General features: G+C 45.1%; 1 protein-coding gene across 1 annotated transcript; it reads right to left on the reverse strand.

The window, feature by feature from the left end:
- Positions 1-26,132: 26,132 nt before the first annotated feature.
- On the reverse strand, positions 26,133-232,484 carry SARS2 (seryl-tRNA synthetase 2, mitochondrial). The gene is made up of 16 exons (XM_069206905.1): positions 232,212-232,484; positions 183,278-183,373; positions 164,976-165,005; positions 137,173-137,313; positions 136,952-137,006; positions 124,360-124,423; positions 110,129-110,234; positions 101,468-101,515; positions 77,557-77,665; positions 46,686-46,731; positions 41,626-41,713; positions 41,257-41,369; positions 34,606-34,699; positions 33,920-34,012; positions 33,584-33,649; positions 26,133-27,344 (listed from the first exon to the last, which is right to left on the reverse strand). The coding sequence occupies exons 1-16, from the start codon at positions 232,482-232,484 to the stop codon at positions 27,216-27,218; spliced, it is 1,551 nt and encodes a 516-aa protein (XP_069063006.1). The 3' UTR covers positions 26,133-27,215.
- Between the last annotated feature and the right edge of the window lie 55,874 nt (positions 232,485-288,358).

The raw sequence follows: 288,358 nt of genomic DNA on the forward strand, positions 1-288,358 counted from the left end.
AATAGGTCGACAGCAGGTCCTCCAGTTTTCGTAGGCACCCTTATGATTCTGATGTTATTGCGGCAGGATCGTCCCTCTTGGTCTTCAACCGTAGCTTCCAATTATGCTGTGGTGGCCTTAAGCTTATGTACTTGTCCTTTTAGTCCAACCAATATGTCTTTGACCTCCTTCAGGGATTCCTCCACCTCCTTCACCCTGGCACCCAGTTTATGGAACTACGCCCTCATTAGCGCCACTTCTGACCCAACCAAATTGATCTTGGTCTCTAGGGCGCCCGCACTCCCTGTATAGCCATCATGATGTCCTTCAATGATATTGTATCCTCCTCTGGCGTCACGGTCACCATTTCCACACCTGGTTCTTCTGTGCGGTGGCCCCAGTGGCCTCCTTGGTTGTGTGAACTTATCTAACTTCGGACTTTGGCCCTTAGTCACCTATCATGTCGCCACGGGAGCAGGAGGCGGTCAGTGAATGTGCGCATGTGTTTTGTGTGGGAGGGGAGCCAGGCATCTTGCAGACCCACTGGTCTCTCAGTGTTCTCCTGCAAGTTGGGGACCCCCTTCTACCTCTCGCTACCCCTCCCCAAGCGCATTCTTTCACCTCCACAGTGTCACCATAATTTATCAGTGTCTCTTAATTCTGGGGTCAGCATAGATCACTTTACTTGGGAGGAGGGTCATCAACTCCTCTTCGCTGCAGGGCTCAACTAGTGCCCACGTCCCAGGCGCTCGCTCCCTACAATCCCTCTGTACTTGTGGGCCTGGGCATAGGAGTACTCTTTTCTTCAGGGGATTCCATCTTTCTGTCCGAGGCATGTCCTCCAGTCACTAGGTTGCCGGGCGTTGTGGAGCACATTGTGGCAAACTCCCGCCCACACGGACCCTCTATTACTCCCCCTGGGCTCTCACCATCTTAGCTCAGGTCTACGGTGGGCTCACTGTTGCTGCTCTCTTTGGGCAAATATGCCCATACAGTTGGTACAGGCCCGGTCCAATGGCATGACTTCCTGTGCCCCGCTGCGCTGGGCCTTAGGGTCCCACCTCACCCTTCAGGGCCATGCCATCCCTTGCTGCCTCATCTGGGCACCGCCGGTACGGGCTGCCTTTCTCCAATCAGTTCTCTGCGGCAATTGCTCCTCTTCCCGGGCAGGTCACCCGGCGCTCACTACTTGCAAGTCTTCCCCCTCCTCATTGGAAATTACGCGGTAGAGTGTGTGTAGGAAAATGCCACTAGTGGCATGGTTACCCCTAACATTTTGCCTTTTGTTGATGCTAGTTATGACTGAAAGTGTGCTGGGACCCTGCTAACCAAGCCCCAACACAAGTGTTCTTTCCCTAAAACTGTACCTTTGTCTCCACAATTGGCACAGCCCTGGCACACAGATAAGTCCCTTGTAAATGGTACCCCTGGTACCAAGTGCCCTGTGTCCAGGGAAGGTCTCTAAGGGCTGCAGCATGTATTATGCCACCCTGGAGACCCCTCACTCAGCACTTGTACACTGCCTCACAACTTGTGTGTGCTGGTGGGGATAAAAAGACTAAGTCGACATGGCACTCCCCTCAGGGTACCATGCCCACAACCCACTGCCTGTGGCTTAAGTAAGTCACCCCTCTAGCAGGCCTTACAGCCCTAAGGCAGGGTGCACTATACCACAGGTGAGGGCATAGCTGCATGAGCACTATGCCCCTACAGTGTCAAAGCCAATTCTTAGACACTGTAAGTGCAGGGTAGCCAGAAAGTGTATATGGTCTGGGAGTTTGTCAAACACAAACTCCACAGTTCCATAATGGCTACACTGAATACTGGGAAGTTTGGTATCAAACTTCTCAGCAGAATAAATCCACACTGATGCTAGTGTGGGATTTATTGAGAAATGCACACGGAGGGCATCCTAGATATGCCCCCTGCATACCAGCCCAAGTAATAGAGCTAGGCTGACCAGTTTCTGCCAGCCTGCCACATCCAGATGGGTTTCTGGCCACATGAGGTGAGTGCCTTTGGCAACTCTGTGACCAGGAACAAAGCCTGTCCTAGGTGGAGGTGCTTCACACCTCCCCCTGCAGGAACTGTAACACCTGGTGGTGAGCCTCAAAGGCTCAAGCCTTGTGTTACAGTACCCCAGGGCACTCCAGCTAGTGGAGATGCCTGCCCCCCGGACACAATCCCACTTTTGGCAGCAAGTCCTGAGATATCGAGAAAGACAAGGAGGAGTCACTCTCCAGCCAGGACAGCCCCTAAGGTGTCCTGAGCTGAGGTGACCCCTGCCTTAGAAAATCCTCCATCTTGCTTTGGAGGATTTCCTCCAAAAGGATTAGGGATGTGCCCCCCTCCCCACAGGGATGAGGCACAGGGAGGGCGTAGCCACCCTCAGGGGCAGTAGCCATTGGCTACTGCCCTCCAGCCTTAAGCACACCCCTAAATTGAGTTTTTAGGGGCAACCCTGAACCCAGGAAAACAGATTTCCTGAGGACCTGAACAAGAAGAAGGACTGCTGACCTGTAAGCCCTGCAGAGACGTTGGAGACGACAACTGACTTGGCCCCAGCCCTGCCGGCCTGCCTCCAGACTCAGAGAACCTGCAACAGCGACGCATCCAGCAGGACCAGTGACCTCTGCCGACTCAGAGGACTGCCCTGCAACCTAAAGGACTATGAAACTCCAGAGGATAGCGGCTCTGTCTGAACATCCAAGAAGAAATCATCTTTAAAGGGACTCCAGCCTCATTCCTGAAGTGTGAGTCCCCAACACTCTGCACCCGATGCCCCCGGCTTGTGTCCAGAAGAACCAACACTGCAGCGAGGACCCACAAGCGACTCCCAAAACGTGGCCACCCTGAGACGACCTCCATGCACCCCCACGGTGATGCCTGCAGAGAGAATCCAGAGGCTCCCCCTGACCACAACTACCAGGTAACAAAGAACCAGATGCCTGGAAGAAGCACTGTACCCGCAGCCCCCAGGCCCGAGAGAAACCAACTACCAGTGCAGGAGTGACCAGCAGGCGGCCCTCATCTTTGCCCATTTAGTGGCTGTGCCCGGCCTGCATCCCCAGAGTGACCCCTGGGTCCCTCCATTGATTTCTATTCAAAACCCGACACCTACTTTGCACACTGCACCCAGCCGTCCCTGAGCCGCTGAGGGTGTATTTTGTGTGCCTGTTTGGGACCCCCCCAGTGCGCTACAAAACCCCTCTAGTCTGCTCCCCGAGGACACAGGTACTTACCTGCTAGTAGACTGGAACAGGAGCACCCCTAGCCTCCATAGGCCCCTATGTCATTTGGGCCCTACTTTGACCTCTGCACCTGACCGGCCCTGTGTTGCTGGTGCTGGGTGTTTGGATTTGACTTGAACCCCCCAATGGTGGGCTGCCTCTGCCCCAGAGACTGAATTTGTAAGTGCTTTACTTACCTGACAAACTAACTTGTACTTACCAGGAACTGCTGATTTTTGAACTGTGCCCACTTTTAAAATAGCTTATTGCCATTTTTGACAAAACCGTGCACATTACTGTTTTACTTCAAAGTTCCATATTTACCTATGCCAAGTACCTTACAATTTATGTACTTACTTGAATTCTGAATATTGTGGTTTTAAAATAAATTAAGAAAATAATATTTTTTTATATAAAAACCTATTGGCCTGGAGTTAAGTCTTTGAGTGTGTGTTCTCATTTATTGCCTGTGTGTGTGCAACAAATGCTTAACACCACTCTCTGATAAGCCTACTGCTCGACCACACTACCACAAAATAGAGCATTAGTATTATCTGTTATTGCCACTTTCAACCTCTAAGGGGAACCCCTGGACTCTGTGCACACTATCTCTCACTTTCAGATAGTATATACAGGGCCAGCTTCTGCTTGGGTACCCACGGCACATCCCAGCTGAACCCCAGTGGCCTTCACATTCCAGGCGTGGCCCGTGTCGCTGGGCCTTAGTACTGCCTCTTCTCCCGGGTCACCGTCTTCAGGACGCAGGCTCTCCCAGACACTTCAGCAATCGGAGCAGGGGTGCCACCCCGTGCCCCAGACCTCGCACCACTGTTCCAGGGGCACGAGGCAGGCCAGCATCCGTAGCCCGCCTCTGAACCTGTTTCGGCTGCCTGGCCCCGCTCGCCATGCGAGGCCGCGGTCTGCTTGTTGGTCACAGGCCCCTCTTCACTTTCTCTCGTTCCCAGGGCTGGGGGGCCATCTACTCAGCACCTTTGGTGCCTCGGATACCCCGCTTCACAAGCTGTATGACATGGGATCCGAGGCGTGATTTTTTATGGATTTACTGGGGGAAGTGATTGGGACCTCGGGAGCTCTGCTGCAGAGAGGCCATGTTGTTCGGTGGCACGCTTCGCCCCCGCTGTATGCATTCTTGGTTGGAGGGATCATAGACTTGACTTCTGAAAACTATTCTGATCCCACAATGAGGTGGAACATTTTAATTGCTACCTGTAGGAAAGTGTTTACTTGGCTTTCTAAGGTTAAGTTCCATCGGTTGCCCTTATAAGGGACAGAATGTGGTAAAGGACCACCCTCATTCTGTGACTGGAGTTAAGTGATTTATGTCTTCTCAAAGGTAGAATCCCTTCATCACAGATTTGCACTTAATGGCTGAAGAAACGTCTTTCTGTAGAGGTTCCATTTATAGACAGAGGAAGGACTACATCATCAACAGAGTTCAGTGCCTGCAACTGTCTTCTAATTCATTTACAACAAAAAGAATAATGCACAACACAGACATCATTGTGGGTGATTGCGTACTACTCCTTTCCCTGGACGATCCCAGTAAATATGTTTCCAGATATGGCAAACCCATCAGAATACACAGGGATAATAAATGTAGTATAGTACCACAAGATGTCAAATGTTGGAAATACATATGCAGGGCATATTTACACAAGACTAATTCCTTAAGGGAAGCACCCACTTCTTGGCCTTCAATAGTAGTCCTTCTTTCTAGGAACAGAATACATATTAATAAGAAATATCTCAGATCATTATTCACTCGCCCTTCCAACAAGTATAAGCTGTTTGTTATGCACCCTTTCACCTTTTTTGAATGTTCAAGAACAGTCCTAAGCCAAAGGATCTTAGTTTGGAAATGGTGCATTAAGTAAATATGTTGTATCCAGTTTTACTTTTCCAGCACTGTAGGTTGCTAACAAACTTTTTTCTTTCATGTACTTTTTGCCACTTTCAAATTACCGTTACCACAATCTCTTCTGCATATGTACTTCACAAACAACAAGGCTCCACCACTGTTAATCTTAAGACAATCAAAATTTAGGTTGTGCCTTTAAAACATATCTACTATCTTTTTTCTTACACTTAGTTGTACAGCTAATTTCAGCAGAGCATTAATCTTTAAAACAACCAGCTGCTAATAAAGTAGTGCATTAATTCATAAGCCCTTCTAAAATCCTATTTCCAATTTTTTCCATCCTCAAATTAATTTTACAAATTCCAATTTAGTTCCAACCACAGTGTTTAGGGATTGTTCAAGAATGAGCCTGGCTGCCCCTTATGTTAAAGTCCATATTATTGTTTTTTACAAAGGCTCTTAATGCATTTAAAAGAATCCACTCTGAATTTCAAGTTAAAAACAGTATAATAATTGTGTCACTGCAACTAATGCTTAAACATCATTCCAAGACAGTTAGAAGATATAGGGGGTCATTCTGACCCTGGCGGTAATTACCGCCATGGCGGAGGTCGGCGGTAGCACCGCCAACAGGCTGGCGGTGCACCGCTGGGCATTCTGACCGCGGCGGTTCAGCCGCGGCCAGAAACGGAAAGTCGGCGGTGTACCGCCGACTTCCCGCTGCCCTTGAGAATCCTCCATGGCGGCGGAGCGCGCTCCGCTGCCATGGGGATTCTGACACCCCCTACCGCCATCCGGTTCCTGGCGGTTCTCCCGCCAGGAACAGGATGGCGGTAGGGGGTGCCGCGGGGCCCCTGGGGGCCCCTGCAGTGCCCATGCCAATGGCATGGGCACTGCAGGGGCCCCCGTAAGAGGGCCCCACGAAGAATTTCAGTGTCTGCTTTGCAGGCATTGAAATTCGCGACGGGTGCAACTGCACCCATCGCACCTTCCCACTCCGCCGGCTCCATTCTGAGCCGGCGTCCTCGTGGGAAGGGTGTTTCCCGCTGGGCTGGCGGGCGGACTTTCGGCGGTCGCCCGCCGGCCCAGTGGGAAAGCCAGAATGACCGCCACGGTCTTTTGACCGCGGAGCGGTCTTTCGGCGGGAACCGCTTGGCGGGCGGCGACCGCCGTCCGCCGCAGTCAGAATGACCCCCATAATTCTTAGGAGCTTTATGTCATTTAAATTCCAAAAAACATCTATATTTTTTTTTTTACCAAGAGACACTGTTTGTGTTTTGCCAGTATAAATAACTTAGGGGGTTATTACAACTTTGGAGGAGGTGTTAATCCGTCCCAAAAGTGACGGTAAAGTGACGGATATACCACCAGCCGTATTACGAGTTTCATAGGATATAATGGACTCGTAATACCGCTGGTGCTATATCCGTCACTTTACCGTCACTTTTGGGACGGATTAACACCTCCTCCAAAGTTGTAAAAAAAAACAAAATGTTTTATACTGGTGTATGTAATTGGTACCTGAAAATGCCTTTGTTTCCTAATTGATGCAGAGTTAATGATTAACACATCATAAGCATACAAAAGCATGTTGACATGACTACCAATCATTTTGGTGGATAGCCAAGGGCTCATCTTTTTGTGTAAGAGAGGTCTGACAAAAGGAACAAATATGAAACTGGTACACAAACACAACCTTTCTTAAGGTCATTGGTTCGCTCCCAATTGTACATTATGATCACTTTACACAGATGTCAGTGAGAAGGGCTGTAAGCATTGATGGAAACCGTTTTGAGAACAACCAGTGCTTAATTTGTTACATAGAAGATTATGTTCCACTGAAACAAAAGCAGATCAAACATCCACGAAACAAGCAGACAAACTACCACATTGAGTTGTATGCTGAAAATATCATCGAGGGGAAATATATGATGTTGGGTAATGTGTCTAGCCTGAACAATTGTTTCCTCCATGGAGTTAGACTACTACAGCTAACTCAGTCTTCCAATACTCTCAACCATAATCTATCAAATATTTTAACAAAAGCATCCAAAAGTGAGATCAGCTCATACAAGGCGGTGTCTCCCTTATTTCCTTTTTAAATACTGGTCTGCTTAGGAAGGCTGAATTGTACCCATTAATGCAACGTATTTACAGACAGGAATAAAAAACTCTCCCTACAATTTTGGATCACATTTGATAACTATACTGGTAGCCCACCAGGACACACTTGGCACTAATTTTGTTTATAATCTTCACCATGGCCTGAGAAATAATAGCCTAATCAAGTCAGTTATTTAATTCGCTGTTATAGGTCAGGATGCAACGTGTACCAGACTTAGCATACTCACTAATCAAGTAATGATCCCATTGCTGCTCTTTTAAATACACATCAATCGAAGTTCGATTGCACTGCAATCATTCTTTCCACCACTAGCTGCGAGACATTCTTAACATTGTTATTTTGTATAACCCCTTCCATTTCCACAGACAATTTACACATTATTTTTCTTATTTACTGCTAAGTACTATAAGTACTTTTTGTAAATTTCTATAAATGTGCAAGTCTGAAGCCTTGTTATTGTTGAGCTCTCTTCCTTCTGCTTTTCTGACTGCTGATTTCTTTTTTCAGTATTCCTGATGTAACCATACTTGGCTCCTCTTTCCGGTTCTTTTATGTTCCACTATTACTATAGTTTTGATTAACTTATTGTAGCATACTTTCAAATCCTTCAATGGTATTTACACTATACTCTGACAGTAGATCCATAAAGCCTCTTAAGCTTCCATCCACCAACTTTACACTGTCTTCCTTTTATGCTTAATTGTCCCTTTTCTGAGCTACTTTCTTTAAAGGTCAGCTACAGAGTGCCTTGTAGGCGCTGTCTCACAGGCAAGGAAAGGATTTCTTGTATGGCATGGTGATCATACCATTTCCAGGCTAACAGTGAAGTGTTTTCTCTGCAAGGCCAGATTTTCTATAAGTAATCTATTTTATGATTAACAGAGTGTTCTCTTTGACCGCTGATCTCTTGAATAGTGACCATCCATCAGATTTAATCTGAGAGAGCCCAATATCCAAACTATTGCATTTCTTTGTTGCTAGATTTTATAATGATGGTACAACGTATGTGGCAGGTGAAGCACTTGCTGAATTTAATCATTTACTCCTGCAATTCCTTCTACAATTTCAACCTAAAAATATTCTCCAAAAATTAATGGAGTGCGGATTTTTCATTTTAATTCTGTTCACCTTTTTCCGAAACCTAAAATGCTTTCTCTAGGTCTATAAATGTCTGTAAAAACACACCACTCCCTTAATTAGATGACTTATTTAGAAATGTACGCCCACTGCCAGAGTTTTCCAAGATTCCACTCCTATTTTTTTGCACTATGTTGCTTAAAAATACAAATGCAGCCATGCCACCAATCGCATTCCCTCAAAGTACCCGCGTCTTTCTATGTTGGAGGTATGGAATCCATCCATAAGAATCTATTAACACTTTTAACCTCTCCCCCACCTATTGTACCCAAATTTGTTCCAGAAAACTACTGAAATGCTAGAGGACTACTTTACAGTTTTAGGGCCACTATAATTCTTATTAAACTTCCTTTTTAGTGTTTGCTCCAAAACTATCTAAAAACCCCATTAACTTGATATTTTCACTTTCTCCGAAATTTATCACCTGCACTTTCAGACCTTCCGGGTGCTATCATGAACCTGTTATCGTTAGATGCGTACAAATGCCCAGCAGCCACCTTCCTGCTTGCAATTCTTTCCTTTACTAAGATTGTCACTCGATTAATTTGATTCAGTGACAAAGCACCGGTCATACCGATGGCCACATTTGTGGGTCCACTTTCAGTTTTATGTTTTCAATTAGCATTAAATCCCTCTTGTGGTGCAGCGACTCCTGGACTCCAGTAATCATTTTACATACCAAGGGCTAAAAAAATTCAATGTGGGTGTATTGACACCTAGTTCAATCAGAAAAAGACAACAAGGACATTCTGTAGAGATGGCAGAAAACATAGAATACTCTGAGGACGCTTGCATCTTAAAACCTACGAAAGCAGAATACACACAATACCTTGGGACCACATGTATTCTAAAATCCACCAAAACACAAGGGACACATCACTTTTAAAAGATTATAAAATACTTTAAGACAGAAAATATGGATCTCTATACAGCTGTTGTGGGAATGCACCAGTGAAGCACTCAGAAATATTGAAAAATATGGGGTAGGTGGGGGGAACGATATGAAAGGACAATAAAGATTTTGGCTCTGTACACCGATGTGGTACAGATGAGTAGTATCTAACCAAACAATGAGTAATATGTGCGGCCCACACAGAGACGCACCCACTGTTATCTGGGGAACTGTGGACAAGTAATACAGTGTGGCTGAGAAATTTTGTTATAAAATACTATGGGGGTCATTCTGACCCTGGCGGCCGGTGACCGCCAGGGTCACCGACCACGGGAGCACCGCCAACAGGCTGGCGGTGCTCCCGAGGGCATTCTGACCGCGGCGGTTCAGCCGCGGTCAGAAAGGGTAAACCGGCGGTCTCCCGCCGGTTTACCACTGCCCTACAGAATCCTCCATGGCTGCGGAGCGCGCTCCACAGCCATGGGGATTCTGACACCCCCTACCGCCATCCTGTTCCTGGCGGGTCTCCCGCCAGGAACAGGATGGCGGTAGGGGGTGCCGCGGGGCCCCTGGGGGCCCCTGCAGTGCCCATGCCCAGGGCATGGGCACTGCAGGGGCCCCCGTAAGAGGGCCCCGCAAAGTATTTCAGTGTCTGCAAAGCAGACACTGAAATACGCGACGGGTGCAACTGCACCCGTCGCACCCCTGCAACTACGCCGGCTCAATTCTGAGCCGGCGTCCTCGTTGCAGGGGCATTTCCTCTGGGCCGGCGGGCGCTCTTTTGGAGAGCGCCCACCGGCCGAGAGGAAATGTCTGAATGGCCGCCGCGGTCTTCTGACCGCGGTGCGGTCATTTGGCGGCGGTACCTTGGCGGACGGCCTCCGCCGTCCGCCAAGGTCATAATCAGGGCCTATATGTATGTTTGAATGTGTGAAGCAAATGGTGTGGAAAAATGTGGTCTTTTATGTCAGAAGTTGTAATCTTAATCCAGTGGTAATATCTCTTTAGTTACATGTGTTACTTTTCTATGAACATCATTCAGCTCATGTTTTGTTGTGCTTTCATATACTTGCTTTTGAAAAATAATAAAGAAAGATTGCCAAAAAGAAGTTGTAAAGTTTGAAAAGCAATAAAATATTTACATAAAAATTGTGAGACTGCACAAACCCAATCCCTCTCACACTCTCGCTCGTACCCGATCTTACTCAAACTCTGAACCCATCGTCATACTATCCTGTCCCATAGGTTCTAATTATCCTAATGAGACTACTGGATTCAGGCGGCAGAATCACCTGTACTGTGGGTACTGCGTCTGAACCCACTACAGATGACACCTGTCGGCCTAATCCGGGTTTTGTTCCGGCTAACTAGCAGTGCCTCATCTCCACTCTACAGCACGGATGATTGGGCAGCCTAGCGCATGACACTCTTGACTCCTCAGGGAAATCGTGGTCACTCAGATCTCATCAGTTTCTCTCAGTTACATTAGTCTCACGCATGCAAGGACAATCAGGACAATCAAAGGAAGAATATAGTTCAATAAGGTTTTATTGAAGTAACTGCATCTTAGATAATAAAGCGTGGATTGCAGTAACTAGGACAATGAAGCATCACAGGATTAAAATTGTGACAAGGAGAGTGAAACATGAAAATAACGTTATAATATTGTCACTAAAATCGTAAAGAATAGCTCGCGCCTAGGCTATGTTAGAGCACAGCATGTTAAACTCTAATTCTGCCCTTCAGGTTCCCCCGGGAATACATCATCCCTCATACCCAAGCAAGAGGCCTGTAGTCTACATAAGCAGCTGCAGCGAAGCACTCAGCAATCAGCATACAGTCATGGTCATCTGGCTGGAATCTCTCTCTAATGTACATGGGTCAAAGTAGTGTTTTTATAATAAAAAACCTGATGTTCCAAGAAAGGATCCCCACGTAAGAGTGTGTATGTTTCTGTGAACATTAGAGACAAAGCGTACCGCTTTTGCTGGCATCCTATCTTACTGCAGCCTTGAGAAAAGCAGAGTGAAAGAAATGTCTTGTTTAAGAACGCAGCGCTGGCCTAGGCAAAGAACAACTAGATAGAGAAAATAAAATAAGACCGCAAATGTGGCTATTGTTAAAATAATACAAACAAAGCTGAGTAAAATATATCTAGGTTTAAGTGCACAGCGGCAGGCCTCATTTGCTAAAATAACGAGTATGACGCTATAACTAAAACGGCTACACGACAATCCTGGGTACAGAAAAAATACGAATGAAACAAACTCAGCCTCACAACAAGGGTCTTGAGTACAGAATACTAACAGCAAACAGATTCAACTCATCCCCCGGTATTTTGGGTGAGGAAACAGTAAGCAAAAGAAAGTACACTCCAGTGCATCTTCTATATGAGAACAGCAAACACGACTACACTCTGCAAGGACAATAGGCTTTTGTGAACCAGAGCTACAGAACCACCTACACTCAACCCACAACAGGGTATCTTATTTTCCAGATCAACAACAGCAACCAAAACAAGGGTGTTGTGTGTACCAGAGTAAAAAATGCAGTTTACACTTAGCCCAAACATTATTGGTTACAAAGAAAATGTACATGAGACCAAACTCAACACCACTCTCTCACATTGAAATTCAAAATAACTGAAAATGATTAAAATAAGAGTCGCGGACACACAACAGAGTGCCTGACCTCCTTCCCGATGCGTAATCTCTCACTACACCTGTAATCCTCAATCGTATCTCAGAACATTTAGACATTAGCCTCACAAGTATCTCATGGTGCGTGCATCAAATGGTGGTCTTGGTAGACATCTTGAATAACATGCAGCTCAGGTTCCACCTTAACTCTTGTTGCTTTTCCAGTCATTGTCATCCATTTAACATTTGCTCTCTTTATACAATTACATTGAATTTTGTGACTGTATGTGGCTGGGTGATTCAGTAATCACATTCTTGGATATTACAGTGTGCTTAATAGGACCCCGGGTGTTTAAACCTTCTTTCTGGGGTTGATATATTTGTCAGAACCATGTATTGCAAGGAAAAGACAGTCGAGAATTTTGCGGTCTGTCATCCATCGATTTGTGTGCAAGGAAGAGCCGATTACGTGATTGAATTGTGACACTGCAGTTCCAGTGCTTGTACTGGTGTACTGGTGGTGCAATGGATTATCGAGCACGTTTCCATATGTCTGATAGATGGCAGTTTGTGTGTTCCCTGGATTATTGAAGTGTCCATTTGTAATGATCAATTGTTTCTCCAATGAAATTACTTTGGGTTTGGAATTAGATGACCACTCCGTTTATCAAGAAAGGTCTTTGAAGCCCAACAGATTAAATGTTGCAGCTGATGTGACATCTAGAATATGTAGTACAAGAATACAGAGGACAGAATATCGTGGGACAAAATACAGAAAGGTAAGTGCACATAGGGAAGCACAGATTTACTATTCCCACCTCCACATTGACATACCTTGAGGCAGTAGTGTAATGTAAAATGATTGCACTTCCCTACAGAATGTGACTAGGTCCCCCTTAGTCTCCAATATTTCACAAATATTCGTGGGCCTTGGGCAAAATGGTGGCCCCTGAACAGTTTGGTGTCCATGGAAGGCTGAGGCCTCTCTGTACCGCAGAGGCTTGCATTATGCCCCAAATTATGTGGAGTTAGGTATTTGATATTTAAGTTTAACTGTCATTATTTGTTTCTGATATTTTGTCCTCAATATTGTGTCCCATCAATATTCTGGGGTTTACACCCTCTTACACTGGCAACACTAGCGGTGATAAACATTATGTAGTCTGCATATTCTTTAGGAAGCTGAAGGTCAGCTCCCTTGTGTGATGGTTAGGCACCCTGCTGCCCTTCAGCTTCCTCTGCACCTGTACCTATAGGAGGAGAGGAAGCTGAAGGACAGTTCCCCTTGTGTGATTCTTACACATGCTGCTGCAGATACAGGCGCAGAGGAAGCTGAAGGACAGCTCTCCTTGTGTGATGGTTAGGCACGCTGCTGCAGATTCAGATGCAGAGAAAGCTGAAAGACAGCTCCTCTTGTGTGATGGTTAGGCATGCCGCAGCAGATACAGGCACAAAAGAGGCTGAAGAAGAGCTTCCCTTGTGTGATGGTTAGGCATGCTGCAGCAGATTCAGGCGCAGAGAAAGCTGAAGGACAGCTCCCCTTGTGCGATGATTAGGTACGCTGCTGCAGATACAGGTGCAGAGGAAGCTGAAGGACAGCTCCCCTTGTGCGATGATTAGGTACGCTGCTGCAGATACAGGTGCAGAGGAAGCTGAAGGACAGCTCCCCTTGTGCGATGATTAGGTACGCTGCTGCAGATACAGGTGCAGAGGAAGCTGAAGGACAGCTCCCCTTGTGTGATGGTTAGGCATGCTGCTGCAGATACAGGTGCAGAGGAAGCTGAAGGACAGCTCCCCTTGTGTGATGGTTAGGCATGCTGCGGCAGATTCAGGCGCAGAGAAAGCTGAGGGACAGCTCCCCTTGTGTGATGATTAGGTACGCTGCTGCAGATACAGGTGCAGAGGAAGCTGAAGGACAGCTCCCCTTGTGTGATGGTTAGGCATGCTGCGGCAGATTCAGGCGCAGAGAAAGCTGAAGGACAGCTCCCCTTGCGTGATGGTTAGGCATGCTGCGGCAGATTCAGGCGCAGAGAAAGCTGAGGGACAGCTCCCCTTGTGTGATGATTAGGTACGCTGCTGCAGATACAGGTGCAGAGGAAGCTGAAGGACAGCTCCACTGTGTGATGGTTAGGCATGCTGCTGCAGATACAAGTGCGAGCCCGGGGTCAGAAGACTGGGAGATACGGAGATGAGCGAGCACACTTTATGGCAGAACTGCAAAACACCATAGAACATTTCACTGTGGCTCCCGACTTTCCAGAGACTCGTCGTGCCAAACCATAATTTCTAATTAGGATACCCATGAGCCTCTACTTACAAATCATCATTATTAAAAGCATCTGCCATTCGTAGTTAGTGCATTTCACAGTACTGAGCTGTTATGGCCCAGATACTCGCAGATTGTTTTATTATATTTTTTACAGGTTATTCGAATAGCGCACGAGTCGTTGTACCCACTTTTAAATCGGTTAGGATGAACCCTTGTTTTTTGGATTTTAAAGTTTTTTATTACAACTGTTAGGATAAAAAGGCAGGGTACAAAAATAAAACAGAAGAAGAATAAATATGATATCTGTAAAGATTAACCCTTGTTTTTTAAAACCCAGGAAGATTAATAAATACAGATTCATAGCTATCAGTTGTAGAAAGTAACTTAGGTGTCAAATTGCTATTCTCCCACTACAGATTGGGGCAAAGTGAGCTGAAGGTTTTGTTACAGGTGTCTCAGGTCATGAAATGTCTCTTACCTTCCATGTGGCTGAGACTTTAAGGACCAATAAGCCCCTTGCCTTGGTACAGAACAAACTCCAATATTTATCTTTTCCTTCTGTTTGATGTAGGAAGGCCTGCACGGCATCTTCTTGAGGCTCGGCATATTCACACCCCATGTAACAGCTCAGATGTCAGGTCACCTAGCCCTGCAGGCAGGAGTGAGGCATTTTTAAGTTGGCCTTAAAACCTAAACATATATAACCATGCTGTCCCCCCATCCTAATTCTATTTTACATGCATTAGGCTGCTCTCTCTCAATAACATATCTTAACACCGCTGTTAGAGGTTTCTTAGATCTCCTTCTTAAGTCACATCTATTTTAAAACCCCTAACCCCCACAATGTGTCCATGCCACTGAAGGCACTGAGCACTTCTGTTAACAGCAGCCAATCTGGACCAGAAAAGAGGAAGCCCAGCATTAACAGGAGTCCCCCAAATGCCATGCCTTGATCTTAGCCAACATCCCCTTGCATGGTAAATGGCAATGCAGTCTCCACGAGGATGTTTAGAAAGGGGAGGGAATGACAGCCCCTGCATTGCTAAGAGATGCCAAGTGCCAGGGCACTCACACCCAGCAGTGGGTGATGGACACCCATCTAGCTTGATAAGGTACTTTGTAGTTGGAACTAAGAATGGAGTTGGATTCTACCTTCTTGGTTCCAGCTGTGAAGAGGGCGTTCAGTAGTGGTCAGTTGGAAATTGACTGGCCGAGGGACAGCCACGCTTGGGTTGCTGAGCGTACATTAATAAAAGTAACGCTCATTCCTTATTCTTACCGGTGTGGACTAAGTTCCTCTTGACATTGCAAGATTTGGCGACGAGCTGTGCCAGTCTTCTTGTGCCAGCAGCCACACAGTGTGGCTCCGAACCCATCATCGATGAAAGTACATTGGGACGCTGATTTGATAGTTGATGTCGTTTTTGTCCATATTGTATGTCGATTTGATTTCATTTTGATGTGCATATCCTCTAGTTCTGTGGTTGCCGACGGTTTGCCAGTTGCGCTCGTCATCACGTTCATTACATGGCGGCATCTTGCACTGAGATCAGTATGTCAACACGTTGCAGCGTGACTCCATTTTATAGGCAAACAATTTTCTTCAGCATAGCGTATCATGCTGACAAAAGTGATACGCACACTGTTGCATTTGGCATTGCATATCACTGTGACAACAGTGACGTGCACACTTTATTCATTTACATTACGTTGTAATGTATTATTAGTACCACCAATCATAACGCACACCAGTTATAACAATTACCAGTGTCTTAACAGTGTGCAGTGCTACATACATTGCATTTATCCGGCCTTCCTATTTTTTTTTATATTTACCTTAGGCCAACTGCAAATCTATAACATGAGGCTTAATACTATAAATTCACCACCTATATTTCTGGATTAACCTGGTATATTATCCGTTGAATGGGAAGATTGGATAACAATGTTTGAAACGTATGTGGAAGCCTTAGGAGGTCTAAACTTTACTGCATCAAAGAAAAAACCTCTACTCCTTAACGCTTTAAGCAAAGAAGGGCAACACATTTTTAAGTCCTTACCATTTGTTACGGAGCCTAATGGAGATCCAATTGCAGATGTGTATTTGGAAGCAAAGAAACACTTGGAAATTTGATTTGCAAGGATGTTAACACAGTAATGAATAGATACAAATTCTACATACATTTGCAAACTGCAGGTGAATCCATAGATGGTTTTGTCTCGAAATTAAGAGAATGGTCACTGAGGTGTAAACTCGGTGTTATGCCTGATGAGTTAGTACGTGATCAGCTCAGAGTACATTGCAAAAGCAAGACAATTCAGGAGCGACATTGGGCAGCTAAGATGCCATCTCTTAAGGATACTATTGATATTGCAAGAGTTGTTGAGCAATTGGAGCATTGCATAAAAGAACTTGGAAAGGAAAACAGAATCTCTGCAACCACAGTATCTGCAATATCGGGTTTTGGTAGATGGGAGAAATAATAACATTTCTTCAAAGTCCAAACAAATTAAGAGGTGTTACCGTTTTGGAAGCAACTTTCATACATCAGATTACTCAAAATGTATTGCTTTTAACAAGACATGTCGAAAATGTGGACGTAAAGGACACTTTGCTAATGTGTGCAAGCAGTAGGTTAGATCTAGAGTAGCTATTGTAGATGAGGATCCTGATGTGATGATTGGGAATGGAGTAACTGATTGAGTTCTTCATCTCCAACACAAAGAACTCTATCAGGGTAGGAAAAAAAGACCTTATTGTAGTTAATGACAAGACTGTCCAACTAATGATCGATTCAGGCTCCATGTACACCATTATTCCTAGAAAAACTCTTACTACCCTGTGGCCTAATGCTAAGCTTCTTCTGAAAGATATAAACCCAGGTGGATACCAAGGAGAGACGATTAAGTTGATAGGATATATGAAAGCGTTTATTGAATTTGGAGGGAGAAATACCAGTGGTAAAGTTTATGTAGCTGAAAGTCGACCACCCATATTGGGCTGGGTACATCAGTATGATCTTGATAGTGTAGTAAGCCCCAGAGCTTCCAATCAACTTATGGTGGTTGAAGATATTTCACTTTCAGACATTTTGCAAGAAGCACAAGAAGTGTTTCGAGAAACATTAGGGCATTTGAAGGGGTATGTCCACAAAATAATTTTGAAGCCAGATGCATTTCCCTGTTCAACATAAATTGAGGAAGGTTCCTTTAGTGGCCCGAGCTGCGATGAAAGAGTTACTAAATGAAATAGTTGATGCTGGAGTAGTTGAACCAAAAGAGACATCCAGATGGATTTCTCCAATAGTATTTACAGAGAAGGCTGATGGGAAGTATAGGTTTTGTGTTGATCTTAGATCTGTGAATCAGAATGTGGTGATGAATACTTATCCATTGCCAAATATCAATGAATTGATCTTAGCTTTAGGGGGGGGAGATATTTCTCCAAATTGAATTTAAAAAACGCTTACCACCAGATAAAGTTGCATGAGGATCCCAAACCCCTTACAGCTTTTATCACAAATGAAGGAACTTTTCAATTCACCCCTATGCCCTTTGGTTTGTGTTCAGCGGCAAGTGTGTTCCAAAGGATGATGAGTGTGATATTCAAAGGGATGAGTAATATTTTGTACTTTCCAGATGACATCTTGATTTTTGGAGATTCTGTACAGCAACATAATATGGTTCTTAGACAGGCTCTCCACGTCTCTTAGACGTGACAAATGTAAATTTCTAGTAGATCAAGTGGAGTGTCTGGGGTTTAATATTACTGCTGGTGGTATGAAACCCCCCAAAAAAATCTTATGGATGCTAAAAAATTTGCTCCAGCACCTATAAACAAGGATAAAATGGAATGCTTGAGATTATTACTGAAGAAAGGTTACATTTTTGTTTGGGGTGACAGACAGCAGCAATGTTTTGAACTCATAAAAGAAGAAATGTGTAAAGCTGTGATCCTCACACCATTCAATACTAAACTTAAATCCATCCTTGCAGTGGGTGCGAGTGCTACAGGTCTGGGAGCAGTTCTGGCTCAAGTGTGTGATAAACAGGAGAAAACTGTAGCAGTTGAATCCAGCACCTTGACAACTTCTGAAAGAAATTATTCAGTAATTGAAAGAAAGGCATTAGCAGCAGCATGGGGAGCTGAATATTTTCGAACCTGTTTTATGGGGGACAAAATTTGTTCTGTGAACTGATCATAAACCTCTGGCTAGGATTCTTCTCCCGGGAGGGGTTAGCAGTGGATCTGCAAGATTAGTGAGACTTGCACCTCATTTACAGGAGTACTGCTATACATTAGAATACATTCAACGGCTGCGTAATTGTCAAGCGGATTGCTTATCCAGGATGTCGTTGGAATGGAAGGAGATAGACGGTCCAGCAGTTCTAGCTTGACAATCAGAGGGTGCTGTATGTGATGTGCTGAATGTGCAAGGGAAATGTGCTATAACAGAGCAGGAATGGATAAAGGAAATGGAGTTAGATTTCATCTTGAAAGAAGTGAAACGGTTGGTTTTGTTGGGCACCAGAAGAGAAAGCACAGTACCAGTTTCGGTCAGACCCTATGTCAAGGTCATTGAGGAATTATCAGTTTGCGATGATGTGATAATAATGAGGGGAGCAAAATTTGTACCTCCTTCAGGTCTTAGACTCAGGTTAATAGAAACAGCACATCAGGGTCACTTAGGTAGAACAAGAACAAAGATAATGCATAGAGCGGTTTGGTGGTGTCCAGGAATGGATAATCAGGTGGATGAATGTGTAGAAAAGTGTGAGGTTTTAAAGGAAGATAAAAAGAGGTTGAGAGTAGGTAGTCAAGCAGATGTGGGACGTATTCATGATCCTGAAAAAGCTTAGCACACTTTGTCCTTAGACTTTATAGGATCTTTGAGTGAGGTGAGAGCTGATCTGAAGTATGCTATGGTTATTGTTGATGTCCATACTAAATGGTTGGTTAAGATCATGAGAGGGATTACCACTAAAGCGACAATTGTTTGTCTAGAGAATGTATTTAATGAAGAAGGGGTTCCCTCAGTGTTGAAAACCGATAATGGTACGCAATTGACCTCACATGACATCAAGGTATTCGTGGAGGGGTTAGGAGTGAGGCACAGTCACACTTAATTGTATAATCCACAAGGAAATGGAATGGTGGAGAGAGCTAATAGGTCAGTTAAAAGAACTATCTAGATGGCAGTGGCCAGTAAGCAGGATGTGGAAAGAATGGTTATAAAGATGGTGTGGGCATATAGGACGAGTGAACATGAGGTGATGGGCAGTACTCCATTTAAAATGATGCGTGGTAGGTCACCAGGAACTAAGTTAGTTCCAGGCTGGATTAAAAAAATTGTGGGAAAGTCACGTGAAAAATCTCATGGTGATGGTAAATATGAGGGAGGTGTGGAGATTCAAAGACGCATAAGAGTTGGTGATTGGGTAAAAGTTCTTTGTGGGCAGAAAAGAAGAGAGTTGATGAAATTCAGAGGTCCCTATAAAGTTGTAAGTGTGAGTAGATTCTTTGTAGTCTTAGAAAATGGTGAAAGCTGGAATAATAGCAGAGTGGCCTTTTACCAGAGAGATGGGCAGTGTGATGTAGATGTGAGGAGGTTGTTAGGCAATACTTTCATGTTGATGTTGGATGATGATTTGTGTGGCAATAGACATGTAACCAAAAATAGGGAAGATAGAGGTGATGGTGGTGCTCGAGAGAGTGAAGAATCCAATTCTAAGGATCAGTCAGTGGGAATGAGGTTGACTGGGAGGATTCGTCATCTTCCTTCGTATTTGGGAGATTATGGTGGTCATTCCGACCTCGGCGGTCTTTTTTCCAGACCGCCGAGGCCGGGGGACACAGAATACCGCCATTGCTGGCGGTATTCATGCCTCCCTATTCCGACATTTCCGCTGGCCCCGCGGAAATGGCACATCAACATTGCCGCCGGCTCGTAATAGAGCAGGCGGCAATGTTGATGTGCAGCGGGTGCAGTAGCACCCGTTGCGCATTTCACTGCCCGAAATTCGGGCAGTGAAATGCGCGACGGGGCTACGCCTGGGGGCCCCTGCACTGCCCATGCCAAGTGCATGGGCAGTGCAGGGACCCCCAGGGGCCCCGTGCGTCCCCTTACCGCCAGCCTTTCCATGGCAGTGTCTACCGCCACGGACAGGCTGGCGGTCGGGGAATCATAATCCCCAGGGCAGCGGTGCTTGCACCGCTGCCCTGGGGATTATGACCGCCAGGCGGAAACCTGGCGGTTAAGTGGAGGGGCCGGCGGTATGGCCGTGGCTTTTGCGCCACGGTCATAATAGCTGGTGGGACACCCGCCAGCAAACCGCCGGCCACCAGGGTCGGAATGACCCCCTATATGTGTTAAGAAAATTCTAAATTCTAGTTAATGTATGATGTATATATTTCTAGGTCTTTATCAATCTATGTTGTATATCTTTCTTTGTATGTTTATTTATCTTATTGTTCTTATTGCATACGGTTTTCTTCTGTATGTAATGTTTGTAAAGGAGGGAGATGTGTTATGATGTGTAGTTGGAACTAAGAATGGAGTTGGATTCTACATTATTACTTCCAGCTGTGAAGCGGGCGTTCTGTAATGGTCAGTTGGAAGTTGATTGGCCAAGGAACAACCACGCTTGGGTTGCTGAGTGTACATCAATAAAAGTAAGAGTGATCGAGATTATTTCAAGAATCCCTTCCATCACTTTGTTTGTTCAAAAAAGATTAATAAAAAATAAGTACCAAGTGTAACTACTACACTAAAGAGCTGGTGCTCCTCTCAGCAGCATGCAGTGAAGTCCGCAGCTTTATTAGATGTTTATTCAAAGCCTCTTTTAGGATGGTTGTATGATATGCTGATAAAAGCATGAATAAAGAAAAAAAACATTGTCACGGTTCAGATATGACAGATACGACGTAATGTAAATCATAACTAAGATTGACAAATTAATTTACTGCAGGGTTCTCTGCTGTTTGCTGCTGATTTTTTTTTATTTTTTTTTTACAGTGGAGACTCTCTTACCCCCCCCCCTTTTTTCTCACCTGGCTCATCCTATTTTGCGTTCCCACTCTTTTCCTTTCAGCATTATCAACTGTCCTTTCATCTTCCCTAACCTCTTTTTTAATTTTTATTTTTTTATTTATCCTCCATTCTGTTCCCCATCTTATCAATCCAGTACATATCTCCAACACCTAACTCTTTCTGTCTTCTTTGTGGGTTGCCATTCCATACAGTTATTTTCTTCAAAATCGGGTATTCGCCAAGTTGGTTTTTCATTGATATAGTACATTCCCCACAAGACAACAAGGTGTTTAACGAGACATGTGGCTGTTCATGTTTTTTGTAGAGGTTATGGTTTCTATACAGTTGTCGCTGAAGTAGCACACACAAAAAGAAAAATTCTGTTCAGTTCTCTGTGGAGCTCTGAAAACTCCACTTAGAAACTTGCTCAATACGAATGACCAGCATCGTTTATGATTACTGTCTCAAATGGCGCTACTTCCTCATACATGGGCTCCTACACATTGCTTGTAATATTGTTACCTCAGACCCAGTTGCCCAATACTGGTTACAGCAGGCCATTTCGGACAGTTACAAATGATGCTTGTGCCCATCAGTGAGAACTGAAAGAAAGGGGCCTCCATCTCCCCATTCTCTTGAACACAGTGTTCTCAACGACGCCCGTGGCCGCCTCTTTAGGAATCATCCTGACGGGACATGATAGCCTTTATCTGTACACAGTATTCCAAAGCTTTCTATCCCAATGGTACTGGCACCCCTTGTCCTTCACTGCCCCAGGGCGTATTTATGGATCAAAGTCTAGACTGACCCAAGTCTACAAGCGACTGTTGGAAAAAGTTGACGTAAACTGTTTTCACATCTCATTTCCGTCCCTTGCAATGACGTCAAAGCAGCCTTTGGCATTCATTTTCTCCTGTGAGTCTGCAAAGCTGTCCTTTGTATTCATTTTAAGTTTCCATTATCTGCCAAATGCTCAGTATTAATGAGGCAATGCCCTTCTGTCTAATCCGGGAGTGGCGCAAAGACCTAAGCAATGGGGAGTGTTGAGAACAGATGTCTTTTCGAGGGGTTACTAAAGACGAAGTGGTCCCGAATAAGAATTAAATGAACAGGAGAGGCAATCGACAAGTGAAAATTCAGCAACATGCATTTCTTCTTTCAGGGAATCATTGGCCATGTCAAAGATATCAAGCTGGTGCTACTGTGCCAAGAATGTGACCTGCTTACTCCAGTGGTACCAGGCGATCATCAGGATGCATACCTTATCCTTATGCACTGTCAAAGGACTCAGTGCTTGGCAGAGGAAATTTAAGTCCTATACAGACTTGCAAATAACTTAAAACACTACACCACCATGACCTGTACTTCACCCGTGCCACCTAGCAGGCAAAGGGTTAACTCTCTTCCAGTATGTGTGGTTGCCATTGTTTAGTAGATGTTTACATGAAGCAACCTAACAGAAGCTCACCTGCTCCCTTCTCTCTTTTGTTCACAAAAGTCTGCAGACAAATCACCTCCCATTCATGGTCGCCCCTTTGTTTGGTAGCTATTGTCAGTCTCAAAGTGGAATTAAAGATTGCACCTGTTGCTTTATGTACAGGAAATGATGCCCTGCAGGGCTGGGCTTGTGGCGCAGGTGCTGAATGGCGAGTGACAAATCACAAATGTCTTGCACCACGGTGCATATCATCCGTGACTCTAAAAGAGCATCTTTAATATAGACAAAGTTGTAAAAATGTGTTTTCCCAGAATGACTTGACACGGGGCTTTAAATTGAATTCAAATTCTACCTTTCAGGTCTCTGCAGTTCCAGCAATGGACCATCGCACATAAATAAGGCCCATTTAAATCCTAACACCCCAACCATGTTCTAGTGTGGAGCTCTCAAGTACTGGAGGCCTCACGCATTTCTGAAACTGCTCGCCAACAGGGGCCTAGCAAACATCCTGTTGTTCATGAGCTGGCACCTGCACCAAAGCTTTATCAAGGCCCCTCTGATTTCACATGAACAATTCTCAGCTGTTCAAGTACCTGCACATACTCTCAGCTATGACGAGAAGATCCTAATCCAAATAATTATGAAGAAATTACAAAACCGAGACAAGAACAGACAGCTCTGTCAATGTATCATATGCTGACTTGCAGACTTCTGTGATATTTCAAAAGTGGAAGTCTACTTGTATGGAAAAATATTGTTGGTTTCATTCACTGGTTCAATGCGACATAATAAAAAGTTATTTGTGACCTGTACCCCTTGAGGGCATCTATTGAGAGTACAAAAAAGTAAAGTGGTGTGATCATAAATGTTGCAGGATACTTCTGGTAAGCATATACTGACTTTTATTGTCCTCTTTCTCCACCTACCTCTGCTTACACTACGCCTCTTACTTCTGGGGCATGTGGCCAGTCTTGGACTTAAACCAAACCTTGAATCTTATGGACGTTCCTGCACCTCCCTCTACCATCAATATACTGCTTATAGTGGAAGCCTTCTCGCTCCCCACTGCTGCCAGTGCAGGCAACGGCCATCTCCTCCAAAGCTGATGACACCTGGAAGAGTCACTTGATTTTCTGCAGAGCACAGATGTTAAAGTTGCCAGTCTGCCTACAGAAAGAGCAAAAGTAAGTAGCTGTTGAAGTTTGTTGAGACCAATGTCTCTCTGCAGCTGTATGCATACCTCACGTACTGAAGAAAGAGGGGGGCACTTGTTATCAACACCGCATATCAGTTCAGGTTGACAAAACACTGGACAAGTTGATGTCACCACCACCAACCTCCCAAACATCTGCCAGGCCTGAAGCGGTCTCTGCTGCCCTGAGGACATTGCTCACTCAGGCCTACTGCATGAGGAAGCTGCGGCGGTTCCCTGAAATCTGTCAATTGGCAGTGCTTGTTGTCTGTAACGCTTTTGAAAAGAGGATTAAACATTTATAAGGAACCTCAGTATTTTTTCCATGGCAGACTATTATAGTTACTTAGCGACTCTGAATCCCCTGTAGCAGAAGCGACAAAACATAGACAAAATAAATCCTCATAGGCCTCAAGAGTGAGCTTTTGAGGCCCAAACTCAGATCTGTTTGCGCAGCGGCACGCAACTAATATGCTACCCATCAAATGCCGTAATTTGATATGTTCTCATTTCCTAGCTTTATGTCGCATATGGTTTTATTGTTGTGATCATTATATTTTAACATATGCATCAGATGACGTAGGCAGCAGACACACACCAGAAATCATCCTGCTGTTGCAACCATGATAATGCTGAATGTGCTACTGAATATCAACACCGACAATACCAATGCATTCTAATACCGCGGGACAAAATATCGCAAGGTAGGTGCAAACAGGGAAATATAGATTTACCATTCCTAACTCCACATCTAAGTACCGTGAAGATATATGTACAGTGTTTAAGTGCATATGTGTGGAGGTAGGTGTAGAAAATTTAGACCTACTTGACTGTCAATATTCTTGATATTCAGCCCTAAATATTCTCTCCCATCTATAGTTGATTTGATATTCAAGGGGCACACCCAGTGCTTAATTTGAGCCAGTGGTTTCTGGTGCGGGGCACCAGCACTTATTTTTAAAGGCCGGCAATTATTTTTCTGCCTCAAGCATTTACTGCGAGCAAAGGAGACATGGGGGAAAGACGGAGGAAGAGGAAAACGAAAAAGCGTCACAAAGGGAGAAATCAGACAGCTGAAAGAGTGAGCTGAAAATACACACTGAGTGCCTGTAAATGGGTTAGAGGGCCGAGATGGCTTTAGGGTTACCCTGCCTCAGTATTCTGTGCTCGCGCATTTAAAAGCAGCAGCTGCATGTTTCAGAGGAGGGCTTTGGGCGCCAGCACGTTTTTATTTACAAATTAAGCACTGGGCCCACCATAAGGTCTACTGTCTTAACATGGAAAAATATGCTCCAGTCACCTTCTACGGAATTGTTTCTTTACATGTGCTGCATCAGCATCTTTAATATAGGAGAATGGAACAGAAATGGGACACAGCGTTAATCTTCATGTGCAACGGTGTCCAGTTTTGGAACGTATATGTGCTTTTTGTACACGTACAATTACAATGAGAACACATATATACAAATCAGACTCACGCAGTTGTTTTTTCGACAACTGTAGGAAGTACATTTATATCAGAGGTTCACTTATAGTATCTAGATCCTATCAAGACCAAGCATTGCCTCACAAAGCCGTACCAAAACCCCTGATTCACAACGTTTTTTTCCTTTCTTAGGTTGAAATTAGGAGAGAAAATACGTTAATTCCAGTGTAAACTCATGTTTTATATTCAAAAACCTGAATTCACACTCATAAAAGTACTTGCACACATTGGTACAAACGGTGTGATACTGCATGAGAGTACATCAACTCACAGGTGAACGGATGCTTGCCTTAATGCATGAAAACCCACAAAGGCACAAGTTTGTGTGTGCATTCAGACATCTGCAGGACCCTTTCCACGCTGCAAACGGTCTGAGGTGTGCCATGAAAAGGAGCAGGATAAAATACAGTGCTTCGTTTGTCAAAAGAAGTACGTGTTAGGGCCTTACGTTTTTCTGATGACCAGGCGCCACCAAACGCCGGGTTTGCAGAATACTAGAGCGGTCTGATCTTGATTCCACATCATGGCCGTCTCTTCCACCATTTTACACTTCCCGTCTCCTCATCTCGCTCTAGAAGGTTCTTTTTCTTCCCTCCTTTGCAGATATTTTACTGTCTTTCTCGCCATTGTTTTTATCTTTCTCATGCTCAATGTCTGATGATAAAAAGCAAGTCCGGGTGCCTAAAAATGAGAGCCACTTCTCACCATCGACCAAATGAAACACTTTGTAAATCTCTGTTCAAGGTAGCAATGGGAAAAGAGACCCTGAATAGTGGCTAGGAGAAGGAGTTTCTCCTCGTGGACAAACAGTTTCCTCTGGAGAAACATAAAAAAGTTACAAAGTGCAAATATCTTTAATCAGCTTATGCACACGCAGTAAGTGAACAGTTCCTAGATTTAACGCCTCCGGAAATGGTTTCTCGTGGGAACAACGTCTGTTTCTCAAAGAATTTCAGACTTACTCCTTGAGCTGTCAGTCACAGTTTACCGGAAGTATCCATGTTTTTTTTATTTTTACGAATTTCAAGATATTGGTACTTACTTACAACTTAGCAGCAAGCACCTAGGAGCACATTTCTGACTTTTGTTAATGAATCAGGTCCCACGTTTGCATAAATTAGACTAATTACTACTTTCGTATTGTCTCAAGCTGTGAGCATATGATAACTGTTCTGTTTTGCTTCTTCAAACAAACATTATATACATGGCCTTTCACAAATCTAAATATTAGTGACAGCTTGTGTTACAGAATTACTAAAGTGAAAAGCTCTGATGCCAAATCAGTCAGGGTCCTGTGCTAAACAAAATTCATAAATATAAACACTGTTGTCCAGATAATTTATTGTGTTTTAAATAGCTGTTTTTCTATTCCAATATGTTACAAATAAGACTATTTGTCCGTCTTTTTTAAAAGGAGTTACTGTAACATTTTACAGGATCACTGGGATATGATCTTTATGTTTTGATACTAGGAAGCCACATTATGGGCACGCAGAAAAGATATAGCATCTCATTAAATGGGCTCGGATCTATGAAATCTCATGTTTATTTGTTACTGGATTGGATTAGATGACAGACATACATTTAATTCAGAGTTATTTATCCATACTTAAATCAAAATCAGTGATGGAATGGAAGATACCCTTGCAAAGGTCTGAGTCCTCAATCTGCACCAAGAGCGGATTTAATGACAGCTAGGAGAAGAGGAACAAGGGAAATGTATCCCAGTAATGTCACCATAAATAACAGCTGCCATGTGTTCTACAGCCCCAGCTTTCCACCTTTCGAATTCCCAGGCTTTTTGGGAGCAGCATATTCTTGTTTATTTCTGATTGCCCAGTCCAGTGTCCATATAGCATTTTTCTAAACATCCCTGCCGTCGAAAGGCTGGCGACGTAAACCGAAAGCACCATGCTTCTCAAGTTGACTGGCTGTCTGGTCTTCGCTGGTTTGGTCCTATGTATTTCTGTGGCGTGTATCCCGGTTTATTGATGATATCTGTATTCATGTAGGGCCGAAGGACCTCTGGAACTCGTACACGCCCATCCTGCAATGAAAAGAAGGGATGCAGTGAAACAGTCCAGAAAATCACGAAAGGTCAGAATCTTTAGGGTCCTCATCCACCCCTCCTCATGGCAATGTGAGAAGGCTACTGCCGCCTAGAGTGCATATTACAGCAAAGGAGGATGTGAATCTCAGCTCTATTTGTGAATTATATCCCCTCTAGGGGTGTTTTCTGTTCTCACCATTGCATTAGGGTTAGCAATAGATCTAATTCTTAAAATATAACAGGGGCTCTTGACCAATATAGACATAGCTGAGTTTATGAGGGCAGACCATTGCACTGTGGTATTCAAGTAAGCCTTGCCATTCCTAGTTCTTTGCCCAAAAATGTTACTTTGCCACTTACAAAGACATCTGGACAACCAAATCTGAAACAGGCTCTAAAGGAGAACTTCAAAATCCAGCTGGTACGTTGACTGCTGAATCTTTAAACACCACATCAGTAAGCCCATACCTGAGGCTGCAACTGTCTATTTCAAAAGAGCACATCTTGTCACTCTAAATATAGTTTTACAACTGGAGGTCTTACGCAGTCACAACGAATTTCATTTGGTCATTTAGTAGTTGCTATGGACGGTGTTTCAATTTTTGAAAACAACCCTCATTCTTGCGGCATGTCTGAAATAGTCCCCTTGTGATATTGACCTGACTCCACATTCAACCAACTCCATCTGGCGTAGTCATTTCATTGTCGAGCCATCATTATGAGATCAGTCAGTTCCCGTACCCTCTGTTCAGCTCCAGGATGGGACATTTGTTAACCTGTAGCAAGTAATCTGCAGCTCTTTTTTTGTTTACAGACTGGATCATTGCCATGGGTAAAATATCAATTTTCAATGTTTCGCCTAGAGTGGCAAGTAGAATTTGTTAAAGGATGTGGGTTGAAGGTACAAAGAGTTCAAACTACTTTATGCTACGCTGCTGTCACCACCTAGACTTCTTTTCTGGCTTTTGAGTCCCATCTTTGACGTACTGTATGTAGCTGCACCATAAAGCATCTCCAATATAATAACATATTAGATAACAATTGAGTTGTTCTTGCTGTGTGTCTCATGCTAGGACATATGAATAGGGCGATCTACCTTTCTTAGCTTGCTGTAGAGTGATTTCCTTTTAGCTTTGTTTCCAAACGACAACAGGACATATGCTTTGTAAGGCAGTCAGTATGCCCAACTCATCTCACTGCCATTCATACATCTGGAGCATATATAGAGAGAGGTTAGCCAGTCTCCATGTCCTTGGAAATTACACCAATAACTGAACTTCTTGATTAACATGACATTCAGACATGGAATTTGCTACTAATGAAGGATGTGGCCGTCATACCACTTTATTTATATCTCACTCTCAGGCAACCAGTGCTCTCAACACCATATCTCATGACACATGCCTGGGATTACATCAAAGCAGGATCTCAAATGTTGCCCATATTAATTTGCACAACAGCAGACGAAGACCGTATATTTTACTAGATACACAGAGGAAACCTGTGTTAAGTTTTTTCCAAGAACAGATTAATGTCTGGAGTTCTACAGAGTGATTTGGTTCTGTCTTTTCCCATAAAATAACTACACAGATAGAGAGACTGTGCTAAACCATTTTGTGTAAGATGTAACAGACAAAAAAACACCTTAAGAACTATATCCTGAATCTATTCCATTTCAGTATTTCTTGAATGTTTCAATATACGTAATTGTGTGTTTATTCCTTTAGATGTTTTTACAGTGCTGGCTTGCCTCTTCCAATAACCCGTGAGCACTTTTGTACAGTCAAAGTATGGCAAACAATATACAGTGAATTGTTTCAGACCAGCAGGTGGAGGTGAAAACTCCCAATGCAATTGTGATACTTGGAGTAGTGGATCAAGTAGCTGATGAAAGGGCAGTTTTAAAGAGTTTCATAAACGATTTAGCGTTGACTTGGGGAGTGAAGGTGTTCCACAATTTAGAGTCTAATACTCCCATGGATGGTAGGTCATTTTTTAACCACTTGAATGAGTGCTGCCATTTCATGTTCTGACATTTCATGTGCTGCAAAACACAACAAAGGTTCCTAGTGGGAATGTGGTGGGAAAGTAGGCAATGACAGAGAGCTGTTGGAGAGGAACCGTGTCCTTTGGGTGTACAGATGACATCATTGACAGCAAAGAGTTCAAGCTGACTCGGATTGTTTTTTCAGCACCTGTGTATGTTTGGGTGCAGGGAGGTTTTTGAAATCTCCAGACTTCACAGGACTGCTGCATTGATTCAGTGTTTAACATTTTTAGATACAAGATGGTGACTATACCCAAGCCCTGAAAGACAAACATACCCAATACTTCGCAAACAATTTGGGGTCGGTGCCGTCACCTGGCACAATCTGGGCCACTTGTAAGGCCACCCTGAGGGGGTAGGCCAGACATCTCCACTGCGTGAAAGAACACGCATGGAACCAACAAGTGTCGGACTTCAAGGACCGGGCGCTACGACTCGATGGACAACTCCCCACCTTCACACACAGCTCTGTAAGAAGACAACTAAACCTAATCAGAGAGGAAATTAGGCAGTCTACTCTTGAAACAGCAAAACACATGTGGAGAGCCTCAATGGCCCGTGTATACGGGTGGTGGGACAAGAACAGGAAACTCTTGCACTGGCTCGCGACTCGGCCTTTAGCGAACAGAGTTGTCCCTGAAGTTATTGACGGATCGGGTGCCATCTCCCGGACACCCTGCAAAATAGTGCAAAGCTTTGCTACCTATTACGCCAGTCTTTATGAGGAACGCCCCAGACCCCTAATGGAGAGGGAAGCCCCCTTGCTGGGTGACGTGTCCTTCCCTAGAATCTCTGTAGTCAAGAGACAAGACCTTGATGAACCTATAGCGCTTGAGGAGGTCAGGACCGCTATCTTGGTTTTGGCCGCGGGCAAGACCCCAGGCCCTGACGGGTTTCCAGGGGAGCTTTATATCAAGTGTAGCGACATCCTCGCCCCTCACTTACTGAGCATGTTTGAGGAAGCTGAACAGACGTGCGGTTTTCCCTTGGGTCTCGACCAGGCCACCATTGTAGTGATCACCAAGTCCAGCTCTCCCCGACGGCAGTGCTCTGCCTACCGCCCCGTTTCACTTCTTAACACTGAGGTTAAGATACTGTCCACGATATTGGCCACTAGGTTTAACAGGGTGATATCATCACTGATACACCCAGATCAGTGTGGCTTTATGCCAATTAGGAGTACAAGGCACTGCATTAGACGTTTGCATGCAGCACTGGCCCACTGTGGCTCCCTGACCCCTCCCCTGGAACTCCTCCTCCGTGACTTTGAGAAAGCGTTTGATACAGTGGTCTGGACATATCTTCAGCAGGTACTTTTGTGCACGGGGTTTGGTCCTAAGTTCCGAGGACTAGTGAAGCTCCTTTATTCTAATTCAACGGCTCAGGTGCAAGAGAACAGGGTTGTATCAGACCCCTATCCTATGCGCCGAGGAACCCGTCAGGGGTGCCCTCTGTCCCCGATTCGCTTTGCATTGGCGATGGAGTTACTTGCAAAGATTATAAAGGAGGACCCCTTGATAGACAGTTGGTCTTGGCCCACTGGACAGGAGGACTGCATGGCGTTGTACGTGGATGATGTACTCTTGTTCCTGGCCAACCCAGCCCTGCAGCTATTGGGGTTGTTCTCTGAGGCCTCTGGCCTGACTCTCAACCCCTGTAAGTCTCTGCTGGGTCTGTTGCACCCCGCAAGGGACTGCTGCGACTGACAGAACAACATTCCTGTCCAGTGCAACAGCTTCCGGTACCTGGGGGTGACTGTTGCCCTTCTGCCCGAACTAGCCTGGTCGCTTAACATTTCACTGCTCCCCCGGAGGATCAAAGACGACCTCCAGAGATGGCAGACTCTGCCTCTCAAAGTCCTGAGAAGAATAGCGCTATATAAAATGATGGTGCTACCTCGGTTCCTCTACCTGCTCCAAAATTTCCCATACCACATACCCAAGAAATGGTTTAAGGAAATGGACACAGTAGCGCGGCAATTCCTATGGTATAATACTCGCCCCCGGCTCACATTCCGCACTTGTCACGGAAATGTGTATGAAGGATGGTTGGGAATGTCCAATCTCTATCCCTACTACCTAGCAATGTACTTGCTGGTGATCAACGACTGGCTGGGGGGCAGCTGGTCTGATCCAGCATACCAACTTGAACTTCTGACTATGGGCTTCCCTGGCCTACTCGGGATGCTGTATGGTAACCCCCTGTCCCGTAAGATCCCGGAGGTGACAAGAGTGGTGCTGATTGGGTGGAGGGTGGCACAGGAGGCAACGGGATGGGGCGACGACTCACCCAACAAACCCCGCTATGGCATGGGACATGGCTGGGAGAGGTCTCTGCACTGGAGGGGTTCCAGAAATGGGACCTTATAGGTATTTCACTCTTGGGGGACGTATGGGTGGGCTCCCACATGTGGTCCTTCCAAGAGCTTCAACAGAAGTACTCGCTCACCGGGACTCAATTCCATAGATTCCACCAACTCGGGCACGTGCTGAGCGTACACGTTCAAGCTGGCTCGACCCTCCCCGAATTCAGCCCAGCTGAGGCCAAATTCTTGATGGGTGGTTTAGGTAAAGGGGGAGTGTCTCAAATATACCGCACCTTGGTCACTAATACAACACAGACACTCAGTAGACTCCGAGAGCAGTGGGAGAACTGGCTGGACGAGGACTGGCGAGATGCCCTGATGGCCCCAAGAACCTTGACTATGACCACCCGCCTTTGGGTGGTGCAAACTTACTATCTGCACACAGCCTATCTCACACCCGATAAAATGCATAAAGCAGGTCTCCTGCCCCGCGCAGACTGCCCCCGCTGTGCGGGTCCCGACGCTGACTTCTATCACATGGTATGGGACTACCCACACATGGCAACTTACTGGCGAGCGGTTACAGCCGAAATCTCTAGAATCCTGCAGATGGAGGCTGCCCTGCTGCCGCTTCTGTTGGGTGTCCTGGAGGGAGTGGGGTCCAGTAGAGCGGATCAGGCCTTTTTGGAAGTGGCCTGTTTGGTGGCAAAAAGAGATATCGCTGCTGGATGGAAGGCGGAGACAGCACCAGCACTTGGGGAATGGCGGCATGGGGTGGATTGGTGTGCCCAACAAGAAAAAATTGTATATGAAGCAAGAGGGTGCCGTACTAAGTATGACAGAGTGTGGGGAAAGTGGACAGGGACATGGGACATCCGTTCAACTACTACGCCTTAGACGCAGTGACTACTGTGTGACCTGTCCCTGAAAAGCATGATCAGTATCGATCATGTATTCATGTTAACTATGTGGGATTTGTATAATGCTATGCCTATGAGGTGCGGATGTGACCTTTTGGTCTTTACGTTATTATGCAAAACTAATAAAGTTGTTTATAAAAAAAAAATTGATAGAGCCCTCTACAACAAATCCTTCTTGATTCTGAGGCGGATGTAAAGAATTTGTGTGATTTCAAATTCATTAATGTTGAAAGAACAAGTCTATCTTTCAGAAAGTCTGGACACTTTTTTGAGACGTGGGTTGACAAAGGCTTACAAAGGGATGGTGATTTTTATCAAAGGTGTGGACATAAGACATCTTGGAGAATAAAGTCCAGTTGTTCTAGTCACCAATTCAGAAATAACAAGAGAATAGTTTTTCTTTTCTGAGAGTTATTTTTTGTATTTTGGTCCAAAAAGAGTCAATGGAAACCATCATCGAGGAATTCAAATCCCTCACTGTTCTCCTAAAGAACAATCTCTGAGCATAAGCCTAATAATCTTAGATACCAATGCATGGTAAACTGAGCAGTACTTCTCCCTATGCTCCAGTGGAAGTCATGAGCTACATACATTATGTTTGTCCTTTCATGAGAACCTTTAGTTACAAAGGTAGCATGGTAGAAAACATGTGTAGCCAATTACAGCTTCTCAGCTTGTTTTTTCATAAGAATGATGGGTAGAGACTTTACAGAAATGCAAGGAAGCATGACAGGGCTAACTGCATAAAGAAACTTCCATCCAAGCTAGCTGAGTTGATGGGGCAGAAATAATCCCTAGCACTGGACAAATCAAAGAAAAGACATAGGGCATTCAGTAAAACTATTTGTATACGGAAAAAGGTTAGATTCAATGCAAATCTTACAGTTATGAAACCCTGAAGCACAGCTGTTATTCAGACATACTCTGTGGCTAGTAAACACCACACGCATTCAGAGGGACTCACCTTTAACTGGTTGGATTCAAGAATTGCAATTATCATGCGGGGGATAGCACATGCTGTCCCGTTCACCTGTGGAGAAAGGAGGCAGTGCAAATGTGTTCAAAAGGAGTTAGACAGCACAGATAGGCTACTTGAAGGCGCAGAAAAAAGCATGCACATTCACAAAAGCAGTAAGAGTAACTGCTCCTGGGAAGCCATAAGTGTGTGTTCGTGTAAAGATTTGTTCACACATGAGTCGTTACTTTCCACAATTCATTCATGCGCTATGTCCTATACCCACACCCCCACAGTGCCTTCTTGATGCTTGTCCCTTGCGTATTGTTCTGGAAGCTTGCTTACAGTATGTGCGTATCGAAGATCCCCAGATGCCCCATGGTACATGATGTTCAAACGCCGGCTCTGGTAGTCAGTGCAGTTGGATGCACTGGAGATCTGATTAGGAAAAAATGAAAGGTCTTGTTACAAAATGTGCTGAGTGTCTGACAGACAATCTCACACATGTTATATACGGTATATGAGTTCTGCCCCTGCAAACCAGAGGATGCGTGGCTGCACGAGGGACACAGATTGCCAGCAATCAAGAGTTACCTCCCTCTCCATGAGAGGGTATCTTGCAATGATAAATGTATGTTTCATACTAAATAGTTTCGGATTGTTTCTTTTAGGATAGCAGATTTCCCATTATAGCCCAATACCTTCTCCACTTGACTGCAGTCCCAACAAATTATCAATAGGATTCCTGCAGCAGCATCACAGCCCTGTCAGAAATGTGACATTCGTCAGCTGCCTACACATTTTTAAGAACTAGTGCTTTTTGCCACTGACCGTCTAGTACTCCTGTGGAACTGCTCTGAGACCCTGCATCAGGAGCTGCCAGCACCAGAGAATAATTTGCCCGGCATTATAGAGCAGCACATGCAACTGCAGTAATGTTTTTGGTTTGCTCTTGTTTACCTTACTCATCAATTGGTCTATCAAGTTGATCAGTCAGAGGCTCTTTCGAGTGCGACAGCTGTTAGTCTCACCTCTCCATACTTTCCTCTGCCAGGCATCCACGCTTCAATGTCATATTTCCTATAAGCAGGTAGACCCAACTCCTGTGTAGGCATGTCTAGGATCCTGTATGCAATAAGGCAAAACGTTTATTTTCTAAAGCAACCTTAAATGTTCAGCTAGTACAAATAGCAAGCTCTAGCCTCACCTACATAAAACACACAGCAGCAAGAGTAATTCAAGGCTTCCTTCTCAGTAACAGACACTTTAAAACTAGCTACAGGGTTCAGCTTTTAATGTACAAGAAGGTGAACGTGCTGATGTGTCTTACAAGGACCTATCCTTTCACAAACAGGGCACACAATAGGGCATGTGAGCTACTGTAAAATCTCACCAATGAAGCAGGCCTCCATTGTCATCCTACAAGTAAAAGTACTATGACCACTTCCGTGACCAACCTCTCACAAGGCAATGCTCACAGGTACTAGTGCCTGAAGCAGGGCATTGCTCCCAGAGAGCAGAAAAAGCTGAATGTTTGTGTGCACTACAAACTCTCAGAGGTACAGAAGAAAAAGTTACTTACTCTGTAAAAATATTTCTGACAGGTGCAAAATATTACTCACCCAAACAATAAACCCTCCTCTCCCTCACCCCTTCAAGTTCCTGACAGACACGCAAAACACTTCTTCAGCTATGACTTCCCAGCACCAACATATTAACCCAGCCACAAATCCACCCTAGCATGTGAGATTACTTGAGTATTTTAAAGAGCAACTAGCATCCTGGCGTCAGTTCCTGAATCTTTCATGGTGTCCCCATGAGGCACAACTACAAATACAGCAAGTAATGATAAGAATGACACTAACCTACTGGGGAGGAGGAAGGGTGCTGTGGAATCTGCAGGAAGATTACGAATCCATGATAAATATTGCTGTAAGCAACTAGTTGCTCTGATGGATACATCTTTATGCAGAAACCTTATCAGAAGCAGTACCCTTGTGGGACCCCAGACTTGGTAATGTCTGTTAACCAAGGAAGTCATACAGCATAGCACAGGCAAAGAACAGTTTTACTTCATGCTTGAAACGTGTAACGTGTGACAGAAGTATACAGAACAAGGATGACCATGTAGCATCCCAGTAGTTGTTGGCAACTGGATAGCTCCAGAAAGAGCAATGTAAGCAGCCATGACTCTTGTGAAATACGCACAAATGATCTACAGAGGATCTTTCCTTGCCAACAAATCTTTATGTAGAGGAAGATCCAACCGCAAAACAGCGTGCATCATCACCACACTGCCCTCTGCTCCAGCGATGCACACAAAAAGCTGACCATAAACTATGTCCTGTTGCTGGTGGTCAATGTAGTAGGACACCAAAAGCCTGGGATCCAGCCTATGCTGCAGTTCCACCCCCCTAATTTAATATGGCTGAGGAAAGATAGAGCAGTGACAGACTTTACTTTATGAAAAGCATGAACTATGTGGGGTGAGATGGATAGGCTGGCGCAAACTCCATTTTATCCAGGTAGATACTGTGAAAAGTGGACAAACTGAAAGAGTCTGAAGTTCTCCAACTCCATGAGCAGGAATAATTACTGCCAACCAAACTGTCTTCAGAGTAAGATGCTGAACCAGCCAACTGTGCATTGGCTCAAATGTGGAAGTCATCAAGGAAGTTGATACGAGGCACAAATTCAACTGAGGCACATTAACCAAAGTGGGAGTTACCAAGTAAAGCAAAACGTTAAGAAGCCATGTCACTAGTGGTGACTTTACCAAGGAATATCGGTCAAGGAGACAAATAAATGCAGACCGTGCTGCCAGGTAGCCTTTGACCCCAGCCACAGTCATATCCAGCTGAACAGAGAACAATGCAAACCTTAAGACACGGAAACAGTGAGATTTAAAGGGATTAATGCCCTCTAACTCACAACAGTTAATCAACTTGTTCCAGTGTTCTGTGCAGATAGATTTGGTAGCAGACTTTTTGGCCACCAAGATATCTGCAGTCTCATTAGGAAGCAAATGAACCGTAGATGGTACTACTCAATTCCACGCACAGAACTGCAGCATGGAGGATTGGGGTGGTGGACCTCACCATTTTGCAACAAGTGCAGGCCCAAGTAGGGAAAAGGTGGCTGAAAGCTAAGTGCCAACATATTGATCTACCAGACACACCTCACCCTGTCTGGAGCAATTAGAATCAGCTGTGCCTGATCCTACCGCACTATTTTGGACAGAAGTTGGATCAGCAGAAGTGCGCTTAGTAGGCCCAGAGACTGGCTGAACCTGAAGCATCTCATAGAGAACTATCAGGAGAGAAGTGTTTGTCAAGTGAGGGCAGTTATTGTTCTGGGTCTTTTTTAAGAGATCCACAAATGGAGAACCCTATCAGTATCTAGAGACAACTGCCTCCGTCATGTCGGTATGCACCTCCCACCCGTGGACCTTCGGTGAGAGGTGACTGAGCGTATCTGCTTTCACACTGATGGAGCCTGCAAGATGAGCCACTACTGGGGACAGAACTGTTGCATTCACCTCCATGGGTGAATTGCCTTAGAACACAAGGTCCTAGAGCCCACACCACCCTGTAATTTGCTATAACAGATGGTAGTGGCATTCTCCAATAGCACTTTGGTGTTGTTTCTCAAGACAGAAAGAAGAAAGGCCTTCAAAGTAAAACAACTAGAAGCTACACAAGAACATTTATGTGCAGGAGTTGCTTCGACGTAGTCCATAAAAACTTCACAATCTTGTTATACAGATGAGCACATCACCCAGCAAAAAAATGGCTGTCACCAGAATAGATTTTAGTGGTGGGGGCTAAAATGGCAGTCCCTCACAAGTTTGGAAGGATCCATTCACTAGTGTCAATCTGAAGGCACCAAAGATCTGAACCGCAGAGAAAAACTGCCTACTGAAGAAGCCCTCCGCAGACCCGACAGAGCTGAAAAACTACAGACCAATCTCACTGTTCCCTTTCCCAGCCAAGGTCGTTGAAAAAGCGATCAACACACAGCTCACCGAGTTCGAGACAAACCACATCCTATATCCCTCCCAATCTGAATTCAAGAGCAACCACAGCACCAAAACCGCACTTCTAGCAGCCACGGATGACATTCACACCCTATTGGACCATGGAAAAACAGATGCCCTCTTCCTCCTCGACCTCTCTGCCACGTTTGACACCATCTCCCACACCACCTTATGCACCAGACTACACAACGCTGGCATCTGTGGCAAAGCCTTTGAGTGGATCTGCTCCTTCCTCACCGGCCAAACCCAGAGAGTCAGGCTCCCACCTTTCACCTCAAAACCGACAGAAACCAGCTGCGAAGTCCCACAGGACTCTTCCCTGAGCCCCACCCTCCTCAATGTCAACATGACCCCACTCGCCAAGATCATCGGACACCATGGGCTCAACATCGTCTCATACACCGATAACACACAGCTAATTCTTTCCCTCGCTAACGAACCATCAACAGCCAAAAGCAACTTTCACAACAGAATGAAGGCAGTCGCCAACTGGATGAAAGACAGCTGCCTCCAGCTCAACTCAGGTAAGATGGAAATCTTCATCCTGGGCCCCACCCCTACCGCCTGCAATGACTCCTGGTGGCCCACTGCCCTCGGAACTGCCCCATCTTCCTCCGACCACGCACGCAACCTCTGCATCATTCTCGACTCCTCGCAGTCTATGGCCCGTCAATCAACACAGTCTCATCCTCCTGCTTCCACACACTCTGCTTGCTCCAAAACATTTTCAAGTGGATACCCATTGACGCGAGAAGAACAGTCACCCATGCACTCGTCAGCAGCAAACTCAACTACGGCTACGGACTCTATGCCGGCATTAACAAGAAACTCCAAACAAGACTCCAGAACGTCGCAGCCAGACTCATCCTGGACATTCCCTGCCACAGCCACATTTCTGTCCACCTGAGAGACCTATACTGCCTCCCCGTCAACAAACGTATCACTTTCAAACTCTTGACACATGCTTACAGGGCCCTACACAACATTGGACCTGCCTACCTCAACCATCACCTATCCTTCTACGCACCCCCCAGGCAACCTTGCTCTGCCCAACTGGCCCTCGCCACCACCCCTGGGATCTGGAAGAACGTGGATGAAGATAGATCCTTCTCCTACCTTGCAGCGCGGACCCGGAACCCGCTGCCGGTTCACCTCAGGCAGTCCCCCTCGATGGCTCAGTTCAGGTAGGACCTCAATTCCTGGCTCTTCAACTGATATGCGTCCCCCCACCAGCACCTTGCGACCCCCACCAGGTGATAAGCCGCGCTATACAAATTGGTTGACTGACTGACTGAACCTGTGCTCAAGCATGGTCACATCAGGCACCACTGTTGACCTTTATCTGCCATATTGCATGAGGCACCAACAAAATGCAAAAAGCCATGATGCCCAACAAGTGTATAACCTGTTTAAGCAGGGTCCAAGTTTGAGACAGAAATATCAGAGTCATTGCCGGAATATCTGCGATCTTGTGTGGATGAAGGAAGGCCTCCATCTGGATTAATGCAGCCGCAACTTAAGGAATGTGGTCTGGTGGGCAGAAGAAGCGAAAGATGTAGCCAGTGGGGATTACCTGGGTGACCAAGCAATCTGATGTGATTTTCACCTGATTCGTGACAAAATATGAGTCTCCCTCCCACTGGAAGATGGTGCAGTGAAGGGAAGCAGTCACACAGGGTTATAAGTGTCAAACCCTGCAAGTAATAGTGGAGACTGGATTTTGCTGATGCTGTCATTTATGTTGTCCTCTAGATCCACCTATGCCCCGAAATGAGCAATATTTTTGCTGTGGGGTTTGCCTGGAATGAAAAAGCTGCCTCTGCTGCACCTGTGCTGTTCTGGAGTAACCATATATCTTGCAGCACTGCTGGCAGAACTGCCATGCTGATGTTCTAAGGTGTGAATTGCAGACCTGCTGCTTTTGAAGTGTCATAGCAGAAGGGGTCCGCTTCTCTACTGTTTCAATTACTATGTCTGAACAACCACACTCTATAGCAAAGGATCACAGGACAAACAGTGCGTCTGAAGCACTGGACAATCTGTATGGACTGCTAGACCTCAAAAGGTCTTCTTCCATGTTGCTAAGATAGGCTTTAGAGGGGCCTCATTAAATACAGGTAAAGTCTGTGTCACAATATTAGTTTTTGCTTCTCCTGAAGGTAAAATCATTCCAAGGCTTCTTCGTACAAGGTGGCACCAGTGGCGTAAGGAATGCCACCTGCTAGCGAAGTATCCAGTCCACTGCCCTTTTTGTAAGTGCAGATATGTACCAGCATCTGTATTATAAGAAGGCAGGAGATAACCATCCACTACTCGGCCATAGTCTTTCTCTTCCACAGCATAGCTAAGGCATCTGATTCTGAGCCCAGTATTTTATCCAAATGGAAAAAACCCTGGCCTTGACAGATGAGATTAGAACAAGGCTGAACATTAAAATTAACCATTACTTTCTATTTTGCTCTACGGACAATTGTTTCCCCTATTCACTCATTGGAAGCATCGGTAGAAAGTTCCATACATACATGAGTAGTGCATTAGCCAAGTCTAACATAGTCTTCAGTGTCGAAGTCTAAGGAGATGTGACATTGACCGGTATTTCAATCAGGGCTGCCGGAGTCACCAAGCCAGCCTCTCTCCTGGGGAAGAGCACAGGTGGTGGCAGCGCAGTCCTGAAGTTGTCCAGCATTCCAAGCTGGAATGCCAATTCCTGCACAGGATCAGCCAACAGACCAGGAAAATCAAGTCTCATCTTCTTTGATGGTAGGGTCTTGTCCACTGATGATGGAGAGTCTGGCATCTGAGAACAACACTGAGACTCTGAAGGGTCCAGAGAGCACAACTGTTTCCTGGAAAAATAAGACTTCCAATAGTGCTGCTTTTTTTGGTACGATCTCTTTGGAGAATGTTCCCTTGAAAGTAACTTTCCTCTAAGAGAGGGAGAGCACTTCGGCATCTCCATACGTGCCTCATACAAAAATAGCTTGGCCTCCTGCTCTGAGTGATAGAGGCAAAGGATCAATAGACTGTGTCATCAGGCTCTTAATTCAGACACCACTTGTTGATGTTGCAGGGGGCCAAAGAGAGACATCTTCCAACCTTTTCAAATGTTGAATCCCAAAATCTTGAGTGGATAAATTTGACTTAGTTGTTGGGCACAGCTGAGAAAACGTATGTTGGCAACGACGGTGACAGCGGTATGGACCACATCAAAGAGGCATGGAAAAACAGGATGTGCTGCCAGTTGACTCCAGTGATGTCACGTCCGGAAGTGAAATCATACCTGGAGCTGTATGTTACCACTTGGTAGCACTATATGGGTATTGTCACCGTTGCTGTTAAGTAGTACCAATTTAGAGGCATTCAAAATTGATAAAGCCTTTTTTACATTACTCCCAGAATCCCCGCCTGACTCACTGAAGTTCTCACCGCTAACTATAATGTATGGGGTAGCCACTAATGTAATGTTGTCTGATATGGTCACTATTATAGCACGAAAAATATTAGTAGATCAGGATGAATTACACTGGAAATAAGTAGCTCCAACTAAAAGGTTGGAGACCCATCATTTAAAGGGTTAAGTCTAGCCATTAGCAGCTCTCATTCAGAGCAGTAGACACAACACTTGTAGAAAGACAATGACTCTCACATGTAATGGAGTTCCAGGTCTGAGAAGATCTCCTTCTGAAGAGTGACAAACTCATCTAGCAGCTCCTGGCTCTCTGTTCCACTCTCATCCGCAGTCACTGCAAACATCTCCACCTAGTCACACAAAGGGGAAACATAAAGTGTCAATAGAGTCCGTACCTATGTGTATCTACATATGCATGTAAAAGGAGACTTACACACTGCAGTGAATGTGTGTGTGCATGTGAAGGCCATTAAAGAATACAATTTCAAACAGATAGGATGTCTTTCACATGTGGTTGGGTAGTAAACTTGAGAGAGGCAGGTGCAATCATTTAAGAGCTAGTTTCCCCAGGAAGCAATGTCTCCCACACTTGGCCCTCTGACTCACCTTGGTGAAGTGATGGACCCTATAAAGACCCCAAGGTTCTCGACCAGTATCTGTCTCAGCTCTATAACAGGTACTGCAACAAACAGTTCTAGAAGAGAAATCACAGAAAGAGAGAGCAAATGTGAGATGATCACTGACCAAAGAGAGGAAACCATAGACTGAATGGCTAGTAGCTAATATCTCAGGGAACAGAAGAACCAAGAACAAGCACAGAAGAGCTGAACCTACAATACAGAGAGAGTAACCCCTGACGTAATTAAGAACGGTGCCATCACAAGGAAGAGGGAACACTTCAAAACATTGTAAGTTACTATCTTGTCTTTTGCTGTGTAGTTATACGCCAGTCAGAGTTTTAACAGGAAGAGCATTATTTTGTTTTGCTAATAACGTTGGTGCAGTTTGAGGAATCTTCATTAAAATTTACCAAAAAAATGTCATCCACATCAGCTCCTTTCTGGAAAGTTTTTGAGTGATCCGTCAAGTGGGTGCTGGGAAAAAGAGGGGGTATCACAAAACAATTTTTCCCCACGTACGTTCCATAGGAAAAAATACACAACAGTGCAGAGAAAACTGCTGAACAGAATTACACCAAATCAGGCAGAACACTCGGAAAGTGTGCTGTTGTGATTTGATGAAATCTGTTCAGTAATTTGTGAAATATTAGCCTTCGACATCCTGAATGAAGCCATGTGTTCAGCACCCATGTTCAAGGCACCTGACTTCTCAAAAGAGTTCCTCATGCACACATATTTCAGAGCTTGGGATAGGTGCTATTCTCTCACAGCGGAACGAGGGCCTGGACCATTCAGTAGCCTTCATCAGCAGGAGGCTACTAGCCTGAAAACAAAGGTGGAGGGCAACTGCGATGGAAGCTTGGCACTGAAGAAACTGAGACCATGCCTGTTTTAAACTAATTTCCAGATTCAGACATGAACACAGAGCCTTCAAATTGCCGATGCAAATGTTGGGTGAGAATTCCAAACTGCTGAGGTGGTCTATCTCCCTACAGACTATGGACTTTAAGGAGAAACATCGCCCTGGGACTGACCACTCCCCAATACTAAGGGTCTTTCCAGGTTTTTATGCCTTAGCAATCAGAACTCCCACAAGGGCGTGTTCTCCCTGCCTTTCGGCAATGGGGGGCGTTGAATATAAATTAGTATCTGCTGTGTGGTGTACCCTGAAAATTTTCCTTTACCTGTTTTTACTGGCTCTAGAACTTTATCATCTTCAACCGTGCAAACATGTGGAAAATTGGCTATGCTCCGCCTTCCAACATGCTGAAATTAGCATACCCATAATTAGCATATTTCACGTATTTTTTTAAGTCCCTATTATATGGTACACACACTGTAACCGTGGACTGCAAGTTAAATGTCACCAGCATGCTGCAACACTCATTATGCCACCAACTGCAGTGACAGGACAACCATGACTGCAGGCCTGACCTGTGTAGCACAGCTGTGCAGATTTTAACTGCAAATTTGACCTGTGAAATAACTCGATTTGGCAAACCTCCTTTAAAATATTTAGAAGTCACCCCTAAAAAGGTCTTCTTGCCGCAAGGCAGGGTGCATGGTATTTAAAGGTCAGACATGTAAAAGTTTAATGTTAAACACGTCCATACAGTCGAGAATGTGATTACTTCTTTCAAATTTTGATTTAGGGAGTAAGTGGTGAAAGGTATACATGTATGTAAATACAGTGATTGAATTTTGATTATCCAAATTTGAGACAAAATCAAATTTAACAAACACATTTGAAGTATTCACACTTTCAGACAAAGAAGTTTATTGCATTCTGTAACATTCTTGGGTTCTTATTAATGGATAGAGTCCAACCACATAGTGGAGAGGATCAGTGAGAAATCTGAATTTGAGTAGTCTTTACCAAAAAGAATGTTGCTGAAGGTAAGTAACGTGTCCTTCTGACAGACTTTTAACTGCCAGTTTCTCTCTAATTGAAAAGATACCAATGCATGTGGGTCAGCCATTTACAGAGGTGCAGGGCCACCCGGCACAGGGACCATGGCCCCACCCTACCTTGCTTGTTGTATCATGAGCCCTCCATTGATGGACTGAAGGAAGTTTTTTTTTAATGACAAGCAGATGGCCCACTACTCTAGAAGGTTGATATGGAGCCAGGACTCTACCAGAGACCATAGGCCTCTGATCTCCACTCTGCCAGATGGCCATCCCAACCCAGAAGCAATGCATTGGACACCACTGTCCGCTCTGAGTGGGAAAGGGAGAGGGGCCTGCCGCTGACCCACCCGCAGTACAGTAACCACCAGTGCAGATATTTTGCAGTCTCATTCTAAATCTGAACATGGTCAGAGATGTTGCCTTGACGTTGCGCCAACTGGGACGTCAGAACCTACTGCAAGGCCTATAGAAGCAATCTGGTGTGTTTGACAAGCAGGATGCAGAAGGGCCATCAGTCCCAACAGCCTCAGAGTCGACCTTACTGAAATCCAATGCAAAGGCTAAAAGCTCAGATAATACCCTGAATGTCCTGGACTCTCTTTCCCAAAAGAAAGGCACAAAGCAGTACACTGTCTAGAATGGATCAGACGAAGGGAAGCATCTGAGAAGGAGTCAGTGTGACTTTGGCAGATTGGTAGTGACCCCAAAAGATGCCACAAGTGTGACGAAGTCTGAAGGTGGTTGACGACTGCCTGGGGCAAGCCCACCCTCAACATCCAGTCATCAAGGTAGGGGAAGACCACTGCTATCACATTAGTGAACACCAGAGGGGTACTGGTGAGACCAAAGGGGAACAAAGCAAACTTAAAATGCTCCTGTTCAACCACGAACCGCAGGTTGCGCTGATGGGCCTGCTGAAGGGGTATTTGGGAGCAGGGACCCGGCAGGTCCAACACTGCCATCCAGTCTCTAAGGTCAAGGGCTGGCAAGACTGAGTCAGAGTCAGCATTTTGAAATCCTCTTTCTGGAAGAAGTCATTGAGAAGGCGCAGGTCTAACCTAGGTCAAATGCCTCCGTCTGTTTTGGGCACCAGAAAGTAGCAGGAATAGCAACTATGTCATATTACTGGCATGAGCACCCTCTCAATAGCCCCTTTGGCCAAAAGGGCTTGCACGTCCTGCCTCAAAATAGACAGATGGCCATCCGTCACTTGCTGGTGTCACGGGGGAGGAGGCAAAATATATGGCAGAGAGAGAAAGGGAAGTAGGGCACATTCCTGCTGAACAAATTTCAGGACTCATCTGTCTGATGGTGTGGCTTGCCAACCCAGCAAGGACAGTCAGATCCTGCCTCCCAGCGGGTGACTGTGCTCCACTAAGGGCGCAATAAAGGTGCTTGGCAGTTGGGGCTGCAGCAGGGGTAGTCAACTAGGCGGCCTGTTGACTTTGACTGCACTGTGCACCACAGCCTCGACCATGATACAGCTGAGTGCCTTGTTGAGGTTGGATTGGCTGGCAGTATGGCATACTTCTGCCAAAGTTGTGAAAAGAGTGGTAGGGATAATGAGGCTGGTGAGGTGGGGCAAATAAGCCCAGGGAGTGTGCCCTGGCCCTGCTGTCTATGAACCCCCTCAAAAGTGGAGTCAGCATTGTCACTAAACAGACGAGCCTTGTTGAATGGCATGTCCTTGAGAGATAACTGGGCATCAGCTGAAAAAAAACGATGGATCGCAGCCAAGTGTTGCAGCAGATGGTAACATTGCTGCCAATGGCCCGCCCGATGGAATCAGTAGTTTTGAAGCCGCAACAAAATGTGGACTTGGCCGCGTCACAACCGCCCTGTATAGCCTGGGCGAGGACACGTCAGAGATCCTCAGGAACACCTTGGAGGACCTGAGCCACCACATCCCAAAAAGGGCAGTAATAGTGCCCCAGCAGACACCAGGCATTCAAAGATCAAAGTGCGAAGTTGGTAGTCAAAAATACCTTTTTTTTTAACGTCACCAACCATTCTGACTCCCCATTGAGGGAGTACTTGGGAATGTGTTAGGGTTAATTTTCTTAGCAGGTGCCTGCACCACTAAGCTTCCAGGGGAGGAGCACCAAGCTAAAAATACAGGGTCACGATAGCAGCTGAGGTGATATGGCAGGATACTACCAAGAAGGTGGCACACCGTAGGGCAGTATTAAGGAAACTGCACAATACCAAAATGCCCAGAAAGGAAGTGAGAAATACCAGTGAAAGGTCCACACTTTGAGCCTCTATTTGAGGAGACAGGGTTGATGCTCTTGGACAGTTTTGCACTTTTTAAGCAGATGTCTTGCTTTGCAAAGAGGTCTAGAACCTCTAAGTGGAACCTCCAAGAAGTTTGTGGCACTTACTCTCACTTGCAAATGAAGTTCCATAGTATGGCCCCTTGTGAATGAAGTAGACAAATAAGAGGCTACTCACATAGTAAGAGGCAAGGCAATGGCTTCTCTACTTCCAATAATAGTGCCTTTGGAGAAGACAGCAGTGGATACTACCAGCCCTTTTAACCCCTAATTCTGCAAAGAATAAGTACAACTTCTAAAGTGGATGACTCTCAATGAATAAACCTCTCTTATGAGTATATAAAACTATGTGGAAGAAGTGTTTCTTTTGTTTCAGAGAATAAAGTCCATTGACGGTGCCCCTTTCAATCCTTCATTTGTCTAGAATGATAACACTGTTCCTTTGTATTGTCAAACTTAGATTATAGATAGAGCCACTCTGCAAAGTACCACTTAGATTTCTGAACCAGTTAAACTGGCTCTGTGATAGGGTGTATTTTGCTTTTTCATGCGTGCATCCATCTTTCCTGTTAAAATTTACCCATTTGTTCTGCCACCTTGTGTGCATTTGAATATCAACTATAGGTAAACTGCTTAATATATACAATCAAGATACAATCAAGTATTCTCGTTCCTAACTGAAGGAGCCATTTTCATCAGTGCATCCATCTGCTCTGTAAAATAAAGGCCCATGCTCGGCTCCATTCCTACAGCATGCTAATTTGCAGCCTCTGGCTTTATTCTAACAGGGGATAAAATATGGGCTTCTTCAAAAGCAACTGGAAGAACAGCTAATCACATCAGAGCAAAAGTGTCTTCCTACCGTGCAGGAAGGTCAGCCAGAGGTACAGCATGGTCCATGAAGTACCCTGAAAAAGAAAAAAACATCTGAAACTAGGAGACAAGGATTTACAATACAAACTGGGGAGTTTGCAGCTCAGATTAACCCCTTTGGTGCGTGAGTTGGACACTGGCTGACACTCCCTTGTGCAGGTCATGACCAGTGGCCGAGACCAAGGAGGATTTTCTTTTATGTAAAACTTCCTCGGGAGCCCCCAGAAGAGCTTCTGTGTACCCCCCCCCCCCCGCCCACCCCACCTGCCTCTCTGTGACACCAGCACGCCGCAATGCATGCTGATGTCACATTTGTTTTCCCCACCGGAGCAGGAAGCAGCAGGTAAGGCTGCTTTCTGCTCTGGTGGGGAAAACGGGCCCAAAAGGGCCTCCCCACCTTTCAGAAAGGCCTTGTTTGAAAGGGGAGATTCTCCCCTTTCAAACAAGGCACACAGCTACAAGGAGCTTTTCAACATCGTGAAGGAACTCTCCAACCCCAGTTCCAACGTCAACGACATCCCGCCATCGCAAGACCTCTGCGACTCCCTAGCCACCTTCTTCTACTGCAAGATCACAGACATCCATGAAGGCTTCAATATCCAGACCCTCCGTCAACCACCGACACCACAGACTCACCGTCCCCCAGCCACACCAATCTCCTGCTCTCCTGGACCCACGTAAACGACGACACCATCAAAATCATGAACACCATCCACTCCAGCTCACCATCTCACCCATGCCCTCACCACATCTTCAACAAAGTGAGCTCTGTCATCGCACCCCAACTCTGGAAGATCATCAACAGCTCCTTTGAGACCGCCACCTTCCTGGAGAGCTGAAAACACGCTGAAATCAATGCCCTCCTCAAGAAACCCAAGGCGGACCCAAAAAGGACCTCATGAACTTCCGGCCTATTTCCCCATTCCTCTTCCCAGCAAAAGTCATCGATAAAATTGTCAACAAACAACTGGCTCGCTTCCTTGAGGAGAACAACACTCTGGACTCGTCCCAATCCATATTCCACAGCAACCACTGCATCGATACAGCCTTCATGCTTTAAATTAATCAGGAATAGAGCTTCAATATGGTGTTTTCTTGTGTATGATGCAACGGGTCACTCCATCCCAGTTTAGGAAGCTGCCCTGCAGAGTTGGGGGCATCTGGTGATGGAGAAACACATAAAATACAGATTTGATCTTGGCAGCAGGCATTTAAACCTTCTGCGCTACTTTAGGGCATCAAAACCGCCACTAGACAAGTCGGATCCTTCTCTAGCAGAAACATAATCACAAGAGTTAACTTGACTTTTTTATTGCTGTCTAAAAGCTATGGTTGAAACGCTTTGGTTGGAGTATGTGCATTGCTTTGAAGATGTGTAATGCGAGACAACTGGTGGCGATATATGTCTGATGGCATGTGTAGCTGCAGATACACATGCTTTGCATAAGTCCGCCATCTAGTGTTGGGCTCGGAGTGTTACAAGTTGTTTTTCTTCGAAGAATCTTTTTCGAGTCACAAGAACGAGTGACTCCTCCTCTCGGTAATAGTGCGCATGGGCATCGAGTTCTTTGTTAGATTGTTTTCCCGCAGGAGGGTGAAGTAAGGAGTAAAGAAGTGTGTGTATATATATATATATATATATATATATATATATATGGAAAATGTCACTTACCCAGTGTACATCTGTTCATGGCATGTTGCGCTGCAGATTCACATGCTGTGCACTGTTCCTGCCATCTAGTGTTGGGCTCGGAGTGTTACATGTTGTTTTTCTTAGAAGAAGTCTTTTCGAGTCACAGGACCGAGTGACCCCTCCCTTTCAGCTCCATTGCGCATGGGCGTCGACTCCATCTTAGATAGTTTTCCCCACATAGGATGAGGTAGGAGTTGGTAAAATAAGGATACTAAAGATGCCCATGCAATGGAGTTGATATGTATGTACTTAGTTTGTAGTAAAGGAATATTTATTTACATATATACAATTTACATGCAACTAAAACGGCTACAGGCTCCTGGGGAGGTGGGAGGGCGCATGTGAATCTGCAGCGCAACATGCCACGAACAGATGTACACTGGGTAAGTGACATTTTCCGTTCAATGGCATGTGTAGCTGCAGATACACATGCTGTGAATAGACTACAAAGCAGTAATCCTCCCAAAAGTGGTGGTCAGCCTGTAGGAGTTGAAGTTGTTTGAAATAATGTTCTTAATACAGCCTGTCCTACTGTTGCTTGTTGTGTTGCTAACACATCTACTCAGTAATGCTTAGTAAATGTATGGGGTGTAGACCAAGTGGCTGCCTTACAAATCTCTGTCACTGGTATATTACCTAGAAAAGCCATTGTGGCACCTTTCTTCCTAAGTGGAGTGTGCCCTTGGTGTAATGGGTAATTCTATTTTAGCTTTAAGGTAACAGGTTTGAATGCATTTAACTATCCATCTGGCTATGCCCTGTTTGGATATAGGGTTACCGGCATGGGTTTTTTGGAAAGCTACGAACAATTGTTTTGTTTTACGAAATGCGTTTGTACAGTCTATGTAATACATTAGCGCTCTTTTTATGTCTAATGTATGCAGTGCCCTTTCTGCTACTGAGTCTGGTTGTGGAAAGAAGACTGGGAGTTCAACTGTTTGGTTTAGATAAAACGGTGATATGACTTTTGGTAAAAATTGTGGATTTGTACGGAGAACCACTTTATGTTTGTGTATTTGTATAAAGGGTTCTTGGATAGTAAACGCCTGTATTTCGCTAACACTTCGTAGTGAAGTGATGGCTATTAGAAAGGCTACTTTCCAAGTCCAGAATTGGATTTGACAAGAATGCATGGGTTCAAATGGTGGACCCATGAGTCGTGTAAGTACAATATTAAGATTCCACGAAGGTACTGGTGGTGTTCTTGGAGGTATGATTCTTTTTAGTCCTTCCATAAAAGCTTTAATAACTGGGATTCTAAAAAGCGACTTTGTATGTTTAATCTGCAGATAAGCGGATATTGCAGTGAGATGGATTTTTATGGAAGAAAAAGCTAGATTTGCTTTTTGTAAGTGTAGTAAATAAATTACAATGTTTTGTATGGAGGCCTCTAGCGGCGTGATTTGATTTGCCTGGCAGTAGAAAACAACCCTTTTCCATTTATTAGCATAACAATGCCTTGTTGTCGGTTTCCTTGCTTGTTTAATGACCTCCATACACTCTTTTGAAAGGTTTAGATATCCAAATTCTAAGACTTCAGGAGCCAGATTGCTAGGTTGAGGGATGCTGGATTCGGGTGTCTGATCTGTTATTTGAGTTGTGTTAACAGATCTGGTCTGTTTGGTAGTTTGATGTGCGGTACTACCGAGAAGTCCAACAGTGTGGTGTACCTCGGTTGGCGAGCCCACGTTGGTGCTATTAGTATTAGTATGAGTTTGTTTTGGCTCAGTTTGTTGACCAGAAAAGAAATGAGCGGGAGAGGGGGAAAAGCGTAAGCAAATATCCCCGACCAGCTGATCCATAGAGCATTGCCCTTGGACTGAGGGTGTGGGTACCTGGGCGCAAAGTTTTGGCATTTTGCATTTTGTTTTGTTGCAAACAGGTCTATATTTGGTGTCCCCCAGCGGTAGAAGTAATCCTGTAGAATCTGGGGATGTATTTCCCACTCGTGAGTTTGCTGGTGATCTCGACTGAGATTGTCAGCTAACTGGTTGTGAATGCCTGGTATATATTGTGCTATCAGGCGAATGTTGTTGTGAATTGCCCAATGCCAAATTGTTTGTGCTAAGAGACACAGTTGTGACGAGTGTGTCCCTCCATGTTTGTTTAGATAATACATTGTTGCCATATTGTCTGTTTTGACAAGAATGTGTTTGTGGACTAGAAGGGGCTGAAAGGCTTTTAGTGCTAGAAATACTGCTAACAGTTCTAAGTGATTAATGTGAAGTTGTTTTTGTTGACTGTCCCATTGACCTTGTATTCTGTGATTGTTGAGGTGTGCTCCCCACCCAATGATGGAGGCGTCTGTTGTGATAATGGCGTGAGGCACTGGATCTTGAAAAGGCCGCCCTTTGTTTAAATTCACAGGGTTCCACCTTTGAAGCGAGGAGTGTGTTTGGCGGTCTATCAACACTAGATCTTGGAGTTGACCCTGTGCCTGCGTCCATTGTTTTGCTAGGCACTGTTGTAAGGGCTGCATGTGTAGTCTTGCATTTGGGACAATGGCTATGCATGAGGACATCATGCCTAGTAGTTTCATCACAAGCCTAACCGTGTATTGTTGGTTTGGCTGCATGCTTGCTCTTACATTTTGAAACGATTGAACTCTTTGTGGGCTTGGAGTGGCAATTGCTTTTTGTGTGTTGAGAGTTGCTCCCAAGTATTGCTGTATTTGGGATGGTTGTAAATGAGATTTTTGGTAATTTATAGAAAACCCTAGTTTGTGTAGAGTATTTATTACATATTGTTTGTGAATTTGACATTGTTGTCGAGTGTTGGCGTTTATTAGCCAATTGTCTAGATACGGGTATACGTGCATGTGATGTCTCCTTATATGAGCTGCTACTACAGCTAGGCATTTTGTAAATACCCTGGGTGCCGTTGTTATGCCGAAGGGTAACACCTTGAATTGGTAATGTTTGCCTTGTATTACAAACCTTAGGTATTTCCTGTGAGATGGATGAATGGGTATGTGGAAATATGCAACTTTTAGATCCAGTGTTGCCATGTATTCCCCTTGTTTTAGTAAGGGAACTATGTCCTGTAGTGTTACCATGTGGAAATGATCTGATTTGATGAATAGATTTAACGTTCTGAGATCTAGAATAGGCCTTAACGTTTTGTTTTTCCTTGGAATAAGGAAATATAGGGAGTAAACCCCTGTTCCTTTCTGGTGATAAGGTACCAGTTCTATGGCTTGTTTTGCTATTAGTGCTTGGACCTCTATTTGTAATAGGTCTAAGTGTTGTATAGACATTTTGTGCGTTCTTGGGGGAACATCTGGAGGGAATTTTGTGAATTCTATGCAGTAACCATGTTGAATAATTGATAGCACCCATGTGTCCGTGGTAATGTGTGCCCAATTGTTGTGGTATTTTGTTAATCTCCCCCCCACTGCTGATGCGTGTTGGGTAAATGCGACATTGAAGTCACTGCTTGCTACTAGGGGTTTGCTTGGCAGGCTGAAATTTCCCTCTTCCTCTTGGGAACTGTCCTCTGTAGGAACCACGAAACCCCCCCTCTCTGGTACTGAGACTGATAAGTGGGTTTGTTGTTTTGGGAGTTGGATGGTTCTGAGGGCTGGTGTCTAAACCCTCCCCTTAACTGGGGTTTCCTAAATGTTCCACTGTGTTGAGAGGAGTAGAGCGCGCCCATGGCTTTGGCCGTGTCCGTGTCCTTTTTCATTTTTTCTATTGCGGTGTCCACCTCCGGCCCAAATAGCTGGTGTTGATTGAACGGCATTTTCAATACCGCCTGCTGTATCTCTGGATTAAAACCAGAACTTCGCAGCCATGCGTGCCTTCTAATAGTGACTGCTGTATTGACAGTCTGTGCCGCTGTATCAGCAGAGTCTAATGCAGAGCGGATCTGGTTGTTTGAGATGGCCTGTCCCTCTTCCACCACTTGTTGGGCAAGTTTTTGATGCTCTTTCGGTAGATGTTGGATAATGTCCTGCATCTCGTCCCAATGTGCTCTGTCGTAGTGGGCAAGGAGAGCTTGCGAGTTGGCAATATGCACCTGATTGACCGCTTGCTATGCCACTCTTTTCCGTGCCGCGTCGAACTTACGGCTTTCCTTAACAGGGGGTGGCGCATCCCCTGATGACTGTGATTTTGCCCCCACTACAACTGAGTCTGGAGGGAGCTGTTGTGTAATAAACACAGGGTCTGACGGGGGCGCTTTATATTTTTTCTCGACCCTTGGCGTGATGGCTCTCCCTTTTACTGGTTCTTGGAAAACCTGTTGTGCATGTTTCAGCATGCCCGGTAACATTGGCAGGCTTTGGTACGATGCATGCGTGGATGCCAAAGTGTTAAATAGAAAGTCATCCTCCACTGGTTCTGAGTGCATTGTTACATTGTGAAATGTTGCTTCTCTGGCCAGTGCCTGCGTGTAGGACGTGCTATCCTCTGGAGGTGAAGGTTTTGTTGGATAACACTCTGGACTGTTGTCCGAAACTGGTGGGTCGTATAGATCCCAGGGGTCCGCATCGTCCTGTGTCATCCCAGTATGTGTGGGTGACTGTGCCATTGGTGTACCCACTGGTGACAGCTGCGGTGATTGAAGTGGCGACGTTTGTGGTGAGAAATGTGGGAGTGGTGACTTTTCTCTAACCACCTTGGCTTCTGGTTGCATTTCAGTCTCATGAAAGGCCAGTTTTCATTTGAACTTGAGCGGAGGGATGGTTTGTATTTTCCCTGTGTCCTTTTGGATTTGTAGCCTTGGTTGACTTTGGTCAAGCTCTTCCAAATCCAGTTCCTGCTCGAATCTGTGCCTTTCCTTGAGCTATAGAGAAAGCCCCTGCTCTTCTGTGTAGGAAGTCTTTTTTGGCTCCGAAGCCGGTTTTTCCGGTACCGAAACCCCAATGGAAACTGTCGGTCTCGGTTCCGAGAGGCTTTCCCGCGGTTTACTCGACTCGACCACTCGATGTCGACTCTTTTCGGTGCCAGTTTCTCGACCCGAGTCGGAAGTCTTTGGCAATATTTTGCCCTTTTTCGGTGCCGATGTTATTTGGTCACCGCCTTTTCTTTGGGTCGAGCCATGGCCTTCCGGCAGTGGCGTCCCCCGAGGCCTTTCCTTTTTTTATCTGTCCTTGGGTGTGGGACGGGGCAGGTGTACTCACTTTTTGCGCCACCGTCGATGGCCGAATCCCGTCGGAGTCTTCCGAGTCCGAACCCTGGATGGATATTCTTGTTTCTTCTTCCTGACGGCTTCAACGCCATCTGTAATCGTCTTGCGTGTCGATCTCTTAGGGCCTTCTTGGATCGAAACGCTTTGCAGGCCTCACAAGTATCCTCTATGTGTTCGGGTGATAAACACAGGTTACAGACCCGATGCTGGTCTGTATAAGGATACTTGGCGTGACACGTCGGACAGAAACGGAAGGGGGTCCAGTCCATGAGTCTTCGACGACGGGTGTGGTGGGGCCGACCAGGCCTTGGTTAAGTGCGGAAGCCCCGAAGGGCCGCCGAAGCAGTCTTGTTGTCAGTGCCGATACTAAACCGGTCCCGAACGCAAACAATACCGAAGGATTTCGATGATTTTCTAAGGTTTACCGATTCGAATTACGGAGCGGAGAGGAACACGTCCCAACCCGATGGCGGAAAGAAAACAATCTAAGATGGAGTCGACACCCATGCGCAATGGAGACAAAAGGGAGGAGTCACTCGGTCCCGTGACTCAAAAAGACTTCTTCGAAGAAAAACAACTTGTAACACTCCGAGCCCAACACTAGATGGCAGGAACAGTGCACAGCATGTGTTTCTGCAGCTACTCATGCCATCGAACATATATTACTCATTCCAGGTTGGCTTGGACGGTATTTGACCATTCCAAAGCTGTAATACTGTGCCTGGAGTGGTAAATGGCTTTTGTCATTTTACAGCTCGGCAAGGATGACACTATGTCAATCCTATGCTGAAAGATTTTGCCGTACAAATGGCAAAAGACTTTGTCACTATCTAGCTCGGCGAGGATAGCACTGTGCTAATCCTATGCTTAAAGACTTTGCTAGATAAGCAGACATTTGAGGTGAGCAAATCTAGAGTGTCGCTGGTGTTGCAGGGTGCTCCTTACTAGAGCAGCTCTCCACCTAAAATTGGGAACTTCCCAGAGTTCTCCTTTGTTTTTTTGTATAATTTATGCGTCACTCTATCCCTGAAAGGGTTTTGGTTTGATATATATATATATATATATATATATATATATATATATTAAGAAAAGAAGATGTACATGCAGTGTATATACATATTTACATAAAGAAAGTACTACAACCGCTACAGGCTTCCGGGTAGGAGGGAGGGCGCATGTAAATCTGCAGCACTACATGCAACAAACTGATGTTTACTGAGCAAGTAACATTTGCCGTTCGATGGCATGTGTAGCTGCAGATGCACTTGTTTTGCATAGACTGAAAAGCAGTCCTACTCGCAAAATAAGCTGTTGCTAGCCTGTAGTCGTTGGAGTAATTTTAAATAGTGTTTTTAAGCACTGCTTGACCAACATTCGCTTGTTGGCGAGATAACACATCCACACAGTAGTGTTCAGTAAATGTGTGTGGTGTGGACCATGTAGCTGGTTTGTATAGATCTGCCATTGGTATATTTCCTAAGAATGCCATTGAAGCTCCTTTCTTTCTAGTAAAATGTGCTTCAGGAGTTACTAATAGCTATCTTTTAGCTTTAAGCTAGCAAGTTTGAATACACTTTACTATTCATTCTGCTGTTGCGCTCGGCCGGTGCCTATCAAATTCAAACATCCCGTACCAAGAAAGTTAAATGGGGAGACAGAGCATTTACTGTTGCAGCTGCTAAAATTTGGAACTCTCTACCATTGAATATAAGGCAAGAACATAATTATTTAACATTCAGGAAATTGGTCAAGACCTGGCTGTTTCCTCAATAAGTTCGGGAGTTCTCCGACCAAGCTCCTTTGCCTCACCCAGTTAGCGCTTCGATGCCCTTGGGCCGGAATGCGCTTTATAAATACTCAATACAATACAATACAATACAATACAATCTGGCTAATCCCTGTTTTGAAATAGGATTACCTTTATGGGGTTGTTGGAAAGCTAGAAAAAGTTGTTTAGATTTCCTGAAATCTTTTGTTCTATTCACATAATCCATGAGAGCTCTTTTGACATCAAGAGTGTGAAGAGCTCTTTCAGCAACTGAATCTGGCTGTGGAAAAAAGACTGGTAATTAATTCTACTGACTGATTGATGTGAAATGGTGAAACTACTTTAGGTAAGAATTTTTGGTTAGTCCTAAGTACTATTTTATTTTTGTGAATCTGAAAGAAGGTTCTTCCAAAGTGAATGTCTGAATTTCACTAACTCTCCTACTAGGAAAGCAACCTTCCATCAGAGAAACTGCAAAGTGCAAGAATGCATGGGTTCAAATGGTGGACCCATAAGCCTTGTGAGCACAATGTTAAGATTCCAGGCATGAGCCAGTGGAGCTTTAGGTGCAATAATTCTTTTAAGGCCTCCCATAAAAGCTTTTATGACAGGAAACCTAAAGAGAGAAGTATGCTGCCTGTTTTGTAGGTAAGCAGTGATTGCTGTTAAATGAATTTTAATAGATGAGTATGCAAGATTTGCTTTTTGTACATGAAGCAAATAACAGACAATATCCTGTAGGGACTCTTTGAGTGGATCAATGTTTTTGGGTTGACAGTAACATACAAAACATTTCCATTTAGCTGCATAGCACTGTCTGGTCATAGGTTTGCATGTTTCTTTTAGAATGTCTATACATTCTGTTGGAAGCTATAGATATCCAAACTATATGACCTCAGGAGCCAAATCGCCAGGTTGAGGTTGAGTCAATAAGTCTGGTCTGTTTGGGAGCTTGTGATGTGGTACTACAGACAAATCCAACAGTGTTGTGTACCAGTGTTGACGTGCCCACGTGGGAGCTATGAGTATCATAGTGAGGGAGGTGTGACGGATCATGTTGACCAGAAATGGAATTAGTGGAAAAGGGGGAAAAGCATCAGCAAATATCCCTGACCAATTGATCCATAGAGCATTGCCTTTGGATCGAGGGTGTGGATACCTGGATGCGAAGTTTGGGCATTTTGTGTTTTCGCTTGTTGTGAAGACATCTATGTCTGGGGTTCCTCACATGCAGAAGTACTGTTGAATCACTTGTGGGTGAATTTACCAGTTGTGTATTTGTTGTTGCGGCCTGCTTAAGAGGTCCGCTAGTTGGTTGTGTATCCCTAGGATATACTCTGCTAGTAGTTGAATGTGATTGTGAATTGCCCATTTCCAAATTGTCTGTGCTAGAAGGGACAATTAAGATGAGTGTGCCCCCCCCCCGTTTTAGCAGATAATACATTGTGGTCATGTTGTCTGTCCTTATCAACACTGTTTTGTGCGTAATCTGTGGCTGAAATGCTCTGAGTGCTGTACACTGCTAGCAATTCCAAGTTATTTATGTGGTAAGTGTGTTGAATTGAATCCCATTCTCCATATGGTAAGGAGGTTGAGATGGGCTCCCCAACCTATCATTGATGCATTGCTGGTGATTATGGTCTGCGGCACAGGGTGCTGAAAAGGTCGCTCTTTTGATAAGTTGGTTTGATCCCACCAGTGCAGAGAGTTGGATGTTTGGCGGTCCAACAACACTAGATCGTGAAATGGACCCTGTTCTTGAGACCATTGTTGCAAGAGACACTGTTGTAGGGGTCTGATGTTTAGACGTGCATTGGGTACTATTGCTATGCACAATGCCATAATTCCCAACAGATTCATGATAAACCTCACTGTGTTTGTGTGATTGTATTGTAGCTGAGTTTTGAGATTGTGGAAAGATTGAATTCTCTGTGAGTTTGGGTATGCTGATGCTGACTGAGTGTTCAGAATTGCTACCAGGTTGTATTTGCGCTGGTTGCAGATGAGATTTTTGGTCATTGATTGCGAACCCTAGACTGTGTAGGGTATCAACTGTATATTGTGTGTGCTGTTGACAGGTTTGAATGGTGCTCGGTTTTATGAGCCAGTTGTCAAGATAAGAAAAGGCATGTATATGTTGCTTTCTGAGGTTTGGCGCAACAATTGTGAGGCACTTGGTGAATACCCTTGGTGCTGTTGTTACTCCAAAGGGTAGCAATTTGAACTGGTAGTGTTTGCCTGCTATCACAAATCTTAGGTATTTTGCAATGTGCTGGATGTATGGGAATGTGGAAGTAAGCATCTTTTAGATCTAATGCTGTCATGTAGTCTTGTTTTTGTAGTAGGGGAATGACATCCTGAAGAGTTACCATGTGGGAATGCTCTGAGAGGATGTACTGATTGAGGGTTCTGAGATCCAGGACTGGTCTGAGAGTACCATCCGTTTTTGGTATAAGGATGTATAGAGAATATACTCCTGCCCTTGTTGATGTATAGGTACCATTTCTATTGCACCTTTGAGTAGAAGTGATTGTACTTCTTGTTTTCACATATTTAGATGTCCCAGAGAAAGCCTGTGCGAGCGAGGGGGGACATTAGGTGGAGTAGGGATGAGTTCTAGGCAATAACCATTTGGATAATTGACAGCACCCATTGATCTGTTGTAATGTTGTGCCATTGTTGGTAGAAATGTTTTAGTCTTCCTCCCACAGGATATGTGTACTGTGTGGGGATGTACAGAAAGTCACTGATTAGTTGAGGTGGAGGCACCTCTTGAGGTGGGAGATTTACCTCTACCTCTACAATTGTTTCATTTGTAAGATCCTCTGAAAAAACCTCTGTTAAAAAAGATTGTTGTCCTTGCTTTTGTTGGGATGTGGATGGCTCTGAGGGTGATGGTTTAAAACCACCTCTGAACTGGGGCCTACAAAAAGTTCCATGAGCAGGTGTAGTATAAAGGACACGCATAGCCTTAGCTATCTCAGAGTCTTTTCTTTAATTTCTCTATGGTTGTATCCACCTCGGGCCAAATAAGTGCTGTTTATCAAAAGGCATATTGAGTACTGCCTGTCGTATCTCAGGTTTGAACCCTGAAGGTCTTAGCCACGCGTGCCTTCTGATAACCACACTGGTGTTAATACCCCTTGCTGTCGTGTCTGCTGCATCTAAAGCAGATCTAGTTTGATTGTTAGAGATAGTCTGGCACTCTGTAACTACCTGCTGTGCTCTTTTTTGGTGTTCTGGTGGAAGTTACTGTAAGAACTCCTCCATCTGATCCCAATGAGCTCTATCATATCTTGCTAATAGAGCTTAAGAGTTCTCAATTCTTCGTAATTAGGAGCTTGAGTTGCTACTCTCTTCCCTATTGCATCAAACTTGCTACTACTCTCCTTATCTGGGGGAGGAGCATTCCCTGTAGATTGGCTATTTGCCCTTTTCCTCACTGCACTAACAACAATAGAGTCAGGTGACAATTGTGTGATAAAAAGTGGATCTGAAGGTGCAGGCTTGTACTTTTTGTCCACCCTTGGTATAATAACCCTTACCTTCACTGACTCCTTAAAAATGTAATCTCCATGTTTAAGCATGCCTCGGAGCATTGGTAGGCATTTATATTCTTTGTGAGTGGTTAATAGTGTATTGAATAGAAAATCATCCTCTATGGGATCTGAATGCAACTGCATGGTGGGATATGCAGCTGCCCTAGCTATGACCTGATTGTAGGCAGTAGTGTCTTCAGGTGGAGATGGCCTAGCCGGGCATAAATCAGGATCATTGGATGGAATAGGGTCTGGATCATATAAACCTTATGGGACTATATTGTAATGAGTGTCACCCAAATCCTCCACATGTGTAGAGATAGGGGATTGTGGAGAAAATAGTGTAGGTGGTGGTGGTGGAGTATCTGGTGGTGGTGGAAGCAGAAAGCAAAGGAGAATGAGGTGGTGAAGGCCTATGTATTGCCTTTTATTTCCCCTTATGCTTAAATATCTTAGCAGGTGGAGGGCCAGCTTCTAAGTCTCTTGGAAATTTAACTTCCTTTTAGTTGTAGAAGGAGGAGAAGCAATAATCCTTCCAGTGTCTATGGATTTGGATTTTGCACTGCTTAGCATCCATGACTTCAAGTATGGGCCTTATTTCTGGAGACTCCTCTGTAGCTGGAGCATATTTCCACCCACAGGTCTTAGCTCCAAATGTTTTAGTCGGGCCGAGAATGTCGGCTCCTAAGTGGATGATAGTTTTTTCAGCTCCGAAATGGATGGTAGGGTTTTCGGCTTTGAGGTGGAAGTCTCCGCTCTTCGACTCAATCCAGAAACAGGTGTGGAACGCTGTTCGGTCAGCGCTGAATGCATTTTGGTCTTTTTCAGTGCCGAACCCGAGGGTTGGTTATCGTTATGTATTTTTTTGGGTCCGACCATGGCCAGCAAGCAGTGGTGGACCCAAGACCAGTGCTGGTGTCTTTCTGGTTGCTTTAGGTGATGGGAAGGGGCTGATGTACTCACGTACTGCACCGCTGGAATCGATTGACTGTCCCCATCTGAGTCTCGGTCTGAATCAGAGTCTGCGATGGAAACTGCAGTCTTACCTTATTCTTCTCCAAACATGTCAGGCATTTGTTCCGACGACTTGGACAGCATTTCCAACCGACGCTCTGTTCGATCCCTCACAGTTTTCTTCAAACAGAAGGATCGACACGCTTCACAGCTTTCCTCGTTGTGATCCGGAGAAAGACAGAGGTTGCACACCGAGTGTTGATAGGTGTATGGGAACATGGCGTGACACCGAGAGCAAAAGTGAAACTGAGTCAGTTCCATCAGCCTGACATCATTCGTCAACCACGAGTCGAAGTGGGCCCGAGAAGGGTGCGGTCGCCCTAAAAGGGCGTTTAATCGATCCCGACTATTGTAATCGGATCGAATGTAAGTGAGAAAACTTGATCGAAAACTATACCGACGTTTATAGAAAGAAGAGAGAAGCTGAGATAGTACCAAACCAAGATCTACCAGAGCCAGAGGAAACATGTCCGAGCCCGACGGCGGAATGAAAATAATCTAACAAAGGAATCGAGGTCCATGTGTACTTTTACCGAGAGGAGAAGTCACTCGATCTCGTGACTCGAAAAAGCTTCTTCGAAGAAAAACAACTTGTAACACTCCAAGCCCAACACTAGATGGTGGACTTATGCAAAGCATGTGTATCTGCAGCTACACATGCCATCAAACATATATATATCTTTTGAAGAACATTTAGACACTGCTCCACCAACAGCCAAAATGTATAAACAAAAGGAGAAGCCATTACCTATCCATACTTCTCCCCCTCATTCACCACAACTTTCTTTTTCCCCACCACCTTCTAGCCCACCACCTTTGCCTTCACAAACTCATTCCCATTATTCACATGGTGATACGGTTGACCCTTGGGATCTCTACGATCCAGATCCTATTCCTGACAATGACCCAGATTTATACCCGTCTAAGCCTTCTCCACCAGAGGACACTACTGCATACATGCAGGTGATTTCCAGGGCAGAAGCGTACCATGGGGTGCTTATGCACACTAAACCACTGGAGGAGGATTTGTATCTTTAACACACTATCCTTCACACACTCAAAATACCAAAGCCTCCCAATGCTACCTGGCATGATTAAACATGCAGAACAAATATTTAGTGAGCCAGTTAAAGCTAGGGTGCTAATTCCACAAACTGATAAAATAATATAAACCAGCCTCTACAGACTCTGTTTATATTACCCAAAAAGTTCCTCCAGACTCAGTGGTAGTAAGTGCGGCTAGAAAGAGGGCTAATAGCCAGTCATCAGGGGATGCTCCTCCCCCGGACAAAGAGAGTAGAACATTTGATGCTGCTGGCAAGAGGGTAGCCACACAGGCTGCCAATCAATGGCAAATTGCAAACTCACAAGCCTTGCTAGCAAGGTACGATAGAGCCCACTAGGATGAGATGCAGGAACTCCTACAACACCTCCCAAAGGAACACCAGAAAAGGGCACAACAGATTGTGGAAGAGGGCCAGGCCATAAGCAATAATCAGACATGGTCTGCCCTTAATGCTGCAGATACAGCAGCTAGAAGTGTCAATACTGCCATCACTATACGTAGACACGCATGGCTCAGTTCTGCTGGTTTCAAACCAGAAATACAGCAGGCAGTTTAATAAAAAAGCACCTGTTTGGCCCTGAAGTCGATCCGGCCATAGAAAAAATGAAGAACAACTCAGACACTGCCAAAGCAATGGGAGCCTTATACAAAACGCCCTATAGCGGCTCCTTTCACAGACAACAATTTAGAGGAGGATTCAAGCCACAATCCACAGAGGCTTCTACCTCTCAGGCAAAACAAGGGCAACAGCAACAGCAGTACCAGAGAGGAGGATTTAGAGGGTCTTATAGAGGCCAATACTTTAGAACTAGAGGCAAGTTCCAGACTTCAAAACAAGCCACTACCCCATCTAAGCAGTCACTTATTTACCATCCCTCAACCCCACACATTTCCTGTGGGGGGCAGACTGCAGCAATTCCACTGAATGGCAAAATATCACCACAGATCAATGGGTATTGTCAATTATCCGCAATGGCTATTGCCTAGAATTGATTTCTACCCCTCCAAACATTTCTCCACGTTATCACAAACTGTCCCCAGAACACAATGTGCTGTTACAACAAGAAGTACAATCGCTACTACTAAACAGGCAATAGAACTGGTCCCACATTCTCAACAAGGAACAGGAGTATACTCACTGTACTTCCTCATCCCCAAAAAGGATGGCACTCTCAGGCCCATCCTAGATCTCAGATCACTAATCTATATATCCTGTCAGAACACTTTCACATGGTAACTCTGCAGGACATCATTCTACTACTACAAAAACAAGATTACATGACAGCATTAGGCTTCAAAGATGCCTATTTCCATATACCATTCATCCAGCTCACAGAAAATACCTAAGGTTTGTGATAGCAGGAAACCATTATCAATTCAAAGTTCTACCATTTGGCATAACAACAGCCCCAAGGGTATTCACAAAATGTCTAGCGGTAGTAGCAGCTTACCTAAGAAGACAACACATACATGTCTTTCCATATCTGGACGATTGGCTAATAAAATCAAGCAATATTATACAATGTCAAAAACACACTCAATACACAATAGAGACCCTACCTACATACACTAGGGTTCACTCTCAACTACCAAAAATCCCAGCTTCAACCAGCACAGGTTCAGCCTTTCCTAGGTGCAATTCTCAATACACAAAAAGCCTTAGCCTATCCAAATACACAAAGGATACAAGCTTTTCAAAATCTCGTACCACAAATGCAGCCATATCAACAATACGCTGTAAGATTTATCATGAAGATATTAGGAATGACGGCATCCTGCATAGCCATAGTACCAGATGCAAGACTAAACATGAGTACACTACGACAGTGCCTCTCACAGCAATGGTCTCAAGCACAGGGTCAACTGCAAGATCAAGGTGGTCATTACAACCCTGGCGGACGGTGTTAAAGCGGCGGTAAAATTGCCAACAGGCCGGCGGAAACATTTTTGGAATTACGACCGTGGCGGAAACCGCCAACAAAGACAGCCACTTTAACACTCCAACCGCCATGGCGGTACAAACAAACAGCGCAGCGGTCACCGCCAACAGACAGGCGGAGGACAATGTACCGCCCACACTATTATGACAGGCCAATCCGCCACCTTTTCCGGGGCGGATACACTGCGGATAAAAACACATCGGAAACAGGAATTTCGAAGGGAAAATGTTCACCTCTACACACTCCACGAGGAACGAGGACCCCATGGACCCAGAACTCCAAATCCTCCCTGCGATAGTCTTCCTGCTCCTGTACCAGGAGCACCAACGCCGGCGGCGAAGACCACAGTGAGTACTGCACCTACGACACAGGGGAGGAGGGAGACAAAAAAAGGGACACACACACGCAACCCCCCCACCCTCACCCAAAACACACACACTAATACATATCTATACATTATAGTTACACCCCCCTCTAACCCCCCCGGAACAATGCAAAGACAAAAGGAAATGAGTGTAACCATTGTAATATATCAAAATTCAGTAAGCAAAAATATACATATATACACTATTAACAAAATATACACCAAGATTGGCAGTCCAGGTATTGCACCATTCATAGTCCGTGGACCACTGGGCCCAAAATGCATGGGCGAGGCCCACACACGATACCAGATCAAAACAGAGAGAACACTGCAGGGGCATCAGATAGAAATACAACAGGCGCCTCAGGGGGAAGGGAAGGGGGGGCCCTCAGCCGGATGAGTGCACAACGCCAGATCCACGAGGGGGCTCCATGCCCATTGATGTATCCTGGGGAGTGCAAAGCCACAGTCTCTCAAGTCTCTGCAGTGGGTGGCTTGCCCACTGTTCAATCCTGGGGAGTGCAAAGCCACAGTCTCTCAAGTCTATACAGTGGGTGGGTTGCCCACTGTTCAATCCTGGGGAGTGCAAAGCAACAGTCTCTCAAGTCTCTACAGTGGGTGGCTTGCCCACTGTTCAATCCTGGGGAGTGCAAAGCCACAGTCTCTCAAGTCTCTACAGTGGGTGGGTTGCCCACTGCTGCATCCTGGGGAGTGCAAAGCCACAGTCTCTCAAGTCTCACAAGTGATTGGGTTGCCCACTGCTGCATCCTGGGGAGTGCAAAGCCACAGTCTCTCAAGTCTCACAAGTGGGTGGGTTGCCCACTGCTGCACCCTGGGGAGTGCAAAGCCACAGTCTCTCAAGTGGATAACATTCTCCACTGGTTTCTGGAGGGGGCTTTGTGCCCAGAGTGCTTCATCCTACCAAGGACTGAGGTAGTGGATGAGATAATCCACTGGTTCTAGAGGGGGCTTTGTGCCCAGAGTGCTTCATCCTGCCAAGGACTGAGGTAGTGGATGCATGTCTCCACTGGTTCTGGAGGGGGCTTTGTGCCCAGAGTGCTTCATCCTGCCAAGGACTGAGGTAGTGGATGTGATAATCCACTGGTTTTGGAGGGGGCTTTGTGCCCAGAGTGCTTCATCCTGCCAAGGACTGAGGTAGTGGATGTGATAATCCACTGGTTCTGGCGGGGGCTTTGTGCCCAGAGTGCTTCATCTTGCCAAGGACTGAGGTAGTGGAAGCATGTCTCCACTGGTTCTGGAGGGGGCTTTGTGCCCAGAGTGCTTCATCCTGCCAAGGACTGAGGTAGTGGATGTGATAATCCACTGGTTCTGGAGGGGGACTGGTGCCCAGAGTGCATCACTCACCCTGTGATGGTCCCAGTTGCGCCAGTGCCCCTGCCGCTCATGGGCTAGCAGTGCTTGAGTTGACGGTCCTTGCCCTGTTCAGTGGTGTTTGAGTTGGCGGTGCTTGCCCTGTTCAGCGGTGCTTGAGTTGGCGGTCCTTGCCCTGTTCAGCGGTGCTTGAGTTGGCGGTCCTTGCCCTGTTCAGCGGTGCTTGCCCTGTTCAGCGGTGCTTGAGTTGGCGGTCCTTGCCCTGTTCAGCGGTGCTTGAGTTGGCGGTCCTTGCCCTGTTCAGCGGTGCTTGCCCTGTTCAGGGGTGCTTGAGTTGGCGGTCCTTGCCCTGTTCAGCGGTGCTTGCCCTGTTCAGCGGTGCTTGAGTTGGCGGTCCTTGCCCTGTTCAGCGGTGCTTGAGTTGGCGGTCCTTGCCCTGTTCAGCGGTGCTTGAGTTGGTGGTCCTTGCCCTGTTCAGCGGTGCTTGCCCTGTTCAGCGGTGCTTGAGTTGGCGGTCCTTCATTGCCCAGCTGGGCTGGCGGTCCTTCATTGGTCAGCTGGGCTGTTGCTGGCGGGGCCCTCCTGGGCAGCTGGGCTGTGGCTGGCGGGGCCCTCCTGGGCAGCAGCGATGATGGGGCTGGCGGGGCCCTCCTGGGCAGCAGTGACGATGGGGCTGGTGGGGCCCTCCTGGGCAGCAGCGACGATGGGGCTGGCGGGACCCTCCTGGGCAGCAGCGACGATGGGGCTGGCGGGGCCCTCCTGGGCAGCGGGGATGATGGCGGTCTTCTCCGCCGTGCTGCTCCTCCCAGATTTGCTGGGTTTCTTGTGGCCCTTCACCATTTTGGGAGGAGTCACAGCTGAGTCCACACTCCCACCGGGACCCCTGGGAGCGGCTTGGGTGACTGGAGTCTTCCCCCTCTCCCGCCGGGCACTGGCCAACTTCTGGTGCTTCACAGGGGGGGGGCTGGCTGTGCTGTGGCTCCGTGCCACACTGGGTGTCCTGGTGGCTGGTGCACTCCACATACCTGTGACAACAGGCACCACTAGACCCGGAGATGTTGTGGCTGAGGTGCTAGTTCGGGACCTATGAGTTGGACGGGGGGGAAATAGGTTAAGGGTGGACAGGAAAAGTTGTTTGGACACACTGGGACGGGTAGCTGGAGGGGGTTTGGGAGTGGAGGAAGAGCTGGTGGTTGTAGGAGGTGTACGTTTTGTGGCTTTGGGTGCAGGTGCATGCGCTGGAGGCTGTCGTGAGGTGGATGGCTGTTGGGTGGGTGTGTGCCTGCGTTTGTGTATCTTGGGAGTGGGCGTCACAGACACACTGGGAGAGGACACAGGGGATGTGTGAATGGTAGTGGGGGTGGTGACTGCTCGTGAGCGGGGTGTGCGGGTGGGTGTGCTGGTGCGGGAGTAGTGGTTGTAGAGGTAGTGCATGCAGGTGTGAGTGTAGACGAAACTGGGAGGGAGGAGGGAGATGACGAGGGGGGAGACACAGTGGAGGCAGTGGATGTTGGTGTGTCTGTATGTGTGTGATGCTTGCGTGAGTGCCTGTGGGATGGGTGGTGCTTACGTTTGACTGAGCTTCCCTTGTGTGGTGAGGTGTGTGCAGGCTGGTCTGATGGTGTGCTTGGGATAGGCAGAGGTACAGGGGATTGGGTCTGGGTGGAGGAAGTTGGAGGGGGGAGGCTAGAGACAGGGACAATGGCTGCCATCAGTGCTGAGGCCAGAGTTTGAAAGGATCGTGGAAGGGCCGCCTGACCAGAATGAATGCCCTCCAGGAATGCATTTGTGTGTTGCAACTCCCTTTCTACACCCTGGATGGCATTCAAAATGGTAGACTGCCCAACAGTGAGTGACCTGAGGAGGTCAATGGCCTCCTCACTGAGGGCAGCAGGGGTGGCAGGGGCTGAGGTGCCTGGGGCAAAGGTGATGCCCACCCTCCCGGGTGAGCGGGCACAGGGCGAAGGCTGAGGGGCTGCTGGGAGGGCGGTAATGGTGGGGGGGGTGGCGGCTGTACTTGTAGAAGTGGGGGGCACAGATGTTGCCGCCACCACAAGGGAGCTCCCATCGGAGGACGAGTCCGTGTCGCTGGTTTCAGCTCCTGTCCCCGCCGTGGTGCTCCCCTCGCCCTCCGTCCCACTGGTGTATTCTGAGTCCGTAGTGTGGCCCTCCATGGCCATGTGGGATGCAGCTCTCTCGTGCTCCGGTGCCACTGCTCCTCTGCCTGATGATGCTAATACACACAAGAACAGGGAGACCACAAAAAGGGGAGGGGGGAGACAGAAGAAAGACATGTTGAGTGCATGGATTACCACTACCGTTGGCGGACAAGACAGACACAGAAGCCCCCTGCACTACATCGCGCTGTTGGGCTCTACAGTGCAATTCCTGGGAAATGACCTACAAGGCTATGGACGACATCTGCACACATAGATGACACAGGTGCATGAATAGCTGTACTTGGCACTCTACAGAGGTGGGGTGGGGGGCCACAGGGCCATGCCTTACGGAGGGGCCTAGGCTACAGAACTCGCCCTGGCCTAGGGAAACCCACAGCCCTCCTCCCCCACCCAGACACCTCCACTGTGCACAAAGTCAGCTGAATGAGAGTGTACCCAGCCCCTTGTGTCTGCTGTGATGCCCTCAAGCGCCCATCCAACTCCGGGTAGGCCACCGCCAGGATCCTGAACATCAGGGGGGTCATGGTTCGACGGGCACCCCTCCCACGTTGGGAGGCCATCCCCAGCTGAGCCTCCGCCGTCTTCTTGCTCCAGCGGCGAATGTCCTCCCATCTTTTATGGCAGTGGGTGCTCTGTCTGTGGTGGACCCCCAGGGTCCGGACGTCCTTGGCAATGGCACGCCAAATATCCTTCTTCTGGTGGGCGCTGACCTACATGAAATGTACAGGGTAAGAAGAGAAGTCATTACCAACTGCGCCGTCAAAGTGAGTGGCCCCCATCCCTATCCTTGCCATGTGGCACATGCACCCACTGTCTTTCATGCACGCAGCACTCTGCCCCCTTCCTTCTTACAACCAGCCCTCTCCACACAGGCATAGCCCATACAACATGCTCCCTGTGTACTTACCTGTTGGTCTGGAGGAGCATAGAGTAGCGTGTACTGGGGGAGGACCCCATCGACGAGCTTCTCCAACTCCTCTGCATTGAAGGCAGGGGCCCTTTCCCCAGACGCAAGAGCCATTGTCTCTTCCACACCGAGGTCACAGCAGCAATTGCAGTGTAGGTCCTCTCCTGTCGAAGATCAGGTATCGAGTGATTCAACAGATAGAAAATGGTGGTCACGTCCACGGCGGTGCGTACCATCACCGCCAGCGTACATCGTCATTGGCTCCTGGGACCCATAGGGTCCAATGTTAACCAATGCAGAATTGCGCCGCGGTTTCCGACCGCCTACCGCGACGGTGTACAACGCCAGCGCAGTTACCTCACATCCCATTGTCCCACTTTACAGGTCAGGCAGCCGCCATTTCAGGGGCCTACATGGCCTAATTACCAACTGCGTCACACATACGTAGGCCTAGTCAAAAACACACATACAGGCCACATTTGGTGTATGAATGGTGTTCTGTGTAGACTGTGGGTACATACCTCTGAGTTGTTTGACTCTGTGGTCACTGTTGTCCTTCATAGGCACCGTCCGCTGGGACATGTGAGGAGATGGCTGCATCCTCCGGTGTACCGACCGCTGGTGGACCTGTCGACAATGGAGGAAATCAATTTGATAATCACCTACAGGTTTGACTGTGCCACAATCCAGGAACTGTGTACACAGTTGGAGCCTGACCTGATGTCAGCAATCCGCCATCCCACAGGAATCCCCCCTCAAGTGCAGGTGCTGCCAGTGCTCCATTTCCTTGCTAGTGGTTCTTTTCAGACAACTGTGGCCATGGCATCAGGGATATCCCAGCCTATGTTTTCCAACGTATTGTCCAGAGTGCTGTCTGCCCTGCTGAAACACATGGGGAGCTACATCGTTTTCCCTCAGGTGGAGGATTTGCCTACAGTGAAAGGTGACTTCTATGCCCTTGGACATATCCCCAACATCATAGGTGCCACTGATGGGACCCATGTGGCTCTGGTCCCCCCCACAGGAGTGAACAGGTGTACAGGAACTGGAAGAGTTATCATTCCATGAATGTACAGATGGTATGTTTGGCCGACCAGTACATCTCCCATGTGAATGGCATGTTCCCTGGCTCAGTGCATGACGCCTACATCCTGCGGAATAGCTGCATCCCTTATGTGATGGGGCAACTCCAGAGGCACCGTGTGTGGCTATTAGGTGACTCTGGTTACCCCAACCTGTCATGGCTACTGACCCCAGTGAGGAATCCCAGGACAAGGGGAGAGGAACGCTATAATGAGGCCCATGGTCGAACTAGGAGGGTGATCGAGCAGACCTTCGGGCTCCTGAAGGCCAGGTTCAGGTGTCTGCATATGACAGGTGGATCCCTATTCTACTCACCAAAGAAGGTGTGCCAGATCATCGTGGCCTGCTGTATGCTTCACAACTTGGCTTTGCTACGCCAGGTGCCTTTTCTGCAGGAGGATGGTCCAGATGGCGGTGTTGTGGCAGCTGTGGAGCCTGTGGACAGTGATGAGGAGGAAGCAGAGGAAGAAGACATGCAGAACAGGGACTCAGTCATCCAGCAATATTTCTAGTGAAACACAGGTGAGAATACATTCCTGCCTACTACATGTACTTTAACACTTCTACCTGTATCCTGTCTGTCGATTTCACCCAGTGTATGGTCACTGAGTTGTCACTTTCCCTTACGGTTTTACAGGTGTGGGTCCCAATGTGTGTCATCTGCTTAGATTCCTCATGGACTAGAGCTGTGTGACATAGGTATGTTGACATTACTATTTCATGAACATTTTGTCACTGTAATTGCAAATACACTATTTCGAAATCACAGACAGACTCCAGATCTTTTGGTGCTTTAGGTGTGTTTATTTCAATACAAAATATTGGAGGGGGAAGTTAAATGGTGAAGGGTGATGGCGGAGGAGTGTCCATGGCAGAGTCCAGTCTATTAGTCTCACAGGTGCATTGCCCATACGGGCATAGGAAGTGGAGCTGGGGCAGTTTCAATATGGACAGGGTGACAAAGTGGGACAGTGGCTTGACAATCAGGGTGGTCTCATTTCTTGGCTGGGGTCTTGGCATCGTGCTCTGTCTTGTTCCTGGATCTCAGGGACCGTTTGCAGGGTGGTTCTCCGTCTGCAGGGAGTGGGGTGCTGGTGTGGTGGTCCTGTGGCGGTGCCTCCTGTCCACTAGCGCCGGCGGAGGTGGTGGGCAGTTCATCGTCCATGCTAGTGTCAGGGGCCCCTTGTAGTGCCAGAGTGTCCCTCCTAGTGTTGAGTAGTTCCTTCAGCACCCCTACGATGTTGCCCAGGGCGGAGCTGATGGTTCTGAGTTCCTCCCTGAACCCCAAATACTGTTCCTCCTGCATCCGCTGGGTCTCCTGAAACTTGGCCAGTACCGTTGCCATTGTCTCCTGGGAGTGGTGGTAGGCTCCCATGATGGAGGAGAGGGCCTCATGGAGAGTGGGTTCCCTGGGCCTGTCCGCCCCGTCGCACAGCAGCCCTCCCAGTTCCCCTGTGTTCCTGGGCCTCCGTCCCCTGGACCGTGTGCCCACTGCCACTGCCCCCAGGTCCCTGTTGTTGTTGGGGTGGTGGGTTATCCTGGGTTCCCTGTAGTGGTGGACACACAGCTGATTGACGTGTCCTGGGGACAGAGGTATGGGCCCGCTGGGTGGGTGCTGTGCTGGTGTTTCCAGAGGGGGGAAGGTCTGTGGTGGCCTGTGCCTGTGTGAGGGGAACCGACTGTCCCGAGGCCCACAATGGTCCGGGCTGGTCATCTAGATCCAGGTGGACAGAGGTGCTGTTATCACTGTGGGCCTCTTCTGTGGGTGGAGTGGACATGTCTGGACCCTCCTGTCTGGTGACGTTGGGTAGTGGTCCTGCAGGGGTGTAAAGGCATGATTATTGCATCTGTGTGTGTCATGGTGTGCAATGGGTGGGTGACCGTGTACCCCAGTGCTGGCATTCCTGTGTGGGAGCTTGTGGGGGGTGTATGGGTATGTGCAGTGGCCATGCTTTAGTGAAGGGTGTCCATGCGTTGTTTTTGCATGCAGGGCTTGGTGTTGGGATGCGTGGTTTGTGATAGCAGTACATTTGTGAGGAGTTGGAGTGATAGGTGTGGGGGCGAGGGTGGGGGTATGTGATAGCATGCAGGTAGGGTGGGGGATGTAATAGTTAAGATTTGACTTACCAGAGTCCATTCCTCCACCGACTCCTGCGAGGCCCTCAGGATGCAGAATCGCCAAGACCTGCTCCTCCCATGTTGTTATTTTTGGGGGAGGAGGTGGGGATCCGCCGCCAGTCCGCTGAACCGCCTGGTGGTGTCTTGAGACCATGGAACGCACCTTCCCCCGTAGGTCGTTCCACCTCTTCCTGATGTCCTCCCGATTTCTTGGGTGTTGTCCCACTGCGTTGACCCTGTCGACTATTCTTCGCCATAGCTCCATCTTCCTGGCATTTGAGGTGTGCTGCACCGGTGATCCAAATAGCTGTGGCTCTACCCGGACGATTTCCTCCACCATGACCCTGAGCTCCTCCTCCGAGAACCTGGGGTGTCTTTGCCGTGCCATCGGGTGGTGTGGGTGATGTGTTGGGTGGTGTGTGTGGTGATAAGTGTGGTGATATGTAGTGTTGTGTGGTGTTTTGTGCGTGGAAGTTTTGTGAGTGATGGTGTTGTGTGCCTGTGAATGCTAGTTTGTTGATGGTGGTGTCTCTCCCTGGCCTTCTCTCTGTAATTGTGGTCGTAGGTGTTTGTGGGTGATGTGGGTGTGTGTTTTATATTGTATTGGGTGTGTGGGAGTGGTGTGTGTATGTGTATCAGGTATGTATTTCGAATTGTCCAATGTAGTTGTGTTTTGTAAGAGTGTGTGTATTTTGAGCGCGGCGGTGTGTACCGCCAATGGAATACCGCGGTTGAAAGTGGATTTGTGTGTCGTGATAGTGTGGGCGTATTTCTGTTGGCATGACGGTGGAGTTTAGTTTTCGCCAGTTTATCACTGACCTTTGGTGTGGCGGACTTGTGTGGGTGTCTGAATTTTGTCGGATTCCGAGATGTGGGTCATAATAGCTGTGCCGGAATTCCGCTGCCGCGGCGGTGTGTTGAATGTCTTCTGCACGGCGGTAAGCGGCTTTTACCGCCAATGTTGTAATGACCCCCCTAGTGTTGTTAGACTGCCAAACAGACAAGTCCCTTAAATGATGGAATCTCAGCAATTTAATGAAGGGGCGGTCATTTCACCTGTGCCTCAGACCACAATAACAACAGATGCATCCGTGACAGGTTGGGGAGCTCATCTCAACAACCTTACCATTCAACGGGAACAACTAAATTATAACATAAACCATTTAGAATTATTAGCTGTGTTCCTCGCCCTAAAAGCGTTTCAGCCGCTTCTCAAACATAAGACTGTCTTGATAAAAACAGACAATATGACCTAAACAAACAAGGCGGGACACATTCATCTCAACTGTCCCTTCTAGCCCAAACAATATGGAAATGAGCAATTCACAATCAAATTCACCTACTAGCAGAATACATCCCAGGAATCCACAATCAGCTAGCGGATCTCCTAAGCAGAACACACCAACAGATACACAAAGGGGAAATTCACTCTCAAGTACTTCATCAGTACGTTCAAAAGTGGGGGACACCAGAAATAGACCTATTCGCAACAAGCGAAAATGCAAAATGCCAAAATTTCGCATCCAGACACCCACACCCTCTGTCCAAGGGCAATGCTCTAAGGATCAACTGGTCAGGGATATTTGCTTACGCTTTTCCCCCTCTCCCCCTCTCCCACTACTGGTCAACAAACTGCGTCAGACTTCTCTCACCATGATACCCATAGCCCCAACGTGGGCACGGCAACATTTGTACATAACACTCCTAGACCTGTCAGTAGTACCTCACAACAAACTTCCAAACATACAGAATTTGTTAACACAAGGACAAATCAGACATCCAAATCCCAGTGCTCTCAACTTAGCGATTTCGCTCCTAAAATGATAGAATTTGGATACTTACAACTTCCATTAGAATGCATGGAAGTTCTCAAACAAGCATGCAAGCCTACAACTAGGAAATGCTATGCTAACAAATGGAAAAGATTTGTTTAATACTGTCAATCTAAAAATACTGACCCACTTACAGCATAACACAAGATATTGTATGCTACCTACTTCATTTGCAGAAATCAAATTTAGCTTTCTCATCTGTTAAAATTAATCTTACTGCCATATCATCATATTTACAAACTGTACAACATACCTCACTCTTTAGAGTCCCAGTTATTAAAGCCTTCATGGAAGGACTAAAACGTATTATTCCACCCAGAACACCACCTGTTCCTGCTTGGAATCTCAATACTGTACTCACCAGATTAATGGGCACACCTTTTGAACCCATGCATTCCTGTGAGATTCAATTCTTAACCTGGAACGTTGCTTTCCTAGTAGCTATTACTCCATTAAGAAAAGTTAGTGAAATACAAGCATTCACTCTTGAAGAACCTTTTTTCCAAGTACACAAACATAAAGTTGTACTTAGAACCAATCCCAAATTTCTCCCAAAGGTGGTATCACCTTATCACATAAACCAAACAGTGGAATTGCCGTCTTTTCCCACAGCCAGATTCAATTGCAGAAAGAGCCCTTCATACTCTTGACCTTGAAAGAGCTCTAATGTACTATGTGGATAGAACAAAATAATTCAGAAAAACAAAACAGCTTTCTGTTGCTTTTCAACAACCACATAAAGGGAATCCTATTTCTAAACAAGGATTAGCAAGATGGATTGTTAGATGTATACAAACATGTTACATCAAGGCAAAAACACAACTTTTAATCACACCTAAAGCACATTCCACTAGTAAAAAGGGTGCATCTATGGGATTTTTTAGGAAACAAACCAATGGCAGACATATGTAAAGCTGCCACATGGTCTACACCACATACATTTACAAAGAATTACTGTGTAGATGTATTTTCAAAGCAACAGGCCAATGTTGGTCAAGCTGTCTTAAAAACATTATTTCAAACAACTCCAACTCCTACAGGCCAGCCACTGCACTTCTTGGGGAGAGTAACTGCTTTGTAGTCTATGCATAGCATGCGTATCTGCAGCTACACATGCCATCAAATGGAAAATGTCACTTACTTAGTGTACATCTGTTCGTGGCATGGAGTGCTGAAGATTCACATGCACCCTCCCGCCTCCCCGGAAGCCTGTAATCGTTGCAGTTTATATATTTTTTGTACATATGTATATACATTTACATGGACATCTATCTTTACTTACTATTTATATATAACACTTATATTACTATACTCTATCACTCCTTCCTACACCCTTTTGCGGGAAATCAATCTAACAATGGAGTTGATGCCCATGCAGTCCTGTGACTCTGAAAATACTTCTTCGAAGAAAAACAACTTGTAAGACTCCAAGCCCAACACTTAATGGCGGAATAATGCATAGCATGTGGATCTGCAGCACTACATGCCACGAACAGATGTACACTGGGTAAGTGGCATTTTCCATATATATTGTCACCAGTTGTCTTGCAGCTCGCGTCTTCAAAGCAATGCACATACTTCAACCAACGCGTATCAACCGCAGCTTTTAGGCAGCAATAAAAAAGTCAAGCTAACTCTTGTGGTTATGTTTCTGCTAGAGAAGGATTGGACTTTTTTCTAGTGGTGGTTTTGATGCCATAAAGTAGCCCAGAAGGTTTAGATGCCTGCTGCCAAGATCAAATCTGTATTTTATTTGATTAGCTGAGTGGATTAGTGAAGCTGGCCAATACCTGCGCTATAATACAAATTAAATGTATGTGCGAGGGGGGCTATGGAGAGGTGAAGGGCATTTTTGCTTGGTGGTAGTGAGCAAATCCAAGGAGGTCGTTATGGGAGTGGGAGCACCAATATTGACTGTCGCACTGGGCGCTACAGGCGCTAAAGACTGTGACGATGGGTATGTGACAAGGTGAGGTAATAGTGTGTCTTTTATGTTTTTTGGAGTGTCTTGAGAGAACGTGCTGAAGAAGCAAAGGTAAGGTGATGTATCTTTCCTGTTGCACGCATCACATACACACTTAGCAGCAATTTTGTGACTGTTTACGTAGGCTAGTGTTTTAGCCAGTAGCAGAGATAGCGTCTTGTTGGATGACTGCCGCTCAAGCCCTAGCTCGGGATATGGAGGACAGCTCTGGCGTAGGATCAGAGACTGAGACAGCAGAGACTGAGGCAGCAGATACTAAGACAGTATCTGAGGGATAGGACAATGGAGCAGACTCTGGGAGTGAATTTTCAGTCAGAGAAGTTCCATTCAACAGCTCCTTTCCCGTGATTCTGAAGGAGGTGATGAGAACAGTGGTGATATCCCTTCGCAAGCACAGTTTGTGCAGCGGGTTAACCCAACCCAGAGAGCAGTTGCTTGCGGCGGCAAGCAGAGAGAGAGTGCTCTATTGGGAGCTCCCTAATTTAGTTCAGCCCCAATCCCACCACCCAAATCATATTGTGGTGACATCAAAATGTCCTATCACAAAACAACCTGGCTTTGTAAGGCAGGAACCTGCGTTGTTGGTCCTGGGCTCGGCGGCCCTATTGGGAAATCTACCAAACCCAGACATTTCTGGAACCTAGACACCCAGGGGAGTCCACGGACGTGTGGCTTGTGTGGATTTCCCAAAGCTTTCTGACCCAGAATACCCAGCAAAGATGAAATGTTGAATAGAAACTCTATTTTTTCTTGCATTTCCGTCACACAAACTACAGGAATATGCTGGGATCCCCAAAATGTCTACCACCCAGTGTTTCCCCACATGTCCTGATCAAAATGCTACCCCATTCGAGTGCCTGTACCTAGTGCCTGCATCAGGAATGGATTGCCCCTGGGTCAACAGTTGCCCTCATGTAAGGACTAACATTTTCCGTTGTGTGATCCATTCCTGTCACGGGCAATAGGCTTACCCACGCAAGTGAGGTACCATTTTTATGGGGACACTTGGAGGAATGCTGGGTTAAAGGAAGCTTGCAGCTCCCCTCAGATTCAAGAACTTTCCATCGCCGAAATTTGCAGCAAATGTGTTTTGTAGCCAAATTTCGAGGTTTGCAAAGGGGTTTGGGTGACAGAACCTAGTGAGAGCCTCACAGGTCACCCCATTCTTGATTCCCCTAGGTGTCTACTTTACATAAATGTATAGGTTTGGTAGGTTTGCCTAGCTGCCGGAAGAGCTACAGCCCAAAATCCACAGCTAGGCACTTAGCAAAGAACACATCATTTTTCAATGGAATAATGTGATGTGTCCATGTTGCGTTTTGGGGTGTTTCCTGTCACGGGCACTAGGCCTACCCACAAAAGTGAGGTACCATTTTTATCGGGAGACTTGGGGGAACACAGAATAGAAGAACACGCCTTATTGCCAATTGTCTTACTCTATATTTAAGCCTTCCAAATGTAAGGCAGTGTGTAAGAAAGAAGTTATTTTGAGAAATGCCCTGTAATTCACATGCAAGTTTCAGAATTCAGAGATGTGCCAATAACCGCAGTTTCTAAACTCCTTCTCTTGCACCCATTTCGGAAATACATAGGTTTCCTTGATACCTATTTTTCACTCTTAATATTTTAAATGAATTGCTGTATACCTGGTATACAATGAAAACCCACTGCCAGGTGTAACTCATTAATTGCCTCTGAGTAGCCTGGGTTCTTAATGAACCTAAAAGACCTATATATCCCCACAGCCAGGATGGACCAGCAACCATAAAAGTATATTGCTGGAAAACGTTACAGAAGATAACCTAGTCAGAAAGGGCCGCTTTTTTTCAACTCAATTTCAATATTTTTATTTTATTTCAACTGTTATTTTCTGTAGGAAATCTTGAAGGATCTACACAAATGACCCCTTGCTGAATTCAGAATTGTATCTACTTTTCAGAAATGTTTAGCTGTCCGGGATCCACCATTAGTTTCACTCCCATTTCCGTCACTAACTCGAAGGAGGCTGAAAGCACAAAAAATAGTAAAAATGGGGAATGTCCCAGTAAAATGCCAAAACTGTGTTGAAAAATTTAGTTTTCTGATTCAAGTCTGTCTGTTCCTGAAAGCTGAGAAGATGGTAATTTTATCACAGCAAACCCTTTCTTGATCCCATTTGCAGGGGGGAAAACAGATGCTTTCTTCTGCAGCACTTTTTCCCCATTCTTCCCCAAAACCTCACATGTTAGCTGTATTTTGGTTAATTTCTATGTCTCCTCCAGGGGAACCCACAAACTCTGGGTAGCTTTAGAATTTCCAGGATGTTGGAAAAAAAGGCTGCACATTTGGTGTGCATAGCTTATGTGGACAAGAAGTTATGGGGGCCTACATACATACTACTCCAAATAGCCAAAAAAGGGGTCAGCAGCAAAGGGGTAAAAGAAGGCCCAGCTAGGTCAGAGAGTAAGCCATACCAGAGTCTGGGGAACTCAGCAGCATACATTGATAACAACATAAAGATACTCATATATCAGACTATGTGGAACATACATATAAGCTTGAAAGGACTTTACACTGAGGTACTCACAGTATAAACACAGTTCATGAACATTGGGAAGCAAGAATGTAGCACACTCTGCAATTAGCACAACAGAAGATCTCGAAACACAGTTAAAGAGAACGATCACTTCCAAATAATAGCAGGTTGCAATGGTGATATTTAATATTAAAATTAGTAGCAAGCTGCTAATTCCAATTACATGGGTTCAGCAGGATTGATTTTTAAGAAGAAAATTATATATTCACCAAATTCACATCTCACAAACATGACGACCACCCATCCCACACTATCCCTAGGGGTGGTATTAAGTAGCCGGGCTTGTAATGACAAACGTGGCCTCTTTAGCTGTGTCTGAAAGGATCTGCTCTTACCAGCAATGCCCACCTCTGCAGTTCCAGCCAGATTGAGATCTTCAAACCTTGAGGGATCCAGGCTATAAACTTGGGAAGAACTGGCATTTGGACGCATTCCACAGCCTTCCTGGTAAAGAGCAATCAATATGGTAATACACATGAATAGCTGCACCTGAACCAGTTTATACAGAAAAGGTCTGACCCCCAAACACTCAGAAGTTCAGAAGCCAACTATTTGTTCCAAAATACACACAGTTCATTACATTGCCTGCAAGACAAATCTTGCAAAACTGGCCTTATATGCACAAGAGTGTAATATCTCATCTTTAAGGCCCAATGTCTCTAATACAGCAGAGCAACAAGTGACCAACAAGTCCCAATCACATTCACAAGAAGCGCAGCATGGGAAGGAAATGAAGATGAAAAAAAGCACGGTAAGGAAATTAAAATGAAAAGAACATAACACAGGAAATAAAAAAAAAATTTAAACTGAGGGGCTGAATAAGCCTGAGAATGTGTGAGAATGAAGAAATTCTATGTCAGGAGTAGAGTCGATGATTATGCTCAAACTTACTTCACTTTATTTTCTCCGCCAGCCATGTAAATACTTGAAAAAGTTCCTTTACCATTAACACTTGGGAAGAGATGTACAAGATCACTACCAATCCTCACAAAGGCTGGCTCTTACTCCTGAGATAGACACAAGTATGGCCACGTTTTTGGCAAAGTATGTCTGTGACCCCAAGAAGGGCACAGACTTCTCCTGGGGATGATACCAGGACAAGCTCATGGATGTCACAGGCCCTCTAAAGCAGATCCTAGGTATGTTTGAGGGGGGGGCAAAGAATCAGGTTTCTTCATGTCTGCAGAGATCTTATATAGTTGGGCACAGTGGGCCATTATCTTTCTTGGAAAGTGACTGCAGCGCCACCTCTGAACTGGATTACTCTGCATAAAGGACCCTCTTCAGGAAACAGTTTATCAAGGAACCTAGCAAGTCTGTGGAAACCTTTAGCTCCTTAGGACAAGGAGAAGGCGCCCAAGATCAGAATCTTCACCTCTAAGGTTTTTACCAGGGCCACATTGTCAAGGGGTGCTCGGCCAAATGCCTCCACTTTCAAGCCTTTTCCAGAGGGGAAGGATCCAGATGTGCCAATGGCAGGACCAGAACAGATTCAGAGGTTTCTTCCCCTTCAGAGGTTACACAGCCGCTGTGGACCCCAAGGCACCTTCAGAAGCAATGGCAATACTGGATCCAGTAACGGTGAGTGTTCACCTTACTTCCCAATTAAAGTTAGGAGGTAGGTCAGCAAACTTTCTACCTATTTGGACAGCAGTGATCTCAGATCCTTTGGTGTTGCAGATGGTGCAGGGTTTTCACATCAAGCTCTATAGATTCCCCACACAACCCTTCCACCCACGCCCCAGCACAATGTTGGCACAAGAGGCTTCTCTTGTAGATGTGGAGTTGTCGGACCTCTTCGGCAAAGGCGTAGTGGTCCCCAAGCAGGTGCACTCTGGGGGTTTCCTAAGCAATGTATTTCTTGTGGAAAAGCAGGACAGGGTCATCATCCCATCATAAATCTCAGGCAGTTGAACTAGTGGCTGGTCAAGATGTAGGGGATTCACTTTTTAAGCGACACCTCAAGGCCCAACCACTGGCTTATCTGCCTGGACTTCAAGACCTCTTACTTCACAATCTTTGTCTATGCTCCTCAACACCAATGCCATCAGTTCTAATGGAGGTCCCAGATGTTTTAGTTTTCAATCCTCCCACTTGGCCTCTCATCAGCACCATGGTGCCTTACCAAGATGCAAAAGTTAGAATTGGAGTGCCTGTGGTTCAGGAGAATCCATCTGATAGTCTATTTAGACAACACCCTTTTTGTGAAGCCGTGCCCCAAGAAGCTGTCGAAACAACAGACCGTCAACCTCATGGAGTCCCTGGGTTTCGGAGTCAATGAGAAAAATATCCATCCTGTCCCCAATCTGCAGGATCAAGTTCTTGTGGTTCATGATAGACTCTTTGAAGGCGACCCTAAGGCTTGTTGTGTGACTCTTATGATTCCACAAGACTGCTGGACTTGGGGCGGTGGCACCTCTGCTTGTGGGTGACTGAGTCTCTCCCACACCGGTTCGGCAACTGCCGGCCCAACCCTACCAGCTTGCTAGCACTACCTCATCCAGACCCCACAAAGGGTGAAGCTGATTTGTGGCAGTCTAGCACATGAAACTCTAGTGACTTCTCAGGGGGTTGTGGTGAACGAGCCATACTTTTTTTCTCCCCTTAGCAACGAGTCTCGTACAAACACACAGACAAAGAAGGAGATGCAGGAGAGTTTTCAATAGATTTATTGAAAAGACTGAAATCAAAGATAAAATTCATGAGCTATGAGGATTATGAAACATAACAGAGTTAGGGTTGTGAAAATCAGTGATATAAAGATGAACAATCCCAACATAATGCAATTAGCACGGATAACTTACTCCTACCTAACACCTAATCTCTAGCCTATAGTGAGAGCATGGCAGAGTTAGCCCAGTCTGTCTGCTCTGAGTCCATGAGCGACGCACCCACCCTTATTACCTTGGAACAAGGGTCTGCCTTCTGTCTCCTGATCTGACTGCAGAAACAAGGCTGAGGTCGACTGCAAAATGGTGTGCCGCATGGATGGAAATTCCTCACCGGAAGGACCCCTCTAGTGATCCTTGGCCCACATGGTATTTATATAGGTAAACACGTTTTGATCTGCAGGTTAGGCCTGATGTGAACATGTGCGTAAGTAATCGATTGTTTGCGCACTCTTGTGGTAGCAATTTCAAACATTATCTTGTACCGTTCTCATTCTGTTCTTGTCAATCCTAGGGCAGGGAACATGATAGAAAATGGCATGCATACTAATGATAAATACCCTTTGGCTAAATGACAACTGATAATGAAAATAAAACATCACTGCTGAAAAGCAGGGCATTCTAAAATGAATAAAATTAATAAATGAAAACAGAACAGTGTATCTAGGTAAAAGGGCACAGGCCACAGGCCTCAGCTAAGCTAAAATATATGTGCCTGAACAGGACAAAAAAGGGCCCACGACAGCTTGGCATCCAAAAAGATGACCAAGATCCAGCACAAGCTAAGAAATACTCTTCACAGATGGATTTCTTCCCTACGCCAGATTGCATGTGAGGTGGGCTTCCTTTCATATTCTATTCATACCATCCTTCTGGGCTCTCTTCACTACAGAGCTCTCCAATGCCACAAGGCTTTCCATCTCCATAAGGTACTCATTTACTCAGAAGTGGTCCCACTCTCTGAGGAGGCCGAGACAGAAATTGCATGTCTTTTCCATATGGAGGCATGGAATCATTCAACGATTTTCAGCGCAAAGCCAGATTTGGTGATTGATTCAGACGCCAGCAGAACCTGCTGGAAAGCCACAGGAAGAGAGTGGTGCGCTCAATAGCAGAAATTGCACATCAATTGCCAGGAGCTGCAAGTGTAGTCCTTTGCAGCCCACTACTGGATAAAGGGCAAGATTCAATGTTGTGTCCTCTGGATGGACAATACAGCACGTTCACTTTATTGACCACTTGGGAGGCATAAGGTTTCAGACCATCTAGGATCTAGCCAAATACTTCTGAGCTTATTGCCTGGAGAATCAGTTCGTGGTCTCAGCAGAGTATCTGCCGAGGTCATCCAACCAGGTGGCGGACTAGCACCTGAGACACATCTAGGACTCGTATGGAAGCTTGATCTGACAGTATTTCACTCTCAGCTAAATAAATTGGGTCTGTTCTCAGTCTGCCTACTTGCATCTCACTTAGATTAACAACAGCACTGATTCTTCAGCTGGAGGACACATCCAGGATCAGCGGCAACAGACGTTTTCCTACACGATTGGTCGACTGAGCAGAAATACGCCCTTCCCTCATTCTCCATGTTACGTTAACGCGCCTCCGCCTAGATGACAGGACAGCAGGTAGAACTGGTGGTGGTGACTGCACTCTGGAAGCCTCAAGTCTGGTTCTGTCTGAACTTTCCTTAGATTTTTCAGTCCTCTTTCCCCTTTTCTAACTCTTAGTCAGGATCTGTCAGGGAATCCCCACAGATTGATTCTAGAGGGTACACTCAGTCTCATAGCATGGCGGATTACAAGGAATTGTGGAAAGTCTTAGGACTTTTGTGACAAACTGAGGACCTCGTTTCAAAGGCATGGGCGGACTGAACTGTCAAGCAGCACAGATTGGCCTGTTTTAAGTGAGGCACCTGTACCCACAGTGGCAAGAATTGTAGATACTTTACATTTCTGGCAGATTTGGCCTCTACAGGTCTGTAAACACCTTCCGGTCGGTCATTTGTGTAGGGCACTTCCATTTAGAAGGCTATCTGGTGGGAGACCGTCCCTTGGTGAGGAATCGGTTGAGAGATATCCGCCTCTCTCTTCTCCCAGAATCTCATTATTCTGTTATGTGGGTTGTGCAAAGCAACAAGTAGGACTATCTGGGAAACAGCTAATATGCTTAATTCCTTGCATATGCATCTCAAATATCCGAGCTATCAATGTAACAGGTACGATTTTTACCCCTGAAGGAGTTACCTTTAACATTTCAAGAAGACCTTAAAGTAAGTCCACGATTGTGTCATACCCTTATTTTCGGTATGTTCCAAAACCTTTGTATGGTAATGTTTATCAAATATTATGACTGAGAAGGTTTATCCCCAGAAGAACAACAGTTATTAATTGCTTTAAGGAAGCCTCACAGGGCAGTGTCTTTGCCCACAACAGCTATATGGGTTTGACAGATTATGCAGCAGGCCGGCATATATACCAAATCCTTTGGTACACGTTTGGTCAGAGCCCCCATGGCTTTTAAAACGTTTGTTCTGGCTGCCAGGCTGGAGGACATTATTAATGTTACAGGATATTCTTAATGCTGCAGACTCGTCTTCAGATTCTACCTTTAAGAGGTTTTACTTGAAACTGTTGCAGATGTGACTTCTCTGGTGGTAAGTAAGATTTGAACCAGCATAACCCTTACCTCCAGACCTGACACAGAATGAACAATTTCCTAGCTACTGTAACAGAAAGTTTCAATTTTATTAAAGACAGAGAAGCGAGAATTATCCTGCTTTAGTACTGGATGTTACTCCTCCCTCCCAAACAAGTAGGATGGGACTGTAGGATCGTTCTTTTGGATAGGCAAACTCTTAGTGCTTCAAAGTATGGCCCAGGAAGACGGATATGTGGAAAGATTTATGACAATAATGTATATATGACACTGTCTTGTATTTTCTGTGATTTGTTGGTGAACTACTCTATAAATGAGCTACAGTGGTAAATCCTATATTGCTCCACAGTGATTGAAGACTCCAAGCAGGACTCAGTTGCTTACAAATGTGAGCTCCTGTCCTATGAAGAAAGAGGGAGCATGACAGCAGACAGAGGACTCTGAAGGGCAACCTTTGTGCTAACATGTATTCATCTCACCAAAGTGTTAATGGGAAAGGAACTTTAAGTGTTTACATTGCTACTGGAGAAAATAAATTAACAGAAGTTTGGGCATAATTCTCGACTCCTGTCCTTAACAGAATTGAAATTTAAGCAAAAAAAAAAGAAACCCTAATGAAGAAAATGGATCACTTGTTTCGCTCATTCTCTGCTCTCCCTTACTCACTTGCTATATAGTTTAAAGTGGAGGGGGTAATATATTTTTCTGGCTACTCCCTTGATTAACTCTTAGGGACTCAGTAAAAGTCTAACAAGATAGACAGTGAAAATCATTGGTTCCCTAACAGACTGGCACTGGTTCCGACCACCTCATTCAGAGGTGAGGAACCTGCCTAATTTCTAATTGTCGAGTCTCATCCAGCTCTGCTGATGTTATCAACATCCTGATCGGCAGCTACAGCAGAATCACAAAGACATTGAAATTCCAGCCCTAATCAATGTGGTCCGTTCAATGCTAATTCTTCCTGTTCACATTCATCATGGGGTGGGCATTCTCACTGAGGCCCTAATTCACAAGGGTATACTTAGACCTAAAGTCAAAGTTTACCTTTGTGAATTGGGCCCTCAGGCTTCAGGACTAAACTTAGACTTCAGTTCTAAGTTTAACTTTGTGAATTGGGTTCTGATTCTTTATGTTCATTGCTGCCATATATCACACAGCAGTTGAAAGCAGGAAAACAGCAAACATGTCCCCCACTGGGTGGAAACTCCCAATGCACTACGGACATTCATTTTTCGATTTTCAGAAAGAAATACCCAGCTTTAGGATCCTGTTTCTGCAAAAAACATAAACAAGCTGCACTGGACACATGGACGACATTGCAGTTTTGCAGAGAGTGCTCCTGCTACATCAGAGGAAGCACTTTCAGTGGAAAACTCCATACCAACAAAGGCAGTGGAGTCAAAGCAGGTCTGATAGAGACAGGGTCTCAGTTGTTTGAGTGGTCTGTTTGCTTGTTCTTCAAACTTAAAATGATGCCCTAAAACTTCACTGTTTGTTCTTAATGGCTTAATGAAGTTTATCTGTGGTTTAAAAAATGTAATCTTAAACTTTGCTTTTATTGAGAACTTTTGAAATCCCCAATTTCCATTAAATGTATACTACTGGAACTCTGCTCTGTTCATCTTATTATGGGAAGACTGTTTTCACTCCTGAAATCTCCCAGCTATTGAAAACCCAGAACTGGTGGAACTTGATAATTTCACCAGAAAATCTCTATTCTACTTTTTTGTATCTGCCTTTTTGGAAACTATTTCTATGGAATGTGTTGTAAGCTGCCTGATTCACTGCTGCACGTGAGAAATGTATGCTGCAGGTAATTTGACCTCGTCTGACGACTGAATAGTCTCGTAGGTTTGTGAGGTATGTTGGCTTGGCCTTCTATTTATTAAGTGCAGGACTGATAAGACTTCATATTTCAAGCCCTTACAATAACTATGTCTTTTTCATTGAAAGAGTCCAGATTGCCTTCATGTCAAAAAAGAGAGTAAATATTTTCTGCTGCATGTTTTTTGGCAACCAAGAGTAGGGAGATGCGGATATGCGTATTGAGCTGGACTTTGTGAGACACTTGATCCTTGTTTGAGCACTGTTTATTCATGGAGAAACGCAGTTGAACGCCGGACAACTTTAAGATTATTGGTGCGCAAATGCCATCCAGTAAGCTAACAAGCAGATCCAGCAAGCATGACCTCTTTTTAGGAGGCAATCTCCCCATCCCATGTTTGGGGGAAATGCCAAATGTTGCATTTTGTAGCATAAAGTTGAACAAAATAGCCTAAAAATCCAGAACTTCTGAAGGAATGTCCCTGAAATAGTCCAAACATTATCCTGTGGAATCAAACGTGCATTCTCAGGGGTGTTGACAGCCAACCTTCCTTATATACGCATACGTTTCACTATGAAATATATCGCAAAGACTCCTGGGCTTCTGTTTTATTTAAAATCACATGTTTCTCAAATTAAATTTTGATTTCTGCTTGCAGATGGATGCACTGCTTGGTTGTTCCAACCCTTATCAACAAGCCATTTTATATTTTCTGCGTACTTCGTTTCAAAGTGAGGGTAAAAACGCCACGTATGGAGGCATTCCAGAGAGATTTTCTGCCAGTGTCTCAGTCCATTGCACGTTTTGTTCAAAGGTGCTCTCTCACAGCCCACAGCACTGCAAAAGATGGATTTAGCTACCAGAACTGTGCTTTTAGATCAGGTCCTGCCACTATTACTGTGTATCTGGTTCTGTGCAACTAACCTATCTAGCACTTAAGTCTTGCTATGTTAATAATGTGCAATCAGTGAAATAATTAAATATGTTCCTGCGCAGGGATATATCTGCGGCTCTCTTTCAGAAAGAAATAGATTATGAGGTACCCACATTTCTTTATATGCTTTGCATTTCTTATGTCGAGGAATTACCTCACTAGGTAATGCTGAGAGCCAATTTCCCTGACCCAAGGTGCCTACAATTGTGCGTCCATAGAAGAAGACAAGCTAAACTACACACACTTGCTCATACACAGTTCTCTCTTTCTCCCTGTACATTGTCTTTCTCTCTGTTGCACTTACTTATGCTTTGTGCTTTTAATTCATTTTCACTTTTTCTCTATTTGTTTCATTCCAATGTCTCACTCCTCTTTCCTCTCTTGCCTATTTCCTTCCCATGGACAGAATACCAGGTTAGAGGCATTTCGGAGACCGAACATTTGAATGGGGCAGTGACAGGGGTGTCTCACCTGAGGTAAATGTGCTCACAGCATGGCCACCTTTGCATGCTGCACGCCAGACCATTCCTTGTACTTACAACATATTTTGCTTCATTCGCTCGCAGTGCTGTTAATATGTGTCTTCCAGCAACCCCTTGCACTCCTGGCTGTTTCCAGATATTGGTGTTCTCTCCTTTCTGTGACACAAAGCCATATAACGGGGAAACCAAAATTCTGCTTGTCTTCCAGACAATGCACAACACTGATGGGCACTAAAAGACTTACAGCTGATGCAACTAATTTGAATGTTTTACTTACACGCAGTACTCATACAGCAGACCTGTAGAGTAATTTACCTTATAGCTAGGCATCCTGGAAGGGAGATCGCCAAGCTCTGGGATGGTAGTGCAAAGAAGTCGGTGCACTCAGGCAGCGATGGCTGCTGATACCACACCACGAGTGACAAGGTGGGAAAGATGCACCCTTGCTGATTGTGGCACAGTCTTCGGTAGCACAGGCCTTGAGCCTACAGCACCCTTGTGTTTAATCAGCAACAGTTCTGTGTGTCATGGGTGGGTGTGGCTCTACAGCATCTCAGGATGCAAAGGCTTTGGGCTGGTAATAGGCAAAGCCTGGAAAAAACTGTAACAGGGGCACATGCGAACTAGCGCATGTGTCTGTGAGAAGAGTCATGACTCTGCCTGACCATTGCACAGAGGGAAGGTCAGACTGATGGCCTGACGGCATGATCGGACTCCTTTTAGTCTAGCTAATGCCCCCCCTTCTCCACCTAAGCATCCTGCCAAATGCCTCGCTTAGCTGTATCCTATACTCAATATCGAGAGATGGTTAGTTACCCTGGAATCTTTGAAACTGGCCTTCCTGATACAGTGGACCTAGCAGCCCGCCTCTTTAATGACTGGCTCTCTGCGTCGCTGAAAGTGGTTCTTTACTGAAGGTGCCCAGGGTCCGCAGAGCTCGGTGGGATGGCAGGTCTACCTTTCATCTGGCCCGTGGACTCCGGAATTTGCTGCCCCTGGACTTGTGCTCTCTAGATCATGAACTCTCTTTTCGCAAAGCCTTGAATAGCTGGCTCTGTGATTGCTAACTCCTTACTCCATGGTTCCGTCCTTGTCTTGGGTAGTGCTGGGAGGCCTCTGGGTAGCCATGCGCTTTACTCGGGAATAGAATAGAATGGCCTGATATGCTTGCCACTCTGCCTGAAATAAAACTAAAATGAAATACTAGGCAGGCAATGGGGTAGGGGCGTGGCCCTTATGCTTCTATTAATGAGCCGCTGTTGGAAAAACATTAGACAATACTCTTTAATCACCCCTTGTATTTTTTTTAACCACTGAAATGTGCAAACAGGTACTGTCTAAAGAACATTTACAGACATGTCTTCCTCTAGTAGAACAGATACTCTGCAAGCCCACCAGAGGTACTCCATATTTCAAAAAGCGACATTCAGCCAAAGTGTACCTTTAATCACAGTGGGTCAAACATCTCTACTTCCCAGGTGTGAGGTGAGTTGTGGTGGTAGCAGGATATTACAATTCAGGGTACAGGCCTTTTTTATGTGCATCCTGGATTGCTGTGAGTGCGCTAAGGGCAGTCTCTGGTAAAGCTCTTACTAGCCCTTATCTCTTTTCAAATGGACATGTGTTTGAATATGTTTCACCGGAAATCCACTTGGAGAACGGTGGCTGTCCATTTGAAACACCATATAAATGAATGCATAACATGGGAGTTTTCCCTTGCAGTGTGGTGGCTGCCCATGCAGATGTGCTTTGACTGTTTCCACTACAGAGGCTAGGCTTTGCAGAGGCAAGGTTTCCGCTTGGTCTGCAGCACAGCCATGAACCCGAACGTGGTCTGCGCGGGCTGTCCTGGCTTCACACAGTTCAGCAGCTCAGTCTGGGGAACGGCGCACTGAGGAGAGGGCCCCAGTGGCCTTCGGGGTGCGGAGAACCGAGGAGAGCGCACACCAGTATTCCCTCTGCATCTTTTATGCGCAGGATTTGGCACAGGTCCCAGGCTTTTACTACGTTTATGCTTTTGTGCCTAATGGAGTAAGTGGCAACATTGTTATTTTTTGCTATTGCTTCTGGAGGGCAGGTGTGGATAGCTTTTTTCATCATGTTGGCAAATGCCTTTCACCATACCACTTTTTAAGTAAGGAGAAAGTTTGAATGCAGGGACAGAGCGTAGAGAGAGAGGAAGGAGTATTCAGGTCTGAACCTTCGTGCAAGCAGCAGGTACAGCTATTTGCTCCATGACTATTTCTGTACTGCTCTGTTGGAGGGAGCCTTCTTCCTACCTTGAAAATATCTGTCTCCTCCATACCCTCTCTTCACCAATCCATCAGGTTTTGGAGAGTGGCGTAGTGAAATAGAGGTGTATAGTGCACCTGTGCCCACTTTATGGGCAAGGAGAGAAATTTTAGAAGCCTGCGCAGTGATCTTGAATATTAAAGCTCATCTCAGAAGTGGCCAGGGGGTGATTGTGTTGTGGAACTCATGGTCTGGCTTAATGTTTTTCACTGTCTTCAGGGCACAGGCTCTCATTACCCAGTGAGGCACAGGCTAATCCTGTAGTGTAGGCCCCGGATGAGCCCAAGTGTCATGGGGAGGCCTAAGTACCAGCGAGTAGGCTCCGGAAGGCAACGCTAGGTGCGGCTTCAGACACTCAGAAGAGATGTTTTACCCTGCTTACCTCAAAGAATTGGGCTCATCATTTATTGAATTAATTTTTGGGGCATCTCAAAAGCTCCATTCTGGCAAATTAACACCAATTAGATCATGCTGGAAGACTAAGTCCAACCAGCTTTGTAAGAAATAAATCCATTTAAATGTCTTAAAAGGCACTGCACCTATTCTAACTTCTTTCTCAAAACCAGAGGGAAAACAGGGGACACTCCCAAAAGAGCAAAACTCTAAACGAGATAGCAGCGAATAAGGAGACTCTAATGGCTAAAATTGCTGTTTCTGAGGGTGGGTCCGTCATACTTTCTATTGCAGATCACATTTTGCCTGATATGGACAATAATATCAATAGTAACTCCATGTGTGTTCAAAAATCTGATCAATCAAATATTACTCCCTCGATCTGTCAAAAACCTCAACACAATGGACCCAAATTATTGGGGGGCCTCGGACGTGCCCACCATATGTACGTACCCGAACAGCATGATTACGATAATTTCTTGGAATGTCAATGGGTTGATAGATATCATCAACTGTCCTGAGATACATTAAAAGGTATCGTCTTAATATTGACCTCCTGCGAGAGACACATCTGGTAGGTAACCATTGTGCCTTTTTGGGCCAGTTCGGTTATGATCGGGTTTATCATGCTGGTTTTTCAAGGGAATCGAGGTGGGTAGCACTCATGCTCCATAAATCACTACCCATGGATTTGTCCACAATTGTGGGCGCATACTCATCAACCTGCGGCTCACCACACTGAAGTTAGGACAGACTGGTTATGGCTCCCCTCGCTGGACATCCTGACCTTGACATCGGTCCAGATTCTTGCCCGTGGTACCTCTTACCATGCCCCTCCCTACTTATGTGATGGGGCATTCCCCGACCCTCAAACTTACGCCCACTGTGGCACTTCAGCACCTAGTACCTGAAAGACCCTGAATGTGTAGCAGTCATAGACCAAGAGCTACAGAACTATTTCCGAGAGAACTCTGAGTCGGTGGTGTCCGCAATGACACTCTGGGTGGCTGGTAAACCCTCCTTGAGGGGGGATCATTAAAGGACATGTTAGGTGGTGAGATAAACTAGTCTCGATATATAGCTAAGCAGGAGCGTAAAATAGCTGACCTTCAGAGCCTGGGTCCAGAGTCAGATGGCAAGGAGTGGAGGAGACAACTGACGATGCTGTGGACTGAGCCTCGGCAGGTGTCCCTTGCAGAGGCTAGGCAATGTTGGCAGGCCTCCACCCAAAGAGTGTATGAGAAGGGGGATAAGACCGGGAAGTTGCTGTACTGGTTGGTGACTTGTGACGATACCGATCATTACGGATAGACCGGATCGGTGCAGGAGGAGCTGTCTGAGATCGCTCATACCTTTGGCGTATACTACAGGGATCTCTATGCTAGGGTCCCGCAGGCTTCGGGGGAACAAGAGAACCCTATTCTTAATGATATCCCATTGCCCTCTATCCCGCCCTCTCTGGCCATGGAACTCAACCTACCCCTGACAAAGGAGGAGGCGGATGCGGCCATCTCAGACCTTCAATCAGGAAAGACCCCTGGCTCTGAATGGTCCCCATTGAATACTACGAGAAGTTCCAGTCGCCCCATTTGTTGACTGTTTATGTGGAGGTGCTCCAATGCAGTTCCTTCACCCCGGGCCTCAACTGTGCTACAACTGTGGTCATACCCAAGGGCGATCTGCCCCGCGACCAATGTACCTCTTACCGCCCCTTATCGCTGATCAACGTTGACTTAAAAATATATGCAAAGATTCTGGCAACTCGACTGGCCTGTACAATGTCCTATCTAATCAACCCTGATTAATGTGGATTCTTGCTGGCCGAAGAACAAGACACTGCATTTGACTGGTCCAGGTGGCACTCTCGCAGACGGAGCAGCTGGCGGGGGCGTTGGCGTTCCAATTTGTGGATTTCCGTAAGGTTTGATACACTGGCTTGGGAATTCCTGGAGGGTGTACTGCTACAGATGAGCTTCGGTTCAATTTTCCAGAAAATTATCTATCTTCTTTATCAGAACCCAATGGCTCAGGTGCAGGTCAATGGCATCATGTCAGATCAATTTCCGATTGGGCAGGGCACGCATCAGGGGTGCCCCTATACCCTCTGCTATTTGCCCTAGCCATTGAGCTGCTGACTTGCCTCTTACGCAGCGACCCACTGATTAGCGGTTGGAGGTGGGGGTTGTCCCTGTTTACCAATGATGTCATTTTATTCCTGAGAGAGACCCTGAGCTCTGGACCCCACTGCCTGGAGCTTTTGACCCTTTATGGTGAAGCCTCAGGTCTAAGAATCAACCCCAAGACATCACTACTGATCGAGGTGCAGGGAGATGAGGGGGCCATCTCTGGTGCCCGGACATCCCAGTGAGGCGAAATGCGTTCAAATATCTGGGAATACACCTCTCCCCGGCTACTGGATTTGGCCTGGCAGCTTAACTTTCAGCCCCTCTCCCAGGCCTTGGATCGGGACCTAGGCCGATGACGTAGCTTCCACCTAAATGCATTGGGTCATAACACTCTCTTCAAAATTATCTATCTTCCTTGATATCTGTATGGAAGGACAAATTTCCTATATACTGTACTGCGTGCTTAGTTTGATCGCTCACTTCCAAAATCACAACCTTTATATGGGCGGGCGCCACAGAGTGGCTTTCTGTTCCACGCGGAAATCTCCTTATAAGGGTGGACTGGGGATACCAGATATCTGCATATATTACCAGTCTGCCCAATTAGTACCAGTGAACGATTGGTTCATGGGTTGGTGGGATGACCTGCCCTACCAGTTGGAACTCTACCACTTGCGGTTTGGTGGTCTAATGGGTCTACTGTATGGCAGTCCAATCGACTGGAAGGAAGCTTACCCTGCCCCCAGGAAACTGGCTACATCTGCATGCCTGCAGGTGGTACAACTCAACTATTTCCATGTGACGTACATATCCCCATCACACCTGCAGGGCATGTGCATGACAAGACATTTTGGTTGTGTGCAGGGCGGTCACTTGGAGGCCCACCTGTTGCATGTTGCCTGGGAGTGTCCGGGGGTGCGCCCCTTCTGGGAGGCGGTGGGGCGGGAGATCTCCAGGGTCTTAGAGCATCTGACTGAGCTGACAGCTAAGGTGGCGCTCCTGGGGCTTCTACAGGAGCTGGGGGAACGAGGGCCTGGTGGCTAAAAGAGACATTGCTCAGCTGTGGAGAAACCCTATGGCTTAATGTTAACTAAATGGCGGGCGGGGGTTGACTGGTGTTACCAATTCGAAAAGCCGATATGTGAATCAAGGGGATGCCTGCAGAAATATGAGAAAATCTGTGGGAAATGGCGGGCTTATCACATGTTGCCCATCTGAATGATGTGATATGACTTTAATATTGTGGGGAGGATGGAACTATTATTATATGTGTGGCATGCCTTTACTGAATTGGAAAATACGTGCTCACTGTCCGTCATGAGACCCTTTCTAAAAGAAATAAAGTTGATTATAAAAAATTAAAAACCATCAATGAAATTATTTAGCAGTGCTCCTACTTTACAATTATTAGTCATCTGATTCTCCTGATGTTGATCTGCATGTTTCTTGAAATCTTCCAAGCAATTACATGCACTATTTGAATCTCTGCAGTGCTTGGAGAGATTCCTATCTTTTATATTAGCTTTACTTGGGAGTCTAAGCACAGTTGTAGGGTGAACTGTAGTGGTCCTGTTAAAGCGGCTCCCCAAGATCAATATCAAATACTTCAGATGAAGGCGAGAGACTTTGGGATACAAATAGGTAAGCCCAATGGAGTAAAAAAGAAAGGAAAAGGGCCTCAATAAGGGAGAGGGATCTCAGATTTAATCATAAGAAAATCTATTTTCTGTAGTGTCAGAGGAATTACCCTCCAAGGATGTTGTCAGGAATAATTTAGGGTCCAACTGTGCTCCGTTTCCAAATTTCCAGTGAAAATAAAATAAACAGGTCTTCAAAAGCCAATAGTGGAAGTCCATAAGAGAAAGAACTGAGGAAAACGTGGATTGTGAAAACAATAACAGCAAGGGATAGCAAAAATCAGAAAAAACATTTAAAGTTTGTCACAATCATGGTACCAGAAGCTTCTCAGGAGACAGCAAAAGAAAGCGACTCTCCTCCACCATCCTCTTTTTTGGCCTCTCAAAACTCAATTACTAACAATCTGGACTGTCAGGATTGGTCATATAATTTCTTCCAGCTTGCTAAATCCGTAAACTAAGGCGTTTTCTAAACACACAAATGTGAAAACAATTGACAACTCCCAGTATTTTTCCATCCAAAATGCTGTCAATGAAGTATCGCTCATCTTAGATTTTATTATACTTTCTATAATCAGGTGATGCCAGTGAACAAACTGTTTCTTTTGAATTGTCTGTCAGATATTAAAGCGTTAAAATGGTGAACAATAGTTGCAATCATCCCTGAGTAACAGATCAAGAGTTATTTTTATCTCCAAGGGAATAGTGAATTTGATTCTTCAAATTATTTCTTAAATGGGGTACTGATGTTATTCCCTAATTTCTGGCAATAAGAAAGTAAAATAGTTGGCCCTGGCATACTGGTGGTGATGGATGATCCCTCTGTGAGGCTGATAAGTATGATCACAGTAAAGATGTGGAGGCAGGTACAAAGCATGGTTGTTTGCAGTTGATTATAAGTAATTTCCTGGAAAACGGTAGGCTTCTCTTATGATAATTTAAAAAACAAACTTGATTTGTTGAATAGCTTTACTGCCAATATTTTATGTGTCCAGGAATCATAAACGACTATGGATTTTTACCTTCATAATTATTCTGTGTTCCGTTTCCCTGTGACTCCCACGAAGCAGGGTCATACAGGGGAGGTTATAGTAATTTTACAGACAACTAATTAAACCTGGTCCTAAAGCACTTTTAGTCTCCCCTCAAACCTAGCTCAATGCATACAAATCTCAATGGGTTTTTCTCTGTTTCAGTGAAAATGTACAATCCCCCAGTTCATCATACACTCCTCTGATTAAATCTGTATTTATATTTATATCCCAGGTTACTGTATAGGACAATTGCCGAAATTAATTATGACTGCAGAGCTGAAAGAAAAACTGCCTGCTTAAGAGTTTTCGCGGATACAGAGAGGAGGCTTTTAATATCCCACTGTGATATTTCCAGCTAAATCTAAAATGGAAAACTGTGGAAGTACAATTTGGGGCTTTGAGGAAACATGAATGTCTAATTGAGAACGGGAGATTGGACAATGATATTCTGGCAAATTATATTCAAACTACGATCAGGGGTTCTTTCCTTATACATTACTTGATTATTTCATATTCCTCTTATGACTTACTTTCTGAGCATAATTTATCATTCTTCAGTGACCATAAGATACTTTGACTTTGTATGGATTTTCTATTTGTGGGCTTGAAGTTTTTGAATACTAAGGGGGATAAAGTGCATTTCAATGGGAAAAGTGGCAGAACTCATTGGAAAACTAAAATAAACAAACTTAAAAGAAAGTCTACAAGCAATTCTGTGGCTATGCAAGTTATGTATCAAGATGCCCAGCACAATTTGATTTTTACATGAAGTCGTTCTTGGGTAAGCTCGATCCTCTATGTAACAAGAAGCTACCTAGGAAGTGGTCGCCAACTGCACAATTTTTAAATAGGGAGCTCAAAAGATTAATAAGAAGGCAGTTTCTGTACTATTTTATTGAGAGGAATAAAATAATCAGGCTTTTAAAAAGATGAAGAGCCAGAGAAAAAACTGCCCAACAGAAATTATACTGTGATTATAAATGGACTGACTTAAGAGAGGCTACAACTTCAAAAGACAAAAATACATTTTAGAAGATTATCGCGAATGGTTTCGATAAAAGGGTTAGATCAATGCCTATTCCAATCAATAAAGGAAAATGGGTTATTTATGTTACCAAACTATATGGCCTTAACTCTATCGCTTCTGATATCTTGCTAACAATTTAATCTATTTCTGCAGGTACTAATCCTCTTTTTGCCTTCCGCCCCCACCCCACTTCACAGATTGAAAGCTTTATTTATGGTGCAGGATCATCTGCAGCAATGGGATCCAATGAGATTCCAATCTCAATGAAAGAGAAGGAAGCATCTCTCTGGTCTATATTTTTATCCCCTTTGTTGTACCACTGTTACCACAATGGAGTTATTTGAGAATCCTGGTGTGGGAGTATTATTGTGCCATTGCACAAAAAGGGCTTACATAATCTCCCAAATAATTATAGATAGATAGCTTTACATGATACTGTTGGGAAACTATTAGCTAAACTTATCCCTGAACGCCTGCAAGACTGGGTGGCAGTCAAAAAGTTAATCTCAATTAAACAAGTAGGTTTAGGAAATATTTCTCTCCCTTGGACAACATGGCCATAATATAGTTGATCTTAGAAAAATGATAATATTCGTGGTCAATTTGTTTATGCCACCTTAAATAGATTTGTACACAGTATTTGACCTTGTAGACAGAAAAACGCTTTGGAAACAGTTTTTAAACTGGTTGTACCTGAGAATCCAATTCTGCTAATTATCCAGAATCCCCACTCCTAATCGTTTTAAACAGGGTTGCCTGCTGGCACCTTTATTGTTTTCCTTATATGATCTGACTCATGCTTTATATATGCTTGCCGGTTTATTATATGCTGAAGTAATTGTTGATCTTTCCCTAAGAGTTAACAAAAATGCTTGATTTGTCATCGACAGTATGGATGTTGCTATTTCCTGAAAATTAATAAGATAAAAAGTTTTTTTAAAAAATCTTTAAAGGCAGATGATATAGGAAGGAAATAAAGTATAAATGGGCAGTGGGTAATGAAAATGTAAAAGCTGTGAAAAAATATCCATATTTTGGGAACATTTTAGCCCGCAGCCTAAAAGAAAAAGAACACATTCATCATATTTACAAAAAGGCAATTTCTCATACCAGTGGCCTAAGAGCATTTTACAATGCCTGAGGATGTAGGCACTTAGCTAATGTTTTATTGGTTTACTGCTTAAAGGATGCCCTGTCTCTTTTATATGCTACCTAAATAATTGAAATGGAAAAACGTGTTTTTATGGATGTAATAGAGGGCCAAATTCTCGGTAAGCGGTGTAACCTGAACACACTAGCAGCTACCCAGGCAATTAGGCAGGATTACTACTTTTGTGCAGGTGTTAGCTGCAGTACTCCGCTGGGGTCATCTTTTACTTACAAGTGAAGAACACACCTTAGGGAACCTAATGCGTTTAAATATTTTAATAAGAAAAATAAATAAATAAAAATCGGAATCTTTTTTGTAGGCATTGAAGATATTTCAGATACAACAGGATGTTTTAGACTGTATCTCTATGCTACATTTAAAAGGTTGGTTATAAAAGTTGGTGGGCAGCATCAGCACAGAGCTCGATATTGGCTTTTGCTCTGAAAAGGGAAAGTCTAATTGTTGCATTTTGTGTCCCAAAAAGACCACGGCCATTTTTAACATATCATTTAAATCAAGTAATTCAGTGCTTATTACTTTTTATAAAGAATAAATATGCTACAATTGAAATGTATAACGGGTGGTTTGCAAAGTCTACCCGCTGAAGAAATATTTTGTGCTCTATACTACAATGGTATCCAATATTTAAATCACATAATCTTTGTATGTTCTGATTTGAACTTTCCTTGCTGTGGATTTTTAAAGCCCCTTTTTTTATAAAATCAAATGCATGTTGTACTAATGAAGCACGACCTCCGTTACTTTTTCCAGTGAATGAAATTCATTGTTTTAAAAATGCTTAAAGCTTTTTAACATTTGTATTGAACTGTATCAACTGATTTGTGCACGTTCTGTGGACCTCTTAGGAAAGCCAAAACGTATAATAAATAACTTGGACTTGGCAGCCAAGGATGTTTCTTTCTTGAAGGCTCTCCTCCCCAACTAGGGAATTACAACAGTATGAGAGGGAGTGCCATGGCTTAGAGAGTAATCAGAATCCTTTTATTGAAAGAACAGATTTTTTGTTTAGTGAAACTGTCCCTCTCTTTTTTCTGGTGTTGTATGACGAAGTTCAAGCATCACAGCCTGAAGGTTCTTAAAGCTCTGATGTTTGAAGAATCTTTCTCAAATCAACACAACAACCTTGAATAGTTCTGAGTCACCTGACCTGTGACTACTTGACTGAAAAAAACAGCCTGCCAATAAAAGGACAAGAAGCACATCCTCTCAAACAGAGGAAGGTGACAAATTATGAATAAAGTTGCTCTTCGTACACCTCTGTCTTCCCATCTGTGCCCCCAAGTGGGTTAAAAACCCCACAAGCTAGTAACATGTCTGTAATTTGATATCAAACGAATTCTGTGCTCTATTGCTTAGCAACATTTATCAAAAGCAGGACCTTACTAGCTGCTGCCTTCCTTGGGACTCACGAATACTCTTCTGTGCTGACTTGTGTGGGATAAAAGCAGCGCTAACCCTAGTGTACGCGCCTCTCTGACTAATATCTGCATTGAGGATGCCACAATGGACTGAGACACTTAGGAGCCTAGCTGGCCATACACCAAGACAAAGAACAGCTTTCTTGTGGGCCATGGAGCTACATCTGCTCTTGCCTGTTAAAGTATGTTTTGAAACTACACTGTTCCAGTTTACGTTGGTACTTTTTACTGTCCGTATCTGCTCCCCATCCAGTCTATGACATGGGGCATCAGGGAAGCCTTTCCTCTTCTGTGGGGAGTGTTCTATTGCTTGTGAATTCTGAATTCATTTGAGCTATTTCTCGAACTGCGTGATTTCAGAAATATTGATTTAAATGTCCCCTTTGGCCCAATCCCTATTCCTAAAATCTCAGTTTCTAGTTGAGATGGACTGGGTGAGTGCTCTAGTCAAATCATGACATCTGCCGCCTGAAAAACAGTACTGTGATCAATAGATTTCAAACAAGACTTTTTAAAGTTTGTTCCCCTCAACCTCTCAAAGGGACTTTATTGTAGATGCTGACTCGGTACTACATCTACTCTCTATGATTTTTGAGTGTGTGTGATCAACTGGGTCCTCAACCAGCTTCACACCGCCTAGAAAAGGTAACAGATTTGTGGACCTCCAAGTAACCCCTTTGAACTGCACCCAAGCTGAGAATCAGCCTTAGCAGTCTATTTCGTTGAGGTCCTGGTTCTGGTTGGTTGAATGCTTCTTTTGGCTAGGAGGGTTCATCACCAGAGGTACACAGACTAATTTCCAATTTCCAAATCAAGTACATCTGTTTGAAACAATTCCAAAACAATTACATCTGCTTGAAACAAGCTTTTCTTTTTCCTTCTGTAGCATCCAAGAATACACGTGTGTGATTGCCCAAATTGTTTCCAATAAGTATGGAGACAGGGAAAGGTACAGCAAAATATAAAGGCTGATTTAAAGCTGGGAGGATGAACAGTGCAGCCTCCCACAGTGGTAGAGTTAATACCACCATATAGATAAAGGATAATTTGCCACATTTAAACCTCCATTTATAATGCAGCAGGTCCCTTTTACACAAAAAGAAGGCTCCCGCCAGCATTATAGAAGCTCGCTCTGCAATCGAAAACCTGTCAATGCAATTCCGCCAAGCCTTTCTGGCACAGTGGAATTGCTATAACCAATATTAGTGCTGTGAATGTAAGACCTGAGTTGTACATTAGAAGTGTATTTTCACCTATCACTTCAGGGATAATTTGGCATGTGGGTTTTACACATAATCACCTAGCACAGAGGTGATCCCCTTCAAAAACGTTGGCTGGCAGGTATTTCTAAATTGGACAGACACCCTGATGCCCTTTCAGCTGGTATTACAAAACTGCCAGATAGTCTTCCCTGGAGTCTTGCACGAACGATGTCTTCCCCATAATCTAATTAAAGCAAAGGGACTGGACAGGACACTCACCCATTTTTGCTGAAGTCCTTTTACCACCTACCTTTAAATAAGACCCTTTGTTATCTTAGCTTGCATAGTCCAAACAGGTAGAGCAATATTTACTATCCTAAGAATAGGAAGGGTGGATCAGTAGGGCAAAATGAATTGTCTACGTGGACAATGGGATCCTGTGTTAATAATTAAGGCTCATAGTTTTCTGTTTTTACCTATTTTTACAGATACAGACTGTCTCTGTATTTTTAAAAGTGGAAAAATACAGGTAATTGGGCTTCTTTTAGCAATTATCCAAGCTATAATTCATGAATTAGCTGTACACAATGACAGCATAGGAAGTCTAAAAACAGGATGCAATTTCCTTAAATAGGATGAGATTTCCTCAAATAATTCCATATCTCAACATCTGTTTGTGTTATAATGCTTATATTTTCATTTGGGTGATTTGGTTTATTATTATCGGCCTTTTACTGTGCTAAAACTAGAAAGGCGTTGCAGTATGTGTGCACATTTATCAGTTAAATAAACATAGAACTAAACAAGTTGCAACTTCATTTGTTCCCAAAACTCAAAATAAATATGGATAAATACTGATCGGATGGACAAAAAATAAATATGGAAAAATACAGACAGAAAAAAATACCATAAAACCAGGAGCCCGAACAATAATTAATCAAAGCACATTTGCATTCTCAAGCCTTTTCTATGTATGTGGTGTTTACATAACCCAAACCTGGCCAAAATGCTCAGCTCAGCTACGTTTGACTTCCAACCATCACAGTAAGCCATGTGATGAGTAGGGCAGGATGGGATCCATGTAATCATGGAAGAAAAGTTCTGAAGAGCAAGTGGAAGAATAAGATGGAGATAAAGTAAGATAATTTAAAAGGGCAAAGTGAAAGACAGTGGGGTTGGGCATGACTGTGAAAGACAGAGGGCAAAGCAAATCTATCCGCTGCAAGCCTGAAACAGAGGCTTGGGACGGGCTAACAATAAGATACGGGCAGTGTCATCCATAGGAAGACTTGGCGATTGTAGAATAAGGGCACAATTCACAACGGTAAGCTTAGACCTAAAGTTTTTTGGTATTCACATAGGGACTTACTAGTAACATCTTAAAACCAGCGGAGGTTCAGCGCTCAGAGTGGGAGTTCCTCCATGAGTGTGGAAACTTTGTCCCCTGAGCAGAACCTTGCAAGTGTAAAGGTACTACTGGCAAATCCCTTTGTGAACGCCAAAAAGTAGTAAACATAGACTCCAGTTCCAAGTTTAATTTTGTAAATCAGACTCTAAGGCCCTAATTATGACATTGGCAGTAAAAACCACCTACCGTTCCGGTGACGGACGCCAAAAGACCGTCACCACCGCTTCCATCCATCTGCCATATTATGACACTGCCGGACTTCGGCCACAAGGAGGGCGGAAATCCGGCAGGGATCATAGTGGCGGATGGTGGTAAGGTGGCGCTGCTACCACCAGCACCACCATGCCAGTAGACCACCACCAGCCGTATCATGACCTGTGATACGGCCTGGCGGTGTTCTGCTGACGGGCGCTGCTGGTGGTAACAGCGCCCCTTCCTGTTCCCTGCCGGAAGACCACCTGGAAGAAGGTGGCAGGGTAGGGGGTCGGGGAGCTGTGTGTGTATATGTGTGGGGTTGTGTGCATGAATGTGTGTGTGCGTGAATGCGCTGTGTGTGTAGTGTTGTTTGAGTAGGTGTATGGATGTGTGTGAATGCGTGTAAGAAAGTTAATGTGAGTGCCTGTCTGCATGTCAGTGTGAATGTGTGTACGAATGTGTGCGAGCATGACTGGATGTATGCGTGTATGCCAGTGTGAGTGAGTGGGTGGGTGGGTGTATGCGTGGTGCGTGTCTGCGTGTATGAGAGGGTGAGAGGATCGGAAGGGGGAGTGTGGATGGAGGGGTGGGTGTGGGGGCTTCTGGACAGTGTTGGTGGGGGTGGGTGAGCCGTCTACCAGTGACAGTGACAGGGAAGGAATTCCCTGTCACCGGTAGGGCCTACAGCCATGGTTTTCGTGGTGTTGCTAACACCATGAAAACCATGATGGTAGGCTGGCTAATAATGCTGCCGTCAGTACTACAGTGGCCGCTGGGCTGGAGATTGATATCTACGGCCCAGGGGCTGCTATCGCCATGGCGGTCTGAGTGGAGAAGTGGCGAGTTGGCTGCAGCCAACCTGCCATTCTCATAAAGTGGCGGTATGTACCGCAAGCCTGTTGGCGGTACTGCTGCCACATTACCATTCACCGCCGGGTCATAATGATCCCCTAAGACTTTTAAACCTCAGCAAGAAGTCAGCAATGCTCATACACCTAGAAGGTGAAGTAAAATAAGGGTTGGTCCACTGTCCTTGGACTGGAGACATGGAGGGAAAACAATATCTAATGTCCTTATCAAGCAGGAAGAGAGGAAAATGTGCTACTCACTATCCTCAGTCTGACCACAACAGCAAAAGGGGAATGTGGCTAGGATCAACACATCTAGACGGAAAACCTAACAAGAAAAGTAGGTACATTACCAGCAAAATCCTTTTACTGAGACAGCTTATTAAATGCTTGCAAGAGGGTAGATTTTACAGTTTCCAAAAAAACAAGAAAGAAAAAAAGAAAGTGTTTTACACAATGAATATGTCAAAGTTCCATTCTCAGGCTTGGCACCAGAAGTGCAACATGACAAAACTGTGTCCTTGGCCTGTGGGGGACATAGTAAACTTTCTTCCATACGCATGGAGGAACAGGCTTAGACGGACTGCCTTCGGGCTGAAGGAAGGAGACCGAAACTGACTTTTCTGCTGAGGAACAGTTGGGGGACACGTTAACACTAACAATATGTGCAGGAAAGCTGTGAAGCAACCTATTTACTGTGGAGTGATTAAAACATTAATTATCCTTTAAATGGCAACTGACGCTGAAGTAGACGAGAAAAGACGCAATGGAAAATATTATCTGTGCTGAGTGGTCATGGAAATACACACCGCCTTCAATGTGAACAACAGATGCACATCCAGATTCATAACATTAGCTGTGCGTCACAGAAGTAAATAAATAATGGTTGAGGAAAGGAGACTGAAAGTTGGTCACAATACTTACGAACACAGCACCTCTCAGCATGTCAGGCACCGTCATCGGAATAAAGCCCTAGGGTTTAAAGACAAAAAAAGGAAAAATATTAGCCTCACAACAAAAGATGGAAAATACCCATCCTTTAACCCACACAGAGGATTCCCCCACACAAAACGACACTACTGCCGAAGGCAATGCATTCTGAGAGCTCTGCGGCACTAGGGTGGGGAGGAGGAGTTTCCTGCCTTTGGAAGGGTACGGACCAGACAACAGAAGACTTGGCTGCACCAACTGTAGTACAGATTGTTCGATTAATGCAAGTGTACTTCATAACATCTTCATTAAAGAAAATGCTGCCAAGCTTGAGAAGGATGTGTAGTATAGGTAGTCCTGAAGTCTATAATCCCCTACGAAATGATGTATCATTCTTTTATTAGTTGGTCTAGTGTTCTCTCATTTAGGGCTCCTTTTTCTAGGATAAGCAGCCACATAATCCAAGATTCAGAAGGGGCATTTCCCTGTAACATACAGTTCTAGCATCACTGTGTTAGGATGTCTTGTCCACCCTTGAATAGTTGGTGTGGTTTGCTCGGAGTGTTGTAGGGAAATTCAGGCAATGGTAAGGGGGGCATACTCCCAATGGAAGCCATACCAACGCCGCCCGTCTCTCTGTACTAATTTCTCAGTTTCTCCATTAGTTGATCTCTCCTGAAAATGTATTCTGATAAGAATACGGACTTCGGAGACCTCAGGAGTTCAGGACACCCACAAGCAGATTAGGTTATTAAATGCCAGTTAATATAATCTAGAAATGCACAGAACCCTTGTTATAGTTTGACTGGTGAATTTCTGGATTAACTGTATTTTTTTTGTTTGATCCTGGGGGACGTCTTGCCATCGAGCCTCTAACCGACCAAGTTGTTTTTGCATCCAGGGCCTCTGACACTAGTTATCAAAGCAGTCAAATAGTGCACTCTGGCTGGTAGTTCTGCCCAGCAAATGGCTGGAGATAAAACAAAGGCTGAAGTAATTGAAGAGTGCAGAAAGCGTGCAGATTACATCTACAACCCATCTCAAGGACTAAAATTGACTCTTGGGCCACCTATTAATTTGTATATTGCTTTATTGTGCAAACACCGGTACTGTTTGAGGTCGTATATCGGACCCCAGAAGGAATTTCTATGCACTAATAAAATATACATTATATATAACAGGTAGTGTTCTGACTGAACTCAGAATTAATTAAGAGCAATTAATGGTGTTATACTTTAACAGAGTTCCAAAGCCTTTACCGCTCCCTTGAGTATGGCTAGATTTTGCGAATCGCTAATCTTGCAGAGTCAAGTATCCAAAGAAAGTGACTTCCCAGTTATCCCAGTAAGGCCCTAGGATTCCAGTGATAACCTAACGAACAAGAGAAAATGCATTTTTGTCACAGGTCCCATGCTTTTGGTGGTGTAATATTTCGTCGACTGGTGGTCGTAACTTACATGGGTTCCCTGGCTCCGTATTTCCTTGTTTGGTGGCCTCACTTTCCCTGGTTTTGGTAGCCCTATTTTCCCTCATTCAAGTGGGCTCCTTTTCCCTAACTTAGCATGTCACCCTGTCCCTTATGTTGCATGGTCCTATCCCCCTTTAGTTTGGAGGTACCATCTTGCTATGGTGAAACAGATCCACTGGTTAAGTGTTGGTACTTTTGCTCACTTTGGGTGCCTCTTCTTTACTGCGTTACATAGTCTGCTCCTTCTTTGGTCTGGTGACACCAAGTTTCCTAGGTCAGGGGGTACCATTGTCCCTGGACCGATAGGTCACATTTTCATAGCAGGAGATGCTTCAGTCAATCGCATTTACTTTGGGACATGGACTTCTATCTTTACTGAGTTGGTTCATTCCACCCATCCAGCTCCAACATGTGCCACTTAACTTAGGTCAGGCAGCCTTGTTTTCTGTGGTTGATGTGGCTCTCATTTTGCTGGGTCAGATGATCCCACCAAACTGGCTTAATGTTTCTAGCCGTCATATGTGCTCCCAGGGTTGTGGTCTTACTGCTCTTTATGGGTTCAGATCTTAATGTGGCTCACACTGATTTCTCAAATTGTGTTAAATAGACCTACAGGGCCATATTACTGTAAAAGGGCTGACGGTGCTAGTGTGTACCAGGCAAGCATGCACCTGGAAATGGTAGGGACTATGTGCCACTAGGAATAATGCAGCATTGAAAGAAGGGCTAGCAGTTTGAATTTGCCAGTCTTTTTAATGCAGGGATCCCATTAGGACTTTAAAAAGGGATTGGAAATTCTCCTGCAAACACATGGACACAATTGCCTTGTCAGGGACAGCTGTGGGGTGTGCGTGCTACAGGGATCCCAGCGCCATTCCCCAAGCTCTGCCCTCTAGGGGTGCTTTAACTGACCCAATGAACAAGTTACTTACCTTCGGGAATGCTTTTTCTGACGGATACAGTATATACCTGCAGATTCCTTCCTCACCTTCTGAATACCCACAATTTGCCAGCATTCAACTGAATTTATTCTTTCTAGAGCTCCACATCGACATCACAACGTCACGGCTCTGCACATGACTCCATCTCACATCATCAAAACAATGAGAAGTCCTCGCTGGCGTGCTAACAACAGTTTCACACACTTTTATTCTGTGCCTTTGAAACAAACGGGTGGAACCAACATCACAAATACAACAGTGTGCATTCTCAAATCAAAGATTTAAGTATATACACTTCATGTTTAGGGCATGTCAAATACAAACATTATCTTCAAACAGCTTTCTTCTTCTACTTCTTGGTATATTCAGACCGGCAATGGGGAGGTGGGTGGGTTAGTGAAGAATTCAGAGGTAGATACTGTATCCACCAGAAAAAGCATTACCGAAGGTAGGTAACTTGTTCTGATAGATACATCTACCTGTGGATTCCGCACCTTTTGAATAGACTCCCCAAGCAGTTCCGCACTCGGAGGAGTGTGTCTGTCTCCTTATACCAAGAAAGTCTGTAGGACAGAACAGGCAAATTGATCGTCCCTCCTCCCTTCAAAGTCCAAACAATAGTACTGTGCGAAAGTTGCCACTTTGCATATGTCAATGACAGGGACACCTATAGCCAAGGCGGAAGTAGAAGAGTTGGCTCCAGTGGAATAAGCTCTAATCCTTTTAGGTGGCTTTTTCTTGGCCCTGGCATAGCAGATCTTTATGAAGATGATGATCCTCCTGGATAGTGTCCTCTTGTGGAAAGCCTTGCCCTTCATTCTGCCCACACAGCCAATAAACTGCTGATCATCAATCCTCAGATCACGTGTTTTGTCAATGTAGAAGATCAACGCTCTTTTCGGGTCCAGACGATGCAGCCTTTCTTCCTCCTTAGAAGGATGGGGAAGAGGATACGCAATGGCTCAAACTGTGTACCAATAAAAAAACATTAAAACCAAATTAAGGTCCCACTGAAGCATAATAAACGGAGTAGGTGTATACATATTATTAAGCCCCTCAATAAACCTCAAAACTATAGGAAACTTAAACAGGAAAGGTTGATCAGGTAAACAAATAAATGCCAACAGTGCAGACAAATAGCCCATTACTGTCGCGACAGCACAACCCTGTTGCGCTAGGGAAAGTGCAAACTGCAAAACACTTGATAATCCGGCTTTTAAAGGGTCAACATCCTTTACAGTGCACTATTTTACAAATTTAGCCCATCTACCAGCATATACCATCTTGGTGGCTGATAAAATAACATACACCACTTTAGGGGGGAGAGAATAAGAACTCGGGTTGCCCTTTTCAATCTCCAGGCAGAGGTGCAAGCTCTGGAGGTGGGGGTGTAGAACCTGCCACTGTGATTGAAAGAGGAGGTTCTCCCTACACATTGAGAGATGAAGAAGGTCTGTGTACCACACCCTTTGCGGCCAATGTGATCTGGGCCCGGTCTTGGCGAATCTTCCTCAGAACCAGAGGAATCAAAGGTATGGGGGAAATCGTAAAATAGTTGAGTGCTCTAGCTCAATTGAAATGTGTCCCCCAATGCTTCCCGCATCAGATACTGGAAGCTGCAGAACAACGGGCAGTGTGTGTCCTTGTGAGTGGCAAACAGGTCTACCTGGGGTGTACCCCATAACCTGAAGATGTGAAGTACCACCTTCGTACACCATTCGTGGTCAGCTGAGAAGTGACAGTTGAGACTATCCACACAAATGTTCAGATCTCCGGCCTAGTGATTTGCCACAATGCAGCCCAGGACCAGAGTCGCAGAGCTTTTTTGAAAAGAAGGTACAACCCTACACCTCCCTGTTTGTTGATGTACCACATTGCAGTAGCGTTGTCATCAAAAACACCGACTAACTGCAAATGGAAGGGAGGAAGGCCTTCAGAGCCAGACCTATCGCCTGCAACACACTGATGTGGAACTGTCCTTCTGGAGAACAAAGTCCTTTGATCTTCAGATCCCTCAGATGTGCTCCCCACCCTACATTAGAGGCGTTTGTGATCACTGTGGCTACCGGAGGTGGAGGACAAAATGGCTTTCCTTGTGATAGATTGCCATCTACACCCCACCGTCGGAGATCAACTGCAGTGTATCTGGCGATCTTGACTGACTCTCTGAGATCCCTATTGTGTTGAAACCACTGCCTGCGGAAGCTCTATTATAAGGCCCCCATGTGCCATCGTGCATGAGTGACCAACAGAATGCAGGAAGCAAACAGACCTAGCAGGCATAGAACCATCCAGACTGGAAACGAGCGCTCTGTTCTGAAACATCGGAATCATAGCCTGAATGTCATGAATCCTCTGAGGAGGGTAGGCATGAATCGCCATAGTGTCCAGTACTATCCGTATGAACAGGGTGAGCCGAGAGGGCTCCAGGTAAGATTTCAGTACATCGATGGGAAAACCCAGATTGAACGACAGTTGAGTTGTCAAATGCAAGTGATGCAGCACCAACTCCAAAGACTTGGCTTTGAGCAACCAATGGTGCAGGTAAGGGAACACGGATACTCCCCACCGTCTGAGGTGTGCCGTAACCACTGCCATTACCTTTGTGAAGACTTGAGGTACGGAAGTAATATCAAACGAAAGGACCAATAAACTGGTAGTGTTGTGACCCTGCCGTGAACCGGAGATACTTCCTGTGTGACTGCAGAATGGGACTGGGAAAATACACATCCTGTAAGTCGATGGAAACTAATGCAGGAAGCACCTGTGCCAAGGTCAGAATTTAGCATTTTTCCTATTCGAGGAACAAATTCAAAATCCTTAGGTCTATGATCGACCATAAATGACCGTCATTCTTGGGGGATAAGAAAATATTTTGAATAACATTGCTGACCTCTTCCTGCTCTGGAACCAACCCTATTGCACTCTTTAAAAACAGAGTTTGAACCTCCACCTGGAATAGCAGAAGATGTTCTTTCAAACAAAAACTTTGTTGGGGAGGAAAGGGAGGCAGAAACTCTTGAAAGGGAAGGGCATATCCATTTTCCACAATGCTCAACATCCAACTGTTCGATGTTATGGACTTGTAAAAAAAAATGACTTAACCTTCCTCCCGCAGGTTAAGTATGCTCGAAGATGGTGGAACTAGGGCTGCTTTCTTGAAGCATTAGCAGGGGAGGTTAAAGAGGGGAAGGCTGATGGGCTGCACCTCGTTGTCTAACTCTGCCACGTCCTCTATAGGATCTGTAGAAGGGAGGAGCTCCAGCCAAACTCCCTGAACCTATGCAGCGGTCTGTAACTCGCAGAGAGGGACTGAAGACCCAAAGACTTTGCTGTTGTCTTGCTTTCTTTAAACCTTTCCAAGGCAGAATCCGCTTTGGCACCAAAGAGTCTGTCTGTGTCAAAAGGCAAGTTTGTAAGGGTGGAGTGTACTTCAGGGGAAAAGCCAGAGCCTCTTAACCAGGCGTGTCACCTAGTGGCAATTGATGTGTCCCATGACCATGGCCACAGAGTCCGCAGTATCAAGGCCTGATTGAATCACCTGTTTGCTGCAGCTTGACCGTCATTTTAAAGTTCAGCAAAATGACCTTGAACATCCTGTGGTAACTTGGGAATCACATCTCTGGCTGATTCCATCAAAGCATGGATATATCTGCCCAAAAGACATGTGGCATTTACTGACTTCAAGGCCATGCTTCCAGAACAAAACATCTTCTTCAAAGATTGCTCCATCTTTTTTTATTCCCTATCCACAGGAGTTGTCAGAAAAGAACCATAGACCACCAAGCTCTCCGGTGTCGGATGATGACTCCAAAAAAACAGGATCTCCTGGTGCCATTTTATATCTTCTGGCCAAAGTCGCGACACTGCTGGAGCCGACACATACTTTCTCCATGCCTCCAACACTGGCTCTTCCAGGGCCTCATTGAATGGCAAGAAAGGCTCCGAAGCGGACACCAAAGAATGAAGGACTTCTGTTAGCAAATTGGCCTTCAACTCTGCTGTCGGAGGAGGCATGACCAACATTTCAGCCATCTTTCTTATGACCCCATGATAAGATGTCACCTCAGGCAGAGGTATACCTCCTGAAGCTAATAACTCCCACTGTGGGGAAGTATCCAGACCAATTGCCACCTCTAAACCCTCGAATTCCTTGGATGGTATTGGAATTTCACCCTCTTCCAGGTCCGGGTGCCAAAGAGAGTCTAAATATTGTGCTTCACTAGAAGCCTCGAAGCCTCTCAACCTCAACTCCAGCAACGGCGTCGGAAGAGAATATACCAGCGCCAGCAACTCAGATTTTGAAGCCGTAGAATCCATTCAAGCTGGAGTCAAGTGATGCGATGTTGTTTGGGACTTGTGCGACATCGGTATCGGCGCAACTGGCACCGATGATTCCTAACAAGTGTTGGTTGGCGAAGGAGTCACCTTCCTTGGTGTCATTGAAGGCCAGGGGTTCTGTGCCGTCGGCATAAAGGGCAGGAACGAAGCCTGCTGATAAGTCACCAGGAAACCTCCCAAGGAGAATAACAAAGGACCCATAGGGCCGGCTGGCGCACCACAGGGAGTCACTGCCCTGTTGAAAATACTATACATAGCATTCAAGAAGTTCGACGGATCTGTCCCAGGAGCTGGGAAAGCAGGATACTCCAGCTCCTGTTGAAGAGGTCAAAAGTATCCTATCGTTGGCGTGACCACTTCAGGCTCCGGTGGAGTCACCAGAGAAAACTGTGCCACCGGAGTCGTAGGTGACACCGGAAACTCCACTAAGTCAGCACCAGGGAACCTTCATGCAGCTTCGGAGGAGGAGATAAAGGCTGTGGACTCACTTCCCGTGAAGACCAATTCCAGGAACCATGACATCGTCTCTTCTTATGTGACCTCGAAGACAGATGAGACGGTGACTCTGCCCAAGGTCGGGACCTGCGACGCCCTCGCTGGTCCTTCTTCTGCTTGGCCAAGAACAACTTTGCTTCTCTCTCCTTCAGTGCCTTAGGTTTCATACTCTGACGTGAAGCGCAGTCCCCTATGTCATGATCAGAGCTAAGACACCAGAGAGAATCTTCATGCAGATCAGTAACAGACATCTGGCGTCTGTATTCCTGACAAGGCTTAAAACCTGACTTTTTAGGTGGAGACATTGTCGCCAACTAAGATAACAAAACTGTACTTCTCTTGAAACAGTGTAACCAAATCAGAGAGATAGGAAAAACAGTTACGTGTTCAAGGCGCAGAAAAAAGGGAACCAACGTCAGCACGCCGGTGAGGACTTCTTATGGTTCTGATGACTTCAGACAGAGTTTCGCGCAGAGCTGTGCTCTTGTGACGTCCTCGTCGAAGTGGAGAGCTAGAGAGAAAAAAATTCAGTTGAATGTCGATGCATTGGAGGTACTCAAAAGGTGAGGAATCCACAGGTGGATGTATCCATCAGAAATTCCATTTTTAAAGGGACATATAGTAAAAAGACTATTCTCAACTGAGGCATTTCCTAGAATATAAATAACTGTATTACAGTAAAAAAAAAACATTTAGAACTATGTGATAGTCATTCAATGATCTATAAGAGCTGCAGGATTTCATCAACAGCCAATAATTTCTCACAAGCTACTGTTTTTACATTTGTTTCAATATGTTTTTATGGAAATTATGACAAAACAATACATACATAGCAGTGGAAGCAGCACAGTAGTGTCTGATGTTGTGAGTACAATAGAAAAGTAAAATGGAAACTAAAACAACACAATTATTTCACACACATATCCAACAGTTCACTAGTATACATTCAAGACCAATTCAAAAGTGGAAAAATGGTTAGTTAAGTAGCATTTCAAAAAATGCCTTTGAGAAATAAATTGGCTAATGGTGAAACAAATGTGTCCACAGAGTTCCTTCTGACACGCCTTTTTGCCCATGTGCCCATATTGGTAACAGGTGTTAGGGAAGGGCAGAGAAGTTACCTCATTTGCATGAGGCTAACCCCCCATACAAATAAGTGAATGCCCCTTTGAAATAGCCTGAGTGCAAAAGTGAATGTGGACAATTAGTACGACATAAGGGTCAATACAAGCATCTTTTGTCCATTCTATTAAAATAAAAGGTCTTATGGATGCACAAATGGCCATAAATGCCAGGTATGCCCTATGACACTTGAGTAATATCGTACCGGGTGTCATCCCCACATTGAGTTGTATGGCTGCACCACATATTATGGAGGAAGGTTATACAGAAACTGTACACATCGGTTACCTTTTTCACCAGCTTGTTCATGGTAAATTGCACAAGGGCATGTTGGAGCATTGCACCAGCTCCCCTCAAGTAGTATGACCGGTGACCAGAAATATGAGAGAGGCGTCTGTGGAAAAGAAGAGAGACAAGACAAAGATAGAGGTGTTATTTTGTTTGTGGTTAAAAGTCTGACTTCAGAGTATTCTGGGGTGCAGAAGAGACACTGCCACAAGTGAGGAGGTATGTTATGTACTGCTCCAACGATGTAAGCAATAGGGACCCACCACTATTATATTGCAATATATGCAGCACCCTACTGATGGCACACTGGCATACATAAAAACATTGACATTAACATAACTTCCACATCTAACACTACTATTGTTGCTGTACTGCAACTCTACTGCTAGAATACCATAACTAGACTGCTGCTATGCAGTGCATTTTATGCTGACATTCCACATCTGTACAGCTGACCTATATTTACAATAAGCATACTTGACAATTCCTTTGTTGTGCCTTACAAGCTATAATTCTTCATAGCTATTACAAATAATGCAGAGGTAAATTAGAAAATAAAACATGCACTACACATACTATACACAAAGTTACACTCTATGAGCCAGAAACACAAAAGCACACCTTCCATGAAATATTCCCTTCAGGGTAGGCAATACCAAGCCACGTACAGAATGACCATTGCTGCACAGATCACTTTCACTGCAGACATACAGTTAACCAACATATATTACTGACATGCTGTGAGATAGCTCCCACAAATTCAGCAAGAAGCCTCCGAAGCTGACATAATGGACACATACATTCAGTGTTTCAATGCTGACATACCAAAGATTGATACAGTACTCCTGTTGACGTCATAAAGAAGCATTACATACGGCTTACAACACTTACATCACCCCACTGCCAGCATACATGGTCATCCTTTTTACCACTATTATCAGCATATGTGCTCACAAGCACACCACTAGCGTAGTAAAGACATACAGCAACATGACAAGCAGCATCCCCACTGTCTACAAACAAAACCCCTACATAAACCACTGCAGCTGCCAAATGCAGCAGCCTGGTTGCCATAAATCACAACAATATATAGATATTTGTGCTGGTCTTACAGATCCCACAGTCTTCACACAGCTAACATACTCACTAATACATTTAGAAATCTACAAAGGAAATACAGATGCTGCATACTTAAATCTCCAACATATGTACCCCCAAGTCCCTACTGCTGCGAGAGAATCCATACTGAAGACCTTTAACTGCTTATACTGAGGATTTGATCAATTAATTGTACGCTGCAGAAGTCTCACTGACAATTCCAGAAGTTTGTTTGGTCTGTGTTAATAGCTTTGAGTCATCCGCCTTCAACTATTGTTCTATTTATGTCACCCTCTTAGAGCCACTGGCTTGAGGCATTTTTTGTCACATCTTAGAGGAATATTTTAGCTCGCTATCAAGTTATTGACTGTTTGGGAATACCATTTCTCCTCATATAGAGTGCTTGCACGGTGATGCATGAGGAACTATTTTACATCTAAGAAGTACACTCAATTAGCACGTTGTTTGTGTGATATTCAAATCCTTATCACATACAAGCATTGTATATGGAAAGAAATCCATCCTTTTTTCATTTTTACCTGCATGCAGAAATGTTTTAAAACTTTTTTCAAGAATTATGACATAAGCATGAGCGTGACCAGCCAATTTCCTTTTGACACACAAACAAGAGAACCACCACAAATATCAGAACTAATATAATACCACCAATACCACATTACCACCACTGAATTAAACACCATCACCACTAACGATAACCTGAAACCCACTGACTATTAATAATATATTCACCACCTCTACCACACAACTAATACCACCACCACAATACCACGACCACCACCAATAACTACAGCACCACCAGCACCGGCAAAGCCAACAGTCGTGGCTTTAGTTGCTACTGCATAGAGCCATAATTTATAGCTCTACCTATGGTTGTTAATGGATTGTGACTACACTAGGGGGTGGGGAGGCACATGTGAGAAATGCAGTGCAAAACTGAACTGTAAGGATGAGCGGTTCAATAAACTGGCATGCATTAATAGAGAGACACAAAAGACGGAGGAAAAGTTGGCACAATTATCAGCACCTCTTCCTAAAACTGTATCTAAGCTCAGGGGAAATCAGGAACGAAGTTGAAATTTAGAAATGAGGCTTAAGTCCAGAAAAGAAAGAACATGTGTAAATCACAGCAACTAATTAAAGAAGAAATTGTTATAGAAGTTAGTTAGTTATTTTGGCATCTGTCTGTGGAAGGATATGCTTCAATTATTATTATTCATCAATGTGTTTATTAGTCCCTGAAGCTCATTGGTGCCAATGTATTTGGGACCTCTCCAATACTGAAGTTAAATTAGGATCTATAGGCTATCATAAAATGATGAAATTCAAAATATTTCCTACGGAGGTGGAGGTAAACGGTATTAGTGAAATACACAATTCTACAGTAGCAGCAATGATAGGCTAGCACACGCCACCTATGCTAAAATCTTCCCACAAGTTACAAGATACGTTTATTTTTTTGTATTTTTTGGTGTTAGTCCCATCTCTCAGAGTTTGCATGGGCTAGGCAACGGTAAGCTATTCTGACATTAAGTAGTAAAACGCCTGATTGTTTTATACGATTTAGAATGGTTTTCGACTCCAATGACTGAGCAGTCCCACAGTCTAAGTTACATCGCTATGATAGGGATTGATCCAGGGATTCATGACTTGATAATGCTGTTATGTACCTGTACGAGGATGGAGGTCTGCTTGTGGAGCTCTGTAACTCAACCCAGCTGCATACGCACACAACCGTTTACAACTGGTTACTTCTCTCCCTTACTGTATCTACAATGTGCTGCAATTCATTTTTTGAGTTCACTCCTCCTCTGAAGCTTAGTGAGTGAAGACTTGTTTTACTCACAAATACAAAAGATACAGTGTTAAGATCGCAAAATCAAAGTTGCCTCCAACGAGAATAAAATGCTCCAAAATCGGATGGGGTGAAAAATAAAATATGTAATATATTAATGCAGTTTAAAGAGATGAGCTTTGGTAGTACTTTGAACATCTATAATTGAGTTAAATGGAATTTAGTTCAAGTCAAGTTACTGTATTGTGCATGCTTTTGTATGGTGCTTTTCTATCCCTTATGAGTTCTAAAGCATTTCGGGAATTGTTGAGTAAGTAGCTACTCGGTTTATTATGCATGGTTGTTACATAACAGCTATGGTGTTATCATTCAATGTCCTTTTATCTTGGCAGTAACATTACTGGGTTTCAAATATAGCTTATAAAGAAAATACAGGCTGCAGCAACTCTGACATGGAGCAATGCAAAACTTGTGTTATGCTGAATGCCAAGCATTCAGGGCCTTAATTAGTATTATGAAGGCTATTCCAAAATAGGTCCTTCAAATGGAATTTATTTTCCCATTCAACAGGAAGCTTATGGTTACTGTTTGGTCTGAATTTCCCTTCAGCTGACACTGTTCTGCATTATTTCCTCTGAACAGAAATGCAAATGTAATCTGGCAAAAAGTCTTAATTAACTGCAAATTAAATACCTTGGATCATAATATCTGGCCAAGCCTGCATTTTCTAAAAGGAAGAGAAAGTATTGAAATGGCTAAACTATACTCAAACTCTGGTGCATTCGAGTTCTCTGTGCCAGTGTAGAAAGGGACCAACCATGTGCATATCAGTCTTGGACCCACCAACAGGGCACAGTCTAGTCAAATCCTCTCTGTATGGAAACACAAAGTACCCTATATATGTTTTTGACTTTGTTGACCATCTTCAGTGAGGTACGGAGCAAAGGGTGGTTTTCATATGGTTGATAACTCTCTATAGCCTTACAATGAGCACAAATAACAGATGTATTATAAGGTGACTCAGAGTAATGGAAGTAGTTGAAATTAAATCCAGTACAATAAACACACTGAGTGCTCGCGGTCAGTCAACAGAGAAAAAAGAAGCAAGCCTGAAATGTGTAATTCCCAATAGTTTGAAGGGCGGTAGCCCTTGCCATCCCTTGGAAGCATGCTTTACAACCGGGCCCTGTAGAAAAGTGCCCCTTTTGGCATGGTTACCCTCCACCCAACACTTTTTGCCTGATATCTAATGCTAACTTGACAGTGTGTGCTGGGATCCTGCTAACCAGGCCCCAGCACCTGTGTTCTTTCCCTAAACTGTACCATTGCTTGCACAATTGGCACACCCCTGGCACACAGCTAAGTACCTTCTAAAAGGTACCAGTGGTACCAAGGACCCTGTGACCAGGGAGGGCCGTAAGGGCTGCAGCATGTATTGTGCCACCCTAAGAGACCCCTCACCAAACATATGCACAATGCCATTGCAGATTGTTTGTTGGTGAGGGGAAAAAGGTAAAGTCAACATGGCATTCCTCCCTGGGTGCCATGCCCACAAACCACTGCCTGTGGCATAGGTTAAGTCGCCCCTCCAGCAGGCCTTACAGCCCTAAGGCAGGCTGCCCTACACTACAGGAGAGGGCACAGCCGTATGAGCAATATGTCACTACAGTGTTTAAGTCCATTCTCAGAACCCATAAGAACAGTGTAGCCATACTGAGTACATGGGCTGGGAGTTTGTCATTACGAACTCCACAGCTCCATGATGTCTTACTGAAGACTGGGAAGTTTGGTATCAAACTTCTCACCTCAATAAACCCACACTGATGTCGGTGTTGGATTTATTGAAAAATGCACACCGAGGGCACCTTAGAGACGCCCCCTGAAATTCACCCAACTCTCTAGTGCGTGGTTGACCCGTCTATGGCAGTCTGCCACTACAGACGAGTTTTTGATCCCATGAAGTGAGAGCCTTTCTGCTCTCAGGAGTCAGGGACAAAAAGCCTGCTCTGGGTGGAGGTGCTTGACACCTCCTCACTGCAGGAACAGCAACGCTTGGCAGTGCACCTCAAGGCTCCTGCCTTTTGTCCTGCTGTTTCAGTGCACTCCAACTAGTGGAGATGCCTGCCCCCTGGACCTGGCCCCACTTTTGGCGGCAGGTCCGGCGGAAAAATTAGTAAACACCAGGAGAAGTGTCCACCCCTAGGGTGCCCAGAGCTGAGATGAACCCCTCCTGGCAGAATCCTCCATCTTGTTTTGGAGGGTAACAGCAAATAGGGTTAGGGATATGCCCCTCCCCAAAGGGAGTGGGCACAGGAAGGGTGTAGCCACCCTCAGGGTCAGTAGCCATTGGCTATTGCCCTCTGACCACTATAACACCCCTAAATCTAGTATTTCGGGACACCCCTTAACCTTGCTCTTCAGATTCCTGGTGACCTAAAGAAGAAGGACTGAAGAGGCGCACCAGCAGTAAAGACTCCAAACGGCAACTGACTTGGCCCCAGCCCTACCGGCCTGTCTGCAGCTTCAAGACTCCTGCTACAAGAAGATGACTCGTCCTACAGGACCAGAAACCTCTACAAACCCCCGAGAGGACTGCCTGCCTTATCTAAAGACCAAGATCTCCCCAGGCAGCAGTTCTGTCCATGAAGAAACCTCCAACAAGGACTCCAGAGCCCTCCAGGTCCGCAAGTCCTGCCCATTCTGCACCTGACACCCACAGCCCGAGTTTGGTAGCCCACGTGACCAGAGCGCATCCCCAGGCGATTCAGACCTTAAGTCCAGCCCAGGTTGACCCCTCCTGGCCACTATGACGACGCATGCAGCCTGAATCCACATGACCCCACTGACCGCTGCCGGATCTGGTGAAGATACCTGATGCCTAAAGGTACCCCTGCACCCGCAGCCCCCTGGCTTTGGGGAACCCAGCTGATGATCCATCGACATCCAGAGGAGCCTCAACTTTCCTTTCCAGCCGTTGGTCTTCTTCAGTCGAACCCCTAGACCAAGCCTTCAGCCTCTATGTGGACCTGGAGTTTTCCCATTGAAAAGCACAGGGCGCCCAACGCTGTGTTTGCACCCAGCACCCGGCCACCCCACTGCCGCTGAGGGTGTGTGTTTGGTGCTGACCTGTGGCCCTCCCAGTGCTGTTCTAATCCCCTCAGGGCCCGTGCCCCGAGACCGCAGGTACTTACCTACAAACCGTTCACTTCTGAGTTCCCCTAGTCTCCATAGGATTCCAATGGACGCTTGACACCAACTTTGACCTCTGCACCCATCCGGCCCAGTGTTGCTTGTGGTGCACCCTTGGTGTCTTCCTAAACTTTGCCCTGTGGTCACCTAAGCCCCCAAAGACTGGGACTGTAAGTCTAGTACTTACCTGTAAACAGTGTATGTGCCTTTTCCCCCTAGGATTGCATTGCCTTTAATGAAAATTACACTGTCTACTTTTGAAACTGAAAAGTACTACTTTCCTAAAAACTGTTCTATCTGTGAATTTCAAACAAAGTACATTTCATACTTGAAAGTGATACATTCTTAAAACTGTACTTACCTGCAACATAGATCCTTTGGGTTCTAGAAATAAAGAACCATATATATTTTTGATACGTAAAATATAAGACTGGAGTTAGTCATTGAGTGTGTGCCTCATTTCTTGACTGTGTGTGTACAACAAATGCTTAGCCCTACCCTCCGATAAGGCGAACTGCTCGAGCACACTACCACAAAAGAGTGCATTAGTATTATCTACTTGAGCTTCTGTAATGCCTCTGGGGATCCACTAGACTCTGTGCACACTATAGCTTACTTTGGTATACTATATACAGAGCCAGCTTCCTACAGGCCCCTCATCACAACTCTCCATGTGTATTCCTGATGTGGGCTGTGAACCTCAAGAGAGGGGAGATCCTGTGGTATTGGAAATCATGAGGTAGTCCTCCTTAAGTGTAGGTGTGGTAAGCAGCAGGAGGCACGTACAAGTATTTGTAAAGATGTATAAGTAAGGAAAGTCCAAGCATGGTCATCTATGGCCAACCAGGAAGCAACTGACAAGCCAGTGAACTCTCACTCTCGGGCATCAACAAAGAACCACATTAACATTCTTACAGGAGAGGGGTTATAGAGGATTCTACTTACTCCTTCAGTTATAACATATACTCTTCTCTTCATATTATAACAAAATATACAAGGTACAACATACGAGCAGAGCACTGAATTAAAACTAAGACAATTACATGTGTCTATGGAATCAAAGCAAATGGAGGTTCACTCACATAGTCTTGCAAATATACAGGTACTCATCAAATTCTGTTCTTCTTGCATTCGACTCCACCGCTTGCACCCTCACTCCTTCCATAACAATCATCACCACCTACCTCCCATCATGCAAAACTGCCTCCCTCCATACCGCTCATTCCTGACCGACTAATTTACGGTCCTTTATCAACAAGAACCTGCCAAAATCCTCGCTCACTTGCTCCTTTCACAGACCCCTTTCTGGTACAAAGCGTCTAACCTGTGATTCCATTTCTTTCCTTTAATCAACACCACAATACTCATGAATGTCCTTAATTTTAAATGGGCCCAGGAACCTGATGAATCCACTGCCCACATGATCTGGTTTTACCTTCACCCATTTATCAACAGAGAATCCATCACCCGTCAGGGGTCCTTCATCTCACAATCATTCTCAATTTGAACCATCCCCTTCATCCTTCTAATTTGCTTCCTGGGTCCTAACCCTCGTGTGCAAGAAGGGTGATTGTGCAGTAGGCCCTGCCGAACTCCACCACGGTTTTCTTTATGTCTTGACCAGTCATCACCAACCACTGGAGCACTCCTTTAAATCATCCTCTTGGGTCTCTCAGTAATACAGCTTGCTTCGCCATAATAGGAGTCTCTTCTCACTTTCTTACCATCCACACACTATTCCAATCACTTTTTTGACTTTTCTTTTTATAAGCATTTGATCCAAATGACCTTCAAGGCAAAAACCAAATCACTGGGATAAGCCCTCCAAAGGCACAAACGTGCCCACCCTCAAAACCAGCCTTCCCTCACACACGGGCAACTCATCTAAAACCTTCACGTAAGGTCTCACAGCAGCTTGCACAGCACTTTCATTCTTTCCTCCTTTCTGGATCATGTGAACCACTTTATTCAATACACTGCCAAGTTCCATCTATCTCCCCCCACTCACCCCTGGTAATGGCATCTCCACCCCACATTATCACATCCTTCACATTGGCAACAGCAGCTTCCTTCTCCAGTGCTCCAACAACAGCTCTATCCATCTCCTGCCAATCAAATGGAAAGCAGCAAAGACGTTCAACTCGTTCATTACGTCTGCCAGGAATGTGTTCCAACAGATATCTATACTCCTGTAAGCATGCCACTATTCTTCCCAATCTTGCGGAGCTTATAACAGCACCTCCAAAAAGCAATACTCGAGTGGCTCTTAACCTGGGGCCAGCGGGCCATTGGCGGTTGGCGACACTTATTAGGAGATATATATATATATATATATATATATATATATAAATAAAGCAGTATGTAAGTTTGGACATATTAAAATGTTCTGTAAATGTGAAGGAATTTGAAATCAGAGGCCAAACAATAAAAAAATAAGTTAGTATCCTTAGCTTGATTTGCGGATTTGATGTGTAAGATTAGTGGTCTCAACTGAAGCACTGATAAGCGCCAATAAAGAGAGAATGCATTAGGAGCAAAGAAAAAGGTGATGTCACATGCAAAAGTCTAGCATAGTGTTTTAGTGTTTATTAACCTGTGGCCCGAGGACCCTGGGGGTGTGTAATGCCTATTCAGGGGTCTGTGACTATGTTACCAAATTAAATACTATTAAAATGAATACATTAACATTATTAAGGTATGCACAAAGAAGCAAAATTGAAATTATTGGATTGTAAATTAAGCATTTTTTAATATTTGAGCACTGTGTATTGTTTGGAAGTTTAAATGATAGAAATTGCCTAGGCAAGGGGTCCCCAGCTTCTAATAGTCTCAGTGGGGTCTTCGGATTCCAGTAATGATTCAGTGGGGTCCAAAGAAGTCAAAAGGTTAAAAATCACCGGTCTAACATATCTCTTTGTCTTTTAGAAATAAAACTAAATTTTGAGAAGCTCCAAGCTTTTCATAAAAATTATAATTTTGACTTCATGAAATTGTAATGACCATAGGGATATGTTAAAGGAGTGAATTCCAGCAAGTTATACTCTCTGTTTGATGTTTACAACTACCATTAATGCTAATGACATATGGTAGATCCCTGAGTTTAGCACTAGCCGCTGATCTCTGTGCATCACCTGCAGGCCATGAGTACGAATCCGTGCAAGGTCAATTCAGCCTTTCATCTTCCCAAAGGTGATACACTGAATAAGAATTAATCTGGCTACCAGTAACATTCAAAACACCACACACCACCCTCCAGGAATTTGAAACCTCGGGTCAGACGACAACCAACACTCCGAAGATTCAGCATCTCACTCTTTAGAAAACAGAAAGCTGCAACCAGCACCCCAGCACTGCTGACCCCCCACACCCAGCCCCTTCACTGCGAGCTTGGAACACCTAGCTGGCCTTGTCGCCTCCGCCACCGGCTGCTTCCGAGGCACGCACACATAATTATCTCCCGGTGGCGGCAGGAATGGTATTTGTTTAGTGTTTTGGTGGAAAACAGCCGTGGGGTCGGACTATAACAATCAAAACGGGAGGGGGTGGCAGCAGCAGGTCATGTAATATTTACACCGCTGCCGTTCCGCGTCTGGCGGGAGGGACCTTCCAATCTGCTAATGGAGACGGAGAACAAAGCAGGGTGGGCGGCCAGGCAAAGGTCACCCCCGCAGGGGCTCCCCCCACGCAGGGTGAACCTGCCCAGGCAGGTACAGGGTCTAGACAGCAACGGCACCTGCTGAGCGCGAGAGGAAAGCACTGTACGTAGCGCACTGAAATTATCCAAAAGGCGTGCCCAGGCCATTATGGGGATGTCCAGGAGATGCCAGTTATTTTAATGCTCACATGTGGACGTTTTGACTGGCTCATGAAGGGAGGTGCCAGCCAGTCTCGAACAGATTCCCTAAATTAGGGTTCTCTCTTCAGCTGCAAAAGGAACAAGCACTGGCAAAGCCAGTAGTTCAGACTTACGTTTGGTACAGGCAAGCATAGAAACACATTCGGCATCAATTCCGGTGGTGATGATGATGGGTTAAAGATAATATCGGTAGTGTTAGTGATAATAATGGTGGGGGCGGTAGTAATGGTGGTGGAGCTGGCGGTGGTAGTAATCGTATTTGTGTTAATGGTGGTGGTTGGGGTGGCTTGTAAAGATGGTGGTGGTAATTCTACACGTACGAGATAAAAACTGAATGTGTGACAACTGAACATATCTTTCCGTTGTGAATAGTCCCCTGTGCTCTGCAAGGCAAACATTCCCTAGGAGGGAGAATAAGACACCAAACACTGAGAAGTAAGAGGCGGCAGAGCCATACTTTGCATGGAGCAAAAGCCCCCTAAATATATATTTTAAAGAATTGGTAACAATTCTTCATGTAGACAGCTATGCTACTGAGCAGACCTAAAAGATGCCTCTATATACGTCACCAGCCAGCCACACTCACCTTTTGTACTATTAGCTCTGTAATGGGCTGTGACCACCCACCAAACAGTGTGCCCCGATTCCGCCTGCAAACCACTAAAAACGTTCAGAGATGGTATAGCCCCAAATATTTAGTTTAAAAGAGTCACTCAGGGCCAGGTGGATTGACAGAGTATGGCCGTTACTGATTGACCTCTCTCTAGGACGAGGTGGGATAGCAGGAAATTATGGCTCACATTCCACTGCCAGCTTCTCGGGGAGGGATAAAAAACAGGCGTGTTAAGTTTTTAATGTGCAAGTTAAGTCTTGCGTAAATCACGATGATTGGGCGACGCATAGTTTAAAGAGTTTCTCATTTGTCATACATGTAAGTCCTGACAGTTTTTTTCCCAGTAAACTCAATATTTCCTAGTAAGTGCTAGTTGTCAGTGAAAAGGATGGACAGTTTTCTCATGAGTTTTCTTTTGAACTGTTTTTGCTCGCAACTTTGCAATTGAATGGATGTTAGTCAGTGCTTAATTTGTAAATAAAAACATGCCGGTGCCCAAAGCTCTCCTCTGAAACACAAGGCTGCTGCAATTGAATGTTCGGGCACAAAATAATGAGGCAGCTTAATTCTAATGCCCCCTCGGGCCTCTTTAATCCATTCACAGCCACTCCCTGTCCCTTCAGCTCACTCTTGCAGCTTTCTCCCTTTGTGACGCTTTTTTGTTTTTCTCTTCATCCATCTTTCCCATATTTGTCTTTAGCTCACAGTAAATGATTGAGGCAGAAAAATAAGTGCCGGCCATTAAAAATAAGTGCTGGTGCTCCGCACCACAAACAACAAGCTCAAATTAAGCATTGATGTTAGTGTAGTTGAGCAAGGCCTGAAAGTCCAGATTTTCACATGAAAATCCACATGCAGGGAATTTCGCAACCTAAGGAAAAAAATGTTGCCATATTACATTTGTGAAAACTATGGGTGAGAAAATTTTTGCATGCCACTAAACAATAAAGAGCATGGGCTCTGCCAAAAAATCCAATTTTGCCAGGGTTACCGAAATCCGTACTGGTATTACCAGAAACTATTCACTGAGAAAGGAATGAAAGAAATACTTTTCACCCACATATGACAGATCTCCATCTACAAAGAGTTGGCAAAAATGGAAGGTCATTTACCCACTTGCACCTAAGGTTGCAGCAGGATTAGTTTAGGGAATACAGGAGTGTAAAAGCATGCTTGAAAACAGAAGGGGGGGGTGGAAGGTGTGGGGTTGGATGGTCCCAGAGGGACGATGCTGAAGAAGAACCAAGCACTCGAAAAGACAAAGGATGAATTAAGGAGTTAAGGTACAAGAAATCACAAAAGGATATGACTGGGAGAGAACTTCAGACCTACACTGTTGGCTAAGAGTACCACCAAGAAGAAGAAAGGTCTTGCCTCTTCGTAAGGAGCTTGTTCAGGAGATAAAAGTCATCCTACCCAGGACAAAGAGTGAGTTCAGCAGAAAACGTTTGCACACCCACAAAAAGGGTATGTTATAGGGACACTGGCTCTCCAACTGCGACCAGGAGTTGGATCAGTAGTAAACAAGGCACCTGCACTATAGAAAAATAAAACAGTGTAGAAGGAAGTAGGGATTGTACAACACACTTGGGGTAATAAAACGGCAAAGGCCGCCTTGCTGCTGCAGAAGGACAGAAGAAACAGGAGCTGAAGACCATAAGCCACTGAAAGGAGGCTCACTAAGGAAAAGGGCACCAACATCCACAGAGAAGAGGAACAACAGGCAAAGACACGATACCTATGCTTAAAGGTAGTAGAAGAAGTAACATGCCTGTAGTATCAATGAAGTAACACAGTATTAAAGATCTCAAATTAAGCATATTTCGCCCTCATTTTAAGTCCAAGTAGTCAATTTCCTGTTTTGATTTCCTGAATAGTAATTAGGCCCAAGGCACTTCAATGTGCAAAGACTGTATATCAACTTGGACCTAGACTGGAAAGGGCAATTATGTAGAGATGAAAGAATGAAGAAAGTGTAAATGATAGCCAAAACTCCTGTTAAACCTAATATCCTCACAGAGACAAGAGGGTAAATACTTCCATTGCATGCCCTGATCACGGCAATGTACAACGGGAAAAATGTTATTGAGATGTGCTACATTCCCGTAGGCAAGTCAAACACAGCACAATGGGCCTCTGGGCTTATGTAAGAATGATAGTCAAGGTAGTGCACTAAACCGTCAGAGAAAAACTCCTATCTGCCTGAGATCAAAGCCATTTCTGCGCTCTCATTCTGACTGACCACTCAGCAGCGTTTCAAACCAATGACTATAATGTGCAGATTGGAAGCATTGTATATTTTGCAGGCATGAAGGACCACATTCTAGATAGGTTCTTATCCTATCTCAACAACCACATTCAGAAAGGATGCGTGGGATCCTTTACTTTCAAAATTCACCCCGGTCAAGTTATCGAGTTCCACAAGAATTAGTGCTTCCTGCAAACATCTTAAATTTGTATGAGGCCCCCCCTTAGGGCGTCATAGATAGAGATCACATTGACCATTACCTATATGTGTTCAGCACCAAGATTAAAAACATAGTTTTATAAGAAGGCCACTGGTTTCACATGGAAGGTGTAAACCAAGGGAGTACATGAAATACAATCTGTGGATTCTGCAAATTGGCTGGGCAATTGGAAGTCTGCGCGGTTCCGGCTCCCACGTGGCTGCAGTGTACACGCCTCCAGCGGCTCTTCCACTTCTGATGTGCTCCAAGGGACGGACGCTCCAGAGAGAGGCCCAGACCTGGAGGAGAGGAAGTAGAACACAGCAGTCCAGTCCACAGCCACACCCAATTAGAAGTGATGATTTTGACCACCTCTAAGACTCTATGAGGGTAAGAAGTTATTTTCATACAGGAGGACAGTGTTCTGGTATGCAAAGCACCTTGGCTGGTGTCATCCATGGGCCACATATGAACAAGCATAAACATGCATGAATAAGGCAGATGTGTGCTCGGGAGCAAGGGCCACAGCTCTTGTTGCATGAGCTGAAGATGGTGAGTGTATCCGATACGGGCAGGCATGAGAAAGCTGTGCCATTAACTGGCACATTTTCAGTCTACACTAAGAAGGAGTGCGGGAGCATTGATAAAGCAGGAATCATTTGAAGCGATTAAAGAGCTGAAATCTGAATCTTTTTAGTACGATTAAAGGCGTGGGGCGGGATAGCGCTAGAAGTGTTGCTGCTCTGTGACCTGCACATGTATTGACATTAGATGTAATGTAGCTGAATCGCTTTCAGTTAGTAGCAATATTGAAACATAAAAATACGCAGAGGTAGATGAACCCAATAATTAATGTACTCACAAAATGATATGAATGATCTAAAGCTTCAAAAACACCTTGTTACTAAACTGAAGACTCCAGTCACCTTCAGGTCAAACGAGGTTCACTGTCCTCAAGGCATTCGCCAAGAGAGGCTGCATCTCCTCCTGAGGGATCTCGGGCACTCACCAACATGTCACCAGGATCTCACACATGGCTTTCAAGACACTGATAATCCAGACGAAGAGTGAAAGAGGAGATTCCTGGCAAACTGGCACTCAGATGAGTGAATCCAATGAGTAATACAAATGGTCATTCAATGAGAAAAATACCCACTCTTTATGAGTCTACAGTAAGAATTGAAAGGCCGCGATGTTACCACATTGGGTTCTTACTTTTGTCTTATGATATCCAGGTCCTCACCTATCTCCAAGTGACCCTTGACTTTAAAATCAAAATCTGCAAAAGAAAAAGTTAGATGTTAATTTTGCACATGTTCTCGGACTACTTGTTGCCATCCTCTCTGCTGCTTGATTCTCGAACCTACACTGCAGCCCCTTTCCTCCGTATCTTCATCAGAGTCTGCCCCTAATCTATTTTAATAACAAGAATTATAATAATAACGTTGTTGATATTAACAAAGCATGACTAAACCTGTGTGTGAGGACGTTTGCACTGCCCGCAGGGACGCCTGCGAGCAACACGTGGCACCAGACCTCCATCTCAGCGATTGTAAGGAGCCAGTACTGCATCGCGATACCTGTCCTGTAAACAACAGGGACCCTAACAACTAAAAAGCAAGGGGCACATTGTGAAGACACAAAGATGGGTGGAAGCCTGCAGTGGTGCTTTTCTCCCTCTGTTGCCCACAGCTGTCATTCATACAGTAGACGTGTTCTCTGACAGCTTCTTTTTTGTGAATGATTACTAAATTATCTGGTTAGTCAATGCTTTGAAACTAGACAATGACAAAATTACTTGGGAATCACAAGAAGGCGACAGAAGTAGTTTCTATCTCATCTTCCTTGTGGAACACAGGGAACCACGATGTTGACAATGTGTATCGTAACACCATCAGCTCCTAGCAGTGTCCACTTGTTACACAGTGAGTTTTGTTGTTTTTCAGACCCAGCCTGCCACATTTTGCTCCTGGCACTTCACTGATCATAGCCCCAATGTTTACCTATTACACTAATCTCAATACCTAGCCTTAACCTAATCCTATTTCTACTCTAATTACTACTCTTTACATTTATCCAATAAACATTTTAAACAATAAAACTATAATATTGATGCATGAATATTTTCATTATCAAAACCTAAAAATGAACTTCCCATTTTCATATTTCTTAATTTCCACTTTTTCATATTAATACACTTTCATTAAAAGAATATATAACTTGATAAATTATAGGTAAGACATTCTTCTTGATGGGCAAACTTTCCTAACGTTGCAACTCCCTTGAGCAACGCAACTTTGAGCAGGAGTCTTCAGAATTGCTTAGAACGGGTTGATTTGTGATAAAGGCTCTGCACATCGGGACTCCCATCTACCTAGAGATCTCCGGCATGGCCATCGCTATGGAACACAGTGTGCGGAGGTCAATATGTTTGAAAAACGTTGTGGTTCAATACTGTGAGTATAGCAGTGTCTATGATTTTCACTGGCACGAACATCAAAGGAAGTTCATTTCTGACTGACTTACACTAAGGGAAGACTGACCCATCCCTACTTGTAGGAGCTGCTGATACTTAGGCACTCAATGGGGCAAGATCTCACTCTTAGCGATCACAATCTACTAACAACAATTACTGAACCGTGCTCTTGTCTTTAACAGACAGCAGTACCTCATAAAGGCTCCTGAAGAACATACAGTGATCATGACTTTTTTTTTTTTTTTTTTAGAAGAACATACAGTGATCATGACTTTTTTTTTTTTTTAGAAGAACATACAGTGATCATGACTTTTTTTTTTTTTTTTTTAGAAGAACATACAGTGATCATTACTTTTTTTTTTAAAAATGAATCAATCAGCTGTGGATTCACAGCATTGTTGATAATAAAAAGAGGTGGTTTTAGAGAAGTCATGGTTATAGAGAAGTTGCTATACATGTGGAGCACTGTTTCTTTAAAGGTGATTTCCCCTGGATTATGTGTACATATGAGCATCTTCTTGGCCAGCATTCTCGTTAACATGAGGGGCTTGCCCATTTCAAGCGATTTCAAACACCTGTATCCAAATACTGGTTTCCAAATAAAAAGCACAAATCACTTCATACAGAGGACAGTCCTGCTTGTCCCTCACTCTATTTTAAATGGGATAGAGATCTCTTCATTGACAAATACACTGCCCTCTGTGCCAGTATTCAATATACCCTGCTCCAGAAAATGAATTTGTAATCAACATCAAGCCATCTCACTACATACTGTGGAAAGGCCCCGAAGACCTATCACATGATCTGGCAGCATCGAGCGATACTGCAACTCTGTCCTTTTCCAGGACTGATGTAATCCTAGAGGGTACTATTTTTGATCTCCAAAGGGAATTTTCGCTCTCTTGGAGTGCTAGAGCTGGGCCGATCTACCAAGCTACCACAAAGAATCAAGGAGGCTTGGGGCCAACTTTCCTTCATAGACAGCACACACAGTGTTGTGGTTATTATTACGGAATATATATTTGTGATGGCGATGCGTCTGTAAATATGTTGAAGATGTATCTATACATCTTTGATATTGATGAACCTAACAGTGCTGTGTCACGACTTCCTAGTGCCTCGCTGCAGTAGGTCTAAGTAGGTAGGAACTTAGCAGAAACATTCTTTATGGTTTAGCTTTTTTTTATTAAGTAGTTTTGTAAGCACTCATATGCCCACCTACAACCAACGGACAGTGGGGTGCATTGATGCAATTGGCTGTAAAGTCAACTGAAACATACAACAACAAAAGAGGGGGGTCACCCTTTATTTAACTCTCTCTCTCCCAGTTTCCCTCCCGCCCAGGGTACTTATTGCGTGCGGACATTAACATAGAGCTACTTCAATGTGTGGCGTGAAAAGGAACATATCTGTACAGCAGGGTCGTGTGTCACTCCTCAAGGAGCTGGAGGAGTCGCCGATATTTAGGGCAAGTTAATTCTCTGAAGTCCTTGGGCAGGAGTGTAGGGTACGGTCTCCATAGCTCTCAATAGGAGTCTCCCTGGGATGTTAATACTAAAGGCAGTTTCTCCATCCCCAAGGCGTGCCATAAACAGGGTATCCAAGCTATGTGTGTAGAAGTTTTGTCTGTTCCCCAGTGGGCCAGAATCATCTGGAGTGCCGCCCCCAGACCAATGCTGATTTGTCGGCCCTTGCGAGATGTGAGTGGGACATGAGTTTATTTGGTAGGCCTAATATCGTGTAAGCCGGAAAGCGGGGCAGCTGTGTGTCGAGGCACTTGCCTATATTGCCAAGAACTGCCTTCCAGTAAAGCAGCACTCTGGGGCAAGCCCATAATAAATGGCCACGGTGACACCAGCAGTTTGGGCTGCACATGGTGTTGCCTTTATGTAATCGGAAGGGTGTGAGGCACCAGTAAGTGATAATCTTAGTAGATGTCTCTATGCTTGCTGTGTTGCTGGTCACATGACGTGCTCTGTGGTACCTCTCTAACCATTCCTTATGAGAAAATTGTCTGCCTAATTCTGATTCCCACCATATTTGACTTGGGGCCTTGGGAAGTGAAGAGGCAAGCAGAAGGATGCCGTACAGGGCAGTGACCAAATGTTTGTCACTGGATTTCATAATAAACCACTGCTTATATGTTGTCGGAGGGCGGCTTGCCGCAGCCCGATTAGTGAGCTTAGTGAGCCAATGCTGAATCTGCAAATAGTGCAGGCGTTCCATCGCTGGAAGGTTATAAGGTCTCCTCAGGCGGTCAAAGGGGATAGGGCCCGCCTCGTCAAAGAAATGGCCATTGACGACAACCCACTTCTTGCCAAGGGCGGAAGGCCACTTGGTCCATGCCTGGGGTGAAGTCCGAGTTACTAATTACGGGTATGAGGGGTGAGGGGAAGGAGGCCAGGCTGCTGCAAATGGCTACGCATCTCACGCTCGGAGCAGCAAAAGTGTAACTGGGGAAGAGTAGAGACACCAGGGTCGTCGGGGTTCTTCTGGAACAGTACTTTCCATAGATGCATACCTGCATTGGCACGGTCCATGAGGAGCCAGTGCTTCTCTGAGTCTGCCCGAGATCATTCTACCATATAATGAAGCTGTGTCACCTTGTAATACTTATGCAGGTCTGGGATTCCCAGACCCCCCTCTGCCGGTGGTCGATGACTCAGCGCTCTGTTCATCCGGGTGCATGTGTCCGCCCAGATGAAATTGTGAATGGCCTTTTGCATGAACTGAATCACTCCTACGGGGGGTTGCCTGTATTGTCTAGAAGAGGAAAAGTATTCATGGGAGGATCATCATTTTTACAGCAGCTATTCTGCCCAACATGGAAAGGTGGTAGAAATGCCATTGTTCCAAATCTTTAGTGATTTGGCTGAGAAGCCATTCTTAATTGATTGCAGCTGTGGCGGCCACCAATTTTGCCAGTTGAAAGCCAAAATATGGGATCAGTTGACCGGCCCAGTGGATGGGGAAGCAACGGGCAAGCTGAGTTTTGTTGTCACGTGGGACTGTGAGATTGAGGGCCAGGACTTGTGAATGTTTATTCAGAAGCCCAACGCCACTCTGAAAGTTTCCACTTCCATTAAAAATGCCGGAAAGGAGGTCAGAGGATTGTCAAGGGCCATTAGTACATCATCGGCGTATAGGTTAAAAATATGTTTGCACCCTCCAAAAAGTACCCTGGTGACATCAGGGTTGTTGCATATATTTTGGGCAAAAGCTTCCATGTATAACGCAAACAAAAGGAGGGACATGGGGAACCTCTCTCTCGTGCCACGGTTAATAGTGAAGGCGGGGGAGGTATATCCGTTAACTCAGACCGAGACTCCGGGTTGTCCGTAACTGCTGCAGATCCAGGAGCAGAATTGATCACCAAAGCCAAAGTGGGTGAGGGTCGCCATGAGATAGGGCCAGTGGACCCGAACAAACGCTTTCTCAGCATCTACAAAGAGGAGCATAATGTGCCTAGCAGATCTCTGGGCTTTGTCAATCATGTGGAGTTGTTTCTTAGTATTGTCACTATATTGCCTGTGGGGGGACAAAACCGGCCAGGTCCGAAGTTATCAGCCCTAGCAGGAGCAGGTTCAGGTGTGCTGCTAGAATGCTCATAAAGGACTTAAAGCTAAGTTTAGGAGGGATATAGGCCTATAAGACCTGCACTGGGTCTTGTCTTTACCCCGGTTTGGGGATGACAATTACAGAGGCTTCAGTCATCTCCGGTGACATTGATGTCGGGCCCATGAAAAAAACAGTCTAGTCAAAATCAGAGCCAATGTTGTGCGAAAGGTTTAGAAAATTCAGACGAGAATCCACCTGGTCCCGGGGATTTGTTCAGCTGTAGGCGCGCTATAGCTGACATGACCTCCTTAACCCGGATCGGACAGTCTAGATGAGATGCCTGGTCTTCTGCGAGCCGAGCCATCTTTGCCCTCCGGAGGTACTGACCAGGGCCTTCCTTAGAAAGAGATCGCGCAGAGTATAAATCTGCATAAAACCTTTGAAAACGGGCTGCTATTTCTCGGTCATTTGTGAGCATTTCCTCACTCTCTGCCTCTAGGGTCTCTACATTCGTTGCCTGTCGTTGAGCTCGGAGTCGATTAGCTAGAAGTCTGCCGCATTTGTTACTCCCTAAATAGAAGGTATGCTTAAGGCGGAGGAGTGTGTATTCAGCCCTGTCTGAATCTAGCCCTGCTAGCTTCCTTCTCACGGTTTTCAACTGACGCCAGATCCTCAGGGCACCCATGCAGTGATTGATACGTTCTAGCTTCCTCACTTGGTCTTGTAGCTTCTCCCTTTGTTCCCTGGGTGTTTTGTTGTCTGCTGATGCTATGGACATGAGCTCCTCCTTGGTCACTGCCTTCAGCGTGTTGCATATTACTGAAATTGAGATATTCCCCGTATCATTGGTTGCTAAGTAGTTGGCAAGGGCTGCTTGTATCTGCTTGAGTACCCCTGGTTTACATAAGAGTGTCATACGTAAGCACCATGTGTGATGCGGGGGTCTTGGCTGAGGTATGGCAAGGTCCAGTGTCGCTGCTGCATGGTATAATAGAGATCTTGTTTCTATCTCCTGTGAGGTGATCAGGTCCTGAATCTTTTTTGTTCCAAGCAAGTGGTCTAGACATGCAGATGTTTTGTGTGCACAGGAGTAGAATGTGCATCCACGAGTGTTAGGGTGGTGTGTTCTCCATAGGTCCCCTAATCCCATTTCACCAAGCCACTGCCAGCCTCTTGTGACAGTTCCCTGGTGCCCCCCTGCCTCTGTGTGGATCGATCAAGCTTGTTGTTAAAAACTATGTTGAGATCCACCGATCCCAGCCTCCCCCACCAGTAATATCATCCTACAACTGGTTGCTATTACTTCCGCTATCGATCTGCGGAGGAAAGATTCCTGAGCTTCATTAGGGGCGTATATTGTGCCCAGCGTGAAGGTCTGATACGCCATCTGTCTGTGGCAGGGCAAGAATCGTCCCATAATTTCCGCCACTTTAGCCCCTATTGTCCCCTGAATTTGTAAGAGATCAAGATCACAACCCCAGCTTTCTTAGCAGGACCAGAAGAAAGAAACTGTTGTGGAAATTATCTAGATTTAAGGCGGTGCCAGTCACTGGATACTAAGGCCCTCATTCTGACCTTGGCGGGCGGCGGAGGCCGCCCGCCAAAGTCCCGCCGTCAGGTTACCGTTCCGCGGTCGAAAGACCGCGGCGGTAATTCTGACTTTCCCGCTGGGCTGGCGGGCGGTCTCCTTCAGACCGCCAGCCAGCCCAGCGGGAAAGAGGCTTCCACGATGAAGCCGGCTCGGAATCGAGCCGGCGGAGTGGAAGCTGTGCGACGGGTGCAGTTGCACCCGTCGCGTATTTCACTGTCTGCGCAGCAGACAGTGAAATACATTTAGGGGCCCTCTTACGGGGGCCCCTGCAATGCCCATGCCAGTGGCATGGGCACTGCAGGGGCCCCCAGGGGCCCCGCGACCCCCCCTACCGCCATCCGGATCTCGGCGGTCCGACCGCCGGGATCTGGATGGCGGTAGGGGGGGTCAGAATCCCCGCGGCGGTGCAGCAAGCTGCGCCGCCGCGGAGGATTCAATGGGGCCGCGGTACACTGGCGGGACCCCGCCAGTGGTGCCGGTCCGACCGCGGCTTTACCGCCGCGGTCGGAATCCCCATTGAAGCACCGCCGGCTTGTCGGCGGTGCTCCCGCGGTCCTCCGCCCTGGCGGTCAAAGACCGCCAGGGTCAGAATGAGGGCCTAAGTGTGTTTCCTATAGTAAGCATATCTCAGCCCCAGTTTGCTCTAACTACAAGGGAACAGCCTTCTTTTTGGCTGGGTTGTTCAACCCCTTTACACTGATGAAAATGATTAGCAATTTAATCGGGTAGTGTGGACATGGTATGCATGAGTCATAGAAGGCTTAGATCCCACTGGACCTCTGTGATCGCCTTTTTGGTGACCTGCTGCAGTGTTAGTTAATGTGCGTCTTACCCTAAAGTGTGTGTCCCCTTCGGACATTTGAGTACCCTACCCCTGAAATCCCCCAACTTAACAACAATATACGGAATTTCTCTGGTAAACTACATGCTCTGGAAGAGCTGCCTGTGGTCCAATGGTGTCCCCAAAGTCAGGATCATCAGCCCAGTGCCAATTGGTCATTTTGTCACTCTTCAGCCAGGCCGTCCCCCCCACCCGCAGCTCATGGCAGCAATGAAAGGCCATTAGAGTTGTAGCAATGCATTAGTTGCCAGGGTCTTTTGATACTGATGCGAGGACTGCCCTCCTCTTGTGTGTAATGGTATCCGGATCAGGTTGAAGATGTGCAGGAGGACTGGGGCTCCTCTGCCACCTGGGGTGTTTAGTGGTTCTCATGTTTCCTGAGCTGGACGGAGCTACTCCCTTCGTGTCTGTGTTAGTCCCCAGAAATTCAAAGGCAGCTGCGAGGGTGCAGATCTTGTGGAGATTCCTGTCCCAGTGGAAAATAATTCAAAACATGTGTCCCAGAAATAGGAAACATTCTGCTCTCAGAGGAAGGAGGTCAGTGGGTGGAATGCTTTGCGTTTTTGCAGAATTTGTGCTGATGGATCCTTGTAGATTGTCACCGTATGGCCACAGAAGTTTAGGGGGTGCTGTTCCCGGGCCTTACGCAAGATTTGCTCCTTCAGAGGGAGCTCATGCATGCAGACCAGGATATCAGGGGAGGCAGACTCCGTGTACTCGGTCTATCTGAATGTTGGTTCCCACCGGTGCCTTCGAGATATGTGCAAAGAGAGTTTTTACGTGTGCTTAGATATTTTCTTCCTCTGCTCCTGTAGGAGCCCCCCTTATCTGAACGTCGTTCCGTCTATCCTTGTTCTCTAGGCCCTCTGTATGTGCTTCCACTATATGTTGGTCCTTGAGGCATATGACTTCTTGTTGTAGTTGTTCAATCTCCTCATCTCTGATTGTTTCTTGATCTTCCAGGAGCGAGACCCTATCCCCAAGTTCGGATATGTCTTGGCATACTGCTTTTAAGTTCTGTGAGAGGTCCCGCTTGACTGTTTGAAAATCGTCGGGGCTTTCAGTCTTATCACTCTCCAGTGATGCTTCTTGAGTAGCAAGAGTTTTGCGATTCCCACCCAAACCCGCCACCGGTTTTACCAACATATCCCTGAGAGACAGTTTTTTTTACTTCATGCCGTTGCCATATTCGCACCTCGCAAATCACAGTGAGTCCAGCTAAAGAAGGTTCCGTTGGCACTTGCCACGTTCGTTGTCAGGTAAGCAGTGTGTTCCAGCTGTGCGGGGCACTGCCGGACGTCCTGCTTCCCCTCCCCCTAAGCGCCGAGAGGGCCCCCGGCCGTCGGCCTGTGCTCAGCTCCCTACAGAAAAGGGCTGCTCTACGTATATTGTGGGTGCTCGTGGACACGCCACATCCCAATTCCTGGCCTGGCCCCACTCTCCCCTCTTTATCCATTCCTAGACCTCTGCTGGCAAGAAAAATCCCTCACCTAGGCCGTTGGCAGCTGCATAAGCAACCCCCAGAGACTGCACGCGCTAAAGACCCACCGGGAGGTGTCCTGCTTGGTTTACCTCTTCCCTCCTCCGACACTAATGTGTGCTGGCTTTAAAGAGGCCTGGCTCATTGATATGCAGAGTATGGATATTCAAATGCGCCAACACTACTGTCAGCGACAGCCCCCCGTTCCCGGGGACGCCAACCGGGCAGCGACTCATGGGTCCTCCTCTCCGTGAACGGGCCAGTAGTGGAGAAGAGTGCAATAGATTCCAGCTGGTCCCTGGGGAGATAGTGGCTCGTCGCCCCTTCTGGTCTCCTAAAGTCTAGCGATTGGTTTCAGGGCCTCCCATGTTCACCTGAGCGCAAGGCAAAGATCACAGAAAGACTATGCAGCCTGGCCCGGTGCTGCGTCTACCACTGCCTGCCATTCAAGGGCTCCGGCAGCCAGCATCCAGTGGGGCAAAGATTGGAGGTGGGGGAGTCCCCCCACACCACCAGCGTCCTCAAGGGAGAGACCTCCACCAGCTACGTCTCCCCTTCCATCCCCAGGGCTCCCAGCCCCACCACTGCTCTTCCTGTAATCCTCTGGAGCTCACAGGTATGCCGGGCGAAGATTGGGCAGCACCCGAGCCTAGTCAATCAGTCCCTGGGGGTGGTCGGTCAGAGGATAGAAAGGCCAGGGGCTGCACGAGTCAGCAAGTGGGCAGCCCAGCCTCCTTTCCCCCAGGAGTAGCTGCCGACGCAGTCCTGGCCCCCCTGCTCACCTGACAATCCACTGTGCCGCCCCAGCCCCCTGCGGGCAGGCCCGGTCTACACCGCGCTCAATCGGTGCAGTCCTCCTCCTCCTTATGGCGGGGAATCAGTGAGGCAAGCCCCTGGGTTGTCTGCCGGAACTGGGGAAGATTTCTGCTCCTCACTTGCACCGGAGAAGATGTCAGTGTAGGTCTCCCCACTGTCCTCTGACGCCCGTCATCTTGAGGTCGCTCGGTTTGTGCGCCCTTTTCACTTCAGGGTGGTGGCGACAGCCTTGTTGTCCCAAACGCCACAGTTGTGCCCAGGGATTCAGCTGGGGGTGGGTAGACTTGTTGTTGCCTGTTGCGAGTCGTGTTCAGGGGGATGGGTTTGCGCCTGGGCACACCAGGGCCGGGGAGAGGGGAGAGGGCCGAGAGCGCATCCTACTCGCCCGCCATCTTCGCCATGCCCTGGAGAAACAATCTTTAGAAAGGGGGCAAGGCTTGGTCCTTTCAAGGTACTGTGCATGGTGCGATAAGCCCCTATCAAGGCATTACCTTTCTGTGAATTTTGTAGTTTGGCAACTGAAAAGAACCTTTACGACAAAGAGGGCTCCAAAATATTTGTACTCATCAACAATGTCCAAAATTTGGCCTCGCAAGTACCATTTGTGGTTCTCCCTAAGGTGCTTTGGGACCACCATGACCTTAGTTTTATTCCGATGAAAGGGTTTCCCGTTCACAAAGGAATCTTGATTTAGTTTGTCGAGCAGGCTCTGAGGGTTGAATGGAAACATGTTACCACAAAACATTATAGTTCAGCTGTTTACCCTTTAAATAGTAAAACAATTTAACCAACTGTGTAAATCAATGACTATGTTACGCCCTGGTTCAAGTACATTTTGTTTGCACCTCAATTCCAGCAACAGATACCAGGCCTTCGTATCCCAAAAGCAAAGAACTGAGTGTCAAGTGTGGTAAGGATTTTGTGTAATTAAAATCCAAGTTGCATGACGAGCAAGCCTGATTAAATCTTACCATCATTTAATATTAGAGAACGTATACAATATGTGTAGGGCTTGTCAAAGCTGACTAACTCTTTCGATGGTAAAACAACAAAGGGATACTTGATAGCCATTTTTTCAGTTTAGAAGTACTTGCCAGAGTAAATTACATGTATAAATTACTCTGACACTTGAGTAATTTTTCTGTTCTTGATTATTCACAAAATCTGAGAGCAATTACTCAGAAGTGTAGATTGACAAGTCTCCACCCCCTGAAAGAGAAGTGTAAGTTACTGCTTCTAAAACCCAACAGTATTGCACCATACAAGCATATCCACTGGTACTCGAACACCTTGCCATAGAAAATAATGAAGGAAGAGACTAAAACTAGAAACTCACAGTAAATAATGTTTATATTATTTGAAGTAGTTACAAAATATAAATAAATATAATTTAAGGTTGAAAAACATATCTAAAAATAAAACACATTATTTCATTATAAAATATTTAAAGAACCTTTTTAATTTATACAAGAATGTAGCTTTAAAAAAAACATGAAACTACTTTTAATTAATTGTATACACCACGTTTAATATTTATTAATGCAGACTAAAAATTTATTTTTTTGCTTTAGGTGGGAATTTACTTTTAATTTAAATCTCAGGAAAATATTTTATTTATTTTTTTAATTAAAGATTTAATGTAAAATTAAGTTAATAGTGCTGTAGCTTTTCATTTGGTTCTATATTTACAAATATGTAAAATCCATTCATATCAATATTTTACATACAAATAGCTTCATTAATTTATTGTAAAGTTTAACAAACTATTTTTTTTTATTTTCCTAAACTTTGTCATAGTGAGGTTTCCACACTGACGCACTGGGTTAAAGTATAAGGAATAAAATTAAAATAAAATATTTACATTAAATATTCATGTAAATAAAAGGTATATATTTATTGTAAATGAAGAACAAAATGTAAAATGCTACACCATTATTATCTTAATTTTGAAATAAATACTTAATTTAAATGTATTAAATTAAATTAAAAAAACATTTAACGAAGAAGTAAGTTTGAAAAAATGTGTGACAAAGCACTTAGTTTATTTTGAAAGGCAAAAGTGAAATAACGACAATTAAAAAAAACAGAACAATTTTAAAAAACAAGCAATTGGGAAGAGGAGGAATGGGGAGCAGGCAGTCTTTGAGGAGGGACAGGTGCAAGCTGAACACCGACAAGAGGCTGGGGCAGAGGAGGAATAGAGACACTGGGTAGCAGTGTAAATAAAACAACAATAGAGGGTAGGGGGAGGGATGAAGGAAGCAATTGACTGGCTGGTGCGAGGGGGCAGCACCATGGAGATAGCTGGAAGAAGTGATCAGAGTGGGGATGGGATTATTTACACAAGAAAGAGAGCAAGAAAAGTTCTGAATATAAAATAAAAAAACAGTGTACTGACTAAAAGCCGCAGAAAAATAAAAGCTATAAATAAAAGAATGGTAAAGAGCGATGCTCTTGAGAAGGGACAAATACAAGAAGAGGAACTAAAGACACAGAATAACAAACAATTAAATGAGATTGATAATTTATATTAGAACACTGGAATGCTGGGAGCTCTTCTGAAGACAATGGAGAGGCTCAGGGCTAATAATGTGCTAATAATGGCTGGTTAAACCTAGTGATCCAACATTCCAATGTCTGTCTTTCAGTTTATCCCTTTTTAATTTAGGTCATTTTCTCCTCACTGGGTGGAATGTCCTGATAGCCTCAGGCTCTACTGGTTGTTCAAGGCCATCTCTATTGTTATATACCCTTACCACAGGGCCTTTAACAACCGGTACAGCCCTCAACATAGGGCTAAAAGGCTATAGTATTTGTCTTTGGGAACAAACCTTTAAAAGCGATCTGTAGAAGAGACGTATAAAACAAAACTGTTAATGTGGGGTGAACTTGCTACGCCTCAACGTCTGCCAATTGGCAAGACTTTTTGATGCTACAATAAAAGATTCAAAATCTACTATCTCGAAGTCAACAAACTTCACACCAACAACGCCAACATGGACATTATGTCTAACTCAATAGGGAAAGCATTCCATTGTCACTCACCTGGTTTCTTTCCAATGACTTCGACTATTCGAGCATTGCTCTCATCTCCAACTGGCTGAAAGAAGGAATATAAATCTCAGAGTGAGTTACTATATAGGCCACAAACATCTGAAAGAGGTGCGGCCAGACCTCCTACACCAAACCCCCGCAGTTATCCACCACTGTCCCAGCCCACAGTCTTCATGCACTGTACACCAATAATATCTTCCGATCCCTCTTACCACAGCAGGGTGGGTTCTGTTGGGCAGCTCCAGAGCCTTAAGGTAATACTGCTCGTCCAGCTCATACTCTTCCTGGTACAGACTTGTGAGCATCTGACGTAATTCCTTGCCACGTTGCCGGAGCAGAAGATGACGAGGGTGCTGTGTGACAGATAGTGATGTCAATTAATCAATTTATTAGTGTAATACTTAATGTTGGGGGCTCAGAGAGTTCAGCAATCAGTAAGGTACAGAGATAGAGAGCACAAGCAAAGCTCCAGAGACGACGGGTCAGAGCTATAGAGAGGCATCACTCAAGCAACACAGTGAGAGGAAGGTCAATGATGGGGAGGATGCTGGGGATAAGTGATGAAGGGCACATGACAGGTACCACGGAGAGGGGTGTTCAGTGATAGAGGAAATAACACTACTAGGCCAGCAGTAAATAAGTGTTTTTGATGCCGAAAACAGACTTCAAAACATGCTTTTTAACTGAAAGTTTCACTAATCACTGTTCAGGTGAAGTATTCCCTTTTGCAGACAAGCCTTTTAATGTTTCTCCTAGCATTTCCTTTCTTTTATTTGTTGCCTATCATTGTTGGGCAGCAGTAGCCCCATAGCAGATTCCGGATCTCAGTCTCTACCTACTCAACAGTAGGCTGCACAATGTCTCAATCAGGCTTGAGCGCTTGATTTGGCCAACCGGAGGGGCCTGGGGGACGATGTGGCAGCACCGAGGCCTGCTGGGGCAAGAGAACGGATATGGAGGTATGCTTTGTGGGATTCTGGAATGGCAAGTAAAACCAAAGACGTCGAAGAAACTGACACACAAGAGCAAGTCGAGCTCACGTTGGTTTTCCACTTTGACCGTTTTATCTTTTAACTTGCTTGCCACGCTCCTATCGGTCTATTCTATTATAAAATAGGTTGAACAGAGTTTACTTAAAAGCTGTCTTTGGAGTGTGGGAACAGGATTAAAGAAACGGTCAAAGAGATTGTTAGTAGAGGTTGTGACGAATGTCTTCTCATACAGGAGAGTGCTGTGCACTGAAAATGGACCTCTGGATGGATGGAGAATTGCACATGCAGAGCTGTGGTGTGAGGGTGGCATCGCACATGTGGGGCTGGGAGGTCAGTGACCTTCTCACATGCAAAGGCAGAGATAAAGGAACATCACAAATACATTAGAGAAAGAGAATCACTGACAAAACGGGACAGCACAAGTGTAGAGGAGGTCAGTGGTCAAAGGAGGCATCAAATTCTATTGCAGGAGTTATGAAGATGCACCATACATTCCGCTCGAGGGCGTCAGTGAGCAGGAGAGGACAGTAAACGAGTAAGCACTGAACGGTCAGAGACCGGGGGCAGCATCTAGTATGAAGTGGTAGGTCGTTTTTAGCGATGGAAGGGGACATTACATTTATAATGCTTGGAATGTCATAGAGGGAGCAAGGGCAATGTCAAATGCAGCACGAAGGAGTCGGTCGCTGTCACTGCCATATGAGCCGCTCCTATCTACAACTGATCCGGTGGCTAACATGCTGTAGTTGGCATGTGTGGGAGGTGCGTTGAGGGAGTGTATTTGACCACACAAGTGCTTCTATTGGGTCACAGTGAACTTAATAGCACTGTCAAGCCTGTTAGAGCCAACAGAAGGTGCACGGCTAGAGGAGGACTAAAAAATGAATGCATGGGTTGAAGATGCATGCTTGCAGACATCCTAGACGGGGAAAAAGTGGGCTCCATGTGTAAAGGCCTGAGGTGCTCTCCAGTCATGTGGCTGGGATTGCAGTTATGCAAGAAATGTTAAAACAAATGAATTAAGGAAGAGGAGAAAAAAACATAAAGAAAGTGTTCAAAGATCTTTTTTGCAAGGAAAGTTTTTTCAAGTTACCAATGTTTGCCGTTTGTGAACGTTGCAAAGTTTCACAGTTCTTTCACCTGCGCAAAGTTTTTTCTCACTGACGTGAGAATTTTCAGACTAGAACCAGCAGATTGCAATTCCCTCTTCCAGCATATCTGCAGCATAAATTCAGGTTAGAAAATGCAGGCACACACTTTTCTGCACGTTTGCGTTTGAAGAGGGTTTCTATGCACAAAGGCCTTAAAGAGGAGAAGGAAGCCCATCGTCCTCATTAAGAACTGCTTTCTAATCCGTTTTCGTCCTCAAAGGATGGTTCATGTCTGAAATGTGATTGCAAAATAGTGCCAAATGACCAGAATATTGTTACCACTCACATTTCAGGAGCAACACAAAAGGATGATGGACGGAGTGCTGAACAAAGCAAACACTCACCCCCAGTCACAGATCTGGGTTTAATCCATCGTCATGCCACCCCAGTTTGGACCCAGCCGTATGCAAATCAGTCTTGACCCTGTTCCTCATGGGAACAGTCCAGCCCGAACTGCCAGGCCAGGTCCTCCCTGGACCGGAAACAAGCTTCCTGGGACCCGTTTCAGGGTATCACCCTTTATCAGCCAGGCTAGCTTGCATCCAGTGGCACAGTGAGCAAGGGACCCACGTCTGGGCATACCCTTGCACCTTAGGGCAACTTTAGCAACACAAAAGGATGATGGACGGAGTGCTGAACAATGCAAACACTCACCCCCTAGTCACAGATCTGGGTTTAATCCATCGTCCTTTTGCTCACCATGCCACCCCAGTTTGGACCCAGCCGTATGCAAATCAGTCTTGACCCTGTTCCTCATGGGAACAGTCCAGCCCGAACTGCCAGGCCAGGTCCTCCCTGAACCGTAAACAATCATCTTGGGAACGGTTTCAGGGTATCACCCTTCATCAGCAAGGGTATGCCCAGACGTGTGTCCCTTGCTCACTGTGCCACTGGATTTAAGCTAGCCTGGCTGATGAAGGGTGAAACCCTGAAACCGGTCCCAGGATGCTTGTTTCCGGTCCAGGGAGGACCTGGCTTGGCAGTTCGGGCTGGACTGGTCCCATGTGGAACAGGGTCAAGACTGATTTGCATATGGCTGGGTCCAAACTGGGGTGGCATGGTGAGCAAAAGAACGATGGATTAAACCCAGATCTGTGACTGGGGGTGAGTGTTTGCATTGTTCAGCACTCCGTCCATCATCCTTTTGTGTTGCTAAAGTCACCACTCACATTTCGCCAGATGATATAAGTCAGAAGTTAGGCAGGGAAAAACGGTGATATTCCAAGTTTCACAACGGAGGTAAAACATGCCGTGTAATCACGATATTCCTTTTCAGAGATGTGGAACCCACAAGGAAGTACCATTGCAACCTATAAATATTGCAGCCTGTTGTATTAGTATTAATAGGTCCAGCATTACCTCTTAAAAAAAAGAACAAAAAAACAGATCTTGCAGAATGAGGGCCCGAGTGTTTTCTGCGATGACCATGTTTCAAGTGTTAAACAAGTATATATACTACACAGATTGTCACGAAATTCAGGAATTTCATGGGGATGCTCCGATGCAAAAAATATTCATGTACTACATAAAGTACACAGCTTTCACAGAGGTTGCAAAAAAACAGAAACCTCGCCATCTGCACACACGATGTACCCATATATTCTCTAGTGGGCCTGCGACATCTAATTAGGAGGGTCGACTGATGAGCAATATCCAAGTACCAGGACATAGGGCATTCCCTGGTGAGAATGGAGGCACAGAGAGGTGCCATCTCAATATTGTTTCAAGTGTGGGAGGGACCGGTCATGTTTCGCTCCCCCCGCAGGGTGGCACTGGTCATCGTTTTTTCACAGGGAGGCTTCCAAAGTATTCCCCAGTTTGTCAACTTCCGTGGAGAAGAGGCTCGGGTAGACAATTCTTCCAAACATGCTCCAGAAGCAGGGTAGAGCTCTAAAGGGAAGGACTGAACTGGCCTGGAAACGCAGCTGGATGTGCAGTGATGGAGGGGGTTCGTCACACGTGCAGTGCCGGGATCCAGTAAAGGAGGGCCATCAGCCATGCAGTGCCTGTGGAGAGCTGATGCAAGGAGAGGATTAATGATAGCTGTAAAAGGGACATTGCCATATGGCAAGGGACATTGTGGCGCGAGTCACCAATGAACCTAAAGTGCAGGCTGCACGTGCAGATCTAGCTGAGGTCAGGGATGCTCTGGGCAAATCAGTGGCACCGCACATACCACCCTCAAGGGGCAGGTGATCGGTAGTAGGAAGGAGGGACGCATCACCCATTCGGTGCTGAAGAGAGGGGATGCCACCTTCGTGTGGCAGCCTCCGACGGACAGCATTTGATGGACAGAGATCGATAGGGGGAAGGGGCGGTGTCTCACACACACATGGAACAGAGGATGTAAGTGTGGTGCACTCAATGGAACATCGTAGATGGATGACTGGACATACCTAAATAAAAGAGCTATTGGGTGGGTGTTCAGCCACAATGTAACGAGGTACTATAAGCATAATGGATATGCAGTTGGCTTTGATGATGGGTGGGGGTGTCATCATTCATGGAGTAATGGAGTGTAAAGGATGGGTAAGAAATCGGTGTTAATTTTATATTTAGTTTAGCCCGTTACCAAAAGATGTCACCGGGATGTAGAGAAGAAAATCCCAGGAGCTCTGCTAGCTTTGCTCCAAACCCATCTCTGCAGGTGGATAGAAAGCAAAGAACCGATCCGTTTCGGTGCTGCATCCCGAACTGTGGCAAGTGCCTGACTGCAGTGGGGTGTGGTCACCGGTGCCCTGCCCTGCAGCGAGGGAGGACCACGACTGCCACACAGCAGACATAAAGGGACTTAGGCCCATCAAGAGTCACAGGGTCAATGTCTCGGTTCTGGGCAGGGGTTGAAACCAGGCTAACAAGTGAGGAAACTGGTACCAGGCGATGTTTGAGGCTGGAACTGGATGTGCTTTTAGAGTTGGGTGTACGACGCAGTTCGCACACGTAGCACAGGGAAGCTCAGTGACGTCTGAGGGAAATATATCCTAGAACCTGTAGGAGCTATACGTGAGACTTTAACAGCACTCTAACACAAATTAACAAGTAGGTCCTGCTTCAAAGTGCTCTTAAATACACGGGAAAGGGAAGTTAGTTTAACCACCTTTAAAGTAAGCGTACTGTGGGGCGAGAATAAGAGAATGTGTCCCTTAATCAACTGCGTCTAGAAATGTGAATTGGAATGTCCACCTGAAGATTTGCTTCCACCGGTCAATGTACACCTTCATGTCAGAGAGGGGCTGAATAGTCAGTCATAACCGTAGTGAGGATTTCATTTTGAGTAAATAAGTATGGTAATACAAAAAATAGAAGATTAAAATCTGCATGACGTTTTGCGGACAAAAAGACAATTTTCTCCAGAAAGCAAGTCTTGAATACTGTGATTACCCTAAGAACGGTTTCACCCTTGCGATATTCCCCAAAATGTTGGATATAGGGATACGCAGTCTATTGTCACCAGCTAAAAGCGCACCGGCTATCTTTGCTTAATAGAGACACAAGAAAAGAAAGGCCATGGAACAACAGTGCCATCATGTGGAAAGCGGCAGAAATGTCTCCGAGATGTTAGACTTGTAGCTCTTTGTATCCACAAATTACTCTGACATTGTCGCCTGCCTCGGGTACAGCATTTAGCAACATCGAGGCACAGGTGCCAACTTCAGATCTTCAAGGAATTCACTCATTATATGAAAATTACGTCTGAAGTTCACAGGAACATTTTCAACTTTTATAGTACATTCTCGAAAAAGGCACATACAATAGTATTGTATGGTTTCTTACAACTATTTTGGATTTTCTGAAGCACTTTCCAGGATGCACCTTTTATGTATATTTATTGCCTATCTCAAACTTCTGAATGTTGTGGTACTTTAAAACTGCTTAGTGCTAGAAGGGTCTAACCCTTAGATAGGGCCTTATAGTACTATTGCTACCAGAGACATAAATCACGGGGTAATCAGAGATAAAAATAAATCGCCATGCATGAGGCCCAGGGAATGGCCGTGGGAGGTGTACGTGGTCTGAAACAAGCAGCAATGTAGATGCCAATGGCACAGGGAGGGGATCCCACATGGAGATTTGGGATAAAGAGCACAGATGAAGGGACAGTGCACCACAGAAAGGGTGCCACGCTTTCATCATTCAGCCAGCAGCGTCAATAAGTGACTGCTAACTCTCTCTGCCTTTGTATGATGCCACCAAGTCTAGAAAGCACGAGATTAACACCGAGATGACTTCTTGGCACTTTAGACATTAACACAGATTTGTGAGACACTAATGCCAGTGTCTCACAAATCTACTCAGGAAATGGCCATATTTTATCTCGCCTTCCAAAGGTCGTGCAATTTCCCGCCCAATAACCAGAGGATGGAAGAGTACGCCCAAGTTTGCCGATTGTAACTTTGCAAAAATTGGGTGCCGTCATCCAAAACTATAATGACCTTAGTTGGCGGGTAGGAGAGTAATAATTGAATATGGACGTAAGAGGGAGGGCTATAGGAAAAGAGTTCTATAGAGTCACACACAAGGCGCTAAATGATATATAGAAAAGATCCACAACAGCCAGTATACAGCAACCAAAAAGCGACATGATCCCTCTTCCTAATGCTGGTAATAAGATGTGCAGAATCACTCGGGATCTTTTTAGAGGCAGAAAAAAGGAGGGGGGGACGGGGACAATCTTGGGGACTTTCAATTGACCTTATACAAATTGCCCGAGGTCCGTGAGCCGCAGATTCTGATAAACGAATAAAATAGCATACTTTTGAGGTTAAATAGAAAGGCAGGCATGTAATCATAGTATGTAAGTATATTGTATTGTTATTACCAGTCTGCAAAGTAATTTGATTACATGTAAAAAAAAATGTTTCTATTTGTAAGGGCTCTGGGTGTTAAGAGTTTTAAAGGGGTTTGTAGGGGTCAGGTGTGGGTTAAGAAAGAGGACAGTGAGAGCAGTAAATGTCTTTTTGGCATTCAGGGGTGGGTAAGGGTACTGAATAGTAAGGGGTTTTAAAAGGGTTTTTCGGGTTCACCGGTGGGCAGTAGTTAACGTTGCCATGGGTATTTTAAGCTTCAGTGGGCAGAGGTAAGTGTAGGCAGAGGATGTTGGAAATGTCCCCTTTTCTGCAGGGTCACCCCAATTTTCTTGTTGCTGAACTCTGGGCCTGATTTAGAGTTTGGCGGATGGGGTTACTCCATTACACATGTGACTGATATCCCGTCCGCCGTATTACGATCCCATTATATCTTATGGGAATCGTAATACGATAGACGGGATATCTGTCACGTCTGTGATGGAGTAACCCGTCCGCATACTCTAAATCAGGCCCTCTAGTTTCACAAGATATAGAACACTATGCACTTTACCCCTGCTAACCAGTCGTAAAATGCTTGTGCTCATCCTTTAAACATGGTAAAATTGGTGTACTCCTTGTTGGCATATTTACCTTTCCTATACGTTACTAATATATGGTAAGCAGAGTGTACCTAGAGCTTGTAAGTTTAATGTCACCAATGGGCTGCAGCACTCATTGTACCAACCACTAAAGTGACAGAGTAGATCCTGTTTCAGGCCTGCCACTGAAGCCTGACGGGGCAGTTTTAAACTGCCAATTGGACCAGTCAATGTAAACCTTTTAAGCAGGCCTAAATCTTCCTCTTAAATAATAAGTAACCCCTAAGGTAGGCCTTATTGCACAGTGTGTGGTGCATGATACTTAAAAGTAGGACACGTAGGAGCTTAGCATTCCACATACCCTAACAGTGAAAAAGCATAAACACTATTTTCACTGTTTCAAGGCCAGTTGCTTCTATAGGGAAACAAGGGATTACATTATAACACTTTATAATGCTAATTTCAGATTAGTAATAGATAGAGAAACATTTTAAGAACTCTTTTTAAAAGTTACACGAAATTCAATGTAATGGTAAAGTTGAATATTTTCTTAACTAGTATGGAAAAGATACTTTTGAAAAATTACCTTTTGTCTACCTAATGCCTCAGGAGGCCTTTCTATAAGTATTCAAGTCATCTGACAGCTTGGTGGCTCCACTGTGGTGAGATGTGAAATGCTCCCAGGACAGGAACAATGACAATTGGGTGTGGGGAGGTGCTGTCCTCTCCTTGACAGGACTGCCTGGGGGCTGTGCCCAGACCCTTAGTGCACTTCAAAAGGGCCCTCCACTTGCACAGGCAGATGTAGCTCACAACCTGGCCTACCTCCCCTTTTGTCCTTGTAGTCAGCCAGGCACCAATCTCAGTGAGAGAGAGAGCAGCCCCAGAACTGGTTTACAATGACCAAAGAGGTGGGGCAGTAAGCATCCTCTTTGACATTAGAGTGACATATCTTGCTTGAATGTCACATACTGCTTGACAGTTGGGCTGGAGGGAGCTTTGATTTTACCACACATCTGTCTCTGTGTTTGGCGAAGCACAGGAACTGCCTAAAACGGAATTTTGGTGTTAGAAGGACACTGGGATTGCAATAGTATACTCACTATGCACACCCCCAGACCTCAGAGCCCAAGTTTATTGAGGCCAAAGTCTTCAGCCATCTTGAAAATATCCAAAGTGGGTAGAGTTAGCCCTGGGAACTTTATTCTATTGGTTAGGGCATCCACAAGGGTCATTCTCACCCACAAGCCTGAGCCAGGCATCAATGCAAATTCCCCAGCAACCCACTTCAGAAAAACACCTTGACCTGTGGAACATCAGAAGAGACTGAACGTGCTGTCTGAGATCCGAGAAGAGCCCAAAAGGACTGGACCTGCCCCCTACTGTACCAAGACAAAGAAGTGGACTTCAATGGTCATAAGGCTGATCCCCTGTTCAAGCTACAGGGATACAACAAGCTCCAAGAGACCTTTCGCACAACTGGCTGAGGTGATCAGTGGCACCTCGACCGGTCTCTGCCTGCCATCTTGTGAGTCTCTAAGTGCCTTCCCTGGTGTCCTGGGGGTTTAAAATTGTAATTCTGTGATCGATTAGGACCTGAAAGACTAAAGTCAGAAGGTAAATGCTTTGACAGGACAAATCTGGTTGGTGCACTGGACCTGCGCTTCATCGGGGTCAGCGTCAAATTTTGCTTAGGTCTCAGGCTACCATGGCCAGGACTATCACTAGCACTTAGTACTTCTTGGCAAGAGGTTTTTAGGGTTCGGGAGAGGAAAGAGTTACAGGGTGCCAAGGGGATTTTAGGGTTCAGGAGTAGGTAGATTAAAGGGAGGTTAGAGATGTTTAGGGTTCTGGGGTGAGTAGAGGTAAAGGGTGGCATGGGGTTTCTATGGTTCAGGGGTGGGTAGAGGTAAAGGAAGGTAAGGAGTTTCTTTGGGTTCAGGGTTGGGTAGAGATAAAGGGAGGTAAGGGGTTTTAGGGTTCAGAGGTGGGCACAGGTAAAGGGTTTTTAAGGTTCAATGGTGGGTAGAGGTAAAGAGCGGTAAGGGTTTTTAAAGGTTCAGTGGAGGACAGAGGGAAAGGGTGCCAAGGGGGCTTTAGGGTTCAGGGGCGGATGGAGGTAAAGGGGGGGTAAGGGTATTTTTGTTTATAGAGGAGGGTAGTGGTAAGTTAAGGTTAGGGCTTTTTAAGTTCAAGGGGCGGGAAGAGGTAAAAGGAAGAAAGGGAGGTAAGAGATGCCAATGAGGTTTTATGGTTCAGGGGTGGGAAGAGGTAAAGAGAGGTAAGGTTTTTTTAGGATTTAGGGGCAGGTAGAGGTAAATAGAGGTTAGGATTTTTTTAGGGTTTGGGCTGGTAGAGATAAAGGAAGGTAAGAGGGTTTTAGGCTTCTGCAGTAGGTAGAGGTTAGGGCAAGCAAAGTGTTTTTAGGGTTAATTTGTGGGTAGAAGTAAAGAGACTAAGGGGTTTTAGGGTTCAGGGGCAGGTATAAGTAAAGGGTTTTTGAGGTTCAGTGGCAGGTAGAGGTAAAGAGCAGTAAGGGGTTTTTGAGGTTCAGGGGAGGAAAGAGGTAAAAGGTGCCAAAGGGGTTTTCAGGTTCACCGGTAAGTAGAGGTAAGGAGGGGTACGGGCTTTTTAGGATTCAGGGGCAGGTAGAGGTAAACAGAGGTTATGATTTTTTAGGGTTCAGGCTGGTAGAGGTAAAGGAAGGTAAGAGGGTTTTAGGCTTCAGGGATGGGTAGAGGTAAAAGCAGGCAAAGGTTTTTTAGGGGTCAGGTGTGGGTAGAAGTTAAGGGGGTAAGGGTTTTAGGGTTCAGGGTTGGTTGGAAGTAAAAGCAGGTACAGAGTTTTCAGGGGTTAGGGGAGGAATGAGGTAAAGGGGGTAAGGAAATTAAATAAAAATATGGGATTTGTGTATGGTAAATTCCCTCCCCCACACCCAAAAACAAAACAAAAAAAAAAGAACAATGGAGTTGGCCGTGCTGACATGGTAACTAACAATGTCCTTTAGGTCCACAACAGATGTTAGCAGAGAACGCTTATCTTGCTATCCCAGCTTGTCAGAGATGGCTGCTTTGGTCATTGCAATGCGAAAGTTAATGCCAGATTCCCTAAAACAAACGTCACAACGTCCTTCGTCCCCTTTTGCAGGGCTCTCATTTAATGAAATGAGGTTCTAGTTATTCCATAACGTCCCTCATCTCACCTTTTGTTCAGGTTCAATTACCCCATCTTCTCCTGGGGACAAGCACCAACAGGGCCCCAGCTTCCTCCTTGCCCCGCAGGCTCAAATTCAAGATGCAAGTAGGGTAGTGTTGAGAAGGGGCTGGGCACTAGATGATTCTTGGCCATCCAGTGAGTGTTGTATGAAGATCCCGGTCCTCCTCAATAGCCGGGGCAGCAAACAGACAGCAAATGCAGGTTTCTACTCCTCTCCCTTTGTTCTCGTGGGTGCAAGCTGCAAGGAGCTGTAACAGGAAGCTTTGATGATGCGATGTGGGCGGCGGCAGGTCAGCAGGTCAAGAGCACTGCTTTTATAAGTGCAGTTTTCACTTGTTAATGCATTCGAAAGGTGGAGATGATCTGGAAAATTCTTCTGTTCCCTTATCTCCCACTCCTGTCCTGTGTCCCTCTCACTCCAAAATCTGGGGAGGATAAATTTCCTGTTTGCCCCACGCCTCCAACACCCATTGCTGGAATTCTACAGTATGTGTTGCTCCCATGCATGTCAGTTCTGGATTTCCTCCAAGTGCCACCTCCTGATTACTTACTCAAACGCAAACCACAACAAACCCCAACATGTGCTTTCAAAAAGAGAGAGAACCTATAATTTAATCTCCCCTATGACTCTTTTTTTCGATCTCCATTTTGAATCCAATTCCCATCCAGGTGATGCAATACACAGTGACTGAAAGTGCTCAACCTCCTCTGCGTGCCTTGTATGTGCGTGCCCATGTTCTGCTTGTGCTGACTTTGCCAGTTAGTTTCCACTCACTGCTCGTAAGAATGGGGTCCTGGTGGTGGTATCCCATAGATGTCAATCCGTGGGGTTTTTCGGGCCGGTGGTACGAGCCAGGCAATTGGGGTGTGTCATTGGTCACTTTAGACTCTGGTGGGGTTAAGGTGACAGTTTAGTGTCACTGTCTCTTAGGTTGGTACCCCTTTCTATCACTTGTGGTCCTGGAGGTAGGAGCTAGTCAGGTTTTGTCAGTGGTAGGCCTAGCAAAATTGTGAGCTGGTATTACACTTTCTGGGTTATTCAAAGGTGCTTTAGTAATAGTAGTAATGGTGGATAAAGCACAGGCAGTCAGGGATGCATTAAAGGTGTTGCTTGAGGCTGCTAGAAAAGATCTTCTACAGTCTGATATTTTGTCCTAAGCGTGGATGGGATTTACCCGCCCAAAGCACTCTGCGATGAGTGGGGTGGTTGCTGCAGTTTTGGCTTGCTCTCCCTCTAAGGCGGAGGAAAATGGGAGAATCATGCGCCCTGAGGCAGATAATGGAGAAGTTGTAATAATAAGCGACATCGCTGGTAAGGTGAAGTCACTTACCCTTGAAATCTATCTTTAACTGAAGGGAGGCCGCAGCAGGGCTTGTGTACGCGTATCGGGAAGGAAGAGGTCTGCCAGTGTGAATCGCCGAGCACCTGAGTCGAGCGCTGCAGTGAAGTTGGTCAGGGCGTCCTTGGCCATGCCTTTCCATAGTGCGGAGGCAGGGGCTCGGACACAGGTAGCAGCAGTATGATTGCGCAACAGTGATGATGCAAGCCCACGTGATAGCAAGAGTGGCGAAAGAAATGAAGGACTTGCTCCTTTCCTCAGTCGGGTGTGAGCGGGGCAATCCTTCCCAACTTGTGAGGTACGGCTCAGTGCAAAGACAGAGTATTTGTCACAGTATCAAGGCACAGAAACAGGAGAAATGTTCCACTATGGCTCGTTTGCTACATAGGTAATGGATAATAAAGAAGCAGGTCAGGATTTGATTTTCGGGAGCTCTCCATGTAAAGTGGTAAATCAGAACGTGAATACAGTTATGGTAGAACAAGGGCAGAGGAGTTTACAGCAGCCGGATAAGAAAGGCTCACAACAGTCTGGAGCAGGTGGTAGTGGTAAAGACAGCTGGGTTTGGGTAGATGATGGGTTTGATCCCCATAGTATGCAGATGGGCAGTCAAAGTTAGGACCCAGGACCATCCATTCCACCTGTTGGGAGCAACCTGATGTGCAATGTTAGGACGATGCCACAGGAATTAAGGAGCTGTGTCGAAAAGAGCACGGACAGGTTAGGAGGGACCTTCATTACCTGGTCTGAAGAGAGGGATAGTTTTGTGGCGACCTTCCTGATTTCGAGGGATGGACTTCTACTGTCACAAGCTGCTACCTCTGATTACATTAATTGGAGACATAAAGGAGTTATGATGGGGGTGGGGGATGGCGAGAGGCCTGGAGTGAGTGGTGGTGTGGATGAGTTAGAGATGGAATGTGAATTAGACTACAACGATGATGAGGACAAGATAGAAGAGGGGGAGATTCCCCACTGGAAGGAGGTGGGTGATGGCAGCAAGAAGGGTTCAGGGGAGAGGCACGCTAATTTGTCTTGTATTAGTCTTGTTTCACAGGAGGGGCTCTCGAAAGGAAAATCTGTTTGGAAGGTGCCAGCAGGTTGTGCCCAATGGGCACAGGAACACACAGGAGCAACACAACAGAAGCAGCGCTTGCAATCAGGTGAGAGGCAGTGGTGGAAAGGTTGGGATTTTGGGGATGGGCCGCAAGTGTTGATGTTGGGGTTGGTACAGTGGGAGTGGATAAAGGGGTTGGTATAGAACCTGAGGATGGTGAAAACTAGGGGAAACAAGGGGAACTGCAACAAAGTGGGGGAAAATGATGCATCAAAAGGGGGAAAAAAAGGGTACAACTGCTGGTGGAGTTTGGGGGGACGGCGAAGAAGCTAATGCAGCACAAGACCTGGATATAGTAAAACTGGACAGCACATCTGAAGGGGTCAAAGGGGATACAGACAAGGTAGCAGTTTGCAGACTGCTCCCGTACATGGGTGCATCTATGCCTTTGGGTGTTCATCTTTCTAATACAACGAAGGGGAAAATTTGGGAAGGTGAGTTTATTGATGTTTATATATTGTTGCATAGGGAGCTGCAGGCTAAGGCGGGATTCAGGGAAGTGGCTTGGGAATTAGCTAGGCACCCGAGAGTTCTAACTAATATAAATACGTGGACATCAGCGTTTTTTTATATACACAAGTGTCTACAGTGGAAAATTCCCAGACAGATTGGTGTCCATTTTTAAATACATGGATACTATTTGAAAAGCACATGCAGAGTTTTGAGCTCGTATGGCTCCATTATGGTGAGGAGTTTCAGGCTTGGATAGTTTTGAAACCAAGCAAACCTTGCGAAGAGGTGGATAATGAATTATGGGTGCAATGGATGTATCCGCAGAGGCCACCACCCACAATGCATACAGCTAGTGGTGTGGCAGTACCTAGTCGGCCTTTTTACGGGAAACCCACCCAGGGAGGGGTGGGAAGCTGGAATAGGGGACAAGGCAGCACATCGGGGGCTTGCTGGAACTTTAACAGAGGTTTCTGCAATAGAGCCCTTGGTAAATACAAACATGAATGTTCACGGTGTGGTGGGAGACATCCAGTACTCTATTGTTTTGGAGAACAGCAGCAAGGTGGGTCAGTGATTCCATGGAGAGGTGGGGGATTTATCAGATTTGGTAACAAGGGCTTTTACTACAGTTAAGTTAGAGGTTTTGACGAAATGGCTGGCATACTATTCCATAGAGAGGCGGCAGTGGCACTAAGGTGGGGCTTTGAGCTAGGTTTTCACCTGTGTTATTAGGGCCCTAGCATTGAACATTTTGCAAAATAAATTGCTGTCAGCTAGGCAGCATTGGATGATGGTTAAAGTTAAGTTGGAAAAGGAGGTTTTAGAAAAAAAGGATGGCTAGTCCTTATAACTATTGACCTTTAACTGATCTTATGGTTTCTCTTTTGGGAGTAGTACCTAAGAAAGCAGCTGGTGAGTTTAGACTCTTTCATCAGCAGTCTTGGTCTGAAGCGCCTCTGTAAATGATTTCACAGCGAGAGAAAACTCTGCAGTACAGTTTGCCTCCATGCATGTAGCAATAGCTTTGATACAGCAGCTGGGGTTTGATGCTGAGTTAGCAAAGTGTGCATCCCTCTGACTCCTTGATTTTGAATTCACTTCCAGCAACAGTTTTACTCTGACAAAGTCCTTCCTATGAGGCTGTGCTGTGTCCTGGAAGTTGTTTGAGATGTTCAGCTCATTTTTGCTGTGGTGTTTTACCTTTCGTTCAGGACATAAGAGAGTCACACATTATTTAGATGTCTTCCTTTTTGTTGGTGGGGTGCATACACAGTATGGCAAATCAGCTTTACATGCTTTTCAGGAAATTTCAAATGAGTTAGGGGTGCCCTTAGTACCTGAGAAAACAAAAGGTCCCAGGATGCAACTAGTGTTCTTAGGCATTTAGTTAGACACTGTCACGATGGAAGCGAGACTACCATCATCTGATAGAGACTTCTAGTTTCAGATTCCTTACTGAAGAATTTTCCCCAGGCGCCAGACTGGATACAGAGATTTGTCTTCGAGCAGTACCCTGTGGCATCGGTTGACTCTGCGTCAGTCGTTGGCGTCGTGGTCACCGTGATGACGTTGCAGCCATCTACAGACACCACCCTGGGGCGCAGACGTCAGTTTTTTTTTTCTGCTCCAGCCTACTCACAGTTCAGGAGAGCTACCATTGGTAATTTTTTAACTAACTTGGACCATTGTGTTGATATTTTTGACTTTCTTGGTGCGTCGAAGATGTCACGGAAGACTGGGTTTAAACCATGTGACTTCTGTCACCAAATGAAGTCAGTGATGGCTCCGCACCTCATGTGCTTATGGTGCCTGCACCTGGACCATGACCTGAAGTTGTGCTCTGAGTGCTGGGCCATGAACCTGAAGGCTTTGATGAAGCAGTCCCTGAGGCTCATGGAGGGCTGGCGATCGACTCCACATCACTCCCAGTCTCGTTTGAGAGGAAGGTCACAAGACCGCTCATGGAGTCACCACCAGTCTTCGTCGTCTGACTCTAAATCCTCGGGACACTCGAGCCACAAGACAAAGAACTTGAAGGAGGACAAATGTTCTGCGACTTTGCCCCGTCGCTCGGCCGATGTGGCGTGGGAAGAGCGTTGACGCACTGTGCCTCCCCAAGTTTCCAGGAACCAGAGCCACCCATGCCAAGCTGAGAGAGTTTTATGAGGCCATGCACCTCATCTTTGGGCAGACAGACACCACTGCAGCACCTTTGGGCCCTGTGGAGTTGGAAGGGGGTCCCTCTGGTTCCATGCCGGTGGATTCAGCCCTGGCCACTGAGGGCCACTCTGGATCTATTATCGAATCCATGCCGATGCCGGTCGTGCCAACGTGACCTTCCCCGGCGCCTGCAAAGACATCAACGCTCCTGACGTCAGTTGGGCCCAAATCGACATCGACCCAGTCCTTATCCCCAACGACTTGGAACGGCATCGCTCAACGCCAGATCCGTCTTTGATGGGGTCTACTCACCCCAAGTTGGATCCTGACCCTTTTTACTATGGGTACGGGGAAGGTTTGGAGGGGTCACTTGGACCCTCTCAAATACTAGCTAGAGAATCCTGTACTGGACTGGGCACAGAAATTGGCCGAGGCTAGGGGTCTGGATACTTCTGCAGATGCTGGCATGCTTTGTCTCCCTACTGTGGTTACGGAGGAGCGAGTGTCATATTCCATGGTGGTCAGCAGGGCGGCTGAGGTCCTCGGCCTCGAGCTTCCTTCTGTCGTTGTCAGGACTAACCTCCTGACCAAGGTGTTCCAGCCTGGGGCTTCCACCTCAGAACCCCTCTTACCTTTCAATGAAGCCCTCACGGATGTCCTACTGGGTACCTGGTCCAGACCCAGTACAGGGGCTACTGTGAATAAGACAATCACCCACCATCATCGGCCTGCGCTGAACGACCTTACATTCTCTTTTCCAACACCCTACACCTGAGAGTCTTGTTATCCGGGTTTCTTCCTCATCTGGTGCATTCCCATCCCCCCCTCCAGATCGGGGATCAAAAAGACTGGATCAACTTGGGAAGAAGATGCTTTCTTCCTCCATTCTGGCATTGTGGTCTATGAACACTGCATGCCTCTTGGGCCGCTACATCCATTCCTTATGAGATGCGGTTGCACAGGTGCTGCCACAGGTCCTGGAGGAGGCCCAAGCCGCTGCTGATGGGAGGGATGCAACCAAGTTCATGATACATTGTGGGCTGGACACAGGCGACTCACTAGGCAGAGCAGTTGTGTTGACGGTGGCCTTACAGTACCACGCCTGGTTGATACCGTCTGGCTTTTTGGGGGATGTCCAACAGTCTCTCATGGACATGCCCTTCGATGGCGCCCATCTGTTTGGAGACAAAGCGGAGTCAGTGGTCAAGTGTGTTTTAAGAAGTTCCGGGCTACAGCTCGGTCCCTTCCACTTTTCGCCCCTTTCGTGCTCACTAAAGGAACTCTCTACCGCGTCCTTTCCCTGCCAGCCACAGGATTCCACGGGCTTGTGGGGCAGGGAGTCAGAGGTCTGCCCAGTCCAACCCGCCCCCGCTGCAACATCCTCCTAGTCATTTGCAACATCCCAGACCAGTTGGAGGCATGATCAGCCATCACCTGCCCCACTGGGAATCCATCACGAAGGACAGGTGGGTTTTGCAAATAGTCCCAAGGGGCTACTCCCTCCCCTTTGTGACTATACCTCCGCCCATACCACCATCTAACGACCACTTTCCAGAGGATCATTTGGCACTTCTCCTCAAGGAAGTTGCAGCTCTCTTGGCCACGGGAGCCACACAGAGGTTCCCTGCACCAGAAGTAGGTTTTTATTCCCACTACTTTCTGGTGCCCAAGAAGGACAAGGGCCTTCACCCTATCCAAGACCTCTGAGCCCTCAGTCTCCTCCTCAGGAAGGAGAAGTTCAAAATGCACACCCTGGCTCAGCTCCTGTCTGCCTTGGACCCTGGGGACTGGATGGTAGCACTGGACTTGCAAGATGCCTACTTCTATATACCTGTCCTGCCTGCCCACAGACGCTACTTGCGATTTATGGTAGGTCACGAGTCCTTTCAATTCACTGTGTTCCCTTTCGACCTTACTAGTGCCCCTCGGGTGATCACAAAACTGATGGCGGTGGTTGCATCGCATCTGCGCAGGTTAGGGATCTCAGTCTACGGCAAACCTTCTATATTCGTTGGGGCTCACTATAAACATGCCAAAGTCACACCTGATTCCCTCTCAGATGCTCCCCTTTATCGGACCTGTTGTGGACACAATGCCGTTTTGGGCTTATCTTCCTGAAAAGCAAGTCCAGGATATACAGGCTATGATACCGAAGGCTCAGCCTCTATCCTGGATTTTGGTGAGAATGACTCTGAGGCTGCTGGGCCTCATGGACTCCTGCATCCTGCTAGTGACACATGCCAGATGGGATTGTGGGCTCTGCAATGGGACCTGAAGTTCCAGTGGGCAGAGCATCAGGGGGACCTCTCTGACATGGTCCAGATCACGGATGGAACTATGGAAGATCTGCAGTGGTGGCTTTTGAATCAGGATTGGGTCAATGGCAGATCCCACTCCCTTCCCCAACCAGATCTCACAGTAGTGACAGATTCGTCACTCCTGGGATGGGGCGGCCACATGGGAGAGGCGGAGATCAGAGATCTCTGGTTTCCTGCAAAGTCCAGACTCCTCACCAATCTCTCGGAGCACCGGGAGATCAGGCTTGCATTGAAAACATTTCTTCCTTCTCTCAAGGGGAAAGTGGTGCAGGTGTTCACGGACAACACCACTGCCATGTGGTACTGCAACAAGCAGGGCGGAGTGGGGTTGTGGACCATTTGTCAAGAGGCTCTGCACCTCAGGACATGGCTGGAACACCAGGGCAGAACCCTGGTGGTTCAACATCTGGCAGGATCTCTGAACGCCAGGGCAGATGAACTCAGACATTGATGCATAGTCAATCACGAATGGCATCGCCATCCGGAGGTGGCCAGAGCCTTGGTTAGATCTGTTTCCCTCCGCAGAGAATGCATAATGTCAGCTGTTTTGCGTGTTGGAGTTTTCAAGGCGGCACTCGCTCTGCAACGCTTTTCATCACAAGTGGAATTCAGGCCTTCTTTACACCTTCCTGCCAATACCACTTCTGCCCGGAGTCCTGAAGAAGACGGAGAACAACTGGGCTCAAGTAAGCCTTGTGGCTCTGGACTGAGCACAGAGAGTATGGTATCCTGAGCTCTCGAGCATGGCCACTTATCCTTCGATCAGACTGCCCCTTTAGGGGGGTCTTCCGTCACAGCAACAGGGGACAGTTCTCCATCTGAACCTGACAAGTCTCCACCTTCATGGGTGGAGATTGAGCGGCGGCAATTGACAGCTTTTGACCTTCCGCTCGAAGTCTGTAATGTTATCTTGGCAGCCAGGTGTCCCACCACCAAAACAGTCTACGCCTTTCGTTGGCACAAATTTGCGACACGGTGTACCAACAAGTCTGTTGATCCCCTTTCTGCACCTCTGTCTGAGGCTCTACTGTTCTTTCTCTCTCTTGCCCAGCAGGGCTCTGCTTTGGGCACCCTGAAAGGCTGCCTTTCCCAGATTGCCAGATCAACCTTCCTTAAGGCTCCCATAGCTGGGAGGTTCCTTAAGAGACTCACCCATTTGTTCCCACCTACCCCATTCATAATGCCCCAGTGGGATTTGAACCTGGTCCTCACCTACCTTATGTGTGCCCCTTTTGAGCCACTCCATAATTGTCCTAAAAACTGCTTTCCTGATTGCCATCACCTCTGTTCGTAGAGTGAGTGAGATTCAAGCTTTTTCTTTGAAGCCACCATTTTTATCTGTCCATCCTGACTAAGTGGTGCTTTGTACCAGAGCCACCTTCCTTCCTAAGGTTGTTACATATTTTCATGTAGCCAATCTATCACTTTGCCTACTTTTTACACCCCCCCCCCCCACATCCCTCTCATGAAGAGGAGAGACTCCACCGTCTAGATTCAAAAAGAGTGTTGGCGTTATACCTCAATCATACCAAAGATTTCCAGGTGGACGATCAACTCTCTGTAGGATATGTGGGTGCAAAGAAAGGGCGGGCAGTGCAGAAGCGGACCATCTCATGATGGGTGTTGCTCTGCATCAAAATGTGCTATGCCTTGGCAAAGCAGCAACCCCTTGAGGACTTGCGTGCTCACTCCACCAGCGCAACACTCCACCAGCGCAACTGCTGCCACCACAGCGTTAGCAAGCGGAGTTCCTGGACATCTACCAGGCAGCAACCTGAGCATCCCTGCACATGTTCACAATACCTTACTGTCTGGACTGTCAGGACCACAGAGACGTCTACTTTGGCCGTTTGGTCCTGCAGGACTTTCTAGTATGATCTTGGTTCACAGACCACAGCCAAGGATGGTATTGCTTGGGTATCTATTCTAAGGCAAGGAATCTGCAACTAGAAGTCTCTATCAGATGAACAAGTTACTTACCTTCGGTAACAATTTATCTGGTAGAGATATATTCTAGTTGCAGATTCCTTACCGACCCACCCATCCTCCCAGCACTGCCAACTGATTTCTAGGGACAGAGATTCCCTTTTCAGGGCCCTAGTTCTGGAGCACATTCTCAGTGTTCTTCATGGCTCAGCGCTACTGGCGTGGAAAGTCGTGAAAAAACTGACATCAGGGTGCTGGGGTGGTGCCTATATATGACAACAATGTCATCACGGCAACCACGACACCGACAGACGTGGAGTCGACCGACATCACCTGACGGTGCACAAAGGTACTGCTCGAAGAAAAATCTCCAGATCCAGTCTGACGCCTGGGGGAAATTCTAAGGTAAAGAATCTGCAACTAGAATGTCTACCAGATAAATTGTTACCGAAGGTAAGTAGCTTGTTCATCGAAAGTACAGGAATTGGTCATTTTGTTGCAATTTAAGCAGCTGCAACAGTTGTTAGGTCATCTTAATCTTGCATGCCATGCTGTCAGAGCAGGAAGAGCCTTTTGTCGTGGACTAGGTTTTGCGATGGCAGATGCAGTCCATACTCATCACGGGGTGAGAATTTTGGCGACCTTAAAGCTGATTTGGAAGTTTGGTTGGTTTCTCTCCAAGGTTTCTTTGGGGTTTTGATGTAGTCCCATGCTGAGGACTTTGAGTGACAGGTTCAGATTTACTCGGGCGCTGCAGGATCAGAAGGCTTTGGAGTATTCTGGGATGGTAGGTGGTGTGCTGAACAATGGCGAAAGCAATGGAAGCAGGAGGGTAGGAGTATTGCCTTCTTTTAGTTTTTTTTCCGTTATTGATGACTTTGGAGGTTTGGGGTGGGCAGTTAGAAAACAAAACTGTGCTTTTCCATGTTGACAACAGGACGGTGGTTGACCTAGTCAATAGTCAGATTTAAAGACAAAAGGCTGCTTAAACTATTGCAGCGTTTCTTGTTAGGGTGCCTAAAGCACAACATTGTCTTTCGAGCTAAGCATATGCCAGATCAGGATGATAACATTGAGGATGCTTTATCTTGTTTGCAGGGGCAGGGATTCCAGGTTTTAGGAACCTGGAGTGGATTTACGGAAGACAATGGTACCACAGAAGGTTTGGGACCTAGCACAATGAGGATCTCATGCAGAAGAGCTTGAGTTGAGTTTTTGGGATGAGGAGCTTGTTTTAGGCAGCATGACGCTGACGTACAAAAGATGCGGTGCAAGTATGTAGTGAAGTTCATCATGACAAACAAAGACAACAGAGTCCCTGCCACTATAATTGCTGGGAAGCTAGTGGGAATCAGTTTTTATGGGAAAATATTCTAGGGGTATGAACCGTCTGCAGGTGAGTTGGGTAAAAGGATTTTGGCAGGATGGGTACGGGAATTCCAGAGGCTGTCTTTCGTGAGAGAACCTATAACTATGAGTAAGTTAATCAATTTAGTTCAGCGTTTGCAACAAAATTGTTAATCCATGTCTGAGAGTAAGTGGTTTCAACTTTGCATGATTTGGTTGTTTTTTAGGGGTTTTAGGATATCAGAGCTTTTAGGAGTGGGGAAGAAAGGTGGACTGGCAGTGGAACATGTGAAATTGTCAGGTAAGTTTCTCCGGATTTTCCTAGCCCATTCAAAAACGGATCAAACAGGTAAAGGTATCATAAATTTTTTCCACAGGATCGGAGGTCTCGCATGCCCCATCGGGGCGTGGCATCAATTCTGCCAACTGGGCGGTGTTCAGGAGATTTTTGTTTTTAGACAGGAAGATGGAGCTCGATTGACAGCAAGTCAAGTTTTGGCAGTTGTGAGAAAAGTGTTACTAAGTATGGGGGAAGTGTCAGGCATTTTGGGACATATTTCTTTTGCATCAGCTCAACTTCTGAGGCTTCGAAACTGGGGTTTTCTATACGTGAAGTCAGAATGTTAAGGTAAACTGTTGTTTGCGCTACATTAAACGTTTGTCTGGGTTATAAACCGTGAGGGCTAATATTTCTATCTCATCCTAGGTTGTGAGGTGGGACCAGCTTTGGCGGCCTTCTCAACATGGATCGTGGGGCACTCCTTCGTGAAGTGGGTGGCAAAGCATGCTGAGAAAAGACCATGGGGAAAAATTGGGTGTTCTGCATTAAGGATGTACATTTGGAATAAAGTGAGGAAAGTTACTACCTTGTTTATCCAATCTGACTATTAACAGGGCTTGTCCAGATGTTTTAATTGTGCATCTTGGGGAAAATGACTTAGTTATGGAGTCTATTCTGGGGTTGCCTAAAGCTACGAGAGGGGATCTGGATATAGTAAGTAGATCATGGTCTGGGACTCATCTAATTTGGACAGCATTTGTTCAACTACAGGTATGCATTGTACCTTTAAATACACTGCAATGGAAAAAGCATGGAGAAAGGTTAATAGGGACATGCAAAGGTTTTGCAAAGCTAAAGGGACAGGATGGTTAGAGAATTGGAATATTAATAAAGAGGATTTTGAGTTTTTCAGGCAAGATGGTGTCCATTTATCCTCTGTAGGCAATGAATCATATCTCCTAGAGATTAAAGATACTTTCTGGCTAGCCTGTTGTACAGAAGAGGCTGGTATTAATGGCTGTTTCCCAACAGCTTCACACTAGGTAAGACTCTGTCTTTTGCACCATTTGACTACTGGTGATGTTTTGCCGGTAAGCTTGAATGGTTGTTTGGCGATAGCAACACCATGGATTAGGGCATTAACTCTATTTTAGACAGGATTGTTCGGCAACAGTCTGCTATCTGATTACTTTTCTGCAGCACTGTTAATCTTCACGAAGGGGCTCCAAGGGAGGGTTGGGGCAAGAAAAACACCTGTACAGGGTTTTTTCTTGGAGGTAGAATGGGAAACTCAAGACAGGATGGAAGGGTTGGGCGCCCGGCAGGGTAGGCAAGGGTGAGGGGATGCAGGGGACAGATGGTTGACGTGGAGTTCTGGAGGTCAGAGTAGGGAGGAAGGTGATTAGGAGGAATGAGTGACTCCGGGGTACTGTTTTGTTGGGGGGGGGGGGGAAGCTTAAGGGTGGGGGATGTTAGGAATTCTGTTGTATTAGCGAGGCCGGGATTGTTCAATGATGTCTGTAAATTTAAAATAAGTCTGCATACCTGTCCTCATAAAGCAGCCTTTTACTCTCAAGATTGCCTGGTCACCCGGTGTCAAGATCTTCATGTGGTCCCCTCACTCTCTACATGCAAAGTTTTGTACAACCCACTTAGATCCCACTCTTAGCTCTAACTCTTGTCCCCCGTTCTTCCTACTTTCTGGTCACTTACTGTTGAGGCGGCGCCAGTCACTGGTTGAAGTGTAAGGCAGGGGTGGCGGGTCCAAATCGAGTAGGTTTGGTTGTGGAATGGTGGAGCTTGCAGGAAGGGGGAGCAGAGGTGAGGAGATGTGGGATCATTAATTGTTGGCAGTGGGTGAGCCAACAAATTAACAGGGAGTGTTGTGCCAGAGCCGAGCCAAGAATGGACTCTTGCTCTATGGCTTGGCTCTTGCTCTAAGAGCCTTTGCACGAGCCAAGCCTTTAAAATATCTGGACATAAACTGGGCAACAAATACCATGTTCGGATATGCTAACCTGTCTTCAAAATTCATAAATCAGAATTTCTTAAAAACGTTGAAGCGTTTCACCTTATTATATCAGAATATATATCTATATTGAGGACTTACTAAATGAGAGTTTGTAAACATGGACTGAAAAACACTGCTGCCATCTCCCAAGTGACAATGCCATTTGTGAACTAGCAGACAAGTCAGCCGTCATATTTACCGTATATTTGGGCTCAGATTCCTCTTATACACAGGACCACTCGAATGATGCAAATTTGCAGCCACAGCGTTTTCTGTCTATTTATGAATTTGCAGCATTTGCCACATAACCCATCATCTGTTGCATAATGTGAAGATTTTAACAAAAAAGTATTTTTTTGCCTAAATGGATCAAAAGTTACAAAAAACATAGAAACAACTGTTTCCGCACAGTGTAAGGCCATTCGCAAAGATTGACAGGTCACCTTTCTGTTGCTTATTGGTGTATGTGTTAAGCTTGTACTAATGAGATTAAATATTTGCCCAATGTTAACATGTGTAAAAAATATATGTAAAAAATGAAGTAATACCATCACAAAATGTGTTGCATTACGTCACATAATTTGCCTTTTCTTGCCACATAATTTGGTCCTCTCCTGCCGCACAATTTCAGTGGCCCTGATTATAGATGGAGTAATAATATGGGCTATCAAATCAAACACGAGAGGTTTTTGTACAGTGCACATCCTGAACTCACCTGTTTGAAAGTGCTCTGATTTGTGATTATCAATAAAAACGAGGCTTGTTAAATAAACTGTATGCCTATGATCACACAATTTTAGTCAAGCAAGGAAGCCAGGATTGGTCAAGACTTTCCATTTCCCTCATTGTGCAATTCAACTACTAAACGGGGATCTTTTTCTGACACTAAAGTTATTGATTGGTGCTAGGATGAGATGGAAATAACAAACATTTGCAATGCAATGGGTCTTGCGTTTGCTCGAGTTAGGGCTATTAGCACTGTAAATTCCTAACTGGACTTTTCTTGCCATATAAATTGAAAATGAAAAGTAAAACAGTTGACAGAAGCAAGTCTTTTCAAAGCGCCACAGCCCCCATGAGGTGAGCGCAAGAGCTATTGCTTCCCTTTGTGAATGTCTGGAAAGGATCACGGCTGGGATGAAAGGCAAACCTGAGCCGGAGGAGGGACAGTCACGCGCTGTAACAGGAGGAAGCGTGACGTAGTGTGATGGCCAACAAAAATGTTCACTTAGTGAAATTGCCTGGGAGGGAACTCAGCAGAGTAAAGAGGGACATTTCACAAAGTGTACCAATAAAAATAAAGCATTTAAGACTAGCACAACAAAGAATGAATAGAAAGAGTGAGCGTGGTTAAAAGCCCACAGAGAGCTCACAACAGGCCAGAGCGCTTGAGCGCTCAACCCTAAAAAGTGCTTTATTTAAAAGCAATCAATGACATGGTGGTCTGCTGACACCGGCAGGCCACTATCCCTGTGATATTTTGCAATTCCCAATGGGTTGAAAAGTGAATCCTACCTCATGAATAATAATGAGGTAGGTCTATTTTCGACCCACTGGGAATTGCAAAATGTGTCAAAGACACATTAATACATGGGTGTTTGTGATTACCAAATAGGGAATCAGAAAATTTGCTATTGGTAATCACAAAGCTAAACCTACATACATCAGGCCACTTAATGCTGGGTGTCAAGCTTGCGCTATTCACATGCTCTCACTGTGCAGTGATGTGTCACAGTACGGTTTATGGTGTAGCAGACTTGACACCTGACTACCTTTGCATGTTTTTATGTATTGATTTCTACTTGAAGTGGTGTTTGGTTGCTCCTTGCTTGTGTCATAAACCAGTTGAACCACCCCAAGTGGAGTCTCTGTCAGGAAATCTCCGATATGTACAAGTCTCTTGTGCAAGAACAAGACATACCTGCATACCACAGATAAATGTTTCATTTATTTATTGGTACGACCGTAACATTCACTTTCACTAATCTGCACAGCCTACATCATATGTTGAATATAAAAGAATGTAATTATATGGCTTTTTACCACTTTGACGAAATTCACAATATCCATTGTTGTCACCAGCACTTTTGTCTCCGACAACCCTTTAATTTGATAGTGATATTTGGGAACATTTAGGTATGTTTGTCAGACTGAGCTATCCTCCGACTTCACTTCGATTCATGGAGATGGAGAAGGCATGCCCTGTTTGAATGATCAGATCCATGCCATATTATCTGCGGGCAGCACCATGCATGATAATGCCAATAAAGCTGCATGTCTGCTAAAAGGGTGCAGCCACGACCCTTGTGTTACATAATACGGGGAGTGAGTGGACAGAACAGGTATTACCGAGGAGAACTGGAAATTCTGCTTGTTTCTGGAAGGGACCAGCGCCACACTTGTACTTAAGCCAGCCATACACAGGGAGGGCAGGGGGATGTAGTGTAATAGCCCCGACTTCCTTTATTCTGAGTGTCTCCACCAGGAAGATAGATAAGCTGGCAAAAACCTGTCTTTGTAATGACTATTTCAGGTTAAATATTTGAAGACCTGTTCAAACCTTGCCCCATTTCTCTGAACAGACTTTTGCGTTGCTAGCCAGTGTTTACTTCTATTTAGCTAAAACCTTTTTAATTTTATTAATAAACAAAATCACAGTAACAAATTATATACAGCAACATTTTCAAGTTGTACAGAAATAATAGGAATGATAAGAGAAACAAGAAAAAGACAAGGAGAAAAAAGGCAAAAAGGAAACAAGCATTTTTGTCTCGCATTTCAACAAAGCTCTAATGAGGTTAGAAGAGCAGCCTGAGAAGATTTATGGCCCTCAATAAAGATAAGCAATGTCCTGTGTGTGATCTCATGAGTGCTGGCAGGGTGGGGCCCTGGAGATAGAGAGACTCTCTGCGATGCAAAGGCCTATGTAAAATAAGCTTATTTTAGGAGCCGGGAATGAGGACAGCACTGGAATAAAGCCAAAACAAATGTCAGCGATGTAGGAGGAAGTGGGAGGAACGGAATGCTGCAATAAAACGCAGGCAGCTACCAGCCTAAACACACACAGGGAAAGAGGAGCACAGAGGAAATGACAAAAATAGTCCATCATGCAACAGATAAAGAAACTAAAGTGGAACAATACAGTAGTAGGTCACTGCTCTGAAACAGAAAAAGGAGGGAGAAAAAGGCAGAACTGACCACTAGTGAGCAAGCATTTTTAAAGGGCACTGCAACCAACAAATGAAATCGCTTCCTTCCACAATATGTATACTTAATTATACACCAGGTCGAACGCCTACGCTTAACCTAAATCCATGCTCTGGGGAAAGGAAAAACACACTAACAGAAAGTAAAGAGAGCATGTGCTGACTAACACGAGCCAGCAAATAAGAGAAACAATGAAGCCTATAAATAGCAAGCAATGGGTGGGCTTCGAGCCCCATTTAGGCTAACAAAAGGTCTGAATAGCAACAACTCAGTTGAGACCTACAAAAGCAACAACTACACTTCCCATGATCAGTGCACATCACTGAACAGCATTAATTGGGCTTTCTTTATGTCACTTGCAATGAATCCTCAGGTGACTGTAGGCATATCTGTAATTCTTGCACCAGAAGTATCGCACAGAGGGTGCCTTTCCTATTCATCCAACTTCGGAATGCTCAGAAGGTACTATGGAATCTCACCCGCCCTGTGATCCTTAGACTGGCTTGCATTATGGTACTCTGAAAGTGTAAAGGTGTCACGTCTGCCATCTGATCCTTAACACTCACCCTCATTTCTTGAAGCTTAGTACAGAGCCATGCTTATGGTAAGGCAGAGACAGCGGGCTGGGGTCTGAAAATCTGTATGACAAAGGCTGCAGTCCTACGCTTTGTCCAAGTCTACAGGTAAAGCACTCAACTTATGTCATGCAAGATGAACAGGAGTTGCTGCACTGCAACATCAAGTGATCTGAATACCCCAACAAACACAATGTGGCGCGAATTTCATGAAAAGGCTTAAAAAAAACATTTTCAGAACTCTGACTTCATTTGCTAAGCAGAGTTACTACCAGTTACTTGCCTACTGTTTAAACCACACATGCACAGAAGGTAGGCTCGAGGTAAGGCATTCCAAATATAAAAGTAAAGGAAAAGTAAAATCAAAATAGCAGTCTGCAAAGCTAAAAATAGTAGAAGATGGAAACACTGAATGACTGAAACCTAAGAGCAGAATACTGAACTGTCCAACTAAGTAAATTTCTCTTTCATTCTTTCCAAATAATTTCACAAAATTTTTTTTATTATTCAGGAGGAGAATCAAGATTTATCCTTACCGCCTGCACATTTTCTTTCCCGTGCTCCAACTGTGGGGTAGAGAAATTAAGAATCAGTCTCTTGGGAGAAAGGTAAGAGATAGTTTGAGCTGAGTTTGCAAAAAAACTGCTGAGTTTCAATGCCTTTTATCTCATGCCTGAAGGCATATTCTGGAGGGGCTAGATGACATGGACGTGTGTGTGGATATCTGTTGGTTTTATTTCATGCCTGAATGCGTGTTCTGGAGGGGACCTGATGATGTGAACATGTGAAGATATCTGTGCATTTCATCCCATGCCTCAATCCGTGTTCTGGAGGCTGCCTTATGATGTGGAGGTATGTGTATGTCAATTTCTGTGGGCTTCATCTGTTGCCTGAATGTGCGTTCTGGAGTGGGACTGATAACGTGGCTGTGTGTTTGGATATCTACAGGTTTCTTGAGGGGGCCTGATGATGTGAACATGTGCAAGAACATCTGTGGGTTTCATCTCATTCATGAATGCATTATCTGAAGGGGATTTGATGATGCGGAGGTGTGTGTGGATATGTGTAGGTTATATCCCATGCCATAATGCACATTCTGGTGGAGGCTTGATGATTTTGGACGTGTATGGATAAGTGTGTCCCATCCCATGTGTGAATGCACGTTCTAGAGGGGGCCTGATGATGTGGAGGTTGTGTGGATAACAGTGGGTTTCATAGCATACAGGTGTGTGAACAGATCTAGAAACTTTTGGAGTTGTGCAGGTGTATGTGTACAATGATGGATTTGAAGATAAGAAGGAATAAGTGTAAAGATTAGTAAGAACTGGAAATAGCACAGGAAAAGGTGTATAGTTTTAAGAATTTGAAAATGAGTGGAGGATATATCTATATGTTTAAAGTTGTGCAGTCAGGTATCAGTGAAGGTGTGAATGAGTGTCTGTACATCTTTAAAGCTTTAAAGATGTGCAACACAGCGTTTACATCATTAAGATTTGTTGGTGTGTGGGGTCCGGTCTTTATCTGAACATCATGCCTCTGTGGGATAAATGTTGCACAAGAGTGTGAATGTGAAAAGATGGCGGAACCAGTGTACATCTGTGTGTTGGATTGTATGGTTGGGAATGTGTACAGGGAAACATTCAAGAAAAGTTTACAACAATATCGGTTACAGTGCTATAGTGTTCCATAAATTTACAAATGTAAACAAACCATAAACCAGAATCAGACATGGCTCAAGAATGTTACTTACCAATGAAAACCCAAACAACACTCCTGTGTCCCTGTTTTTCCACTCATTTATAAACCTAGTATGGGAGTTGGAAAGCTGTGCAATTCATTCAGAAAATCCATGTTAGGGCTTGGAATATATAGAGGGTGGAGGACGTCAAAACCTCTGTACGGGAGGACAAAAGATCAGGTAGATTCTTAAGTGGTCAACAGGGGTAGGTGTTGGTGAGAGTGCAGGTGTGGTAATCCGCTGCACACAAGCAGCGGGTGGTTCAAATATATTTTACGCCATACATAGTAAAATTGATATTGTTATGCTGTGTTCAGTCGGTTAGGTTGTATTCTACCATGTAAGATCTGATGAATGCTTTTTAACCACCCAGGTGCACAACTGCCTTAACTAGTCCTCAATTTCTCTCTGCTTCTCATCGACTATGAACTTCTAGTTTTTGGTGCCTTACCTTTAATCAAAGGGCACATGTCTGCCTATAAGTGCCTGCTGGATTTTAGTTTTTACTTCCTTTTATTGCAATATGCTGTCTTAGATTCACTACATGCTAGAAGCATCATATCAAAAATTGTAAATAAATATAGAGGTAGCGCTTTCAACTCACTGTATTAAACACTTTCTTCTGAAGTCCAACTATGAGTCAAAGTACTTTAAAAAGGCAAACATGATAACAAAAAGTCTAGCACAGTCTGTATAACTAGATGATATTATAAGCATTAGCAAAATGTGATAATATTCGAATGATAAAAATCAAGTCTGTGCAACTTTTGCTGGAATGGGATATTTGCAACTGTTTCTTCTAGGGTTAACAGGTTAAATAATATGCTCATCCATACCGTGGGAATGTCTTTGGCTGCATAATCATAGTCCTTCGATAGTTGTATAACAAGAGGCCAAATCAAAATGTCTCAGGGACTGGTAGTCCAAATGTTCCTTGTGTGCCTTGTGCAGTGCTGCACGCATTCATGGCAAACATATTGTATTCTGTACTTAATTATTTATTTATTTATTTATTTAAAGGGCTTTGTGTCAGCCTCCATCAGCCATCGGTTTTGCTCCAAAGCTTTAACCCATTGGCTTCAGGCACTGTCAATCACATCACAGCTCTACCCAAGTGACCATTTTAGTTTTACAGCTTTTCTACTGGCCCTTTAGGTGTGTTCCTTCACCTTTACTGGAATGCATAAGGGACTATTTCACATCTTAAATTCACTGGTGAATGGTCCAGTAGCACAAAGGGAAGCTAGTGCTGATAAGAGGTGATAGAAATGCAGCAGGTGAAAACTGGATTCCACACAAAAGAAAGTACACATTTTATTACCAAGTGCTTATTTTGAAATGCTTTTGTATACACAGTTTTCCGCAGTGCTGCCTAGCAAACATATGCAAAGACAACAGGTTTGACATGTGTATGATGTGCAAACACCTGATCCTCGTGCCATACAAAAGTCAAACATATTGACTTTAGTAGTGCTTGATAAGAAAGGTGTTGATTTCCAAGTAAACAAGTATGGCACTCATTTAGCAGGTACGGAGGATGGGCTGGACTGCGTTCTCTAGTGAAGTTACGACTCTTACAATAGTGATTTACTATGATTCGATAGAGGGCGATCCCCAATCATTGAATAACTTATTGGTTTCTTTAATGTCAACGGAAGAGAAACTAACAATTTGAGGTGATTATAGTTGTATCCATTCCTTAATGGTAGAACCTTATTGGTAAGTGCAGTGCAGAATAAACTTAGTAGATGTAAGGCCATTCAGAATATGAAGTCATAGTATTTTTTTTAGATCCCAGTAGAGAATCTAACCTGACAACAAGGGATAATACGTTTTCTGCCAGTTTTAAAATTGCCTCCAGGGTAGATTTCATTTATTTCACACTCCAATAATGTTTCTGATCAAACAGCTATTCAGTTGGGTTATGAACTATCAGGCTCAAAATGGCAACAACCTAGATGGAGATTGAAAACGTTACTACTGCAAAATATAGTTTGGTTAGCAGAAACAATCTTATTTAACTCAAAGTTTTTGTAGTTAATTGTTATTTTTTCAATATCTGTATCGTATACTAAACGAGAAATAAACCTCACTCTGAAATCTAATGTTGCATGGAGGAGAAATCTTTGGTAAGCTTCCCTCAGAAGAGATTAAAAAAATGGAGGAAACAAAAATCAACTTCAGACATTTTTAATATAAATCAGACATAGTTAACACACCAACAGCAGACCAAAGTATAAATAGATCTGTATCACTGATTAGCTGCTGTCTTTGATGCGTCTTCCATCTGAACGTGCAAAATCAATAAATCTCTCATTTACAGAATACGAGAAAGACAAGGTGGGGGTCTAGCTTGTCAAAGAGTAAAGCCTTCAGAGAAGGCAGTGCACCATCAGAGTTCTAAGAAACATTTACTGATGTAATCAAAATCCTACTGTGCAATCTATTAAATGAGATTCTAGATGGTGGGTTAATTCCTACCTTTTTCATTGTGGGATAGCGGAGTATTTTGTTTTCAACAACACAAGCTGGCAGTAGGTAGAGAGTCTTACAGGACAACTATACTCCTTAATTTGGTATAAAACTTACTAACTATAAAAATCGCAGAGAGTATGTCCACCAAGGCTTGAACTCTGGGTCCATCAAAATCAAAATGGCTTGATCTCTGGGCACCAACTCACTGTCAATACACAATCGCTTCAAGAAATAACAGATTAATTTGCTACAAAGACGATTCCAGTTTTCATCCTTGTGAGCTGTGACTATTCACCATCATGGTGATATTGGCTTTCCCATCTAACTAACAAGGCTATAAGCTCACTGCAATCAAGTTTCTACAGCCATCATTGCAGTTAAGCCCAATAGCGCAAGGGGTGTAAGGTTACTAGGGCCACTAGAAGTGCCTCATGGCACCAGTCTGCTTTGCTCCCTTTATTGAGCCTTTGGGAGGGTCTAATCATTACTCAGTAACATTCAAATCTTCGGTGTCCACCTCATCTAAATTAAGACTATGTGCAGGTATATATAATTTTGCTTCTTAGAGTCAAAAGTAAGTTTAAATAATGAATACATTTATGAATAGTGGGAGATATAAAAATCAATTAATGTAAAAAACTAATTTACTGTTGTTCAAAAATCTCTTGGATGCTTTACGGGTTGCCCTGAAGAAAGGATATTTATGCACCACAAAATAATATTCATAAATATTAATCATGAAGATATACATGGTTTAAATTATACAACTCTAAAGAGGCCTTCCACTGACAAATTTTATTTAGACTTTTAAGCTTCTTAGCCTATTATGTTACACAATGACATATTACATCATAACAGATTTTTATTGTTTTACAAAACAAAACAAAACAATTCAAGCAATTGCACATAGATCCTATGTAATCATATGACGGTGCTATCTTGTTGGTGGTATTCCAATATCACATTTGTCTCTTATTTAAGAGAGAACTCCTTGCCCATCCGTACACCCCTCCCACCAAAGTCGATATAATGAAAATGTCACTTACCCAGTGTACATCTGTTCGTGGCATCAGTCGCTGTAGATTCGCATGTTTTGCATAGCTCGCCATCTGGTGTTGGGCCGGAGTGTTACAAGTTGTTTTTCTTCGAAGAAGTCTTTCGAGTCACGGGACCGAGTGACTCCTCCTTTTGTCTCCATTGCGCATGGGCGTCGACTCCATCTTCGATTGTTTTTCCCCCGCAGAGGGTGAGGTAGGAGTTGAATTGTAGTAATAGTGCCCATGCAATGGAGTGACTAAGTATGTACTTATTTAAGGTTGAAATGATATATATACAAATAGTTGAAGGTAACTTCCGAACTGCTACAGGCTCCCGGGGAGGCGGGTGGGCACATGCGAATCTACAGCGACTGATGCCACGAACAGATGTACACTGGGTAAGTGACATTTTCAGTTCGATGGCATCTGTCGCTGTAGATACGCATGTTTTGCATAGACTAGTAAGCAGTTATCTCCCCAAAAGCGGTGGCTCAGCCTGTAGGAGTGGAAGTAGTCTGAAACAATGTTCTTAATACCGCTTGACCTACTGTGGCTTGTTGTGCGGATAACACGTCTACACAGTAGTGCTTGGTGAATGTGTGAGGCGTAGACCATGTGGCTGCCTTACATATTTCTTGCATTGGGATGTTTCCTAGAAAGGCCATGGTAGCACCTTTCTTTCTGGTTGAGTGTGCCCTTGGTGTAATGGGCAGCTGTCGTTTAGCTTTAAGGTAGCAGATTTGGATGCATTTAACTATCCATCTGGCTATACCTTGTTTTGATATTGGGTTTCCTGCATGAGGTTTTTGAAATGCAATAAATAGTTGTTTAGTCTTTCTGATGTTCTTTGTTCTGTCAATGTAATACATTAATGCTCTTTTGACATCTAATGTATGTAGTGCCCTCTCAGCTACGGTATCTGGCTGTGGAAAGAACACTGGAAGTTCCACTGTTTGATTTAGATGGAACGGTGAAATAACCTTTGGTAAAAATTTTGGATTAGTCCTTAGGACGACCTTATTCTTGTGTAGTTGTATAAAAGGTTCTTGTATTGTAAACGCCTGAATCTCGCTTACTCTTCTTAGGGAAGTAATGGCGATGAGAAATGCAACCTTCCAGGTTAGGAACTGTATTTCGCAGGAGTGCATCGGTTCAAAAGGTGGACCCATAAGTCTAGTTAGGACAACATTTAGGTTCCATGAAGGAACAGGTGGTGTTCTTGGTGGTATAATTCTCTTAAGGCCCTCCATGAATGCTTTAATGACTGGTATCCTATATAGGGAAGTTGAATAGGTAGTCTGCAGGTATGCAGATATTGCAGCAAGGTGTATTTTAATGGAAGAGAAAGCCAGGTTAGATTTTTGTAAGTGAAGCAAGTAACCCACTACATGTTTTGGAGTCGTGTGTAATGGTTGGATTTGATTAATATGGCAGTAGCAAACAAACCTTTTCCATTTACTTGCATAGCAGTGCCTGGTGGATGGCCTTCTGGCTTGCTTTATGACTTCCATACATTCTTGGGTAAGTTGTAAGTGCCCGAATTCGAGGATTTCAGGAGCCAAATTGCTAGATTCAGCGATGCTGGATCTGGGTGTCTGATCTTTTGGTTGTGTTGTGTCAATAGATCTGGCCTGTTGGGCAATTTGATGTGGGGTACTACTGATAGGTCTAGCAGCGTTGTGTACCAGGGTTGCCTTGCCCAAGTTGGTGCTATTAATATGAGTTTGAGTTTGTTTTGACTGAGTTTGTTTACCAGATAAGGAAGGAGAGGGAGAGGAGGAAAAGCGTAAGCAAATATCCCTGACCAGTTCATCCATAGGGCATTGCCTTGGGACTGCTTGTGTGGGTATCTGGATGCGAAGTTTTGGCATTTTGCGTTCTCCTTCGTCGCAAACAAGTCTATTTGAGGTGTTCCCCAGAGTTTGAAATAGGTGTTCAGAATTTGGGGGTGAATTTCCCATTCGTGGACCTGTTGGTGATCTCGAGAGAGATTGTCTGCGAGTTGATTCTGAATCCCTGGTATAAATTGTGCTATTAGGCGAATTTGGTTGTGAATTGCCCAACGCCAAATTTTTTGTGCTAGCAGGCTTAACTGCGTGGAGTGTGTCCCCCCTTGTTTGTTTAGATAATACATTGTTGTCATGTTGTCTGTTTTGACGAGAATGTATTTGTGAACTATTATTGGTTGGAAAGCTTTTAGTGCTTGAAAAACTGCTAGCAGTTCTAGGTGATTTATATGCAGTTTTGTTTGATGTACGTTCCATTGTCCTTGTATGCTGTGTTGATCGAGGTGTGCTCCCCACCCTGTCATGGAAGCATCTGTTGTTATTACGTATTGTGGCACTGGGTCTTGGAAAGGCCGCCCTTTGTTTAAATTTGTGTTGTTCCACCATAGAAGCGAGAGGTAAGTTTGGCGGTCTATTAACACCAGATCTAGAAGATGACCCTGTGCTTGTGACCACTGTGATGCTAGGCACTGTTGTAAGGGCCTCATGTGCAGTCTTGTGTTTGGGACAATGGCTATGCATGAAGACATCATGCCTAGGAGTTGTAATATCATCTTTGCTTGTATCTTTTGTGTTGGATACATGCGTTGTATGATGTTGTTGAAATTTTGGATTCTTTGGGGACTTGGAGTGGCTACTCCTTTTGTTGAGTCTATTATGGCTCCTAGGTATTGTTGTACCTTGCACAGCAGAATGTTGGATTTCGTGAAGTTGACGGTGAACCCTAGTTTGAAGAGGGTTTGTATGATCTGATTTGTGTGGTTTGAGCACTCTATTAACGAATGGGCCTTGATTAGCCAGTCGTCTAGATATGGGAACACATGTATTTGCTGCCTTCTGATGTGTGCAGCGACTACTGCTAGACATTTGGTAAAGACTCTTGGTGCGGTTGTTAATCCGAAAGGCAATACCTTGAATTGGTAATGTATTCCTTTGAATACAAACCTTAGGTATTTCCTGTGCGATGGGTGTATTGGTATATGGAAAATACGCGTCTTTGAGGTCTAAAGTTGTCATATAGTCGTGTAGTTTTATCAATGGTAACACTTCTTGTAGTGTGACCATGTGAAAGTGGTCTGATTTGATGAATGTGTTTACTATTCTGAGGTCTAGGATTGGTCTCAGCGTTTTGTCCTTCTTTGGTATCAGAAAGTACAGTGAGTAAACTCCTGTGTTTATTTGTGTGTTTGGTACTAATTCGATTGCATTCTTCTGCAATAGTGCCTGCACTTCTATCTCCAGGAGATTGGAATTATGTTTTGTCAAATTTCGTGCTTTTGGTGGTATGTTTGGAGGGAATTGTAGAAATTCTATGCAATAACCATGTTGGATAATTGCTAGAACCCAAGTGTCTGTAGTGATTTCCTCCCATGCTTTGTAATAATGACCTATTCTTCCCCCCACTGGTGTTGTGTGGAGGGGGTGAGTGACATGTGAGTCACTGCTTAGTAGTAGGGGTTTTGGGGCTTTGAAATTTTCCCCTATTCCTAGGGAATTGCCCTCCTCTATATTGTCCCCGAAAACCTCCTCTGTACTGTCCCTGGTAACTGGACGGTGTTGCCTGTGAGGTGCTGGCTTGTGTGCCCTGACCCCGAAACCCCCCTCTAAAGGGTGTTTTACGGAATGTGCTGTAATTCCCTCTGCTCTGCGGGGAGTAGAGTGCGCCCATGCCTTTAGCAGTGTCCGTGTCCTTTTTGAGTTTCTCAATCGCTGTGTCCACTTCTGGACCGAACAGTTCTTTTTCGTTAAAAGGCATATTGAGAACTGCTTGCTGAATCTCTGGTTTAAATCCAGACGTTCGTAGCCATGCATGCCTTCTGATAGTTACAGATGTATTAATTGTCCGTGCAGCTGTATCTGCAGCGTCCATGGAGGAGCGTATTTGGTTGTTTGAAATGTTCTGTCCCTCCTCAACCACTTGTTTTGCCCTCTTTTGTAGGTCCTTGGGCAGATGTTCAATGAGATGTTGCATCTCATCCCAATGGGCTCTGTCATAGCGAGCAAGTAGTGCCTGAGAGTTAGCGATGCGCCACTGGTTTGCAGCTTGTGCTGCGACTCTCTTACCAGCTGCATCGAACTTGCGGCTTTCTTTATCTGGGGGTGGTGCATCTCCAGATGTGTGGGAGTCGGCCCTTTTCCTAGCTGCTCCTACAACGACAGAGTCTGGTGGCAGCTGTGTAGTGATGAAAACCGGGTCTGTAAGAGGCGCCTTATACTTTTTTTCCACTCTTGGTGTGATTGCCCTACTTTTGACCGGCTCCTTAAAGATTTCTTTTGCGTGCCGGAGCATACCAGGGAGCATAGGCAGGCTTTGGTAGGAGCTGTGGGTGGAGGAGAGGGTGTTGAATAAAAAGTCATCCTCGACCTGTTCTGAGTGGAGGCTTACATTGTGAAATTGTGCTGCTCTAGCCACCACTTGAGAATATGCAGTGCTGTCCTCTGGTGGAGATGGCTTCGTAGGGTATGCCGCCGGGCTGTTATCTGACACTGGGGCGTCATATAAGTCCCATGCGTCCTGATCTTGGTCACCCTGGCTCATGGTGGTGTGAGCTGGGGAATGTGATGGAGTTTGTGATGGTGAGACGTTAATTACAGGTGGAGGAGAGGGTGGTGGAGTAACCTTTTTCACCACCTTTGTTTGTGGTGTTTGTTCAGTTTGGAACTCCAATCTTCTCTTTCTTCTAATAGGGGGAAGGGTGCTTATTTTTCCTGTCCCCTCCTGTATGAAAATACGCTTTTGCGTATGGTCTACATCAGTTGATTGTAGCTCTTCCTCAAACCTATGCTTTCGCATTTGGGAGGTTAGCGATTGCTCTTCTGTATAAGAGCCTGAAACTGGGTCGGTTGCAGTCTGTTTTGGCACCGAAACCCTGTCTGCATCTTTTTTCGGCTCCGAGGTGACTTTTTTCTTTTTCGGGGCCGAAACCTCTCGGCGTCGATCTTCGTCGGTGCCGCTGTCTCGGCGTCGAGCCGTGTCTACACCGGTATCTCGGTGTCGATGCTTGTCTCCAGCACTTTCTCGGTCCCGAGAAGGCTGCGTGCCGGTGTCTCGACCGAAGTCGGACGATCTCGGCACTGTTTGGGCCTTTTTCGGTGCCGACGGTCGGTCACCGAATTTATGGGTCGAGCCATGGCCTGGTGGCAGTGGCGTCCCCTGGGCCTTGTAAATCTTCTTCTGAGTGGTTTTCGACGTCTTACTCACGGTTTGTGTATCGTCGAATCCTTCGGAGTCCGATTCGTGGATCGAAAAGGTTCCTTCCTCTTCTTGTTCCTCGAACTCTCGGTGGGCTGTCGGCGCGGACGCCATCTGAAGCCTTCTGGCTCGACGGTCTCGGAGTGTTTTTCGGGACCGGAACGCACGACAGGCCTCGCAGGTGTCTTCACTGTGCTCAGGTGACAGGCACAGGTTACAGACCAAGGGGGTTATTCTAACTTTGGAGGAGTGTTAATCCGTCCCAAAAGTGACGGTAAAGTGACGGATATACCACCAGCCGTATTACGAGTTCCATAGGATATAATGGACTCGTAATATGGTTGGTGGTAAATCCGTCACTTTTCCGTCACTTTTGGGACGGATTAACACCTCCTCCAAAGTTAGAATAACCCCCCAAGTGTTGGTCTGTATAGGGGTATTTATTGTGGCATTTGGGACAGAAGCGGAACGGGGTCCGTTCCATCGGCGTTCTTCTGCACGCGGTCGGGCCGACCAGGCCCCGACGGGGATCGAAAAACTACCCCGAAGGGCACCGGAGCTCTTCGATCTTTCGACGCGGTGTTGAATCTAACTACGCCGATCCCGAACGCAACAATACCGACGAAAATCTTCCGAAATTAGCTATCTTTCCGTTCCGAAACTCGGAGCGACAGGAACACGTCCGAACCCGATGGCGGGAAAAAAAACAATCGAAGATGGAGTCGACGCCCATGCGCAATGGAGACAAAAGGAGGAGTCACTCGGTCCCGTGACTCGAAAGACTTCTTCGAAGAAAAACAACTTGTAACACTCCGGCCCAACACCAGATGGCGAGCTATGCAAAACATGCGTATCTACAGCGACAGATGCCATCGAACGCAACAAACATTACATTATTAGCCTAGCCAATAGAACATAGTCTAAGGCTCCCATACATTCTCGTATTTGGTCAGACAACTGCAGATTCGGTAGACCTTGTGTTCTGGTTGTGCATTTCTATCTATCCCTCTCTAGCATTAGGATATTCGTGGTACATTCTTATTTAACAAGTTGCGAGCTATGTCTCTTTTTACTATTAAACAGCCAGACCTATCAGTGTCCGTATATTTTGACCATGTGCTTCCTTATCTGCTATTTTTAAGAGTGCGGTTTGTGGTGTATTATTGATATGTACCATAAGTACCAGAGTGAGTACTCACTGTATATTAACACAGTATCTTTAATGTGTGCACAAGCCCATACTACACAATAAAATGTGCAGGTGTTTGTACTACATCTCGGACACAGTGCATGTGGACGTCTACCCATTTTGTGTAGGCGTAGTTGGGCATAATACCAATGCAGGTGACTGAAGTGTATCAGGCACAGGGGTATTGAAATGGCGAGTTCTCTGTGGGCCATTTCCACCATAATCCATTTATTATCTTCTAGAGGTCAATGTTTTCCTCTCAGTGTAATATAAGGGTCTACATTCGACCAGGGGTATTACTTATCGAGGACCAATATATGATTGACATCCCTTTTCCCCCCCGCAGTAGTTCAATAATAACTTTTGCTTTCAAAAGGTTGTATTCATGGAGTGCACCTAAATTCATGCCATATACATTAAGAGCATATCTTAACTGTAGCAATCTTAAATAATTTGACTTGTATGAAGACAAAAGTCCTGGGCAAGTTCATCAGGTGACTTAAGGTGGGAAACATCCCAAATGTCCCCATAACTGAGATAATAATTAAATCCCAGTCCTCTAGTGCAGCCAACTCGGGCAGCTCAGTGCCACATTTATAATTGCCTTTCACCGGTAAATTTATTACGCCATGCAATCCATCTTCAGGAAGCTCTCCAGGCAACTAGAAACGGCTTAGTAGGCAGTACCAATGGTATTGCTTAAGCAATATTGTATATTTCGCAGATGTTTGTGATACTCTGTCACAGATAAGTGGTAGACCATTAAAATACAGATCTTCACTTAGACCTGTAGATTTAATTTTGAATAGTCTCAGGGCTAAATTTAGATTGGTGCATTGTGTGGGAATCTGATGCTACATAATATACCAAACGTCCTGCAGACTGACAATCCCAATATTTTTCCTTAGGGTACCAGGCGTTAAATTTAAACTACCAGAGACTGGCTACATATTGGTTGGACCTGTCCAAAACAAGCAGTACTTGATCTGTATGTGAAGCTTCGTAATTGTTTGTATATATAACTCAAACAGTTTTTAGGTGCAACCTTAGGTAGCCTCAAAAATATGGAATGACCCTCTGTATTTATAGAGGTGTATGATGCCGCAAAATGTAGGATATTCATAAGCTCTAGGGTAATCCTTTTTCAGCATGCATTGACCATCACCCACCAAGGTGGTAGGCTTCATCATTGGTCATACTCCTCATTGGGTGGGTGGTGCAATATGCAAGGGGCTCCATGCAGAGCCCTTCAAGAAGATCTTTTATTGTGTTCATGGGTCACAAGGACCCACAGACCATCCCCTTGTAGAAAAAATATATATTTCTAAAAGAATGGGAAGAACAGATTAGGCCTAGTGATTTAAAATAATTTATGTATGTCCATTAATGAGACATTTTTTATTAACTGATGTTGGGATCCATGATACAGTTAAATAAACATAAAGAGACATCATTATCCAAGAAGTCACTAAAGAGTGGTCCACTCATTTTTGGGCATCCGTAAATAAGCCTATTTTGCCTGCTTAGTCACCCTTGGTGCAATCACGGCAGTGGCATATGCATGCGGAGAGATTTGCAGAAACATATAAACGTGAGTGAATGGCAAGTTAAATCTGTATAGTGTGCATTCACCCCACCAACTGATTGCTGGAAGACATTGAGCACGAAAAATGATGAGCATGGTGGATGGTTCCCACCCACAGGCCCTTCTGTGAATAGTGCAGGGCAAGGAGAACGAGATCTGGTAAATATCACAGATGAAAAGTGGTCAGGAAAAAAAGAATATCCATGGCCACCAGACCAATATTTATACTGAGTGGGTACAAATTCAACCACCAATACAGGGAGTGCAGAATTATTAGGCAAGTTGTATTTTTGAGGATTAATTTTATTATTGAACAACAACCATGTTCTCAATGAACCCAAAAAACTCATTAATATCAAAGCTGAATATTTTTGGAAGTAGTTTTTAGTTTGTTTTTAGTTTTAGCTATGTTAGGGGGATATCTGTGTGTGCAGGTGACTATTACTGTGCATAATTATTAGGCAACTTAACAAAAAAAATATATATACCCATTTCAATTATTTATTATTACCAGTGAAACCAATATAACATCTCAACATTCACAAATATACATTTCTGACATTCAAAAACAAAACAAAAACAAATCAGTGACCAATATAGCCACCTTTCTTTGCAAGGACACTCAAAAGCCTGCCATCCATGGATTCTGTCAGTGTTTTGATCTGTTCACCATCAACATTGCGTGCAGCAGCAACCACAGCCTCCCAGACACTGTTCAGAGAGGTGTACTGTTTTCCCTCCTTGTAAATCTCACATTTGATGATGGACCACAGGTTCTCAATGGGGTTCAGATCAGGTGAACAAGGAGGCCATGTCATTAGATTTCCTTCTTTTATACCCTTTCTTGCCAGCCACGCTGTGGAGTACTTGGACGCGTGTGATGGAGCATTGTCCTGCATGAAAATCATGTTTTTCTTGAAGGATGCAGACTTCTTCCTGTACCACTGCTTGAAGAAGGTGTCTTCCAGGAACTGGCAGTAGGACTGGGAGTTGAGCTTGACTCCATCCTCAACCCGAAAAGGCCCCACAAGCTCATCTTTGATGATACCAGCCCAAACCAGTACTCCACCTCCACCTTGCTGGCGTCTGAGTCGGACTGGAGCTCTCTGCCCTTTACCAATCCAGCCACGGGCCCAGCCATCTGGCCCATCAAGACTCACTCTCATTTCATCAGTCCATAAAACCTTAGAAAAATCAGTCTTGAGATATTTATTGGCCCAGTCTTGACGTTTCAGCTTGTGTGTCTTGTTCAGTGGTGGTCGTCTTTCAGCCTTTCTTACCTTGGCCATGTCTCTGAGTATTGCACACCTTGTGCTTTTGGGCACTCCAGTGATGTTGCAGCTCTGAAATATGGCCAAACTGGTGGCAAGTGGCATCGTGGCAGCTGCACGCTTGACTTTTCTCAGTTCATGGGCAGTTATTTTGCGCCTTGGTTTTTCCACACGCTTCTTGCGACCCTGTTGACTATTTTGAATGAAACGCTTGATTGTTCGATGATCACGCTTCAGAAGCTTTGCAATTTTAAGAGTGCTGCATCCCTCTGCAAGATATCTCACTATTTTTGACTTTTCGGAGCCTGTCAAGTCCTTCTTTTGACCCATTTTGCCAAAGGAAAGGAAGTTGCCTAATAATTATGCACACCTGATATAGGGTGTTGATGTCATTAGACCACACCCCTTCTCATTACAGAGATGCACATCACCTAATATGCTTAATTGGTAGTAGGCTTTCGAGCCTATACAGCTTGGAGTAAGACAACATGCATAAAGAGGATGATGTGGTCAAAATACTCATTTGCCTAATAATTCTGCACTCCCTGTAATTGCAAAACCACAGACAAAACAATGGAAAAGATGACAGATGCACTATAACAGAGTAACAGAACAAAGGACATCTATTAGAGTACAGTCTGTCACTTGTCCTTCCACGCGCTTTTCTGAACTATGATTCATTAGGATCAGAACTTGTCACTTTCCTGAGCAGGAGACCACCCCACAATGTTGAGTCCATGCCTATCTAAGCATCTGTGGTGTGGGCTATGGCCCACAGGTGGAGATGGTTGTTGTATGGGTTGATGCCCTTCGGTCCAAATTTGATTTCCTCCTTTCGTTGTAGGGGTTGTGGTGCTAAGATTTTTTTTCATGTCATGGCTGCTACATTAGAGTAGTCCACAAGATTGTAGACTGTATGTTTGTCCTCTGAGATGGAGTCCTTCTGCTTCTTCACCGTTTGTAGAATAGTACAAATGTGCTGCTGACGCAAAAGACAGGCAATTATAGGCCTCAAGATGACAGATTTATGAAGTCAAATAATCACAGATTGTGTGCTCGCTAAAATTAGAGAAGGAATGTGATTTGTAGATTCAGAAGATATGGGAGAAAGTCTCTTTAAGGATGAATCATATTCCCCTTCTCAACCTCTTAATGAATGCCATACAGGTGGATGTTCTCCCTCCTAGACTGGTCCTCCATGTCATTGATCTTAAACCTAAAATGTAAAGAGTTTTACCTGCCAGACCAGCTGGGAATTCAGACGTTTTCCTGTTCCTTCCAGTCTTCTTTCTGTGGTGTCTAGACACCTGTGCGGGATGCAAAGTCTACGATCAAGGACTTAACTTCTGAGGAGATCTGAGCCATAGCAAAGTCAAAAGTGCGCATTTTGGTGTCAAACACTTAATTTAACTTGTGATGGTATCGAATAAGACTTCAAACATTTTGTCCGATGTGGGCGGACATTTTGTCTGCTGCCAGATATTGTCTCTGGAAACAACAGATTCCTGGACGATTAGTGTAAGCCATAAGGACAAAGTAGGTTAGAACTCAGGAGAGGGGGCGCTACTAGTCCGATCAGGACCACAGAGCTGGGTCACTGCCTCTAGATATTACAGCAAGAAAGAGGGGTGCACTGACTTGCCAAAGGAGAGTTCACCAATAAGTGCAAGAAACTGGAAATGATCATTCCTTGCAAATAAGTCTCCTAAGGGTAATCAACCCCTGTGCGTCAGAAGTCAGTGAGGGAGCGTATATCAGGTGATGACATTATATGGTCTAGGACATGGGGTCTCTAATCAGGGGGAATAAATGAAGGGCAGAGTAGACCTCAGAAAAGAGATGTGCACAGGTGCAGAACGGTCTTAGGTGATGCACTCGCTGTCATTAACTGACAGGTAATTTACCTGGAGCACCCTTGGGTCTGTTTCAAAAACATGGAAAATATCAACAGCTGTTGATTGAAGTGAGAACATGGCTTTTCAAAGTGAATTTCTGATGAAACACCGTCAAAAGAGATCCTTGCCCAACAGAACGGAAAACTAACTGCCATGCCACTGAATTGGGGTAAGCTAGAGCAGTGTCCACCTTGAAGTGTCAGCGCCAAATTTCTCAGAAGCTAATGTCTATTTGCTCCCATTTGCTTCATTTTTCATTTGCGGGGAAGAATTAAAAAGACTGCCAGACTACGTAAGTTTAATTAAAAATATATAGCAAACATAAAGTTTTGCCCTTTACATAGGCAACGGTTTACATGTTTTTAAAAGACTATGGGCCAGATGTAGCAAAGTGTGTGCGCCTCGAAAACGGCGAAAATCGCCGTTTGCGAGGCGCAAAAGCCACTTTGCCATTCAGAAATGCATTTTGCGAGTCGGCTCCGACTCGCAAAATGCATTTCCGACTCGCAAATAGGAAGGGGTGTTCCCTTCCTATTTGCGACTCGCAGTGGGATGCAATTCCATTTGCGACCGCGTACGCGGTCGCAAATGGACTCGCAGTTACCATCCACTTCAAGTGGATGGTAACCCACTCGCAAATTGGAAGGGGTCCCCATGGGACCCCTTCCAGTTTGTGACTGGACCCCAAATTGTTTTTTCAGGGCAGGGAGTGGTCCAAGGGACCACTCCCTGCCCTGAAAAAAAACCGAAACTAAAGGTTTCGGTTTTTTTGAAGTGCAGCTCGTTTTCCTGTTAGGAAAACGGGATACACTTAAAAAAAAATAAACTGCTTTATTGAAAAGCAGGTCGCAAACATGGAGGTCTGCTGACGACAGCAGGCCTCCATGTTTGCGAGTGCCTATACTCGCAATGGGGCCGCAATTTGCGACCCACCTCATGAATATTCATGAGGTAGGTCATTGCGACCCCATTGCGAGTCGCAGTCGGTGTCTGAGACACCGTAATGCATAGCAATTTGCGACTTGCAAATTGCGAGTCACAGGGACTCGCAATTTGCAAGTCGCAAATTGCCGACTTGCTACATCTGGCCCTATTTCTGTTTTGTTTTTTTGCGACTAAAAGAGCACTGAGATCCAGCACAACAGAAAGCACATTTGAGGCTTCAGAACGTTAAAGGAGATCCAATGGTGTAGAAAGGGGGCTACATGCTATCCCTTTCAAACAAAAGATCAACCTCCTAGTAAATCAGAATAGTGGCACTTTTCTCTGTGTATGCATTTGTTCCCTGAAATAAAACAGTTTAAAGCTTGACAACGAAGCCTGAAACAGCATTTATTGATTCGTTATGGGTCGGATTCTAATAATAAATCCCTGCAGACCAATACATATGTTAGGAGTAAATAAATGTCTTTCTTTTTTTAATTTCACATACATATGTAGGAGTTCTCCCAAGAAACAATGAGGGTCACATTTTCCCCTGGGGTATTTCTGGAATTCGAGTGTAATTTCCAAGTTTCTTTATCATTAAACCATTTTTGCAATCTTCACAACAGGAGTATATTTACGCATGCAAAAATGGTCTGCAAGAAGAGCGTATTTACACAATCAGCACCTCTCTTTGCAGGAATCCCTTGTAAATTGTTCAAAGAAGAATTTGGTAAAATCTGAAGAACATACTGATTTTGAAAAGGTATCTGCCGAATTGTAACTGATTAAGTTTGTTTTTGTAATAAGCATTGACAAAGAAGAGCAACTATTGTAAATTGGACATATCGGTAAGAAACTGCATCCCACCCTTTTAAAAAATGCTAACAAAAAAGGGTAAACCCAACAAAGAGAGGCATCGGTGGATATGTTTAAATACTTTTATTCTGTATTTTTATTATTTTAGATTTCCAGATTGTTCATGTTTTCTATTCTTCAGTGTGAAATTTGTCTATCACATTTCAGAAGTGCCATTTTTGATTGTTTTAAAAACTGTGACTTAAAACTCACGATAACTAGGAGTGTTTCAGTCCCAAGACTATTTGTTTTGTTTAAGACGCTCAGGAGCATGTGTATATAGGTGGAAAGGTAGCCAAAAGACTGTGTATCCATTACCTAAATGTGTTCATAAGCGTGTATTTGCAGAATTAACAATATTTGGCATTTTATATATGTATGGTTCTGCTAATAAGGGTATGAAGAACTCAGAATATATGTATATGTTTGAGAGGGTGTGGGAATGTGTTTATATATTTGGGATTGAAGGTAACCAATAGCTGTAGTTATTAAGAAGAACAAAAAAAATATGAATATATTTATGGGTTGGAAAACAGAGAAGTATGCGCAAATCTGTGTAATGCAAAATGTGCATGAGTGCGAGTATATCTATGCAAGTTTAAAGAAACCGCAGGTGTAGCCAATAATCTCTCCCAAGAAGACTCATCTCAGTTTCTCTGGTACTCACTATAAGGGATTTGACCTCCAATGCGACTTTGACTTTCTCCTCTTCCAGTCTCCGAATTTCTTCCTTTACTTTCTCTAGCTTCTTCCAGATGGAGAGCTGTGGAAAGAAAGTGAATTAGCTTACCTTTGGTGTAATGATTTTGAATGGCACAAACCTCAATAGTAACTTACAGCTAGTAGTAACACCTAGTCTATTGGTCCCTGGAACAGCACATGTTGTGCTTCACACAAAGCATGTCACCTGCAAACTTTTTTAAAGTGCATGCAGCAGCTCCTGTCCTGTGGTGGTGAGCTCTGGTTCGAGAGATGCTGGAGCAGCCTTGTCTTCTCTGACAACCAATGTTGATGGATGCAGCTTCAAGATTTAAAGAATGGGCTAAGAATAGATGGATACATGGGAAGCTCTTTATCTTCCGAAAGTGCTAGTATGACCAAAATGTCCTTCTTTGAGTCACTTTCCCATAAAGTGCATAGCCACAGACCGTTCTACAACCCTCTTTTCCTAAAGACATAGCATTAATTGCAGCTCACATGCAGGGTGCGCCCACAAGCATACATTGAGACACTGGACACCATTCAGTTAGCAAGTATATACTGTAAGAAGACATATAGAGGCTCGTTAAGGAAAATGGTGAAGTGAAAAAAAAAGTTTGCATATGTATTCTTCCCAGGACTTAAACATGCACCCCTCAGCACACTTTTAAATCTCCAATCCCCAGAATATGGGCTGTCCCCTGACCACTCTCAGCCTACTGTTTGTATGCTCCTCTTTTCTTGAGAGAATTTCATAGCAGGTGGGTAATGTATGTACCGTCCATGGCTTGTGTTTCTGCCCTAGCCTCCTTTTGCATTGTGCAATTCCAACTTTTTCTATGCCTCCCAGTGCCCACTGTCACTTCCTCTGTCTTCTTCTGGTGCCTCACTTATAGTTTGCAGAATTTCACTATAGCCAGCATTATTCATATATATAACGTTTTCTGTAAAACACATATCTAAATGAATACATAATAGAATTCCCATCTCAGTTTCCCATACCCGTTTCTCCTTTATATGCGGTTGCCCAGCCCTAGTAGGTCCTAAGTTCCCCCGATTTCCAGATCACCATCATTCTTTAAAGCAGAACTAAATTAGAAAACGCACATTTTAAAGATCTGGGGCCAGATGTAGCAAAAATTAGCGAGTCGCAAATGGCCCGAATCGCAATTTGCGCCCCCGCAAAATCGTAAATGGGATGCAGAAATCCCATTTCCGAAGTGCAAATTGAGATGCGAGCCATTACCGACTCGCACAAATAGCGACCCCACTGTGCGAACCGCAAATAGGTAGACGCAATTTGCGAGTCGCAAACCATATGCAAAAGCCAGTCGCAAAAAGCCCATTTTGCACACACAAATTACCACCAAGTCAGAGCAGGTGGTAACCAGAACCAAAGTATAAAAGGAGACCCAGAAGGCATCTGGGTTACTCAAAATGGCTGAAATATATGTGATAGCAAGGAGCAGGAGAGTCCACGCCGCCCAGCAGAGGAGGAGGAGGAGGAGCCAGAGACCGGAGAGGATATACAGAACCAGGCAGACACTTTTCCAACAAACTGAGGAGGAGATATATGACAAATACAGACTCCGCAGTGCAGCAATATTAAAATTAATTGATCTACTCAATCCGCAGCTTCAACGGCAGACTGTGCGCGGCAGCGCCATCCCCACACATGTGCAAGTGCTATGCTCACTGCACCTCTTGGCCTCGGGTAGCTCTCAGGGGGTGATTGCTGTGGCAGGTGGGGTATCCCAAAGAGCACTTTCACAGTTCTTCAGATGTTTCCTAGATGCCATACTCACACACATGTCCAGATACATATACCTACCCAGGAATGAGGCAGAAATCAACAGCACCAAGTTGGAATTCTACAGAATTGCCAACTTCCCACATGTAATAGGGTGTGTAGACGGGACACATATACAAATATGCCCTCCTGCAAATCTGGAATATCTGTTCCGCAATCGGAAGTGTACCCACTCACTGAACATCCAGGTGGTGTATGATGGCCATTATGTCATCACTGACATGGTAGCCAAATTTCCAGGGAGTACACACGACTCTTACATTTTCAGGCACAGTGGGATACAACAACGCCTAGAACGTGGGGAGTTTGGAGACGGATATCTATTAGGTATTGCTGAACACACCCTGAAGCCATACACACAGGTCACTGTAGAAACCATCCATGCCCTGCTAACATTGTTAATTTTTTCCAAACAGGTGACAGTGCATATGCGCTACGACCATGGATACTTACCCCATACCTAACACCCAGCAATGAGAATGAGAGGCGATATAACAGTGCACATGGGTGGACCAGAAATGTCATAGAGAGGACCTTTGGACTGTTAAAGGCAAGATTCCGATGCCTCCACAAAAGTGGAGGTGCGCTCCAGTATGCCCCAATAACAGCTTTCAAGATAGTTGGCGCATACGCTATACTGCACAACATTGCCACCAGACGTGGGCTACATCTCACCCCTGCAGACCCAGATTCAGAGGATGAGGAGCAAGCACTACCACATCGCCAGCCTGGGGATAGAAGCATTGCAAATCAAGGCAGACAGAGACAGGACCACATTGAAAACCAATACTTTGGAAGGTACGTGGGAACTGTCACCACACACACTAATGTCACACACAAAGAGCTCAGTTGTGAAGTGGATCAAACAAAACATTTTATTAAGTGAACCTAATAACGAAATAACTGAACTGTTGGTAAGGGGCTGCACATGTCCACCCTCAATGAGGACATATCAACTCCATGTGCCTCATGAGTCCTGCAGTGTTTGGGCCTAACACCTCCTCCTGGTACGCCGAGCATGGTTCGTGCTAGGTGAGTCAGCAGATCCCTGATGTGCACTGCCACTCCGCAAGACACGTGTGTCTGTGGCAGATGCGCTGCTGATGGTGGACCCCTCCTCACTGTCCTGAGGTGTCTCAGCTGTGCCCCCTGCCACCTGCCTGGCCTCCAGCATGTCCACAGTGTGGCTAATGCAGCCCAGTCCCCGTGCCACATCCCCTGCAAAGTGGTCCAGGTCCACCTGCAGGCTCACGGTACGTCGTGACAGGCCTGTGGTGTTCACTGCAAGACGGATAATAGATGCTGCCATGCAGTATAATCTCTGCACTAGTTGGCGCTCACGGCACCTTGCACCTTGTCTCTCTGCCACCAGTCCCGCCACCAGTTGGCGTATTGATAGTGCTAGGTCACTGACATTGTCATTCAGTCTTGTGAACTGTGTGTTCACTTCTGCCAGGCCATGAGTAAAATTGTGCTCCATCCTCTGCATTGCCCCAGAAATAATCCTCAATTGCCTTGTTTGCAGGCGCTGACCAGATAGGAGGGATACCTCAACTGCAGACATGGATGTGTCCCCTATATCCTCCTGGGACACTGCCTGGACCTGGAGTCTGCGTCTGCGACGCGGTGGTGCTTCTGGGTCTTGCTGTCTCACACTGTGGCTGGGACCAGATGCTGTGTCTCTTTCCTCCATGTCCACTTCTTCATCTTGAGGGAACTGTGGTGGTGTGGTGTTGGGCCCTGTAGTGGCTGCTGCAGCCTCCTGCCCTGTCTGTGGCCTGCTTTCTTCACCCTGGATTGTGTGACTGGTGGGGGTGTCTTGTGGGAGACCTGTGGGACATAGGGAACACACTGTCAGTATCGAACATCTGTTGTAGGCCTCCTAATAAACATTTGCCTATATGCTGCCTACTGTAAAACATTGTCCATAATGCACCATTCTGGTGGTTGCTAGTCTGGAATGGAGCTAGTCTGGTTGTGCATGCTGCTGTGTACTGAGTGAGTGCGGGTATAGCATTTATAGGTGTACATGCATGTTTCATGATACTCACTTTTTGATGTCCCTTGCGCTGACGTGTCCAGTGCTCCCATTCCTGACACTGCCTCAGGCTCCAGGGTCTGCTCAACCAATTCCTCCATGGATGTGGGTGGTGGGATGGTGGATGGGCCTCCTCCTGTGCCCCTCATCTCCCTGAGGCGCTCTGCCACCATCTCCTTTGTCCTGGAGCGCAGGTAATACCACGTTTTTTAATTTATTCGATGCTTCTGTGGCTCACCCCTATGGCATTGATCCTCTCCTGGATGTCCTGCCAAATCCTCCTCTTTTCAGTGTCTGGGACACTCAGGGATGCCTTTCCAAAAAGCTGGTCATGGTGCGGGCAGCATTCCTCTGTCAGCACCTCAAGTTCCTTTTCAGAGAATTTCAATTTCCTCTTCCTTCCTGCACTGCCTGTGTCTTCCATTTTTGCAGCTGTTCCTCCAGGTAGTTGCCCAGCAGTTTGAAAAGGGTGTGGTCCTCCCTCCTCCCAGGTGTATTTGATGTCTTCCTGGCTCTGATGTCATCAGCAAGAGCCAGGAAGTGTTTTTCCAACTGTTTTGCTGCACCTGCATGCAATTTGCGGCACAGTCGTATTTTGCGATACCCGACTCGCAAATTGCGAGTTTGTTTTTTAGCGAGGTCGCAAATAGCGACCTCGCTAACAGCGGACTCGCAATCTGCGGTGCGACATAATTTGCGAGTCGCAAATTGATGTCGCTTTTTTTTCTTGGATCCCATTTTGCGAGTCGGAAATTGCGAGTTGCAATGACAAGCAATTTCCGACTCGCAATTTTTTTCTTTCCTACGTCTGGCCCCTGGTTCTGTATCTCTTTACATTCTCCTTCCTTGACACACATGCAATAAGTCTTTAGCTCCACTGCCGGAATCCCATTCTGGTTATTCTCTCTCAATCTTTTATTCATTTTTAATAGTGCCTCGTTACCTACTTTTCCAAGTTATTTCCTGATAGTAAATCCTTTATCTACACAGTAAACCCCCAATTCCAGAACATCTTGTGCAGTTTTGTTCATGTACAACAGTAATAATAGTTTTCAGCGTAGAACGCACTTAGTTTGTCGTGCTTTGTATTATTCTACCATTTAGTCGTGGGATCCAGACAACCTGCATTTTTACAAAGGTTTTCCTTTTTGGGCGTTAAGTGCAGGTTCAGTCTATGTCATTGACAGTAAGCTCACAATGCCCCAGTGCATCGTTGCAATTTTTAGCTTCTATTTTTCACTTTTTTAAATATTAGTGTTTCTTTTGTTTGCCCCTTCACCAGGGAGGTGGGAGCTATGATGCTTATCCAAAAGAGTTCCATCCTGCAAAACTATTGTTACATGTCAATATCCAGTTTGTAATGCAGCATGAACCCCTTCCAGATTCACATGCTTTTGTACAGATTACACAGTGGTTTCCTCTCTAACAGAGGAGATTGTGTGAAAGGTGGGCATTTCTAAAAATATGTTACAACACTGATTGTCCCACTTGGAATTCCTTCCTTGCTTTGATAGCTGCACATTAATGTTTTTAAAAGGTGTGTGTATAGCATCACTTTTTCCAATGGGGATATCATTATAAAGAGGCGTTTGACAATGGCTGCTCCTTTGGTTGTGGTTTGTTTCCCACAAATAGGGTTTTGTGTTTTTTAATGTCCTAATATACTTTCTGCCAGCATTTTGTGATTTTGGAGAAACACAGCCACTTAGATGGTTTGATTAACCTGAAAACTTTGGGTATGAATTTTGAGTTGATTTGCATCACAATTTTGCCTTCATGTACCATGAAATGCGACTCTTGTATGGCCAGTGTTTATATTTCACTTACCTTTTTTACTAACTTGACTGGCACCAGACAGCTTATTTTCACTGTCAGGTATGCAGGAGTTCCAAGGGTGGATTTAGCAGTTGTGTTAGAACAATATTTAAGTAACACAATGGTAGTGGACTCGACCTTGATGGGTATATTTTATTCACTCGTTCTAAACATCGTTTAACAACTGGCATTTTGAAAAGTAGTTAGTTATCCTAACAGTTGCGGCTCACTCCTATATAAAAGGGTGGGGCAGGACATTTACTAATCAAAAATAATAATAATAAAGAAAAAAAAAAAAAAAAGTTACCTCATCGTTTGCCACCGCCACGACGCGCTTCTCCTCTTTACCCCATGGTCGCTGCAGGAACAGGCTCCCAGCCTGCTCTGCGCCAATCCTGACGCTGCTGATGAGAGCTCCCAGGCAGACTGGGAGACTGTGTTGCCAGGCTGGAGAGAACCGACAGTGCATGTGTGTTTGGCCGGTTTGAGATGGCTGGCCAAACACACATGCGCTCTGAGGGGAGTGCTCTGTACACTCCCCTCTGAAGCGGTCATCCCCTATGCCCGCCCCTTTCAACCTTAAACCTAGTTTATTATTCCTTCATGGTGAAAGCGTTGCAGCTTCTGCTACTAGCGGGGGACGACGCTCCTCTGCCCTTATGGAGGGACCACCCCTGTATCCTAACCCTTTAGTTCGGCAACTATTACGACAAATGGACCTTTATTGATGTGTATGCTAAATTACAATACACCAGGTGCTTTAAGTAGAATATGACGTGGGTCTTGGTTGTTAAGTCATCCGTATATTTTTGCTGTTGGTTCCAGCTTGGAATTCTCAGCTATTCTGCGGAGTAGCTGGTCTCTTTGTCTCCTTTATGACTGCCGGGTACCTTTCTGGGAGATTAAGGTGTGCAAACTAAGGGATACCTGCTCTAATTCTAGGTGTGATATATTTCCCTTTTTGATTGTTAAAAGCTCCAAAGTTTTGGTAACCTTTTGATGTATCTTTTGGACATGGTCATTATGTGGGAAAATCATGCTTTGTCTTGGAGTATCATTTTTATCACTGGACCTCTTCAATAGCGGTCTACTCCAGCAACAGCAATATCAGGAAGGTTATGCAACCAATCCTGACCAGGTCAGAGACACTGCATTTTCCAGGAAGAGTGAATGTAGAATTGTGGATTTTGTTGTTTTGCTCTTTTTGCATTTTCAAAACAGGTCTCGGTTTGGGGTTTCTCACGTTGCAAAGATGTCTTCCACATATTATTTATTCAGGCATGCATACATCGCTGCTTAGTCCATCAGTCTCTACGTTCAATTGTCCTGCTAGCTGGGCAACTGTGACTGTGCTCTTTATCTTCATAGTCCATTTCAACATGTCCTGTGATAGAGATGACAGGATGTACAATTTTATTCCTCGTTTGTTTAGATAAAACACTGTTTTGTGTCTGTATTAATATGTCCTTTCCTTTTCATTTGGAAAACGTCTAGCGATAGAAAGATGTGTTTTAACTAGCACGTTTATGTGCTGACCCACTTCTTGCGTGTTTCACTGGCTCTTTATCTGAACATTTTCCGTTTGTGCACCCCATCCTGTGTGTGATGCATTGGTTATTGTTATAGAAGTACGTGGTTTGTAAAAAGCCTGCCTGTTGGCATGCTGTCCCTCATCCACAATTTTCATCACTGCTTTCATTGTCAGACACCCTTAAGGACAAATCTGTTCCTAGAATGGCAGAATAATTTTTGCTATGTAGGCTGAAACGGCCATTCAAGAACTGAGATGGGCCTCCAAAAAGATTTTTAGTGTTCTTGGACTACTTCAACCCCACCTTCCATGCGTCGGATGGAAGGTGCGTCGGGTGGCTCAATGACATGGTGGGCGTGTGAGTAGGACAGCTCCCAGCTGTCCTTGCACACACCCACGGGGGAAGTGCTGGAGCTCCCCCATTGGCGGCCTCCTAAAAACCCCGCACCAGGGATGGCCGTGGAAGTGCTTACGCTGCCACCCCTAACCCCCTCGGCATCATCTGATGATGTCAGTTTCCACAGAGCGCCAATGCCATTAGAAGTTGCCAGGGACACGCAGGAAGCCATTTGCTTCCAGCGCATCAGAGCAGAAAGAGGTGAGTTTCTCCTCGGGGAGGACGTTCAGGGAGAACAAAGAGGCATAGGGGAAAATAAAGGGTTTTCCTTTCCCCTGTTGTCTCCTTGCAGTGCATTCCAGCAGCACAATCGTGCATGGGGCAGTGATCGTGCAGCAGGAATGTCCCCTAGACATCGGGGATTTTTTTTGGGAATATGTTGTTGTTGTGGGGAACGGCCCCTTTTAGGGGTGATTTTGGCCATTTCTGCTCCCCCTTGAGGGCAGATCGGCCACATGCTTTTAGGTCCGTCTGCCCCATGTGGAACAGAAGCCACTAGAAACCAGGGATTCTATTTTGGCTAATGTTGTTGTTGTGGGGAGTGGACCTTGGACAAGGGTGGCTCCCCTTTTGGGGGTGATTATTTCGGCCGTTTCTTTCTCCTTTGAAGCAGATTGGCCATATGCTTTTAGGCTCAACTGCCCCTTCAGGGGCAGAAGCCACTAGACTCCAGGGATTCTATTTTGGCTGAGTTGGTAGTTGTTGTGGGGAGCGGCCCCTTGGGCAAGGGTCACTCCCCCTTTGGGAGTGAATGTTGTGGCTGTTTCTGCCCCTATTGGGGGCAGATTGGCCATATATTATTAGGCACATCTGCCTTCAAGAGGGCCAGATGCCACTAGACAACAGGGATTTTGTTTTGCGCAATATTGTTGTTGTGAGGAGTGGGCCTTTGGGGGAAAAAAGCCACTAGATATGAGGGTGTTATTTATATTGCGATTTTTGTGTTTTTGGGAATAGCCCTTTTGGGGGTGAATGCTTTGGACGTTTCTGCCCCCCTTTAGGCCCCTCTTTTCCCCATGGAAAGTTTCTGTGTGTGTGAACTGGAGTCTTGTGTACTGGTATTTGGCTGACTGTATATGTACTGCCATTTGGCTGGCGATGTGTGTGTGGACTTGTGCCTGACTGGCAGTGTGTGTGGACTGGCTCATTATTTGCATTTGTGAGCTTAATGTTTATTTCTCCTTTTTATTCTAGTGCAAAGCTGTTGATTCCTTTGCTGTGACTTGTGACTTGTGCTTGCCGTTTCAGCACTGGTGGGTCTGCAGTTTGTGTAGTTGCATTTTTTTGGTAAGGAAAAAACTTTTTTTTATTGTTTACTCAAAATGAGTATCATTGCCATGCATGAATGTTTTTTTGGGAAATGTGTAATAAAAGCACCATGTTTAGCTTATGTTTTATTGTGTGTGAGATTCTCCTTGGATTTGTGCACAATGTTTATTGTGTTGTCTTGTGTGTAATTTTATTTTGTTTTTTCTTTTTAGTGGGATATGGTGGGTGCTTGCTGTGTCTGTGCATAGTAGGAGCTGGTAAGTCTAGCTCTCTCTGACAAGTGAGTGATATAGTTTTTGAGTATATATGTCTTTGTGATAAAGCAACACTTTGTTTATTAATTATTTTACACAGTGTTTGTTGTTTTTGACTTATTTGTCAAGTTACTTTTATTAGTAAGGATTATGGCTAGCTGCAGGATTACCACTCAGCTAGTTATGGTATGCTTTTTGATTCTTCCCCTGACCATGATTATGAGACTGACTCTGCATCTGAGGCAGAGGGGGAAGTGCAAGATTCTGTCAGTGAATTTTCTGTCCGAGAGGAATCATCGGATGATAAAGCCACTCTTAGTCCGGTGGAGGTTCATGTTTTAGAGGAGAACATTGATGTGCTGATAGAGTGGCAAGAGGCATCTGGATTGCAGCCTGGGGCTGAAAGGCTGAAAGGCTGCCCATTGGAAGAGATGAACTCAGGGTTGCCCCAAACATGGTGCAGATGGTGTTGCCTACCTTTACTGGTGTTGCAGGTGTAGAGTGAATATTTAAAATTGTTTGCCAATACATTTCTTTCAGATGTTTATGGGCTATGTATTATTGAATGAGATTGTTGAACAGACTAATTTGTATGCTGAACAGCATTTGAGGCACAACAGTGGCAGACTTAAGCCCTGCTCTACAGCTACCTAGTGAGCTCCCACAAACCTGGATGAGTTCCTGGGTTTAACATTTTTGATGGGCTTGATAAGGAAGCCGTGAATGTCTTCATATTGGTCTACCATTCCCTTAATGGCAACGGTCATATTTCCGGCAATCATGAGTTGTGATCTGCATTTGCTTCTGCTTCGGGTGCTGCCTTTTGTTGATAATGCTTCAGTATTGTCATGAGATCACCCTGATTGTGACAGTCTTTTTAAGATTCAGCCTGTCCTTGATCACTTTGTAGATTTATTTTCAGAGATCTATGCTCTAGGGAAAGAGATAGCTGTGGATGAGTCTTTGGTCCTGTTCAAGGATCATTTGCTTTTAAAGCAGCATATTCCTAACAAGAGGGCACATAATGGAATGAAGATGTAGATCATTTCTACACTGGTGTAATTGTTCAGGGAATTGTTCAAAGTGGAACTGTTGCTTGCGGCACAGTCCGCTCCTGCTGTAAAAGAGCTTGTTTGTAAAACAAATTGGGGGGGGGGGGGGCAGTGCAGTGCCTTGCATAGTGAAGAACTGCTAGCTGTGAAATTTGCAGGCAGGAGAGATGTCTACATGCTGACTATCATCCATGATAAAACTAATTCATCTGTGACTGGGGTCAGGTGTCTAAAGTGTGCCACCCTGTGTGCATTTTAGGCTACAAGAAGCACATGGGTGGTGTAGATAGAACAGATCATAGTTTGGAACCTTACACTGCTATTTGGAAAGCTTACATTTGGTATAAGAAGTTGGCTATCCATTTGTTTAATCTAGCAACCTTCAAAGCTTTTATTGTATTTACAGATTGTTCTCCATAGGTAAAAATGACATTTGTTCAGTTTCAGCGGTCTGTGACAGGCAGCCTCGTTGTAGTGGAACAGGCAAGTGGTCCTAAAGTTGGAGTGGGGGAGGTAAGAGAGATGTAGAGTCTGTTTGGGAAGAGGCATGTGGAAGAAGAGTCATATGCACTGCCCTGAGTGTCCTTCTAAACCTGGGTTGTGTGTGCCCGTATGTTTTAGATTGTACCAAGGAAGGTTTTGGGAGTAACTGTGAGCGTAAAAGTGGACTAGTCTGTTTCATTTATGATTTCTTGTTCAGCTTCACGGTTGGCATTAGTATGATGTATTTAGTTAGAGCTGTTGTGTTTGTAAGTAAATACAAAACTATAACTACAATCGGTTTGTGTTTTCTTATTTTATTAAAAAAAAATGTGATGTGGTGTGCATGGACTGGCGCTTGGCTAGCAGTGTACGTGGACTGGTGCTTAACTAGCGGTGTGCATGGACTGGTGCTTGGCTGGCAGTGTTTGAGCTGGCATTTGGTTGGTGGTGTGAGAGTAGTGACTTGCTGCTGGTGACTATACACACTGCTAGCTGTAGGAAAGTAGCCTCTTTCTAGCATGGTTACCCCCACTTTTGGCCTGTTTGTTAGTGTGTGTCAGTGTGTTTTTACTGTGTCACTGGGATCCTGCTAGCCAGGACCCCAGTGCTCATAGATAAAAACCTGTTTGTTAGTATGTTTTGCCTGTCTCACTGGGATCCTGCTAGCCAGGACCCCAGTGCTCATAGTTTGTGGCCTAATGTGTATGCCCGTGTAGTGCCTAACTGTGTCACTGAGGCTCTACTAATCAGAACCTCAGTGCTTATGCTCTCTCTGCTTTTACATTTGAAACTCTAGGCCAGTCACTTCATTTACCAATTTCAATTGGCACACTGGACCCCCCATATAAGTCCCTAGTATATGTTACCTAGGGCATTGGGATTCCAGGAGATCCATATGGGCTGCAGCATTTATTTTGCCACCCATAGGGAGCTTAGACAAACCCTTACACAGGACTACCACTGCAGCCAGTGTGAAATAGTGCACACACTATTGCACAGCAATTTTTACTGCACTTAAGTAACTTATAAGTCACCTATATGTCTAACACTTCACTTGCTGAAGGTTAGTTGCAAAGTTACTAAGTGTGAGGGCACACTTGCACTAGCAAAGGTGACCCCACATAGTTCAGGGCCATTTCCCCAGTCTTTGTGAGTGCGGGGACACCATTACACGCGTGCACTACATCTATATGTCAGTACCTATATGCAGCTTCACAATGGTAACTCGGCATGTGGCCATGTAACATGTCTAAGATCATGGAATTGTCCCCCATACGAAATCTGGTATTGGGGGGCCAATCCCATGCATCCTGTACACCCAGTGCTGCCAAACCAGCTCTCTGAGGCTTCCACTGCAGCTACAGCTGCTGCCACCTAACTGACAGGGTTCTGCCCTCCTGGGGTCTGAGCAGCCCAGTCCCAGGAAGGCAGAACAAAGCATTTCCTCTGAGAGCAGGGTGTTCCAACCTCTCCCTTTGGAAATAGGTGTTACAGGCAGGGGGGGGTAGCATCCCCTAGCCTCTGGAAATGCTTTGAAGGGCACAGATGGTACCTTCCTTGCATAAACCAGTCTACACCGTTTCAGGGGACCTCTTCTCCCCTGCTCTGGTGGGAAACTGGACAAAAGAAAGGGGAGTGACCACTCCCCTGTCCATCAGCACCCCAGGGGTGGTGCCCAGAGGTCCTCCAGTGTGTCCCAGACTTCAGGCATCTTGCTTTGCAAGGTGTGGGGGCACTCTGGAGGGCTCATGTGGCCACTCCCATCAGGTGACGTCAGAGACCCCTCCTGATAGGTCCATACCTGATAAGGTAGCCAATCCCCCTCTCTGGGCTATTTAGGGTCTGTCCAGTGGGTTCTCTTCAGATTCTATGTCAGGACCGGAGGCTTCGGATTATGCTTCTCTTCCTTTACTGATCAAAATACAGCAGCCAAAGAGTTAACAATAGTAAACTTCAAAAACTGCAAATCCCATTAACATTAGTAGTCCAGACTGCCCAATCCCAGGCAAGCCCCAGCTATAAGAGTCTCCATGACAAGAGTCTATCTTGTACATAGTGGGCTACTTCAGTGCAAGGGACCCATTCCGTCGACATAGGGTGAACAATGTTCTCTGGGTCAAAAAGTAGATTTCCCTGGAGGGATCCTTCATCGACAGCATAGCGTTTCGATTTTCGTTTCTGTTTGCCCGAGAGCTTGGGTTCTGATATATCTGAATCCGAGTGAGAGTTGGAAGATTGAGACAGGTCTTTATGTGAACCTGAGGGAGTAGGAAGGTTATCAGAAGGAGGGAGGAGATCCGAGCTATATTCGTGATCATTTAACACAGCCGAGGCCATTTGGGAAAGGATCTCTCCTGAAGATAAAGGGCCCGCCAGTCCCATATTGGTAAACCCAGGGTCTCTGGGTTGAGATTCATTGCTTCGTGACCCAGAAGAGGGGGGGGTCCCATCAATTCTCTTTGTCCGTATCTGACCAGAGGTCTGGTAAAAGGTTTAAGCGCTTTTATTAAAGCTTGATTAACCGAATCTTGAACATGGTGCCCAAGGGCTTGCATCAATCTCTCCTCCATTTGCTCAGAGAAGGGAGTTCCCACTTCCTCCTGGTAATATTCATCCTCCCTGGAAAAATAAGCCATGGCAGGAATAAATGGAGTTCAAGGGGGGGAGGCATCCCCAGCAGGTAAATTGATTCTTTGATATAATCAAAGTTTTGCACAAATGCAACCTTTTTATATTTATTTATTAGTTAGGGCCCAAATCAAGTGGAGGGAGCACCTGCAAAAAGCCTCCTAGGCGAGGCCTGAACGTTTATTCGCCCCGTCGGGCATTCACCAGGGCTGAGAGCTCTAATTTGCGCTCTGCGGGCTGATGAGACGGAGACTCCGATGAAAATCGGAATCTCCGGCTCCGCGCATGCACGGACCGAAAAAAGATTGGAAATAGAGAGCGGACTGCTCTCTTTGGTGCAGCACTCGCTCTAAAAACTACGTTTTTCTCGGCCCGCGAGCGCAGAGGATTAAAATAACTGCGTTGCGGGCGGGAAGAACCTCTACCAAGAAGCGCCATCGGGAGGGAATCACCATTCCCGACGCGCGCACACCCTGCAAATGTTATAATTCAATAAGGAAGACACGAGTCACGTCTTCCGACAATCGAGTGCCGCTTGCCCTGCTCCTGCTCCACAGGTCCCAATAATAAAAGCATACAGACAATACATATATTGAATACCGTATATAGAAGAAAAGAGAGAACTCAACTTCGGCTGCGCAGCAGCAAAGAAAGAGGAGGAGCGGTTGTCATGGAGACTCTTATAGCTGGGGCTTGCCTGGTATTGGGCAGTCTGGACTACTAATGTTTATGGGATTTGCAGTTTTTGAAGTTTACTATTGTTAACTCTTTTGGCTGCTGTATTTTGACCAGAAAAGGAAAAGAAGCATAATTCTCGCCTCTGTGTCCTTAATAGAATTGAAAATTCTTGATGCCAAAACTAGAAATGTTTTTATTCTGCTTGCAAGTTTCCTTCAGGAATCCTCTGCAACAACTTCAGACTCTTCTGACCTCGGATCAACTGCAGCCTGCTCCAAGAAATGCTGTAACTGCAACAAAGTATCTACAAGAGACACTTTTCTTCAGCAACCTCAGCTCCAAGTCAGCAACTGCAATAGTTTCTACGGTGTGCAAGCTCTGGGGACTCCCTGTCTCCATCCTGCACCAGAAGGGCTGAAGAAATCTCCTGTGGAGTAAAGGAGTCACTCCCCTGCTCCAAGCAGGCACCTTCCAAGAAGATGACCGGTACCCTGGGACTCCTCTCACAGTGACGAGCGTGCTCCTAAGGACACAGAGGGTGGATCTCATCAACATAGACTGTTCTGAGGTCCTGCTGACGCAATTTGGAGGAGGTAAGACCTTGCCTTCCCCGAGAGCGATGGTACCCCTGTGTACTGCGTCTTGTTCGCCTCCTGAGGCCTCTGTTCACTCTTTGCAAAATGCCTTTCTGCACAGCCTGGCCCAGATCCCCAGCACTCCATCCTGTGACGCACAACTTGCTGAGTTGTTCTCCGGGCTGTGTGGGACCTTCTTTTGTTGTGCTGCATCAAGCGCATTTTGCACCTCCTTTGAACCCAGATCCTGCGACTCCTGGGGGTGCTGGCTGGTATCCTGAGGGCTCTCTAAAGTGCTGCGAGTCCCCTCTTCCTCCTCACACAGAGTTGAGGCCCCCAGGTCCCTCCTGAGTCTATCCAGTGCAATTTTGATACAAAACACACTTTTGTCAGAGCCAAGGCTTGTTGGCAACTTCCAACACGAAATCTCGTCTGCAACGATCTTCACGCCGTGGAACATCTTTTGCATCACGAACGAACCCACTAGCATCTTCCTCTGGTGCATTTCTGCAGTCTTCGACTAACCGGGGACTCTTCTTTTGCACCCTCTTCTGGGTTGGCAGGGGCTCCTGTCCTTCCTGGAACTTCTTTCGACTTCTGGACTTGGTTCCCTTCCTTTGCAGGTCTTCAGGTCCAATAATCCAGCAGTTGTTCTTTGCAGACTTGGTTGGCTTCTGCAAAATCCCCATAACGAGGTGTAGTGTGTCCTAAGGAAACTTGCAGTACTTTACTCCTGCATTTCTGGGCTCTGGGGTGGGGTAATTTACTTACCTTTACTGTATTCTTACTCTCCCAGTGATTCTGCACACACTACACTTGTCTAGGGGGAATTCGTGATTCGCATTCCACTTTCTTGGTATATGGTTTGTGTTGCCCCAGACCTATTTTCTCCAATTGCATGCTATAGGATTTCCTACTGTTTGCATTGTTCTATGACTATTACACTTGTCTAATTTTGGTGTCTAGGATATATAATGTGTATAATACTTACCTCCAGAAGTTTAGTTTAGTTTAGTTTATAGATTTGTAGAGCGCATGGCTACCCGGGGGCATCCCAGTGCTAAAGTACACCATGAATGTCGGAAGAGCCAGGGGAAGCAGATTAACTGGGAAAGAGAATGGTTTTCAACTTCCTCCTAAAGAGAAGTTCAGAGGATTCCTGACAGCATTCCAGAGCCGAGCAGCCCTGATGGAGAACGAATTACCTCCCCATGATCTCTTGACCGAAGGGATGTAAACCTGTCAAGAAGAACAAGATCTAAGAGGTCTAAGGGGCGAGTAAAGAAAGATACGTTTTCTAAGGGAAAGGGGACCCTTATTGTGTAAGGCTCTGTGAACAAGACACAGAGCTTTAAACTGAATGCGCTGCTTAATCGGGAGCCAATGAAGAGCTGCAGGTGCTGGTTTAGCGGAAAGATGCCTTGGGGTATTCATGAGAAGTCTAGCTGCCGCGTTCTGCGTAACCTGCAGCCTCTTTATTACATAATCTGGAGAACTAAGATATAGGGAGTTCCCGTAGTCCAGGAGGGAGAGAACTAGGGCTTGTACAAGAATTCTTCTGGCAGCGAATGGCAGAAGTTCAAGAATCTTCCTGACACTTCTAATTAAGCCGAAGCAGATCGAGGAGATTTTTTTAGCTTGTGGCTCCATAGTTAAGCGTGGGTCAAGCAGAAAGCCGAGGCTTTTTACTTGTGTTATTGGAGGAGGCAGGCTGTTAAAAGCCTCAGAGTACATAGCCAGAGCGGCGGTAGGGGCGCCATTACCTATAATCATTACCTCTGATTTGCTGTCATTAAATTTCAGTTTCGACAGGGTCATCCAGTCCCCAATATCTTTCATGCAGTCGGCCAGGTTGGCAGAGGGGGAGTCCCTACTACTAGAGAGGAAAAGCATAAGTGACCATAGAGAGGTTATAAGGAGCGACTACTGTGGCCAAGGATGACAGATAGATGTTAAACAAGGTGGGGCTTAAAGATGAACCATGCGGGACTCCACAAGATAGAGACCTGACGTCAGACAAAAAAGAGCGATCCAAAACTTGAAAGGATCTTCCCGTGAGGAAGGAGGAGAGCCAGGCAAGGGCTGGACCTCCTAACCCTATCTTGGAAAGTCTATCAAGAAGAAGAGTATGATCGACAGTGTCAAATGCTGCACTAAGATCAAGGAGGATAATAGCAGCATGACCACCTTGATCTAGAAGTTGCCGAGCAGATTCAGTTACAGTAAGGAGTGCCGATTCTGTACTGTGATGGGTTCTGAAACCCATTTGAGAAGGATGTAAATGATCGTGGCTCTCAAGATGCCTGGTCAATTGCAGGTTCACGTGCTTCTCCAGAATTTTTGCCAATATAGGAAGAAGGGCAATGGGTCGATAATTATCCAAGACAGAGGGATCCATCCTAGGTTTTTTTAAGAGAGGCTTTATGATTGCATGTTTGAGGGAACTGGGAAGAATACCAGCGGACAAGGAATTATTAAGTATTTCTCTTTCAAAGGACCAACAACAATATCTGCTGCCTTCGAAAGAGTAGAAGGAGGGGCCGGATCCAAGGGAGAACCCGATTTGATATTGGCAAGAAAATTCCCAATCAGAGTACCTGGGAGGGGGGAAAAATTGGTTAACTGGGTCATACCCGTAGGAGAATTCATCTCCTGCCCCATAAGATTATTCTGAGAGGGAGATGGAGGAAAACCGGAGTATATCTTGTTAATCTTGTCTTGAAAGTGAGCCGCTAATACATTACTATGCATAATAGAAGCTTCCACCGGGGAGGGCGGCATAGAGGGTACAGTGAGCTCCTTGAAGATCTGAAAGATTTTTTTCTGAGAAGTGGACGAGTTCTCTATTCTACTGCTGTAATATAGAGCTTGTGTTGTCTTAATATTATGATGGTGTGAGAAAACAGGGCTGAGGTCCCCTAACTTTTTGCCCCCATTTTCCACTTTATGCTGGTGTTTTCCTGACTCTGATGGTGCCCTGGGTACTGCTAACCAGTCCCAGGGCCTGTGCTCTGTGTAAAATGGATATGCAAAGTAGGCTAATTATAATTGGCTAAGTTAACCTACCTATATGCCCCTAGTATATGGTAGGGCATGTAGGTTTAGGGACCACAGCATAGGTGGTGCACCCATAGGTGCACTGCTGAGGTGCCCAGTGTCATTTTAAAGGCAGGCCTGTCTTGCTGGCTGCTTTTAAATTAAAGTTATATGCAAATTCGACTTTGGAATTAAAAGTAGTTCCAAAGTCTTAAACGACCTTATTTTTACATATAAGTCACCCCTAAGGTGTGCCCTATGTGCCCCTAGGGCTGGGTGCCATGTAACGATAAGCAGGGACTTAATAAAAATAGATGTATAAGCCCTGGTGAGGTAAAAACTGTCAAATTCGTTTTTCCCTCATGGAAGTAAATGGCCTTCATATTTTAAATTTTAAAGTCTCCTTAAGTGTTGCATACCAAGAATTTGGTATCAAATTAATTGTTGTAATAAATCCCACAACTTCCAGTTGTTGGATTTAATATAACTTGTTCAGGTAAAAAGTTTTAGACTTTACCTAAAAAGTTGCCAATTTCAGCCCTGCATTGTTTTTGCTGCTGTGCTCTGATTGGCCAGCCTGTAGCAGCTTAGCCAAGCTGCCTTGATAAGGTGTGAAGTGGCCTGGCTTCACACAAAGGAATGTGCTTGTGGGAGAGAATCTCCCCTCAGCAGAGGGTGAGGCAGGAAGGGGGAGGACTGCCAAACTGGTCTTCAAAGGCAGAGAAGGACATTTGGAGCACCCAGCAACACCCCCACATCCTGCAAACCCAGACAACTAGGTGCCCCGTTGATTAGATTAGGAGAGGGCAGGAGAGGGGTGTGTTTATGATTTTTAGCCACACCAGTGGGTGGGCTCAGCCAGATGTAACCTCCAAAAATCAGATTCAGCCATGTTGGATTTTTAGAGAATGTTGCCTTCTGGGATGGATTTTTGCCACACTTCCCAGGAAGTGGTCATCACAGGGGGACGACCCTGTACCTGATTGGAGAACCAGGACCCCCCTGCTTTTCACCCAGGAGCAAGGATAAAACTGGCAGACCTGCACCCACACCTCAGATCCCCACCAGATTTCAACAAGAAAAGAACTAAAGGAGAAGAAGGACTGCCCTGCTGGACCCCTGGCCTGCACCTGGAACCTGCACTCAGAAGGACTGCACCAGCTGCACACTTGGGCTTCACCACAAGAAGGACTTTGCCTGGCTTCAACTGGTTCAAGGAGGGACTCCCTGTTTGCTACAGGTGAAAAATTGCAATCCAGAGTCCCCTGCACCAACTCCTGAAGAAAGTGACCAGCTGACCACTGTCCAGTGGCCAAAAAGGAGTTTGCGCCAGGTGCATTCTGGGAGTGGTAGTCCGCACCCCCCAAGGACCATCTCAGAACTTCTGGACCCTTGGGGTGAGCTGTGGACCCCCAAAAGAACATCTGGGTGAAGCCCCAGAAGTTTGGAGAAGATTTGAGAATTTTGTAAAAAAGCTCCATAGAGGGACCGACCCGCCGCGGAAATTCTACCCGGCTTGCCTCAACCGCGACCCGGCCTGACTTGGTGGTTCGTCCCGGTAAAGAAAAATCTCCTAAAAAAAAAGACTAAGTCCGAAGGTAAAAAGTTGACCGGGACCTCCCAGCCATCGTATCCGAGAAGGGCTCCATGGACGTCGGATCAAGATCCAGGTTTACCCCGGTCGAAGGATTTTCACCTCGAAAAAACGACTAAGTCCGAAGGTAAAAATCTCCACCGAGGAATACAGCATCGCGTATCCGGAGAAGGGCTACAGGAGGTCGGATAGGACTGGCAGGTTCATCCCGCTGAAGAAAATCTTCAAAATAAAGACTAAGTCAGGAGGTAACTTTTTAACCGAGGCCTCCCGCGACCTGTAGCCGAGCAGGGCTCCATCGCGGTCGGCCTGAAACTTTGACTTTGTCCCGGTCGAGGTGCAACCAGATGACCCGATTGGCGCTTTTTGTTTCTAAGCGCTAGAAAAATAATAATTCTTTAAAAATTCATATCTCCGGTTCCCCTTATCCGATTTTATTCGTTATTGTGTCATTTTAAAGATAAAAATATAAACTATTTTTATAAATTGGTTTTGGATTTTTAAACTGTTTCCTGTGTTTTATTTGATTACTGTTTTGTGATATTTGAATGCTTTACACACTGTCTCCTAAGTTAAGCCTGGACGCTCGTTGCCAAGCTACCAAGGGTTGAGCTGGGGTTAATTTACTGAGACCTAACTGGACCTAAGTGGAGGTTAGTGGCTTGTTGCTAGGTGTAGGTACCTACCTGCCCTTACCAATAACCCATTTTCCAACAGATGGTAAGATCTAATAGCTGATCTATAGGCTTCTTTAGCAGAAGGATTATAATCTTATCTCCAAATTCTCTCCAATTTTTTACAGTTCTTTCTTAGGTCCAATAGAGAAGAAGAAAACCAGGGACTAGACTTATGAGCAGGTTTTTTCACCCTCACTTTGCAAGGCAAAACTGAGTTTAAAGAGGTAGAAATCCATTTGTTAAACAGGTCCACCGTATTAATGGAGGCATGGTCACTGGCTAAGGGAGAAGCACAGAGTGCCATATGCCAAGTGCTAGGTACCAACTTCGACCAAGCACGACCCATTGTGGTGCACCTGGGCTGTGTCTCTCTAGGAGCATCATAGGGAAACGTAAATAGTGATCGGTCCAGGGTAGAGGTAGAGGGGAGGAGAAGGTAAGATTAGGGATATTACTAAAAAAAAGGTCTATAGTATGGCCTTTCGTGTGAGTTGGACCAGTAACATGCTGGTCCATACCCATAGAGGTAAGAGAGGCTAATAATGATTTAGCAGATGGACAGTTAGGATTGTCTAGGTGGATATTAAAATCGCCAAGGACGGTTAAATTAGAGGCCTTCCCAATAGAACTGGCCACTGCCTCCTGGATAACTTCTAAAAAGACTCCACACGGGCTGGGGGGGCGATAGAGAAGGATTCCTGAGAAAGTATAAGTAGACGACAAGCGCAGAGAGAAGAACATGCTTTCACATCCTGGAATTTCCAGTGGGAATGTTGAGCATTTAATGGAGATTTTGTGAATAATAGCTATACCGCCACCTCTCATATGAAGTCTGTCTAAATGAACTATAGAATAGTTAGGGGGTAAGGTACTGCATAAATCTGCTGAAGAATCTCCATTCAGCTAGGTTTCAGTGAGAAACAAGGCATCTGGTGATAGCTCTTCAAGGAGCATGTAAATATGTAAGGAGTGAGCCGCTAGGGAGCGGCAGTTAAGCAGTAATAGCTTACCTAATTGATGGGAGGAGGTATTAGAAGGCGAGATGAAATTGGGAGCCCAAGAACAACTACAACAGGGGGGACACACAGACGACTGGTTAGGCCCTACAGGAGTGGAACATATCTGGGTGTTTCTAAAAGCATAAAGATGTGAAGCTGAATACCTAAAACGAGCAGCATCTCTGGGCCCTGGGCTCGTTAGGGCGTGGACGGGCGCAGACGGGCTTGCCTTCTGCGCGCCAATGGCACGCCCGCTGCGCGCGTCCGGTGGCTGCCCACGTTTAAAAAGAGCATGGGGAAGGCCTGACCTGGCTCCAGCACCAACAACTAGACCAGCAACCAAGATGGCTGCCGGAAAATGGCACCTTAATGGCTGCCGAATAAAAAGTAAAAGAAGATGCACCAGGAGCCCCCAAAAACCGGGCACCGGTGCAGAAAAAGAGAGTAAAAACCACAAAACCAATATTTATAAAAGTAGCACCCCTGAGGACTGAAAAAACTGAGTCCTTTGGTTAAAAGTTCCCAACAGCAGATCAACCCACAGTAAAAAAAAGTAAAAATACTAAATAGCAGAAAGAGGCTTTATAACTTATTTTAAACTGTTAAATCTCTAAAAGGCAATAAGGCTGAAATAGGATAGCCGTTCCAAAAATGTAGAGTCTACTTACTGGTGCCGGTGGCTGCCCACATTTAAAAAGAGCATGGGGAGGCCTGACCTGGCTCCAGCACCAACAACTAGACCGGCAACCAAGGTGTCTGCCGGAAAATGGCACCTTAATGGCTGCCGAATAAAAAGTAAAAGGAGATGCACCAGGAGCCCCCAAAAACCGGACACCGGTGCAGAAAAAGAGTGTAAAAACCACAAAACCAATATTTATAAAAGTAGCACCCCTGAGGACTGAAAAAACTGAGTCCTTTGGTTAAAAGTTCCCAACAGCAGATCGACCCACAGTAAAAAGAGTAAAAATACTAAATAGCAGAAAGAGGCTTTATAACTTATTTTAAACTGTTAAATCTCTAAAAGGCAATAAGGCTGAAATAGGAGTATTGTCTCTAAAATATTTTTGGTACTGTGTCACCCAAATAAATACCTTTATTTTTGGTAACACTAGGTATTGTCTTTACTTATGTATAAGTACTGTGTAACTATAAGTGGTATTGCATGAGCTTTGCATGTCTCCTAGTTCAGCCTAAGCTACTCTTATATCTACCTCTATCAGCCTATGCTGCTAGAACACCACTACTTCACTAATAAGGGATAACTGGACCTGGTATAAGGTGTAAGTACCCAAGGTACCCACTAAAAACTAGGCCAGCCTCCTACACTAGCCAAACGCCAGTCCACACACACTGTCAGCCACCAGCCGATGACTAACATCAATGGGAGTCCTTGCAAAGGGACCCACCTTGACCTTGGTTTGATTTGTTGTGGTGCGGGCACTAGACCCAGCCACACAATTGAGGTACCATTTTGATCAGGAGACTTGGAGGAAGACAAGATGGAAGAAAGTGTGTGGCTGCCTGCGGATTCTAGAACTTTCCACCAGAAAATGTGTTTTTTTAGTCCAGGTTTGAGTTTTGCAAAATATTCTGGGTAACAAAATGTGGGGAGACCACCCAAGTCAGCCCACCCTAGATACCCCTAGGTATCTAGTTTTCAAAAATGTACAGGTTGGCGTGGTTTCCCTAGGTGCCAGCTGAGCTAGGCTCTCAACTCTAGAGCTACCCATACTGGGGAAAAATGTGCTGCATCCATGTTGCATTATGGGCCGTTTCCTGTCTCAGGCACTAGGTCTACCCATACAAGTGAGGTACCATATGAAATACCCTTCAAATCATTCGCTAGTACGGGTACCCACAAATTCAGAAATGTAGAAATAACTATTGGTCCTAAGCTCTGTATCTGGTGCCCATTTCAGAAATACATAAGTTTCCCTGATACCTTTTTTTCACTGTATCTATTTCGCTATAAGAATTGGTGTGTACTCAGTACTCTATGAAAACCCTTTGTATGGTGCAGCTCAGGTGTTTGCTCTGTGTACCTTGGGTTCTTGGAGAACCTAAAAACCCTATACATCACTGCAACCAGAGGGGGCTAGCGGAAGTAATGGTATATAGCTTTTGTCAATCTGCCATTGTGACAAAAGGTTACGGATGAATATGTTGTCACAAATGCCCATTCTTTCCTACTAATTTTCAATATTTCAGCAGTTATTTTCCTTGGGGAAACCTTGAGAGATCTACACATGACTCCTAGCTGAATTCAGAATGCTGTCAGTTTTTTTTTAGAAATTTATAGCTTTTCTGATTTGCCCATTGGTTTCACACAGGTTTCCACCACAAACTAGAAGTAGGTTGAAAGCACAAAAAGTACACAAGATAGGGAAAGTAGGCTACCTCTTAGAAAAATGCCAATACTGTGATACAAAATTCGTTTTTTTGATTCAGCTCTGCATTTTCCTGCAAGCTGTGAAGATGGTGACTTTAGTATAGCAAATTGTTTGTGGATACCATTTGAAGCATTTTTTCACTAATTGTTAAAAAAACAACCTCAAACTTTTGCTATATTTTGTCTACTTTCTCGGTCCCCTCCAGTGGAATCCACAAACCCTGGGTATTTTTAGAATACCCAGGATATTGGAAATAAAGGACACAAATTTGGCATGGATAGCTTATATGGGGAAATCGTTATGGAGCCCAAAGCACAAAGTACCCCCAAAAAATCAAAAAGGGCACAGCACTAGTGAGGAGGGTGGGGCGGGGGGAGAGACCTAGCAGCAAAGGGGTTAAATACACTGAAAACCCAACTGAGTCCAGCACTTGAATTACTGTTAGTGTCCTTCTATGCACAGTTAACATATATAGATTGTCTTGTGAGAAAAGCTGCAACTACTGCAAGAGATTTTTTGAACACCCTTGTGGTGGACTTAATCCCGAATGGTAGTACACTTAATTGGTAATAATTTGCCCCCATCGTAACCTTGAGGTATTTGCAATGTTATTAGTTCATCAGTATGTGAAAGCAGGCATCTTTCAAGCTTATGTTGCGAGGTAGCCTCCTTTCTCCACCGTGCAAATGACTTCCTACAGTTCTATCCTCTTTAACGTTTGTGTTTTGATGGATCTGTTTATGAGCCTCAGGTTCTAAGGTAAGGTCTAGGTGTTTAATCATGGTTTGGTATCAGAACATTTAAAAGTATGCTTCTATGGCATTCTTTTCTAAAAGTTCTAACACTTATTTTGACAGTGTTTTCTCTTTGTTCTCTGTCAGTTCTTTGACATAGATAGGCCCTCATTTTAACATTGGCGGTATTGACCGCCTACCGCCACGGCGACTGCCGCCAACATACCGTCGCCGTGGCTACCAGCCGCCCACCTGCATTATGACCGTAGACGGAATTCCACCAGAAGGCTGGCGGAATTCCATCAACGGTCATGGCGGCAGACGACGGTAAGGTGGCGCTGCTGCCAGCAGCAGCGCCACGCCAGCCAAACACTGCCCACCGTATCATGGACCATGATACGGCCTGGCAGTGTTTTGCTGGCAGCAGCGCCGCAGCCCGTCTCCTGCCGGAGGACCTCCTGCAAGCAGGTAAGTCAGGTTCTCCAACAGGAGAGGGGGGTGGGGAGTGTTGTGTGCGTGTGTGGGGGTGTGTGTGTGAATGTGTGCATGCGTGTGAGCATGAGTGGGTGTGAGTGTACGTGCATGTTGTGTCATGAGATTGCGTGTGTGCCTGGATGTATGTTCGTGAGTGTTGCTGTGAGTGTGTATGAATGTAAGTATGCGTGGGTTAATGTGTGTATGGGTGTGTATGTATGTGCATGTGTGTGTAAATGTGCAGGCAGGGGTCGGGAGAGGGAGGGTGAAGTGGGGTCAATTTATTTGTGGATTTTCTCTAGCAAACTGTCCATTTCAGCTCGCTCTACCCCTAAAGGAGAGGCATGCAGGTGAATTTTGCTGCCATTGAGAATTCATTTTGTTTATGCTTGGGCCTTGCACTGATTGTGTCTGTACCTAAGTGAAGAAGGGTCTATTGGCTCAGCTTTCTCTTCTGGGAGTATCAGCTCCTCTACAGGACCTTGCCCTTTATATGCAAGGCATATACCAATGACTAGTGCCTTTTTCATTTTCTCTAATGGGTTGTCTACATTGTCCCCAAACAGAGTCTGTTGATTAAATGGAATGTTAATGACTGACATATGCACCTCTAATTTGAAGAGCGAGATTCTCAGCCATGTATGTCTACTTGGTACCATGGTCGACTACAGTTGCCTACTATCTATATCTGCTGAATCTAGGGATGATTTAAGGCACATATTGGAGATGATCTTACCCTCTGCAAAGATATCCTTTGCCCTTTTTTTAAAGTTGTTCTTTAAGGTGCTAAATTAGACTTTTCATTTTGTCCTATATCTGGTGTCCACACAATGACAGGAGAGCACCGAGGTGTGCTATCCCCCACTGTGTTGTTGCTGCTCTCTTCATCTTCTTCCCCATTTTATCTAGACTTTTACTCTTCCTGTCTGGCGATGGTCCAACTTTAGTAGTGTATCTTTTACGAGCTGCAGTAGCAATACCAGGGTGAGCATCTGCATGGTTTTTAATATATTTGGATTTTTATGTTGATGGTCTACATTTTTTCTCCACTCTACATATGACTGTCTTGCATGAGGTTGGTTCGTTAAAGACCTCCTTTACTTACTGTAATTCACTTGGCAGCACTAGGAAGTGATTACTTTTTGCTTCTGCAAAAGATGTAGGGTTTTTCCAGAAGGAAATATAACTACTCTTCTTCTAGTTGCACATCTTAAGTATCTGCAGCTCTTGTTTCTACTGCCTAATATAAGGATAAACCATCTGGAGGGAAAGATGTAGTAGAGAATTTTTCTACTTTCTCTTCTGATGAATCGGTCTGATCCCATACATCGCTGTCTGGGTCCTGTGCACTCTCTTGTTCCATGTTGTGTGTCCTCCTTTATGACTCTTATTATGAGTGGCCGGGTGTTTAGATCAATATTTATCAGACTAGAAAAATGCAACTCCAATTGGTCTGAATTTATTGGGTCCCAGATAATGGGGGTTAATATGCAGATTTTGGTACTTAACACACCAAAATCAATGTTTCTTGGTGATATTGAGCATTTTTCACTTTAAAGATTTGATCAGGCTATATGTGTCAAAATGTATCGGTGGAAAACTGCCAGAGTTCGGCATTAGCTGCCAAACTCCTATTTGCGATATGTATGGTAACTGGTGCTACCATACATATCGTAACCAGCCCATTCATAAAGAGGATCTATGTGTATCAGAGGATTTACTTCCTAGCCATGCGGATACAGTCATCTCTCTATTTCTTCCTCCTCTACCGGTCTCACTTGGTCCAATCCGTCCCTTTTTACTTGTTTATTAAAGTGTCAAATTCCTTCTTCTTCTGAAGGCGATCTCCCATTTTTTGCTTTTAGCCTGCATCTATATTTGGATGGCAAGTAGTTTAGGTTGCCACATCTATAGCTTTGCTTTTCGATCTGCATGTAGAATTTCGCCAGTTTTTCAATTTTCATTTTTTTCGAGGTAGAGAGGCCATACCTTTTCCATTACTGGAATCAGAAGTCTTTTCTTTCTGAGACATTGTTTGCTTGGGTTTTTAAGCATTGGAAGAGGTTGTGGAACTGAATCTGTTAACTTGATGTCTATATATGCTGTGCCATTGACAGGGCACTGGATCCCTCCTCATCTGATAATCCACAGTCTGACAAGTTTCTTTCTGATCATTTTGGACTTTGGCATAAAATAGCAGCAGGTCTTGCAGGTCTTGGACTTATGGTACTTCAGAAGACAGATTACAGATACATTAGATGTAGATTCAGGAACACTGTTTTCCCAAATTAAATAGAAGACAGAGCAGGTGGGAACTTCACTACAGGAACGAAATAATAGAAAAGTGGTGGCAATGTTAGTAGAGAGAAATGATTTCTGCTTTCAGGAGAATTTGGGCATGATCCAAATACACTCAATTCTCTCATCCTACTCTCAGTGTATTTCACAAAGAAAGAAAGGGCTGTAATCAAAAAGCAAAGGTAAGATAATTGTGGACTGTGTGAGGTTTCTTCTACAGGGCCCATTTTTTAAAAATAGTTATGAAATACTTTGTTCAGAGGAAGGGCTTAATAAATATTAGCCTTCAAAGGCTTGGGCATTCAAAGGATTTTTGGTTGACTCAGTTTTCCTGCTTGCTAAAAAGAAGGCCAGCAAAGCTGATGTCTCTCTGACATTTTCTTTACAAGTGGAGCACAGGCGAGGCCCACTGCACTGTTATTTTTGTTGTTTTGTTTTTTGTGTTTGAAGTGCTAAGTTATTGACGATGCTAGACATGTTGTCTTTGTTTATGTCTCAAACTCTCGTAATCACTTTTTTTACTATTTAGGGCATTGTTTTTTAAAATTATGATTTTGAATATGGACACTTTCTCGCGGATGAGTTTGGTACAATGTTGGATCAAGTAATTATCTCAAAGGAAAAAATATAATTCCTATCTCTCCAATAGGACTTCATGTCTACGTGGTATAGTGACTCTGGACTGTGTTAATTGTGTAGGCACATGGCATAAAGGCTCCCCCCTTCACCTACCACAATGAAAGGATGAGAACTTTTTGTATCACACCATCACCATCTCCTACCCTATCTCTGCAGTCTGGAGTGTGATAAAGAAGCTATAAAGGAGGAGAGATTTCAAAGGAGATTGCGATGCTTGAACTGAACTACATTTCTGCCAGACTCAAGATTATTTTAATGTATTGTGTCTGACAGTCTGATGCAGTGTGCAACAGTCAGCCTCCGGTTAAGAGCAAAGTTGGACAGTGTTTATTTTTGTGTTGAAAGACGTTCTCAACATAAGCACTTGTTGTACAAGAACAAGATTATTTCAGGGAACGGATCTGTTTTATGGAATTCTATGTGTCAATCTGAACATATCTTTATTGCAGATTTGGAAATTATAGTTTATTTTACGACTGTTAGAAATAAATGACGTGATTTTGTATTTCAACATTTAAAGTCGATTTTACCTTAGCTAGGAATACTAAAGTGCATTACCTTTGTAGCCAGAATTCCAAGGACAAAAGACATGTTGGGGGTGGTAAAGGTTCAAAAATGTGTCTTATACTATGAAACAAGATGGGTGAGATGGATTAGTGCGTTATGAAGTTTCCAGGGATTCTTATACGCCCATGGCTTTCTATACTGAAGTGAATGAGAATATAACCTGCAAACCTTTTGGGTAGTGTTTTAACAGTATTGTGGGGATTACTAAGTAATACACTTTCTCAAGTTTTTATTTCAAATTGGTGTGCATCCTTCGTAATAGGTAAGTAATTTGCTTCGAATATGCAAAACTATACCTCTGTGTCATGCAGTAAAATACAGATGTTATTTTGTAGTTGTGAAGGAACTATGCATAGATTTTAACACCCAATTTACCCTTGCAGTTGATGCCTCATTTATCTGCCTGATCTAATCATCCCGATGGAATTGCAGTATTCCATCCTCGAAGTGGAGTTTTCAAGTTCAGAAGTACACCAACAAAGCATATTTGCTTCACTCCAGCTGGAAGAGAGGAGCTTCTAGAAAGGAGTGCTCCACTTCAAGGTCTTTAGCTTTCGAGTAGCCCTTTGTTCTCAGCGCTCCCCCACCCCACACCCCCCACACCTCCTTGCACCCATCTAAGGGTCATCCATCGTAACAGGAAGTGCTTAAGAAGAATTTTAGTCATCGTCACTGACCTCTACATGGAATTCGTTTGCACGAGTTTGGTGATTAGACTAATGGCAATGGAGTGACAAATGCAAGTGTGCTGTACATCTTTCCAGGAGTAATTAGGTCTACAACTAACTTATTTACATGAAAACCTTACAGATTCTCTAGGCCATGTAATCTAAATAAAATTTGGCAGAAAAAAAGATTTAACATATTGCTGACTAAAAGCCATGCTCCAATCAACCAAATTCCCTGAAACATAGGGGTTCAGTTGGCGGTGTCACTGGCTAGAAGATACAATAAAAAGAATTACATTCCAAAATGTATTATAGCCATCCACACAGCAGGTTTATAACCACATATAATAATTTCCATATATTTCTCACAGTATTCCTTTAGGCTGTCATGGCTCCATAATGATTTGCATATGTATGCAGTCACTTCATTGCAGCCAACACTCTGCCATTGAATTACCTACTGGTACAAAACCACATACTGTCTCTGCATAGAAGGTGGCTGGGAGTGGGTAAAAAGAACAAGCAGATCATCAGTACACCACAAGAGGTATGGATAGGGTCACAAAGGATTAATAGGACTACTGAAGGGAGGCATAGGAAAAAACAACCATTGGCAAAGCCAATAGGTCTGGCACTGTTCGCCTGCCTTTTGGCAATTCTTGTTTTGTAATGGTTTTCGCAAAATGTTTGTTTGGGAATATGCGGGGTGTTTATCAATAAAAAAACGGAATAAAGGTAAACATGCTTTTTGTTCTTAAAAAGGACACATTGTCACTCACCTACACTAAAGAGAATTAATTTGTGCATGGATGCGCTCATTGTAAAAGAACAGCATGCTGTAACTCATAGTGAAGTCACCCAACGGCCGAAGTGGGCTGCCACATTGCCCCATGATGCATGCTTCAATGGGTTGTAGAAAAATGTAAATGGCAACCACAGATAAATGGATGAAGAGTGTCTGAAACCCTTTAATTACGCCATCCACATAATTTTCGTAAAATCAAAAGGTCTCGGCTAACACTGACCTAAAAAGCTAATTGTTTTGCTATTGGCTGCAGACTCTTCCAAAGAAAAAAGGACGAAAGGATGAAAAGTGGAAAGAAGGAAAGTAAGAAGGAAAAAGGAAAGAAATAAAAAGTAAAGAAACAGAAAAGAAGAGAGATGGAAAAATAGCAAGAGAGAACAAAAGGAGAGAAAGGTAGGAAAGAAGAGAAGGAGGGTATGAGGGAGGGAAGGAAATAAAAAGAAGGGAAAGAGCAAGAGAGGAAGTATTTAGCAATTTCACGGATCATTAATAAAGCGCAGAATTATAAAAGGCGGAAATGCCTGCAATTTTTAACTAATTAGCCTAAATAAACATAAACTCTCTCTCCTTGAAGTTTGTTTTCTTTCCTTGTTCCTTGAAAATGCGGACTGGCTATGGGCTGTGCAACTACAGTGGGAAAATGTTTCGGTGTGCCACCAGTGTAATCATGAAGAATTTTTAAGAAAAACAAATAAAGAAAAAGAAAATGATCACCATAGAGAGAGTTTCTGTTATAACATCAAATCAATATAAACCCTTTCTCCTGAATGTAAACACAGTAATAGATCCCTTCTGTTATTTCCCCCGTCCCCTCATCTCTAGTTGGTGTGTTCCCTCAGCCGAACCAAAAGTTTGCCTCAGAATGTGCGGGTCGTGAGGTTCGACCCAGTCAAGAGACTGAGCTGTGGTGTGGGCGGAGAAAGGAGACGCACAGTAAAGGCCTCTATATTTTAATATCTGCAGCGCCGTGTTGTCTTTCTAACACTGGCGACGAGTGTTTTGCGAGAGGGGTCAGAGGTCGTCTCCTCCCCTTCTGAGCTATCTCCACAATAACAGTTATTTTTCGCTGATGAAACAGAATGTCATATCTCCAGGAAGAGAACGTCCCACGGTGCTGTATAATGTTACATGGCCTTCATCTTAATTCTCTATACCCGATCATAGCCACAATTGCAAAACGTGACGTTAATTTTGCTTGGATGGCCCTTGATACAGTGTGGCACAGCCTTTTATGAATTTGCGGGAGCGCTTGGATCCCTTGGGCTCCTCGGAGACATGTGATCATGCCGTACGGGGGTGAGTTTCCCCTCGTGGAGCGGCGCTGTGGGGCCTACTCGCTCTCCTCGGACGCCAAGCTTTGGGAGTTCCAGCAGTGGTCTCCAGCGCGGCTCATAACCGGAGGTGTTCCTCTCAGGGAGTGACGGTTAACCCTGTGGTGTCTAGTGCACTACGCTCAACAAATGTATGAGGCAATCTGGAGCGTGTCTTCCTCGCGCACGGTGACATGCACATCAAGGGAAACAGCTACACGTGTTGGAAATCTACACGGTTTTCAGTGATAAACACACCTTGAGCAGATATGTGTCAGAAAACCACAGTTTCAGAGACACACACACCTTTACAAGTATGGCAGTAGCCTACAGCATAGCTCACATCTGGAGGTGTTTCTGTCAAAGGTGTGACTAGATGGCCTCCAGCATCTAATGTGATGCTCAGTAAATTATGAGGCAATCCGAAGCGCCTCTTTCACAAGTACGGTGACACGCTCACCAAAGCAAACAGCTACATCAGTTTCTGTGACACGCACACTTTATAAACAGTTATGCGTGTCAGAAAGCTTTAACGACAGACAGAAAATGACACTATTTCGGTGACACACACAAACCTTTACATGTTTATAAGGATCATTGATAATCTAAAGGAAAGGCACACTGGACTAATCGTTTCTCTTCTCAGCGGTGACATGAACACCAGAGAATTTTCAACAGAGTGTATTGGCAACTTTGCTGCGGTGACACGCACACCTGTAAACATTTTATGTAGTGTCACGTCCTTAAAGTATTTCAATTCCCATCAATTTCAAATCGACACCATATGTAGGTGAAGTTCTTGAAGTACTTATTCGCTGTAGTTCCAAGATCATATTCTCTTATGTTATAAAGTTGATGTACCAACAAGAAATTATACACTAAGTTACAATGCTACATCCTATAAAATTTAAGTTTATTAAAAAGTAGTTTATGTTAAGTTGAACAAACCTATTATGTAAAAGCCCCTATACATTAGCCAACATTCTTTGTACATGTTGGGCTGCTGCAAATCCAATGTCATATGTTACAGGTAAATAGAAATTAAAATGTCAAGCCTTTAGCAAATAACAAGAATTTGAAATAATTAGCACATATACATGAGAGTAGTATTCAGGTATTTCTGTGATTTTCCTTGTGTTACTGAATAGCCTATCCGTCTTAGGGTAAGAACAGCACAGTTATAGTAATTGCTGCACTTTAATTCTATTGGTCATAAAGTAGGAACTTTGAATTAACTTAGGCATTTATCTCTATACTGTCCAAGGGTGTGGAATTTAACAAAATATCTACTTGTTCATGGGACAGGCTGCGTCATAAATCTACTTGTCCTGTAAACAAAATCCACTTCTCCCTTTGGTGCTAATTAGTGCAGCGACAAATTATGGCAGCAATTTCATTACATAAGAGCTCTGATAAGATCATATTCGATTATGCCAGGGCTCATTTTATAGTACAGTTTGAATACTTGTAATTTCCTTCTTTTATCACCTCCCCACAGATCACATACTGGGGCTGGAAGTAGCGGTGAGCAATAGTTCCAGGGATGGAATGTCCTTTTGAATCTGTGCAAACTTACTAAATTGCATGTTTTTGGGGGGGGCAGAGAGGTTAACCATTTTTTCTCTGATCTTTTCCAATACTGAGAAAGGTTGGAAATGTACACCTGATAAGGGCAGAAGTAAAACTTCTTCCAGGGTTGGAGGAAAGTGAACTTGTAAACGCTCAACAGATGCTTGCATTCATATTTGCTCCTGTTAAAATGAAGTTTCCAAATATTTTCCACGAGTTCTGGCCTACTTCAGTCAATTCTTGTGAATTCATGAAAGACATAAATCTGCACTAATGCAAGGACACATCCCAGGGATGCACTTTTGTAACGTTATTTAAGAATTGGGCCCCTCAGTAGATCTGGCATTAACCAAGACCTTTTGTTTTTTTTAAAATGCTATTTAAATTATCTATCTACCAGCAGCCCTTGCTGTGAGAGACAGCTTTCTGCTTTTCCACAAGGAGCATATATGCACACAAAGTTTTTTGTTAAGTGCCAGGGACTACTGTGTGCTTTTTGAGACCCCAAAATAATATTTTTGCCGATGTTTGTTATAATGGTGTGGGCGCGGCAGCTCCCACAACAACAAAGGTTTACTAAAACTGTGTCAAAACAAGACACACATTGACAAAACCAAAAGGCTGACCACCAGTGTTGTACCTATTGGCTTTGCCAATACTTGTTTATTTTCATGTGTCCCATAATCTTGTTAAAAATGATTACACTGATTTCTCATTACAAATATTTTAGCATGCATCAACACATTTTATTAAATGATGCTTTAAAGAAATGGTACCTTAAGTTTCACAGTAGTTTAGCAAAACTTTTTTTCCTAGTTGCCTTTGTTTGTGAAACTTTTATTTTGAAGAGCAAAGAATCAAACTTGTTTCTAAGCTTCTTCAAATATTTGCATCTGATCAGAGAGCATTCTGGGAGCATTATACATAGCTTCATATTGTTAAACTTTACAAATGTCTGTACACATTTTTATAATAAAACTACTCTCAGTAGTGCAGCTCAAGATTACAACATTTCCCTGGGGCGCTCACTCTTATAATAAAGCCTTTCCATTAATGAACCATAAAGGTTGAACAGCATTAGTATTAGGAGCTAAGTGTTAACTTAACTGCAGACAGTGCCCTTCCCTTTTCCATAATGTGGTACTGTAAACTGCCAGCCAAAGGCTTAGTGCTGCAAGGGGGTTGGGCCTACTTGTTCTAAGGTCAAAATAAACTTTTTGTCCTTGAACCAAACAATATGTCATAGGTGAACCTAATGTACTGTTGAAGTAATGGGTAAATATATTTGAATCCTACCTTATAGCCATTGGAAGGGAAAAGTTCAGGCCTGTAAGGAAGCAACACATATTACTACATAATTAAGGTAGGCATGGAAGGAGGATTTTCGAAGCATTACCAGATCCAGAGCAAGATGATGAGGAGGAAGAGGTTGATGAGTACAAATTTACATTATCAAAAATAGAAAACATACTTGGGACAAGATCAACATGAACGTCAAAAAATTTTCAGCCACATTCAAGGTAAACAAGGAAGTGTAACCAATTACGTAATGGTACTTCGAGGGCTAAGCAAGTTATGTGAATTTGGGGACTTAAATGATTCACTAGTAAGAAATCAAATAGTGTGATGAGCAAACATGAAAATACAAGCAACATTGTTACAGAAACAACCTAACTTACATGAAGCCATTGAAATTGCAAGTCCATAGAACACAGCCATGTTTCTAGAAGAGATACAACCACCTACTACAACTGAACAAATCTCTGAAATAATAGATGAAGACAGTGCTTAATTTGTAAATAAAAAGGTGCCGGTGCCCGCAGCCCTCCTCTTAAACACGCGTCTGCTGCAATTAAATGTGCGAACACGTGATACTGAGGCAGCGTAATCCCAAAGCCATCTCGGACCTCTTCAATCCATTTAAAGCCACTCCCTGCCCCTTCAGCTCACCCTTTCAGCTTTCTGCTTTCTCTCATTGTGACCTTTTTCATTTTTCTCTTCCTCTGTCTTTCCCAAACGTGTCTTTTTCTCACAGCAAATGCTTGAGGCAGAAGACTAAGCGTCGACCCTCAAAAATAAGTGCCAGTGCTCAGCACCGGAAATAACAAACACAAATTAAGCACTGGATGAAGAACAAAAAACTACAATATGTAAAATAAAGACTAAGATTGATCCTAAAAGTGAGTACCGCCACATAAATGAGTGGGAAAAGAACAAACATAAATGTTATAGTCGAGGAGGCAGTAATCATTTAGCTAATTACTCCAATTGCCAAATTAGATCTGCCTCATGCAAGAAATGTAACAAGAAAGGCCACTTCGCTAGAATATGTAGGGACAAGATCAAAAATGGGAAAGGAAATGGAATTAAAGCTTCAGAAGAAAGGTCCCAAGTAGTAAAGAAAATAATCCTCCAAATAAATGACAGTAATTCTAACAATCAAATTAAATACCCTGAGTGTAATGTGTATTTGGATAGTAAACCAGTAAAACATGTTTGAGGATTCATGCCCCCCATTTACACTAATCCATTTTTCTGACCTTTAATCAATGTAAAACAGTGAAGAGATAAAACTACAAACCCCTGATGTCCTAGTGGTTACACTGAAGATCCCATTCCCCTCAAGAGTATGGTTAGGTCACGTATCACCTTCAAAAATCAGTCAACAGAATGAGAGATATACATAGTGGAAGAAAGATCCAACCTCCGTGGATGGCATCAAAAGGAATTAGGAATCAAACTGGATCAGAATAACCCAGAACAAGTGTTGGCTATATACCAGTCCATCACTGACAACCAAATATGTGATGAATTCTTAGAATTTTTTTCAGAAAGATTAGGAGTCCTAAATATTTTCAACATAAAAGCAAACTTAAAGCAAATGCAAAACTAGTAGTACACATACCCAGACCAGTACCACACCTAATGAAAGAACCACTGGAAATGGAACTCACAAGATTAAGGGGGTCATTCTGACCCTGGCGGTCCAAGACCGCCAGGGCAAGAATGACGGAAGCACCGCCAACAGGCTGGCGGTGCTTCCCTGCCCATTCTGACCGCGGGTGGGCGAATCCGCCCAGGGGATTCTGACCCCCTTCCCGCCAGGCTCTTTCTGGCGGTTTTCACCGCCAGGAAGAGGCTGGCGGGAACGGGTGTCCTGGGGCCCCTGGGGGGCCCTGCATTTCCCATGGCACTGGCATGGGAAGTGCAGGGGCCCCCTAACAGGGCCCCAGCCTGCTTTTCACTGTCTGCTTAGCAGACAGTGAAAAGCGCGACGGGTGCAACTGCACCCGTCGCACACCTGCAACACCGCCGGCTCCATTCGGAGCCGGCTTCAGTGTTGCAGGCCCCTTTCCTGCTGCCCGCCAGTGTTGGAATGAGGGCCTAAAAGATTTAGGCATCATACAACCTAAAGAGCATAGGTACTCACAAACTTTTTCCTGGGGGCCAATACTACAGTCTGGTTTGTGGTCGAGGGCCACACCAATTGGCCCGCGAGTGGGGGTGGCGTCGGGGCTACTGGGGTTAAAAAAGGAATTAAAAATGAAAAATAAAAACACCCCTGTTCAAAACATTAATAGACAATGCTGTATTTCGAAGCCAGATATAACTACAAGGAGGACATTTTGTAAATACATTTTTATTATCAGACAACAGCAATCTTAAGATGCATTGCATCGCAATCCTTGTTAACCGGGTATTCAGCACAGGCCCAATGCAGCAAAGGTTTAACTGATTCCGAAAAATAGGTAGTCAAAGAACAATATACTTAGAACTTATTTTACACTTCATGTCTCCTATTACTGTCCTGTAATCAGGTACTATGTCTAAAACTACAAGCCTTAAGAGCTGATCCAGATTACTGTCTATAGGGTTATTTCTGAGTTTACTCTTCAAGAGTCCCATTGTGGAAAAAAAACTTTCACAAACATATGCTGACCCAAACATACAAATTACTTTCTGGGACACTGTACAAAGAACAGGAAATTTGTCAGAAGGCACAATGTTCCAGATTTCTTCTGGTGCCTGCCCCAAAAAAGATGCTTTAAGAGCTGAATGGTCCTGCATGTCTATCAGTTCCATTTGTGCTTGCGCCCTTTTCATGCTAGAAAGCTCAACAACATCAATATTTCATGCACTCACCATCCAGTGGTTTTCAACCAGCCTGAACAGAGGGGTGAGGGCTCTGAATTGAGAAAATCACATTCTGATCTCCCCAGAAATGTCCTCAAGACATGCACTAAGTTGGAAGCATTTATTGTGCATTCAGAAACCTTCGAGTTACAGCCAACAGTTTTGGGAAGTGGGTGAAGTCAACAGCATCTAGTTGTTCTTTGAACAGCGCAATCTTACTTTCAAATGAGTAAATACCATTCATCATTGAGCACACAAGCTGTTGCTTGCCTTGCAGCATCAAACTGAGAGCACTGAAGTGTGCAGATAGAGCTGAAAGAAAATGGAGCATTATAAGCCTTTTAACATCCTTTAGTTCTGAGAATGATTGACCTCTACTGTTTACAAAGTGTTCAATTTCGGGGAGCAAAGCAATTAATTGCTCCAGAACTGCAGCATAGCTTCAAAAAGTCCATAGTTTACGGCTTTGGCACAAATAAAATTAACAATTTTCACTGAAAGGTTTAGGACGTCATTCAGTTATCAGTGCTTTAATTTTGCACACAAATCCGCTTGGTGAATAATGTAGTGGTAGTCTGTCACAGTCTGTCCAGTGAGCTTCTTTTTAAGCAGAGATACAAAGCCTCTGTCATGGCCTACCACGACAGGAGCCCCATCTGTTGTGATGCTGGCAAGAGCGATATGTGATGTGTTTCAAAGTAGTTGCAGATGCTGTCCAGTGTATTTTCTCCTCAGAAGTACCCTTGCAGTGGTAGAACGCACAGGAGCTCTTCTTTGGGATGAAGTGATTTGTCCAAATACCTCACCCAAACTAATAATTGTGCCACATCGTCTATATCTGTGGACTCATCCATGGCAATGCTGAAGAACAGTGACTCTGACTGCTTTGATTACCTGCTCCTGGACGTTTTCACCCTTTGCCTCTAGTCTGCGTGCACAAGTGGGATCCGATAGCTGTAATGCGCCGATTTGTTTGAAAACGCTGGCTTTGTTGCTATAGTTTTCAAACAAATTTTCATCTGCTGAAAGGAACCATTTCTTCACCAGCTCTTCCTCCGTGAATGGCTTCTTATGTTTGGCAAGCAAGTAGAATATTTTGAACAATGCTTTTGTAAGAGCCTCAAATTCTTTCATCTGGAAAATGAAGAGCTTCTGTTGGGAAAGAAGCAATTGCTTTGATGCTACCACTTTTGCCAAACGAAGTTTTGAGTGCGATGGGAAGTTCTCAGTATATCCTGCGTGTCGAGTTCTGTAGTGCCGCTCCAGGTCAAGCCTCAAAAAATGTACTCGCCCACTTGCTAGGGCGAGTCAGTTTCTTTCAGGGCAAGCCAGTTTTCAGGCCTACTTGACAGGCCTGTCAAGTGAGCTCTGCTGTTGTTCTAATCACTGCAGCTAGTGCAGTAACAGTGCGAAACTCCAGGGGGCAGCAGGCTAAAATGTTATAGGAAACACTAGAAAAATGTGGAAAAGATAAGGTGGTGATTGGCTGATTGCAACACGGCTCCCACTGCTGAGGCTTAGTTGCAATCAGCCAATCAGATAGCAGCTCTCATTTGTGCACTCCTAAATGCATATAGTGTATAGGCATGTTTACACACTTCTCACTGGCTGATTAGAATGAGCCACAATGGGATATACAGACCGAGAAGCATGAAAACTGCCTTTGCCAGCCCAGCATGGGTGTTTCCAGATTGGAGTACAGATTTGTGGTGGCAGCGAACTGGCTGGGCACAGTTTAGTGCCATATTCCAGTTGTGCCATACTTCACAAGTAGCCACCCCATCGGCAGCAGGCCATGCACAGAAGCAGGTAAGCTGGCACAGCTCGCTTTCCTCCTGGGCCTTGGGAATGAGGTGAGCTCTTTCTTCTCTGTAGCTCCAGAGGGCACGACCTTTGATGTAAAGGTGGGGGAAGCCCAAAAAAATAACTGGGGAAGCCAAGGAAAGAGTGTTAAGATTCCGTGCAGGAGCGCAGCACTGAAAATAGCTGGGCTGTAAATCATGCAGCAAATATGTTTTTAAAAAGTAAGCATGTGGATTTCTGTAACACACGCACATGTTTCACTTTAGTGCATCACATTATTTGAAAAGTAAAAGTGAGTGTTTTTAAAACATCATCCGAGAAACATTTCTGTCCCCAGTCAGATGTGCTATTTGTAAAATAATTTCTATTGTAGCTGCTGTACATGCCCTACCTCACCTTGGACACACCATTCTTTGACTTAAACTGAGTGACAGAACCAGAGCAGTCTAAGACAATTGTGAGATGGCAGAGCCCCCTTCTCTACAGGAACGAATAAACCTTTTAAAAAGCAGAGGTTATGGTACCAAGGACTGCAAAGCTGTCTGATTAAAGACTTTATGCCCAAAATGTTTTATTTGTTTTGCTTTGAACCTGATCAAATATATCCATTCTGCCTTTAACTTCAAATATATTTGTTGACCTATTTTTCCAGAGTTTCAGGTCAGTGTGGTGCAGCTAGCTCTAATAATTGCCCTTTCAAACCTACTGTACTGCGTTGGTCTTCTGTTCATTTTTAGTATCAAGACGGTATACCTAATCCGTTAGCATGCTTAGGACTTAAACACCTTATAGTGGTTCCACTAACAAGCACATTAGCTTCCATACCATGTCACTACCGTGACTAATTCATAGTGTAAGCTGACATTTTGAATATCAAGCCTTTAGAAATCTGAACTGAACACTCATTCAACTAGGAAATGTTTATGCATGCTTTCAAAATACGTTCTCACCAATATAGTGTTGTTGCAGGAAATATTAAATCAATACAGGAAACATTACTAGATTGTGTAATCCACGAATACCATAAGGTCAGTAGCCAAAACACAGGAAAAACCATCAGGTGGGACCTACAAAAACTCAGGCGCCTATCCTCCTTCTAAACACAAACAGGCCCTCAGACAACCCTGAAAGTCATTGAAAAATCAGACAAGCTCAAAGATTAGAAACTCCTTCCCCACTCATTTCACAATTCCCTTTTCATTAATTGCCTTCTCACTGAAAAGTTCCCATATCCACAGATAAAGGCATATTTCTCAAAGCAGGTAACTGAGGTCAGCGAGGGTGAAACTAGAGACCGCAAAGGACCTGCCTGCCTGGAATTGAACAAGCATGGAAGAGGCATGGAGTGAGGGGAGGCAGACAGGTTCAGTTCCCTTTACTTCTGCATTCTGCATTCATTGTACGCAAGAATCACCTCAGAAATCACACTTCTGCCACTAATAGGAGGCTGTCAGTTTTGATATCTGTTAGCCCACAAATGTTTTGAAGAAAATTTGTATGCAACAAGTTTGTGGGTCGAGTGTATTGCTGCTATGTCGGGCACATAATTAGAGTCACTAAACCTGCAGGTCTAGTAATATTTTAAATATTTTTTGAGACCTGCAGTTATACCTCTTAAGAACATTTACTTTCTCTTTGCAAAGCAGAGGTGGCTTTCTCCTTTGGCCATTCAGCAAACAAGTACTCTTCTTCTCATGCTGCCTGGAATGGCCTGTGTTCACTCTGTATGGATCTGGGTAATTTGCAAGGCTTGGTAATTGGGCTGTAGGCCATTGCAGAGCTCTCCAGTGGGTTTGTTGCTGTGCAATAAGTAACAAGGAACAGGAATCAGATTTTCCCCCATATAATCGATGGACTGACATCGCCTCACGACAGATGGACCGACACCGCCTCATAACATATGGACTGACAACGCTTCTCGCTACATACCTCTGTGAGCAACACCAAAGTAATGTTTTGTTTCAAAATACAAAGTGATGTGTAAAAAGAGAACCATGCACAATGTGATTAAACATGTAATTGTTAACACACATTCTGGCCTTGGTCCATTCTCAGAGAAGCATGTTATAAAAGGGATTTTGGAATTACACTTGCACCTTACTAGGCATGATAGTTTGATGGTTAAAAGGTACTCCACTGGACCACTCCTTTAATGCCTGTCTCTTGTTGGGCATACGTGACCTGATGTTGAAGAGTCCCTAAAAGCCTTCTCAGGTTTCAGGGGTCCTGATGAATATTTCTAATGCGATACATGTAGGTACCCCTAATAAACAGTGGTGGCTCCTCCGCTATGGCAGAGGAGCATCAACCCCTCCCCCCCAACCATCATCAGCAGCGGCAAATTGAAAAATAAAAACGATAACAAACAATGTTTATTATTGTTTTTCTTTTTCAAGGGGTTGGGGCATGGGATGACAAATATGGAAGGGGGCTGGTGTGCATTCCCCTCAGTGCGCATGTGTGTTTGGCCAGCCATCTCAGGTCTCAAGTAAAGTAAATACCATAAAACCACGAGTCTTATTAAGGTTATGCCAACAGCAGCTTCCTTTTCATATTGCTCAAGCCATGTCCCTGCCTGTTCATTACCGTCTGATTTGCAGAGAGGTCCCCAAGGCCTGAAATCTGTCAGGAAAGCAAATTTCCTGATTTAAAAGTGGAAGGTAGTCACAAAAGCTAACCTTTTAAGACAATAAGACCAGAATTTCTCTTGGGCTAATTACAATCAGAAGAGGAGACGGCATGTGTACCTGAGTAGTGAGGGGGAAACTCATTAATTACTCATATATTTATCGCAACTTACATATTTACAATGGAGCGTCAGTTCAGGGTTGCCTCGGTTTGGTTTGAGAAGGTGAGAGGGAGTCCGCGGGCAAATGACTGAGGCACTTGGGTTTATGTTTGGTTGCTTGCTTCTAATCATTAGACTTTGACCCAGTCCAAGAAAGAGAAAATCAGAAAAGGAGGCATGAACTGATCAGGATGACACAGAAATGAATTGGGGTACTCAGAAACAGGGCCTGACTAGGATAGAAAATAGGCCTGGGCACCAAAATAAAAGGGGCCTGGATTAGTGAATTAGCTAAAAAAAGTGGCCCATGTTTGCAAATGTGGGCAGTTTTGAACTTGTAAAGACACACGGCATAAGTTTTTTGCAAGGTATGGAAGACTATGGAGCTGCAGGCAATGTCTGCTTTAATATCTTTGGAAATCAAAAGTAAGATGGCTGCTAACTCTTAAATATATGTTTAATCAAAGTTTGTAATATATCTAAAAATAGAATGAATATATATATATATATATATATATATATATATATATATATTTACAAAAACAAACAATTGCAAACCAATTGTCTTGTTGCACTCCAGGAGAGTTTATTGCTTTATCCAATTGTGTACTTCAAACAACACCACCTATGCGTTTCGACCTCTCGGTCTTGCTCACAGTATGTGGTGTTGTTTGAAGTACACACTTGGATAAAGCAATAAACTCTCCTGGAGTGCAACAAGACAATTGGTTTGCAATTGTTTGTTTTTGGAGATTGTAGAGGACTGGTCCTTCCCTCACGTGTGCACCCGTGAATATGCGCGCTACAATGTGGACCGTTTGAGGGACTATATATATATATGTATATAATTATATTACATTACATTATATTATATTATATTATGTTCTCATGACTGGAGACCAGGACACCGAGCCATAACCGTGGAACTCACAGACAAGGGAATAGCCAGAAAAATAAAATACCCCCACTTTGAACCACATACCAAACAGAAAAATAGTAGCTGTTGTTCGTCCTTTCTTCTCCCCATCCTCCCTTTTCTCTATCAAACCTTCCTTCTATTCATCCACTCTTCTCAACACCTATCCATCCATCTCTCTATTCATCCTTCCTTGTTTTCTCCATCATCCAATGTTCATACTCGCCATCATTTTCTCGCTACTCATTCGTACATCATTTTCCCTCCATGCTTCCATCATTTCATTCATCTCTCAACCTGTCTCTTCATCCCTCCCATTCTTTCATGCTTTCATGTTGAATTTGTTCCCCTACCCTACAGATTCATCATACAAAAGCGCAGCGTCAGTCAGTTATGTGGATTCATCGTCTTACCCTGGCTAAGAACTGGAGTAGGAGCATGCGCATTGAAGCTGTTATTGAGCATGCTCCCATGGCCCTCTTTCGTGTTTACGGACCCTCTTGTGGATACGCTGGTAAGTACACCGCCAGATCCGCAGGCCACCAAGGCACTAAGGAAGGCCTGCTGGGCCGCTGGCAGCCCATGGGCCATATTATGAATAGCACAGCTATAGAGTGTTCTGATTGGTTTGGCCCTGTGGTTATAGCCAAGAAGGATCACGGTGATGGCATTAGGCTATGAATAGATTTAGGTGATCTTAACAGTAGTATATGGGTCAAAAGTCACCCATTACCCCATATACAAGAAAAGCTAAGCACTATGGAGGAAGAACAGATACAGTTCTTGACTTATCCATGGCCTATCGCCAAGTTGAACTGCACCCCGAATCCAGGGAGTTAACATCATTTGCCACACCTATGAGTATATTTATGTTCCACAGGATGCCATTTGGTCTTGCATCGCGGCTGCTGTTTTCCAAAAAATAATGCAACAAATATTAGAAGGAGTACCAAAAAGGCTGTTTCCAGGATGATTTTTAATATATGCTGCCAATGTAGAGGAAAACAACAAATTGTTAAGAATGGCCGTTACAAAACTCAGGGATGCCAGGCTAATTTTAAAAAGGGACAAATGCCAAATTGATGCTAGTGCAGTGCAATACCTAGGGCACACTATATGTAAAGATGGGTTCAAACCAAAGGTTTGTTTACCTGAAGCTGTTAAAAAATCCCCACCCCAGAAACTAAGGCTTAACTTAAGTCATTCTTACGACTCGCTGAGTATATAGCCAAATATGTTAAGGATTTTGCCAGCCTAACAAGTAATCTAAGAGAACTTTTAAAATACCACACACAGTACAAGTGGCTAGAAGAACACCAAATGTCATTTTAGAAACTCAAAGAAGCTATACTAAGAGCACCATACCTGTGTAATATTTCACCTAATAGGAAACCTATACTAACAGGTTTGTAACAGGCCTGTAACATGGGACTAGGAGCCACACTTTCACAAATAATTGCAGTAAAGAAAGGATTGTCGTCTTCGCCTCACGCACCCTCATTAAATCTGAGAGAAATTGCTCTGTAGTAGAAAAAAAGCCCTTGCATGCTTCTGGGCTATCAAGCATTTTTATTTCTTCTTGTGGTGCCTGCAAATCACCATACGAACAGATCATAATCCTCTTATGTACGTGTTCACATCTAAAGGGTCTATCAAATGCACACCTCGCATAGCTATGTGGTTACTAGGCTTGGAAAGCTTTTGCTTCCAGGTAGAATGCGTCCCAGGAAAGCTAAACACTGCAGCCAACTTTCTATCCAGAGCCCCTTTGAATCAAAAAAGAGTAATACGAAACTTGAGAGTACCCCGTATTTGAGATCTATTCTCCAGCCATCACTTCCAAACAGTGGGAAGAAAGTACTGTAAATGATGAACCTTACAACAACTTAGCACATACACATTACAGGGTTGGCCCAAATTATGTAATGATGTAAATGAGGACATCAGACAATTTTGGTAAGTGCACCACGAAATCAACATTGATGAAAATCTGATACTGAGAAGTGATAAAATAATACCTCCCAAAAACTTAAAAACAGAAAGTAATTGATTTAGTACATGAAGGCCACTTAGGAAGGAGTTTAACTAAATCCAGATTTAGAGAAGTTTATTGGTATCCCAACATGGATTCCTTAGTCGAATTTAAAGTAAAAAATTGTACCATATGTGCCAAGAGTGATAAATCTAAACCAATTGACCATGTTCCCTTATCCCCTGTGTCTGTTCCAGACAAGCCATAGGAGAAATTGGAACCGGACATAATAGGCCCCATAAGCCGCAGAGGTATAACAAAACGATTTGCATATGTTCTAGCATATTATCGATCTCATTGGGTAGTCACTAGGATGGTGAATCAAATCACTACAGAAACTCTCATGAATGTCTTAAGAGACACTTTTGCAAATGAAGGTATACCAGCCACAATCATCACTAACAACAGAGTACAACCTACCTCCTTAGCAATGGCCGATTTCTTAACCATACAAGATATGCTTAAAAGGAGATAACCCAGCACTAAATTATTTCCCTATCGGGTAGGGGGAGGAGAAAGAGTGGAGTAAAAAGTACAGAAAAAATTCAACTAAAGTGATTCTCATCAAACTAAATACAAAAGTGACTATGATCACAAAGGTTAAACCAAAATAACACAATGGAAAGTGGAAGACCAGGAATCTGTCAGGAAACCTAAAAGGCAGAGATGACAATGACTCCACATTTTCTAAACCTATGTGTATTGTTAATATCAAGCACAATGTAGCTGTAATTGACAATGGTCAGGAATGGAGCATGGACAGATTAGCCAAGTACACACCACTGGAAATAGGCAAAAATGAGGATACCACCTCAGGGTCCAATCAAGAAGACTCAAACACAAATAGCTCCACAGTAAGAAGACCCATAAATACACCTGTACGGCATAAAGATTATCTATTTGGAAAATAAGTTAATCTCTTTGTTCTATATCTTTTTGGGGGAAGATGTGTTATAATGTCAAATCAATATAAATCCTTTCTTCTGAATGTAAACACAGTAGTATATCCTTTCTGCTATTTTCCACTTTCCCCTCATCTCTAGTTGGGTGTTCCTTCAGTTGAACCAAGAGCTTGCTGTAAAATGTTCGGATTGTGATGTTCTACTCTGTCAAGTGATAGAGCGGTGATGTGGGTGGAGAAAGGAGACACACAATAAAGACCTCTATGTTTTCATATATTCAGCACTGTGTCATCTTTCTAACACTGTTGATGAGTGGTCACTTTCACACTACTCTGCACATCATTTAAGCCATCTCCCGAACAGAGCAGTCCAGTGACATACACAGAATAATTACCAAAGGAAGTATTTCTACCCCCTCCTCAACATCTCCTCTGTGGCAATTGCTTTCTAAAAAGGCAGAAAGCTAGAACCAGGGCTAGTCTGGAAACTAAAAGCAGTCCTGGCAAAGAAAGTTCATAACAGTCTGCACAGTTACCTGACCACATATTTTTTTTTTAAAAGGCCAAAATGTGTATTTGACAGGCCACAGCACACTTGCAAGTACATGTGGTTGAAAGGCATATGTAGGTTTTAGAGGGAGGTTCTACAGTATGTCAAAGGATATATTACCATTACATCTTAGTTTTACTTCATGGGTCTCTATTTCGCAGGTAAATACATCAAGCTCTTTCTACTGGTTTGTGTGCTTGCCACTTACTTTTAATTCGTTTCTATTGCCTGCTGCACACTATTTCCTGTTTTTCCACATGTTTGCTCTTGTCTTTGCTCCTATCAGCATCCCAAAGCCCAAGTACTCCTTTTCATCCGCCAAACTTCTTTGTGAGGTTGCTCTCTTGATTCTGACAAAGGTGTTCTTGGTCTTCAAAAGGCGTGGCCCTTCATCACATGGCCATGTCATGCAAAAGTGTTTGGTTGGTAATGTGCGCAATACTGGTTGTGGTGCCCGCTAGTGTTGTGTGTGCTGCATTTCCTCTGTGCGACAACTGACTGGTGGGGGCGTACCCGGAGCAGTGCCACATTCTACCTTGCGTGGTATCGCCAAACTGGCTTGTGTGCATGTGTGTGTGCATGTGTGTGTGACTGGATTGGTCTGGTGCGGCTCAAATTATTACGCACCAGACATTGGGCCTCATTCCACAGAAGTAAGTAACGGGACCTGATTGTGTGTTCAAAAGTGCCTGGTGCAACTCAAGTCATCGCGCACCAGGCATGGTGTCTCATTCCAGGGAGGCACAACAGTGGTAACTTTTCGTGTGTAGAAGGATTGTCGGTTGTAACTCAAGTCATTGCGCACCAGAAGTTGTGCTTCATTCAAGGAAGGCACAGCAGTGATAACTTTTTGTGTGCAGCAGGATTGTCTTGTGCGACTTAAGTCATTGTGCACCAGACACTGGGCCTCGTCCCAGAGAGGCCCTGCATTGAGCATTTTGCATCTGTGGGCGGAAGTATCTGGTGCAACCAGACTTTGCATCCATACCAAGAGGGCACGTAATTTGATAAACTCTTTGTGTGCAACTGGGATGCCTGGGTGTTCCAAGTCATCGCACCCCAGACATGGTGCCTCCTGTCCCTGGAAGTGCTGAATTGGTAACTATCTGTGAAGTGGAGTGTCTGGCTTGGCTGGGTGCCACTGTGAACAGCTTGTCCCAAGGTTACCCTCCCGCTGTGCTTTGCAGAACAGGTCCTGCACCGGAAGGCCAGTGTAGAGACCCCTGAGTAAACTTCCTGAGTAGGGACCGACCCTCCATTTACCGACTGTTGCCTGATCACCCATTCTCTCCTTCTTCCCCCGTACCTTTGCCCCAGGAGCTTGGCTGAGTGTTACCACTGGCTGGGAACACCCTAGTATCTGGGGAAAGATTGCTTCATTTCTAACTCTGAGGGGGCGGGACTTGGTTGAAGTGTGGAGGAAGGTTTGTGTCTAAGAGGGGTCTGTGAACACATTTACACCTCGCCTGCCACTTGTACAAGCACCGCATTAGGGTGCTGGAAGCGAGTGTGAGCGAGTGCGTGTAGGCGAGTGTGGCTGTCATTTGTGGCACTGCATAGGGGTGTGGAGTGAGTGTGTGGGAGTGAGAGTCTGGGCTTGATTTCACCTCCCAGCAGCACTGCCATGCACATTGTTTACTATTGTGGTTGACATTGACGTTTACTGGTGCGGCCTAGGCCGCGGAGCTATTTCAAAAGTACTATAGTCTCTGTACGTATACATTGCTGCTATCGTTGGGAACCGGGAAACATCCTACAACTGTTTTATATTGAATTGGGGTGTTTGTTAGTGTGAGTCTTGTACTGCCAACGCAGCAGTACCGCATGTGGGTGCAGGGAGAGAAAGTATGTTTCTCACATGTACCTACTGCTGATTTCGTATTAACACTGTTGGGCCTCATACTATTAGTGATATTTTTTCTGTGATTTATGCCCAGATTTACATGATGTTCATGTGGTGTTAATTCATGTTTGTGTTGAATACAAACTTTATTCACATACACCTCGTGTGAATTCTCGTTTGTGATGCTAAGTGTACTTATTGTGTGGACGTGTTGTGCCAGTGCTGTACACATTGCCTCTGTGATAAGCCTGACTGCTCTGTGCCAAGCTACCCAAGAGTGAGTACAGGTTATACAGTGAGTGTAATCACCCACCCCTGACGGGAGTGGTAGGTTCTGCATGACTAGGGCCTCGCCTCAGCCAACCAGAACATGCCGCCTCCAACAGAGCTGGTGAGATGTAAAGCAAAATAGAATGTGAAGGCAGCACAGACAAAGCTGTGCAGCTCTGCTCTCCGATTCCTGCTATCTGTATCACGTACAAGTGGTTAACATCTGTGCCTTTGGTGTGGGTGACTGGTAATGATACTTCTGCAATACATATGTTTATTTTGATAAGTGGTGCAATCAATCGCTGGATGTTACGGCAACGGCGCATACATCAATTTTGCTGCTCGTCTTTAAAGCATCTTTTGATCTTGCAAGTGGCCCACCAGTGTCATCTGTTCATAAACAAGGAACATCTTGACTCTCCAGGGCTCAGATTCACATTTATGGGGTTTCATCAAGCTGCCAGAGCAAACGGAAGGATAAACCCAATTAGCTGTAAACCCCCACCCGCATGTTTGCTTGCCCCGTTTTCAGATGTCTCACCGAGACCATGCAAGAACAATTTTTTCATATTGGGATCTAAAGATGAGGCTTACAAGTATTATCTTGTTACGATGCACCAGGGTGCACACATGTTCTAGTTTTGTATATTATTTTTAAGGACAGACCCAGCCGGTGTTGTAAGCAAAGCACCATTCACAATGGGGACATTTTGTACATGGACCCAGCAAGCTGCTCTGGTGTTTCTAATGTATGCATTATCAAGCTAACGTATTCACCGGGCCTTCCATTTCAGCTGCAGGTTTCTGTCACGAAGCTGGGTTTTCTGCACATTTGCCCATAGCAGAAGCTCTGTGTGTGACATTACAATATGTGTGGGCAGCCAGGATTCAAACTATTTTGCTCAGGCTTTTGTTTTTATGGGGGATATGTTCTACACTAGAGATGTCTTGCAGGACTTGTTAAATTATTACCTGTGCATGCCTGTGTGTTACATTTTGTTTCTTGCTGCAGTTAAAAAAAACTTGTACCCTGGTAAATTTGTGTTGTTATTGTATTGTCTTTCCATTAACATGGCACTTTAATATCCCTTGTGGTGCCCAACGTCTGTTTACAGTGGGCAAGTAGGTAACTACTCTAGTTGTCACTCACACTTTCTTTAATTTATATTGCTCAACTACTCACAGCAAAAACTTACCAACAAAAATTATTATTAATCACATAGGCGAAACCGAATGCATTTACCAATGCTTGTTTTTTTTTTAAAGAATACCGTGCCGCTGCCTAACCCCAGTATGGCCACCTATTAGGACTTAAGCATTCAATTAGTGTCTCTAGGCGCCATGTTACGACGGCTATTACGTCACTTCCAACTTACTATAGTTCGCAGGTCATGACCTCTCAGTGTTCCTTTCCGGTTTTCGAGCTCCACAATGGCTGTTTCCGTGTCCCGGTTTAATGCGTCCATATCCAGAAGGGGGCGGGCACTGTAACCATCACGTGCGTGTTCATACAGGCGGCTTCGTGGCTCCCGGGCGGAGGCGACAAAGCCACGTTGCCAGAGGTTATTTCGCCATCCACATGTAATACGAAGAAAACGCCGCAACAAACGTGCATTGAGCGCAGCCATCTTCAATAAATGAAGGCACATTTCTTTAGCCAATGGAACTGAACGTTACATAACAATGTCGCTGTATAGTTTTAAATCGCTCATATAATTGGTTATAAGTGATCTGTTGTTGCCCAATGATTCACGTTCCAAAAACGTTTGAGGTTAGGGAGGAAACACATCTGTTGGAAAAGGTTGCGTTAACATCTTTGCGAGGAACGAGGCCATCGACACATTCATTTAGTTGAAATAATTTATATTGATGCAATACGCTGCTATTTGGAGTGTTTTGGCAACGCACTTCCTTCCCACTATTCAGCCCTGGAAATGGAAATAATGCACTTCGGGATCTCATGTTTGTGAAAAGTATCGGGTTAGCAGCAGAAAGGGGGTGAAATATGACAGTCGATTTAAGCATTCATTTTTTTCAAATCTGGCCTCAAATAATATGGTTCCAAGGACAGGTTTATTATTACATCTATGCTGGATTACTGTATTCGCGGGGGGACTAACCAAGTTAGGCAGAATGCAAGTGCCTTTCATTTTACCACTGGCAGCACAGCGTCAGTTTATTTCATTTTCTTTTGTGGGAACTTGTATAGTTTTTTAAAAATCTCGAATCCTGGGAGCATCTTTTTGAGTGAGGCATCTGTGTAAGATTACAGATCATCAAATGGCACCAAAGTTATTAACAACACAATTATTTTTCAGTGGAACAACTGACCTAACATATCACCTCCTGTGTAACAGCTCTATTAATTGGAGGTGAGGTACCTTAAAGGACCATGGCCAAAGAACTGTAACTAGTACTCTTTTACATGAGGCATTTCATATGTAATTCTGGACGTTGCCAAAACGATTAACTTGAATCTATTTCTTGATCCAGTGTACCTCCTGCCCAATGTTCAGCAGCCTTTTTATATGTTTTCTGTGAATGCATTCAAATACATCATATTGCAATGAACACATCCACCTAAGACAAGCCAGGTTTATTGGCCAACCAATATTGTTTAGCAGTGATTTTGATTCTGTATCAGAAAATGAGTAACCATTCCCATTCTTGTTACGTTTATTTGTAAAGTGCACTATCACCAGGAGAGTATCCTGGTGTTGAGCAGGTGTACCTAGCCCTGCCAAGGGTAGGTTGGTTAATTGAAAAGCTAGGTCTTCAGCTTCTTGCAGAATTCAAGAAAAGGGGAACGTGCTTTGATGTAGAGTGGGAGATTGTTCCACATTTTAAGAGCAGCGTAGGAGAACATCCACCCTCCTGATCTTGTTCTGTACATGCGTGGAATGTGTGCGAGCGGAGCCCTGTAGAGTGGAGGTGTCTGGGTGGTTGGTTGAAGGAGCTGTGACTGTTAATGTTGAATACTGCATATCGTTTGCTGGCAGTTTTTATAGCTAAAATGTAAAGTGAGGAAGTTATAGTCGCTGAGGAGCTCAAGATTGTGCCATGTCATCTTGTATCAAAAGGACACGCTCTAGAGAACAAAGGGTGCCTAACGCCTTAGGGTACTTAATGAAATAGAAGCAATAGCTTTTGGGAATTTAAGAAGCAGGAGCATGGGTAACAATACAAACAGTAGACGGCAAAGCCCGCCATCCAAACTTTAAATAATGAGTAGAAAACGTTGCAGGGCAGAGTGGCTAGCTCTGAATGGAACTGGGGGACCACTATGGGCCTCTTCGTGTTTGGTAGTGGGGAATGGAGCGCAAGGAAGGGTAAATAAATGAGGTGACAGCTAAGCTGCAGGGTACCGACCCGCATGGGAGACACCTACGTAGGGCCCAACAAACCTGCAGATGACTCTCTCTGGTGGCTGCCCAGTCCAACTGTATGCAGACTAGGGGGCGGGGCAGGAAATACAGCCAAGCCGTGAGGAGGGCCAGGGAGACAACGCAAGGGAATCGGAGACTGACAGGTGGAAGGAGAAGAGGAGAAAGGAGAGGATAAGAAACAGGGAAACACGCTCCCCCCACTACACACAGCACCCACTTCCTAACAAGGACCCAAACACCCTCATTTAATCACAGCAAATCATCAGCTGTCCAAGAAATCACATTGGGTGGGACAGGCAAACTCAACGGGGGTGCACAGGATGGAAGAGTCAGTATCGGGGGTAGAATCTCGGGATGTGGCTGTGCGCGCCAATCAGGGTCGGACTGGGACAGAAAATAGGCCCGGGCACCAAAATAAAAGTGACTTCTATTAGTAAATAAGTAAGCTAAAAAAGGGGTCAATGTTGCAATCTGGGCATTTTGAATATGCAGACACACTGTATGCGTGTTTTGCAATGTATGGAAGATTGTATGGATTTGAGCTTGCAGCAAGCAATTCCTGTTTTTAATATCAGGGAAATCAACAGGTAAAACAGATTCAGCAGACCATATTACAGGCACACAAACAGCCAAAAAAAAGCCCACAGACTAACCTATCAGACCAACCTTTCGGGCACTGCCTGATTGCCCTTTAGGCCAGTCCAACACTTGCAGCATTAGTGGTCCGCAGAAGTTTGATGCTGCCTCTAGTGCCAACTGGCGATCATCATCAGTCTTAACCTCGGAGGGAGCCACAACACTGGCAGCGCTCCGTCATGTGTGCTGTGTCGATCATCTCTGCTTTTGCTGGTGCTGTGGCAAGATATTTTTTGGGGGGATTGAGTGTAGCTCTGGCATCGAATCTGTATTGCCCAGTCCCCAGCAGCAGACACATCATCTAAGAAGTGTAATTGTTGGCTTATCGTGGCCCAGCCAGTCACACCCGCCAAGTCGGGCTGTAGTCAACGGCTGCCGCCCACAGGGGTGGTGGGGGGGTCAGGGAGGGGTGTTGCCAAAGGGATGTCGGGGTACCCAGAATCCATCACGGGCTATAGTGGACAGACGGACCCCCCTTTCAAGGCCATGAAAAAGGGATTGTTGAGCTGTTTCCGGTAGGAAGTTGTGTTGCAGCCTGGCTGTGCTTTAATGTAGTGCTGGTTGTCCTGCCAAGCCTTGCTGCCATGCTCAGCATCACGGAGAGACCAGCCCTAGGTGTGCAAATTAATCCAAAAGGAGTGCACTTCCATGATCGATGCACCGCCACTGCAGCAAGGATGGCACCCAATGTGTTGGGATATTGACAGATAATCGGGCAGCTGGAGCTGGACCAAGATTCTAGGTGTCTGCCATCTTGGCCTCCATAGCCAAAACCCAGGATACCCCCTCTGTTATTCCACAGGTCAAGCAGTTTTTTAAAGTTGGTGCCTGGAAATGCCACATTTGTGTCTGGCATGAGCTTGGGGAGAGGAGGGGTGTCTTCTGAGCATGCCCTAACAAATGGAGTAAACGTTCCAAGGGCCAACCCTACCCACTTTGGGCATTTTCAAGATCGCAGAAGTCTTTGACCACACTAAACTTGTGATCATAGGGCTGGAGGTGTGTGTGGTTTTACTATGGTAATTCTAGTGTCCTCCCTCATCTAACACTAAAATCCAGTTTATAACAGCCACTTTACTACCCCGGGAAATCAGAGACAGAAGTCTAGTAAGACAAAAGCAGAGATCTCTAGCAGCCAGACAGAGGATATACAAGAATAGCCTTGGGATCCTTTTCCCTTCCTATCAGATGCGCCCCAAGAGTTATATGTACACCCAACAGGCCTGTGAAGCAGGATTTGACACTCCAGTATGATTGGACACAGTAATGCCAACAAAGGATGCCTATACACCTTGCATATTCTGTAGGGTTCAGAGGAGTCATCTCTGCCCATTCAGGTCAGCTTATTATTTGCTCCTTAGAGGGCTTTTACACCTATTCAAATATCAATGACTGGCTGGGTGAAGTTGGTGAGTAAATTAGCCTCCAAGAACTTCAGACAAGGGAATGGTAATTTTCTAATTATTATAAATTTGCTATCAACATTGAAACAGATTTTTAATAACTATTATAAATGGTTGTTTAAATATTTTTCTTGCTCACCAGATTCCTGAGATACATTACTAGTATTTTGGTTTATCTACAAAGGACAACTAGGCCTTCCACTGTGAAAAATAGCTTTTGAGTGCTAGTCTCTGTACGGCAAAGGTCTTCAAACTGGGGAAGGGGCCCCCCTGGAGGGGCCTTAAATGATCCCAGGGTAGAGCGACAGGTGCCAGGCTGTAGCCAAAAGAAAGCATTATGTTGATAAAGACTTTGTTTTAAGCTGAAACAAATAAATAGCAGTAATTCGCTCAGTAATGGGCCATCACTAACATGTTTTTCCTTTATATCCAAGCCAAAAGGGAAGGGACTCCAAATATGCTTCAAACCCTCATCACCACCCCAATAATCACACTGTGGATACTTTTACATGTTGGTAAGGACTGCCTGATGACAATAGTATGCTTGGCATCATGTATTTTACAGCATTTTAAAAACAGTAACAGAATGTAATTGCAATATTTAAATAGGTCTAGACATAGTTAAACATTGCCAATTAGTAGAATAATCATGAAAAATGAGGAGGGGGGCCCAACCTTTTTTTCCCCCTCATGGGGCATGCGGGGGAGGGGCGGCATCAAAATATTTGAAGACCACTGCTGTAAGGACATGTTAACATAACATGAGCTCGACCTACTTTTAAATTCCATGCACCCTGATTTTTGGGTTACAAGGTCTACATGGTGGTAGCTTATTAATATTTAAAAGAAAGGTTTTGACCCGTTTATTTTGACAGGTCAGATTGCATTTTTTACAATGCTACACCTTATTCCAGAAGCCATGTTTGCACTGCCACTGTAGTGGGTTGCCCAATAGGTGCTGCAGTCCGCTGTTGGCATTTAACTTCCAGGCCCTCAGTACACTGTGTACCATATACTCGGGACTTACAGACAAGTTAAATATGCCAATTAGGAATATGCTAATTCAACCCTCTTTAACTGGGGAGCACTTTCCTATTGGAAGCATGGGTAAAGTGCACAGATTTATAAAGCCAGCAAAATTATAGGGTCCAATAAAAAGGATGCAAATCCAGTGTGACCACACAGAAAAGGTAGATCCTCACCTATTTCTCTCCCTCTCTTTATCAACCTAGATCCTCCTCTTTCTATCCTTATTTTTCCTTCTGGCCACCTCACTTTTCTCTATTAACTTTACTTCTCTCCCTACCTCAAATATCTGCATCATCTCTATGTCTACCTCCTTATCCCTCTGCTTCATGTCTCTTGCTGTGCTTTATGTCGCTGTCCATTTATTTTAGTTATAATTCTTTTTATGTGTTTCAGAGCATGAAAACACAATATACAATTTGAACAATGCGTTATGGCACCGAACACTGCAGATTGTACGGATTACAAGCATACAGGTTGTGAAACATCTGGAGATTGTGTAGATGGACCAGTGATTAACTTGTAAACAAAAAGGTGCCGGTGTCCAAAGCCCTCCTCCTAAACTCACGGCTTCTGTAATTAAATGTGCGAATACAGAGTGCTGAGGCAGCGTAATCCTGAAACCACCTCGGGCCTCTTCAATCCATATAAAGCCACTCCCTGCCCCTTCAGCTCACTCTTGCGGATTCCTGCCTTCTCATTTTCTGACGCTTTTTCATTTTTCTCTTCCTCCGTCCTTCCCATATGTGTCTTTTGCTCGCAGTAAATGCTTGAGGCAGAAGAATAAGCCCCGGCCCTAAAAAATAAAAGCACAAATTAAGCCCTGAGATGGACGTATATATGACTTAATGTGGTCTGAGTTCCTTTCTCATATCCTCTTGTTGTGAAATCCACATACCTCATAATTTATAAAATAAGCCTTTGCAACCCCTCTATTTGTAAACTAATTTTACAGTCCTTGCACAGCAATCCATACCCTGCACCTGTTACTATAGAGATTGAGGTTACGCCTGCCATCGATGTCCGCCAGAGAGCCCATAGCAGCCAAAGTTCATGGAGCCCTCGTCTCCAGCCACGCCTCTGTCATCCCCAGTGGGGCCACTGTGATATCCAGGACCTCCTAAAACTGTAGAACCCCAGCCGGGGAGGCATAGACCATCTGCCAGTAACACTATAACTGGAGAGGATCAGATTGTATGGTATAGAGATCGTTCTATGGCATGACACCACAGCCCCTCCAGACTGAGCCCTCTCCATTTTCCACAGCCTGCTAGGGCTCCTAGCATATTGTATGAAAATAGTTGAATTGCATCAGTCACAGTTTGGAAGAGTCTGGGCCTCCTGCCATTCTTCAATTCACACAGCCTCCCACTCCCCAATCTTGCAACACATTGAGGGGGTAAGTGCCATTTAGTAGAAGGGACCTTTTTAACTTTGAAATTCCTCACTTGCCCAGCGCCCATATGGTGAGTTCGGTCTCCAGGGGACTGTGTTCAGGTACCTCATGTAAAGCATCCCAGTACGAATCCACGGTATGGCACAGCCTAAGGTACCTGAAAATGTGTGATTTGTGGAGGTAAACTCCGCTGAGAGTTGATCATGGTCCCATATATCAGCCAGGCAGGAAATGCCTATAAGATCCCACTGGCGAAAACCTTCCAGCCAGGCAAAACATTTCAACCGTTTCCTTACCCATAGCGGCGTTTGTGTAGTAAGCTTCTCCAACCATTTAATGTGGGTAAATGCAGCATGCCAAATAAGGAAGTGAAGCCAAATGACTGGGGTGGGAATGCAGGCGGGAGCCCATATAGAACAAATGTAGTGACTGGGTCTTTCGAGTGTAGGGAGCTCCAAAGGTCAAGAGGAGTCCTGTTGGTCTCCTAACAGTGAGTCCCTTATCGGTACCATTTGGGATGCCAGTAATAAATCCAGAAATACCTTAACTCATAGTATAGTGTCACGTTCTTTATAGTTCAACAGTCTTGCTAACACTGGTTAATGTGCTTGACAATGTATTGGCCAGGGAGTCAGAACACTGCAGTGACAGAGAAATGCCTCGGAGGGATTCCATCTGAAAATTGTACTTATTATTTGTGCTATTTATTCTTTCACTGGTTCTGTGATATTGGTTTCTGGCAGACCTATGATTTGGAGATTATTGCATCAAGAATTACGTTCTGCATCTTTGTTCGTGATGCGGATGGTCTATATATTTTTTTTTAGATGTTGTTTCTTCCATCCTGTTGGTGTAATCCTCGATGATCAAGAGTCTTTGTTCTGCTTCACCTAGTCATGCTCCATGTTTAGAAAATCTGTCACTCGTGATCCAGCCTGAGAGTTAAAATATATTTGTTTACATCTACGGATGCAAAGCTAGACTTCTTTTCAATCAGCATGTTTTCTGGTTCTGGGTCACCGCCTTCCGTGCCGTCTTTTTGTGGCTAACTGCCAGTCTAACCAGGTCCTTTCTTTTCAAAGGGCATCTGTTTTAGATCGTTCGTTCCCATTTTGGACAGTATATTCAGCTGCTTGGTGCGGGCTGCTTCGATTAGCAGTAAGGGTACCCTGACCTGAGATCAGTATATAAGTGCTTGAAGCAATAAAAAGCAAAGCATTGGTATTTATTGCAGTCTCTTGGTTGTTTGCATTTACTTCTTGCTGATGCAGTCTGTTTTCATTAATTAGTGATACCTCTGCCAGTGGATATTTCTTAGGGTTTTGTCTCAGCCTAACCCTACCACTGTCAGTGGCGCTGATCTCACCTTCCCCTTATCTGCTCTAGGGACCCGTCACTCCCAGGGCCATCCCCCAGATCCAGGTTCTGCTCATGTTCTAACGCATGTTAGTACCAGTAGCCCAGGGACAGCGATCTCACTCTGGTGTGCGGTCCACCAAGGGCAGGAACCCCTGGCTGCCACACACCAGCACCAGAATAGTGCATCTGCCATTTTCATTTGCATGGCACGCATCAGCAATTGCCAGACCACACTGCTGGGCCATCTGGGGTCCCCACACTGCCTGCATTTGTGCTCAGTGTAATTTCCAGGCTAAAGCGGTCCCACTAGCAGGTTTCAATGTTTATTCCCTTCTACAGCCCCTTGACTGGATTATTCGCTGTACTAGCAACCACACTAGTTCAACCTCAACTCTTCCTCTGGTGGTTTATTCCTCCCACCATGGCACAATCAACTGATACCATAGGATTCTCTTTGGAGTGGGTGCAGCAATGTTCAGACAATTCTCTGGGTGAGTTGGCCACTCTTCTCTAACACAACTGATCAGGCCTCACGTGCTGAGGATGAATTTGTACTTCAGGTAAATGTCCTGACCACAAATTTGATCTCCAATCAGGTCTAGGTGTTCTCACCACATGCATGGGTTGATGATGCTTAAATTCTTAAATTAGGGCTCCTTTTAAGGGTGATTCATTTTCGATTTTCTCCCCAGACTGTGTTGGAGCTATTGGCTCATGGTGCCATCATGCAGAGCAGTACTCGGGTGCTCCCCCGTCTTTTACTCTTCTAATGAAAATTGTGTCCACAGTTTATCTGAACATTCACTCCCCTTTTACTCTCCTTTTTTCTCAGAGCCTGTGAATTCTTTCCTCTTATGACAACCATTGTTGCTCTTGCTCTAACTGTGAGTGGCATGTTGCTGCTGACACAATTTTTCCTGCAGCTGCAGTTGCCGATATTATGGTTCTTACAATCACTATTTATTACCCAAAAGTTATGGATGGGCACTAAACATTGTTTTAAACCTATGCCTCTAGTTTGTGGTGCTGTGTTCTATATTTAGGGCATCATTTTGAGTTTGGCGGTCACTAGACATTGGCGGCGGTCTGAGCGCCACATTACTGCCAGCTCTGCCAAGATCAGAGATCCAGGCAGTCTGTAGGTAGGTCGGGGTCCTAATCTGCCAGGGAAGCTTTGCACTGGGGATTACTACCCCCTTCTCTGCCAGCGGTTTGGTACTGCCATAAAATTGCTGGCAGACAATGGGTGCAGGGGGGCACTGCACTGCCCATGCACTTGGCATGAGAATTGCAGGGGCCCCCCTGGCCGGCACCTTCGCAATGTTCACTGCCTGCCTAGCAGACAGTGAACATTGCGAGGGTGTTGGTGCACCCTGCGGGCTACAGCATTGCCGCCAGCTCGATTACGAGCCAGTGACAATACTGTAGCAGGTTTCCTGCTAGGCTGGCGGGCAGAACCCGAGGTTTCCACCTGCCACCCTAGCGGGAAACTCTTAATGGGGCCAGCAGGGAGGTAAAAACCGTCAGCCAAACTCATAATGACCCCCTTAGTCTCAGATTGAGCAATCTCTCCTGCCAAAGCCTTATCACAACGAGCGGCTCAAACTGCTACCTAGATCTTTCCTCTGATCTTGAAAAAATGTTGTCAAGTAATCTGCAGTGACATGAGAATTGTGGAGGGAAATTCACCTATTGTACAGTGAACATCTTTATAAATCCATCTGTATGTCTTTAGTGGACAATATCTGCCAATATGAAAAATTCTGGAAAATGTTTTGGAGACATCTGCGCCTTCTACGTAAACCTCATCCAGAGGAAGTAGAGCTTGCGGCAACTGATGTATGAGCAATCTGTTTTTCCAAGCCCATGCCATTCACTCTTTCATTAATTATGATGTCTAATTAGGCTACAGTGTGATCCAATTACCCACTCATGCACTCATATGAGATTACAGTTTGGTTCTAAGGTGGAGTTAATATCATTCTTTAATTTTTTTTAAACCCAGTTGATGAGGTTTGATTCAGTGAGACATGCAAATGTATATTATTTCTATAAGGCTGAAGACAGCATAATGAAGTAGCAAATGGAGGATTAGTGACACAATGCTACTGGTTAAATATAAAAGGGAACTAGAGCAATATCAGGCCTTGTATGATAAATGTGATGCTTGACTTCATATGTATGTTCCATTAATGGTTGAAGGCACAACAATATGGGCATGAGGGAGTAATTGTGAGTTACCAGAGACAGGCATCAGATGAGGGAAGGCTCCACAAGACATTTCTTTTTTATAATATTTCATTTAATTAACATTATTGCTTTTTAGGTGGGTGGAGAAGGCAAAAAAGATTAATCAATTCTTAGATATGAGTGCTGCAAACATGCTGCAAACATAAATAGATGTGTTTGACGATATGTGCTTGTCCTCCATCCACTTTACTTCTCCTCCATTTCCTTTCTACAATGGATCATGGCCTGACCATATCATAGGCAATTATAGATGGCTCTAAGTTGTATGTCTCCCATCTTGCAGAGGTCATCTAAACTCATTGAGCACAAAGTTACACAGAGTTTCTCACAGATCTAGATTTTTTGCTATATGTCTGAATGTCACTGTTGGACCTGGCTTTTTGACAGGGTCATCCCCAAACTTTTTGCCTCCTTCCTCGTATTTTTTCTGACCCGTTGTTGGCTTTTGAACTCTGGGCACTTTACCACTGCTAACCAGTGCTAAAGTGCATATGCTCTCGGTGTAAATTGTACTGTTGATTGGTTTGCCCATGATTGGCTATTTGATTTAATTGTAAGACCCTAGTAGAGTGCACTATATGTGCCTAGGGCCTGTAGATTAAATGCTACTATTGGGCCTGCAGCACTGGTTGTGCCACCCACTTAAGTAGCCCCTTAACCTTGTCTCAGGCCTGCCAATGCAAGGCCTGTGTGTGCAGTTTCACTGCCACTTCGACTTGGCATTTAAAAGTACTTGCCAAGCCTAAAACTCCCCTTTTTCTACATATAAGTCACCCCTAATGTATGTCCTAGGTAACCCCTGGAGCAGGGTGCTGTGTGGGTAAAAGGCAGGACATGTACCTGTGTAGTTTATATGTCCTGGTAGTGTAAAACCCCTAAATTCGTTTTTGCACTACTGTGAGGCCTGCTCCCTTCATAGGCTAACATTGGGGCTGCCCTCATGCATTGTTGAAGTGGTAGCTGCTGATCTGAAAGGAGTAGGAAGGTCATATTTAGTATGGCCAGAATAGTAATACAAAATCCTGCTCACTGGTGAAGTTGGATTTAATATTACTATTTTAGAAATGCCACTTTTAGAAAGTGAGCATTTCTCTGCACTTAAATCTTTCTGTGCCTTTCAATCCACGTCTGGCTAGGTTTAGTTGACAGCTCCTTGTGCATTCACTCAGACACACCCCAAACACAGGGTACTCAGCCTCACTTGCATACATCTGCATTTTGAATGGGTCTTCCTGGGCTGGGAGGGTGGAGGGCCTGCTCTCACACAAAGAACTGCCACACCCCCTAATGGGACCCTGGCAGACAGGATTGAACTGAAGGGGGACCTGGTGCACTTCTTAGCCACTCTTTGAAGTCTACCTCACTTCAAAGGCACATTTGGGTATAAAACAGGGCCTCTGCCCTACCTCATCAGACACTCATCAGAAGAAACCTGAACCAGAAACTGCATCCTGCCAAGAAGAACTGCCTGGCTGCCTAAAGGACTCACCTGTCTGCTTTCTACAAAGGACTGCTGCCTTGCTGTTGCCCTGCTGCCTTGCTGAACTCTTGCCTTGCTGCTGAAGTGCTCTCCAAGGGCTTGGATAGAGCTTGCCTCCTGTTCCCTGAAGTCTCAGGACCAAAAAGACTTCTCTTTTTCATTTGGACGCCCTGTGCGACCGGAACTTCGACGCACGGCCTCGCTTGGACAACGCCGCCCGACTCCAGAAAGGAAATCGACGCAACGCCTGCCATGAGGGAGAAGATTCCACGCACAGCCCACCGGAACGACGCGCAGCCGGAAAACAAGCCTAGGATTCCACGCACAGACCCCGGGACAGCTGGTAATACCGCAAACCACGGAAGTAGACTGTCTGCGCGCCGAAAAACGACGCACGACTTCCCTGCATGAAAAATAACGACGCAAGTCTGTGTGTGCAGGGGAGAAATCGACGCACACACTATTTTTCCACCTCTGCGGCCCTTTGCGGAGATTTTCTACTTTAAACCAGGTACTTTGTGCTTGAAAGAGACTTTGTTTGCTTTTTAAAGACTTACAACACTTTATATCACTTTTCAGTGATATCTCTACAATTTCATATTGCATCTTTATTCGTTTTGACCTGCAAATATCCAGATAAATATTATATATTTTTCTAAACACTGTGTGGTGTATTTTTGTGGTGCTATATTGTGTTATTGTAAGATTTATTTCACAGATACTTTACACATTGCCTTCTAAGCTAAGCCTGACTGCTCGTGCCAAGCTACCAGCGGGTGGGCACAGGATAATTTGGATTGTGTGTGACTTACCCTGACTAGAGTGAGGGTTCTTGCTTGGACAGAGGGTAACCTGACTGCCAACCAAAAACCCCATTTCTAACATTGGTGATCAGCGGTGAGGATAGGACTTGTATTTGTGCAGTGACATACAGTAGCTAAGTATTTCACTACCTACCCACAGTTGAAGGTCAACTTGATTTTTCATCTTTTTGCTTTTGGTTCTCTGATGTCCTCCTGGATATATTATTGATTTTGGACTTTGATTTTTGGTTTTGCCTGTGATACCTTGCCAGATTGGGAATGGATTCCAGCTTCTCAGAAGACTACGATGTGTCAAACCTTGTACCTGTTGAATCCCTCACTAAGGCTGAGCTGAGGGGGCTTTGCAGAAAATGGGGACTTCCCATGTCAAGGAGATCCACTAAGATGAAACTGCTAGATATCTATGTAGCCTGGGGAAAAGCACAATGGGCAGAGGAACAGGCAGCAAAGAACCAAAGGAATCATAGCCCTGAGAATGATTATGAGGAGGAGGACTACTCAGATGAGGAAAGAGAACCAGTGAGAGATGAATGGCTGCTAGCTCAAGAACGGCGGGTGAAAGAGCTAGATGAGTTTATTGAAAGGGCTGAGGCGGCAAGAGCCTTAGCCCTGGAAAAAGAAAGGATTGCAGCTCAGGAGCTGAGCTGTGAAGAGGTGAAACTGGAAGCCGGAAGGGCTGAGTCCAGTTCAGATGGTGGCAGCAAAAATCTTGCATCCAGTACTGCTGAAGAAGGGCACAAGCCCAGAGATGTGGTGCCCAACTTGAAGAAGGGATTTGACACACCCCAGGCGGTTCAAGAGTATGAGGTAGTTTCCGTTATGCACAGGGTCCCTGAGAAGGATTGGGGAACTGGCACAGGGAGTCATATTCCTACTGGGGGGAGGGACACTTTACTGGCTCTAGAAGAGAGTGACAGGGAAAATGGTTCCCCCCTGGTGGACGTCCTGGATATAGAGTGTGGAGACATCCCAGAAGAGTATGGGTTGAGTCTCAGGGACAGTCAGATAATGTCTCACCAGTCTCAGGAGGGTGATGTAGAGTGATTTTTCAAGGCTGAGTCACTGGATGGTTGGGTGAAGGGTACTGTGCTTAATACATGTGAAGGGCAGAGTGATGTAATTGCTGGAGAGCATATGTCTGGTCCTTATTTTCCAGAGCTACGCCAACACCAGGTGGAGTGTGAGTTCTCTGACCCCAGGGTGCTTACAATGAAGGCAGACTTCTGGGTGAGTACCAGAGAGTCTGAAGAGGCATTTGGGGGTGCTCCTGAAGGGAGTGGTCTAGGTGTTTCCCAACCAAGTGAGCTGGGAGAGGATTGTAGTGTCCCAGGTAGGTCCTAGAGGGTTCCATGAGGGAACGCCAGCAGGGAAGCCTAGCCTGTACTGTAGGGCCATCTGTTGAGGGAGGCCCGCAGTGTCAGAAGAACTTGGGGGGGGGGTGACTGTAGCCAGCATCCCACCAGTTCTGGTGTCTGGCAGTACCACTCCTAGTGAGGGGGTACAGAAGTCCAGACAGAGGGTTGAGAGGGGATTGTGGACCCCAGTGGAGGTCCTGGAGAGTCAGGGGTCAGCTCTGAGAGCAGAGCCCCCCAGGAATGACCCAGGTGAAAACGTTTCTGGTTTGGGGGAGATACAGACTCTGCCAGATGGGCAGAGGTCAGGAGACCTGCGCCAACCAGACTCTTGTGTAGCCCTTGGGGACGGTGTGTCCCTTGTGGGGGGTGAGCGTGCCCTCCAGGAAGTCCTGGCGTGCCAGGCAATTGTTCAACCTCAGGGCGGTGACTCTGGGTTGGATGACCAGGTTCAGGGGTTAAACCCTAGCCTGGTGGGGGGGTCAGTGTGCCCCCCAGGAAGTCCTGGCGTGCCAGGCAATTGTTCAACCTCAGGGTGGTGACTCTGGGTTGGTTGGCCAGGTTCAGAGGTTAAACTCTGACCTGGTGGGGGGTAGGTGTGCCCCCCAGAAAGCCCGGTTTGCCAGGCAGTGATCCAGTCTGAGGGTACCGACCCTGGGCTGGAAGACCAGGTTCAGGGTGTCCCCCCGGACCTGGAGGGAGGGGCTACTGATAACAGTGCCCCTACCATGTTGTCTTCTGAGGAGGCCACTCCTAGTTGGAGGGTGCTGGACCCCAGAAGGGAGGGCAGGGGGAGGGTAGCTTCACCCCAGGCCCTAATCCAACCTGAAGGTACAGACCCCAGGTTGGAGGGCCAGTTGCAGGTTAACAGCCATGCACTGGTGGAGAAATGGTGCAGGGCGGCTTCTATAAGCACCCTGACCATGTTGGACTCTGGGGGTACCGCTTAAGAGGGAGGGTACAGAGCCCCAGAGGGGAGGACCAGGTTCAGGCTGTCATCCCTGACCTGGTGGAAGGGAGAGTGGTTAAAGGGTGTCTAGCACCTGGGGCTACTGCCTTCCACTCTCCACAGCCACAGTGGTTGGAGAGCTTTGAGGGGTCTGGGGCCTGGCACTCATCCCTGACAGCTGTCAGTAACCACTGTGGCTTGCTGTCCAGGTGGACAGAGTTATCCCTGGGGAGGGGACAAGAGTCACACCCCAGGGGTAGAGTGGGCAACACCACTGTGTTGGTCCTGGTGGTACTATCCTGCCCCTGGGATACATCTGTGAGCAAAGTAAGGTTAGGTGCTGCACAGATGGTATCCGCAGGTAAGGAGAAAGGTTCCCCATGGGTTGGCTTAGTGGGCCCTGAGAGTATGGACAGAGGGATCCAATTGGAGTCGGGAAGGCGAAGAACTGGAACATGCCCCTGCTGCCTCAAACAGGGAAGTACATCAGGATAGTGCTTGTTCTCCCCTGGCTTTAGGCTGGTGGGGGGTCATGTTGGACCTGGCTTTTTGACAGGGTCATCCCCAAACTTGTTGCCTCCTTCCTCCTATTTCTTCTGACCTGTTGTTGTTGGCTTTTGAACTCTGGGCACTTTACCACTGCTAACCAGTGCTAAAGTGCATATGCTCTCTGTGTAAATTGTACTGTTGATTGGTTTATCCATGATTGGCTATTTGATTTACTTGTAAGACCCTAGTAGAGTGCACTATATGTGCCTAGGGCCTGTAGATTAAATGCTACTAGTGGGCCTGCAGCACTGGTTGTGCCACCCACTTAAGTAGCCCCTTAACCTTGTCTCAGGCCTGCCAATGCAAGGCCTGTGTGTGCAGTTTCACTGCCACTTCGACTTGGCATTTAAAAGTACTTGCCAAGCCTAAACCTCCCCTTTTTCTACATATAAGTCACCCCTAATGTATGCCCTAGGTAACCCCTGGAGCAGGATGCTGTGTGGGTAAAAGGCAGGACATGTACCTGTGTAGTTTATATGTCCTGGTAGTGTAAAACCCCTAAATTCGTTTTTGCACTACTGTGAGGCCTGCTCCCTTCATAGGCTACCATTGGGGCTGCCCTCATACATTGTTGAAGTGGTAGCTGCTGATCTGAAAGGAGTAGGAAGGTCATATTTAGTATGGCCAGAATAGTAATACAAAATCCTGCTCACTGGTGAAGTTGGATTTAATATTACTATTTTAGAAATGCCACTTTTAGAAAGTGAGCCTTTCTCTGCACTTAAATCTTTCTGTGCCTTTCAATCCACGTCTGGCTAGGTTTAGTTGACAGCTCCTTGTGCATTCACTCAGACACACCCCAAACACAGGGTACTCAGCCTCACTTGCATACATCTGCATTTTGAATGGGTCTTCCTGGGCTGGGAGGGTGGAGGGCCTGCTCTCACACAAAGGACTGCCACACCCCCTACTGGGACCCTGGCAGACAGGGTTGAACTGAAAGGGGTCCTGGTGCACTTCTTAGCCACTCTTTGAAGTCTCCCCCACTTCAAAGGCACATTTGGGTATAAAACAGGGCCTTTGCCCTACCTCATCAGACACTTGCTGGAGAAGAAACCAGAACCTGCATCCTGCCAAGAAGAATTGCCTGGCTGCCTAAAGGACTCACCTGTCTGCCTTCTACAAAGGACTGCTGCCTTGCTGTTGCCCTGCTGCCTTGCTGAACTCTTGCCTTGCTGCTGAAGTGCTCTCCAAGGGCTTGGATAGAGCTTGCCTCCTGTTCCCTGAAGTCTCAGGACCAAAAAGACTTATTTTTCATTTGGAAGCCTTGTGCGCCCAACAATTCGACGCACAGCTTGTTCCGCGGTGAAAAATTCACTGCACGCCGATCCGGAAAGACACCCCTTGACGCGACGCCTGCGGTGCGATCGGAACTTCGACGCACGGCCTCGCCTGGACAATGTCTCCCGACTCCAGAAAGGAAATCGATGCGACGCCTGCCGTGAGGGAGAGGATTCCACACACAGCCCACCAGAACTACGCGCAGGATTCCACGCACAGACCCCGGGACATCTGGTAATCCCGCGAACCACAGAAGGAGACTGTCCGCGTGCCGGAAAACGACGCACGACTTCCTCACGTGAAAAATAACGACACAAGTCCGTGTGTGCAGGGGAGAAATCAATGCACACACTATTTTTCCACCTCTGCTGCCCTTTGCGGAGATTTTCCACTTTAAACCAGGTACTTTGTGCTTAAAAGAGACTTTGTTTGCTTTTTAAAGACTTAAGACACATTGATGGTCATTACAACCCTGGCGCTCGGTGCTAAAGCGGCGGTAAAACCGCCAACAGGCCGGCGGGAAGAAAAATGGAATCACGACCGTGGCGGAAACCGCCAACAAAGACAGCCACTTTAACACTCCGACCGCCACGGCGGTACAAACAAACAGCGCAGCGGTCACCGCCAACAGCCAGGCGGGAGTCAAAGTACCGCTCACAACAGTCCAATCCGCCACCTTTTCCGGGGCGGATTCACCGCTGATAAAAACACGGCGGAAACGTGCATTTCGAAGAAAAAACGCTCACCTCTACATACCCCACGAGGAACGAGGACAGCATGGACCCGGAACTCCAAATCCTCCCAGCTATAGTCTTCCTGCTCCTCTACCAGAAGCACGTACGTCGGCGCAGAAGACAACAGTGAGTACTGCACCTACGACACAGGGAAGGGGGGAGGGAAAAAACTGTGACACACACACACGCAACACCCCCACCCCCACTCTCACCCACTACAACACACACACCAATACATATCTATCCATCACAGTTACACCCCCCAGACTCCGTGGAAGAATGCAAAGACAAAAGGAAATGACTGTAACCATTGAAATATATTGAAATACAGCAATCAAAAATATATACACACTAACAACTATTATATACACCAAATTTACAAGTCCAGGCATTGTACCAGGCATTGTCCTTGGACCACTGGGCCCAAACAACATGGGCAAAGCCCACACCGGATACCTGACCTAAACGGAGAGAACACTGCAGGGGCATCAGATAGCAAAACTACAGGCACCTCAGGGGGAAGGGAAGAGGGGGCACCTCAGCCGGATGAGTGCACAACGCCAGATCCACGAGGGGGCTCCATGCCCACTGTTCAATCCTGGGGAGTGCAAAGCCACAGTCTCACAAGTCAATACAGTGGGTGGTCTGCCCACTGCTCAATCCTGGGGAGTGCAAAGCCACAGTCTCTCAAGTCTCTACAGTGGGTGGGTTGCCCACTGTTCCATCCTGGGGAGTGCAAAGCCACAGTCTCTCAAGTCTCTACAGTGGGTGGGTTGCCCACTGTTCCATCCTGGGGAGTGCAAAGCCACAGTCTCTCAAGTCTCTACAGTGGGTGGGTTGCCCACTGTTCCATCCTGGGGAGTGCAAAGCCACAGTCTCTCAAGTCTCTACAGTGGGTAGGTTGCCCACTGTTCCATCCTGGGGAGTGCAAAGCCACAGTCTCTCAAGTGGATAACAGTCTCCACTGGTTCTGGAGGGTGCCTGTTGGCCAGAGTCCTTCTTCCTGTGCAGGAATGAGGTAGTGGATGCATGTCTCCACTGGTTCTGGAGGGTGCCTGTTGGCCAGAGTGCTTCTTCCTGTGCAGGAATGAGGTAGTGGATGCATGTCTCCACTGGTTCTGTAGGGTGCCTGTTGGCCAGAGTGCTTCTTCCTGTGCACGAATGAGGTAGTGGATGCATGTCTTCACTGGTTCTGGAGGGGGCCTGGTGCCCAGAGTGCATCGTGCAGCCCTGTCCGACACAGATGCGGCACTGCCCCTGCCGCTCATGGGCCAGCGGTGCGTGAGATGGCGGTCCCCTGTTCAGTGGTGCTTGAGATAGCCGTGCCCTGTTCAGCGGTGCTTCAGATGGCGGTCCCCTGTTCAGCGGTGCTTGAGATAGCCGTGCCCTGTTCAGCGGTGCTTCAGATGGCGGTCCCCTGTTCAGCGGTGCTTGAGATAGCCGTGCCCTGTTCAGCGGTGCTTTAGATGGCGGTCCCCTGTTCAGCGGTGCTGGCCATGCCGGGGTGCTCATGTGCCATCTGGCCTGGGCCTGGCGGGCCCTCCTGCCCACTTGTCCTGTGGGTGCCAGGGCCCTCCTGGGCAGCTGTGCTGGGGCTTTTGGTGGCCTCCTGGCCAGCTGGGATGGGGCTTGCGGGGCCCTCCTGGCCAGCTGGGCTGATGGCGGTGTTGTCGAGCGTGCTGCCCTTCCCAGCCTTTCCTGCTCTCCTGTGGCCCTTCCCCACCTTGGCCGGTGTCCCAGCTGCCTCGACACTCCCGCCGGGAGGGAGCCCTGGTAGGGGTTTTTGTCCCTGGTGTCTTGACCCTCTGCCGCCGTGCACTGGCAATTTTTGGATGTTTCTGAGGGGGGGGGGCTGGCTGTGCTGTGGCTCCGGACCAGACTGGCTGCCCTGGTGGGCGGTGCACTCCAGTGACCATGTACGACATGCACCACCGGGCCCGGTGATGTAGTGGCTGAGGTGCTAGCTCTGGGCCTATGACATGGACGGGGTGGGGGAGTTGAGGGAAAGAGGTTAAGTTTGGACAGGAAATGTTTTTTGGGAGCAGTGGGACGGGTAGGTGTAGTGGGTATGGGAGTGGAGGAAGAGGTTGTGGTTGTGGTTGTAGGAGGTGTAAGTGGGATGGCTTTGGGTGCAGGTGCCTGGGCTGTAGGCTGTCGTGGGTGGATGGCTGTTGGGTGGGTGGCTGTCTGTGTTTGTGTATCTTGGGAGGGGGCGGCACAGACACACTGGGAGAGGACACAGGGGACGTGTAAATGGCAGTGGGGGTGGTGAGTGCACGTGTGCGGGGTGTTCTGGTGTGTGTGCTGCTGAGGGACGTAGTGGCTGAAGATGCTGTGCATGCAGGTGTAGAGTGGAGGCAAGACTGGCAGAGAGGAGGGAGACGTGGAGGAGGGGGACACAGTGGAGGCAGTGGATGTTGGTATGTCTGTATGTGTATGTTGCTTGTGTGACTGCCTGTGGGATGTGTGGTGCTTATGTCTGCGTGAGCTGCCCTTGGGTGTTGAGGTGTGTGCAGGGTGGTCTGATGGTGTGCTTGGCTAAGGCAGAGGTACAGGGGATTGGGTCTGGGTGTAGGAAGTTGGAGGGGGGAGGCTTGACACAGGGACAATGGCTGCCATCAGTGCTGAGGCCAGAGTCTGAAAGGCTCGCTGAAGGGCCGCCTGACCAGAATGAATGCCCTCCAGGTATGCATTAATTTGGTGCAGTTCCCTTTCTACACCCTGGATGCCATTCAATATGGTAGACTGCCCAACAGTGAGCAACCTGAGGAGGTCAATGACCTCCTCACTGAGGGCAGCAGGGGTGACTGGGGCAGGGCCTGAGGTGCCTGGGGCGAAGGAGATGCCCACCTTTCTGGGTGAGCGGGCACGGGGCAAACGCTGAGGGGCTGCTGGGAGGGCGGTGCTGGTGTGGGGGGGTGGCGGCTGTACCTGTTGTTGCGGGGGGCAGAGATGTTGCCGCCACCACAAGGGAGCTCCCATCAGAGGACGAGTCCGATCCACTAATGTCCGTGCATGTCCCTGCCGTGGAGCTCCCCTCGCCCTCCGTCCCACTGGCGATTTCAGAGTCATTAGTGTGGCCCTCCATGGCCATATGGGATGCAGCTCCCTCGTGCTCCGGTGCCACTGCTCCGCCGCCTGATGATTCTAATGCACACATGAACAGGAAGACCACAAAAAGGGGGGGGGGGAGGGAAAGAAGAAAGACATGTTGAGTGCATGCATTCCCGCTACCGTTGGCGGACAGCACAGACACAGAAGCCCCCTGCACTACGCCGCGCATTTGGGGTCCACTTTGCAATCCCTGGGACATGGCCTACAAGGCTATGGACGACATCTGCACACATAGGTGACACAGGGCCATGAATAGCTGTACTTGGCACCCTACAGAGGATGGGGAGCTGGGGCACAGGGCCGTGCCTTACGGAGGGGCCTAGCCTACGGAACTCGCCCTGGCCTAGGTATACTCACAGCCCTCCTCCCCCACCCAGACACCTCCACTGAGCGCAAAGTTAGCAGAATGAGAGTGTACTCACCCCCTTGTGTCTGCTGTGATGCCCTCACGCGCCCATCCAACTCGGGGGAAGGCCACCGCTAGGATCCGGAACATCAGGGGGGTCAAGGTCCGACGGGCACCCCTCCCACGTTGGGAGGCCATCTCCAGCTGAGCCTCCGCCATCTTCCTGCTCCAGCGGCGAATGTCTTCCCATCTCTTCCGGCAGTGGGTGCCCCGTCTGTGGTGGACCCCCAGGGACCGGACGTCCTTGGCGATGGCACCCCATATATCCGTCTTCTGGTGGGCGTTGACCTATATGAAATGTACAGGGGGAGAAGAAAAGTAATTACCTTCTGCACCATCAATGTGAGTGGCCCCCCCATCCCTACCCTTGCCATGTGGCACATGCACTCACCATCGTTTCAAGCATGCCTCAATCTCTTTCCCCCTCCCCATCTTTCATCCACCCCACTCAACACAGGCATAGCCAATACAGCATGCTCCCAGTGTATTTACCTGTTTGTCTGGAGGACCGTAGAGTAGCGCATACTGGGGGAGGACCCCATCCACAAGCTTCTCCAACTCCTCCGATGTGAAGGCAGGGGCCCTTTCCCCAGTCGCATGAGCCATTGTCCCTTCCAGACCGAGGTCACAGCAGCACTTGCAGTGTAGGTCCTCTCCTGTGGAAGATCAGGTATCGAGTGAATTAACAGAGAGAAAATGGCGGTCACGTCCGCGGCGGTGCGTACCGCGACCGCCGGCGCACATCGTCGTTGGCTCCTGAGACCCATAGGGTCCATTGTTAACCAATGCAGCATTGCGCCGCGGTCTACGACCGCCTACCGCCACGGTGTGCAACGCCAGCGCAGTTACCTCACATCCCATTGTCACACTTTACAGGTCAGGCAGCAGCCATTTCAGGGGCCCACATGCCTTACTTTTTGTACAGCGTCACACATACCTAGGCCTTGCATCTACACTCGTACAAGCCATACGATGGGTTAAGATCCGTGTTTTTGGAAAGCTGGGGTTACGTACCTCTGGGATGTTTGACTCTGTGCTCGCTGTTGTCCTTCATAGGCACCGTCCGCTGGGACATGTGAGGAGATGGCGGCATCCTCCGGTGTACAGACCGCTGGTGGACCTGTCGACAATGGAGGAGAGACATCTCATCCTGACATACAGGCTTGACCGTGCCACAATTCTGGAACTGTGTGCCCAGCTGGAGCCAGACCGGATGTCACCTATCCGCTATCCCACAGGAATCTCCCCTCAAGTGCAGTTGCTGTCAGTACTCCATTTCCTAGCAAGTGGGTCATTTCAAACAACAGTGGCCATAGCATCAGGGATGTCCCAGCCTATGTTTTCCAACGTGTTGTCTGCCCTGCTGAAACACATGCGGAGCAACATCGATTTCCCTGAGGTGGAGGATTTGGCTACAGTGAAAGGTGACTTCTATGCCCTTGGACATATCCTCAACATCATAGGTGCCATTGATGGGACCCATGTGGCTTTGGTCCCCCCTCACAGGAGTGAACAGGTGTACAGAAACCGGAAGAGTTATCATTCCATGAATGTCCAGATGGTATGTTTGGCAGACTAGTACATCTGCCATGTGAATGCCATGTTCCCTGGCTCAGTGCATGACACCTACATCCTGCGGATTAGCAGCATCCCTTATGTGATGGGTCAGCTCCAGAGGCACTGTGTGTGGCTAATTGGTGACTCTGATTACCCCAACCTGTCATGGCTACTGGCCCCAGTGAGGAATCCCAGGACAAGGGCAGGGGAACGCTACAATGAGGCCCATGGGCGAACTAGGAGGGTGATCGAGCGGACCTTCGGCCTCCTGAAGGCCAGGTTCAGGTGCCTCCATATGACAGGTGGATCCCTATTCTACTCACCAAAGAAGGTGTGCCAGATCATCGTGGCCTGCTGTATGCTTCACAACCTGGCTTTGCGTCGCCAGGTGCCTTTTCTGCAGGAGGATGGTCCAGATGGTGGTGTTATAGCAGCTGTGGAGCCTGTGGAGAGTGAAGAGGAGGAAGACGAAGAAGACGGCATAGACAACAGGAACACGGTGATACTGCAATATTTTCAATGAACAGAGGTAAGAATACAAACCGTCCTACTACATGTACTTAAACACTACTACCTCTGTACTGTCTGTCCTTTTCACCCAGTGTATGGTAACTGAGTTGTCACTTTCCCTTACGATTTCAGAGATGTGGGTCCCACAGTGTGACATCTGCTTTGTTTCCCCATGGACTACAGCTGTGTGACATTGGTATGTTGGCATCACAATGTAAATAAGCATTTTGAAACTGTAATTACAGATAAATATATTCACATTCACAGACAGACTCCTGATTGTTTTGTGCAATAAGGGTGTTTATTAAGGTGCTAATTATTGGTGGGGGGTTGTAAATTGGTGAGGGGTGATGGTGGAGGAATGTCCATGGCAGAGTCCAGTCTATTAGTCTCACAGGTGCATTGTCCAAATGGGTCTGGGAAGTGGAGCTGGGGCAGTTTAAGGATGGACAGGGTGACAAAGTGGAACAGTGGGATGACTATCAGGGTGGTATCCTTTCTTGGCGGGGGTCTTGGGATCTTACTCTGTCCTCTTCCTGGATCTCTGGGACCGCTTGTGGGGTGGTTCTCCTTCTGCAGGGGGTGGGGTGCTGGTGGCCTGTTGGTCCTGTGGCGGTGCCTCCTGTCCACTAGCGCCGGCGGAGGTGGTGTGCAGTTCTTGGTCCATGCTAGTGTCAGGGGCCCTTTGTGGTGCCACAGTGTCCCTCAAAGTGGTCACTATCAGATTCAGCACCCCTACGATGGTGCCCAGGGCGGAGCTGATGGTTCTGAGTTCCTCCCTGAAGCCCAAATACTGTTCCTCCTGCATGTGCTGGGTCTCCTGAAACTTGGCCAGTACCGTAGCCATTGTCTCCTGGGAGTGGTGGTATGCTCCCATGATGGAGGAGAGGGCCTCGTGGAGAGTGGGTTCCCTGGGCCTGTCCCCACCCTGTCGCACAGCAGCCCTCCCAGTTCCCCTGTTTCCCTGGGCCTCTGTCCCCTGGACCGTGTGCCCACTGCCACTGCCCCCAGGTCCCTGTTGTTGTTGGGGTGGTGGGTTAACCTGGGTGCCCTGTAGTGGTGAACACACTGCTGCTTGACGTGTCCTGGAGACAGAGGTGTGGGCCCGCTGGGTGGGTGCTGTGCTGGTGTTTCCAGAGGGGGGTAGGTCTGCAGTGGCCTGTGGCTGTGTGAGGGGAACCGACTGTCCCGAGGTCCCCGATGGGCCGGGCTGGTCATCTAGATCCAGGTCGACAGCTGCAGTCATCACTGTGGGCCTCTTCTGGGGGGGTGGACATTTGTGGACCCTCCTGTGTGGTGACGTTGCGTAGGGGTCCTGCAGAGGTATAAAAGCATGATTATTGCATCTGTGTGTGGAATGGTGTGCAATGGGTGGGTGCCCGTGTCCCCCAGTGCTTGCATTCCTGTGTGGGGCCTTTTGTGTCGGTGGTTTGGGGGGGGTATGGGTATGTGCAGTGGGCTTGCTTTGGTGATGGGTGTCCATGCTTTGTGGTCGCATGCAGAGCTTGGTGTTGGGATGGGTGGGTTGTGATGGTGGGACATTTACAAGGAGTAGGAGTGATGGGTGTGAGGCTGAGGGTGGGGGTATGTGTTGGCATGCAGGTGGGGTGGGGAGGATGAAGTAGTGAAGATGTGACTTACCAGAGTCCATTCCTCCAGATACTCCGCCGAGGCCCTCAGGATGCATGATCGCCAAGACCTGCTCCTCCCATGTCGTAAATTCTGGGGGAGGAGGTGGGGGTCCGCCGCCAGTCTTCTGCACTGCAATCCGGTGTCTGGATACCACGGAACGCACCTTCTCCCGTAGGTCGTTCCACCTCTTCCTGATGTCATCCCGATTTCTTGGGTGCTGTCCCACTGCGTTGATCCTGTCGACTATTCTGCTCCATAGCTCCATCTTCCTTGCAATGGACGTCTGCTGCACCTGTGCTCCGAATAGCTGTGGATCTACCCGGATGATTTCCCCCACCATGACCCTGAGTTCCTCCTCCGAAAACCTGGGGTGTCTTTGCGGAGCCGTGGGGGTGGTGTAGGTGATGTGTGGGGTGGAATGTGTGGTGATAAGTGTGGTGATGTGTATTGGGGTGTTGTGTGAAGTGCGTGGTATTTGTGTGGGTGATGGTAATATGTGCGTCTGGGTGCCTGATTCTTCTATATGGTCTCTCTCTCTGTGCGTCGTCCCGATTTTTTTGTGGTGGGGGTTTGTGGGTGAAGGGGGTGTGTGTTTTATATTGTATTAGGTGTGTGTGGAAGAGGTGTTTGTATGTGTATCAGGTGTGTGTATTTGGATTTGTCCAATGTGGCTGTGTTTTGTAGGAGTGTGTGTATTTTGAGCACGGCGGTGTGTACCACCAATGGGATACTGCGGTTGAAAGACCGCCGCTTGGATTCGTGTGTCGTGATAGTGTGGGCGTATTTCTGTTGGCGTGACGGTGTCGGTTTGGTTATCGCCAGTTTAACGCTGGCCTATGGTGTGGCGGACTTCTGTGGGTGTCTGTATTTTGGCGGTTTCCGAGTTGTGGGTCATAATGACCGTGGCGGTTTACCGCGGCGGTGGGTTGGCGGACTTCTGCACGGCGGTAAGCGGCTTTTACCGCCAATGTTGTAATGACCGCCTTTATATCACTTTTCAGTGATATCTCTACAATTTCATGTTGCATCTTTATTCGTTTTGACCTGCAAATATCCAGATAAATATTATATATTTTTCTAAACACTGTGTGGTGTATTTTTGTGGTGCTATATTTTGTTATTGTATGATTTATTGCACAAGTACTTTACACATTGCCTTCTAAGTTAAGCCTGACTGCTTGTGCCAAGCTACCAGAGGGTGGGCACAGGATAATTTGGATTGTGTGTGACTTTCCCTGACTAGAGTGAGGGTTCTTGCTTGGACAGAGGGTAACCTGACTGCCAACCAAAAACCCCATTTCTAACAGTCACATTCTGAAACTCCTAAGGAGTTCCCTTGGTTTGGTATATTATTTCATACTAATTAAAAATATATATATATATATCTCTACTGAAGCTCTCACTCAAATAGTGCATTCTTTTATCGTTTCTATAAGAGCTTTTGTTTTTATTTGTAAACTTGCACAGATGTGTGTTTTGTGTTACTGTTTGTTCATTACAGATACTTGTACTGTATAAAAGTTTATGGTTATTTGTTTACTTACAAAAAACACAACTTTACTGTAATGAAGTTTAAAATAATATTTGTCTGTATTTGTTGAGATATGTTGTTCAAGCAAGTTTACATTTGTTATGTGATTATTTTGGAAACTAAGGATCAGATGTACTACCAACTGGTTGCAAAATACAAGCTGTATTTTTGCGTGTGGCATTTTGTGAACCAACCTATGTACTAATAGGTCAGTTTGGAAAATACTGTGTCACAGGAAGGTTGCAAATTGTGACTTATTATAATTTCCTGTTATACAGGGATGGTGGTCTGCTAGTGTCATCAGAGCGCTGTGTCTGTGATTACTTTTAAATAAAGCAACACAGATGTTGGCATTTCTGGTTTAGAAACACACGACATTTGATTGTTTCGGCTTGTGTTTTCAGAATGTTTTTGATTGTCTTTCCTAAAAAAACTCAATCAGATGACGGCATGTTTAGTTTCTAAACACGCATGGCATTCCCGCTCAGATCTTGTAATGCTATCTGTATTTTACCACAGGTTCCATCTTGACCACTGACTCCATTTTGTGCTTAGCCTAGCTTCACATGTCGTCACATTGGTGGTGCAGGTATTTTTCTGCGCACAGCTTGTTAACCTGTTTTTGCTCTTCTCACCAGGAAAAGGAACAAACCATGGGGGAGAAATATAGATAAGAAGGTACTAGGCTAAGAATGTTTATGGAAGAGCAGGGTACAGCTCGGTTTTGGAAAAACACTGTGAGATTTGGCCAGTCTGATGCATGTTTCTCACCACTGACCTGATACGGCCAACGCGTGAATTTCACAACTTCCTCAAAGGGAGTGGGGTTTCTAGAACCTTCCTCTTAAGTTTGTTTAAAGAATATAAGGTAGGGAAGTTTGACAGCGGAGGCAGAAGGAACTCATCTCCAGGAATGGACGCATTGCCCAGAGAATAATCCCATTAGGGTGGTTCTCTTTTGTCTTTCGGTTGTCAGGGGTTCCAAAACCTGAAGTTGGCAGAAAAGGGATGATGTCGGAGTCAAGCCCCATGGTGATGCATTTTTAATTCTTACTATTTCGTTTTGCTGTGTGCATGCATGAATACGCAGTCACTGCATCTATATAGATATATATTAATTGTTTGTTTATGTATTGCATATCTTTTGATCACTATTATTCGGCTGCTGTGATTATTTTAAGAGTTGCACGTGTATTGCTGCATTCACAGTAAGTGCTCACGTTATTAAATTTGGGTAACCTGGGAAGTGCCTTAATAAATTCATTACTCAGAGTGCTGCATTCTTTGCATTCCTTTCACTTCATTCGCTCTCAGTCTGAAGCAGAGCAGAACAGATGTAGGCATTCAAGTTTATAAGGTATTCGCTTGCCTCAGCTTCTGAAAACACGAGACGAGGCAAGCAAATGCATTGTGTGTTTATAAACTTGACATACCTATATCAGAGCGTGAATGCCATGTGCGTTTACAAACGAAACATTCTGTCATCTGATCACGTGGTTTTAGGAAAGACAAACAAAAGAACATTCTGAAAACTAGATCTAGTTTCTAGTTCTAGTGGCTACTAATTATGGAAAGATGTTGATGACTCCAACGGTTAGTTAAGTACCACTTTATTGGAGAGCAGGTAAACCTCCTGCCTCATCTCTCTTTGGCCACCATCAGCCGTACCAACACCCACCATTCTATTATTGAATGGAAGCTGTCAGGCTCGGCATGCGCTAGTTAGATACACCAGACATCCCACTCCTTTAACACATCTTTTCTCACAATGCCTTCCACAATAAATGGCTAGAAGAAAACATTCCTAGACATACCTACATAACTTATATATATATATATATATATATACATATATATATATATATATATACACACACTAAATATGCTATACACTTATTTCCAAAGGTGAACAGAATGGTGCCTAATGGAATCTATTTTCCCAATACAAAATCTTGATTTTTTTTGGTTGTACAATAAATCTACCACAGCGGGTAGATGCAGTCAGAGGCTCAGAATGTTCTTCAGAGCCACTCTCCCTTTCTCAACACACAGTTTTCTTCTCTTCCCTCTCCATGTATTCCTTCATGCAAATTCTCCACTATATAACCATCCCTTCCTTGTATACCCTCTTTATTGCACTCAACATCTGACCACAACCAATCATAGTTAGTTGTCTACCCACTATTCAATTTCTCATCCGATTTCCACATTAAAATCTTATTGCATTTTGCCAATCTTCCGAAGTGCCGCACTTTCCGATAGCTCAATAAGGCTGAAAATGTAAAGACCTTTTTCACTTGAAGAGGGTCAGAAAACTTGGTGTTCCCCCTTTTCGTTTTCCAACCCAGTTTTACCTTCACCCAATCTCCAGGTGACAACTTAACATTGCTCACACTGTGGCTTTGATCATAGTGTTCCCTGTAAACCTTTTGCACTTTTAAAATATTGTTTTTGACCATGGAGGTGACCACTTGCTCTGAATCCTCAAATTCATCTAAGCTCTATTATCTTTGGTGAAAGGTTCTCTTCCTCTGAGTATTTTGAAGGGACTTTAACCAGTAAGGGTAGGGGTTATCCTGTAAGCCCATACCATACTTGCTAGTTCTTTTTCCCAAACTAAACCTGCATTGATAGCTGCCTGTACAGAAAACATAATAACTCGATTGAATCGTTCAACAGCACCATTACCTGCTGGATGGTATACTGGGGTGTGTTTTTCTTTGATACCATTCCTTAACAGAAAGTTCTTCCACTTATCCAATACAGGGAGTGCAGAATTATTAGGCAAATGAGTATTTTGACCACATCATCCTCTTTATGCATGTTGTCTTACTCCAAGCTGTATAGGCTCGAAAGCCTACTACCAATTAAGCATATTAGGTGATGTGCATCTCTGTAATGAGAAGGGGTGTGGTCTAATGACATCAACACCCTATATCAGGTGTGCATAATTATTAGGCAACTTCCTTTCGTTTGGCAAAATGGGTCAAAAGAAGGACTTGACAGGCTCAGAAAAGTCAAAAATAGTGAGATATCTTGCAGAGGGATGCAGCACTCTTAAAATTGCAAAGCTTCTGAAGCGTGATCATCGAACAATCAAGCGTTTCATTCAAAATAGTCAACAGGGTCGCAAGAAGCGTGTGGAAAAACCAAGGCGCAAAATAACTGCCCATGAACTGAGAAAAGTCAAGTGTGCAGCTGCCACAATGCCACTTGCCACCAGTTTGGCCATATTTCAGAGCTGCAACATCACTGGAGTGCCCAAAAGCACAAGGTGTGCAATACTCAGAGACATGGCCAAGGTAAGAAAGGCTGAAAGACGACCACCACTGAACAAGACACACAAGCTGAAACGTCAAGACTGGGCCAAGAAATATCTCAAGACTGATTTTTCTAAGGTAATATGGACTGATGAAATGAGAGTGAGTCTTGATGGGCCAGATGGATGGGCCCGTGGCTGGATTGGTAAAGGGCAGAGAGCTCCAGTCCGACTCAGACGCCAGCAAGGTGGAGGTGGAGTACTGGTTTGGGCTGGTATCATCAAAGATGAGCTTGTGGGGCCTTTTCGGGTTGAGGATGGAGTCAAGCTCAACTCCCAGTCCTACTGCCAGTTCCTGGAAGACACCTTCTTCAAGCAGTGGTACAGGAAGAAGTCTGCATCCTTCAAGAAAAACATGATTTTCATGCAGGACAATGCTCCATCACACGCGTCCAAGTACTCCACAGCGTGGCTGGCAAGAAAGGGTATAAAAGAAGGAAATCTAATGACATGGCCTCCTTGTTCACCTGATCTGAACCCCATTGAGAACCTGTGGTCCATCATCAAATGTGAGATTTACAAGGAGGGAAAACAGTACACCTCTCTGAACAGTGTCTGGGAGGCTGTGGTTGCTGCTGCACGCAATGTTGATGGTGAACAGATCAAAACACTGACAGAATCCATGGATGGCAGGCTTTTGAGTGTCCTTCCAAAGAAAGGTGGCTATATTGGTCACTGATTTGTTTTTGTTTTGTTTTTGAATGTCAGAAATGTATATTTGTGAATGTTGAGATGTTATATTGGTTTCACTGGTAATAATAAATAATTGAAATGGGTATATATTTGTTTTTTGTTAAGTTGCCTAATAATTATGCACAGTAATAGTCACCTGCACACACAGATATCCCCCTAACATAGCTAAAACTAAAAACAAACTAAAAACTACTTCCAAAAATATTCAGCTTTGATATTAATGAGTTTTTTGGGTGCATTGAGAACATGGTAGTTGTTCAATAATAAAATTAATCCTCAAAAATACAACTTGCCTAATAATTCTGCACTCCCTGTACAAACTGAGGACCATTATCACTCAGCTTCGATCTAGAAATATTACGGACACAAGTGAAATTACTTCTGACATAACAATTTTTCCACATACTTTAAATTCAGGCCACTTTGAGGAAAAATCCTGTTAGACTATTACATACCTGGTTTCACCTAATAAATTCAGAGCAGGCCCCAGATTGTCAACAGCTAACTCTTCCCAAGGATTGTCAGGACAAGCATTTTCACCTAAAGCAGGTCTAAAAACTTTTAAAGGCTTGTCCACATTGGCACACATCACACAAGCACGTACCTTTCTTTCAATGTCACCATCCACTCCAGGCCACCAGTATGACATTTTCACCCCTTTTGTATACATTACAATGCCAAGGTGAACTTCGTGTGTGATACTAAGAATTTTTCCTCTGAGATACCTTGGAGGAACCATCTTTTCACCTCTCATGAGGAATCCATTGTCATTTAAAGTCAATTCATCTTTAACTTCCCACCATTTCAAATATTCTTTAGATGACTTGTTTTTGCTGGGCCAGCCTTGGGTAGCGTATCATATAACTGCATGCAAAACGTCATCATTACTATAGGCTGTTAACCAATCCTTCTTTCTTATAACGTCGTTCTCCATATAAGAAGAACAAGCTTGCACATCATCAGTTAGAGCTACACTGTATTAATCTCATTCACTTGCACTAACATTACTCATTGGTAATGGAGAACGACTTAGGAAATCAGCTACCTTATTTTTGAGACCCGGTAGATACACTACATCATAGGTGAAGACTAATAATCTTAACGTCATTCTAGCAATGCGAGGTGTGGTCTTTGATCTACCAGACAACGTTAATACTTTAGGTAAGAGCTTATGGTCGGTCCTTAAAGTAAGCTTAGATCCCCATAAATATTGCCTACATTTTTCCATTCCCCAAATGGCTGCCAGCATCTCCTTTTTTATAACAGAAAACCTCTCTTCCATAGGGGTCAACGCATGTGAAGTAAAAGCTATTGTGCATTCTATACCTTAAACTGATTTTTGTGTCAGAACAGCGCCAAGCCCTTTACAGCTAGCATCAGTAGTCAGAATGCTTTGCTCAAGATTGTCAAAACCTTGTAAAGGAATAGCTGTACAAATGTCTTGTTTAATATGTTCAAACCCTTCATTCAATCCTACATCCCACTTACACTCTTGTTTGTTCTTAAGTAATTGTCTCAATTCATAGGTTTTGGTGGAAAAGTGTTTAACACATTTTGAATAAAACTCTACTAGTCCTAAGAAGGACCTCACCTCATCCTTAGATACTGGAGCTGGAGCCTCCCTGATAGCAGTCGAAATACTTTCTTTTGGAAGGATACCTAGGTATGTGACAGATTTCATAGCAAACGTACATTTTTTGAGTTCAGCAGTCAAACCATTAGCACTAAGTCTTTCCAATACTAGCATCAATCTAGCATCATGTTCTACCCTATCCTTCCCCATAATGAGCATATCATCCTGGAAGTACGTAACACCCTCTATGTTACTTAATATCTTGCGCATTAACTGTTGGAAAACATCAGCTGCTTAGGTGAGTCCAAAGAGCATACAAAAAAATCTGTAACACCCAAAAGGTGTAATAAAGGACGTTGGTTTCTTACTTGAATGGTGTAAGGGAATTTGATGGTAGGCCAACGTTAAGTCTATGGTGGAAAACCACTGAATACCTTAGATTTTGTTAATAACTCATCACTCTTGGGAAGTGGAAATGTATCCACTACTATGTTTTTGTTCAGTTCTCTTAAGTCAACACAGAGCCTGACATGTCCATTAGATTTACAGGCACCAAAGGGCTAACCATTCTGCGCTCTCTGTAGGCTCCATTATTCCACTACTTTCCAACTTATCTAGTTCTTGCATTACAGCTTCTTTCACTTTCATGGGGATGTTCCTCACTTGGTGGCACACTGGCACAGCTCTTTCCTTTACCACTATTTTACATTTAAATTTCAATAGTTTCCCAATTTCACCTGAAAACACTTGAGGAAACTGCCTTAATAATTCTTCCTCTATTAATTTCTCTGGTTCCTCTAGTGAAAATACCTGGGTATTACTGTTGGGGTTTAATATGATGCCTAATGCTCCCTGGTCCATTCACCCTAAGACAGACGGTCCTTCTTCTGCTACATACAGGGTGCCTTGTGCCTTCCTCCCTTTAAACTCAAAAGATAAAGTTTTACATCCCAACATAGGAATCTTTTCTCTTGTAAAGGTAACTGGGTATACACTGGAAGGTGATAATTCGTTCCCTAAAAATTTCACAAATTTCTCCTCCCAGACTTCCTTACAAATAATAGTACATGGTGACCCTGAATCAGCTACAAATTGCATCTGTACACCTCCACTTTTCATGTCACACATTGGTTTCTTTTATCTTCCTGTCAATTCCTATCACAGTGTCCTCAATACTTAAAATAAAATCTTTATCTTCAGATTCATTGACCTCTGCAGGACATTCTTGCTCAACCACTGCACACTTAACTATTGAAATATTGACTTTTTTCCAACAATCCTTTGCAAAATGTCGTGTGATATTGCTAAAGGAACATTTCAAATTTATAGCCGGGCAATTTTTATCTCTAGCAAGGTGACCTTTGTTACTACATCTGATACGCACAGTACGCTTGTCCAATAAATACTTCCTTGGTACTAGTGTATGCACAGAATTCTTTGTATTATCTCCGCAATTGTTACTCTACATACCGATTCAACTTCTTTCTCAGTTTTTTAAAGCTCCCTAGGCACAACGCTTTCTTTACTATGGCAGTTATTGCATTCATAGGAGCGTCTCCACATACCCATAACTTTTCTTGTACTCTGGCATTATTGGAGTGCATTATGATTTGATCTTGAATGAACGTGTAGTTTTCCAAACCTGCAAATAATCCCTAACTTTTTTTAGGGCAGACACATATTCTTCAATCGTTTCATCTTTACTTTGTTTGTATTGAAAAAAATTGAATCTGTCTATAGCTGCACAAACAATAGGTTGGTAATGTGCATCTAATTCTTCAAATGCATGTTTGAACACATCAGGATCATCACTTGATCTTGTTTTTTCCCATTTGCATAAACACTATTTGTCCTTCAGGTCCTAGACTATGTAATAGCATTCGTTTTCTTTGGACACTAGAAATTTCTTCACCGCTTTCATCTTCAATAGCAGGAATATAATTTAGGAAATAATCCTTCCAATCAGACCATTTCATTGCAGGTTCACCTGCTCTGGGAAGAAAAGGAACTGGAGGTGTGAGTGACAGTGCTTGTTCATACATGCTTCTCTTATATTTCAGGAAATCCCAGTAAAGATGTTTAAACACTCTACTGCACAGTACACAGATATGCCAAAATTACACACAATTATTTTTTATTCCTTGTACTTTGCTTGCACCCTACTAATAACATGTCCCAGTTACTGATTTATGAAGGCGATGGTGTGCCCATCAATGATTTAACATTCTTGTTGTTCTTATTCTTATTAAGTGAATTGTGATGCACTGGTGTGTGCATCACCGATTAAATTACTGTATGTAACTGGCACTGGTATAGGTGCCTGACTGCAAAATGGCACTTTTACCGTGGCGCAGATAGATTATATGTGCGTAGATGCCTGACTTCAAAATGGCACCACGCACGCTCTAGCTCCCCGTAGTCCTTGACATCCAGTTTCTATGACCTGTATGGAAGAAAAAGATCTGGCATGCTGGTCAAATCTACAACCTGCCCCTGGCCTTCCTTATCTCCGCCTGCTAAAAAGTCACTGTCTTGCGCCTGCTGGGCCCCCGCCTCATTGAATATCACTCCTTTCGCCCCAACACTAGACCCAATTTCTCCCCCTTCCATTTCCATAAATTTTCTTTGGGGGTTGTGATGTAAAATGCCGAATGTCCTCTCTCTGCTCCTCTGTCTCATCTTCCCCCTCGCTCCACTCCAGCAGCGCCACTTCCAGAGCAGCTGAACTCCTGCTTCCCAGTCCCTCCTGTACACCTTTATATTGTTCTCGCCCGTCTGATCCATGCACTTCTTTCAGCTGCCACTGCAGGGCTGTTTTATCACTGTCTAAAACTGCACCCAGGTGCCGCCGGGCCCCAACTGGCACCCTCTCCAACCATTCTGCTTCATATCATGAAATGCTCTGGCCTATTGATTCCTCGTACACCAACTTGTTGGTGTTGGCTCCCGTAAACAAAACCTACTTGCTGCTGGCTTCTCAATAAGCACGTCTCTGTTTCTTCTCCCACCCCGCCCTCCCTCTCCACTTCCTCGATGAGGCGTGCGTGTTTAATGAAGTGCTGCCTCTTTATGCCATGCACGCTCTCTCTCCTTCAGCCGGAGAAGGCCTGCAGTCCACTTCAGTTGGCGGCACCTCCGCCAGCTCTACTGGAGGTGCAAAATTAAGCATTTTTGGGGGCTGCCAGATGCAGCGCCAGCCCCCAGCCGCATGCATAACTTTTGATGCCCCCCCAGGGGCGCTCTCTCCTGACACAAGAACGGCCCTGCCCACTTACCACTGGGACTGGCAAGCAGGTTTTGGAAGTAGCGAACACGCCCAGACGACTGCTGCAACCCTATCAAAGGCCCTCTGCGGCCTGCCTCTTCTAACAGCCACATTGCCTGGCCACTTTCTCGTCTGCCGACATAATGGTATGACATTAACTTATTCCCTGCACTACAAATTAAGTTATTTGCAAGCCTGTGTCACCAAGTCAAACTGCCTACCAAACACTAAACATCTAACACAATTTGACAAAAAACGCTATTGACTAATGACCAGCCACCATGTTACTAATAACAAAATGGTGGCTGGCTAACATAATGTTCGGGTATATACCAGAGCCCATCTATGTAGCCCAAATAACCCAAAGGTAGCCCACTCAGTTCTCGAACTGCCCCATTCCCCAGTTTCCCTGGGTGTAGCTGGGGAGACCTCCCATGGTCGGCTCCCGCCCCCCCCCCCCCAAGACCTCATTAGAGTGCTTCACAAGGCCTGATTCTTACAAATATGTGCGTTATTCTTACATGAGCACCAGTTGCATTTAAGATGTTGACATTCATTTTTAGGCACAGAGAGTTTATGTGATTTGCCCTGAATCACAGGATGTTGAGCATCCCGGCAAGACTCAAACCTGGTTCCCCAACTTCACATTCAGCCCCTCTAGCCGTTACACTACATCCTTTCTTTATTCAGTGGTTGTTTACATGCACCTCCACATCGGGAGCAAAAAATGCATAACATCCTTTTTACGGGTCGCTCTTTGACCCAAAAGACATCATCAAACATCATGGCATGCTTCGAGTGAGCACCCTGCTCTCACTGTGCTCCCTTGTTTTGTTTTTCAGCCAGAATTTGCAGCCAGAAAAGGGTACTGTACATGGTGCTTTCAGTTGACAGCAGTATACATGACATTCTCTTGTTTTCGACCACTTCCTTTTTTAATTTTCTTACTTAAAAATCCAATTAATTTGATTATCGCTCTTTGAGAGACATTATTTTCACATGTTTATTTTTAGGAAACATTTTTTTCATAGTGCTTTAAAGCTCTTATGTGATAAGTGCATGTGCACGACCATGATCCTGTTAGAAGTAAAATAATATAGCAAACAATTACTTTTCTGTAATTTCCGGACGTCTCTATTTGTCTAACGAGATAGAAAGTGGCTATTTATTCAGCACGATTCAGTGAATTCACCACACTCCCTCCACTGACCATTGTTGGCTTTCCCTCCCACCGTCCCCACTTCTACTGTCAGCTGTTGCTCCCCGCACGTCCCTTGTGTTAGTTTCCCACCCCCACCTACTGGCTGTTCTTGCTGCTCTCCCCTCTTCCCCCGCACCTCCCTCGTGTGGGTTGTTATATATATTGTCATTTTCTAATGCTGCCTCAGGGCATCCTGTCGCCACAAAAAAAAAACCATTAACAAAGTCAAGTAGCTCTCGCAGAGCTATGTTGCTTTGTTAGTGCCCTTTTAAAGATGTAGCACAGCAGGGCGAGCTGCTGTGCACCATGGCTTGAAGTAAACAAAAAAAAGCACTATAACCCGGTCAACGCTGGCCGCGCCACAGCACTTTGTTTTTATTTATTTTAAACCATTTTGCATAGCAACCCACACTGATGAGCAACATGTCTTACAATAGGTGTGCCATTTCACAAGCAGGGAGAGTGCGCCCTTTTCGGTGCTTCAGATGGGACTGGGCTTGGGGAACCATGCTAGCCTGGTATTGTGGTGATGTTTTGGTCATGAAAATCGCCATATATCAAAACCCAGACTGCTCAACCCACAGCCCAGGGGCCCATAGTGTATGGTCACGAGAACCCTGAATCAGATCAACAATTAATTTAGTCCGATACACACTCTTGTCCAGTATACTCCAAAAAAGCTTTAGAACCTTCATCACTCTTGGGTACGAAGTGCTTGGCAGACCTAAGAAGACAGTGCATACAGGATACCCAGGTCTCCATTTCTAACGACCTTTGGAGGCCACAAACATTGTCTTCCAAGCATTGCTATTGAGTGAGAGTCTCAATACCCAACACGAACAAGAGGAGATGAGTTGGTACCTTTAACAAGTGCCACCGTCATACTTCTCTAGGACTGCAAAGGAGGGGAGTTGCTTCCTTCCACACTCCCTTCATGGATCCACGTAATCCTGAATATTCAATAGGAACTGCATCAGAATATTTAATAGGAACTGCATTCAAGAAGGGAAGGGAGAATTTGGAAAAGAGAGAGTGAAATATATAAAGTCATGTTATAGTGTTGAAACTTTAATGTTTAAAGAAGGAAAAACACTGAAATTCACCCGTTGCAGTTGAGTGAGTTAACTATAGCTTGTGGCCTGCCATGCACTGCTTATACCTCACACATTAAATAATTCATGACATGTTAAATTACATCATTGATGACCACTGATGACATCTCAAATTAGGTCATTGATGACGTCATCCAATTAATGTGACAGTTTGCCATACTGTTTTCCTACTCGAAGGTATCATACAGCATACAGGACATAACACATATTTGTGAAAACAGCCACATTAACAAGAGATGCTCTTTTAAACTGATGTTCAGGTGGGTAAGAAATACAGGGGCAGATGTACAATTTTTTTCTTGCAATGCAGGGCAGCAAGCAAAGTTGCTGTTTTGCATGAAAGGGAGACATCAGAAATGCACCGTATCAACTAAGATATGACGTGTTTCTGCTGCCTCCTAGAGCTGGTGCACTGTGTGCTGCCTAGAGTCAAAGCAGGAATCAATGTACCAAGGTGCAAGAGCATTACAGGCAGGATTGTTTTTGCACAGGAATGGACACCTTCTTGCACAAAAACAATCTTTAGCAGCGTTTTCCTCTTTCTATGTGTGCTGCAAAAATGCATCATATGTGGAAATAGAAAATAACGAGGAGGAATAAATATGTTTCTCCTTGTTATGCCTCATTGGGGAAGCTGAAACATTTTGACACATTCCCCGGTTTACAAGTCTATGTAAATCTGGGAATGTGCCAAAATTTATGGGTGGATGCATGGGACTACCCATGCTCCACCCATGGAACACCTTCCCATTGCAAGGTAATGCAAGGTTGCATATGCGCTGTTTTGCATTACTTTTCATTTATTAAACCAAGCAGAGCGGCTTTGCGTGGCTTAGTAAATAGCAAAAATGATTTTGTGGGAAGGCTGCGACAGAAAACGAACGCAACCTGACGCAAAATCTTAGTAATTCTGCTCTATAATGTCTTTGTCGTCAATAATGCAATCAGCAATTTATTAAACCTTAAACACCACTCAAAGGAGTGGTTGGTCATTATTTACCTTTATGAGATATACCTGTTATGTCCATAATCTGATGAAGAACTTTCATTGAACTTATGGAAGTAAATATCTTTACCTTTTAAAGCTCCACTTTATATATACATTTTCGCCAGCACCACCCAACAACTATTTAATGTAAGCATGTGCACAAAAATCCATAGGTGAAAATAAAAACTTTAGTTTTACTCACATATTTTGGCAACATGGCTTTGATTTAAACCACAACCTATTTGTAACATGAGTCTGCAACTCACACTTGTTGCACTCAATCTCTACCTTGTATAAGTAAAGTACTGTTCATTCTTGACATTTTGCTAGTACTTAAACTGTGCACCATATATATTTTACAATACTGAATCAAATTAGACTTGTCTCCAGGACTACACTATGTATATTTCGTGGGTGCACACATGTACATACTGTCAATGTATGCTGTGGGAATTTTACTAATTACTTTCTTTTCTAAAAAGATCAAGCGGTTTATAGAAAGATTTGAGGAGGAGCAGCATGGATGATGTCATCAATTCTAACATTTGAGATGTCATTGTGATGCTATGTGTGAGGATATGCACAGTGCTTTTCAGGGGCTCAGGTTATAGTTATCTAGCTGAACTATGACTGGCATATTTCAGTGCTTTTTATGCTTTTTAAGCATTCATTTTTAACTCATTTTAACACCTATCTATAATACTGGGATTCTTTAACCTTTGTTTTCTTCAGTGAATTTATAGGTTTTTTTATGGTTTAAATCTGTTTATTGTTTCTTGTTAACAAAATTATACAGTCTACATTCTAGGGTTTTTTAAAGGTAAGCTAAGGTCTTATTACAATACCTAACTATAATGTTATTTTAACCTTTGTTTTTTTCAGTGAATTTCTTTTTTTTTTATGTTAGTGAAGATAATATTACCATACCTGACTATAACACCTATTTAAGCTTTGTTTTTTTCAGTGAATTTCTAGGTTTCCTTTTTATCATATTCAGCCAACACCTCAGCTGCGCACATCCTTCTGTCATTTGCAACCGGGGTTCACACAGGCCCACATCCAGGTGGTCAACCCACTGCAGCCTGCCCTCTGTGGTAAGCTTGCTGCCACTGCCCATGCTCCCCGCCTGCATCCCCGATGTTCTCCTTCCGCTTGCCCCGCCTCCACCTGTCTGCTGTTCGTGGTCAGTTTGATGCATCTGCTCTCTTCGCCACTGCCCTCTATTCTCCATGTGCATGATACTGCGCCTCTTGCCTACCCTTCATGATCCATTGTGCTGTTTCTACCAGACTGCTCTCTGTGGTCAGCTTGCTACTACTGCCCCCGCTCTCTGTTCTCTATGTGCCATCCCCAGCCACTCCCTCTTGCCCTCCATGATCCATTCTGCTGACTCTACATGCTCGCCATGGTCAGATTGCTCTCCTTGGCCCATCCACCTGTGCCATCTGCATGCCCCTCCCTCATTTCATCAGCCTTCTATGGACAGTTCACTGTCCCTGCCCATGCGGTCCTGCCTGACATGTCAGCTTGCTGCTTCTGCAACTTCCACTCTCCTCAATGCTCACTGTTCTGTGCGTGTGCTCCCCTGGCCCCTTCCTTTAGCCCTCAGTGGTCCCTTGTGCCGCTCCTGCCCATGCAGTCCTTTCTTCCATGGTCAGTTTGCGGCACCTGCCCGCTTCTCCCTGTCCACTGGTGACGAGTCTGTACCTACATACTCCCTCCTGCCCAGTGTATTTTGTGAGACCCTTTCCCCTCCCGCTTGTCCTCAATGCTTAGCTTGTAGCCATTACCCACCTCACCGTGTCCTCTGTTGTCTGAGTCCATTCCCCCGCCTGCTCCCTCCAGCACTGCATGCTCTGATGTGCTGCCAATTTCCCTTCTGCTTGCCCTCTGTGGTTAGCTTGTAGACCTTGCCCCTGCCCCTTTCTCCCCTGTCATCTGTTGTCCGAGTCTATGCTCCTGTCCACTCACTCCAGCCATTCATGGTCCAATGTGCTGCTATTGCCCCCACACCTGCCCTGTGTGCTCAAGCTTGCTGCACTTGTCCCTGCTCCTTCTCCACTGCCTTCCTTAGTCTGAGTCCATGCCCTTATACTGTCCCTCATGCCCTCCGTGGTCCATTGTGCTGCCACTTCCACTTGCCCTGGAGGGTATGTTTGCTGCTACTGACAAACTCCCCTCCACTGTCCATGTACATTCCCCTATCCACTCCCTTCTGCCCTCCATGGTGCATTGTGCTTCAACTTCACCTCTTAGCTGCCCTGCATGATCAGCTTGATGCTTCTGCCCCCCTCCCTGTTCTCCTTTGTCCCTGTACATGCCCCTGCCCCCTCACTCCTTTCCACCTTGGTCCACTGAGTTGCCTCTGCCCCCACCTACCTGCCCTGCATGGGTAAGTGCCTCCAATTATTTGCTGTGCTGCCACTCCTTCTTCTGCTTATCCTTTATGGTCCGTTGTGCTTCCCCTGCCTTCTGTTTGCTTAATCCATGCCGGTTATCCTTTCCCTCTTGCCCACTATTGTCTGTTGGCATGCCCCTGCCCCCTCCCCTCCTGCCCTCCATGGTGCAGCTACTGCCCTCCTGTCTGCCCTGTGTGATCTATTGTGCTGCCACTAACTCTCCTGCCCACCTCATCTAGTCAGCTTGCTACCCCTGCCATCTCCCTTCTGCCCTCCATTGTCAGTGTCTGTGTCCCTACTCCTCCCACCTGCCCTCCAGTCTGTTGTGCTGCATTGCCCCTCCCTATTGCCTTCTATGGTTTGTTGTGCAAGCAGCCACCCTCCCTGTTTGTACTGCATGATTGGCTTGCTGTTCCTGCCCCCTACCTCTTGCTCTACATGCTCCATGGTACATGGGCCACTGCCCTCCTACCTGCCCTCTGTAGTCTATTGTGCTGCCACTACCTTTGGAGTCTGCCCTACAAAGGTCAGATTGCTGCCATGCCACCTCCCTTCTGCCCTCCATCATACATGTCAACAGTTTAAAGAAGGTAAGAGAGAGAGATTAAAGAAAAATAATTGGGAGAATATATTTCTCCCATTGACTACTGTTAAAGCATAGGCAATTTCAGGCAGGAGACAGCCAAAATAAAGCCAGTTTTGGTTTCACAATTCGGGAGTCTCCTGCATGAATCACGTCTATTGGCATGTATGCTCCATTGTCTGTGCCCCTACCATATACCACCAGTCCTCTATGGTCTTTTGTGTTGTCACTGACCCTCCCTCCTGCCCTCTATGGTTTGTTGTGCAGGCACAGCCTCTCTTGCCTGTACCCACATGGCTAGCTTACTGCATTTGCCACCTCCCCCTGCCCTCGATGGTCTATTGTTCTGTCACTGCCCATCCCACCTGCCTGGTGTGGTCAGCTTGCTGCCTCAGCCCCTGTCCCCTCACCACTGTGTTCTAATGAACATCTAGAGTGGAGGTCTCCAACCTCTTCTGTAGCAGGGGCTATGTCTGACCCGTGAAAATCATCATGAGCTTCTGAAGGCTAAACCACTCACGCATTATCAGACACCCCCACACCCAGCTTCCTTGACTTGAAACCGAACGTCCATAGAGCCAGATACTATAGTTTGAAAAAAATACTTTGGCTAGGGGCACTATGACAGGGCTGCCATGTGTGTCAGGTAGAGAGTGGTCTTTGGGAATGTATGAACATGTGTGCATATGGATGGGATATATGTCTATGGGTAACTGAGAGCCTGTGTCTTATGTACATATGGCACAGGACATACCTTTTGCCATATATGTTACCGTTACATGTATACCACAGGCAAACAACCATTTTTTCAAATGGGAGAGATTTAAACTGTAAAAATTTTCATAATGTGTAACATTTTTATGGACTTTTATTTTCTTCCAGTTAAAAAACATAACTGTAACTTTCAGTTCTAAATACAGCACAGTGTTCTACTGACAACTGTGAGCAAGAGGCCTGCTGTTTGTAAATGCAACACTTTGAAAAAAAAAATTGAGAAAATTAAAATGAAAAGTAAACTTAACCATAAAGTAACTTTTCATTTTCTCCGATCATTGAGAAACATCATTTTGTTCTCACCTCCAATATTGAGTTGACATGGAGTTTTCTAAGAGTTAAATACCTTAGTGCTTCAGTTCCTTACCTCTGTACATTGGGTGATACATCTTACTGAATACTGCTCATTATCAGGCTATGCTATCTGCAGCCTGATGATAATGTAAAATAGAAAATTCTAAAAAAAAGTATGATGTCAAAGACTTACTGGCCCATTCTGCAGAGGAAAGCAGAAAATGTAAACTGTTATCTTTACCTATAAAAAGAAACAAATGATGGCATCTAATAATGATTCAGCCAGTTTGAACCATGAGGTTTCCTCACACCAGACTGAGGACGTTGTTCCTCCCAGGCCTCCTATGAATGAGGGAATCCCTGATCTCACGTCAAGTGTAAGACCAAGACAAAAAATATTGAGGATGTTCCCCAACAAATAATTACCTCCAACATTTTAGATAGGGATGCAAATGACAACAAATTGGGGGTCGATGATCCTTCTTTCTCACCTCCTCCTTTGAAAAAGTCTAAAGTTGATTCCGTTTTAACCCAAACAGTTATTGACACTGACGGGACTCCTATGTTTGATCCCACTCTTATCCAACATCCAAATACAACATAGTAGTTCCCTGCTGCGCATGTGGTAGACTATATTTCCTCAAGCCTTCCTCTACCTCTAGACAAATAAACCAGGAGTAAATTGGGATCAGAATGTCCCAGACCATCACTTCCCTCTTATATTACTTCCACTCTATCTATTGACCAGCCTTTACTCACTTTCTTCTCAACATTTGACAAGGATCCCTGCATAGGTGTTGACAAGGCCATGTCAACCTGTCAAGATAAATGACTTGACATAGTCGGCTGTCTAGGTCGCATTTTCTATTTAGCGTAAGCCACTAGATTGGACAATACAGACACTGACCCACAAGATCTCTCTATGTGGACTCAGAGAGCCTTTTTTTTAATTGGCAACGCCAATTCTGCAATTATTCATGAGAGAAGGTCTCCTCTTAAAGTTGAATCCCAAATTGGCTAACATGGCCACTCTTGATCCAGGCATCTAAGCTGAAGGTCTGCTCTTTGGGGACTCATTTATCAAAGACCTCAGTAGATAAGTTACCACTTTCTCCTCAATCAACAAAGTCCCACAAACTTTAAAAAAGGTTTTCTCACATCAGGTTTTTGCATGGGCCGGTAGAGGCAGGGGCCTGCTCTATTGGCCGTTCCTACCGCAATCAGGGATCCAGAGGCTCCTTCAATACCTATTCCTATCAAGACTACAAGCCACAGTTCAACCCTCAAAGAGGTAAAGGTTTCCAAGGTCGCAGACAGAAGAATTTCAGAAATATCAATCAACAAGGTGAGTCTTCCTTCTGGCCATCCTCCTGTAGGGGATGGTCTTCAGTTCTTTCTTATAAAATGGCAAACCATAACTGCATATCTTTGGGTTCTAAACACAATTCAAGGCTTACTTATAGTTTTATGCTCCACCTTTCCAAAGGGTTGTTCCTCCTCCTCCAAAGTTTTCACCAGACATGTACAATCTGCTAAGTATTAGAAATCAATCTCTTCTTCAAACATAAGCAATTCAGATTTATTTTCCAGACCTCTCTGGGTTTCCCAGTTCCCTGTTCTCAGTAAAGAAGAAAAACAAAAAGATGCTTCTGGTTACCAATCTTCTATTTTCAATCAGTTTGTGGTGTATCAGCACTTACAAATGGAGACTATAATTCATCTCAGAGACTCTTTACGTTAACACGACTGGATGGTAAGACTAGACTTTCAGGACTGTACATAACAATTCCCACTCACCCATCACACAGAAAATGTCTTCAATTTCGGTGGCAGGGACAAACATACCAGTTTTCCTCCCTTCCTTTCAGTATTTCTTCAGCACCATGGTGTTTCACAAAGTTAATGAAACCTGTGGTGACTTATCTTAGATCTCTAGGCATCAGACTGATAATTTATTTGCATGACATCTTGCTCATGAGTCAAGACATTCAGAAGCTTCGCACCCATCTTCTTCTTCCATGTTCTCTCCTCACAGAGTTGTGTTTCCTTGTAAACGCAGAAAAGTCAATTATGATTCCCACTTAACAAATCGAATTTCTAGGTTTTCCAGTAAACTTTCAAGCGCAAAGTTACATTTTCCTCAATCAAAAGTAAAAAGAATCAAATCCAAGATCCTTCACTTGCTTCGCTCTTCCCAAATTTCTCTCAGATATCTGGGAAGAACAGTGGGCCTTCTGTCCTTTTCCATTCAGGCGAACCTCCTGGGTCCTCTTCATTACTGGGCCGTTCTGCACCTGAAAATTCATCATCAATGCAAGGGTTTGGCTTATACCAATTCTATCAACATTGATCCATAATCATGGCTAGAACTCCAATGGTGGATATACCATTTAGATGTCTGGAACGGCAGGAGCATCTTCCCGTCAATCCCCGATCTTACAATAGAATCAGATGCAAATTGGACGAGCTGAGGCACCAGTTGTGGCACAATCTCGACTTGGTGCATAGTCTCTTGAGGAGTCCAGATTGCATATCAACTATTTAGAGATGCTTGCAGGCTCCTTTGCAGTCAAAAGCCTAGGTACAAGACAATATTTGTTGTTCCATTCTTCTTCACATGGACAGAGTCTCTGCAGTCCGTTATATAAACCATCTGGACGGCACCAACTCCAAGCCTCTAGCAGAACAGGCAAAAAGTTTTTGAGAGTTCTATCTTCTCAAAAACATTTCAGTCCAGGCAGAGTACCGTCGGTCAACCTCAACTTCACTGTAGATCGGCACTCCCACCATCTGCAAGACTTCAGTGATTGAAAACGTCATCCCTTCATCTTCCAGTCTGTATCTCAAAAGTGGGGCCTCAATCATTAATCTTTTGCTTCACACCTTAATTTCCACCTCCCTCGGTCCTTCAGTTGGCATCGAGATCCTATAGCCTTAGCTACAGATGTGTTCTTACAGGACTGGTCTCATTTAACCAACTACACCTTCCTGCCTTTCCTAATGAGTTCTTGCTCAGGTCAGGCGCCAACAAGCTACTCTGGTAATGGTAGCTCCCTTTTGGCAATCACACGTGTGGTTTCCTCATCTCCTGGAACTAACTATCGATTTCCAAGTTCTTCATCCATCCATTCCCAACCTTCTTCTGGACCCTCTGGGCCATCCTCACAACTTGATTCTCTACAGTTATCTCACTCTCTCTGCTTGGAAAATAGCAGGTTATCCCAACCCCGTGAGAGAAAACAGTTTTCTCTCAAACATGGTTCAGCAATTCCCAGCAGAGAATTGGCATTTTACAAATGGTAGACTCACCTTAGAATACACTTCAATTCCTAAAGTTAGTACGGTACCACCAACAAATGATTTATACTGTGACTAAAAACTGTTACCACTCTTTATATGTGCTCCTTTTTGTGGCTGTTAAAAACAGGCTTTAACTACAATGTATTAAAACAGGGACCATGTCCGAGAGCCCGAGTGTAGCTGCCACAACATGTACTGGAGGTTTGTATAGGGGTATGACTCTTTGTAGCATCCCTTACAGAATTCATTTTAAAGAAACAGCCCAAGAAAGTTATTTGGATCTCAGAGTGTCAGAAGGATTTTGACACCACGAACAAAGAAATGTGCTCAGCACCTGACCTGAAAGCTCCTGACTATAGCAGAGTTTATTGTCCAGATAGATGCTTCTAAACATGGGATTGCGTCAGTGTTGGCACAGTTAAAGGAAGGTGAGGAAAAACCAGTAACCTTTATTAGTAGGCCTCTACTCTCCAGAGAGCAGCATTGTAGTGCAACTGAGAGGGAAGCCATTGCTGTGGTTTGGTGTTGGAAGAAGCTGAGACACCCCCCCACCCTCACCCCCCCTGTTTGAGACTCACTCCAGAGTTCAAACTGACCACGGGCCTCTCAGGTGGCTAATGCAGATGAGAGGGGAAAATCACAAACTGCTGAGGCGGTCCATTTCCCTAAAGGGTATGGATTTTACATGGAACACAGACCAAAGGCAGAATATGCCAATGCAGATGCCCTTTCCAGATTTTTCCACTTAGACGATAAGAACAACCAGGGTGTAAGTTAGTTGCTTATCACCTTTTATCTGGAGATATGCCATGTAAGGAAAGGAGATCTTTTTTGCATGATCACCACCTCCCATATTTTTGGACTGATGCTGCTGGTTTGCAGACTCTGACGTGCACTGAGCCCTGCTGATCAGGCCTCAGTGCATGTGTTCTGATGCCCAAAGTGTATGTGCAATTGGCTAATATCTTAGTTGCATGTTTAACTTACTTATACGTTCCTAGTATATGGTACTGTGGGTGCCTAGGGCTGGTAAGTTAAATGTCACTAGTGGACTGCAGCATTCATTGTGTCACCACGCCTGGTACAAAGTGAAAACATGGCTCTAGGCCTGCCACTGCAGCCTAGTCAGGCAGCTTTTAAATTGCCAACTCAATATGGCAAAATAACCCTTTTCTAAGTCTAAACCTTCTATTTTAAAATTTGTGTCACCCGTAAGGCAGGCCTTATAAGCCCACAACATAGAATGCCAGATATTTAAAAAAGGGACAAGTCAAATTTGCACTTTACATGCCCTGACAGTGAAAACTCGAAATTGTTGTTTTCACTGTAGTAGGGTTGTTCACCCCATTGGCTAACATGGGTTTTTACAAGCCCAACCAGTAACTGTTAACTTCCATTTGGGACCACAGAATATAGTACTCCAAGGTATCAAAGTAATTGTTACATTAAACCTGATTTAATGCTGAAGGTCAGATTTATAGTAGCAATGTAAAGAGGCCACAACTTTCTTGCCTCAAAGTTGTAGTATTCGGTTCTGATTAACTACAGCAATTTTCAACTGAGGCACCCATCTGCCCTTCTGCAAAGAGGTGTGAAGCGCTCTCAGGAACGAGGAACAAACGGACCTGTTGTTGGGAGGAGATGTGACCTCCAACAAGATGGTCAGACAGCTGAGGCCACAGACAGTCCAGCTTCAAAGAGGCTACCGCCTCTGATAAAGAAATGCGAGTCATACTGTAGCCTGCCCTTCCCTTTCTATAAGTAGACAGGCTGGCATATCTCCCAAAATGGGAAACATCCACGTGGAACTGATTTTTCAGGAGGAGTGGCTCATTAAACTTGACACACCTCGTCGAACCCAGAACTGGTTTCAAGCTGCAGAGGAAACTGCCGACCACACCGTTGATGAGAAAAAGACCCAGAAAAGATTTTAAGTGTGTAGCTAAAATCTTGACAAGGACCAACCCTACACTAGCATCAGACCCTCACTTCTTTGCATTCCATTGGTAAGAGTAAAAAGCAGTGATTTACAAACTTTGTTTTTACAAACATTTTTAGTGAAAAGCAGAGGTTTTTCCAAATCATGAAAACATCATAACTCCGCTTCCCACCATCCGATTATTGCCTTTTTGGACTCTATTTAAAGTAAAATATATATATATATTATTTCTATAAATTCACGTTTACTTCTACTGTTTTGTGTTTCTTACTTATTGACTTTGGTACTGAAACATGCTTTAGACTTGATTTCCTCTGAGTTAAGCCTGACACCTGTGTGCGACAGCTACCCAGGATTGAGCTAAGGTTTGATTTTAAAAAACCTAACTGGATCTGATACAGAATAATGACATTATTACTTGGTGAAGCCTCTCAACCACCCTAATAAGTCCACTTGTTAACACCATTAAAAATATGTTCGGCTTCTTAAAGGGGCATTTATAATGCCATTAGACTGGTGGGCTCTGCATTGTACATAATATTGCTCCAGCTGTTGTAGATACAGCCCTTAGTTCATGTGTGCCTATGCCAGTAAAAGGCACCGAGGCCAACAAGGCCTAATTTATTATGAGTAAGAGGCACAACTGGAACAGAATGTAGAGACTTTGGGTGCCAATGCATCTGCCATCAGGGATGACAACATTCACAATTATTTTTCAAATCACAGCAATCTCTGTAATACACTTGTAGTGGGTTCCTTTTTACCATAAGTATGGATGACGCTTTTAAACAGAAAATGAGTTTGTTTGACTTCTTTATTTAAGTATGTCTTCTTATTTTCTATGTTTACTTTTTCTATGTTTTTAGTCTCTGTTCTTCCTGAGTCCTTCTTTGTCTTTCCGGAGTCTCTTCCTTACTTCTTTTCTTTTTCTTATTTTTTAGGTACGGTTTCGGTTTCCCCGAGCAGTGTGGCATTGACGGCGATTTCACCGGAGAGAAGGAGAAGAAAATAAAGGTAAGGGTCTTATCCTTCAGACCTTCTTCTTTTTGGGACAGGGGTGTGGGACGCTTTCACCACCGGAAAACCCAACAGATGTGTCTCTGCAGATAGGTTTTTAGCACGTATTTTGTTTAGGGATTTTTCAAAGAGGAAAAATAAGCCCTTTTTAATATTTCTAGCAATGGTTATTAGGTTTGGCTTAAAATGTTAACCCCATCCTAGGGCTATAAATTCCTCTCGACGTGGCAGTGGTGAGGGAGGGGAAAAAGGAAAAATATAGTTACTATAGATATACACCCAGTGGCAGTGATAAATAAAATAACAAAAGAAAAAAATAAGAGGGAAAAGAAATGTCAAGGTTAGAGCAGTGTGAGCGGTAAGGAGCTGCAAAGCCCCTTTACCAAAAATACCCCGAAGGGTTGAGCATGCAGGCACGTACCTGCGAAAGCCACATCCCTTCAGGGACGTGGCTGTCACTGTGGTTTATAAACTGCTCCGGTGGCGGTTCTTCTCTGGGTGTCGTCGTGGCCGTTGGTGTTTCGGTCTCCTGCTCCTCCGCTCCCTGTTCAGTTTCCTGGTCCTTGGCTCTCTGGCGTCTCGGTTTCCTCCTCCTCTCCTCCGACTTTTTCCCCGGCGTTGGACGTGCCGTTTTGGATTCCAGCACGTTTAATCTGACATCCGGGCTGGTGTCAGATGATGCATCTTCCAGGCAACGCGCACGTGCCCCCGGGGGACTGTTTATTATGTTGTTAACGCGTTTATGATATTTTATTACACATCAGGACTCGTTTTAGGCCAATGAATCTTTCGACCCAGTTGAGAGACACCGTAGGACGAGATAGCTAATCAATATATCAATCAATACATCAATAATGTCATCAATATTTATCACAACAATGCATTTTACTTTAGTCAAAGTCATTAATCAGTTCAAAGACACTACCATGACCTTTCAGTCATGAGTAACCACACCCTGTTTCGTAGAATTTTATGAATTTTTATTCCCTATTAATTGCAATCTAATAGCAAATGCGTTAATCTCAACACCAAGAAACATAATAGCATAGTCACAATATGGCAACTTTGATAAGATTTAATTGAAGCGAGAATCACAAACATCAGAACATAACACGGCGTGAACATAGATTAAATTTAGCAGAGTGTCAATATCGCGTCAGTTCAACAAAGCATAGTCTCGGTCGTTTGTCTATTTGTGTCAGTTTTGGTGAACACCTATCCTAACCACTGATTGGCATTAGCATGTTGGGCTTCATGCAAAACAATTTAGAACACCAATTTGGAAAACATCTAGCTAAGGTCTCTGTCAAAAGCAAGCAGTTGGTACCTAGAAAAGAAAAGCAAACAGACAAATTACAAATGCATTGTCATAATTACCCTCCAAGGATTAGGTCAGCACACAGGTTCAGTCTTCGTCTTCAGGACATCAGTCAAATCGCCAACAGTCAGAACTCAGCTCTGGGGCAAAAGGGCACTTCCCTCATAAGGAGGTAAAGTGTAAATGGGCAATCTAAGGGCGAGGATGGTTTTAAGTAAATCAAAAGTCACCAAACAGAGTGACATAGTTTCTGGATAAAATCAATAGCATTCCCTACCTAATTCCCTGACTTCCCGTGACATGGGTTTTTATCCCTTTTTCATAGTACACTCCCCCAAAATTCTATTGGTCATTCGTTATACCCCACTATCTTTAACCTATCAAATTGAACATTAGGAAATCCTAATCTTCACCCCATATTATTTTACAAGTCTTTGATTGGTCTTCATAATTGACGTCTTCAGAAGTGGCACGTCCAGTGTGACTTCATCCTCCTGTAATTCTTTGCACATCTTTTGGTCAGCAGTTCCATTGTCTTCACCGATTTGAATGACCTTGTACATTACATTAATCTACACTGTTTCAATTCATTTATAACATTTATTTTGCAAGACGATGAGAAGCGGTGTGAAACGGATTTACATGGTTACATTCATCTTCCAAGTTTGAAGAAAAAGAACAAGCAGGGTCATGGCCCCTTGTGAGTCAGCACACTGAAAAATAGAAAAATGCATTTAATCTGAGAGCCAGGCAGCTAAACTGCAGCTCATGCTAATTTAAGGCCTATGAGGTTTTCAATACAGATTTAATAATGCAAATGTTAGTATACACTTATTTGAACGTAACATAAACATTTTGATCATCATTATTAGTTTGCGTATACATTGGTGGCCACTCTTGGTGGTCACAATTCAAGCGCACGTCTAAGCAAAATTGCTATTATTATAGTTTCTATGCGGCATCATCACACCTTAATTCATAAACATTTCATGCTAATATAGATTATATAAACTATGCTCTCTCAATGTCACGGGGGCTCAGTTTGTAACGGAGCCGCTTCGGTCCCGTTACAACACTCCCACAATAAATTGCACTTCAGACCAACCATCAGTTTTAAAATATTTATTGGCAGAACCCCTTCTTCCCTAATTGCCCTATCTTACCCCCAGCTGTAACTCCCAACTATGTGTGTTGCCTGGCAGTACTATCCTTCACCCAAACTATCCTGACCTAACCTATCAATAACACCCAAAAATGACAAACTACTCCTAAGTGCCTTTCCATCATAACCTCTGCTATTCCTGTCCACGCGCAGCACTGTACTACCCTCATCTCCAACTATCTATTATTACTGCACTATACCCTAACACCTGTCTACTGATACTACACTGTACCTCTAAATACATCGGCATATGTACAATGTGAGCCTAGGGTGCCTTCCTCTTTCCCTGGATGTTGGCTCACTCGTAGATGTGTGCAGAACTGGCAGACCAGAGAGAGGGCACCTAATCCACGTTTTCAGGATCTTGTTCTATCTTGGAACAGGGCCAATTGTATCAGGGCCAGTTGAGAGGCCAGATTGTTCATAATGGTGGTCATCTTCTGCGTCACACTGCTGCTGTATCCTACATTACACTGCAAATGTTGCCTCCTACCTTTGCACTGCGCCTAGTTCATTCAGGGAGTTCCTTATATCTGTCAGGGTTGTTACGTTATCATTAGATAAGTGCCGAACAGTGATGAGTGCAGCGTCCATTCAGCCTTTGCCTTGTGTCTGCCAAAGTGTGGCTCGTGTCCCCTGCCTGTGTGTCAGCTGCAGGTTGTTGTCCTGCTTCAGCAGTTGCAAGAGTAAGCCCTAGATCAAGAGTCTCCAACCTTTTCTGTATTAAGAACTACTTCTGGTCAATGAAAACATTCTAGAGCAGTGTAGGAAAGTACCATCTTGCCTGGCATGTTACCCCCATATTTCACTGTATATATGTTGTTTTAGTCTATGTGTCACTGGGACGCTGCCAGGCATGGCCCCAGTGCTCATAAGTATGTGCCCTGTATGTGTTCCCTGTGTGATGACTAACTGTCTCACGGAGGCTCTGCTAACCAGAACCTCAGTGGTTATGCTCTCTCTGCTTTCCAAATTGTCACTAACAGGCTAGTGACCAATTTCACAAATTCACATTGGCATACTGGTACACCCATATAATTCCCTAGTATATGGTACTGAGGTACCCAGGGTATTGGGGTTCCAGGAGATCCCTATGGGCTGCAGCATTTCTTTTGCCACCCATAGGGAGCTCTGACAATTCTTACACAGGCCTGCCAGTGCAGCCTGAGTGAAATCACGTCCACGTTATTTCACAGCCATTTACCACTGCACTTAAGTAACTTATAAGTCACCTATATGTCTAACCTTCACCTGGTGAAGGTTGGGTGCAAAGTTACTTAGTGTGAGGGCACCCTGGCACTAGCCAAGGTGCCCCCACATCGTTCAGGGCAAATTCCCCGGACTTTGTGAGTGCGGGGACACCATTACACAAGTGCACTGTACATAGGTCACTACCTATGTACAGCGTCACAATGGTAACTCCGAACATGGCCATGTAACATGTCTAAGATCATGGAATTGTCACCCCAATGGCATTCTGGCATTGAGGGGACAATTCCATGATCCCCCGGGTCTCTAGCACAGGACCCGAGTACTGCCAAACTGCCTTTCCTTGGTCTCCACTGCAGCTGCTGCCAACCCCTCAGACAGGTTTCTGCCCTCCTGGGGTCCAGGCAGCCCTGGCCCAGGAAGGCAGAACAAAGGACTTCCTCTGAGAGAGGGTGTAACACCCTCTCCCTTTGGAAATAGGTGTGAAGGCTGGGGATGAGTAGCCTCCCCCAGCCTCTGGAAATGCTTTGATGGGCACAGATGGTGCCCATCTCTGCATAAGCCAGTCTATAACGGTTCAGTGATCCCCCAGCCCTGCTCTGGCGCGAAACTGGACAAAGGAAAGGGGAGTGACCACTCCCCTGACCTGCACCTCCCAGGGGAGGTGCCCAGAGCTCCTCCAGTGTGTCCCAGACCTCTGCCATCTTGGAAACAGAGGTGTTTGTGGCACACTGGACTGCTCTGAGTGGCCAGTGCCAACAGGTGACGTCAGAGGCTCCTTCTGATAGGCTCTTACCTCTCTTGGTAGCCAATCCTCCTTCCTAGGTAGCCAAACCTCCTTTTCTGGCTATTTAGGGTCTCTGATTTGGGGATCTCACCAGATAACGAATGCAAGAGCTCACCAGAGTTCCTCTGCATCTCCCTCTTCACCTTCTGCCAAAGGATCGACTGCTGACTGCTCAGGACGCCTGCAAAACCGCAACAAAGTAGCAAAGACGACTACTAGCAACCTTGTATCGCTCATCCTGCCAGCTTCTCGACTGTTTCCTGGTGGTGCATGCTCTGGGGGTAGCCTGCCTCCTTTCTGCACCAGGAGCTCTGAAGAAATCTCCTGTGGGTCGACGGAATCTTCCCCCTGTAACCGCAGGCAACAAAAGACTGCATCACCGGTCCTCTGGGTCCCCTCTCAGCAGGACGAGCATGGTCCCTGGAACTCAGCAACTCTGAGTGGGAACACCTCTGCAAGCTTCTTCACGACGTGGGACATCCATCCTCCAAAGGGGAAGTTCCTAGTCCTCTTCGTTCTTGCAAAAGCTTCTTCCATCTGGTGGCAGCTTCCTTGCACCCTCAGCTGGCATTTCCTGGCTTCCTGCCCACTCTCGACACTGTCGCGACTCTTGGACTTGGACCCCTTGTCTTACAGGTACTCAGGTCCAGAAATCCACTGTTGTTGCATTGCTGGTGTTGGTTTTCTTTGCAGAATCCCCCTATCACGACTTCAGTGCTCTCTGGGGGTTGTAGGTGCACTTTACACATACCATACAGGGTCTTGGGGTGGGCTATTTTTCTAACCCTCACTGTTTTCCTACAGTCCCAGCGACCCTCTACAAGCTCACATAGGTTTGGGGTCCATTCGTGGTTCGCATTCCACTTTTGGAGTATATGGTTTGTGTTGCCCCTATACCTATGTGCTCCTATTGCAATCTATTGTAACTTTACACTGCTTGCATTACTTCCTTTTGCTATTACTGCATAATTTTGGTATTGTGTACATATATCTTGTGTATATTTGTCATCCTCATACTGATGGTACTCACTGAGATACTTTTGGCATATTGTCATAAAAATAAAGTACCTTTATTTTTAGTATATTTGTGTATTGTGTTTTCTTATGATATTGTGCATATGATCCCAGTGGTATAGTAGGAGCTTTACATGTCTCCTAGTTCAGCCTAAGCTGCTTTGCCATAGCTACCTTCTATCAGCCTTAGCTGCTAGAAACACCTCTTCTACACTAATAAGGGATAACTGGACCTGGCACAAGGTGTAAGTGCCTCTGGTACCCACTACAAGCTAGGCCAGCCTCCTACAAGCAGTGGTCTCCAAACTTTTTAATACTGCGCTCCCCCAGTTGAAAAATAAAAATCATTGCTCCCCCCCTCCGATTTTTTCACAATTATTTTATAAAGATTGCAATGTTTAAATATGTCTAGACCTATTTAAACATTGCAGTTAAGTATGGTTACCTTTTTAAAAATGCAATAACATGCTTCTTCTTAAAACAAAGGCCTGTTAGCTGTATAATGCTGCTTTTGGGCAGAGTCGGGCGCCCCCCCTGAGATCACTTGAAGCCCCCCGAGGCGGGCCCGCCCCCCAGTTTGAAGACCTCTGTTCTAGAGCTACTAATAATATTAGCGTTGTAATAATGACAATATAAGACACAATTACATTAGTGGCCACTCCATGCAAGGTTGTCAGCAGTGATTATCTGAACGCTTCATGCAGGGTTGCTAACAGTGATATAACAAAGGCTTTATCAGTTTGGAATGCCTCTATATGAGTAATACGGAAAGCAATAGCTGCAAAGTCCATGGCGTTAAGGTAAAAATATGAGTAGTAAATCTCCCTCATGCCACATGTTTTATCACTCACACCAGCTTTAAATATATTTTGCAATTTCATCAATTTTTCTCCAAACATTAGCTTGAGAACATAGTTTTAAAAATCCACACGCTTCCATCTTGAATACATGATTTTCAATTTTGGGATACATATAATAATTTACTCATGCAAAAGCATCTAATTTAATAGGCTCCTGCACAAAGGAGAGCTACTCACGGGTAGCTGGACAGCAACCAGTAGGTCACGAGCTACTTGTTGGCGAAGCCTGACCTGTATGTACATCTGCCTCCGCCACAATGTCAGAGTACCATGACATGCCCAGCAGCGATTTCCAGCAGCAAGTAATCAGCCATTCCCCGGATTTCTGGCTGATGTCCATAGGATCTGGCTGGGCTTCCTTTGACGTGCCTGCTGTGGACATAAAAGTTGCAGTAGTGGCAGAAGCAGTGCACTGGCAACCGGTGCAGGAGTGGTGGAGGTAGTTCTGGTAGCTAGAGCAACTGCAGGAGTGATGGCGGTGGTGACAGCAATTGCAGGAGAAGTAGTGATGATAGTTTCAGCAACTGAGAAGTGGAGGCTGTAATGGTAGGTTGAACCGGAGCTCACTTCTTGCTGCATGTGAGGGTGGTGGAGCACAGTTCTTGGATGACTGTTTTTTCTCCTTTAATAGCTCTGCTTCCATCTCACCTGCAAGACGCATCTGAACTGTCAATAGCTGTGATGTAATCATTGGCTACAATAAATATACACTCCTTCCATGGGTGATTATATCACTTGTTTTGCTGGGTTCAATTGGTATTTCTGACCCACCTGGGGAATAAAGCTTAAATACACCTGATGTGCTCAAAATGGAATATCCCGTCCCATATGATCCAACTTTACCGTCATGGGGAATATTACAGACTGGTAAGTGACAACACTGGTGTCAGTACTGTGTACAATAGACACAAAATGACATCGGACCAGCATGACAGAGCGCCCTGCATCCTCAGGGCCTTACATAAGATACATATCAAGCTATCATAGAACTGTCACATTCTGTATGCGTAACATTTTGCATCGCTGTATGCGTAACATTTTGCATCGCGGAGTACCCATGTACCCTGCTGGTAGAGAGTTAAAAAATGGCGATCTATGGGAAGGTTTAGGCAAGGGATGCAGATGTGCTCAGCTGTCCTATGATTTTAGCGTTAGCCAACATCTTTTTAATTTTTCTAGATAAATATAAAGGGGCTTTCAGCCAGCCCTTCTCATCCATTGGTCTGTTGTTGTGTCATTCACATTTTCTGCTCACTGCAGGATACTACATGTGGCATTCGGTCATTGCACTTCAGCCGCTGGCTAACTTCACTGTGAGTTACACCAGCCTGCTCCTTCATA

The sequence above is a fragment of the Pleurodeles waltl genome, chromosome 9 (assembly GCF_031143425.1).
Source record: "Pleurodeles waltl isolate 20211129_DDA chromosome 9, aPleWal1.hap1.20221129, whole genome shotgun sequence".
Lineage (NCBI taxonomy): Eukaryota > Metazoa > Chordata > Amphibia > Caudata > Salamandridae > Pleurodeles > Pleurodeles waltl.

Bases quoted from the DNA above. Each gene is read 5' to 3' on its own strand.
- SARS2 (XM_069206905.1), bottom strand. From the start codon at position 232,484: ATGTGCCTTCATTTATTGAAGATGGCTGCGCTCAATGCACGTTTGTTG. The intron at 101,516-110,128 runs GTAACCGATGTG...TTTAAACCCTAG, and splicing joins TGAACAAGCTGGTGAAAAAG to GGCTTTATTCCGATGACGGT. The intron at 34,700-41,256 runs GTGAGAGTCATT...TATTGCATACAG, and splicing joins GACCTGGAACTCCATTACAT to GATCCTAGACATGCCTACAC.